Here is a 288,358-nt window from a genome sequence, read left to right as displayed (position 1 = left end):
AAGGCTCCTTTTCTCAGATAACTTATAAAAGAGGTATCGATGAAAGAGTACAGAAAGAAATGAGGTAATTACAGGTTGTGATGATTCCTGTGAAACAAAGATCAACAAGGTGATGCCTGAGAAATTAATCAGGGAGAGGTCGATTTAGAGAAAGTAATGAGTCAATAAAAAGTTACAATTGAGTCAAAGACCTAAGTATATGATTGTGCTACACGTTTAAAAAAGTCAGGGAAGAAGAATTCCAAGGGAAGGGCAACCCCCAGAAGGGGGAAAGGACCTTTTGTTTATTCAACAAATATAAACATTTCCTAGATGCCAAACTCAATATTAAGTGTAAAATTCATATCCTTGACCTAACAAGGTATTTTGGAGAAATAGGGGAGACATGTATATAAGCTCTGTTGACTTAGGTTGCTAGTGAGTCATTACTGAGTTAAGGAGATTCAGGCAAATGATCCATTTTATTTGGGTAGAGGGGAGAGATAAGAAAGGCAGCTATTAATGCCTAAGCTAAGTCTTTAGTTGTGTCCAACTCTCTGCGACCCTATGGATTGTAGCCCTCCAGGCTCCTCTGTCCATGGGATTCTCCAGGCAAGAATACTGAAGTGGGTTGCCATTTCCTTCCCCAGGGGCTCTTCCTGACCCAGGGATTGAACCTGCATCTCTTTTGTCTCCGGCATTGTCATGGGGGTTCTTTATCACTAGCACCACCTGGGAAGTATTAATAGCTAGGAAAGTGTTAAAGATATTAGTGTGCTTCCATCTAAGGCTGTTTGTTTGAATCAGCCAGCTAGCAGACAGACTAAGTAACTGTTTCCTGTAGCTTCATTAAGACCACCAAGAAGCAACATAATGACCAGCTGTACATTCAGATTATCTACAGGTATCCATGACAACCAGTACTAATCAGCTTGCCTTGGGTTCATCACTTCTTAGAGACTTGCTCAGATATGTCTTAGAAGAACTTCTAGTCCAGAAAACCTAAGTGAAATGACAGAAAAGAAAAGCTATCATGACCTGATAGCTTTTGTTCAGAAACTTTCATAGGAAATCTCTGATCCAATGAGGACTCATTATTTTGGCCATGTTCTGAGATTATGTGACACTTTGGGATGGCACTGCTGTCAAATGTGTTTTGGCTTAGCTTCTGTAGCTCACGTGTCATTTGAGACAGCTTGACCTTTGAGAATCACATGAAATTGGCTAAACGCCCCCCACCCCCCACCCCCCTGGTATTTGAAGAGCAAGAAACTTGAACAGCACAGAAGGCTCCCAGGGAGAAACATGGCTAACATTTTTCCTAATCTTTTTGTCTTAGAGAGAAAAGAAATTCAGGAAATGACTCATTTAATCATTTTTGAGAGTTCTTATCCTTTTCCTCATCTAGTCGTTCCCAGTGAGGACCATTAAGCACTCAGGCACTTGTGTGTTACCAACTTTACTGAGGGAGAAGGCAATGGCAACCCGCTCTAGTACTCTTGCCTGGCAAATCCCATGGACGGAGGAATCTGGTGGGCTGCAGTCTATGGGGTCACTAGGAGTCAGACACGACTGAGCAACTTCACTTTGACTTTTCACTTGCATGCATTGGAGAAGGAAATGGCAACCCACTCCAGTGTTCTTGCCTGGAGAATCCCAGGGACGGGAGAGCCTGGTGGGCTGCGGTCTATGGGGTCACACAGAGTCAGACACGACTGAAGTGACTTAGCAGTAGCAGTAGCAGCTTTACTGAAGCCACAGGTAATGGAAAGGGCAACTCTAGATCAGATGATCTATCGAGTTGAATATTCAACTTTCTGTTTCTGTGGAGTCTCTTGGGCAATTTCGTCAACTCAAATCCTAAGCTTTTGCCCCATTTCTTGTCTCTCTTCTCTTTCCTTTTTACTGCTTCCACTAACTCCAACAAAATGCTGTGAAAAGGTTTGCTAACACTGCTCTGTCAATCAGGGCTTGGCACTACTGGGATGGGGGGCTGTTGGGAAGGTGACCCAAAAGACTTGCCTACCCCAGGGTGTTTCTCTCATCCGAGTGTCTCCAGTTCTCCCTGTACAGCCATTCTTTGTCTTTTTCATGACCTCTGGAAGGACCTTATTCATCTGTGTCTATCTCTTGAAAGAAGGAAACCCCATAACTAATTTTCATGCCTCATCAGCCATTAATTTTTTTTTTAAGTGCAAAGTAGTGCTCCTTATTTGCTGGAGACTGCAGATGGTGATTGCAACCATGAAATTAAAAGACACTTACTTCTTGAAAGGAAAGTTATGACCAACCTAGACAGCATTATAAAAAGCAGAGACATTACTTTGTCAACAAAGGTCCGTCTAGTCCAGTGGTCATGTATGGATGTGAGAGTTGGACTATAAAGAAAGCTGAGCACCGAAGAATTGATGCTTTTGAACTGTGGTGTTGGAGAAGACTCTTGGGAGTCCCTTGGACTGCAAGGAGATCCAACCAGTCCATCCTAAAGGAGATCAGTCCCGGGTGTTCATTGGAAGGACTGATGTTGAAGCTGAAACTCCAATAGTTTGGCCACCTGATCCAAACAGTTGACTCATTTGAAAAGACCCTGATGCTGGGAAAGATTGAGGGCAGGAGGAGAAGGGGACGATAGAGGATGAGATGGCTGGATGGCATCACTGACTTGTTGGATGTGAGTCTGAGTGAACTCTGGGAGCTGGTGATGGACAGGGAGGCCTGGCATGCTGTGGTTCGTGGGGTCGCAAAGAGTTGGACATGACTGAGTGACTGAACTGAACTGAAGGGACAGACAGACAGGAGTAGGAGTGTCACATAGTCAGGCTGCTTCTAGGAAGGAAGCATCATCTATTATGGGTCAACCTTGAAAACTGGAGCGAGACTGAGGATGTGTTCAGATAAAGGACAGGGACTTTGCAGGCATAGAGTGGAAGGAGGAATTCCAAAGAAGGATACATTTCTGCACAAACCTGTGGCTCATACAGTGTCGAAGACAAACTTTGTTGGTTTTCCAGTTTTACCTGAGCCTGTCTCTTATTCTATAACTTGAACTGATTCAGTGACCCTGCCTGAACCTTAGAAGTATTTTGTGGACAAAATACCCTGTGATCTTGCTGAAGCGAAGTAGCTTGGTTAACTCTATATTATAGCCAGGGGCGAGAGTTGGTATTCAATATAAAGTTTGCTGCCTCGCTTTTCATTTGCCCTTAAGAGTTTTCACAATCAATATAATCTATAGTTCTTCCCCTAAAAGGACTCAGTAGACCACTGTACCTCCTTCACATTGATTTACTTAAAATTCTAGTTTTAGAAGAGAGAGGTTAGTCCTTAGCCTTCCCAAATACAGCTAGTTAATGAAAAATGTCTGGAGTACAAATTAAAGGAATGGGGATTATTTGGCATCTTATTCATCTTCAGAACATTTATCAATCCTCTTTCTTTAAACGAAGTATCATTGAGATTAAGAAGTAACGTATGTTTAAACTTCTGAAACTGTTTTTAGGATACGAGTCAGACACAACTGAGCGACTGAACTGAACTAAACTGATCTGAAAGTTATGGTAATTTTATCTTGATTTTCCTCTTAGGTTATACATTTTGGAAAAAAAGTGGTATTACTTCCTTTATTTATTTAAAGAAAAACACATTTCTGAATTTATATTTAAAAATTTAAGACATATTGAACAGTATAAAAGCAAAAACTAAAAGTGCCTTGAATTATCTATTACTACTTATGTAACTGGACTTCCCTGGTGGCACAGTGGTAAAGAACATGCCTGCCAATTCAGGAGACACAAGTTTGATCCCTGGGGTCAGGAAGATTCCCTGGAGAAGGAAATGTCAACCCACTCCAGTATTCTTGCCTGGGGAATCCCATGGACAGAGGAGCCTGGCGGGTGATAGTCCGTGGGGTCACAAGAAAGCTGAATATGACTTAGTAACTAAACAACAACTCAGGTAACTATGCCGGTAATTACTCAGAATTATCCATCATTAACATATTTTTCTACTTTCTCTGTTCAGATATATTAATGCATATGTAAATTTATACTACTATACTTGTATGTGGTGTATGTGAAGATGTTTACACCTAAACCAAATTTGTCATATGCTGGATAGTTCTAAATGATCCTTTGTCACTTAATTTGTCATTGACTGTTCTTCAAAAACATGAATTTTGAGAAATCCAGAAGATAAGAACATATGGATGCACCATATTTTATTTTACTATCCCATATTTGGGGGCATTTCAGATGTTTCCAATTATCTGTTATTAAAAATAAGACTACAGTGAATACTTTTGTATATCAACTTTCTACTCAGCTTTGAGGATGTCTGGATCAAATGTCATGAGTGATTATTTTTACCTTTTTTTAAATGAAGTATAGTCGATATACAATATGAGTTACATGTGTACAATATAGTAGTTCATAATTTTTAAAGGTTATATTCCACTTACATTTATAATAAAATATTGGCTATATTCTCCATGTTGTACAGTATAACCTTATAGCTCATTTTATACCTAATAGTTTGTGCTTCTTAATCCACTACCCCTACATCGCCCCTTCCCCTTCCATCTCCTCAAAGATGACCACTAGTTTCTCTCTATATTTGTAAGTCTGCTCCTTTTCTGTTATATTCACTACCTTGTTGTATATTTTAGAGTCCACATGAAAGTGATGTCATACTGAATTTGTCTTTTTTTGTCTGTCTTATTTCACTTAGCATAGTGAAGTGAAGTTGCTCAGTCGTGTCCAACGCTTTGTGACCCCATGGACTGTAGCCTACCAGGCTCCTCCGTCCATGGGATTTTCTAGGCAAGAGTACTGGAGTGGGTTGCCATTTCCTTCTCCAGAGAATCTTCCTGACCCAGGGATTGAAGCTGGGTCTCCTGCATTGCAGGCAGATGCTTTACTGTCTGAGCTTAGCATAATGCCCTCCAAGTTCATCCTTGTTGTTCAAGAGACAAAATTTCATTCTTTTTTATGGCTGAGTAGTATTCCATATAAATAGCTATTTAAAAGTAGTGTTTGGTACGTATTTTCAACTTTCCCTCTGGAAGAAGCGTATCAGCTTCTCCCTGTCACAAGGGTGCTATCTCATTGTATTCTCATGTACTCTTCAGAATATAATGCTAAAAACAATGCTGGGCAAAACTGCCTCCGATTGTTTTAATTATTTTTATCTTTGTCTCTGATAGTCAAAGATCGCTGATATATAAGATATATTTCTTACATCAGTGCTCTGTAAGACATATTCATTTTCCTTTCCTTCCTTTAACCCTTGAAAAGTAATGGTAATAGTTACCTTGGTGGAAGTTGGGACATATAAATATGTATGAGCATGCTATATAAATGTTAGGAATTATTATTGCTTTTAAGCCATATGTCAAGATGAAGAAATCTTCATTAAGTGAGAGTCAGTTGTAAATAGCATGCCCCTGCTGTCTCCTTTGCTGTCCTCGTCTGAAATAGAGACCCTCGGGGCCCATGTTGCATTTACTCAGGTCTCTTCTGATTTTAACCACAGCTGTGGTGAACATGGAAGAAGCTCAGATTCTTCTCTTCCTGCCAGGATTTTGCTGCAAGCCCTTGCATCATCTCTCTGCAGTCCTCCCCAGAGCCTTATTCAATGCATGTGTCCCCCAGCTGGGTCACACTGGGGAACCCAAAGGTGCAGGGCTGAAGGAGGATGGATGTCCAATGGGAGGAGCCAGTGGAATAACGTTCCCATCTCTCATCGTTCAGATGATCATCCCTGGGTCCAGGGAACCAAGGGAATGTGCCCCACCGAACCTGTGCTCTGTCTCTTTGGACCACAGCATCAGGGAATTCCTGCTCACATAGCACTGAGCCAGCTGCCAGGGTCTCTGCCAGCTCTCGGGTTGGATTCCTCAGGAAGCGGTTTCTGAGGAGCTTAGCACGCATCCTGTTTAGAAAGAAGTAGTCTTGAGATGGAAACCTGGAGAAGCTCAGGGAAGGAAGCGGGATTGGGCAGAGGGTGAAGTTGAGCTGTGTTGCAGAGCTTCCCAGGTGGCAGTTAGTGGAAAAGAATCTGCTTGCTGATGAAGGAGACCCAAGAGATGCAGGTTCAATCCCTGGGTCAGGAAGATCCCCTGGAGATGGGAATGGCTACCCACTCCAGTATTCTTGCCTGGAAAAATCCCAAGGAAGGAGGAGCCTGGCGGGCTGCAGTCCATGGGGTCACAAAGAGTAGGACGTGACTTAGTGACTGACCACGCATGCACACAGGTCCAGCAAAAGTCTTAGCTGACTGCCTGGGAGCTCGGGACCTAGAACTGGGCCAGGTTGGGCAGGCCTGTGTAGTCTCTCATCAGTCAGTCATTGAATATGGGATGCCCCTGGAATGAGCGTGACCTTGGGTGAGACAGCTGAGCAGTCCTTAATGGGGCTAATAATGAGCAATGATCTACCTGCCTGCAGTGATCCTGTAGGATCGGGCAACAAGTCTTTCATTGAAGGGGGTTAGGTGTCACATTACAGGGCTCACTTCAGCAGACCCCTTCCTAAGAGTCTGTCCTCACAAGAGGATATAAGTTCTCTGATACATACACCCTGCCACCAAGTGTGGCCAGGGAGAGGCTGATGGCAGGGCGTGGGGCACTGGGGGTGAGCTTCAATTCTTGAGCTGGGATTTCTACATGTGCATGTATGAAGGCCTTTGAGATGTGGGATGGAGCTGGCGTAGGAAGGAAAATGGAACAGGATCAGGCCTGAGGCTGGGGACTGGCTCTTCATGCACTTCATGCTCTAGCAAAGTACCCCCAATGGTCAGAGAATTGTACATTTGAACCAGGCCTCACAGGTTGTTCTGCAGGAGTATTTGCCCAGGCAGAAGAGTAGAGAAGCTATTTCATTTAACAGTGTATTAACTTTAAATATTTAAAAATAGAATAGGGGTTCTGGTTTGTACTATTGTGTTGAGTCCTGCAAATGTGGCAGAGGACTGTAGCTGACCGTTTCCCCCTGTTGAATCATTTCTGGATAAATTCAGTAGTACAACTTTACAGGGCACAGGTTCACTTCGTAAAATTTCTCCCAACTGAAATCCTTAAATTTAATTGTTTCATATTACACTTCAGTTTACTTGCTTCAGAAAAAGATAATGGGTCCTAGAGACTTCCTCCTTAGGAGTTATGGTCATATTCATTTCACCCACTGGAGTCAGTCATCTGATCCCCCTTGCCCATGCTCTGATGCACAGGCTTTGGAGTAGCTATTTTTACTGGGTCGTTTTCCAGTATCCTGTGGGCCAGTGGGAGTCATGCTGGGAAACAATCACATTTTCATGACCAGATCGAACTCCCAGCTGCTAAACTCCTTTAGGGTAAGAGAAGAGCAGCCCTTGCTAAAGATGGAGAGACTTTCTTAGAGACATCAGGTTTTTTTTTTTTTTTTTTTTGATGCACACAGCCCATTTCCCTTCTCAGCTGGAATCCAATCTAAAGTAGGTGGTTTATCCCTCTTTATTGTCTCACATAAGCTAGAATTCTTGCTCACTTGCTCTTCTGGTTTCTAGTAGACATGTATTGTTTTTGCCTGCCCTGAAACATGTCCCCTTTACTTTAGAGATCTCCCCTCCTGCTCAGGTCATGGGTCTGGGAGAGCTGTCAATCACAGCGGTCTGCGTTCCTTCCCCTGCTTAGGGAGTGGGTGAAGGGAGTGTCCCTAACCCTGGCACATTTGGATAATCTTTGCAAGGTCTCTAACTTTGAACAGAGTCACAGTTTAGGCTTAAAGTTGGTCGATACTGACTTGTTCTAAGGAAAACGTCCAGAAGAGACCTGTTACTGCTACTGAAGTCTGTCAGGGTACCCTTACTTATCCTTACTTAAGCTTGCAGGGTTGGCTTTCCTTCTGATTCTGCGAGCTACCTAGAAGTTTTCCAATAAGTTCTTTTGTTTACCTGAGTTAGCCAGAGAAGTGTCAGGTTGTTCTTTCCGTTTGGAATGCCTTCCTCCAACCCAACTCTTATTTCCAACTTGACTCCCTACATCTAATACATGTTATTTTCTTGACTTGATGGGATAGTCTGCTCTCTACCCTACCCCCACCCCCCACCCTAGAATTTTTCCTTGCTGGTTGCCTGTATGGCAACTCAGAAATCTCTCTGATTTACTGCAGGGAACTTTTGTTATCAGAACCACAGTTGGATTTTTCTCTCCTAGTGTCTCTATTAGCTTAGTGTGATGATTAAATCTAAGAAACTAGAATTCATAGTCCTCTATGCTAATGCAGATAGCTATGTTTATCCTTTACAAAGTTCATAAATTGGACAAAAAGCTGAAGCAAAATTAAAGCAGTGTTAAATTGTCTGTTTCAGGAAGTGTGTATATCAGAAATTGATTGTTGTAATAATTCTCTCTAATAAACAATAGCAATCTTCAGTGGGATGTAGCAATATGTGTTTATTTAGCTTCTGAGTCTACAGGTTCAACCAATCAGGACTGGATTGGGTTCATCTCAGGTGTTCCCCTGGGTCAGGAAGATGTCTTAGAGAAGGAAATGGTAACCCACTCCAGTATTCTTGCCTGGAGAATTCCATAACAGAGTAGCCTGGCAGGCTGCAGTCCTTGGGGTCACAAGGAGTTGGACACGATTGAGCAAGTCATACTTTCACTTTTCATTTTCACATCTTTGCAGTCAGCTGGAGGTTGGGTAGGGGCTCTGCTGAGCTTAGCTAGGCTCTCTTCCGGGTCTGGGAGGCTTCTAGGATAGCCTTGCTAGGATGACTGGGGCAACTCAGCTCTGGTTCTTGTTATTGCTCATTCCCTGGCACAAGAGGGCTACCTGGGGCATGCCTTTCTTATGACAGTGACAGAAGCAGGCTCTCACGCAAGTACCTTCCACGTGTGTGTTTGTGTCACACTCATCACAATCTTACCAGCCTAAAATGAGTTCAGGTGTCTGAGCACAGGATGGGAGATTGCTATAGAATTGCAGACAAAGGTTATAGATACAGGGAAGAATGGCAAACTGAGGCCATTATTTATTACCTTGATCTACCACAGAGGTACTATTTTTTTCTTTCTTTTCTCCCCTTCTTTTCTACATTTTATGATCTTTCTTCAAGAAAACCTACAGCCTATTTAATAAAGCAAAATTTCTAAACTATTAATAGAACAGACTAAAATTTGTTGAAAGCTTAGAACTGTGTGTGTATATGTGTATATATATATATATATATATATATAAAACATACATTTGGCTACTCCATTGGTTAAAGTACACAGTAATTTATTAACACCAAAGTAGCTAACCTTCCTTAGCATTCAGGTTATTCTCACATTCGGTAAGTACATCTTTCCCTGTTTCTATTCAGTGTGACTAGAGTTGGTAATTGAGTGCTGAAATTTATTTCTTTTGTAGACTTGAATGTACCAGGAATACCCTGGTGAGGATTAAGTGCTGTGTACTATCTTGCTATGGACTGAACCTAATGAGCTGCCTACTTCTGTAAGCTGTTTACAGCGAGTTTGGAATTTCATACAACTAGAAGACAAATCATCGGAGTCTACTCATTATCTTCTTTTTACATCAACTTTTTGGTGTCCAAGTGATTGTCATGCTTTAAGAGGGACACGAGGCATGTAACTTAGGTTTATTTTGAAGAAGTTGGTCATTTTTGCACTGTACCATAGAGCTGAAATGTTGAGATTCTGATCGTGAAACAGAATTTACCTTGACTGTGGTCCAGTTATGAAGTCTGGAAGAAAGACCACTTCTTCAGAGAGGTCTTTCCAGATTATACTCTAAAATATCTATTCTCTACTATTATTTCCCTAACCCATGCTTGTTAGTTTCTTTCACACAGCTCTCAACCATGCATAGTTATTTTTTTTTGCATGTTCTTAACCCTTTTAATACTCTTGCCTGGAAAATCCCATGGACGGAGGAGCCTGGTAGGCTGCAGTCCATGGGGTTGCTAAGAGTCAGACACGACTGAGCAACTTCACTTTCACTTTTCACTTTCATGCACTGGAGAAGGAAATGGCAACCCACTCTAGTGTTCTTGCCTGGAGAATCCCAGCAATGGAGGAGCCTGTTGGGCTGCCATCTATGGGGTCTCACAGAGTTGGATACGACTGAAGCGACTTAGCAGCAGCAGCAACCCTTTTATTTATTTCTTTTTAAAATTTTTATTGGAGTATAATTGTTTTACAACAGTGTGTTAATTTCTGCTGTATAGCAAAGTGAATCAGCTATATGTATACATGTATCCCCTCTTTTCTTGGATTTCTTTTCCCCCTTTAGGTTACCACAGAGCATTGAATAGAGTTCCCTGTGCTATACAGTAGGTTCTCATTAGTCATTTTATACATAGTGTCTGTGTAGTTTAATTACTTGGCATCCTCCCCCATTTTGCCAGACCATTTGCAATCCCAGCATGCCTTGAGGAAGATGCCGGCTTGATAGGATACAGCTCCTGGCTTCTGTCCAAGGCCTAGCTCTCAGCCTCTGCTCTTCTGCCTTGTGTTCTTACGTCTGGTGCTACATCTTGTCCCACTGCCCATGCTTTTCATTTTCCAGGCCATCTTCTAAAACACCTATAAAATTGTCAGAGGAACTACAATGTTCATTTGCAAAATAATCAATGAGTATTTTGTGCTATAATCCAAAGTACTTCCGACAGTTCACTCTTAGGAAAATCTGCTTCTTAAATGCAGACATGGATATTTGCAGCAGACATCTGCCCAATTATAATACTGGTAATACAAAAGTCTTTTTAAGTCCACACATTATGATATGCTTTGCAGGAAAATGCTTCTTAGCAGTTTTCATGGAATCATGTCTTTTGCACAATAATGAAAGGCAGTTCTCCATTTTTGTGCAGCTATTTGACAAATTGAAATCCTCTTTTTAAGACTGAGAAGACAAAAGAACAGTGAAGGATATTTAGTTTGTGATCATCGCTTGCCCTGTTGGTGAAAGCCAAAGGTGTTTTTTATGTGATAACCGTTGCATTTTAAATAAGTAGCAGAGATGAGTCTCTTTTTATTCAGAGATAGTAGTTGTACAGGAATCAAATTTTCATAAATGGAATTATAATATACAATACCCATAAATATACAATATACAGTATTAAATATACAATAGCCATAAATTACTTACAAGACTTTTTGTTAGTAGAATATTTGTTTTACATAAATAATTGCTCAATAATCACCAATAAAATTCAGATACTTAATTACAATAGTGGTTTGTTTTAAAAAGGAATATATATCATATACATAAAAAGTGAATATAAAGGACACAAATCAAATATACATATTTATTATAAGGTAATTTGGGAAAGAAAAGAAAAAATGCATGTTTGTGAAGGACTCAGCTATTTCTAAACTGGTAGACATAATGTTTGATACTTGGAAAGTAGTTGTATTGATTTATAAAAAATAACATATTGTTATCTCTTAAGCTGGGCAAAAGTTAGCCACCATAAAAGAAGAAAACAGAGTTTCTTAACTTTAGTTAAGGACTAATTTTATATTTTCAGTCAAACATTTCTATGTTTGTTCAACTTGTTACTTGGAAAGTTTCAACTTGTTTTTTGGGAAGTTTTACCTGAAGAATTTTGTCCTTTATCACACGCCATCATTTTACATAGGTGTTACTGTTGAAGTTATTTTGAACCCTTTCCTTTGTGAGTTAGAAGTTAAATGTCGTGTTTCCTTTCTTTGAAATGGGCTTAAACTAATTCTGTATTTTGAGCTAAAACTTTCAACACTGCCTCCTGCTAGTAGGGTTCCAATTGGTTAAATAAATGAAGAGGTGATAAATAAATGTGGTTGGCCCTTGAACAACACAAGTTTGCACTGGCCTTTTTTCCAAACAGTAAATACTGCAATACTACATGATCTGTGCTTTGTTGAAGCTGCAGATACGGAGCAATTGTGAATACAAAAGGCTGACTGTAATTTTTAAGTTAAATGGAGATTTTTGATCCTGCCTTGTTGAAGTGTCAACTGCATATTCTGGTTACCACAGCAAATCTCTTTTTTTATTATAGGGAGTCTGATTATGAAGGTCAGATCAGGTAAACAAAGCTGCTCTTACATCTGGAAAACACACAAATCAAATATACATTTCATTGTTTTTAACTGACCAAAGAATGTACATTATATTAACTTTATTATAATAGAGAGTTGCATTCATTTTAGTCTATACACATTTTAGTGGATTGAATGGTGCCCCCTCCCCCAAAATATGTCCATATCCTAACACCAAGAACCTGTGAATGTGGCCTTATTTGGTAAAAAAAACAAAGTCTGCAGATTTAACTAAGTTAAAGGTCTTTGAAAAGTGAAAGTGTTAGTTGCTCAGTCATGTCTGACTACGTGTGACCCCATGAACTGTAGCCTACCAGGCTCCTCTGTCCATGTGATTTTCCAGGCAAGAATATTGGAGTGGGTAGCCCTTCCCCTCTCCAGTGAGTCTTCCTGACCCAGGGATTGAACCAGGGTCTCCCGCATTGCAGGTGAATTTTTACTGTCTGAGCCATCCTGTCAAAAAGATAAAAGGTCTCTGATGAGATCACTCTGAGTCTAGATGAGATTATCTGGGTGTGCCCTAAATCCAGTGACAAGTGTTCTTGTATCAGAAGAAAAGACACAGAAACTCTGAGACTCAGAGAAGGCCATGTGACGACAGAGGCAGAACTTGGAGAGAAACGGCTGCAACTCAGGGGCCACTTGGGGCCGCTGGAAGCTGGAAGAGGCAAGGAAGGATCCTTCCCTAGAGCTTTCTGGGGACGTACAGTCCTGTCGACATTTCGACCTTCCTTTCTCATCTCCAGAACTTGGAGAGAATAAATTTCTGTTCTTTTAAGCCATTAAATCTGCAGTAATTTACTTATGACAGTCTCAGGAAATGAATATATACATCATATAGGAAGACACCAATATGTTAAAGAGAATAAAAGTGACCCCTTTTTGGTTCTTCATGCTTGACAATGAGGAAGGAGACAAACCACCAGGAAGTTCATCTCTTACTTCTCCACTGAAAAGAGAACTTGGATAAAACTTTCACCTACTTCCGCTGCCAAGATGTAAAATACTTGGTTATTAATTTTTTTGTTGCAGTATATAGCATACACCCTACAAGGCATACAAGCCTCAAGTGATAAATTTTTATATGTATGTTTATGTACTAATGTGTTTTGAATTTCTACACACACACACACACACACACACATACACACACATTGTTTAACTGTAACCACCACCAAGATGAGAATACAGAATGTTTCCAGCATACCAGAAGGAAGTCATGTTTATTTGAGGAGGCTTTATGAATACTGGAAGAACAAAGAAAAGCAAAAAGCAAGGGAGAGAGCGAAAGGTACATCCAATTCAATGCAGGTTTCAAAGGATAGCTAGAAGAGACAAGAAGGCCTTCTTCAATGAACAGTGTTTAATAATAGAAGAAAGCACAGAAGGGGAAAGACTAGAGATCTACTCAGGAAAACTGGAAACTCAAGGGAGAATTCTGGCCAAAGAATACTCAAGGGAGAATTCTGGCCAAAGATGGACATAATAAAGGATAAAAATGGTAGAAACCTAGTAGATGCTGAAGAGAATGAAAGATAACATGGAAGAACTGTATTAAAAAAGATCTTAATGAATTGGATTACCACCATGATGTGGTTAGTCACTCAGAGCCAGACATTCTGGAGTGTGAAGTCGAGTGGGGCTTTAAGAAGCTGTTAATATAGCTAGTGGATTCGATGAAATTCCAGCAGAACAATTCAGATCCCTAAAGGAGGATGCCAACAGGGTTTTACATTCATTATATCAGCAAATCTGGAAGACCCAGCAGTGGTGACAGGACTGGAAAAAGTCAATCCTCATCCCAATTCCCAAGAAGGGTAGTACCAAAGAATGCGCTAAGCATTGGACAATTGCACTCATCTCCCATGCTGGTAAGATCATGCTTAAAATCTTGCCTGCTAGGCTTCAGCATTATGCGAACCAAGAACTTCCAGATGTCCACACTGGGTTTAGAAAAGGAAGAGGAACTAGAGATCAAATTGCCAACATTTGCTGGATCATAGAAAAAACAAAGGAATTTCAGAAAGATACCTATGTTTCATCAACTACACTAAAGCCTTTGAATGCGTAGATCATGACAAACTGTGGAAAGCTCCTAGAGAGATGGAGATACCAGACCATCTTACCTGTCTCCTGAGAAACCTGTAGAAGAAGGGTCAAGAAGCAACAGTTAGAACCCTGTATGGAACAACTGATTGGTTCAAGATCAAGAAAGGAGTACAACAGGGCTGTCTGCTGTCACCCTGCTTGTTTAACCTTTATGCTGAGCACATCATGAGAAATGCTGGGCTGGATGAGTTACAATCTGGATTTGAAATAGGCAAGAGAAACATCAACAACCTCAGATATGCGGATGATACCACTCTAATAGCAGAAAGTGAAGAGGAACTAAAGAGCTTTTTGATGAGGGTGAAGGAAGAGAGTGAAAGAGCCAGGTTTAAAGTAAACGTTAAAAAAACTAAGATCATGGCATCTGGCCTCATTACTGCATGGCAAATAGAAGGGGAAAAGGTGGAAGTAGTGACAGATTTCCTCTTCTTAGACTTCAGAATCACTACGGATGGTGACTGCAGCCGTAAGATCAGAAGAAGATTGCTTCCTGTCAGGAAAGCGATGACAAACTCAGACATTGTGTTGAACAGCAGAGACATTACTCTGCCAATAAAGGTCCATATAGTCAAGGCTATGGTCTTCCCAGTGATCATGTACTGTTGTGAGAGCTGGACTGTAAAGAAGGTAGAATGCCAAAGAATTGATGCCTTTGAACTGTGGTGCTTGAGAAGACCCCTGAAAGTCCCTTGGACAGCAAGCAGATCAAACCAGTCAATCTTAAGGGAAATCAAACCTGAATGTTCACTGGAAGGACTGATGCTGAAGCTTAAGCTCCAGTATTTTGGTCATCTGATGCGAACAGACAACTTGTTGAAAAAGTCCTTGATGTTGGGAAAGATTGAGGACAGAAGGAGAAGAGGACATCAGAGCATGAGATGGCTGGACGGCATCACCAATGCAATGAACATGAACTTGGGCAAACTCTGGGAGGCCTGGCATGCTGCAGTGCATGAGTCGCAAAGTGTCGGACACGACTGGGTGACTGAACAACAACAACAATATGATCTAGGAGTCCCACTCCTGGGCCTCTATCTGGAGAAAACCATAGTTGGAAAGGATAATGCACCCCAATGTTCACTGCAGCACTATTTACAGTAGCCAAGAGTTGGAAGCAACCAAAATGTCCATCCACAGATGAATGGATAAAGGAGATGTGGTATATTTATATGCTGGACTGTTAACTCGACCAATAAAAAAGAATGAAATAATGCCATTTGCAGCAACATGGATGGACCTGGAGACTGTCATACTAAGTGAAGTAAGCCAGGCAGACAGAGCTTTACAAGCTTTTTTGCCCCTTAGATCCACCCCACTTCTTTATTTGCAGTTACCTTTCTATTTGAACTTGAGGAAATTAGGGGCAGAAATAGTCATTCCTTCATGGGCAGAATTTAATTTTTGTGTGTATTCATTTATTCCCAGAGAGCTTTAAAACTTGTACTTTGTGTCTATATTCATTATGGATTTGGACTGTAGTTCTTCAGTTTTCCTATCTTTAGTCCCCCAGGTGCTATTGTTATATTGTCTGCTAACAGAATAGGCAATCTTTTGGATGGGTATATAAGTTATATATTCCTATATGTTGATTATTAATTAAATATTAACTCACTTTAATCACATTATTTAAGAATTAATATTATAGCAATAGTATTATAAAAATAGTAATTAGAGAAGAAGTGATTTACAATGTTAGATACACAAGATCAGTGTTAGAGCCGATCTTAAGTTTCCAATTACTCAACTACTCAAGTTTCCAATTTTCATTCAGCTATATTTTGTGACTTCTACTTTTAAATTGTTCTTGATTTATTTTCTTAACACATCATAAATGTTATTAGAGAACACAACCATTGTAAATAATTAAGAGAATAAACTGTTAGTGCATCACATGTGTATTTATGCCCTGGGGCCAAGACACTCATCTATTATTTTAAATAATGTGTTCAAAACATTTAGTATTATATATTATGGGAAAATAAATCCCCGAGGAATAAATAATTTGCTTTTAAGATTAAAATGCTTTATCTTCCTAATTAAACATGTTGATCCTAAGAAGCTGAAGCTAAATTTGCTTAGCTTCTGGATTTTTTTTTGTGTTGTTTTGTTGTTTTAATGGGAGAAAAAGAGAAATTGCTTAATGTTGGCTTAGGCATATGGTCTTATCTCGGGCGCAGTCATAAGGTTTTAATAGAAAGTGTAGAACATTAAAAATAGGATTTGGGTGCTACTTTCTTGAGCTTGGTTAGAGGACAGAACAATTACCCAGTGGTTTTATGAGCACTCCTGATGTGTAATATTTATTTTTATTTGCTCTTCATTTATATTTAGTACATGCTGTAAAACTGCATAAGCCTATCAAGTAACTTTAGAAGTTGTAATGGGAACCAGTTCTTAATGAAAAAAATTTTTTTAAAGATTCACTTTGAAGTGTATTAAAGACTCATTTGGCTGAGTCAAGCAGCCTGTATGCATCATAGATTTAATTCAGACACATAATAAAACCTTTCCATGTGCGTGCAGAAATAATACAAAGATCAATAACCTGAAAGGGGCAGTGGAATGAAAATACATGGTAGATGAGGCTCATTTTGTATGAGACAAGAGAAGAGAAGGAATATTTAAGGTTTAGTGACAGATTAATATGGTCTGCTTTCCATTTTGCCTGCTGTATTACCAGAGAGTTGCATCTATTTCCAGAATTTTAATCAAAACCACTGAAGGAGAAAAGTGGGCATTCAGAAAAATGAACCTAGTGGATGACTAAGGACTTTCAGCAAAATAATATGTTCTACATGGCCTGTTATCTCTCTTGATTTTATAAGGACCTCATCTTTGAGTTTTGTTGGACAATTATATACCTAGTAAGTCTGTGAAGTTATAATAAATGATGAGACTATCATGATACCAAGAAAACTTTCTTAATTTTTGCCTTTAAAAAATGTTAGGGGACTTGCCTAGTGGTCCAGTGGATAAGTCTCCAGGCTCCCAATGCAGGGGGCCTGGGTTCAATCCCTGGTCAGGGAACTAGATCCCACATACTGTAAATAACAGTTTGCATGGCACAACTAAAGATCCCACATGCTGTAACTAAAAGATAACATTTAGTGCAGTCAAATAAATAAATAAATATTTTTTAAAAATTGAAAATGTTAAGATATAAAACAACAGAAAAACTGGTTCTTGATATTGTTGGGCTTCTGTGATGGCTCAGATGGTAAAGAATCCGCCTGCAATGCAGGAGATCTGGGTTTGATTACTGGGTTAGGATGATCCCCTGGAGAAGAGCATGGCAACCCACTCCAGACTGCCTAGAGAATTCCACGTTCTTGCCTGGAGAATTCCACATGCAGAGGAGCCTGGTGGGCTACAGTCCATGGGGTTACAAAGAGTCAGACATGACTGACCGACTAACAGTAACACTTTCATGCTGCTACTGCTGCTAAGTCACTTCAGTCGTGTCCGACTCTGTGTGACCCCATAGACGGCAGCCACCAGGCTCCCCCGTCCCTGGGATTCTCCAGGCAAGAACACTGGAGTGGGTTGCCATTTCCTTCTCCAATGCAGGAAAGTGAAAAGTGAAAGTGAAGTCGCTCAGTCGTGTCCGACTCTTCGCGACCCCATAGACTGCAGCCTACCAGGCTCCTCCATCCATGGGATTTTCCAGGCAAGAGTACTGGAGTGGGGTGCCATTGCCTTCATAGTTAGCATTTAAAAAATACATGGTCAATGGAAATCACTCTAATGGGGAATTTAAAAGTAGCATATTGACCCCATGGGTATTTGCATATCAGCCAGAAAGAAAGAATGGTCTTAAGTATAATAGTTGTTCCCATTGATATCATGGATTGAGGCTGTTGGTCTAGTTGTCAATGAGTGACTTCTGCTTTCATTGTATTTCCATGTGTCTTTTCCCAGCTTTGCAAGAGATATGAGAGAGATGAAAAGCAGGCGAGGACATTTACCAGATAATGCAGGATCTTCTTTTGGTCAAGGCTAAAAAGCAGGGGCAAACTCAAATGCCTACAGGGATTGGGTGGGCTGAGTTTAACAACTCAACCTGAGTGACATATAACAAATAGCACAGACCTCGGAGTCAAGAAGTGGCTGTAACTACAAGAAACCAGAGTACTTGTGCTTGGTTAGAGCGGTTCAGTTCAGTTCAGTCCAGTCGCTCAGTCATGTCCAACTCTTTGCAACCCCATGAACTGCAGCACGCCAGGCCTCCCTGTCCATCACCAACTCCCAGAGTTCACTCAGACTCACGTCTATCAAGTCCGTGATGCCATCCAGCCATCTCATCCTCTGTCATCCCCTTCTCCTCCTGCCCCCAATCCCTCCCAGCATCAGAGTCTTTACCAATGAGTCAACTCTTTGCATGAGGTGGCCAAAGTACTGGAGTTTCAGCTCTAGCATCAGTCCTTCCAAAGAACACCCAGGACTGATCTAGAGGGGTAGTTATTGTTAATACCTCAATTAAGTTCAGTTCAGTCCCTCGGTTGTGTCCAAATCTTTGCGACCCCATGGCCTGCAGTTGCCAGGCTTCCCAGTCTATCACCAACTTCCAGAGCTTAGTCAAACTCATGTCCATTGAGTCAGTGATGCCATCCAACCATCTCATCCTCTGTCACCCCTTTCTCCTCCCGCCTTCAATTTTTCCTAGCTTCAGGGTCTTTTCAAATGAGTCAGTTATTTGCATCAGGTGGCCAAAGCATTGGAGTTTCAGCTTCAGCATCAGTACTTCCAATGAATATTCAGGACTGATTTCCTTTATGATGGACTGGTTGGATCTCCTTGCAGTCCAAGGGACTCTCAAGTGTCTTCTCCAACACCACAATTCAAAAGCATCAATTCTTCTGCATTCAGCTTTCTTTATAGTCCACCTCTCACATCCATACATGACCACTGGAAAAACCAAAGCTTTGACTAGATGGACCTTTGTTGGAAAAATAATGTCTCTGCCTTTTAACATGCTGTCTAGGTTGGTCACAGCTTTTCTTCCAAGGAGCAAGCGTCTTTTAATTTCATGGGTGCAGTCACCATCTGCAGTGATTTTGGAGTCCAAAAAAATAAAGTCTCTCACTCTTTCCATTGTTTCCCCATCTATTTGCCATGAAGTGATGGGACTAAATGCCATGATCTTACTTTTCTAAATGTTGAGTTCTAAGCCAACTTTTTCACTCTCCTCTTTCACTTTCATCAAGAGGCTCTTTAGTTCTTCGCTTTCTACCATAAGTGTGGTGTCATCTGCATATCTGAGGTTGTTGATATTTCTTCCAGCAATCTTGATTTAAGCTTGTGCTTATCCAACTCAGAATTTCTCATGATGTACTCTGCATATAAGTTAAATAAACAGGATGACAATATACAGCCTGATGTACACTTTTCCTGATTGGGAACCAGTCTGTTGTTTCATATCCAGCTCTAACTGTTGCTTCTTGACCTGCATACAAATTTCTTAAGAGAGAGATCAGGTGGTCTGATATTCCCATATCTTTAAGAATTTTCTACAGTTTGTTGTGATCTGCACAGCCAAAGGCTTTGGCATAGTCAATAATGCAGAAGTAGATGTTTTTCTGGAACTCTCTTGATTTTTCCATGATCCAGCGGATGTTGGCAATTTGATCTCTGGTTCCTCTGCCTTTTCTAAGTCCAGCTTGAACATCTGGAAGTTCACGGTTCATATACTGTTGAAGCCTGGCTTGGAGAATTTTGAGCATTACTTTGCTAGCATGTGAGATGAGTGCAATTGTGCGGTAGTTTGAGCACTGCTTGGCATGGCCTTTCTTTGGGATTGGAATGAAAATTGAACTTTCCCAGTCCTGTGGCCACTGGAGAGTTTTCCAAATCTGCTGGCATATTAAGTGCAGCACTTTCACAGCATCATCTTTCAGGATTTGAAATAGGAATTCCATCACCTCCACTAGCTTTGTTCATAGTGATGCTTCCTAAGACCCACTTGACTTTGCATTCCAGGATGTTTGGTTCTATGTGAGTGATGACACCATTGTGATTATCTGGGTCATGAAGATCATTTTTGTATAGTTCTTCTGTGTATTGTTGCCACCTCTTCTTAATATCTTCTGCTTCTTTTAGGTGCATACCATTATTAATACCTAGCTCTAATAAATTGCATAAAAGCATATCATTGCAATTTAATAAATAATTGTATTTTAGAGCTATAATCACCATTACTTTCCCTATGGACAAAATTAGAACTGAATTCATGAAACCCCAGGGAGGTTTGTACTTCTTATAATTATTTTTGCTTTATTGATCAACCATATGGGTAGAACAGCTACAGTTTCAGTACAGTTTTTTGGGGGGCTCCAAAATCACTGCAGATGGTGATTACAGCCATGAAATTAAAAGACGCTTACTCCTTGGAAGGAAAGTTATGACCAACCTAGATAGCATATAAAAAGCAGAGACATTACTTTACCAACAAAGGTCCGTCTAGTCAAGGCTGTGGTTTTTCCAGTAGTCATGTATGGATGTGAGAGTTGGACTGTGAAGAAAGCTGAGCGCTGAAGAATTGATGCTTTTGAACTGTGGTGTTGGAGAAGACTCTTGAGAGTCCCTTGGACTGCAAGGAGATCCAACCAGTCCATTCTAAAGGAGATCCGTCCTGGGTGTTCTTTGGAAGGACTGATGCTAAAGCTGAAACTCCAGTACTTTGGCCACTGGATGCGAAGAGTTGACTCATTGGAAAAGACTCTGATGCTGGGAGGGATTGGGGGCAGGAGGAGAAGGGGACGACAGAGGATGAGATGGCTGGATGGCATCACTGACTTGACGGACGTGAGTCTGAGTGAACTCCGGGAGTTGGTGATGGACAGGGAGGCCTGGCGTGCTGCGATTCATGGGGTTGCAAAGAGTTGGACATGATTGAGGGACTGGACTGAACTGAACTGGACTGAACTGAAACCTAGTGTTAAAGTTGTGGTCATAAAGCTGATGTCATACCCATGGTTTGAACGTATTGCTTTCAAGATCATTAATCAAAGGAGTACCTACTATGAGTCATGAAACTGGAAGAGTTATAAAGATAAATAAAATTATTCATCTTAGTCTAACATCAATGGATACAATTAAGTGCATTCACAAAATAAAAGTCATACAATTTAACATGTTTCATACAATGTTTATGTTATACATTTAGTAAACTGATTTCAGTACTTATTTTGGTTTCTAACTATGTGACAAATATTCTCAAAAACTGAGTATTTACTCTTGAATTTCGAATTTCTTATATACTGTTTATGGGAAATTGCAATACTGATGCCATTTATCGTGGGTGCTAGAGTGCTTATATACTGAATAGCAATCAGAATATGAGATGACATTTGTACTTCCAAGGAGAGTACAGAAGCAGTTTTAAAATGTAAGATGAAAGAATTCTCAGGAGCTAAATTTAGTCCTTCTTTGTATTTTCTCAGCCAGTGCTTTTCCCCGACTCTAGAGTGAGTAGCAAGACACACCCTTTCTGGTCTTAACACTAGTTCTGACTAGGACCGGGAGTAAATTGGGAGTTTTTAGTTCCACCAGGAAGTAGTAGGTGATATCATTTTATAGATACATTCTTGGTAATTTTTTTGCTTGGTAGGCTGGGCATTCTACTGTTGAGGTCACAGGTGGACTTGGGTCATGGACTTGGGTTACCACTGCGTCTTTAGCTCCTCTTTCCTATAGTGTTTTGCTTGTGACCCGACTGGAATTCCAGTCTATGAGGCCAAGGCCCTGGTGTTTCCCACGTGGTGCTGTATCATCCTTCCTGTACCATCAGCTACGTGGTTGGCATCCTTCTCGGAGCATCATCAGAAAATAATCAGTCTTGTCATTTTTGCTCCTGTTAGTTCATGCCACCCTTCGGATTAGACCTTCCTGAGTAGTCATGCCTGTGTGAACCAAGCTGATTTCTTGAAGTGACCTTGAACAAAATATATTAATTTGTTGGGTACTTGGTTACTCCTATACAAAGTTGAGTATTCAGTAGTCCCTAATGTGAAGTTTCCCTCTTCCCCTCTTCAAAGGAAGTCCTAGTATTTTGTGGTGGAAACTGTCTGAGCCTCAGCAATATTTTGCAGAATTTTGGAAGTTCTTTAGTATCAGAATTTGAATCCCCAAACTACCAGCTAGGTCCACCTTCCAGAACATTGTACAGTGTCACTTCCATAAGATTATATTAGAAAGACAAGCACCATCACAGGGTCAAAATTATTTATCAAGAAAAAGTACTTATTAGTCAAAGCCAGTTTTTCCTTGATTATATCAAAATGGTCTTTAGCTAGCCATGAGATATGCTCATATAGAGTTAATTTTTATTAAAAAAAGATGCATATGAATTCTGATTTTTATTGCTTCTTTGGCAATGGCAATAAAATGTTTCTGTCAGAAAAGTTTGATTAAATATACAGTTTCTGCAAATATCACCATTTTGGAACTGGGTTTTATTTTGCACACTGGTGTCATCACAGTAAGGCACACATTTCTTATTCCTTTTCTGTTCCTTTTCAAACAACTTTATGTCTCATAATAAGATTGTTGTTAAGGACTTGGAAGCATGAATTGAAAGCTTTACAAATTATTATTATGCCTTTCACTGAGAAAGGAAAAAAAAAAGTAGAAAGTATGAAAAACCAGGTAACTCTTGCCTTTGAGTTAAAATTTGGGGAGCCTTAGCTTTGTATCTCTGCTCTTGGCTAATTTAAATCATCTATAGTAAGACTGAGTTAGAAAGTGAGCCCTTCTCTGGCACACAGAGGGAGTGATCATGATGATTAACTAGAGGCATTTTCCTTGGATTGTGTTCTTGGCTCCAGCACAGATTTTACTGGATCCCCTTCCTAAGCCACCATCCACTGTGTTATGAACATACATCACTTGCCATAGCCAGGCAGCTGAGAAATGCAGTGTGGTATCCACTCTGCTGAGGAAAAATTTCATTTTCAAATCTCTTATTTTATATTCTTATGACTTGTGCACAAGAACATTCTGCACCGCGTGGAAGTTAGAGTTTCTCAGTTTCATCATCAGACCTGGGTGATCTATTCTTTTCACCCTCACACAATTATGTTCTACATTCTGAAGATTATTGAGTGTACTGCCAACTGGTCTTTCAAATATATTCTTCAAATCCTGCTCATGCTTGAATAATGTCATCTCTATCTTCAGCATGTGTTCATGGCTGAAATAATGAAAAATATTTGCCTAAAAATGAGTTATATATAATAATTGAATGTTACTTGAAGCAGTACATATGATATAAGCTGGCATTTAAAAAATGTAGTATATTGATATTCACATAAGTGAAATTTTGTGAAGCTAGCTATAATAAAAAAACTAAGATAAGGGCATCTGGTCCCATCACTTCATGGCAAATAGATGGGTAAAATGTGGAAACAGTGACAGATTTTATTTTATTGGGCTCCAGAATCACTGCAGATGGTGACTGCAGCCATGAAATTAAGATGCTTGCTACTTGGAAGAAAAGGTATGACAAACCTAGACAGCATATTAAAAAGCAGAGACATTACTTTGCAGACAAAGGTACGACTAGTCAAAGCTATGGTTTTTCCAATAGTCATGTACGGATGTGAAAGTTGGAGCATAAAGAAGGCTGAGCACTGAAGACTTGATGTCTTTGAACTGTGGTGCTGGAGAAGACTCTTGAGAGCCCATGGGCAGCAAGATCAAATCAGTCAATCCTAAAGGAAATCAACCCTGAATATTCATTAGGAAGACTGATGATGAAGCTGAAGTTCCAATACTTTGGCCACCTGATGTGAAGAGCAGACTCATTGGAAAAGACCCTGATGCTGGGAAAGATTGAGGGCAGGAGGAGAAGGGGCTGACAGAGAATGTGATGGTTGGATGGCATCACTGAATCAATGAACATGACTTTGAGTAAACTCTGGGAGATAGTGAAGGACAGGGAAGCCTGGCGTGCTGCGGTCCATGGGGTTGCGAAGATTAGCGACTGATCAACAACAGTGGTGTTACTAAGGATAGGATGAATTATGCGGCAGTAACAAATTAGCTCTGAAATCTGGCTTAAAACACACAATAAAGGTTAGATACAAAAAGAGATTTACGTAATGATTACACAGACTCTTGAGGTTCAGGCAACTCTCCAGGGCAGCTTCTTTCTGTGTGATGACTCAGGAACCCAGTCTGGTCCTTCCATTTCAACACATAGCCTCCAAGGGTGCTTCTTAAACAGAAGAGAGGCCTTTGAAAGCCATAGTTTGGAGGTGACCTAAGTTACTTCCCCTTCAGTTTCATTTCCTAGAACAGGGTTTATCAACCTTGGCCCTATCGGCACTGGGGCTGAATGACCCGTTGTTGTTGTCACACTGTCTTGTACTTGGTAGGGTGTGCAGCAGCACCCCGTGCTCTTCATACTAGATGTCAGAGCACCTTCTACAGCTGTGATAACCAAACATGTCTCCAGACATTGCTAAATCTCCCCTGGTGGAGTTGGGCGGAGAGGTGAGGGGGAAAATTACTCTCGATTGAAAACCACTGAACTAGAACTAGTCATTTAGCTCTAACTGCAAGATTGTTGAAAAAAATCGTCTTCTTGTGTTCATAAGAAGGAAAGGAGAATCAGATGTGGATATGCACTGCTGCTGCTGCTGGTGCTAAGTCACTTCAGTCGTGTTCAACTCTGTGTGACCCCGTAGACGGCAGCCCACCAGGCTCCTCTGTCCATGGGGTTCTCCAGGCAAGAATATTGGAGTGGATTGCTGTTTTCTTCTCTAGGGGAACTTCCTGGACCAGGGATTGAAAATGTGTTTCTTGCTTTGGCAGGCAGATTCTTTACCGCTGAGCCACCTGGGAAGCTCATTTCTGTAATACATTAGCTAATGGAAATAGAGAAATTTCAAAATTTTACTATGCTTCGTATGTCTAAACATACATGAAAATGTTAGTATGTTTTAATTTCAACATGAAACAAATAATATTCCATGTTCAAAGTAAATTTAATGACTCTTAAAAACTAAAATTTTAAAGTATAAAAAGCACTACTTCAATAAAATTTATATATTTAAAAAAAGCAGTGAAAAATACATTGAAAGAATTATTAAAAGAAGTTGAAATTATAGCTTTTGTATTTGATGAGAGACTTAAACATTAGCTATAATGTAAATATGAGTGTTAGAGAGAACAAATTAGTGCTACTCTGAAAACTTGTTTAGCATCTCTGAGCATATGTTTAATGTTGAAGATAATTTCTTCTTTGACATTAAAATAGCCATTTCTAGGATAGACTAGTTAGATGTATACTTATTCATGCATGTTGGGACCTGGGTAAATTGCTTTGTAAACGTGTTGCTAAGTTGTATGTATTAGTCATGGAACAAGGAATATTTATTAGTCACAAAATAATTAGTCAGAATGCTTCCAGTTATTCCAGAAACCTGGTGGGATCATCTTATGGGAGAGATGAGAGAGAGAGAAAGATTGATATATTAAAAGGAGTTTTTGTTGTACAGTAGCAAAGCTTTATTTCTTGTTCATGTTACATTCTGATTGTGTCTCTGGTACACATACATTCTCCTTCTGGGAACTGGGCTGAAGAAGCACCCCTGAAATAATTGTAGGACCAAGTTATGGTTCTTAATATTTTTGCTTGTATGTATCATATTCCTTTTGCATATATAGCAAGCCAAGTGGCCAAGGCTGATGACAAAGGGTGAGAGAAATATCACCTCCTACAGGGAGACAGAGCAAGTGACACGACCAAGCTAGGGATATAGAGTCCTCTTTCAGAGAGGGCCACATATCATTGTGAACAGTACTAAAATCTCAATAGATGTTGAGATGGATCATTGAAGATGGGCACACACCTAGAACCAGGGCACCACTGTAACCATCTCTGCTTCTGCCAACTATGGAAAGCAGGATGAAGTAAACAGCAGCCCTGCGTTTACATTCTCCTTGTTAGGAACAAAAAGAAGGACTTCTCTGCAGGAAGTAGTTCTGAGCATCCCTGGTGAGCTGATTTGTTAGAAGGAACTTGTACTTAACAATAACATGACTGATTGACCCTACCCAAATATCCACTCTACATGGTTAAAAGTAGGAGACTGAGATTCTAGCTTGACCATAATCATGTCTTAAGTGGGGAAAGTTTGTTTACCTCAAGGAAGGCAGGAGACAGTATTGATAGAAGTAGCTACAGGCGCAGGGAAGACCAGAAAACATGCCCACCGTGTACAGAAATGAAGTCACTGAAAGGGAGTAGGCCATGATATAAAGAAAAATTAAAAAGGTGAACTTTCTTCCAATCCATGAACATGGTATATTTCTCCATCTATTAGTGTCCTCTTTGATTTCTTTCACCAGTGTTTTATAGTTTTCTATATATAGGTCTTTAGTTTCTTTAGGTAGATATATTCCTAAGTATTTTATTCTTTTCGTTGCAATGGTGAATGGAATTGTTTCCTTAATTTCTCTTTCTGTTTTCTCATTATTAGTGTATAGGAATGCAAGGGATTTCTGTGTGTTGATTTTATATCCTGCAACTTTACTATAATCATTGATTAATTCTAGTAATTTTCTGGTGGAGTCTTTAGGGTTTTCTATGTAGAGGATCATGTCATCTGCAAATAGTGAGAGTTTTACTTCTTTTCCAATTTGGATTCCTTTTATTTCTTTTTCTGCTCTGATTGCTGTGGCCAAAACTTCCAAAACTATGTTGAATAGTAATGGTGAAAGTGGGCACCCTTGTCTTGTTCCTGACTTTAGAGGAAATGCTTTCAATTTTTCACCACTGAGGATAATGTTTGCTGTGGGTTTGTCATATATAGCTTTTATTATGTTGAGGTATGTTCCTTCTATTCATGCTTTCTGGAGAGTTTTTATCATAAATGGGTGTTGAATTTTGTCAAAGGCTTTCTCTGCATCTATTGAGATAATCATATGGTTTTTGTTTTTCAATTTGTTAATGTGGTGTATTACATTGATTGATTTGCGGATATTGAAGAATCCTTGCATCCCTGGGATAAACCTAGATGTCCATCAGCAGATGAATGGATAAGAAAGCTGTGGTACATATACACAATGGAGTATTACTCAGCCATTAAAAAGAATACATTTGAATCAGTTCTAATGAGGTGGATGAAACTGGAGCCTATTATACAGAGTGAAGTAAGCCAGAAGGAAAAACACCAATACAGTATACTAACGCATATATATGGAATTTAGAAAGATGGTAACGATAACCCTGTATACGAGACAGCAAAAGAGACACTGATGTATAGAACAGACTTATGGACTCTGTGGGAGAGGGAGAGGGTGGGAAGATTTGGGAGAATGGCATTGAAACATGTGAAATGTCATGTATGAAATGAGATGCCAGTCCAGGTTCAATGCACGATGCTGGATGCTTGGGGCTGGTGCACTGGGAGGACCCAGAGGGATGGTATGGGGAGGGAGGAGGGAGGAGGGTTTATTAAAAAAGAAAAAAAAAAAAAAGATGGCATATCTGCAAAATCCCTTTGAAAATTTCCTTTTTAAAGGATGTTTGCTGTTTTTCAGTGTTTCTATTAAAGAATTTTTAAAGAAAAAAAAAAAAAGGTGAACTTTCCCATCTTCATTTAACTTTTCCCAAGTCCCATAGTTACACAAAAATCTTTGTCACAGTAAAGGGACTGCAGAGAGCACAGAAATAGATTTTGGGAAAAATAATTCCCTCAGTGCTTCTTATAAACCTTTGAATAGAAATCCAGAACAATAAAAGCTTATTGCTCCATTAAAGTTATATTGTTAACTTGGCAAAGAAGATAACTTAAACTTGCTTTACTCTTGTTCCCAATTAGTATTGATTATTTTTTTCAAAAATTCTTTTGATACACTGAAATTCCTTAATGTAGTGAGTTGAAAAATGATCAGTGAACCAACAATTATACATTGTAGCCATTTCTAGATATGTCTGCGATAAAGAGGAGCTCAAATTACAGTCATTGACTTTGAAGTATTTGCAGGTTAAAAGTAGAGATAGACTCATTCACATGAAGAGATAATAGCAAATACCAAATGGATAGAGACAATGAGTTGTTCATAGCCAGGGCTCTTAAAATAGTTGGCTGAGATATGTAAGAAAATGAGAACCCTGAGATCTCAGGGGCAAGGCAGACAATAGGGGCAAGTTTAGTACAGCACTCATTGTAGTACAGGCTCCATTCCCAAAGGAACATGTCTGTCCAGGCAGGTAGATGAACTGTAATGTCAAAAGGATTTAGCAACACGTGCTGAAAATTTAAGTTTCCATACTAGGACAGTGGTTCTCAATCCAGGGTAATTTGGCCTCCTCAGGAGGATTTGGCAATGTCAGGAAATTATTTTGGTTGTCACACCAACATGGGAGGTGGTACTGTTGGTATTTAGTAGGTAGACACCACGGGTACACACCCTACAGTGCACGGGACAGCCCCTCACGACAAAGAATGTGTCGTGCATTGTGCTAAGTCGCTTCAGTCTTGTTCAACTCTTTGTGACCCCATGGACTGTAGCCCACCAGGCTCCTCTGTCCATGGGATTCTTCAGGCAAGAACACTGGAGTGGGTAGCCGTTCCCTTCTCCAGGGGATCTTCCTAACCCAGGGATCAAGCCCAGGTCTCCTACATTGCAGACGTTGCAGACATTGGTGTCTGAGCCACCAGGGAAGCCCAAAACAATGATCCAGCTCAAATTGTCAATAGCGTTAAGTTTGAGAAACCTTGCATTGGAAAGTTCAGTGGAAATGAGGTAGATTTGGAAAGGGTGAAATGTCAGTAAAAGAATCAGTATATATTAGAGTCATTGCAAACAATGAACCCATGAGAGTGTGTGCCTGGTAGAGTAGAGCCCATTAAAAGTTTGTTCTGAAATTTTTCCATTTTCATTCCTTACATTTCAATTTGGGACCAAAATTGGCAATTTTTTCTTAACTGAGGGAATACTAACAATGCTATAACAATTGGAAGGAAACTTAGAGGTAATTTAGATATCGAGTCAAGAAAACTCATGTATCTTCAATACCCAGACTAGTAATCAAATATCTGACTTAGGTCAGGTGTAAAATTAAAAGGAGGCTCTGTGAGCTGAGAAGACCCAAAAGAAACAACATCTTAGTAGCAATGAGCATACCTACCACCCAGATCTAGGTTTTTAATACCTTTCTCTAATAAAAGGAACCAAGGCTCCTGGAGAAATGGATGATTCTAGGACTGGGGAAGAAAATGTAAAACAGGAATCTTGAGCATCTTATAGTATCAGAAAGTAAGAAAGAGCTTGAAAAAAGGTCCAGACCCATGTTGGTAGGAGTGTGTCAAAGAATAGAATCCAACTGAAAAAGCTTCAGAAAGCAAACGCTAGGACAGTCCACAAAGTATAAAATAAACATCCATGAGTTCATATTGGAATAAGTGATGGAATAAATATTAAAAGGAGAAAAGACACAAATCTCCCATACAGAAAAAAATCCAAGTAATTGGTAGAGATATTGCACATGAAGGGGCAAGAGCATAACTCCCCACTCCTTAAATGTGGGTTGCATATAGTTACTTCCTTCTAAAGTATATAGTGCGGAAAGGAAGAAAAAGTACCTTTATAGTGGATAACCTAACAAACACTACTTCAGCCAGGTGATCAGATCAATATCAGCAGTCATAAATCATGTTGACAGCAGGTACTGTTGATATGATGTCATGAGAATGGTGCTTTACTTCTGTGGTCTTCTTCCCCCAAACTTACAACTCCAGTCTATTTATGAGAAAAACATCAAACAAATTTCTATAGATTAGCATCCTACAAAATACCCTGCCAGAATTCCTCAAACCTGTCATGGTCATCATATGCAAAAATGTTACAGCCCAGAGGAGCCCCAGGAGACATGATGACTAAATGAAATGTAGTATCATGGATGGGATCCCAGAACAGAAGAAGTCTTACTGAGTCTAAACTTGTACTGCTCACAGCACAACAAGCCAATACACTGAGGGATGAGTTGTTGGGGGCAGGGGGTAGTGACTTTATTTGGAAAAACAGAAGACCAAGAAGATGGTGAAGTAGTGTCCCAAAGAACTGTCTTACCTGAGTTAGAATTAAGGCTTTTTTATACTAAAAGGGGAGGGGGTGTGGCTGACGGTTGCAAATTTGTTCTTGCACCTGGTTCTTGCATCTATGTTTGGTCACAATGTACCATAAACCTCCAGCAAGACAAATGTTATTTTCCATTCTGCAGCTTTTTGCTGCTGCTGCTGCTAAGTCATTTCAGTCATGTCTGACTCTGTGCAACCCCATAGACAGCAGCCCAACAGGCTCTGCCATCCCTGGGATTCTCCAGGCAAGAACACTGGAGTGGGTTGCCATTTCCTTCTCCATTGCGTGAAAGTGAAAAGTGAAAGTGAAGTTGCTCAGTCGTTTCTGAGTTTCTGACTCGTAGCGACCCCATGGACTGTAGCCTACCAGGCTCCTCCATCCGTGGGATTTTCCAGGCAAGAGTACTGGAGTGGCTTGCCATTGCCTTCTCCGCTGCAGCTTTTTATCTCTATATAAATGGAAAAGTATTATACTTTTAAAGGTCATGGCCTTGAGAATGGGCTATTCTGTATATTTCAGGCTATATATATATATATATATATATTAACAAAAGGTTCAGAGCCAGCATGATTAAGTACAGGCCACAGAACACAAAGATTAGACCTAAAGGAATAGATCCAATCTATTCCTGGTATCTGGTCAATTTTTCAGTAAATACAAGACTATTCAAAAATGATGTCTATGAATTTAGAAAAGATATTCTTTTCTTTTTAAAAATTTATTATTTTTATTGAAAGATAATTGCTTTACAGAATTTTGCTGTTTTCTGATGAAGGAGTAGGGCTATGATATACTAGAAAGTGAATGTTCTGCCTATCTGGCATTTTGAAGGCTGACAAAAAACAATGGATTTGGCTTGCCATGAAACCTGTCCATAGGTGTCAAATTTGTTACCCCTAATCTAGTCAGGCTCCTTCAATAATAGGCTCAGAGTCCCATCATCAGTGAAAGGTTTACCAAAATCACACAACTATCAATTGCAGAGTCCCAGAAGTCCACTTCCTTCCCTTCTGGGCAGTGTTCTTTCCTCTCTAAGCCGGTGCTGTTGAGGTGACGCTGTATCAGTGAAAGTGGCAGACATAGTGACCAGACAGTTCATCTTTGCTCTGGATTTTAGATGTGTGTGAACAGACCAACACTGAAACCTGTTGCAAGAGAAAAGCAAAATTCAGGAAACAAAATTCTAAATGGGGAACACATGTATACCAGTGATGGATCCATTTTGATATATGGCAAAACCAATACGTTATTGTTAAGTTAAAATAAATAAATAAATAAAATGGAAAAAAAATCTAAACATATCTATGAGAAGGGCAATTTTATCCTTTGTCAAACTTTTTTTAAAAAACAAAGAATAAAAAAAAAAAACAAAGATAAATAATTCTTTATCTTGTCATGAAGTTCACAGTAGCTAAAATTGATGAACAAAGAATAGTAAACTTGTGGGTCTTTATTTTCTACAATGGCAATGAGGATAGAATAAAAAAAAATCTGGGGATTTAGTAAAAATCTGTTAATTGTTTGAATGTTATACAATGAGATATTTAAGTAGGAGTCAAAACACAGCTAATTCCTAACTTGGCCAAGCTATAATTTTCATGACTATGGATATGACAGAATCTAATGATAAGGCTGGGAGAAGGCAATGGCACCCCACTCCAGTACTGTTGCCCGGAAAATCCCATGGATGGAGGAGCCTGGTAGGCTGCAGTCCATGGGGTCGCTAAGAGTCAGACACGACTGAGCGACTTCACTTTCACTTTCCACTTTCATGCATTGGAGAAGGAAATGGCAACCCACTCCAGTGTTCTTGCCTGGAGAATCCCATGGACGGAGAAGCCTGGTGGGCTGCAGTCTGTGGGGTCACAGAGTCAGACACGACTGAAGCGACTTAGCAGCAGCAGCAATGATAAAGCTAGGAAAATGTTGCTGTGGTTGAATACTTTGATGTTATTAATGCACTTTAGATGAATTGATAATCTTGTAAATGAGAAATGAGCATAGCATATGAACATAAAATAGGTTTTACAGAAATGTTATTAATCTTTTAACATGAGAGTATTCTACATTAATCACGTTTGGAAATTGACTATTTTTATTTTGAAAAATTGGCTATAATTTTAAAGACCTCTAAAAGCCAACTATTGATTTTAAAAAAGGCATACTTAGTAGAAAGAAAATGTGTTTTTCTTTCACCATCAAATCAAACCCTTGGAGTTTGACTGATTGGTCCAAGTTCCCATCTTCTTTCTGTGGTATATTAAAACTTGGCAATAGTTCTGAGAATTTGCTATGGATTATCTCATTTAATTTTTAATATCAATACAACCCTCAGAGGCAGAATTACAGTTTTATGACTTCAAAGATGTGAACATGGAAGATGACAGCTAGTAAGTGGCAAAATTGGGACTTCTGTACTTATCGTCTATGTTCTACTGACATACTTTAGCTGTTAATAAAAATGAAAAACTGATCATATCATATCTACTTAAAACCCTGCAAGGCTTCCCATTTCTTTTAGAAGCAAGACTCAGGAAAGTCTTTCCCTATAAATTCTTGCTACTCATCACCACCCCCTAGAGAAGATCAGGTGGCCTTGTTATATGTTTACATACAACAAATATCTCTAAAATAATTATCTTGTAATTTTTATTTTACAGTGCTTATCACAAGTCTAATTGTATATTTGATTATTTATTCAATAGCTTTTATCATATAGTCAGTAAACTCTTTCAGGACAGAGACCATATACTTCATCACTATTTCCCCAGTACTCGGAACAGTCCCAAGGACATAACCTATGATGGAGAACATTTATTGAAGGACTAAATGGAAAAGAACAGTCTATTTAAACAGGACAGCATAAGATTTAAAGACAGTTCCTTAGACTACTTGCCTTACTCTATAATCCATGTGGAGGACTTACTAATATAGTAAGACTTTTTTTACTATCATAATAAATGTGTTTGGAAATATCAGATTGTTGTAATCATTGCCCTTACTATTGTCTAAACTGTTTTTAGTTGTTTACCTTTTTGTTATGGAAGTTTTCAAATATATATATGTGTACATACACATATATTTTCATATATATGAATATATATATATATATATAACTTTGCAGACAATGGTCCATATAGTCAAAGTTAGGGTTTTTCCAGTAGTCATGTCCGGATGTGGATGTTGGTCCATAAAGATTAATGAGTGCCACAGAATTGATGCTTTAGAATTGTGGTGCTAGAGAATCCTCTTGAGAGTCCCTTGGACCGCATGGAGATCAAACTAGTCAATCCTAAAGGAAATCAACCCTGAATATTCAGTGTAAGGACTGTTGCTGAAGCTGAAACTCCAATGTTTTGGCCCCTGCTATGAAGAGCTGACTCTTGGAAAAGACCCTGATGCTGGGAAAGATTGAAGGCAAAAGGTGAAGGGTGCAGCAGAGGATGAGATGGTTAGTTAGCATCGCCAACTCAATGGGCATAAATTGGAGCAAACTCTGGGAGGACAGAGGACCCTACTGTGCTGCAGTCCATGGGGTCACAAAGAATCGGACACAACTTAGCGACTGAACAGCAACATATGTATTCAAATATATACATATACTTTCAAATATATACATATATATTTGAAATTTTCCATAATTTCCATAAAAATTCCATTAAAATAACTTTTTATTATGGAACTTTTCAAATATATACATACATATTTAGTATACACACACACACACATATATGTTTTATTATGGGAATTTGAAAATTCCCATAATAAAAAGGTATATATATATATGTGTATTTATATATGTATACACACATATATACATATATATCTATACAAAGAGAAAGGAGTAAAATAAACCCTATATGCTAATTATATAGTTTCAGCACTTATTATAATAATATTTGGCCATTCTTATTTCATCAATATTCCCATCCATTCCCACTTCTAAACTGTTTGAAAGCAATTCCCAGACTGATAAGTCTTATTGTAAATATTTCAGTATTTTTCTCTATAAGGAAAGGATTTTTAAATCTAATACATGTATAATACCATTATAAACATTTGATATTTCTTTGATATCATCAAATCTGTTTTCAGTGTTCACATTTGCTCAACTGTCTTATAGAAATTAAAAATTATTTTCCCTTTATTTTAATTGGGTCCTAAATAAGATGTGTACAGTGCCAATGGCCGGTATCTCTTTTATAATATGGATTTCCTTTCTGTCTTCTTTATTTTCTTATTACCTAGAGTCAAATAAATCATCCTCACTTGAGAAGGAGTTTAACCAATGATATTTACCCAAAGGCAATTCGATGCCTGTATCCCCTGAAGAATTATTGGTTCTATAAAATATTAATAACTGGTGTCCCTAGTTGTCACTTGCAGCATTTTAAATTAGAATCAGATAATATGATCCTTGTCAAATTCCATAAGGCACTTGTAGCCAGGATGGAAGGAGCAAGAATTTTGTGAAGAAAATAAGTTTTCCCTCTGGTAAGCTGGGTAAAATTTTTCAACCAGCTTATTGTTTTGGCTATTCCATGGTTGACAGGAAAGGCTAAAGAAAAATGTGGATTACCTAAAGGATAATCATCACTGTCTTTTAGAGTGTCACAGTTGATAGGATTTTTAATGTTTTCTCTACTATTGACTGAAGCAGAATATGAATGGGTGATGGAATAACATACAAAATGCAGGAATAAAGCCATCTAGTCCAAGAAGCTCACCAATGTGCAATATATAATCATGACTGTTTGCTCCTCTGCAGACAGAATGAAGAGTGTAATGATTGGGAGAAGGCAGAATAAGACAAATATTTTCAAGAATATTTTTAAATGAATTCACATTATAGTGATTTTGGATTTTGTGTACTCGCTTTGTCTAGATGGCTGACATCTCCCATTTTTCACAATCTGTGTATGGCTTGGTTTGTGCTAATAAATTCCCTTATCACATCTATCCATTTGTCATGTACAGGATTGTTTATCCTTAGAATTTTTGAGGGTTCCATTTACTTACCCTTGTTCCATAATGCACTGCTTTTCATAAACAGAGAAGCTACTACTGACTCATTACAAGTAGCTTTTCCAGTTGCAGTAAAGAGAGGATGCTTAAATTAAAAGCTGTTATATCCATGAGAGCTATTTAGGGTTCCAGCTATGGCTTTAAAACAAAGCAAAGCGGTCTATCCTATATAAATATCTGGTACTGAACAATGAGTACCGAGTTCTAGTCAGTTCATTCATTTGTGCTTAGTTATCATCCATTATGTTCTAGGTCAGTGGTTCTTTGACTTGACTGCCAATTACATTTACTTGTTAATCTTAAAACAAGGTGAAATAGTAATGCATGATTTTCTTGCTCCAGAGAGTCTGGTTTAATTGTCCTGGATTGGACCCGGGCTCCAGAATCACTACAGATGGTGACTGCAGCCATGAAATTAAAAGACGCTTACTCCTTGGAAGGAAAGTTATGACCTAGAACCTAGATAGCATATTCAAAAGCAGAGACATTACTTTGCCAACAAAGGTTCATCTAGTCAAGGCTATGGTTTTTCCTGTGGTCATGTATGGATGTGAAAGTTGTACTGTGAAGAAGGCTGAGCGCCAAAGAATTGATGCTTTTGAACTGTGATGCTGGAGAAGACTCTTGAGAGTCCCTTAGACTGCAAGGAGATCCAACCAGTCCATTCTGAAGGAGATCAGCCCTGGGATTTCTTTGGAAGGAATGATGCTAACACTGAAACTCCAGTACTTTGGCCACCTCATGCGAAGAGTTGACTCATGGGAAAAGACTCTGATGCTGGGAGGGATTGGGGTCAGGAGGAGAAGGGGACGACAGAGGATGAGATGTCTGGATGGCATCACTGACTCGATGGATGTGAGTCTGAGTGAACTCTGGGAGTTGGTGATGGACAGGGAGGCCTGGCGTGCTGTGATTCATGGGGTTGCAAAGAGTCGGACACGACTGAGTGACGGATCTGATCTGATCTGATCTACCTGTTTAAAAGCTCCCTGTGTTTCCAATGTAGAGCAAGTTTGAGCAGCATTCTTCTAGATTCCAGATACAGGGCAAACCAGGAAGATGATAAGGAAACATGTTCTGGAGTGAAAAAGGAGGACCATAAACAAATGGCTTAGACAAATTCACGACCATAAACAGATTCATTAATGCTCAATTCAACAAAAAGGTAGAAATACAGGGAAAGTGTAGAGAGGTACCAAGGGGGAGTTACTTCAGATCAAGTAGTCAAGGGAAAACTTTTTGGGGTCACGTGAGAATTGAATAGAAAGTTGAATGAGTTTATAATGCTCAAGAGGAGTGGAGAAGGAAAGTTAATTCTTTAAAGATGAGTCAAAATATGTCAATGTCCATTTTAGTGTTAAGAGCTTTATTTTTTCCCAGAAAGTTAAGACTCAGGACTCAACGTTTGAATAGTTTTAATTTTTTTTTTTTTGACATTTACCTTATACCAGGCACTGTGCTTGGCACTGGGGGTACAAAGATGAATAAGGCACAAGAAATTTTTAATATACTGCCTCACGAACATATGTGATGTAACATGGACTGTACTGACATAGAGGTAATTTCAGGAGGGAGCTTGTGACCCACCAGTGGGTTTCAGGTTCCCTTTAACATATTTAAGGGACTACTCTCTCAGCCTGTTTTCTGCTTAGCATTTCTTACCTTAATTTTGACTTTTGCCTTCATAGTTTAGAAAGCTGGCTTTAAATGAAAAAGCTACCTTTTGTTAAGCAATTGCACTGATCTTCGGATAGAATTGATCAGTTGAGTAATTTAGCATAAGACCATTTGCTTCTCTGCTAGGGACAATAGTGATTCAAAATGAATTAAGTGTAGTTAATTACTTGGATAAATTTAAGGAAAAGCCGGTAAAACAGAAAAGAACATAGTCAATCACAATGCAAAATTATAAGTGCTATACTAAGGTGTGCAAACAGTGTGTGGTTGAGTGGAGGAGCGGATGAGGAACTTACACTGATAATAAACCTTACTGCTGAGATCCAGGTACCTCAGGGGGCTAGTGCTGACTCTATTCGTATTTACTCTACAAGACTGGTGTGACCAAAATAAAGTGGGTTTTGATAGAACCTCACCATCAAGGTGATGAATTAGGTCATTAGTCCATTATTTAAGAACATCTTGGGAGACAGTTAAAGGAATGTTTATCCTTCCATAATCAGTGTATTCATTCTGACTTTCTTTTTCAGTGGTTTTTTTTTTTCTTTTTGCTCTACTTTACTTTCACTTCAGAAGCAATTCTAGGTGATTTTTAATGGCCCATTAACACCCCAAGGTAACATTTTGTGATTGGCTTTTACCAAAACCATGAATAGGACTTAACAGAGAAATAAGAAAACAGAAGCTGAATAATAATAGTAATTTCACAACACTTTTCCACCTGGTAACTTAAAGCATCTTGTGAAATACAAATAAGGATGCTGAGAATTCCCAGTGGGAAGGTGACAAAAATCATACCTTCCCTTTACAGAGGGAGTTTTCCCTGAGAATCTCTGTGGAAGAGAAAAGTGAGGTGATATAATTGTTTTATAGTGCCTCTAAAAATATCCTTGAAGAAAGAGTCTCCTTGTGCTTAACCAAATTTTCTACACAGTAACTGTTGGTTATGGATACTTTCATTACTTATAACAGTAGTAAGCCTTCAGTAAGCATCAACCTTCAGTTATTATCAACATCATTCAGCCTTTGGTTCAGTGGTAAATCTCTAGACTGGATCTCAACTGTGAATACCAAAAGGTTTCCTTGTTTTACATAGAGTTATTCTACATTTTCTATTTGATCCCATTCTTCTATAAATTGACTTTACCCTACTCAACTGTAAGATTGATGTGGGCAGGGAACTCTATCCTAACACACAGGTTGGTCTTAAGAACATGGTATTGTTTACACCTTAATTGAGGTGTCATTGAGATACAGGAGCTATGTATTAAGGAGTACAGCTTGATATTTTAATATATGTATTCACTGTGAAATGACCACTACAACCAAGCTGTTACCGTAACCTCACGTAGTTACTGTTTCCTTCCTCCTTTCCTCCCTCGTGCCTCCCTCCCTCCATTTCTCTGTCTCTCTGTCTCACTCTCTCTTTCTTTTTGTGCTGAAGAAACTTAAAACCTACCCTTTTAGAAAATATCAAGAATGCCAGATGGTTGGAGCCATCAAATTTTCTGTGATCTTCTCTCATCTCCCCTAGGTAAAAGACAATGTGTTTATTCTTTCAGTGTCTCCAAGAAAAGCCATTATAGTATTCTGCAGTTTGTATGTTTGTTGTTTATATCTGCCTTCCTCATGAGATTATAAATCATGTAAAGACAGAGGCCATGCAGTTTCATATCTTTTTCCCTCCGGGCTTATGAAAATTTGTAGCCACAAAATGGAGACCCAAGAAATGCAGACTGCATGGAATTTAATCATTACATTTTCCTGTTCAGCATTCAAAATCTGTCTTCTGGGACAACAGTTTCTTGACATAGAGAACATTATGTAGTTGGTTGGCATTTTCTTCATTTTGAGAACTAAGTGTTATTATGTACTCAGAATTTCTTTAACTTATTTTTTTCCATCTCAAGAAAATTTTCCATCTTGTTCTGATTATTACTTTAATCAAAATCTGTAATTTTTTTCTGTGAAATGAGTGAATCTCAATCTTGCTTTTTTATTTGATACATTATTAAATTACTGTTTTGTTTATTTTAAAGGAGATTAAAAGTAAGAAGCATGATGAAAGCAATGGAGATTTTGTGGCAAAATATTTTCTAGAAATGTTTCATCAGGGAGTAAAACAAGCAAATATTGTATTTCTCCCTAGACTTCAAATGCTAAAACTAATGCCTTATGTTCTAGTGATCAGTAATGTGACCATAATGTCAAGTTTTTACCTTTCACGGTAGTGAGCTGGACTCCAAGACTTTACTTTCAAACATGAATACCAGAACAAAAGTCTTAGATTCAATAAGCAGTCGACATTTGCAGAAGTAGAAACAAGGCTAGAATTCATCCATTTATTTATCAAGGACACAATATGCACTAGATGAGTTTCTTAGAAACTTCCTGCCTTTGAATATCCCTGGGCTACATTTTCACTTATAATGCTTTACCACATCAGAAAGAAAAACAACAGTCACCCTGCAGGATTTTCAATTTGTTCTTTTCTCTGTTTTGACTTCCCTTCTCTCACTGCATTCTGGACTTATTTTTCAGGATTTGTTTTAAGGCTCTTTTCTTCTAGAAAGACCTTGAAGACCCTAAAGTCTAGTTTTCTGTAGCAGACACTATGGGTGCTCAACAGCACCCTCTTCCCCTACATTTCTGTATATAGAGACCTCAAGGAAGAATACTTATACACCCCGTTTCCCCTGCAGCTATAAGTGATCATGTGATAGAGTGGGGACCAATGAACCGAAGAGGAAAGTACCGCTAAGAGAAGCAGTTTGCCTTCTCTTCCCCATCCTCTTCCTCCTTGGAATGTGCAAATGATATTGTAGGTCCAGAAATCACTTTGTGACCCTAAAGAATCCAGCCACACGCTAAAGATGGCAGAGCTGACATACAGAAGGAGTCTAGTTCCTTCACAACATTGTTTAACAAATACACAAGCCCCGGACCATCTCCTTCTGGATTTTTTTTTTCCTGTGAGATGAAAATGAATTACTTAAACAGCAATAATTTTTCTTTTTTTGCTATTCACAGTATAATGCATTTAACCAGTATAATCTTCCATTCATCCATTCCAGACTGAGTTGAATTCAGAATTCAACTTTCTCTACATGTAGGATTTGGGAAAAGTCCAGTAGATTAGATATTCTCCTTCTCTCATTCCTCTTTCTTCCTTATTTCCCTACAATTCAAATTCTACTATTAGCTTTACCATTAGATTTAATGTAATACATTTCTCTGAATTTCTTCTCTTGAATATGTGTTATGTATTGAAAGGACTAGATCTGATAGACAGAGTGCCTGATGAACTATGGATGGAAGTTCATGACATTGTACAGGAGGCAGGAATCAAGACCATCCCCAAGAAAAAGAAATGCAAAAAAGCAAAATGGCTGTCTGAGGAGGTCTTACAAATACCTGTGAAAAGAAGAGAAGTGAAAAGCAAAGGAGAAAAGGAAAGATATACCCATTTGAATGCAGAGGTCCAAAGAATAGCAAGGAGAGATAAGAAAGCTTTCCTCCACGATCAATGCAAAGAAATAGAGGAAAACAATGGAATGGGAAAGGCTAGAGATCTCTTCAAGAAAATTAGAGATACCAAGGGAACATTTCCTGCAAAGATGGGCTCAACAAAGGACAGAAATGGTAGGGAACTAACAGAAGCAGAAGATATTAAGAAGAGGTGGCAACAATACACAGAAGAACTGTACAAAAAACATCTTCATGACCAAGATAAACAAGATGGTGTGATCACTCACCTAGAGCCAGACATCCTGGAATGTGAAGTCAAGTGGCCTTAGAAAGCATCACTATGAACAAAGCTAGTGGAGGTGATGGAATTCCAGTTGAGCTATTTCAAATCCTGGAAGATGATGCTGTGAAAGTGCTGCACTCAATATGCCAGCAAATTTGGAAAACTCAGCAGTGGCCACAGGACTGGAAAAGGTCAGTTTTCATTCCAATCTCAAAGAAAGACAATGCCAAAGAATGCTCAAACTACCACACAATTGCACTCATCTCACAAGCTGGTAAAATGATGCTTAAAATCCTCCAAGTCAGGCTTCAGCAGTATGTGAACCGTGAACTTCCAGATGTTCAAGCTGGTTTTAGAAAAGGCAGAGGAACCAGAGATCAAATTGCCAACATCCGCTGGATCATGGAAAAAGCAAGAGAGTTCCAGAAAAACATCTATTTCTGCTTTATTGACTATGCCAAAGCCTTTGACTGTGTGGATCACAATAAACTGTGGAAAATTCTGAAAGAGATGGGAATACCAGACCACCTGACCTGCCTCTTGAGAAACCTGTATGCAGGTCAGGAAGCAACAGTTAGAACTGGACATGGAACAACACACTGGTTCCAAATAGGAAAAGGAGTACATCAAGGCTGTATATTGTCACCCTGCTTATTTAACTTACATGCAGAGTATATCATGAGAAACGCTGGGCTGGAAGAAGCACAAGCTGGAATCAAGACTGCCGGGAGAAATATGACTAACCTCAGATACGCAGATGACACCAACCTTATGGCAGAAAGTGAAGAAGAACTAAAGAGCCTCTGATGAAAGTGAAAAAGTTGGCTTAAAGCTCAACATTCAGAAAACTAAGATCATGACATCCGGTCCCATCACTTCATGGCAAATAGATGGGGAAACAGTGTCAGACTTTATTTTTCTGGGCTCCAAAATCACTGCAGATGGTGATTGCAGCCATGAAATTAAAAGACGCTTGCTCCTTGAAAGGAAAGTTATGACCAACCTAGACAGCATATTAAAAAGCAGAGACATTACTTTGTCAACAAAGGTCCATCTAGTCAAGGCTATGGTTTTTCCAGTGATCATGTATGATATGAGAGTTGGACTGTGAAGAAAACTGAGTGCCGAAGAATTGATTCATTTGAACTGTGGTGTTGGAGAAGACTCTTGAGAGTCCCTTGGATTGCAAGGAGATCCAGCCAGTCCATCCTAAAGGAAATCAGTCCTGGGTGTTCATTGGAAGGACTGTTGTTGAAGCTCAAACTCCAATACTTTGGCCACCTGACACGAAGAGCTGACTCATTTGAAAAGACCCTGATGCTGGGACATATTGAGGGCAAGAGGAGAAGGGGACGACAGAGGATGAGATAGTTGGATGGCATCACCAACTCGATGGACATGGGTTTGGGTGGACTCCAAGAGTTGGTGATGGACAGGGAGGCCTGGCGTGCTGCAGTCCATGTGGTCACAAAGAGTCGGACACAACTGAGCGACTGAACTGAAGTATTATGTATGATAATATTTTCATGAAGCCTTGTGCAATCTTCAAAAAAATGTGTGTTTACCATCTATATGGCTTGTTGGTGGGTTTTATGTCATAAGAGAAAAATGAATCTCCAAGACTTTAAACGTATCACAGAAGAATAAGTATATGAACATGCACATTTTCAAAATACTCTTTGTTTACAGCTGCTGCATATTCTTTGGTTTTCTCTGGAGATGATAAGTTAATGTAAGTTGAATATTTGTCCAAATAACAATGAATCTTTGTAGTGTAGAATAAATATTTCAAGAATCATGGCTCAGATTCTAGTTCTATTCTAATAAGAACTTGAATGAACTCAAATTGTTGTTTCAACTTCTAATTTATAAACATAAATAGAAATATTTCACTTAGTTTTTTCAGTAGGTTGTAGAGAGAATCTATCAAGATATTAAATTGAAATAATACAATGTACTTGGTAAATGCAAGATATAATACTATTAATTATTAACAAAAATTCTAAAGTGTGAATACTAGAATTGTTTCAACCCAGGAGTATTTGCTAAGTATAAAGAGACATTTAATGTTTCTCTACATCTTCTTTTTTATTTGGCTGGATCATACCAGTGAAGACATTAAAGAGTGAAGAAAAACCTACTTGTTTTCCTAACCCCATTTCCGACTCCATTTGGTGGGTGATGTGATTTTCATCCTAAAAATCAGTCTGTATACTGATGTGTGGAACTGATGAAGAATGGTGAAAACATTAGCATATTTCTTTCCAGGCTGTGATTAGGCTACTAAGAAAGCGGACTTCTTATGAATTCTCAAGCTCCCAGGAAAGTTGTTGGAAATGAAGTGTTCTGGGGAGGGAAAGTCTCTCCCAAAAGAATGCATTGAACATAATTATTCCTTTAAAAAAAGAGAAGCAAGAATATCAGTCCAAAGGCAATGGAATTGGTCATAATCATATGAAGGAGCCCAAATACCAAGACAAAAGCTTTCTACTGCCTCAGTGATTCTTTCTAGCAAGAGCTATGGAAGAGAAAAACAAGTCAGGAGGTGGCACCACCCCCAGTTCAAGTTTTGCTAAGTGGACTATAAAAGAGAAATACATTCAACATGAAAGTTCTACATGTGGACCCAAATGCAGATACATATTAGTAATTCTTTGAAAATAGGGAAAGCTATCTTGTACCTGACTGAGAACACCCTTAACTCTTGGAAAGAATTTAATTTTCTCTTATAATGTATTTCAAAGTCTCATGATATGTGCCTTAAAATATCTGCTTTTATATAAAATCTGTCAGCCTGAAGTGACCCTCTTCTAGGTTATGAATAGTTATATTCTCGGTTTCAGTTTTTTTTGCATTGGTCAAGCTTATTTTTGTATTAAATATACATGAGCATTTTAGCATATGTCATACTTAGAATATCTAGCTGGGCTTTGCTGCTGCTGCTGCTGCTGCTAAGTTGCCTCAGTTGTGTCTGACTCTGTGCGACCCCATAGACGGCAGCCCACCAGGCTCCCCCGTCCCTGGGATTCTCCAGGCAAGAACACTGGAGTGGGTTGCCATTGCCTTTTCCAATGCATGAAAGTGAAAAGTGAAAGTGAAGTCGCTCAGTTGTGCCTGATTCTTAGTGACTCCATGGACTGCAGCCTACCTTATAGGAGAATATATTTAACTGGGTCATCTCCATAAACAGTTACATTTTATAAATGTATCTTTTAAAATAGTAATATTCATAAAGAGTACTGTATATTTCTATTTGTAACTTAAGTATGCCATTTTTAAATTAAATTAAGCTCCACCCATTTCATAGTGTTGCACCTGATGGGAAGCCCCTGCTCATACTGATACCTCCCCAAAGCTACTTCTGCTTCTGGGGGCCAAGCCCTCAAACCTGGAAGCCCACGGCTATCAGAACCCAAACACAACAGGAGGGTGCACGACAGCCCACACGGGGGATACACCTGGAGCACCGAGCTCTCATGACCAAGCATTTACACTCCTGGGCCCCAAAGAACACCATCTACATAAGGCCACTCTTTCAACACTGGGAGATGAAGCTGATATATCTAATACATGAAACAAGGACAATGTGTCAGGCAAAATGAGAAGACAGAGGAACACCTTCTAAACAAAAAAACAAGACAAAACCCCAGAAAGAACTAAACAAAACAGAGATAGGCAATTTACCAGACAAAGAGTTCCAAGTGATGGTCATAAAGATCATTGTACTCAGGAGAAGAAAGAACATACTCAGTGAGAACTTCAACAAAGAGATGAGGGGGTGGGGAAATCAATCAGAACTGAAGAATACAATAATTGAAATGAAAAACACACTGGAGGTCACCTCCAGGAGATTAGAGGATGCAGAAGAACAGATCAGCGCGTTGGAAGACAGGGTAGTAGAAATCACCTAAATGGAAGAGCAACAAGGGGGGAAAAAAAAATAAAAGTACTTTAAAAGACCTCTGGTAAATTAAGCATGCTAACATTTTCATTATAGGGGTCTCAGAAGGAGAAGAGAGAGAGAAAAGGATGGAAAATCTATTTGAAGAAATAGTGGCTGAAAACTTTCCTAACTTGGTGAAGAAAACAGATGTAGAAGTCCAGAAAGTGCAGAGAGTTACAGACAACATGAACTCCAAAAGATCCACATCAAGACACATAATTAAAGTGTGAAAAGTTAGAGAGAATCTTAAACGATAAGAGGAAAAGAGATACTGTGTACAAGGGAACCTTTATAAAAGTATTAGCTAATTTCTCAGCACAAAGTGTACAGGACAGAAAAGATTGACTCAATACACTAAATGTGTTAAAAGGAAAAAAAATTACAGCCAAGAATACCCAGCAAGGTTATCATTTCAAACTGAAGGAAAAATAAAATGTTTCTCAGACAAGCAAAAACTAAAGGAGTTCATCACTACTAAATTGGTCAAGCAAGAAATATTAAAGGGATTTCTTTTAGTGGAAAAGAAAAAGATATAACTAGAAACAAAATTTTGAAAGAAAAAAATCTCACTGGTAAAGGTAAACACATAGTGAAGGTAAAGGGTCAACCACTTTAAAGCTGGTACGAAAGTTAAAGGTCAAAAGTGGTAAAATAATATATGTTTAAAACAATTAGTTAAGTAATACACAAATAAAAAGATACAAAATATGGCATCAAAAACAAAAGGTTTGGGGGATAAAAATGTAGTGTTTTAGAATGTGCTCAAACTTAAGTGATTTTCAACATAAAATAGACTGCTATACACATAGACTGCTATATGTGAAACTTATGCTAACCTCAGATCAAAAAATCTGTAACAGAGCTATAAAATAGAAAGAGAAATTGTACAAATGTGACACTAAATAAAATCATCAAATCACAAGGGAAGAGAACAAAAGAAGAGGGAAAAAACGAACTACACAATCAGGAAACAATGAACAACATGCAGTAATTAATAATCATTAATTATTTTAATGTAAGTAGAATAAATGCTCAAATCAGAAGACACAGAATGATGGTATAGAAAAAAAAATCCATAAATATGCTGTCCTATGAGACTCACTTCAGATTTGTTCCCTGGTGGCTCAGATGGTGAAGAATTCACCTGTAATGCAAGAGACCTTTACACCTAAAGGAACTAGAAAAAAGATAACAAAGCCTAAAATTAGTAAGAGGAAGAAAATAACAGCCCTAACTAGAAATAAATGAAGGAGAGACTGAAAAAATAATAGAAAAGATCAATGACAATACAAGCAGTTTCTTTGAAAGCTAAACAAAATGATAAACTTTTAGGCAGGTTCGTCAAGAAAAAAAGGAGGGACCAAAGAAATAAATCAGAAACAAAAGAAATTATAATCAACACCACAGAGATGTAAAGGATCATAAGAGATTACTGCAAGCCATTATATGCCTAAAAATTGGACAATCTAGAAGAAATGGACAAATTTTTAGAAACATACAGCCTACCAAGACTGTCTAGTCAATGCTATGGTTTTTCCAGTGGTCATGTATGGATGTGAGAGTTGGACTGTGAAGAAAGCTGAGCACCAAAGAATTGATGCTTTTGAACTGTGGTGTTGGATAAAACTCTTGCCAGTCCCTTGGACAGCACGGAGATCCAACCAGTCCATTCTAAAGGAGATAGGTCCTGGGTGTTCATTGGAAGGACTGATGCTGAGGCTGAAACTCCAATACTTTGGCCACCTCATGCGAAGAGCTGACTTATTGGAAAAGACCTTGATGCTGGGAGGGATTGGAAGCAGGAGGAGAAAGGGATGACAGAGGATGAGATGGCTGGATGGCATCACCAACTTGATGCACATGAGTTTGGGTGAATGCCAGGAGTTGGTGATGGACAGGGAGGCCTGGCGTGCTGTGATTCATGGGGTCTCAGTCAGACACGACTGAGAGACTGAACTGAACTGACTGACTGACCAAGACTTAGAAGAAACAGACGACTTGAACAGACTAATCACTAGAAGTGAAGCCGAATTTGTAATAAAAAACCCCCCAAACTCCCATCAACAAAAGTTGAGGACCAAATGCCTTTACAGAGAATTCTACCAAACATTTAAAGAGGAGTTAATACCTAATCTTTTCAAGCTACACAAACAGAAGGATATACCATCCTCATGCTATGAATGGATAAAGATGTAATATATATATGTATATAATGGATAAAGATGTGATAATATATATTATTGGACAACCAATAAGTGGAATATTATTAAGCCAAAAGTGAAATCTTACCTTTTTAGATCATATGGATGGATCTAGAAGCTATTATGCTAAATGATATGTCAGACAAATGCCATATATGATCTCACTTATATTTGGAATCTACAAAGCAAAATAAAAACCAAAATGAAAACAGACTCATAGATACAAAAAACAAACAGGCAGTTGCCAGAGGAAGGGGGTGGGGGGGTAAGATAAGTGAATGGTACAGATCTTCAGTTATGAAATAAATAAGTAATTGGGGTATAATATACAACATAAGGAATGTATGGTCAATAATATTACAATAATTCTGCATGATAACATGTTTACTAGAGTTTTGTGATAATCATTTCATAATGTATGCAAATGTCAAATCAGTACATAATAAATCTGAAAGTAGCATAATATTGAACATCAATTATATGTCACTAATAAAAAATGGAACTACATTTCATAAGGCTATGCTGCCGATGGTAAGTCGCTTCAGTTGTGTCCGACTCTGTGCGACCCCATAGACGGCAGCCCACCAGGCTCCCCTGTCCCTGGGATTCTCCAGGCAAGAACACTGGAGTGGGTTGCCATTTCCTTCTCCAATGCATGAAAGTGAGAAGTGAAACTGAGGTCGCTTAGTCGTGTCCGACTCTTCGAGACTCCATGGACTGCAGCCTACCAGGCTCCTCCATCCATGGGATTTTCCAGGCAAGAGTACTGGAGTGGGGTGCCATTGCCTTCTCCTCATAAGGCTATAGTTGCCATAGATACTGATTGCTTTGCTGGATCTGGGAAAAATAAATTTAAAATCTTCTGGGAAGGATTTGCTATTCTAGATTTCATTAAGAACATTTTGTGATTCATGTGAAGAGGTCAAAATATCAACAATGTGAGGAGTTTGGAAGAAGTTGATTTCCCCCTCATGGATGACTTTGAGGGGCTCAAGACTTTGGTGGAGGAAGTAACTGCAGATGTGGTGGAAACAGCAAGAGAACTAGAATTAGCAGTAGAACTGGAAAATGTGTCTGAATTGCTGCAATCTCAAAATAAAACTTAATGGATGAAGAGTTGTTTCTTATAAAAAAATGGTTTCTTGAGATGGAAACTACTGCTGGTTCATTGAAATGACAACAAAGGATTTAGACAATTACATAATGTGACTGATAAGGCAACAGCAGGGTTTGAAGAGATTTAGTTCAATTTTGAAAGAAGTTCTGTGTGTAAAATGCTGCCAAACAGCATTGCACGTTACAGAGATATTGTTCCTGAAGAGTCATCAATGCAGCAAATTTGTCTTATTTTTAAAAACGGCCACAACCACTCCAAACTTTAGCAACCACCACCCTGCTCAGTCATCAGCCATCAACATGGAGGCAGAACCCTTCACCAGCAAAAAGGTGATGACTGGCTGGTGCTCAGATAATGGTTAGCATTTTTTAGCAATAAAATATTTTAAAATTAAGGTATGTACATTTTTTAGACATAATGCTATAGTAGACTCCAGTATAGTGTAAACAGGGCTTCCCTGGTGACTCAGCAGTCAAGAATCCTGCAGTGTCACAGGAGATGCAAGAGACGTGGGTTCATTCCCTGGGTTGGGAAGATCCCCTTGAAGAGGGCATGGCAACCCACTCCAGTATTCTTGCCTGAGAAATCCCATGGACAGAGGATTCTGGCAGGTTGCAGTCCATGGGGTTGCAAAGAGTCTGAAATGACTGTGACATAGAGTGTGCGCGCGCGCGCGCGCACACACACACACACACACACTCACACACACACTGTTATATGTGCTATGAAACCAAAGAAAAAACCTGTGTGACTGGCTTTATTTCTATATTTGCTTTATTGAAGTGATCTGGAATAGACCCTCCAATATTTCCAAGATATGCCTATAATTGATCACTGGTTCTTAACAAATTGACCAGATTCAGTTGGCTATTAAAATGGTGAGTTTTTTCACCAATGTAGTCAATTAGTTTTCTTCCCAAAGTGACTTGGGATAGTTGGGTTTAATTTTTGTAACTAGCGTGAAGGCTAGACTTGGATTTAGGATCCCGTGGATGGAGGAGCCTGGTGGGCTGCAGTCCATGGGGTCGCTGAGGGTTGGACACAACTGAGCGACTTCACTTTCACTTTTCACTTTCATGCATTGGAGAAGGAAATGGCAACCCACTCCAGTGTTCTTGCCTGGAGAATCCCAGGGACGGGGGAGCCTGATGGGCTGCCGTCTACGGGGTCGCACAGAGTCGGACACGACTGAAGTGATTCAGCAGCAGCAGCAGCATGTGTGTGTGTAGCATATGTATGTAGCACATATATCTGTTTGGTGAACTAGAAGAGAAATGTTCTGACTTTAAGAATACTGAATCAAATATGAATTACACATTGTGCTTTTTTGGCAACTTTTGATCTCTCATGCTATTCTTGGTGCCAATGAAGTTTAACCAATAATGTCAAAGCCTGGCTTCTAAAGCCACTTTTAGAGTGATTGATTCACATGTTTGTGATTGCATCTGTGTTTCTGCAATGAAATATTTTTGGTTGTAAGTTTCTTTTAAAAATTTCTAAAATAGAATTTTATCCTATTTATTTACTTTCTTGAAGGTAGCCAGGAGAAATATCAGTAACCTCAGATATGCAGATGACACCACCCTTATGGCAGGAAGTGTAGAGGAACTAAAAAGCCTCTTGATGAAAGTGAAAGAGGAGAGTGAAAAAATTGGTTTAGAGCTCAACATTCAGAAAACTAAGATCATGGCATCTGGTCCCATCACTTCATGGGAAATAGATGGGGAAACAGTGGAAACAGTGTCAGACTTTATTTTTTGGGGCTCCAAAATCACTGCAGATGGTGATTGCAGCCATGAAACTAAAAGACGCTTACTGCTTGGAAGGAAAGTTATGACCAACTGAGATAGCATATTAAAAAGCAGAGACATTACTTTGCCAACAAAGGTCCATCTAGTCAAGGCTATGGTTTTTCCAGTAGTCATGTATGGATGTGAGAGTTGGACTGTGAAGAAAGCTGAGCGCTGAAGAATTGATGCTTTTGAACTGTGGTGTTGGAGAAGACTCGAGAGTCCCTTGGACTGCAAGGAGATCCAACCAGTCCATTCTAAAGGAGATCCGTGCTGGGTGTTCTTTGGAAAGAATGATGCTAAAGCTGAAACTCCAGTACTTTGGCCACTAGATGCGAAGAGTTGACTCATTGGAAAAGACTCTGATGCTGGGAGGGATTGGGGGCAGGAGAAAAAGGGGATGACAGAGGATGAGATGGCTGGATGGCATCACCAACTGGATGGACGTGGGTTTGGGTGAACTCCGGGAGTTGGTGATGGACAGGGAGGCTTGGCGTGCTATGATTCATGGGGTCACAAAGAGTCAGACACGACTGAGTGACTGAACTGAACTGAACTGAAGGTAGAACTAAATAGTCAGGTTTTGGTTTTTTTTTTTTTTTAACATTAGCATGCACCCCAAATTAAATAACTTCATATATTAATAGCTTTTCCACTTAAGAATTAGTTATCCAACTTATTGTAGGTGTTTGGCCCTTGGCAAGATTCTTTTTGATATAAATAAGACCTGATATTTGCTCTTGAAGAACTTGTTGTTTAGTTGAGAAACAGATACCTAAATGGTTGACCATAATATACAATAATGGGCTTCCCTGGTGGCTCAGACAGTAAAGAATCCACTTGCAATGTGGGAGATTCGATCCCTGGGTTGGGAAGATCCCCTGAAGGAGGGCATGGAAACCCACTCCAGTATTTTTGCCTGGAGAATCCCCAAGGACAGAGGAGCCTGGAGGGCTACAGTCCATGGGGTCACAAAGAGTCAGGTACAACTGAGTGACTAAACACAGTATACAATAAGAAGTGTTTTAAAGGAGAGCAGAGAAGTCTCTGTAATTTGGAAGAGATGAGGGTAAAATGAGGGTAATTAAATTGACAGAGCTTCACACAGCCATGTGGGTGAAAGCCTTCTGGTCAATGGCAGGTGAAAGAGAGTATTGATCTTGGCAGGGAAGCTGCAGTGAATTCTGATGATCTTGCTGAGAATCATAATTTCATAGCTCAGTGAGATTAGTATAACAGGGGAGTTTGAAGATACATATATAAATCTTTAGAAGAAAGAAGTTATACATATTTGAAGATAGTAGATGGGTAATAATAGGACTTCTAAGCAGATTGTAACATTTTCTGCAGACTATTGAACTTTTCCCTATCCACGCTGAGGGGATTTTTTTTCCCGAATATACCATCACATCTAATCTTTATAAAACATGGACAGACCTCTGCAGAAGATCAGCAGTTGCTCCACCACTTCCTTGAAGACAAGTACATATATACTCACTTTTGTTGATAACATTGCAGACAAGTCCCTGTGCCTCATTCCATCCTGCTTTCTCAGTTCACATCCTTTCAACAGTGGAGCCGGCCAGGAATGGGCTTGAGTTTACTCTCCATACTATTTACATAGGATTTACATCCTATTTACATCCTTTTTACATATAAAGGCTTTTCTCCTGCAGGGAGCCAGTTCTTCTTCTGTGAGTACGATTTCTCAACTTCAACTGCTTCAGTGCTAGCTGGGCCTTTCCTTCGAAGCTTTATCTCTTCATATGAATTCTCAGCATATTTTCCTGCTTATGTATTATTCCAGCTGCAAATTCATTCCAGCTGCAAATTCATACGGCTGTGTCCTGTGGAAACATGTGTTCACAAAATTCAAACCCAATGAGATACAAAGATAGAATACATTAAAAAAATTTTTAACTCACAGCTAATTTTCAGAAAATTGACCTTAATAGAATGTCAGGCTTCCATTGGGTATTCAAATAATTGGAGCAAAACCTAGTATTATGCAGAGGTTTATCATAAAGAATGCCAACCGTCAAGTTAAGTCCCTGAATAATAAGTGCTTCATACAAGCATACATTGTAGTGATATGATTAAATTATTGTCATTCAATGTATTTCCTGACACCAACATGAAAACAGACTATTCCTATGCAGTGGAAAACTAATTTATTTTGCTCATTGATAGGACAGACCAGTATTTATCTTCATGGATCTGTACTGAATAGTAAGTAATTGTAAAAAAAAATTTAATGCCACTAGAGCAAAGAAACACTTCAAGATAAAGAGAAAACGCCCTGCACCAAAATCATTCTATCTATGGAGCCACTGTTTGGAGAAAGACCAGGAAAGTGATCCTTAAAGTTAGGGTCCTAGTCAAGGATCACACTTGTTTTGGACACTGTATGCCCATGAGAGCATCTTTGGGTGGATATCTCATAGTAACAAGTATAATCATAATCATTGTTAATTCTGAAAACTGATTAAAATGTGTGTGTCATATGAATCATTGTGGGGATGTCATATATTTAAACCAAATCAAATATATAAACCATATATTTTAAAGTACAAATAAAATATGTTTAAAATTAGGACATTTTTAGAATCAATAAACCACTTTAAGACTTCTAAAATGCTAAAATGATGTATACTCATTGTGTAAATACATGCTACTATGAACTCTGTCTATAGAATAAAATTTAGTTATTTTTGAGTTTTTACCTTTTGCCTGGTGGCTTTGCTTTAATATTCTTCAAGAGGGAGATGTGAAAAATAACATAAACTAATGACCTTCTGGAGTTAGAATGGTTGAATGTTTTGACTTTGGCTTCCATTGTTATTTTAAGTAATTGGATCAAGAAGTGTCTCTTAAAACAATGTATATCAAGCAACATATAGCTTATATAGATCAAGGAATTTCATCTCTTGTGTCAATGAATAGAAGTTATTTATAAGGAATGGGATAAAAGAAAAATCTACATACCCCTAGCCACTAGTGTCCTTCCCCACTAGCCAGCCATGGGACCTAAGACGCTGTCATTGTAGATACTCCCTCTAGGTGATGATTCCATAGGACCTGGTAGGATCATGGATGAAATGTCCCCAGAGTACAACCTGGTATCCATAAGCACCTGGAATTCAGAAATCTCATCTTACTCTTGGTGCTGTGTCGCTCAGTCCTGTCCAACTCTTTGCGGCCCCCTGGACTGTAACCCACCAGGCTCCTCTGTCCATGGAATTTTCCAGGCAAGAGTACTGGAGTGAGTTGCCATTTCCTTCTCCAGGGGATCTTCTGGACCCAGGGATCAAACCTGCATCTCTTAGGTCTCCTGCATTTACAGGAGGGTTCTTTACTGCTGTCGCCACCTGGGAAGCCCCTTATAATACCCAAACCATGTTAAGAGCACACTATGCTCAATATTGAAAAAGGCAATAATGAAAATTCTTTACAGTTATAAAGACACTAAGATGGTGGCTATGGTCTAAAAGAAAAACAATATTTTTAAGGATTGTGAGAAAGAATGAAAGGACTTCCTGCATTAGATAAAGTTCATTTATTCATTCATCAGGAATCTGTTAAGCATATGATATTTCAAATAGCAAATATCTAGTTGCTACACAAGAGGGATGGGTGCTGGTCTAGCTGCAGCTCATGGAGGCTGATGTTCTGGTGGTACTCACAGGAAAGCCTGCCCCAGAGGCATGAAAATACTTCTTTACCAGTAGATAGTCACGCTTGCAGTTTCCATAAATGACCTTTTACTGTCCAGACCCCTTCTTAGGATTCCTTGTGCCCCACCTTCATCCAGCAATTAAGATGATATCTGGTACATTTGGAGATCTTTTTGACCCTCTTCCCACAGACCCCACCCCCCCAGCACAACTGCCATTGCCTATTCTGAGTGGTTCATGTGAACTCATTTTAAATATCCCCTCTCCACCTGTGCAGCTGGTGCAAGTTCCATGGTTGTCAAATTTCCATTATTCTTTAGAATCAATACAGGTGACTGAGCCTGTCCTGCACACCTGAGTACTAAGTCACTTCAGTCGTGTTTGATCCTTTGCGACTTTATGGCTCTTCTGTCTCACCAGGCTTTTCTGTCCATGGGATTCTCCAGGCAAGAATACTGGAGTGGGTTGCCATGCCCACCTCCAGGACATCTTACCAATCCAGGGATTGAACCCACATTTCTTATGTCTCCAGCACTGATTTGCAAGCAGGTTCTTTACCATTAGCACTACTTGGGAAGCCTGAGCCTCCACTCTCAATTTAACCACATGGGTGGGATGTAGGCAGGTCAAGAACAGTTGTGCTAGAGGAATATGGCTGAAGATACGGTGTATTCATCAGAAAGAAACTCACCAGTTAAAAAATGAAGCTCTTAGGAAACTAAGGCAGAAACTGTCAACCAGAAACTCTCAAGACTGGGTCTCAATCTTGGCACATTGGAGTCACTTGTCCATAGTACTTCCCTGCTGACACAGATGGTAAAGCGTCTGCCTAAAATGCGGGAGCCCCGGGTTCAGTCCCTGGGTTGGGAAGATCTCCTGGAGGAGGAAATGGCAACCCACTCCAGTATTCTTGCCTGGAAAATACCATGGATGGAGGTGCCTGGTAGGCTACAGTCCATGGGGTCACAAAGAGTCAGACATGACTGAGCGACTTCACTTTCACTGTCCCTAAGGAAAAAGCCAACAAAACAAAACTCCACATTTATATCAGAGTTTTACTTCATAAATTCTAACTGAATCAGTCTAGGGTATGTCCTGGATACAAGTTTTTGTTTTTTTTTGACGCTTCCCAGGGGATTTTAATGTATAGCCGCCAAAGTCAAGAGCTACTGCTTTAAGCAGAGAATAAAACAAGTTAGAACGTTTAGCCTTGGGCATAAGTTTAAAAGGCTTGAAATGGAAAAAAATAAAGATACATTGTTAACGAGGGGGGTGTGTGTGTGTGTGTGTGTGTGAAAGAGAGTGAAAGCAAGGCAGCACAAACTAAGTTAAAAGGATGCGGTATAAATGGCCTCATAGCTACACTTTTAAAGAAAGGTTTTCCTAGATTCTAGCAATGGAATTATCATTATCTTTGCTTTTCTTCAATGTATCTCTGGATGGTTGACGGATTTGACAGTTCTGATTATAATGGCCCTGGTCTACAACATTTCACAGCTTTTCGAGTACACAGCTCAGCTCATTAAGTGCCTCTTCCTTCCCTCTCTGCTTCTTTTCTGAACTCCCTACTGCAGGTCCAAGTAGTGTTTCTTGTTACCCTAAAGAGCCCACTTCCAGCCAGGACTGTGACACGAGCTCTACTTTCTGGAGTGGTTTGGAATTCACCTGTGGTGAGAACGAGTTCCAAGATCCGGGGCCCTGAGGCCAACTTGAGTTGCTTGTGTAACTCCAAACGTGTTACAGCTTTAACAATGTCCATCCTCTAAATGTTGGCAGATTCCTTAGAACTGGGCTTCTGTCTTTAACCCAAATTTGCAGTGTCAATCCCTCTAGCCAGAGACCTCCAGGAGCACAGCTGTCATTGGACAAGTTGGGTTTATTACTTGTTTCGGTGAGAGGGAACACACCGCATAGGAAACCATGGGCTGTCTCTGTAAGAGGACATTAGGAAGGTCCCCTTAGAGGATCTGGGCTTTGAGTGATCTGAAGGAGGATTTAAGAAAGTAAGAGTTCACTCTAGATTGGATGCTGTCAAAAAGCAGGGTGAATTTTATAATCAGTTATCAAGAACTCTTATCCATAGAGATGGCAGAATAGTAAAGAAATGGCAGCCATTCATTTTGGCAAAGAAAGAAGGTGTTTGGTATCTTATGGGTGCTAGAGTAACCTCAATTATATCTGTGCTTAGACAAGATTATGAAGTAGGCTTGTTTTGTCTCACTTGTCTTGGTCTCAGAGTAACTTTGTCTGAAATTGGTATTCTGTGAGATTGTTGATGTCCAGAAGGAAAATAACATGATCTGACTATGTGTGCAAGGTCACCCTCTGGATGTTAGGCTCTGCTTCTTATATCTTTTTATTTTCTCTTAGTCTGCACAGTTATTCTGCCCAGAATCTCAGTTTCTTTTTAAACCCAGGACAGGACCAAAACCCAGCTATGTTAGGGCAAATACTATCCTCATTCTAGGCACACTTTTTACAGATCTTGTGCGGGCTCAGTCATGTCCGACTTTTTGTGACCCCATGGACTGAACCACTGCAGATGGTCACTGCAGATGGTCACTGCAACCATGAAATCAAAAGATGCTTGGTCCTTGGAAGGAAAGTTATGACCAACCTAGACAGTATATTAAAAAGCAGAGACATTACTTTGTCAACAAAGGTCCGTCTAGTCAAGGCTATGGTTTTTCCAGTGGTCATGTATGGATGTGAGAGTTGGACCACAAAGAAAGCTGAGCACTGAAGAACTGATGCTTTTGAACTGTTGGAGAAGACTCTGAGAGTCCCTTGGACTGCAAGAAGATCAAACCAGTCAATCCTAAAGGAAATCAGTCCTAAATATTCATTGCAAAGACTGATGCTGAAGCTGAAGCTCCAATACTTTGGCCACCTGATGCAAAGAACTGACTCATTGGAAAAGATCCTGATGCTGGGAAAGATTGAAGGTGGGAGGAGAAGGGGACAACAGAGGATGAGATGGTTGGATGGCATCACCGACTCGATGGACATAAGTTTGAGCAAGCTCCAGGAGTTGGTGATGGACAGGGAAGCCTGGCGGGCTGCAGTCCATGGGGTTACAAAGAGTTGGACACGACTGAGTGACTGAACTGAGTTGAACTGGACTGTAGCCCATTCTCTGTCCATGGAATTTTCCAGGAAAGAATACTGGAATGTGTTGCCATTTCCTACTCCAGGGTATCTTCCTGACCCAGGGATTGAACCTGCACCTCTTGCATCTCCTGCATTGGCAGGTAGATTCCTTACCTAGGGCCACCGGGGAAGCCCTCTGTTTTACTGAGACTGAGGGCAATGGTGGCGGTGTGGTTCTCTAACCACTGCTTAGGGTGCTGCTGAGGATGGGCTAATATTCTGAGACTTTGAAATCTGACTTCACATCATAGCCCGGCAACCTCCTTCCTAATAGCTGAACAGGGCCCACTGGTATCACCTCTTGATCCTATCATTCCTGTTCTGACAATTGTATTGGAGCTGGCTCAGCCTGTGCATCTAGGGTAGCTGTATGTAGCTTGTATTTGTACCCAGAATACCTTTCCTTTTCAGCACATAGTCTTCTTCTAGCAATGCAGTGCTCTGTATCCTACACATCTCACATGTAAGCAAGTCTCCATGGGAAGAAAAACACTGATGCTGAATCAAAATTTCTCTCATTGAAACTCTCCTTTCTCCTGTATTTGTCCAACAGTCCTTCAACTCTGTTATGGATTGCATGCTTGCTAAATGAATAAATCATCTCCCATATGCCAGAACTCAGCAATAGGTAGCCCTTTCTTTTGTTTAGGAACTTTGAAATATTAAAAACAAATTTGGACTGTATCAAAGACCGGGGAAAGGGCATGGAGCAGATATGAAAAAAAGAAGTCCATGAAGAGAATATAGTCTGTGGTACATAACATTTCCATGGGAGCACCCCCGTGAGAAATCTGTATGCAGATCAAGAAGCAACAGTTAGAACTGGACATGGAACAACAGACTGGTTCTGAATCAGGAAAGGAGTATGTCAAGGCTGCATATTATTACCCTGCTTATTTAATTTCTATGCAGAGTACATCATAAGAAACACTGGACTGGACAAAGCATAAGCTGGAATCAAGATTGCCAGGAGAAATATCAATTACCTCAGATTATGCAGATGACACCACCCTTATGGCAGAAAGCAAAGAAGAAATAAAGAGCCTCTTGATGAAAGTGAAAGAGGAGAGTGAAAAAGTTGTCTTAAAACTCAACATTCAGAAAACGAAGATCATGGCATCCGGTCCCATCACTTCATGGCAAATAGATGGGGAAACAATGGAAACAGTGACATAATTTATTTTGGGGGGCTCCAAAATCACTGCAGAGGGTGACTGCAGCCACCAAATTAAAAGACACTTGCTCCTTGGGAGAAAAGCTATGACCAACCTAGACAGCACATTAAACAGCAGAGACATTACTTTGCCAACAAAGGTCCGTCTAATCAAAGCTATGGTTTTTCCAGTAGTTATGTATGGAGGTGAGAGTTGAACTATAAAGAAATCTGAGTGCTGAAGAATTGATGCTTTTGAACTGTGGTGTTGGAGAAGACTCTTGAGAGTCCCTTGGACTGCAAGTAGATCCAACCAGTCCATCCTAAAGGAAATCAGTCCTGGGTGTTCATTGGAGGGACTGAAGCTGAAACTCCAGTACTTTGGCCACCTGATGCAAACAACTGACTCATTGGAAAAGACCCTGATGCTGAGAAAGATTGAAGGCAGGAGGAGAAGGGGACGACAGAGGGTGAGATGGTTGGGTGGCATCACCAGCTCAATGGACACAAGTTTGAGCAAACTCCAGGAGTTGGTTATGGACAGGGAAGCCTGGTGTACTGCAGTCCATGGGGTCACAAAGAGTCAGACATGACTGAGCAACTGAACTGAAACTGAAACATAACATTTTGGGTTTCCCTGGAGAATCATTGGCCCAGAATCTGCCTGCCAATGCAGGAGACATAAGAGACACTGTTTTAATCTCTGGATTGGGAAGATCCCCTGGAGGAGGGCATGCATGCATGCTAAGTCACTTCAGTCGTGTCCAACGCTTTGTGACCCCATTAACTGTAGCCTGCCAGGCTTCTCTGTCCATGGAATTCTTCAGGCAAGAATACTGGAATTGATTGTCACGCCCTCCTCCAGGGGATCTTCCCGACCCAGGGATCAAACCCATGTCTCCTGCGTCTCGTGCATTGGCAGGCAGATTCTTTACCACGAGCACTCCCTGGGGTGTAGTTGATTCTCTGATATAATCACATAGATACCCAGGAATGTTGGATGGTCATATCATAAGGGATTTTAAACAATAAAACAGTAATAAAAATGTATATAATGGGAAGAAATGAAGGCCATGTTAGAATGGTCCCTGCAAAGACAGAAGATGTGAAGATTTTTCCATCATTGTGAAAAGAAACTCTGAAATGCAAAGAAAAGCCCAAATGACTTGCTCAAGGTTGCCTGGGACCTCGGGGCAGAATGAGGTGGGTGGATTCTTTTCACCCTCTATCTACCAGGCGGTGCCATCTCAGTAGCAGTCTACCTGCAGGCTAAAGTCTTCTTGTAGCAAAGTGAGCACTGTGCTACCGCAGAGACTTGAAGACAGCAGAATCATCATTTCAGGAGAAAGATTTATAGTGGTACTTAATGAATCTGAGTAGTTGTTTTTTTTATAAGTACATAAATGTCTTTAGTACAGAGGAACAGAATTCAGTTTTGATAGCCACCTTGCAAATGTTGACTGTAAATGCTTTGTTAGTGACAAGTCTAGCTAAAAGGGAAATAGAATATTTATGAACTGCCATGAAAAAAATATCTTTGCAAGATTCACATTTGGACTACAGTAAATGTGGCTGCAGTAAAAGTGATCATATAGATTATTTGAGGGAGCTTTTTAGGGACCAGCTGGTGTGGTGATTCTGAGAATTCCCTGTATAAATAAAGTCAAATTGGGAGGGTAGGCCATTGTGTGTTTACATAGGAAAAGCCATGTCAGTTTTTAGGAGATTATCTAAAATGTACTAAATGGAGATTATCACTTGCTTAATTTTCTTGAGAAATCATTGACGTAGGACAATACAACAAAACAGCTTTTGTCAATAGTTTGCTTGAAAGCCAGAGGAGTGTTTGCAAACACATACACACACACATAAAGGCTCTACAGTATATTCTTAATTATTGTCTTTATCCAGATTTGAAAGAAGATAAGGGTAACTACTATTATAATGTAAAAGATTAGACCGATAAATGGCAAGATCATAACAATTCTAGCATTCTACAGAGTCAAAACCAAAGTACATATGAATCGCGTCTTTTCCACTTTATCAGATTGTAAATCACCAACCACCACCAATAATACACCTGATCTAATGCAGATGTTTGTTTTAACTTCTATCACATTACATTCTGTCTACCTTGAACTGATGATTGGCATTCTTTATGAAGCCAGTAGATTAAACCCAAATCACAAGCTTCTGACGACAAGTGGATGAATATTTGGGACCAGGAGGAAATAAATGATAAGAATGTTTTCTGTGCAGACATAGTTTAGGGAATGTTTTCGTGGAGAGCATTCTTCACTTCCCCTAGTGAGTCACCTGAACTGCTACTTCTTCATATAGGCAAATGCACCATGGCTCAAAGTAACCGTAAGACAACCTTTCACCCTACAATGGCCAGCCTTCTTTTCCTGCTTTCTTGTATTCTCCCAGGACAACTGCAAGAAGAGTAGAGAAGCACGTTTACTGATGCGCCATAACGTCTCCAGTTAAGGTGTGGACGAGGTGTGCCAGTGAGTAACTTGGCGCCTCACTTCTATAGATGCCGTATGTGTGACTAAGGCATTCTTGAGACAAGTCCAAAACAGAGTGGCCCTCATCAGTGTGGTATGAGCTATGCTTTGTTTGCAAACGCAGACCTTGTTGGGGCCTGCCGCTTCCCACTGGCTGTCTCCCCTAACCGTCAAGCTCCTTCTGAAGCAGGCTTTCCCCTGTCAGGAGGGCCAACTTCTCTCACCCTGGAGTCTGCCATCCTGTCCAGCCTTTATTCTTAGCAGCTGGTTTTGACTGTGGCAGAAACATTGTTGACATAGCAGATGGTCTTGATATTTCTGCAAACCAGCAACATCTTTGCCATTTCCACCCCCACGCTCTTGGCTACTGTTTCCTCTTCAAGTGGTTTGGGTCATTTTTAGAAAACCTGTATATTCTGATGATTTAAATTTCAGAACAGGAACCCTGCACTGTATAACTACCTGTCTAGAATACAGACAGAGGCAGAATACAGGGCTCTCTCATGGGAAAACCCATAAGCTGAGATAAATTTTGTTTGGGATGATGGGTTCCTAAATGAATTAAGATGAGCAAATAGTGAGTAGATTTTAATTATTTGAGGTATGAAGTACTGGGACTTCCCGGGTGGTGCTAGTGGTAAAGAACCTGCCTGCCAATGCAGGAGATGTAAGAGATGAAAGTTTGATCCCTGGGTCGGGAAGATACCCTAGAGGAGGGCACAGCAACCCACTCCAATATTCTTGCTGGAGAATCCCACGGAAAGAGAAGCCTGGTGGGTTATGGTCCATAGGGTTGCAAAGAGTCGGACACGACTAAAGTGACAGCATGCACACGCACGCACACACGCAAAGTACTAAGCAGTGAGATGTGACTAATGGGTCGTGCTAGTAGAAATGGAGTCTAAAGTTTGTGCTGTTTGAACCCATTTTTAAAAGTAATATGCCATTGAGTAATGTTTATCCTTATTGGACTTAAGAGGACTGGAGAGAAGGGTAATTGGGTTACAGACTGTTCCCCAGCAGTAACTGCAGAGCCAAAGCAAAATGAAGGTGCTGTAACAACTTGATGATCTGAGACCCAATCCAACCATTCTGAAAAACCAAAGCAGGCTGATTCATTCTTCCTTGCTTGCCCCATGCAAGCAGGCAATGTGAGCAGCCTCCTAAACTCACTGACTAATGGTGTAAAAACTTCTGCTGCATTCAGGCTATATCAGTACAATTTTGGAAAATGCTCCTTCTCCTGGAAAAAGACTGCACAGATGGGAAGGAGACATGAGTAATGGTGGCTCCACAAGGTTCAGCCAGCTTCTTATGAGTCAGCATCCCTCCCAGGCCTGTAGGACTCACCATTGGAGATTGTCTTTTGGGTTGGCTAATAAAGATGGGTGAGGACCCCAGAATGTCACAGTCAAAAGACAGCTTACTAGGTACCAGCCTTTTCTTCTCATGATAGTAGTAAATATCATAACAGCAGTGAGATTTTAGCTAATAAATTCCTTTGTATGCCCAAGGCAGAGTCCTAGGGATGAGCACAGAGCCATATGGATGGAGGAACTGTATAAAAGGGTGGGAGGGATTTATGAAGGTGAACATATGGGGTGTCCTAGGTAGGGCAAGATGAATGAAGAAAACCAATTTGAAGGTGAGGAATATGAAGGTGGGATGGAAAGAAGACATACATGTTTCCCACCAGAACAGACAGTGCTGGCTCCATGGCTCATCATGAGAATCTGGGGGTGGAAGAGTATTAGGTAAATGATCTAATTTCCACTTCCTCTTTGTCCTGATGATAACATTACCAGGGTCTTCAAAGTAATGCACTTCTTGGATTAAAGATTCACTTCATCATGGAAAGCAGCTCACTCAACAAAGAGTGAGATTACCCTCTGGTAACCCTACCATCAATCTGGCTCATGATATCTAAGCACATAAGAGCAAATATAATTGAGAACTTAGATAATGTGAAAAATATTTACCAGCAAGATAAGTGAAAGTCACTCAGTCATGTCTGACTCTTTGCAACCCCATGGACTATACAGTCCATGAAATTCTCCAGGCCAGAATACTGGAGTGGGAAGCCATTCCCTTCTCCAGGGGATCTTCCCAACCCAGGGATCGAACCCAGGTCTCCTGCATTGCAGGCAGAGTCTTTGACCGTCTGAGCCACCAGAGAAGCCCAACAGCAAGATGGGATGGTCACGAAACAACCAAAGCAGACACAGTCACAGAGTTGGAGTAGATGGGAGGTGGTGAAAGGGATGGTGGGGAGGGGGGTTTAGAATAATTCTAAGGGTACCCAGGGATTTCTATTTTAATAACCAAATTAGCCAAATACATGCCCCAAAGACAGCCAACATTTCCATCCGTCATGCAGTGAAGTAGATTTGTCTAGAATAGTTTGGGAGTCCATTTCAGAAACAGCAATGAAGTTTATAGAGTCAGGAAAAGAGCCCACAGTGGAGATCCTTCTCACCCGTGAAGACTTGTTACTCTTTCTCAAACTGCATTTGTTAACCAAATGAGACAAATAATTAAAAAGAGATTCCCACACAGTTTTTCTCTTCAATACTAGACAGGAACTTCAAGAAAAAGTGCAGAGTCAGCAAAGAGTTCAAATACAAATCACATTAAACACAGGAACACTAAAACAGAGGTCAAATTGATCTAGTCCTTCTAGATTAGCCTCTGAATTCTTAAATACATATTCAGAGCAGATGTTGAGCCCAGCTGGGGATGCGCAATGGCCTGTGATCCAGATTCTTACTGGGAACTGCAGAGTGCTTGATGCATTTGAGAGCAGTGCTAATTCCTAGAGTGTGTTTGGGTTTCAAAGTGTTTTGGAAACACTTGGTAAATCCTTGCAAACATAGTGTATGTGTATGTGGGTGACTGTCCTTGAAAACAGGTATCCAGTTGATTGCTTAGTGACTACATTACCTGGGCATTTTTTTTTTTTTCCTCAAGAAAAAAAAGTAGTCAAATTTTAAGGAAAATGTCCTCCACACAAACTACTTAGCCTAGCACAGTGATGTGGCTATGGGTCTTAAATATTTATTGTTCTTTCCTAATTAAAATACATCTATCCATCCACTTTCCTACTTACTATAAATGGTCCTTTTTTATTGCAAGGCAAGGAGAAGTCTTAGTGATCTTGTAAAAATAATAAAAATTAGACATAAATTTTAAACATTACTTTAGACCAACATCTCAGTTAGGAAAAAGATTTAATATATGTGCTTTTTTTATAAAGAAACTTTCTTTGTGTTTAAAATATTTGTTAAAGCATGCCACATATGAAAAATATGTATAGATGTATAGAGAGGTTGGGTCATGTTAAGAACAGAATGATGATAAATCCTGCCAACTGTAGATATATTCCAGTATTAGAAAAAATTGTTTTCCAAGCCTTCTGTGGTTGTATTTAGCAGATATCTCGCCTGAGTTCTAAATTTATTTCTCAAAGCAGCTAAGCTGCTAGGGGAGAAAAATTATACTGCCAGGTAAGAGTTTATAAGGAAAAGCACACAGATGCACACCTCACAAATCACACTGAGTACAATTCCACCACAAGCCTACCACTAGATCATCCACTAGAATTTCAGGTGAGATGAGTAAAAAATGTCGACTTAAAGTGACTCTTTCAAAATCATAAAGACTAATTAAAATACAGTTTAAAAATTCATCTTTCATGAACCTATATTTTTAGCCAACTTTAGTTATTGCAAATATCCGTCTACCATTCCCTAAAACTTCACCAAAAACACTTTGGCTTTGTTTTACAGCACACAACATTTAAGACAGTCAATCATATTTGTTTTACTTCTGCCTTTTCTTTGCTGTGTTTCAAGGCAGAATCCAGGCTTTGAAATTTGTTGCTGCATGGATGATGTTAGCCTGGCAGAAAACACAAGCCATAGTAAACCCGAAGCTTCTTTTTTGTTTTATATAAAAAATCTCAGCCTTTAGAAATAATGGAGTGCCAGAGCTGGTGAGGAACGAGGGAGAGGATTGGAAGCAGGGAAACAGCTAAGTCAGAATGAAAAGGGGAGAAAGGACCACAGGCTGCTGGTGTTAAGGACTCAAGCCCTTCAGTCTGACAGCACCAGCAGAGTGAAGTGTCCTCAGAAATGAGGGGCTCTGTTTCCGTAGGCCCACCCAAATCCGTACACCCTAAGTGTGACCCAGCGCAGGTTACAAGACACAAAGGGCCATATTAAGCATCCTTGAAAGTAGACAGTAAATTGAAGGATCTTAGAAGGACCTTTCCAAAGGTGAGAACTTGGTTTTATTCTTATTTTTGCCTCATCAGAGCCTCATCCGTGTGTGTGTGTGTGTATGCACATGTGCACACATGTTCATGCACACGTGGGGGAGTGGGCACTGGAGGCTGGGGTCAAGCATGAGTGGGAATTCAAAGATGGGTCACAGTTGAACTAAGTTGATTTAAGAAAACAAAAATGTGATATTTCTCTCACTTAGTGTGGACCAAATTCATCTCTACCACAGATGGCCACTGAGGACTATGTATAAAGAATGGAACCCTTTGGGTTGGATATAAAGGGAAGCCATTGGTTTTCTAGGAAGACAAATACATCATGCCTGCTATGTTTATTTCTCACGAAGTTACTCCATGTCAAATTGTGGGCCTATCTGTTTCCTATCCTGCCAAACGAGGTCATTTATTGTTTTGACACTTTCATGCCCTAGAGAGGTGCAGTGAATGTTACTCTTTGCTAAAACTCAAAACACACTGACTCACCCCACAAATGTTTATAACCAGTGTTTATATACTGTGTCTAGTGTATACCAAACACTGACCTAGGTTTTGAACTATCAAGATAAATGGCATACAGTTCAACTCCCAAGGCACTCAGAAACCCTGTGTTGACAACCTGCTTCACTCCCAAATTTCTTATCATATGAGGGAACCCTTGTATTTGACAGTGATCAGCCAACCAACGGTGTGCCATAGTTGACTGTTTTAGCCAATAGAGTGTTGATTAATTAGTCCCACTCTTGAAGTTCAGTTTGTATCTGGGCATGTAATGCTTTCCATTTGCCATCAATGTCTTCAGAATATATATAGCATGTGTGATGAATATGAGTGTAGACTAGAAACGACTGTATTTCACAAAAATATCAGCAAATCTTTATATTTCAACATGGACTTACATATCTACATGTAATGTAATTTCAAGTAAATTTACATGACATGGATTGGCCAGCTCTCAAATATTTGCTATACTGGTCAATATCTTTGTCAGATACCTCTTCATCTTCTTATACATAGATGGAATTATTGCCATCTACAAGTAACTTCTGTTGCTTTTAGTCATACAACAATCTGCTTGGCATGATCAAAAGTGCCAGAAACCTGATCAAATGGTAGGGGTTAAGAATGAAGGCCACCCTCCATGCTTTTGTTAAATTCAATCCCTTTTCTTGATTATATCAGCATTTCTCTAGCTCTTTTCATTTAAAGAAATACACTTTGGGGGAGAAATATTTAGCTATGATCCAGCAATATAGAACATGCAGCAAAATGCAGAGATGTTTTGTAAGTGATACCCTAAGCCAGGTTTTTGCCCTGAAGACTTGTTTTTGACTCTGCAGCATTTATTTCCTCTGTTTCAAGATGTCTGTAGTGGAAAGAACTCAGAGATTAAACATCAGTATTATTCTAAAAGCAATCATCTGAAAAATTTACATCCTTTCTACAATGACTGCCTTGAAAAATGAAAACCTCACACAATTGGTTTTTTTAGTCCTGAGAATATCAAACAGTTTATTTGACTGACTTTCACCAAATTGACTGTTTAGTCCCTGTTGAACGACGTGCCCCTTAGGTAAGACAGCCTGGGAAATCGTTTCCAAAGCATTTGGGACTCACAGCTTTTTTCACCCCAATTTTCAGCTCAGCTTGAAGATTATTCACTTAGCTACCAGGCATCTTCTAGGGTGCCGACTTTTCCATACAAAGTGTTGATCACCTCTTCATCTGTTGAAACCTCTCCAGAGCGGTACTCCAGCTGCTTATTCTAAAAGCAATTGTCTTACAAATCACTTTCATTCCTTTAATCCCTGGGCTTTCTCATTTCAGCACCAAACAGGGGTCAGAATGTTTGCTTCCATTCTTTAGCATTTTCTTTCACCTACAGTCACTGTTCAAAGGTAACCTGGGCATCATTCACAGGGAGAAATTTATGATGTTGTGCATGACACTATGGTTCTGTGCCTTGCACGGTTACCATAGCTCACAGAGCATCAATCTTAGTTGGTGATCAATATCTGGTTATGGAATAAATGAAAACAGGAATGATTGAATGACTGTAACCCAAAACATCAATCGGTAACAATGAGTATTGGAGTTCCTGAGTAATCAGATACCCTAGGAATGACTTACATATTTTTACCAGATTCATTTTTTTTTTTCCTAGTAAGAAATATTTTCCATTCCAGTGTTAGCCAAGTTAGGCTATCCTATTGCTTCACCCAGTGCCCAGGCATAATATCACACTCTCAAAGGGACCACTGAAGGGAGTTTAATGAGAGCATGTACAATGAAGTGGGCAGGGTTAAGCAAGAAAGGATAGGGGCAATCCTTAGGGACAGCAAAAGCAGGGGTTTTGAGGCATCTGGGTGGGGAGCAGTTAAGTTACTGGAACATACAATAGCTCAGTGAAAAGGGCTGCCCTTGTAGAAAGTGGGGCCTTGGGTAGAGGGTCAGAGTCTGCCTGTAATGACCTGACAGGAAGGTGGCTGTTGGAATAAAGATGCTTTTTTTCATTTTTCACTAATCCTTCGATTTCTTGATGAATGTCTTCCATTGGCTGAACTGAAAGTTGGAGGGCAAAAAAGAATGATAGTGAAGTCGTCAGAAGTTAACGTCTTGGGGCTCACAGCAGGATGGAGAAGGGTGGAGAGTGGATGCGGGGTGCAAGCCAAAACTACCTAGATGCCTTTTCTACTAGCTGAGGTGCTAACTGTAACCTACAAAGTATTGACACTTTATGTCTGTATATGCAGGGTAATCAGAAACAGGGAAAACATGAGTTTCAGATATGAAAGTCCCACAAAAAGAAAACAAAGTATTGCAACAGAATAAAACCCAGAACTGTGTTCTATTTTAAATTTGTCATAGTATAATTGGTAGAAAATCAATATTAAACATTATTAATGTCCCTCAAATTTGATAAAAGTCTAAAAATATATGTATATTTGTCATTTATATTTAGGAAAAAAGTCTTTAATTCTGCCTCCAAGAAAAAGAGTCGTATTGGGTTGTCTAAAAGTAGAGACTGACACAGGGATTCTTTCAGAGAGTGATTTAGGACAAGTCTTCAAGCACACAAAGACAGCAGGGTAGTGCAGGAGAAGAAGCTAAACGAAAGTGTGGTATCTAGCTCAGCCTGATTCCATGATGGGCTCTGGAGCATAATGGCATCAGAGAATTGTCCTGCAAGGGGAGAATGTATCCTTGTGTGTGTTCAGTCACTTCAGTCGTGTCCAACTCTTTGCAACCCTCTGGACTATAGCCCACCAAGCTCCTCTGTCCATGGAATTCTCCAGGCAAGCATACTGGAATGGGTTGCCATGCCCTCTTCCAGGGAATTTTCCCAACCTGGAGTTCAAACTTGCATCTCCTGCATTGCAGGTGAATATTTTTACCTGTTGAGCCACCTGGCATGCCCAGAATCTGTCCTTGGGAGCAAGATATTCTGGTGGTGGTGGAAAAACATGTTCTAGGCATCTCCAGGCATGGGTGTTCTCCATGGCGGACACAATTATCTCTAAGAGGGGGCATCTGTGAACCACTAGAAGAAACTAACACCAGCTGCTGGGGGATGGGTGCCCTGGCTCAGTAAAGGAGGTCCGGTTGGGGGACCATCTACTGAATCCATATAAGCTTGTAGGTAGAATCTTGCCCACCTACAAATATTCCCAAATTCTAACCTTGGGGACTGAATATATCTTGTGACATACTGCAGAACACAGCAAGTCATCCTATCTCTGAGAAAATCCTACACAGCAATTAGGCAATTGGCAAAGATAAGTTGACCTGAAAGAGAATGCTAAAATAGAGATTTGCTTGCAAATACAGAAGTCTTTTTGAAGTTTTACATCAGAAATCCTTTCCCAATGCATCCTCTTTTATTCCCCCTTCATGACTTCCTCTAGCTCCTTTTTGTTTCACACACATTGGAATTGTTCTGAGACCCCTTTTCATCTGATTGTACTGGATACTAACGATAGCTGAGATGGTAAATGATAAAGTTTAATCAGGAATGACATGAAAAATACTTATTGCATATTTGCTTATCAATCAGTAATAGCCAACCAGAACGTACCATGAATGGAGTTGCCCTACTTGGCCAGGTGTTAAACTTGAGGTGTCGGGTCATTAAGAGAAGGGACTGAGGCTGCAGAAGAGGAGTGGTAAGACCCTGGATTAGGGGATGCTTAAGGTATAAGATGGTTTTCAACCTGCTGAAAAACCTTTCATTATGATTATACCAGTTCCTACTGATTAAGTATTGACTGGGAGAATTGTTTCTGATATTATTTATTGTCATTGTTATTGTTATGTTGCTTCAAGTAAAACCTTAGTAACTGTAGCTTTGAATCTGATGACAGTCCTGCAAGTGACTGAAGAAGTCAGAAACTCCTAAGACCAATCTCTAAGACCATTATAACTGAAGTTGTAACTTAACCTTCAAATCTAGATTCCCAGGCATCTAGTATAAAACACAAAGTTAAATGAGAACCTAGAGACATACAGTTGTAAGTCATTATTTATTCTACCTTTGGCCAGCAGGTTGGATAAGAACTTTCTAATCACAACCTTGAAGAAAATGAATAGATAGTAGGCTATCTTAGCTGATATGTAAGTGGTCAGTGCTTTTTCTATTCATAATGCTTTAAACTGAGGCACTTTAGTGCACAGTACTGCTAATTTATTTTTTTCTGGCTTCATTTGTACAGTCTCTTAAAATCCATCAGTTAGGAACAGTGTCTAGACAGTTATTATGATACAATCAGAAGGAAAGCTGGTAAATAAAAAAAGAAAAAGAAAGTGAATAGAAGTGCTGATTAAAATAACAGTCCGGTTTATATGAGGCACCTTTTAAATTTGTATTTTCCAGGTTTCATCTTTGCGAGGCTCAGATCACAGTAAAATATTGTAGCACTAGAAGTCAGCTTCATTTTATGTCTAAAAAAGAAAGAGTAAAGTTGAATTTATTTCTCCATAGAAAGATTTCAGGAAACTAATTAAATAAATATTATGGCAGTGCATTTGAATAGTTTTGTTATCAGTGAGGAAAGAAAATGCTCAAGTATTTTATGTCACTGTTAAAGAAGGGCAAAAAAGCCATTGCTGAATAAATGGTTTCATCAAATCTATATCTGATTTGAGGAAGTCAACTTTTTTATGGGAACTAAAAAATGCAAAATACACATAACCCAGTCCCTGAACACAATCTTTCCCTTTGAGTTTTCAGAAGAACTCCCATTTCAGTTTTGGAGCCATCTGCTCTTGCCTTTTGCCACCAAGTATGTGGATAGATAATCTCTCAGGGTGCAGTTAAATGAACATGAAGAAACGAGTTCATGCTATAAAGGGATGCAAAAAAGCTAAAGCGTAAATGATCACATCTGTGCAAGGTATGGAGCAAGGGAGGAGACAGAAGCATGCAAATTAGTCACTCACTGTCAACACAGAAGTTCAAGTTCCAAGCAAATACACTGAATGGGACAATGATTTACAGCACACAAACTCATCCCCGTCAGGAGGGCAGAAAGGATGAATAATTGGTCAGAGGCATTCATGTGGCATGGGAAAGCAAAAGCAACTCAGATCGATTCTGTAAACACAAAAGAACAGAAACAACCCAGCCTGAATGAAAGACTGATTACAACTTTCCAATCTTAGATTTGAAGGACTCAATTTGCTAACAGCAAATTTCATTAAGTCCAAAGTATCATGATGGAGATTGTCTTTCCCCACTGGGCTCATGGTTTTTGTTCTTCGGCTGCTGCATCAATTACCCCCTCCCCACCCCTCGCCAGTAAAACGTTGGCAGATGAGCACTGCGGCAACCCTTTTCCGGAAGGTGGGCTCCGATTCCCTCATACGGGAAAGTCACAAGTTTGGCGAGGTGTGAAGAGATTTAATTTCACTAAAAGCCTATAAGCCGAGGTTGCATTCCACACAAAGGATGCTTTCTGGACGATTAATGCAACTTTTACATCCTCTTCAATTTGGCTTTAAAATATCTCTTCCAATGACCATAATTCTCAGCCTGAGAACTTTTAACTTTTTTGGATAGACTGTTTTAAGTGTTTTTCACCACTTCAAATGAATGTTGAAGAACTTCTTCATTAAGTCTTTGTCATGGAAGAAAATCTAGAATAATGTGCCCTTGGTCCTAAGCATCTTAATTTTAGGGTCATGTTCACCTTAGGGCACTGCAGTGTTTAGACCTCAAGTCCTAAGCTAAGGATTAACCCAGAGGCAGGAGCTTCCACTCCTTATTTCTGTATCCCCGACTGCCTCTCCTCTTCCTCATACCACCCACCTTCTACCTCTTTCAAGGCCTCAATCCATGCTCACTTCTCTCTTTAAACCTTTCTGAGTCATGCTAGTATTTATTAGCTACACTGAATTACTCATGATTGCACTTGGGAACCTTCTCGTCTACCGTAGGGCTGTGGTTTTTAAACCCTGGCCGGCAACAGCATCACTTGGAGTGCTTGTTGAATACAGATGGCTGAGCCCTACCCCAGAGATTCTGATTTAGTCTGTGTAAGAAGGGGGGGGGGTGAGAATTTGCATTTTTAACAAGTTCCCACACGAGGCTGATGCTACTGGTGTGGGGACCACACTTCCAGAGTCTCTGCCATAGGCATGCTCTTTCCTCCTCCTCTGCTGGCCACATTCTAATTCATGTTTCAAGTTGTTGTTTTCCAGTCACTAAGTCGTGTCCAACTCTTTGTGACCCCATGGACTGCAGCATGCCTGGCTTCCCTATCCTTTACTATCTCCTGGAGTTTGCTCAATTCATATCCTTTGAGTCAGTTGTGTTATCTAACCATCTCATCCTCTGCCATCTCCTTCTCCTCCTGGCCTCAATCTTTCCCAGCATTAGGGTCTTTTCCAATGAGTCAGCTCTCCGCATCAAGTAGCCAAAGTATTGAAACTTCAGCTTCAGCATCAGTCCTTCCAATGAATATTCAGGGTTAATTTCTTTTAGGATTCACTGGTTTGATCCCCTTGCAGTCCAATGAACTCTTGAGAGTCTTCCCTAGCACAATATGAAAGCATCAATTCTTTGGTGCTTAGTATTCTTAATGGTCCAACTTTCACATCCGTATCTGACTACTGGAAACACCATAGCTTTGACTATAAGGACCTTTGCTAGCAAAGTGGTATCTCTGCTTTTTGATATCCTGTCTAGATTTATCATAGCTTTTCTTCCAAGGAGCAAGACCATTCTTCATACCAGTTCTCTAAGCTTTCTCCTGGCAGAGTTAGTCTTCGCTCAGCCTGGATTGTCACTCACAAGATGTCTTATTTCAATGAAGGGAGGGTAACTGTATTTGTTTTCTAGGGCTTCCATAATAAAGTACCACAGACTGAAGGGCTTAAACAACAGAAATTTTTTTCTCACAGTTCTGGAGGCTGGAAGTTCAAGATCAAAGTGTTGGCAGGCTTGGTTTCTTCTGAGGCCTCTCTGCTTGGAGTGCAGATGACTATCTTCTTCCTGTGTCCTCACGAAGTCCTTCCTCTGTGTGGTCCATCAGTGATGTCTCTCTGTGTGTTCTTCTCTCCTCTTCTTATAAGGATGCGGTCAGGATGGATTAGAGTCCATCCTAATGGCCTCATTTAACATGATCACCTCTCTAAAGGCCCCATCTCCAAATACAGTCACAGTCTAACATACTTTGATTAGGGTTTCAGCATATGCATTTTGGGGGGACACAATTCTGCCCATAAGAGTAGCAAATTCAGGTATCTGAAGAAACCCAGAGTTATACAGATGTGTACATGTGGTGGTATGGAAGATATGAGAAATAAAGAAAATGACTTTGTTGCCAGCAAGGCTGTGACCTTTCTGGAGGATCATAAACCTGTTCACATAACAGATACAGTGTTCAGACAGAGCTGCACTGTGACCACATTTGGGACAAGACAGGGTCACGCTACCCATACAAGAGTGACTCAGCCTCCTCCCCTCCCCACTCCACTGTTTACCCATGACAACTCTAAACCTCAATTTAACCCTCCCGCCTCCTCGATAAAGCGTAATAAGCTAATTAGTCATGAAAATACGACCACCCGACAGCCTCCAGCCGATCCTGGCTTCTTGGTTCCAGCCTTCTCTGACTCCGCCCACACAGGCCACTTCAATAGGTAGGAAGTTCTTCCCACATGCGCTCCGTTCTGCTGCAATAATTTCCGTAACAAACTCTTTGACCCCGCTCTGTTCCCAGTGCTTGTTCATCAGTGGGCTTTACAGACAGTGGGAAGGATGTGCCTGGCTTGAACCTGGAACATGTTTAGAATGATTCGCCCCTTCTAAAGGTGTTCAGAAGAGACAGGACTAACGTCACCAAGAATACATCACAGAAGCAGCCAGTTCGCAGCCCTTGCTCGAATGTTTGACTCTCCTCTGAAATCTCTTAACTCTTCCAGCTCAGCGGTTTTTCTCTTCCTTCTCTGATACACTAAGAGTGGGGCATGAAAGGAGCAGCAAATGTCTGCATTGCCTCTCATAACTTACAAAGCATGCTTACAACCTTTGAATTATTTAATTTTCACAACACACTGGTAAGCTAAGTACGCTAGATGGGGGTTGGGGGCGGCAGTCTAGTGGTAAGAGGAAAAGAGGTACAAGCTATTAGGTATAAAATAATCTACAAGGATATACTGTATAATATTAGGGAATATAGCCAATATTCTAAAATAACTATAATGGAGTATAACCTTTTAAAAATGTGAATCATTACATTGTACACCTATAATTTGTACATTATGATCAACAATACTTCAATATAAAAAAGGAAACTGGTCCTTAGAGATGTAACTGCCTTGATCAATGTCACTTCAATAATGTGACCAAGTTCATACTGTAATTAAGTAAAAATTTGCTGTACCACGTTATACTATGCTCTCTCAACCTGCGAAGAGCTTGTAGTTGAGCAAAAAGATGTTCTCCTATGCCCTTGTGTGTTTATGCTCTCTTCCCATATAGACCAAAACGTCCTCAAAGTTAGAGATCCTTTTGAGTGTTTCTCTGGCATCTCTCACAGCTGGATCTAGTGCAATGCTGATCACATAGCAGACCCTTAACAGGAAGTCACTGATTGAGTGAAACTTGTGAACATTTCACAGAAGGGGGACAATGGGAAGACATTCAGTTCAGTTCAGTCCAGTTGCTCAGTCTTGTCTGACTCTTTGAGACCCCATGGACGACAGCAATGGGACCAGCTTCCCTGTCCATCACCAACTCTTGGAGCCTACTCAAACTCATGTCCCTCTCATCGGTGATGCCATCATTGATTTAAAGCAAAGCCACCTTTCAATCTTTGTCTCATAATTGCAACACCAGAGGCTGTTACTTTAATTCTTCAAGGTGCTTGGCATCAAAACATTTTTCGTGCTTGGCATTTTTTCTTTTCCTCCTATGGTTTCTGCTTTGAAAAAGGTTGGGGAGGTTCAAACTTCAATTCATGTTTGCTTCCTGGAGTTGTGTGGGAATTTAGGAAACATGTGGACAGCATGTGATGGACAATGTGATGTGCCATATCCAGATCTGCCTTTAAGGAACAATCTACTGCTCTAGCTGCTGGGATGCTGTCAATACCAGCCTTCAGCTGTCAGCTCCTCAGAGACTGCTGAGCCACAATAAGCTGCTCTGCCTGTTGATTGTACCCGTTCCTGGAGTAGCCCATATCCAGTGACTGATCAGGGAGGGTTTAAAGTTCTGGCCATCTTGGCCCAGCTCAGGACAACTCTGAAGACACATCTTACATCAGGACTGCCATGACATTGACTGAGGCTGTCATAGATCTGCGTCATGACTCAACTTTGGCCGATCTTGCTTCTTTTCCGTCTTTGCCCCAGTGTTGAAACTTAAGCCTCTCCTAGGTAAACATTCTGCACATTAAACTCTTAGAGCCTGCTTCCTGAGAAAGCGTACTTGAGACAGAGAAGTTTGGCTGGGGAGAGGGAGGGCTTAGCTGGTCCACATGAAGATGATGAACTTGCTGTGAACCCTCAAGAGCATAAATCAGTAGAATGTGTTTGGCTGTGGTCTGTTGAAGGTGACCACATTACAGTGAGAAGTTTGGATGATTCCTATGGCTTTGCTAAGCACAATTTATGCCTCCTACATCCTGAGGATGATGGAAGGGAAGCTTTCCATGCTGAAGGGGGCCCCTCAGGGCCTCTCAGGGTTTACTCAGCTGCTGAATATCTTCCCACATCCTCTTGCCTTAAAGCTAAGTAGACAATTTATTTGCTTTTGCAATATTTGTGTGACCTTGATCATTCTTAATCCAGTGAATGTGAAAGGAGTGCATCATTGTAGCCCTCATGTCCTCCTAATGGTGCTGGAAATCTCTGAATTTCTGATTGTGTTCAAGACATTTTCACCCAAGTTCCAGCCTGGTAATAAAGACTTTAGGTGGACATTGGACTGCTCTCTGAATCTTTCTTTCTTCCTGGAGCTAAAGGTGCAGGCTTTCTAATTAGCATCATTTTAGCTTTGTTGTCTACAGTGGCAGCTAGAAACTCCATTTTCACCTGTAAGTGTCCTGTCACTTAGATAAATTTCACAGCACTCTTTGGCTCCAGGCCGTCCTCCGGAGTCTCCTCAGCAGGACTAATTTGATATATTGGCTTAACAAATCCCATTGGCCCTGCCCGATTTGGAACCGAGGGTGAAGGTGGTTTATAGGGGCAATAGCAACAGAAATGTCCTCTCTGAGACGGGCAAACCATTTCCTCTCTGCTTCAGTCCAATACGATTTCCCTTAATCTTCTTAATGCCTGAGAAGCTGCTGCATCCTCTGTCCTTAAAGCTCTTTTCTCCCCTGAAGGTTAATGCACCAAAGGGAGAGCCGGCCCATTATTTCTGCTCCTTTGGGCAGGCACCCTATTTTCTTCACCTCCATTTGGCATTATGTTAAAATGGCTTAGTGCTGGAGCACATGATTCATGGTCACTGGGCTGGGCTAAGGCCCCAGGTTGTCTCGTCAGAGGGTCTGTTAAGACAGAATGAGCTGGCCAGCTGAACCTGACAGCACCTCTTGTCCACTGGGTAGGTCTGATCATGACCCAGTAACATAGTCACCCAATCTGTGTTCTTGATGAACTCTCTGTTGGTGCCTGCCTCAACTTTATTCCTGCATTCCTCACATTTCTGCAGAGTTCATCTCTTACCTTTCTTCCTGAGGTTCCTCTCTTTCCATCCTTCCTTAACTGCCCTGAAAAAGACCTTGTCTGAGTTTCTGGACTCCTGTCTAGTTGGTTGACATCTTCTGTCTCTGCATCCCACCCCATCTCAGGGAAGGGAACACTTCAGCAAAATCTAGCCTATTTGACTATTTAATCTGTGCCTTCATTCTTATGTTTTAACAAACATTTTCTGTCATAACAGTTCCTGAATTTAATCAAATTCCTGGTTCTGCTGTCCCTGTCCAGCTAGTCTATATTTTGTCAGCTATCTTCTTGGGTGAAGATCTGTTGTGCTCTGCTGCCAGCGCTCTTGATGGAAAAAAGACCATCAGTTGGATATTCTTTGTTAGTAACCACTCCTTCTAGGGTACTGCTATTTTTTTTTTTCCAGAGCCATTTTTGGTCACTCTATAATAAATAGGATTCGGGGGGTAACTTTATGGTGATCATCTATGTAGTACATGGATAAATTTAACAATAGAGCATTACTTTTATGATATACAGTTTGCCCACTTCCAATTTTAACGAATTGCTTGGCTTCATTCACAAAGGGTATGTACTGTTGAGATTTTTTAATTAGTTAATCATCTTTTAGTGATCTTTTCTATGTTGGCTATTAATATGTAGATTCAAATGATATCAGGAGTTTATGAAAGTTCTTAAAAAGTCTTAGAAGGTGTGTTTCAGAAGAAATTGGTGCTGTGAGTGGAACATCTCTGATCTCCTTCTAACTGTTTGGTCAGGTCACTGTGAACAGTGGTCCTGTCTTTTTGGCTATCTGGGCCTTAGTTTACCTATGAACGAAATAAGCATTTTGTATGAAGTGGCTCCTAAATTCCTTTTCAGATCTAGCATTCTCTGTCTCTGTGATAATGGGCAAAATGTTAACTTTTCAGATTATTCCTTTCAAATCACATTTGAATATGCCATTTTGAAAAGCATTATAATTCCTTTTGTTCAGAAATATTTTTCCTACCCCTTGATTAGAGAACTGCTTAAGGACAAGTCTCTCAAATGAGACTCAGATGGGAAAAGAAAATTGGGAAGGGAGAACTGAGCCTCGAATAGCTGGATGAACCCTTCCAAGACTGTGGCTCCCCAGGTGGTGCTAGTGGGAAAGCACCTGCCTGCCAATGCAGGAGATGTAGTCACAGGTTCAATATCTAGGTTGGCAAGATCCCCTGAAGGAGGACATGGCAACCCACTCCAATATTCTTACCTGGAGAATCCCATGGACAGAGGAGCCTGGTGGGCTACAGTCCATGGGATCACAAACAGTCAGACAGGACTGAAGTGACTTAGCACACACATTCTCAGATTATAAACAGCTCTCCTTCAGCACGGCCTGAATGCTGGGAAAAGCAAAATTCTAGAACAAAGATTTAAACTATCCAATAAGTAGTTTAAATGGGTAGATTTCCTAGTTCCAAACCTGGGGTGAGTGTAAGGATTTTACTATTGACCTTTTTCTCTGCAGGGAACTCATTGTTAAAGAATTTATGCATTTCAAATGACAGCCTTGCCCCTTTGACATTGAATCCTTCCCAGGAATTCTTCCTTAATAATAATAATAATATTTATAAAGTATCACACATAAATACACGTATTTATTTATATTCATATTTTTACATTTTAATTTCACTATCAAATCAAAGAGATATCCAATATCTATCTCATGTATATATTGTATAAATGTATATACATTGGATATCTTTCTGTTTGGTGGCTGAATTTCAGTAAGTACAACATCCTGTTATTTATTCTAACTGAAAATAAAAAGCTTTCCATGAGATAGAGTTGGCTTTTATGGACATTTATTCTTTGTACCACATATTTCTTCCACGGCTGGCTTTCAGTCTGAATCCAGGCAGATGTTTCTCTTTTGAACTTCTGATAACTAAGGACATTCCTTTTTGTGTAATCCCTTCCAACCTTATAATCCAGTGGAGAATGCTCACCTGACATACTCAGCAATAACTGATTCCAGTAATAGGCATTGCCACACACCAGTCTCTCTCCTTCCCAGATACTTTTTTATATGTCTGGACATGTTTCTTTCAGCAACTGCCTACAGCTTTTCATTTTATGTTTGATTTACCTCTGTATGCTCTTGTGTTCTTTATGGCTGCCACTACACTTCCAGCCCTCTGTCTACTGTAATCTTATTTTCAATGTCTTGGTCTCTAGCTCAAGAATTCACATTTTACCTCTCTGATTCTTATCATTTAATCATAATTTACTATGACAAACCTGGACAGCATATTAAAAAGCAGAGATATCACTTTGCCAACAAAGGTCCGTATAGTCAAAGCTGTGTTTTTTTCCAGTAGTCATGTACAGATGTGAGAGTTGGACTGTAAAGAAGGCTGAGTGCCAAATAATTGATTCTTTTGAATTGCGGTGCTGGAGAAGGCTATTGAAAGTGCCTTGGACTGCAAGGAGATCAAACCAGGCAATCCTAAAGAAAATCAACACTGAATACTCATTGGAAGGACTGATGCTAAAGTCCTCCAATACTCTGATGCAAAGACTCTGATGCTAGGAAAGATTGAAGGCAGGAGGAGAAGGGGGTGGGGTACAAAGGATGAGATGGTTAACTCAATGGACATGAGTTTGAGCAAACTCTGGGAGATGGTGAAGGACAGGGAAGCCTGGCATATTGCAGTCCATGGGGTCACAAAGAATTGGACATGATTTAGTGACTGAACAACAAAAACAATATTTATAAATATCACAATTAATGTACTCTCACCTTAAGTTAGAATAATAGCATATGCAATAATATTTTAGACACATATGTATGCATTTTAGGAAGAGATATTTCTTCCATGGGCTCTGGAAGAATAAGCTTTTCTCCAGTGCCAAAGGACTTAATGAGATAATATTAATATCTTAATGAGATAATATTTTTAAGACACCTGGCTTAGGGTTAGACTCCTGAAATGCTCTGTAAATGGTAACTCCCTTTCACCCTTATCGTGGAATTTCATAAATCACAATTGGTGAGTTGGGGGAAGATGCTTTGCTCAAGAAGTTTCACATTCCTGAATCTATCACATTATATACCCTTAGTGCCTATTCTGCTTATTCACAATATCGGCCATGATGGAGCATGGCTTACTTTGGAATCTCCCAGTTGCATGTGATAGAAACCAAAGTCAAAGTATGTCAAGCCAAAAGGGGTATGATAAACTATTAAGGGGGCTTCCCTGTGGCTTAGTGGTAAAGAATCGACCTGCCAAAGCAGGAGACTCAGGTTCTATCCTTGGGTTGGGAAAATCCCCTGGAAAAGAAAATGGCAACCCACTCCATTATTCTTGCCTGGGAAATCCCATGGATAGAGGAGTCTGGAGGGCTATAGTCCATAGGGTGTCAAAAGAATCGGACTCAACTTAGTAACTGAACAATAACAAGAGCTATTAAGGATTCTCTTGCAATCGAAGGACTAGGATTCAGGAATGCCTAGAATTAGGGTTAACAAGGCACTGAGGATTCTCTCGCTTTGTGATTTATGCACATATGTTTTATTTTTCCCCAGCCTCACCCCCACAGATGTGCTTCTCATTTTCCCATGACATGAAATAGGATTTGCATTTCCACAAATCAAGACTTTCTAGAAGGATATGGACTCATTCATCTCCAGGGCCAAAACTCCCATGGAAGGAATCAGTATTCCTCTATCTTGTGTGAGGTCCTCATTCCTAGGCTTATCCAGAAGGTTGAGGTCTTAGAGAAGATGGAATTAACCAGATTTAGATTGAGAGCTCCCCTCTCCATCACCATCTGTAGCCATGATAAAGGCTTTCATGGATTTGATGGCGGTGGGGTGGGGGTGGTGTTCTACAGGAAACATTCCACAGAGAGGACAGTTCGGTTCAGTTGCTCAGTCGTATCCGACTCTTTGCAACCCCATGAATCGCAGCATGCCAGGCCTCTCTGTTCATCACCAACTCCTGGAGTCCACTCAAATCCATGTCCGTCGAGTCAGTGATGCCATCCAGCCATCTCATCCTCTGTCGTCCCCTTCTCCTCCTGCCCCCAATGCCTCCCAGCATCAGAGTCTTTTCCAATGAGTCAACTCTTCGCATGAGGTGGCCAAAGTATTGAAGTTTCAGCTTTAGCATCAGTCTTTCCAATGAACACCCAGGACTGATCTCCTTTAGAATGGACTGGTTGGATCTCCTTGCAGTCCAAGGGACTCTGAAGAGTCTTCTCCAACACCACAGTTCAAAAGCATCAATTCTTTGGCGCTCAGCTTTCTTCACAGTCCAACTCTCACATCCATACATGACTACTGGAAAAACCTTAGCCTTGACTAGACGGACCTTTGTTGGCAAAGTAATGTCTCTGCTTTTTAATATGCTATCTAGGTTGGTCATAACTTTCCTTCCAAGGAGTAAGCGTCTTTTAATTTCATGGCTGCAATCACCATCTGCAGTGATTTTGGAGCCCCCCAAAAGAAAGTCTGACACTGTTTCCACTGTTTCCCTATCTATTTGCCATGAAGTGATGGGACCAGGTGCCATGATCTTCGTTTTCTGAATGTTGAGCTTTAAGCCAACTTTTTCACTTTCAACTTTCACTTTCATCAAGAGGCTTTTTAGTTCCTCTTCACTTTCTGCCATAAGGATGGTGTCATCTGCATATCTGAGGTTATTGATATTTCTCCCAGCAATCTTGATTCCAGCTTGTGCTTCCTCCAGCCCAGCATTTCTCATGACATACTCTGCATAGAAGTTAAATAAGCAGGATGACAATATACAGCCTTTTCCTATTTGGAACCAGTCTGTTGTCCCATGTCCAGTTCTAACTGTTGCTTCCTGACCTGCATATAGATTTCTCAAGATGCAGGTCAGGTGGTCTGGTATTCCCATCTCTTTCACAGTTTTCCACAGTTTATTGTGATCCACACAATCAAAGGCTTTGGCATAGTCAATAAAGCAGAAATAGATGTTTTTTCTGCAACTCTCTTGCTTCTTCGATGATCCAGCAGATGTTGGCAATTTGATCTCTGGTTCCTCTGCCTTTTCTAAAACCAGCTTGAACATCTGGAAGTTCATGGTTCATGTATTGCTGAAGCCTGGCTTGGAGAATTTTGAGCATTACTTCACTAGTGTGTGAGATGAGTGCAATTGTGCAGTAGTTTGAGCATTCTTTGGCATTGCCTTTCTTTAGGATTGGAATGAAAACTGACCTTTTCCAGTCCTGTGGGCACTGCTGAGTTTTCCAAATTTGCTGGCATATACTCATTTTCACTATATTGATTCTTCTGATCCATGAACACAGTATATTTCTCCATCTATTTGTGTCCTCTTTGATTCCTTTACCAGTATTTTATAGTTTTCTATATATAGGTATTTTGTTTCTTTCTTTTTTATGTTATTTTTAAACTTTACAATATTGTATTGGTTTTGCCAAATATCAAAATGAATCCTCCACAGGTATACATGTTTTCCCCATCCTGAAACCTCCTCCCTCCTCCCTCCCCATACCATCCCTCTGGGTCGTCCCATTGCACCAGCCCCAAGCATCCAGTATTGTGCATTGAACCTCGACTGGCGACTTGTTTCATACATGATATTATACATGTTTCAATGCCATTCTTCCAAATCATCCCACCCTCTCCCTCTCCCACAGAGTCCAAAAGACTGTTCTATACATCAGTGTCTCTTTTGCTGTCTCGTATACAGGGTTATTGTTACCATCTTTCTAAATCCCATATATATGCGTTAGTATACTGTATTGGCATTTTTCTTTCTGGCTTACTTCACTCTGTATAATAGGCTCCAGTTTCATCCACCTCATGGTAGATATATTCCTAAGTATTTTATTCTTTTCGTTGCAATGGTGAATGGAATTGTTTCCTTAATTTCTCTTTCTGTTTTCTCATTGTTAGTGTAAAGGAGTGCAAGGGATTTCTGTGTGTTGATTTTGTATCCTGCAACTTTATTATATTCATTGATTAGCTCTAGTAATTTTCTGGTGGAATCTTTAGGGTTTTCTATGTAGAGGATCATGTCATCTGCAAACAATGAGAGTTTTACTTCTTTTCCAATCTGGATTCCTTTTATTTTTCTGCTCTGATTGATGTGGCCAAAACTATGTCAAATAGTAGTGGTGAGAGTAGGCACCCTTGTCTTGTTCCTGACTTTAGGGGAAATGCTTTCAATTTTTTACCATTGAAGATAATGTTTGCTGAGGGTTTGTCATATATAGCTTTTATTATGTTGAGGTATGTTCCTTCTATTCCTGCTTTCTGGAGGGTTTTTATCATAAATGGATGTTGAATTTTGTCAAAGGCTTCCTCTGTATCTATTGAGATAATCATATGGTTTTTATATTTCAATTTGTTAATGTGGTGTATTACATTGATTGATTTGTGGGTATTGAAGAATCCTTGCATCCCTGGGATAAAGTCTACTTAGTCATGATGTATGATCTTTTTAATATGCTGTTGGATTCTGTTTGCTAGAATTTTGTTAAGGATTTTTGCATCTGTGCTCATCAGTGATATTGGCCTGTGGTTTTCTTTTTTTGTGGCATCTTTGTCAGGTTTTAGTATTAGGGTGATGGTGGCCTCAAAGAATGAGTTTGGAAGTTTACCTTCCTCTGCAATTTTCTGGAAGAGTTTGAGTAGAATAAGTGTTAGCTCTTCTCTAAATTTTTGGTAGAATTCAGCTGTGAAGCTGTTTGTTCCTGGGCTTTTGTTTGTTGGAAGTTTTCTGATTACAGTTTCAATTTCCGTGCTTGTGATGGGCCTGTTAAGATTTTCTATTTCTTCCTGGTTCAGTTTTGGAAAGTTGTACTTTTCTAAGAATGTATCCATTCCTTCCAAGGATCTCATTCAAATATGAAGGAGAAATCAAAAGCTTTACAGACAAGCAAAAGCTGAGAGAATTCAGCACCACCAAACCAGCTCTCCAACAAATGCTAAAGGATCTTCTCTAAATGGGAAACACAGAAAGGGTGTATAAACTCAAACCCAAAACAATAAAGTAAATGGCAATGGGATCATACTTATCAATAATTACCTTAAATATAAATGGGTTGAATGCCCCAATCAAAAGACAAAGAGTGGCTGAATGGATACAAAAACAAGATCCCTATATATGTTGTCTACCAGAGACCCACCTCGAAATAAGGGACACATACAGACTAAAAGTGAAGGGCTGGAAAAAGATATTCCATGCAAATAGAGACCAAAAGAAAGCAGGAGTAGCAATACTTATATCAGATAAAATAGACTTTAAAACAAAGGCTGTGAAAAGAGACAAAGATGGGCACTATGTAACGATCAAAGGATCAACCTAAGAAGAAGATATAACAATTATAAATATATACGCACCCAACATAGGAGCACTGCAATATGTGAGACAAATGCTAACAAGTATGAAAGGGGAAATTAACAATAACACAATAATAGTGGGATACTTTAATACCCCACTCACACCTATGGATAGATCAACTAAACAGAAAATTAACAAGGAAACACAAACTTTAAGTGATACAATAGACCAGTTAGACCTAATTGATATCTATAGGACATTTCACCCCAAAACAATGAATTTCACCTTTTTCTGAAGTGCACATGGAACCTTTTCCAGGATAGATCACATCCTGGGCCATAAATCTAGCCTTGGTAAATTCAAAAAAATAGAAATCATTCCAAGCATTTTTTCTGACCACAATGCAATAAGATTAGATGTCAATTACAGGAGAAAAACTATTAAAAATTCCAACATATGGAGGCTGAACAACAGGCTGCTTAGTAACCAACAAATCACAGAAGAAATAAAAAAAGAAATTAAAATTGCATAGAAACAAATGAAAATGAAAACACAACAACCCAAAACCTACGGGACACTGTAAAAGCAGTGCTAAGGGGAAGGTTCATACCAATACAGGCTTACCTCGAGAAACAAGAAAAAAGTCAAATAAATAACCTAACTCTACACCTAAAGCAACTAGAAAAGGAAGAAATGAAGAACCCCAGGGTTAGTAGAAGGAAATAAATCTTAAAAATTAGGGCAGAAATAAATGCAAAAGAAACAAAAGAGACCATAGCAAAAATCAACAAAGCCAAAAGCTTGTTCTTTGAGAAGATAAATAAAATTGACAAACCATTAGCCAGACTCATCAAGAAACAAAAGGAGAAAAATCAAATCAACAGGATCAGAAATGAAAATGGATAGATCACAACAGACAACACAGAAATAAAAGGATCATAAGAGACTACTATCAGCAACTATATGCAAATAAAATGGACAACTTGGAAAATATTCTTGAATCTTCTCTCTCAGTCATTTCACCTCTTTCATCAACACCAAACATCCAGATAGAATCGTGAGCAAATCTCACTAATTCTATTTACTTATCTCTTAAATCTTTCCTGCTGCCAATCCACAAATTTAATGCCCAGTTCCTGTACTCATAATCTCTTGTTAAGACTATGGTGATGATCTTCTAGCACTCTTCTTCACCTCCAGCCTCACAGTTCTAATCCATTCTGTACACTACCAATGCAACAATCTTTCCAGTCATCGCAAATGTTTAAAACCTCCCAGGAGCTCCGAATATGTCATACTGATGTTTTGCCCACTTTTCTATAGGGCAGAGTTGCCTCAGGGTGGAATTTTGACACTGTGAATAGTGATCCAGCGATGTGTTAGAAAATCAATTTAGTCGGTCAAAACCAGCATTTTAAACAAAATAAAATATTTTGTTTTTTATTTTGTTTACAGAGAGGACAGACAATTAAAAATTGTCCCAGGAGACTAACTAGTTTATACCTCTGCTTTCTCCCAAACCTCCACTATCTCCCCATTTCTCAGTCTCAACTTTGCTTTGTATTTCCCTGAAAAAAAAAAAAAAAATCCAAAAAAGAACTTGATATGTTCCCTTAGTAAATCTAATACATCTTTTCTTTGCCTTAATCTCCAGTGACCATGGTTGATCTGTTCTCCCTCCTTTTATCTAGAGCCAATTCCTCTATTTCATCATTAGTTTCCATTTTCCCTCTACTTCTCAATGACTTCTCTCTTCCTGCACTATCCCTTCTACTCACACAGTGTCATTTCTGTTAGCTTTCAAAGGAACCATGGGATCTTCCATTTAAACAACCCACCCTTGTCCTATATGCTCTTGCAGCTATGACTCTATCTTTCTGTTCTTCTTGGAGAGAACCCTTTAGAGGAGGGGCTTATTTATATTCATATTTCCAGTTATTCTCCTTTTATCCTCTCTGAAACCTCCTCTTATCAGGCTCTCTTCCCCCCTACTTCTCAAAATCTGCTCTTGTCATGGTCACCAATGACTCTAAAATGGTCAGCTTTAAAGGTAAACCTCAGCCTTTATTTTATTTTGACCAACAGTAAAATTTGCCACCGTTCATCATTTATTCCATCTTAAAACACTTTTTTATCATGTAAACAGGGGATAAATTCTATTTATTGAAATATAAGAACTCAATACATCCTACATAAAGTGCTAGAAAAATACACCCAGTGTTCCTTGGTCAAAATACAGATGATAAACTTTGAGATGCATTCTAACTCTTCTAATGTATGGACTGAAGGTTTTGCTTTTCACAGGTTTTCAACTGCAGCTAAATATTTAATAAAGCTGGACATGCACGAAGTTAATGTCCTTGCAGAGAGGAGTTAACCATGCTCTTCTCTGCTGTTGGTGAATATTCATTTATTTCTATAACATAAGCCATTACTCATGATCTATAAGTTCTCCTGCTGTAAAGAAGCATCATATTCTTAAAGGATTGGTGGTCCTTTATCTTAATTCACGAAGAATAAAACAGTTCTTTCCTAAAATACAAAATGTTCCCGTCTTAACTCTAATACAGGAGAATGATGGCCTGAAGCCCTATTGTGATAAGTTATATCACTATTACAGTTCCACCAACACAACACATCCTTATTGAAATGTACACCGTATGTCTTTTCGTGATTACATCTCACAGTGATTATATATAAATGCTGTTATTCTTTCTAGGCATCTCAAGCATACTGCATAATGTTAAACATTTTATCATTCATCTTCCTCTAAACTTCAAACCTCAGAGGGAATAGGCAATTAAATACTCTCCCAGACAACCAATTCGCCTCTCTTCTCCACATTTCCTCTCTATTCTTTACTCTCTGATCATGATCTTGCTTCCTGATTCACTGAAAAAAACCTACTCATCTTGCTGACTTTTCCAACTCAAGTAAAGACAGCTCTTTTTCTCTCAGATACATAATCCAAAATACCTACGTTAGGGAGACTCATGTTTCTCTTTAATAACTTGCGTTTAATCTGTCAGCATGAGAACGTCCCTGGTGGTCCAGTGGGACATGAGTTTGATCCCTGGTCAAGGAACTGAGATCTGCATGCTGTGGGGCAACCAAGCCCTCGCACGGCAATTACTGAGCTCACAAGTTTTAGAACCCATGTGCCACAATGAAGACCCAGCACAGCCAGAATTTTTTAAAATAAAAAGAAATAAAACAATCTGTCAGCAGATTCAGTTGACTCTATAGAATTTAGTAGTTTTTGTTTGTTTTTAACCACCATTACCACCCTACTGTAAGAAGTGTACAGTCACTCTTGATTGGTCAACTTCGAGTGGATAATTGATCTCCCAGTGCTCACCTTTGTTCCACTTCATTCATTTATCCTCAGAGCATCCTGAATGTTTATTGTCTGCTTTCCTTTCTAGGGTGTCACTGCCTTGAAAAGGGGGACTTTTTCTGTTGTTCACTGTTGTTTCCCCAGCAGCAAGTACAGTGCCTGATACACAGGAGGGACTCAAAACAATGTCAGCTGAAAGAATTCATTCATCTGGGAGCTCTTCCCAAACTAGGACCATCACTTATCAGCTTTTGTATTTCTTGTGCATCATGCACTATCAGACAAAGAGCAGGTGCTCAATTTCTTTGTTCAGTGTATCCCTGAGTTACTGGGAAGTAATACTAGGAAAGCACAAACTTCTCCCTCCAGCTCTTGTCACAGGCTGTCCGTTTGTTCCCATCATTGAAAGAGCACTGTAAAAAGTCAAAGGGGTAAATCTCTCCAGAATTAATAAAAGATCATTTGTTAGGATGAAGATCAGCAGATCACAGTGGGTTAAAAAAAAAAAAAAAAAAAGGCTGGTGGCAAGGATTTGGTGGAATAGGGAGTACAGAATGAAAGCCGCCTGGGAGACTGTCTGCAGGAAGACGAAGACCAGAACTGTCCATATAGGGGATTGTAACATCTCCTGATGCAGGAAAATGAAGGTCTGTGAGCTTTTGGGAGCTGAACAACTAATACCAGGGAACGCTAACATAGTAAGAAATAGAGTTGGTTTTCCCTTTTTCATCCATTAACTTTTATCTTCCTGTTTGCTCCTCTCTTACCCCTCCCTCCTTTCTTTTCTTCTATCCTTCCTTCATCTATCTGCATTGAACACTGGCTGTGTGCCAGGCATAGGAAGACATGAAGACATAGACAAGACCCTTGTCCCGATAGAAGTTATGGTACTGGATTGATGGGGTAGGTATAGAGAATCAAGTTAAGAAGCGCAAATAGAACAAGATGACAAAAGCTTTGATGTCCTGACTCAAAGATGTAGGTACAATTGTGGGGAAAGAGGACATTTTCCATCCAATTCTGAGATGAGATCTGTGTTTTAAAAGATGCATAAGAATCTTCTAGCTCATAAAAAGAATAAAGGAGTTCAAGAGAGATGACAGCCATGTGGATATGCTGAGGGCCTAGTATGGTATGTGCTGAAAACCACAGTTGTCCCACATGTCTAGGGAAGATGTGGCATTTGAGATGGTTAAGGAGATGAGGCTAAAAGTAGGCAGATTATAAAGTTCATAGAAACTAAACTTAGAAGTCTGAACTTATTCTGGGTGCTATGGAATGTAATTTTAGGATTATAAACAGGAAAATAAAATAATCAGAATTTTTAATGATAAATGAACATTAATGGTTTATTTAACTGAGGACATTTTATGTGCCAAGCATTGTTCAAGAGCTACTTACATAGTATTTCACTCAATTCTCTGCACAAGCCTCCAATAAAAGTATAATTAGCCTCATCTTAGAGTTGAGGGAATGGGAATTTAGAGAACTTTTTCATAGGATTGGAACAGCCAAGGTAGAGACTGAAGGAGGTATGGGATGGTGGTTAGAGCTAGATGGGAAGGACTTGGGAGAGGGGACTGACTCCATGGAAATGATGGAACTTTTTTTTTTTAATTAAAATACATTTTTAATTTGGAGGTAATAGCTTTACAACTTCCCTGGTAGCTTTACAATATTGTGTTGGCTTCTGCTGTGCAACAGTGTGAATAAGCTATTTTTTGGGCTCCAAAATCACTGCAGATGGTGATGCAGCTGTGAAATTAAGACGCTTACTCCTTGGAAGGAAAGTTATGACCAACCTAGACAGCATATTAAAAAGCAGAGACATTACTTTGTCAACAAAGGTCCATCTAGTCAAGGCTATGGTTTTTCCAGTAGTTATGTATGGATGTGACAGTTGGACTATAAAGAAAGCTGAGCACTGAAGAATTGATGTTTTTGAACTGTGGTGTTGGAGAAGACTCTTGAGAGTCCCTTGGACTGCAAGGAGATCCAACCAGTCCATTCTAAAGGAGATCAGTCCTGGGTGTTCATTGGAAGGACTGGTGCTGAAACTGAAACTCCAATACTTTGGCTGCCTGATGTGAAGAGCTGACTCATTTGAAAAGACCCTGATGCTGGGAAAGGTTGAAGGTGGGAGGAGAAGGGGATGACAGAGGATGAGATAGTTGGATGGCATCACCAACTCAATGGACATGGGTTTGGGTGGACTCTGGGAGTTGGTGATGGACAAGGAGGCCTGGAGTGCTGTGGTTCATGGGGTTGCAAAGAGTCAGACATGACTGAGCGACTGAACGGAACTGAATACATATATTCTCCTTCCTCTTGAGCCTGCTTTCCACCCATCCCATCCCACCCCTCTAGATCATCACAGAGCACCAATCTGAGCTCCCTGTGGTATACAGGAGCTTCCCACTACCTACCTACTTTACATATGATAGTGGAATGATCATTCTTAAAGAATTATTCTGAGAGACTTAAGAAGTAGACTTTTGACTTCTTTCAAATATGCGTGTGAGGAGAGATGCTATTTGTATATCCCCTTCTAGCCTTATTCAGATATGCAACCTACATGGATACTATTAACTCTTTTAAGTATAAAATATTTTTTCTCTTTTTATTCCCTCTTTGCCTCTTTCTACCTACTGAAGCACAGGAGCTTAGGGAACAGAAATTCTGATTTTAATTCACCACTGGTAAATGTTTTTCTTTCAGTGAGCCTGTGTGAACAGTCCCTGCCACCATGCTGACAGGGGAAGATTCTGAACTGAATTAGGGTGCCTGCTTAACACAGGGATGTATCCTGAATTCTCAACAATGTCAAACCGATTTTTCTATTTGCTGAAGTCTTGATCCTTCCCTCAGAAACAGACTGAATCCTTGATTCCAGTTTTAGTTCCTTTTGATTGAGAGATTAAACAGGGTCATATTTCAGGTGTTTCAATACAGGAAGCAGAAAACAGCTTCTTCCTTTCTTGACTAAAGTAGAGTCATGGGCACTTATAATCACAAAGAGGGACCACGGTGAACGTTCTCTTCGTCTCTGTATTCAAAATCCGTTGGAGTCCATTAATTTCAGAAGCATTTGATTGCAATGGGGGTGGGTGGGGGAGGGAGTGAAGAGGAGTCAAATGGATGTGGAAACGTCCTCAGATGGAGTTGTTTCTTATACCTCAGAGACTGAAGATGCTGGAGGATGTAGAATTCCAGGTTGGCTCTGCCCTTTGGTATTTTACAGTGGAGCTAACTTTTCCCGAGAGTCAGGAAGGCAGTCTGCACTTCCTTCACTTCTGAGTTTTAGTGACATCACTCTTAGACAGTATCAAATGGCCTGGAAAAAATGGAATTTTCTTGTTCCTCCAGGGGATTGCCGACCCTCCCTGGAACCTCTATTTATTTCCGTGAGAAGGACTTAGACCTGCAGGGCACCGCTGAATGTCTGAGGACTCAACAAAATCTTCATTGCTGGTTGTTGCAGATACTCAGTGGTGGTTAGAAAGCTGCGGTTGACTGAAACCTGCAGATCAGCCCATCAGTGAGTAGTGTTTGGAAGCCTTGACTCAGCTTGACGAACATGTAGCAAGCTGTGATGAGTGAAGTTGCTTGTTACCTGTGAACACTGAGATTTGCCTGCCCTCGTTTCCTCAAGAAGCCCAGGGAACTGAACTTGCTGGTTACTTACACACTTGCTCCACACTCGTTAATTATTAAGAAAAACAATGAAAAAATTTATCATATCCTCTATAAGTTACTTCCCTTATTACCTTATTTGCAGCTCATAACAATTTTGAGGAGAAGGTGATTACAATTGATAACTTTGAGAAGGGGAAAACACAGCTGAGAATGTGTTAGTGATGTAACCAGAGTTACAGAGCCAGTGCAAGGCCAGGAGGCAACTTGGTTTCCTGTCTTCCATGGCGTTGCTCTGCCTGTAGTTAGTCCTGCCCTGCTGTTATTAATAGGAACCTTTCAGAGTTTTAGCCCCCAGTGAAGTCAGTAGACTCTTGGAGTTAGACCAAAGAGATTCAAGACAAAGAGAGCTTGGAGACTGCTGGAGAATGGGTATCTTAGCATTGGTCAGACTTGAGGTCAAATACAATAAAAGAAGCACTAAGTAGCTTGGCCATCCCAGGGCATCTTGTGCCTCAAGGAATTAAAATCCCATCAGTTCCAACCAGACTGGATGAAGTTCACTTTTAGATCTCCTGGTTTATGATAGGAAGGTTGTAGTGAATTTTATTTTTAGTTAAGGTATGGAAGCCTAGATACTCATTTTTACGGATTTTACACAAAAGTCTGTAAAGGAAGAAAGAAAATAGTAATTGAAACAATAGTCATACGTTTTGAACAGTTTTCTTTCTAGAATTCAAGCATATACTTTTTCACAGGTCAATCTTTTAAAGGAAACATGATGTTTTCAAAAAAAAAAAGAAGCAATCTTTTAAAATATGGTCATTAAAATAATGTATTGCTTAAGCAGATAAGGACTTCCCCTGGTGGCTCAGATGGTAAAGCGTCTGCCTACAGTGCGGGAGACCCGAGTTGGATTCCTGGGTCAGGAAGACTCCCTGGAGAAGGAAATGGCAACACACTCCAGTACTCTTGCCTGGAAAATCCCATGGAGGGAGGAGCCTGGTAAGCTACAGTCCATGGGGTCGCAGAGAGTCGGACACGACTGAGCGACTTCACTTTCTTTAAGCATATAGTGGTGCCTCCACACAATGAGTCACTATAGAGTTTTTAAACTTAATGGTGCTGAAAATATCTAATGAAAACAGAAACATATACATATCATTGTGTTTAAAGAGCAGTATATACAGCAGTATGAAGAGGGTGTGTGTGTGTGTGTGGTAGGGAGAAAGAAAGAGGAGAGAGAGTGAAGGACTGGGAGGATAGATACAGAACCTTAGCAGTCACTACCTCTGATTCAGGGATGTGCTAACTGGGTTATCTGGGAAGCAGACACTGACAAAGTTGGGAGTGCAGAAGGACTATTAGGATTTAACAAATGGTGTTAGGAATACTTTATATCCACATGCAAAAGAATGAAGTTAGACCCCTATCTCATACCATACACTAAAAGGTTAAACTCAAAACGATCAAAGACCTGAATATAAGACTTAAAACTATGAAACTCTTAGAATACAAAAGAGGAAAAGCTTGATAACGTCAGATTTGACAATGATTTCCTGGATAGAACACCAAAAGCACAGCCAACAAAAATGAAAATAGATTAATTGGATTGTATCAAAATTAAAAACATGTGTGCATCAAAGGACACAGTCAACAGAGCGAAAAGATAACCGATGAAGTGGGAGGAAATATTTCCCAACTCTATATTTGAAAAGAGGTTTATATCTAGAATATATAAACAACTACAACTCAACCACAAAACCCCCCAAATAATCCAACTAAAAAAAAATGGACAAAGGACTTAAATAGACACTTCTCCAAAGAAGATGTACAAATGGCCAATAAGCATGTGAAAAGGTACTCAACATCACTAATCATTAAGGAAGTGCAAATCAAAATCACAGCATGATACTATCTTGAATCCATTAGGATGGCTGCTATCAAAAAATAAAATTAAAAGATAACAAATGTTGATGAGGATGTGGAGGAAGTACAATCTTTAACATTTGCCATGGGGAATGCAAAACAATATGGTATTTCCTCAGAAACCTAAAAATATCTTTACCACGTGACCTAGCTATTCCATTTCTGGGTATATGTCCAAAAGAATTGAAAGCAATGTCTCAAAGATGTATTTACACACCCATATCCATAGCAGTGTTATTTATTTATTTTTAAAATTATATTATTTTTAAAATATTTATTTAGTAGTGGTTCATGGAATCTTTAGGTGCAGCATGTGAAATCTAGTTCCCTGATCAGGTATCAAACCCCTGCCCCCTGTATTGGAAGGCGGAGTGTTAGCCACTGGGCCACTGGGGGAAGTCCCTTATAGCAATCTTATTTATAATAGGCAAAAGGTGGAAGCAACCCGAGTTGGATGAACAAATGGAGGGATGAACAAAATACAGGTAATACATACAATGTAATAGTATTCAGCCTTAAGAAAGCATTGAAATTCTGACACATTCTTGAACCTTGAGGACGTTATACTCTGTATTTGTCAAAAAGACAAATATCGTGTGATTCTGTTTACATGAAGTCATCTACAGCATGGGTCTCCAGTTTCCAGAATCTAATGCCTAATGATTTGAGGTGGAGCTGATGTAATCATAACAGAAATAAAATGCATAAAAATGTAACATGCATGAATCATCCCGAAACCATTGCGTCCCCCTACCCCAGTCCATAGAAAAATTGTCTTCCACGAAACCAATCCCTGGCACCAAAAAGTTGGGGACACTGTTGTAAAGTTGTCAAATTCATAGAAACACAAAGCAGAAGGGTGCTTGCCAGGGTCAGGGGAGGGTCGGATGGGAAGCTGTTAAAGGGGTACAGAATTTCAGTCTCAACAATGTGAGTGATACTGAACTGTATACTTTAAAAGGGCTAATAAGGTAAATTTTATGTTATGTGTATTATTTGACCTCGATCAAAATAAAAAATGAATTATTGGGGTTAACACTGGTGGGGAAAAAAAAAGGAGGAAGGAATATTAAGCAAGGGAACTGTCAGATTGTGTTGTAGATGGTCCATCCCAGGTCAGCAGGAGTTCAGGAGCAAAGACAGCCCATTAGAAGAGGGTGCTTTGGGCAGAAATGGCTAATCCATGGCTAGTCCTTAAAATCATATTATTTTTTATTTTATTTTTTTTAAATTTTATTTTATTTTTTTAAAATTTTATTTTATTTTTAAACTTTACATAATTGTATTAGTTTTGCCAAATATCAAAATGAATCCATCACAGGTATTATTTTTTAAATATTTATTTAGTTGTGGCTCATGGGGTTTGCAGTTACAGCATGTGAAATCTAGTTCCCTGATCAGGTATCAAATCCATGCCCCCTGTATTGGAAGGCAGAGTGTCAACCATTCCCTTGACTTTGATTGCCATAAATTTGGCCACCATGGCCTTACTTGGTTCCTGTTTGGGGGCTGCCCTGAGATAAGCAGGACTTCTTTTGGGAACCTGAGATGGATGCCTACCGAAGGAGATAACATTTGGAGGTGGTCAGCCAGGCACATTCCTGGAGTCTGGGCAATGATTCCTTCTTCGAACAGGCATCTGAGTGACACATCTCCATGACTGCCACGTGGGACTCCTTTGCATTTATATGTATTCCACATTTCTAACAATAAATAAAAGTGACTGGGATTCCCTGGTGGCTCAGTGATAAAGAATCTGCCTGCCAATGCAAGAGACATGGGTTTGAGCCCTGATCTGGGAAGATTCCACATGCCACAGAACAACTAAGCCCATGTACCATGACTATTGAGCCGAAACTGCTGAGCCCACACGTTGCAACTCCTGAAACTCAAGTGCCCTAGAGCCCGTGCTGTTAACGAGAGAAGCTTTTGCAACGCAAAGCCCGGGCACTGCAACTAGAGAGCGGCTTCTGCTCACTGCAAATAGAGAAAAGCCCACGCAGTAATGAAGATCCAGTGTAGCCAAAAATAAAAGTTATTTTTTAAAGTGACTTCTTAATCAGAAAAGAAATATAAGTTATTAGGAGGGCTTCCCTCATGGTTCAGATGGTAAAGAATCTGCCTGCGATGCAGGGGACCTGGGTTCGATCCCTGAGTCGGGAAGGTCCCCTGGAGAAGGGAATGGCACCTAATTTTACCTGTGGAGCAATTAGGTCCATATTAAATATCCATTTCAGATTGTCACATTCAGATCTCTACCAAGTAAACACATCCCATTATAATAAATTGAGGAGTTATGGATCCTCCTGTGAACTGAAAGAAAATAATTGTTCTGCCACATCAGTTTATATGTGTAAACTTGATATGGGTATGTGAAATGGGCATCGACTTTAGATACTGCCTACTTTAATTGTGTCCTACATTTCTACCAGAGTATAAAAGACATTCCAGCGGGTCAATGGAATGATATCAACCACCACAATGGAAAAACTTTACAAAGCTTTGTTTTATTTCTCTGGAAACAATGGAGTCCTCCTGGCAGGCTTAAGGCAGAGGTAGAGACTTTCAAAGCAGGCCTAGGTACCTGCAGGAAGACTGTCAGGTATCATCATCCAATAATGTTGGTAAAAAAGTGTTCAGATCCTCACATGAAAGGAAGCTTCTAAGAACAAGATTCAAGTGAAATCCTCAGAGTGACAGCTCTTTTAACTTTAAATTATTTATGGGTTATCTACCTGCATTTGGGGTAGGTTGGTGTCAAGAGGGCTTCATTCACAAAAGAATAAAATTTTCTAATTTCAATGAGGGGAAGATGAACTAAAGGAGCAAGAAAATTATAGAGCAAATTATAGATCCAAAGGCTGAGAGAAATGCAGGACTTTGGGTTTTTCCACATGCCAAGAATAAGGGCACTGACGTGCTGAGAATTCATCCATGAAAAATTACTTGAGTTAAAATTACTTTCGCCTACAAACTCACAAAATGGAGGATCAGTATACTGCCAGCAGATAGAAAACACTGACTAATCACATATCTCAGACTAAAGCTGTTTCTGCTATACATTTTTGAGATCTGGCTTTATGTCTAATTAAGCAACTGAAATGATTTATAGACTTTATAACATTTATAACATTCACTTTAGATGTGCGATGTGAAGGCAATTCTGTCTTGCTAGACTTTACCTGTTTGAATAGGAATGTTAAGTCATCAGCGGTGAAACTCAGTTAAATCTCTAAAGATTCACTTGGGTTTGGATAAAGCTAAACAGATTGCATTACTAACACTGGGCAAGATTTTCAAGTTCTGCTAACCTTGTATTCAAAATCACTCCTCCGTAATCACTGGGACATCCTTGTTATTCCTCTTCATGTCAGCCAGGATCTGGCCTTGTAGCGCACGCCAAATGTCTTCAGTCCACTCCCACCCCAGACCCTCTCTCCCTGCTCTGAACCCAGAAACATCAGAGGCGAACTGGATGGTACTATTGGGACATGTCAAGCCCCTCGCTCTTACTGTTGGAGAGCTCTGTGTGAAAAGGTGACCAGGGCTGAGATATCCTAAAGGCACCTCTCTGGATGCTGGGCTAATTAATAATAGACTGTGGTGAGACAAGGATGGACTCGTGAGACCAGTGAGGATGCTGTTGCCTAATTCAGGCAAGAAAGATGATAGTTTATAGATGGATGCAGGGAAGGTGATAAAAAACGCTGAATTTCCAAATAAATTTGAAAAGTAGAGCAAACTGGATTTGCTGGCAGACTGAATAGGGTATGTGTGTGTGAACCAAAGAGAGAAGGCAAGGACCAAGGATGACTCCTAGCTGGAAGGACAAAGGGGCCATTGGTTGAGATGGGGAAAACTGTGGAAGGAGCAGCACGTTTGGAGGAAAGCTTAGCAATCAGTTTAGGACATGTTGAGTCTGAGGTGTCTGTTCAGTTCAGTTGAGTCTGAGGTTGAATTCACTTGAGTCTGAGGTGTCATGGTAAATAGATAGATGGCTTTATCAGTCTTGAGTTTAGAAGCAAGGTCTTACTGGGAGATAGCAATTTTGTAGATGTTAGTGTTGGATGGTCTTTAAATTTATTAAATGAGATGCGATCACCAAGGGATGAGTGTGGAGAGACAGGAGAGGGGGACCAAAGATGGGTCTGGAGACTCTAACACTAAGGAGAAATCAACAAAGGAGACAGAGAAGGAGTTGCCAGCACGACAGGGAGAAAAAAGATAAAAGAAGAGATGGTTTCCTGAAAACAAAATGAAGGAAGTGTTTCCAGTGGGAGAGAAGGCTCAACAGTGTCAGCTTCTGCTGATAAATCAAGTGCAATGAGGACTGAGACTTTACCACTGGCTTAAGTAACATGGAGGTAATTATTGTCTTTGGCCAGTCCAGATTTCCTAGGATAGTGGGGAAACAAGCTGATCATACTGAGTTTAATGAGAATGGGAATGGAAAGATATGCATTGGAAATAATTAGTATAGGTGTCTCTCAATAGTGCTTTGTATCAAAAGGCATCAAAAAGATCCCATTCTAAAAAATGTTTTGCTATAAAGATAAATAGAAAAATAGGGCAGTAACTGGAGATAGAGTCAAGAGAATTTTTTTTTTTTTAGCAAGAGGTAGAATAGAGTGTTTTAGGGAGATAAGAATGCTCTAGCAGAGGAAAAAAATCAAAGGTTCAAGAGAGAGAGAGAGAAAGAAGAAGAAATTGCTGGAGAAAAGTCTTTGAGGAGGCAAGGGTGGAGGAAGCTATTGATCATATTGAAAGGTTGTCCTTAGATACGTGTGTTGACCATTGAGTCATAGCAGTGATTTTCAAAACTTCCCATTAGAATCACTTAGAGGAGTTTTTACACCTTCTGCCGTCCATCTCTTATCCCCTAAAATTTAAAAACAGTTTCTGGGGGAGGACTTTTAAGCAAAATGTTTCCCAGATGGCTCTTAAGCTTTAGCATGTGCCAAAGTCACTCCAAGGACTTGGTAGAATACAGATTGCTAGGCTCCGCCTCCAGAGTTTCTGATTCAGTAGGTCTGAGTCCATCTGAGAATTTACAGTTCTAATATCCCAGGTGATACTGATGCTACTGCATTGGGGACCACTCTCTCAGGATCACTGATCATAGTAACAGGAGAAAATTATAGTGTGTGGGGGCCAATGAAGGTAGGTGGGTCAACTTGAGGAAGTTCTCATCTGATGATCTGAATACTCTTAGTGAAGTGAAAATAAAGCTTATTATTTGAGAGTGTGATGAAAGGTTGGAACGATGTCATCAAAGATTCCGGATAGAGGAAAGAAAGTGTTAGGTGCTTTAGTCATGTCCGACTCTTTGTGACCGCATGGACTGTAGCCCTCTGTCCATGGAATTCTCCAGGCAAGAATACCAGAGTAGGTTGCCATTTCCTTCTCCAGGGGATCTTCCCAACCCAGGGATCGAACCCCCATTTCCTGTATTGCTGGCAGCTTCTTTACCATCTGAATGACCAGGGAAGTCCAGGATAGAGGAGAAGGTATCTTATGGTCATTTAGTAAGTGACGGAGTAGGTGTTCCAAGGGAATGTAGCATAATTCGGGGGCAGGAACAGAGACCACTTGAAATCGGAAGCCATGAATTTAAAATGAGACCAACCAGCATGTCCTCCCCCCGCCCTGCATTTTACTCTTGCCCCATTTAGTTGCAGAGATCAAGTGTAGAGAAGGTAGAGAGATGAGCTTGACTAGGGTTCAAGTTTTGCAAAAGATGGGTTACAAAGTGATAGAGGAGCAGGAGATTGAGAGTGTTCACAGCGGAGGGTTTACAATGATTGACACGGTGTTTAAGTTTGGGTCAAAGGGGAAAGGAAGACCTGAGAAATGTGAGTGGAAAGGGGGCGGAGTTAAAGGAATGAAGTTTTTTTTTTTTTTTATTGGAGCAGCAGGATAGTTGTTTGTTAGAGAATAGAATTTTTGAAATTGAGGTTAAGGAGGAGTTGCATTTATTCATTTTGACAGGACCTGTGTTATGACCAGGGGAGTCTGTGATTGAGCAATTGTTCAGATGAAGATTATGGCGGAGAGGCATTTCATGAGCGAAGAGTTGGGCTACTGGGAACATCATTAATATGAATAAAGATATCACTGGGACCAGGACTTCCCTGCTGGTCTAGTGGCTAAGACTACACACTCCTAAGGCTTGGGGGCCTGGGTTTGATCCCTGGTCAGGGGACTAGATCCTATATGCCGAAACTAAAGATCCCACATGCTGTAACTAAGACCAACTCAGACAAATGAGTAAATATTTAAAAAAAGAGAAATGGAGAGGGAAAGGCAGTGAGCTGGATGCTAAGGTTTTTGAGATACAAAAGGAATGCAAAGCTAGGTCTTTAGGAAGAATAGACTGGCATAGAAGTGAAAACCCAGGAAGACTTTTCCTAAGCTCCCTGCTCAGGGTATGAGGTGGGGGGAGAAAGTCACCACCTCTTGAGGGGATTTGAGGGGCAGCTTGCCCTTGGGGAGATCCAGTTATCTGTTGGACTAGAAAAGGCAGTCCTGGAGAAGGAAATGGCAACTCACTCCAGTGTTCTTGTCTGGAAAATCCCAGGGGTGGAGGAACCTGGTCAGCTACAGTCCATGGGGTGGCAAAGAGTCGGACACGACTGAGCGACTTCTCTTTCTTTCTTTCCCTTTCTTTAGGAAGGGCGGTAAAGCCCTAGAGGAGAGTTGAAGTGATTGGATGTTTTGACGATGTCTAGCTCAAGTCCCAGAAGGCACAGCAGAAGAGTTTCAGGACAGAGTCAGGGACTGGAACAGAGCCAGGGATATGACAAGATGGGGGTGGTTAGAGGCAATGAAGGTCACTTAGGAGTTAGAGCTTCTTGAGTTGACCCATATAATTAGCCCATAATTCAGGGCTCCTGAATCATGTATGAAGGCTAGGGAGGGGTGGTCTCACTCTGGAGCTCTGGAGACATGAGGCTGTCTCTCCTCCCCTGAGGATGGAGTCTTGAGTGCACAGTGAGGAGATGTTTGACCCAGAGCATACAGTCAAAATCATTCTAATTAAAGGAAATGATTTTGTGAATACTGCCCAACTCAGGGGGGAAAAAAATCTCTAATGATTACAGGGAGAATTAATATAACATTTTGGAAAGAGCTCAGTCCTTATTTCTGTTATATAAAACACAAGGGATAAAATAAGAATATGAGAAATTGCCCCCATCCATCACTCTTTCAGTTGGGTGATTTGGTTAATTTGTCCAGCTTTATCTAGCTTTCCCAAATTTTATTTTGATGTATCTTATCAAAATTGCCCACATAATTGCTTCAACTTTGTACCACATTTTATGAAAGTGGTCTTTAAGATTTCTTGGCAGAATCTTCATCTGCAGGCAAACTCAGTTATTTTGTTTTGGTATTTCTTTAACCCTTAATTTCTCTGTATTTGGTGGTGTCAAATTCAATCTAACTAGTATTTATTGAGTTTTGGTGTGCATGTGCATGGTTATATCCTCTGGGAAATTCAGAAGAACTCTCAGATGCTGGGTGGCTTTCAGTTCAGTTCAGTTGCTCAGTCGTGTCCAACTCTTTGTGACCCCATGGACTGCAGCACACCAGGCTTCCCTGTCCATCACCAACTCCTGGAGTTGGCTGGGTGGCTTAAATGAAACTAAATATTGCTTTACATTTCTCAGCAGTTTTTCCTGCTGAACATTTGCAGATATCAAAAGTGCATCCTGAACTCAAATTTATTTTACCATGACCAATAAGAAAATTAAAATTTATAGTTTAAGAAAAGGCCTGTGTATGTAGAAACTCCCAGCAACATGAAATTGTTTATAGGGCAGAAACTATTTTACAGTTATAACTAGAAAATCTGACTGTATGAAAGGGTTTCTCCTCTAGTTCCTACCACCGATCTCTGTTCTTGCAGTGGTACCCAACATTTTTGGCACCAGGGCCGGTTTCATGGAAGATAATTTTTCCATGGGCCTGGGTATGGTTTGGGGATGATTCAAGAGCATTACATTTATTATGCACTCTATTTCTATTACTAATTACATCAGCTCAACCTCAGATCATCAGGCATTAGATTGTGGAGGTTGGGGACCCCTGGTTTATTGCACGTACATGCATGCATAGTTGCTTCAGTCATGTCCAACTCTTTGCAACGCAATGGACAGTAGCTCGCCAGGCTCCTCTCTCCATGAGATTCTCCAGGCAAGAGTACTGAAGTGGTTTGCCATCCCCTCCTCCAGGAGATCTTCCTGACCAGGGGTCGAACCCACATCTCTTATGTCTCTTATATTGGCAGACAGTTCTTTACTACTGGCGCCCCCCTGAGCAACTCTTGGCAAATATTTCTACTATGTGTTGGCTACATTGCCATTACCTTCCATTCCCTCTCCCACTTACTTCATTCAGGAGTCACTGCTAGTATTCATGGAGATCACTAATACCGGCTGAGTTGTCAAGGTCTTAGCCCCATCTTCATCTCCATGTGATCAGCGTTTAGTCCTTACCTTGTTCTCTCACCTCTTTTGACTCAGTTGATCATTTTTTCCATCTTGATACATTTTCTTCTGCTGTTTTCCTGAATCCCACATTCTCCAGGTTTCCTGATTCTCCTTTGGCCATTCCTTGTCAGACTCCTCCTCTTTCAGGTCCATAAAATGTTGAGGATTCAGTCTTTGGCCCTCCTGTTTCCAATTGACACTCCTTTCTTAGTTGCTCTCATGCAATCCTGTGGTTTTAAAAATTGTCAATAGGATGGTGGTTCCTGAATCTTTATTTCTAGCTGTGAGTTCTCCCTGAACTCCAGACTCAAGTGTGGATCTATTTGACATCTCCATTTAGATGTCTAGTGGACATCTCAAACTTACCAATGCCCTTGAGGCTGGACCCTGATGTCTTCCTCTTTCCAGTTTTGCCCATTTCAGTGACAGATACCACCATTTACTCGGTTACTCAACACCAACTGTCACATTTCTTTTCCTTATACCCAGAACACTCTAGTAAATCCTTTGGCTCTACTTCCAAAATATGTCAAAAATTCAGCCATGCTTCATCATTATCAACCTTGTCCAAGCTTTCACCTGGACAGCCACCAAAAAGCCTTACAACTCATCTCCTACTCTTGTTCGCCTAGAGCCTAATTTGCATACAGAAAACAAAGCAAGCCAATCAGATTGTGCCCTTTCTTATTCCAGAACCCTCCAGAACACTCCAGAACACTCACATAACAGTGACTCTAAAATGCAAAGACAAAGGTCTACATTTCTTAGTCATTTTCTCTCACGTTCCCCCTTTCCATGAAAGCTGGCCACACTGGTCTCCTTGCTGTAACTCATCTCCTTGCTTTAATATACTAAATATGTTTCTATCACATTTTTGCCTTTGCTGTTTCCTTTGACTAAACAGCTTTCTCCCAAGATATACACAGCCTTGCTTTTATTTTATTCAGGTCTCTGTACAAATGTCATCTATTCAGAAAGGACTTTCTGGACCGTCTTATTTGAATAGCAGTACCCTCCCACAAATCGCCCCCCACCCACCACCCCAGCACACCACATTCTCCCTGTCTTTCTACTACACTCATTGTTCTTCTTGAACTCTGTACTACTTGATGTTATGTTATATATTTATTTATTTTTGTTTCTTCCAATGGCATGTAAACTTACCAGAGTCAGGGATCTTATTTTATTCCTCTGCTGTGTCTGAGGCATTTAGAACACTTTGAAACCTGGAAAAATTAAATTACTGCTGGTAAGGTAAGCCAAAGTAGCAACTCCCTCCAGGAAGACTTTTGATAATGGTAGACATTTGACAGATGGCCTGGAGTTATCTTGTTCTAACAGTTGTTACTGTCTAAGTAACAATTTCTGATAAGGAAACAGAAAGAACATTTTGTATTTTTATGTTTTAAACCAAGTGGTAGAGAGACAGGCCCATAATAAGTGCTCAACAAATTTTTGTTGAATAAATGAATTAAGAAATGAAAGAATGAATACAAATATATCTGTGTGTGTGTGATATATGAATTACATACAGATCACATCTCAAATTACTAGATCTTCAGATAATTTATTTTGCAGTAACTATGCCTCTTTGGTTAAAAATATTATTTAATGAAGCAAAATAATTTCACTTTGCTTTAAGTAGTAAATGATTATGACATTCTTTCTCTATGTCTTCACTAGGTTTAAAGCAAAAAACTTTCTATCAGTCTAAGAAAAATGAGTGTATTTTAATTAACCAGTCCAGTAAAGAATCTGTCTGAAATGCAGAAGACTCACAGGAGACAGGGGTTCAATCCCTGGGTCAGGAAGATTCCCTGGAGGAGGAAATGGCAACCACTCCAGTATTCTTGCCTGGAAAATTTTGTGGACAGAGAAGCCTGGCAGACTACAGTCCATGGGGTCACAAAGAGTTCCACACAACTGGGCATACATGCATGTACATGTATGAACTCTTACAAATATACTTAAATTGTAGATGTAGAACCATTTAAGACAGAATTATCTGTGTTTTCCAAACCTTTACACATCAACTCCTCATGACAGAAATTTTGGGAAAAACTGCATATCCACAATAAAAACATAATAAGACAATTTATTGAATTTTGGAGTGAATTTTGTTTTTTTTTATTCTTGCATTTTTAACATACAAAGCAATTTAGTTCAGTTCAGTTGCTCAGTCGTGTCGACTCTTTGTGACCCCATGAACCACAGCACTCCAGGCCTCCCTGTTTACTCCTGGAGTTTACCCAAACTCATGTCCTTTGAGTCAATGATTCCATCCAACCATCTCATTCTCTGTCGTCCCTTCTCCTCCTGCCTTCAGTCTTTCCCAACATCAGGGTCTTTTCAAATGAGTCAGCTCTTCACATCAGGTGGCCAAAATATTGGAACTTCAGCTTCAGCATCAGTCCTTTCAATGACTGATCTCCTTTAGGATGGACTGGTTGGATCTCCTTGCAGTCCAAGGGACTCTCAACAGTCTTCTCCAACACCACAGTTCAAAAGCATCAATTCTTTAGCACTCAGCTTTCTTTATAGTCCAACTCTCACATCCATACATGACAACTGGAAAAACCACAGCCTTGACTAGACAGACCTTTGTTGACAAAGTAGTGTCTCCTTTTTAATATGCTGTCTAGGTTGGTCATAACTTTCCTTCCAAGGAGGAAGCCCCTTTTAATTTCATGGCTGCAATCACCGTCTGCAGTGATTTTGGAGCCCCCCAAAATAAAGTCAGCCACTGTTTCCCCATCTATTTTCCATGAACAAAGCAATTAGAGCTTTACTTTCTTGGACATGAAATTTTGTCCTCCCTTTCCTGTGGTAGCTGTGTTAGACTCTTCTTTCTCTGTTTTGCATTTCACACGGTAAATAGCAAGAACTGAGCGTAGACAGAGCCGGAGCTTGGAAAGCTTCTGAGTTGAGTTTCAGGAAATGTGGTTTCTAGTCTCTAGCTGTGTGATCTTGGGCACAGCACAAACCTCTCCATGTCTCCAAAAAAGAGGGTATTCTTTTTGACCTTTATGATAGTTTTTCACTTTATAAGTCTTTGGTTTATAAAGTTGATATCAATTTATTAGTGTGAGATTTCCTCCCATTGAAATAATATACTCTTCAACACTGAACTCCACTGATGAGACCAAAGTAACAAGTTTTAAAATCACTTGGAATCCTACATTTTTGCCACTCTGTATTCATATCCTTGTATTTAAAAAGTCAGTTCTTCATTAAGAACTCACTTGAATTATGTAAGGTATAAGCAACATTCAGTAGGAGCTGGTTAAGTTCTTGTATGAGGAAGAATGTGACAAGAGTTATCTATTTGCTGAGTTTAATATGCTGGGTTTAATATAGTTGGGGAAAATGCAGGACAAAATCAAGGTTCACCTTATACTGCACTATTGTATTCAGAGACAGAGGGTGATTTCTCTTCTCTAATATGCATTTTACATGTCAGATTTCCCCTGAGGATGCTCACAATGTGAAAACACAGGATACTGACTTCAGATAGCTGAGGTGCTTATCAAAGGAATGATTTCAGTGAGCCCAGACTTCTGCATCTTCCCATGTATAGAAAAGTGCTAAATTTCTTAGCCTGACATATCTGATCTTCTTTAATTAACAATAATCTTTTGATGTTCAGACTCTCTGCCTTTTGTTGCAAAACTCCTGTTCCCTTCGCCTCCTTGAAGCAGTCTCTCAGGGTTACATGAAATGCTGCCTCCCGGGTTTGAGGCCCTACAAATTCCCACTGAATAAAACATAACTCTCAATGACAACAACAAAAATTTTCATCGATGTCAAGCTTTTCTACAATTGACTTTATAGTATACGGCACACATTTTGAGTGCACAGTTCTATGACTTGTGACAAATGTACAAGCCATGTGCTGTGGATTAAATTGTGCCCCCTAAAAAGATATGTTGAAATTTTAACCCTAGTAGTCTTTCAGAATGTGACCTTATTTGAAGACAAGGTCTTTACAGAGGTAATAAGTTAAAATGAAGTCATTAAGGCAGCCCATAATCTAATATAATTGGTGACCTTATGAAACGGGGGGATTTGGTCCCATGCACGCAGGGAGAATGGCACGTGAAGTTTGCAGTGATGCCTCCACAGGCCAAGCAACTGCCCCAAAGTAGGATTTTCTATGGGATTTTCCATGCAAGAATACTGGTCAGTTCAGTTCAGTTCCTCAGTCATGTCTGACTCTTTGAGACCCCATGGACTGCAGCATGCCAGGCTTCCCTGTCCATCACCAACTCCCAGTGCTTGATCAAACTCACGTCCATTGAGTTGGTAATGCCATCCAACCATCTCATCCTCTGTCATCCCCTTCTCCTCCCACCTTCAACCTTTCCCAGCATCAGGGTCTTTTCAATGAGTCAGTTCTTCACATCAGGTGGCCAAAGTGTTGGAGTTTCAGCTTTAGCATCAGTCCTTCCAATGAATATTCAGGACTGATTTCCTTTTTAGATTGATTGGTTGGATCTCCTTGCAGCCCAAGGGACTCTCAGTAGTCTTCTCCAACACCACAGTTCAAAGACATCAATTCTTCAGTGCTCAGCTTTCTTTACAGTCCAACTCTCACATCCATACTGGATACTGGAATGGGTGGAGTAGGTTTCCATTTCCTTCTCCAGGGGATCTTGCAGGGGTCAAACCCGAGTCTCCTGCACTGCAGGTAGGTTCTTTACCACTGAGCCATCAGGGAAGCTCTTAGGTGGAAAGTTAAATCACTTCAAAAAAAGGACTCAGACCATCATCAAGGCATACAGGTACTGTATCCCTGCATCAAGGGAGCAGGTACTGCTCCCACATGGGAGTAGGAGAAGGGCATGGCAAATTGTCAAGGCTGTGGATGAGGGGTCAGATTACTGTAGCAGGATTTCCCACCAATACAAGAATAAGTTCTCAGTAGGCAAGCAGCTGGCCAAGGCTCTTCCAGGCGTATTAAATGGGGCCTGAGAAACAGAACCAAGACAATTCTCAATTACAGTTCGTTATAGAAGGTTTTCTTGGTTGGGTCTGAATCAGTAACTGGTTGGGACTGAATCTGACAATTGAAGAGACTGATTCTTGTAGGAGGAAGGAGCTGCAGAGGGGTTGGAAGAGAGGGACTAATATAGGTTGATCATGACATAGGGTGATCTGGCTTACCTGTGCGCGAGGGGATTCCTGGGACACGGGCCTCTGAGTTGCAAAACTGAGAGTCCTGTTTTAACTGCTGGTCATCCTATGAAAAAATGTGTTTGATAGTCTTGGTCAAATGCCTCCTCAAGTGTTGCTTAGGGTTAAATATGAAAAAAAAAATCCTTATGCAAAATGTTTAATGTAGTACTTTCTGAAATGTGGTAATTTTAAAAATAATTTTGGGAAGTAACTTTTTACTGACATATCTCATCATAGAATCTGAGTTTTAAAATTGAGATGGAAATTAGATGTCATTTAATTTTTCATTGTGTAAATGATAAAACTGAGAGCCAGAAAGACTTGAATAACTCAAGTTTGTATAGCTCCCAAAGGGCATGCAATTTTTTTGAGCCCAAATTCTTTGCTTGGCCTCATCAATTTTTTTCTGCATCACCTAAAGATTCTTCCCTTTTCCTCTTGTCAAGGGCCTTTAGAAAAAATCCAAAGGGCTCTCATTATGATCAAAATAACATTTTTTGCCTCTTTTTTTGTCTGTATGAAATGATGGATGTGAACTACATTTCTTGTGGACATCATTTCACAATATATGGAGGTCAAATCTTCATGCTATACACCTTAAACTTACACAGTGCTGTGTGTCAATTATATCACAATAAAATGGATTTTAAAAAGTGAGCTTTTATCACACGTAGGCTAGCGGTTCTTCTTTTAGTTAGATTTCTTCAACCTTCTTCACAAGTTTCTGATAAAATGTATCATAGAAATCTAAGGGTATCGGTGTAATGTTTCTTTGACAATTATTAATGTGGAGAACTAATGGCATGAATACCATTGCCACCACTTCTGTAGTAGAAGAGGATATGAGGCAGTGGTTTAATTCTAGTTTCTTAGGTGGGTTGAAAGGAAGAACACCATGAGTTCAAGAAATCCAGCAGTTCTTCTTGGCTCCTGGGTATCTCTTTAAAGTCGTACTGTAAATCTCTGAGACAGATACTTAGCTTTGGGGTCAGTCAATTTACTCTTTGCTACATGTTGTCATTTTGGTCACTGCCTGGGCTGTAAGTCATATTCAGGCCTTGCATTCCTGCAAGTAGGAAGAGAAATCGAATACTGCACATCCACCAAAGCTTCGACCCCATAAACTGTTACGAGAGAATTCCATACCTGCAGAGTGAGTGAAAATGACAAAGAACTCTTCAAACTTCAAAGTTGAAAAGAACAGATCGATTCCAACTGGAGGGTCAGTCTGACATTTTTCATTCCATGTATTGGCAGGTCCATCGTGTTGAACATGTTCAGAGTAGCTCCAGGGGGAATTGTCTGCTGCTGAGAAGCACAAGCAGAAGGATGTTTTGAACACGTTCATGGATAAGATGTGTGTATACTTTAAAAATGCTTCAGGTGAGTTTGGGAGAAAAAACAGTCCAGATTCTTCACTCCTTAAAATGGACACTAGTGGACTAGCCTTGAAATAGCCCTTTGGTATTTAATCTGGCCCTGTTCAACGTTGGATTGAGAATAAGTTAGATCTGGGTTCAAGTTGAAAATATAGATTCGTATTTTGGCACTCAAACCAGTGAAGTTATTAAATGATGGGTTAAATAATTAAATACCATCACCAAGGATTCTGTTTTTGTTTACATGTTATCATTGATTTAATTTGGGTTGAACTGGTTGATTTCTTTGCCCAAACAATGCCTTGACTACTTTGGAATTTAAAAATATATATTATTTTTTTATAAAAAACAAAAACAAAAAAATCAGTTACTGTTCCCAGGAAAACTGTGGATGTTTTGAGTGGTAAAGAAAGAAAACATTTGTTACAGGGTCCAGAAGCTACATATGTGGGACTAAAAATGTCTTCTTCCATAATAACCTCAGTTACAGGAAGGGAAATTGATGTTTCAAAATTGAATGGTTCATCTTCAAAATTCTAGGGAAGTTTTTCTGAATTACCCCAGAAGCTAATCTTAATATTAAAAATCTCTGGGGAGTTCTAAAATATCCCTTGATGATGAATAGATAATCTCTCATGAGAAGTTTTCTCTATTTAATTTGGTTAATGTCACCTCTATCAAGCCCCAAGTTCACTGTTATATAAGTAGTAATAACCAGAGTTTCAGGCTTCAGTAAATATAAGGCCTATTAAATATAAACTAAGTGAAGTTCATTGCTTTTGCTACTTAATAAGTATTTAGCTTAAAATAGTCACCTTATTTTTTTCTCTAGTATAAAACCTAGCATGTATTGTTAAAGACAATTAAAAGTTAGTTTCATGAGAAGATCAAATTTAGATGGTTAATATGCCCACACTGGAACTGGGAGATTGCTTTCTCAGAAGGAGTAAAAGTTTTTCTCTGTAATATATTGTTTTCAATAAAGAATCAGTCGCTGTATTAACTATTCCAATATTCATTACAAAGGAAAGCATAATAAAACATATCTTGTCAGATTAAGAAGCTCCTGAATCAACCTTTGGAAGACAAAGTGGAGCTTCTGAATAAACAGATTATTATTATGTAGTGCAATGCTAGCAGGCAACCTTAATTATACTTTCTCCTAACATGTGATAGTAATTCCCATGAATTATTGTGAGTAAACATTGGGATGGCAACCAACAGAATAATTTTTAAAGTAGTCACATTGCATAGTAGTTCCTTTGCTTTGCTGTTATGCTTAAAAATACCTAGTTTTATCATTTTCCTTAGTTTGATCCAACTCATATTTGATTTTGTAATCTTATCAAGAATAAATCCCTATGTAGTCAATGAAGCACAGAAAGAAAGTAGGGAGAACACAGCTCATAGATATTCCCTGTGCAAATGAGAAGCACCGTTTCTGCATAGACAGAATAGAGATTGAGGACCTGTATGTATTTTCTTGTGCTGTCATACTGTGGGAGGAAGGCAAGCCAAATCCATCTTCTAGCCTCAGTTTTCCCATGTGTGAAAATGGAAGAATTGGAGTTAGCAAGATTATCTAAAGTAACATAAAATACTATAAGTGAGACAGGCTGGGACCTGGGACGCTTCACTGCAGTGCTGCAATGCTTGCATCTGGACAACAAAATACAGCAACAAAATACAGAGAAGCTGTATGGGAGTAAAAATAACAAGCATAGTTGGGGCAGATTCTGGACCAGAAGATAATAAAAAAAAAATCCAGCTGCCATTTCTGAAGAGCCAGGAACAAAAACTGAATATAGGAGCAAAAGCAGGGTGCTGTGCTTGACCCCTGCACTCAGTACCACAAAGGTGTGGGCAAGCACCTAAACCACCCCTCCAGCCTGATCTTCTGGATACACCCCTCTCCTCACCTCACATAAGAAACACCAAGAGGGGAAGTAGTCAGGTACCCATGTGAGAGTTAGACCGTAAAGAAGGCTGAGTGCCGAAGACGTGGTGCTTTCAAACTGTGGTGCTGGAGAAGACTCTTGAGAGTCCCCTGGACTGCAAGGAGATCCAACCAGTCCATCCTTAAGGAAATCAACCCTGAATATTCATTGGAAGGACTGATGCTGAAGCTGAATCTCCAATACTTTGGCCACCTGATACGGAGAGCTGACTCATTGGGAAAGACCCTGATGCTGGAAAGATTGACAGCAAAAGAATAGGGAGACAGAGGATGAGATGATTAGATAGCATCACCGACTCAGTGGACATGAATTTGAGCAATCTCTGGGAGACAGGGAAGACAGGGAAGCCAGGGAAGCCTTGAGTGCTGCAGTCCATGGGGTCAGAAAAAGTTGAATACAGCTTAGCGATTAAACAAGGGGGAGTGAGAAGGGACTCTATTAGTTGTTTCTGCTCCCTTCTGAAGCCGGTGCAGCAGCCCCAGTAATGTCTTACCTGAATTTCTTGTCTGGCCTGTAGTCAATGTCTCTTGCTTGGGGAAGACCAAGAACCCTGGTTGGTATTATAACTATGTATTATGCACAAAAATATTCCTGAAAGTTTTCATTGTAAATCCAGATTATGTGAATAGAAAATTAAATTCACTAGGTGAACTGATTGTAGGAAATGTCATGGATTAATCTTCCTATAAAACAGGTTTTTTATCTCTCATGCTTGTTTCAAATGTAGCAAAAACCGTCACTAAAGGAAGTCAAGGTGTTTATAATAGACTTAGTGAGGGTACACAAGGTTTCCAGATTTTTTGATATGAAAATCTGTTTTGTAGCCTAAGTTTGATATAACTAGAAGCAGGTGAGGCCATTTTGAGAAATCTGACAAAATCAAGGAATTCTTCCTCTGAAATGATCTCACAGAATTTGTCTGGATTCACCTGAATGTGCTTCTAGACCAAGGTTATTGCTAAAATATCACAGAAAAGTAAAATGCCTTTGTCAGTTAGTTTAGTAGTCTGATGTATGGTACACACCTTTCCTTTACTTTTGATATATAATCAATTTGAAGTCACCAGAAGTATCTTCTAACCAGAAGTTTCATCCCAACATTTCTGACATGTACTGTCTAAAACGTGACCAACATAATATGATGATTGCTTTCTGAAGTAAAAGTGCTATTTCTTCTATAAAAGCCCCGTTTATGAGCAGATAATCTAAGACAGGCTTGACTTTTTAAGGTTATTTCTTAATGTGACAACCTTGCCACAACTAATCTATTTTTTTCCCCAATCTATAGGACTGGAATCAATCTGGATATTTAGGTCTTCTTATTCTTACATCAAATAAGATGTTCTCACATTAATGATCTTATTTAAATTTAGATTCTGTTTTATTCTTAAATAGCCACTCTGTTTGCATGATTCAAAATTCAAAAGGCATAAAAGAATGTTCACTGAAAACTCTCTCTTCACCCCATCCTTCTTCAGCCACCCAGTTTCATTTCCTGAAAACAGCAATGCCACTCGTTCTTTTATTTTTGGTTGTACCATGTGGCTTGTGAGATCTTAGTTGCCTGACCAGGGATCAAACCCAAGCCCTCAGCAGTGACGGCGGGAAGTCCTAACCGCTGTAGGAAAATCCCTGTCAGTAGTTCTTTGGGGATTCTTCCAGAGAGACTTTATGCTGCATATACAAGGTCGCTCAGTGGTAAAGAATACACTTACCAATGCAGGAGTCATGGGTTCGATCCCTGGGCAGGGAAGATCCCCTGGAGAAGGAAATGACAACCCACTCCAGTATTCTTGCCTGGAAAATCCCATGGACAGAAAAGCCTGGTGGGCTACCATTCATGAGGTCGCAAAAGAGTTGGACATGACTTAGTGACTAAACAACAACATAGATATAAATAGGCTGTATGCTGGGGACCTTCTAATCAGTCACGTAGAATGTGCCTTAAAGTTACCTGATTTCCCAGGTGATGTTAATGCCCTCATACTTGCACATCGTGCGTGCGTCAGAATGGCTGGGGCAGAATGGTGTCCCAGGCAGTACAGTAGCAGCAGAGAAGCCCTAGGGCAGCAAGTGACAAGTGGTGGCATGGTTACGGAGAGGGGCTGAGGGGCTACACAGAGTGGTTCCTGAGCAATAAATCACAGTAAAACAGTGGAGCCAAGAGGACAGGAAAAAAGGCTCTAGAGATGTCCAACACACTGACCATTTTGGCATGAGTATGCACAGTCCATCAGGCTTAAGGAGAGGTGGTGGTACTGAGATTCCTGCATGGATTCAGATTTTAATGCATTCGCATAATTCTGGAAAGAGACGCATCTTGAGAATTTTCATTCCATGGACTTATTGTCCTACTAGACTTTCCTTGTAGGCGTTTGTGTTTGTGTGTGGTAAAATATACACAACTTAAAATTTAACTTTTTTTGTTTTGTGTTGTATTTTTTTTTTTTGGCCATACTGTGCATCTTGTGGGATCTTAGTTCCCAGATGGTGGTGGTTTAGTTGCTAATTGTGTGACCCCGTGGACTGTAGGTCAGCAGGTTCCTCAGTCCATGGGATTTTCCAGGCAAGAATACTAGAGTGGGTTGCCGTTTCCTTCTCCAGGGGGTCTTCCAGACCCAGGGACTGAACCCGAGTCTCCTGCACTGCAGGCAGATTCTTTATCAACAGAGCTTTCTGGGAAGACCACAGTTCCTAGACTAGGGGTCAAACTTGTGCCCGCTGCATTGAAAGCACAGAATCTTAACCACTGGACTTCTAGGGAATTCTCTGAAATTAAAAAAAAAATTAAAAATTGAAGAGACACACATACACACGTATAATCACAGATGATTAGTGAATAATTTGTATAAATATGTTTCAGAAATTCAGAAGAGATATTTCTGTGGACCAGTAATAGGGGTGGTAATACAAAAAATCCCAGGAATAAGAATTCCTGAGAAAGAAGAAGAAAAGGAATGTAGGTTCTTATTCTTTCTTTCTTTTTTGATAGGTAAGAATTGGATTTACTTAGAGAGAAACACACTTTACAGATAGAGTGAGGGCTATCTCAGAAGGTGAGAGAAAAAGCCCTTTCTGAAAAAAAAAAAAATTAAGTATAGCTGATTAACAAGGCTGTGTTACCATTTCAGGTGTATAGCTTAGTCCTTGTTGGTTATCTATTATATATATAGTAGTATGAATATGTTAATCCCAAACACCGAATTTATCCTCCTTTTTCCCCTTTGGTAACCATATGTTTGTTTTCTATGATTTCTATTTACCACTTTCACCATTTTTAAGTGTACAATTCAATAGCATTAAGTACATTCACATTGTTGTGCGACCTTGTAAGCTTTTGTAGAAGAAATGCATGGTAGGAAGTTTCAAATTTTTGCTCATGTTGAAAGTTGCCGTTTCATGCCTTATTTTTCATTTAGACCCCTGCTGTATTAAAAGACTTTGACGTCTTTCCATGAATTTGCCTTCTGCAGATCTAGAGAATGAAAATCACTAAAAGATGATGTCGTGTCTGGAATTATAGAATTCCAGAAATGGCTGAAAATTTCCAGGAGCAAAAATAATTTGAAATGGCCATCATTTTACTCATCATTTTGAGAAGTGCCAAATTTTGGAAGTATCAAATTAACCCATTCAAGGAATATTATTAGAAAACTTTATTATAGCTTCTGTATACAATGCTTAAGGCAGTGTTTCTGACTTTGGCGCTACTGACATTTCAGGTCAGATAATTGTTTATCATGGGGCTGTAGAATGGTTAGCACTGTTCCTAGTCTCTACCTGCTAAATGTGGGTAGCTCCCTCCCCAAGTTGTGACAATTAAAAATGTCCCCATAAGTAGCCAAATGTCCTCGGAGTGGGCAGCAAAAATGCCCATCTTTTAGAACAGCTAGCTTAAGAGAGTGCATGTAGAGAAACCCTGATTTAGTGCATCATGTCTAGAACTAATCCCAATGCAAGCTGCTTCCAAAGATTAGAGGGGGATGCAGCATGATTGAAATATGGAAATAATTTTATACTAGTTGCTAAATAGGCATGTATCTTTCTTTTTCTCCCTTGCCTTGGCTTTTCTTCTTTCCTCAGCTATCAGTAAAGCCCCTACCCTTGCTCCTTGAAAAGAAAGCTATGACAAATCTATACAGCATATTAAAAAACAAAGACATCATTTTGCCCACAAAGGTCTGTAGAGTCAAAGCTATGGTTTTTCCAGTAGTCATGCATGGATGTGAGAGTTGGACCATAAAGAAGGCTGGGTGCAGAAGAATTGAAGCTTTTGGATCGTGGTGCTGGAGAAGATTCTTGAGAGTCTCTTGGATTGCAAAGAGATCAAACCAGTCAATCCTAAAAGAAAACAACCCTGAAAATTCATTTGAAGGACTGAGGCTAAAGCTCCAATACTTTGGCCACCTGATGCAGAGAGCTGACTCATAGGAAAAGACCATGATGCTGGAAAAGATTGAAGGCAAATGGAGAAGGGGGTGGCAGAGGATGAGACAGTTAGATGGCATCACCAACTCAATGGGTCTTCCCAGGTGGCCCTTGTAGTAAAGAATCTGCCTGCCATTGCAGGAGACTTAAGAGACACAGGTTCGATCCCTGGGTCAGGAAGATCTCCTGGAGAAGAGCATGGCAGTTCATTCCAGTATTATTGCCTGGAGAATCCCATGGACAGATGGAGCCTGGCAGACTACAGTCCATAGGGTTGCAAAGAGTTGGACATGACTAAAGCGACTTAGCAGGCATGCATGCATGCACTGACTCAGTGGATACGAATTTAAGCAAAGTCTAGAAGATAATAAAGGACTGAGGAGTCTGGCATCTTTCACACAGTCTTTGGACAGAAGGTCAGTTTACTCCCTTTATTTTTTTGTTTTGATAGACAAATGCACATCATCCCTCCTCAAAAATGATTGATCTCCCTTTATCACTGAACATGTGTTAAACCTTATTCTGGCTAGAGTTTTGTTTTAAGATGAACTTGTTTTGAGAATCAATGGAGAGATACCCAGAGAGAAATTGCTACGTAAACTTCCAATGTAAAACTCGCTCCAACTGAGAAGATAACAAAAGCTTTGTCAACTTGCTCATAATAGAATCAATGATAGACAGTTCTTGGAATTCACCCTCATGATACCTGAGTCATTTATTGACAAGCTGCTTCTGCTTCTCTGCAAATTTAGAGACAATGACAAACGTATTTTTTCAATAATTACCATGGATCTCAGCCTACATTCTTACTTGCAGGATTACTGAGCATTTAAATATTTTCTTGTGTTTTCCTTGGCTTTCAAAGAATTGTTTTGTTTGAATCTGAAAGAATTCACTTCTGCTTCTGCCTTACATTAAAAATTATTGACCAGTTTTCTGAAACTTCAAAAATTAAAAACCTTCCTTAAAATATGTGAAAGCAAAATTTTGTACTATCTATCAGTTCAGTTCAGTTCAGTGGCTCAGTCATGTCTGACTCTGTGTGACCTGAGGGACTGAAGCAAGCCAGGCCTCCCTGTCCATCACCCAACTCTCGGAGCTTACTCAAACTCATGTCCATTGAGTTGGTGATGCCATCCAACCATCTCATCCTCTGTTGTCCCCTTCTCCTCCCACCTTCAATAGTTAAAATTTTAAATAACTATCTTTTTTTATTATAAAACTCATTGGGCTTTTCCTCTTGAAAGTAAAAGGAAAGAAAGAAAAATAGTACTACCCTTTCACCCAGCAATCCAGAGACAATTTTTAGTTTTTTGTATATAATATTTTAGACTTTATATACAGATAGTATTTTTGTTAAAAGCACCATGGCAGCACACTCTAAGTCTTCCTTTTTCTGCCAATATAATGTAGATATAAATTAGCTCTGCGTGACTCACTTGTGGTATTTGTGGAATATTTCCGTATGAATGATCATTATGTATTTAACCTTCTTGGATCATAATTATATTGATATTATGTTATCTTTATAATCAACGTTGTAATTATAGTTTTCATGTATACATCTTTGCGTGTTTATCTTATTATTTCTTTTAGATTATTTCCTCAGAGTGAAAACATAAAATCAAACCATATGTACATTTTGCTTTTTGGTGTATGTTGCCAGACTGCTTTCCGGGAAGATCTGTCCAATTTACATTCTAATAGGGTACGAGTTTACCTGTACCCTACATCTTTATTTGACACATATCTTTGGAAACAGTTTTTTTCAATGCATTTTGAAGACCACTCAGAGTTTAAAGTCTTGAACTGGCTTAGCTTGACTGTGAAAGTTTGTGATTCTGTCTACTTGAACAACAACCATAATAGTCAACATCTTCTCAGAAGAAATCAGTTCAGTCCAATGTAGAAGTTAGTCTGGGAGTCCAGAGAGAGACGAAAGTGAATCATGTGTGGTTGTTGAGAGATATGACTCTATGAATTTACCTTATGAGACTAGTACCAACTTTATAACTTACTTGACTTTGGTTTAAGCTTCTGCCTTAGAAATTCTGATAAAGAGCAGTGATGGTATTTAAGGTATTACATTATTTTTATCACATTCGGCGACAGAGAAAACATAGCCTCATTTCATAGTGCTTCTTCTGATGGAGTTATTTTTGAATTCTTTTTCTCCATCTGCTTTTGAGATGCCAGAGCCCAGGTGAAGCACAGTTTGGTTCTGGGTTTGAAGTGAGAGGGTTTCCAGAAATGAGGCCCACAGCTCTCATTTAAAGTGACTCCAGCTGGGCATAGAACATTCTCCTCCGGCGGAATGACACCCAGTCCGGGGCTGGAACTGGGATCTGGGCCAGGAGACAGCTAATGACACACTGGACTTGAATTTCTGGGTCCTGGGCAGTTCCATCCCTTGTGGGAAAGGCCATCCTTCTTGACTCTCTCCCTCTGCCCCCTTCCCCAATTCGCCTATAAAGCCCAGAGGACAAAGCCAAGTTGCTTTCGAACTTATGTGTGGACTTCCTGAAACTTTTTTGAGGGGAGGGGTGGGGGAGTAGTGGGGCCAGAAACCAAGATGTATTAAACACCTACAGTATTCTGGCACCATATGGAACTTCTCCTTTCATCTTTATAACAACACTGTGAGGTAGTACATTGGTCCCTGTTCTCCAGAAAACAGAACCATAGGATATATATGTATGTATATTTCACTATTGTTGTTTAGTCAATAAGTTGAGTCTGATTCTTTTGTGATGCCATGGACTGTAGCCATCCAGGCTCCTCTGTCCATGCGACTTCCCAGGCAAGAATACTGCAATGGGTTGTCATTCCCTTCTTCAGGGGGTCTTCCCAACACAGGGATTGAACCCATGTCTCCTGCATTGGCAGGCGGATTCTTTACCACTGAGCCACCAGGGAAGCCACTATATACATATATATATATATGTATATAGGTATACACACATACATAAAGGATACATACACACATATTAAAGCATTTTAGAGCTTTATAAATTCCTCATCCTCTTCCCTCTTTTCAAGGAAACTAGAATATTCTGCTTTTGATTGGCTACCTCTTAAAACATTGAGTGCTTTGGCAATTTCAATATGCAGGTCGATTCATTTTTATTCTGTATGTACCGAGAAGCTTGTGCATTCCTTCATGCCCACTCAGAAATATAAAATGGGAAATTAAGTCAGAAATCAAATGGCATTACTTCATTAGAATATAATCATTCAACCTCTAAATCGTCATGTTTTGGCTCTGAGTTAGGAAGCAGCATCATTGTTTCAGAAAAAAAAAGAGTTTTGATGGCAGAGACAGCAGTTTTCTGTAAGTGTCCATATTTATGTTCTTTCATTTGACTCATGTTATGAGGATAGCTTTCAGATAAAACTGGAAAATGCCATGAATTATTGACTCAAGGGAAATGCTAATCTTACATTGAGAACCACTGTGGTTATTTTCAAATTTGAAGTTGTCCTTTGAATGTTTTATGTAGGTAAGGGGTTAAAATCTGGTAATTGATATAGGAAACATTTGAATGGTTTGTAAATTTTATTTTGTAATGGACTAATTTGGGGATGAAAAATGATTCATATTCATAAATATATGATGGATTCTCTGGACATCACCACCATATCTATCTGGTATGATGAATGCTTAAGTGAACATGAGACACACACTAAATTACTCATCAATGAAAATGTAAAGACTATTAAATATTCATAGCAATAAACTAAAAGTTTCTACTTTCAGAAGTGTACAGCCCCCTTAAATTCATTTTAGAGGGAACTTATGGTCAAACCATATTTCTCATTTTTGCTTCCTATCTGCCCAAAACATGCACAAAAGATTTTAAATGTATTTTGTAAATTACAATACCTTTAGGAAGTAAAAGACCCCATGTTACATGGCAGTTCTGGCAAAAAAAAAAAAAAAAAAATGGTAAAGCAAAAGAACATTCATAAGAACCAAGGACTGGGCTTCCCTGGTGGCTCAGTGGTAAAGAATCTGCCTGCCAATGCAGGAGACACAAGTTCGATCCCTGGTCTGGGAAGATGCCACATGCCGTGGAACAACTAAGCCCAAGGGCCACAGCTATTGAGCCCGTGCTCTAGAGCCACAGCTACTGAGCCCTCACGCCTCAACGACTGAAGCCCATGCGCCCTAGAGCCCAGTGGTCAGCAACAAGAGAAGCCACGGCAATGTGAAACCCGCACACCGCAACTAGGGAGTAGCCCCCGCTCGTTGCAGCCAGAGCAAAGCCTACAAAGACCCAGCACAGCCAGTAAGTAAGTGAGACTTTATAAAGATTCAAGGGCTTACTGCTTCTTGTATTTCTAATTATCTGACACAACCTTTCTTGTACATACTCACGGCCCATAAAAAGAATGAAATTGGCTGTGTATTTTAGTGTAGTATCATAGAGATGGTGAACAGTCAGAAGCATAGACAGAACCACATAAACAACCAGATTTTCCAGTCCAGGAAACTGTAAATTGGGTGATAGAACATCTCAGACTGAAGACCTAAGGGCTTCTTCAAGTGAAAATGAAACTTTGATACTTAATCTTGTACTTGGAAGTTTTAATTCTGGATGTGCCTCGAGTGGGCAGGCTAGGAAGGGCTGAGTAGAGCTCGACCAGTATTCTCCAAGCATAAGGGGACATTTTAGGGATCAAAAAAACTTCAGGGAACCATTGCTCTGCACTTTGAAGTGATCCTAATTTTATTCCAGTACCATCTCTCTGTGAGCTACTCCCAACTGCTACCCAACAACCCAACTCTGCTCCCTGCCCCCTCAAGATCCAAAGCAGTGACCCAATTCTCAAAATTGTATTTATCTTGTTGTTGTTTAGTCATTAAGTCATGTCTGACTCTTTGTGACTCCATGGACTGTAGCCCGCCAGGTTCCTCTGTCCATGGGATTTCCCAGGCAAGAACACTGGAATAGGTTGTCATTTCCTTCTCCAGGGGATCAAACTCACATCTCCTGCATTGGCAGGCAAATTCTTTACCACTGAGCCACGAGGGAAGCCCCAAACTCCCAAGGAAGATACAAAAAGCTGTTTACACCTGTGAAGTAGTTAAGCCTTGCTAAAGCTAGCCAACTAACCAATCAACTGACAAACAAATCTAGGTATATTAAGCAAAACTAAATAAAAGCAGTAAGTGTTGGTCATATTAAAACAATAAATTAAAAAAAAAAAGAACTCTTAGGTTTAGAAGACAAATGGTCTTAAGGAAGACTTTAGATGACATGAGTTATGAGCCTGACTAGAGCTAAAGTGCATATACAGCTATATTTTGCCTATTGGTGGTCTTGTTGGCCTTCTACATAGATGAAAATCACTTCTACTTCTTCTATGTTAATTGGTGTGATCCTCAGGCATGCTTCTTCCTTTGTCTAGGCTCACCTAAGCCACTTCCCCTTCCACTTCATCCTTCCCATCTTTGAGATAATGGAGTCAAGGTTAATGACTTCTAAGGTTGCATCTTGGACTGATTTGTCTTCACAGAACTTCCTATATTTGGAGTGGACAAATGCATTTTGTCATGACTGGTATTTTTCCTGTAGGGCAAATAGAGACTGCTGTAATCTCTGTGAGTCAAGAGACCTTGTCCATTTTCTTTATTGCTATCAACCCAGAATTTAGTGCCTGACATAAAATAGGTTTGCTATAAAAAAATAATCCTATTGATTGAAAAAAAAATGCCCAAAGGGACTTCCTTGGTTGTCCAGTGGTTAAGACTCCATGCTGCCAAATGCAGTGAGCCCGGGTTCAATCCTTGGTCAGGGAACTAGATCCCACATGTGGCAACTAGCAGTTCACATGCCACAACTAAAGATCTCACATGCTGCAACTAAGACCCAGCCAGCCAAATAAATAAGTGATTATTAAAAAAAGAAAGAGAAAAATACCCAAATTCATGAATGAATGAGTGAATGAAAGTGATTTTCAAAGGTGTCCACAAATGTTCCAGGCTTTTGCTGTTCTTCAGTCGCCAAGTTGTGTTCAACTCTTTACCACCCCAAGGACTGCAGCACGCCAGGCTTCCCTGTCTTTCACAATCTCCCTGGGTTTGCTCAAACTCATGTTCACTGAGTCGGTGATGCCATCCAACCATCTCATCCTCTGTCATCCCCTTCTCCCCCCAGTCTTCAATCTTTCCCAGCATCAGGGTCTTTTCCAAGCTCTTTTCCAGGCTCTTTGCATCAGGTGGCCAAAGTACTGGAGCTTCAGCATCAGTCCTTCCAATGAATATTCAGGGTTGATTTCCTTTAGGATTGTCTGGTTTGATCTCCTTGCTGTCCAAGGGACTCTCAAGAGTCTTCTCCAGCACCACAGTTCCATGATTTTTGGTAACTTTCTGGAAAAGTATCACTCCATCCTGTGAAATCTACTGACTTTGTTTTATTTTAAACCTAGACCTGGAGATATCATTAGATCAGCGGACCCATTTTAGTAATTTTGTTTTTTCTCCTTATATAAGTAGAAAAGTGGCCTCTAACATTTTGATTTTCATCATATCTCATGGTTACAGGACCTGATTTACTTAAACCTGAGCCCAGGGTATGTAAGAAGCCAATGTTTTTGCATCCAAAGACATTACCTTAAGCCTGGTATCATAAAAACAGGGCTTCTTGATTGAATTTCCCTTAATGAATGGAGTTCATATAAAGGACTTATTTCCAACATCAATTATTCATACTCCAACAACTTATACTTCCACAAGTTCCCACTTGCCTCTTCAACAATAAAACACAGCAGCTTCCCTCTGAATAGAATGCAGTTTGCTGTCAGGTAGAAATATATCCTGCTTTGAACAGTGGATATTTGCATCCATTGCTGAGAGGCAGCAACATGTGTCGGTGACCTGAGTGAAACACAGCTGTCAAGACAAAACTGCACTCAGAGAGGCCAGAAAGCTCCTTGAAATATTCTTGGTGTTTACCACGTGCCTTTGAAGTTTGAAGTAGACAATGGAGGTAGAAGATTTATTAATACTCCCTTGTTCCTCAGACCAGCACAGTCAGTGGAGCAATTCACTGCTAATGGCATGTCTTGAGGTCATTAATTCTTGGAAACATTTCAAAATTAATGATGCAATATTTAATTGTGGATTTTTACCTTTTGGGTTGACTCTGAGGTGCTCGAGGAAAGAAAATCTGGGGTAAAACATTGGCACCTGTTGCTGTTGGGGTGGGTCAATTCTTTGTTTTGCTTTCCATTGTGATGTTAGTTTGTGATGTTAGTTTCTAGTGTACAGCAAAATGAATCAGCTATATGTATACATATATCCCCCTTTTTGGATTTCCTCCCCGTTTAGGCTACCACAGAGCATTAAGTAGTGTTTCTTGTGGTACACAGTAGGTCCTCACTAGTTACCTATTTTATGCATGCATGTATAGTCACATCCATCACTTTGAGTCTGCGACCTCAAGAACCATAGCCCACAAGGCTGCTCTGTCCATGGGATTATCCCAGCAAGAATACTGGAGTGGGTTGCCATGCCCTCTTCCAGGGGATCTTCCCATCCAAGGGATTGAACCTGGGACTCCTGAATTGGCAGGCAGACTTTTTACAGCTGAGTTACCGAAGAAGCTCCCTATCTATTTTATACATAGTATCATGCCTGGGTGCTAAGTCGCTTCAGTTGCGTCTGAGTCCCTGTGACCCCATTGACTTGCAGCCCACCAGGCTCCCTCGTCCAGGGGCTTCCCCAGGCAAGAACACTGGAGTAGGTTGCCATGTCCTCCTCTGGGATATGTAGTATCAATAATGTAAATAGGTTAATTCTAGTCTCCCAATACATCCTATCCCTCTTTCCCCTTTGGTATCAATATATTTGTTCTCTATGTCTGTGTCTTTTTTTCTGCTTTGTAAATAAGATTGTCCATACCAATTTTTTCAAAGTCCACATGCATGCGTTAATATACAGGATTTGTCTTTCTGACTTACTTCACTCTGTATGACAGTCTCTAGGTCCATCCACTTCTTTACAAATGGCCCAGTTTAGTTCCTTTCAGGACTGTCTTTTGTGCCACACTAAATGCCAGTAGCATCTCTGTAGGCATTGCACCAACTGATGCAATTGCAGGCATTGCATCTGCATGTTGTTCCACAGACCTCTGGTCCTGGGTGGTGAGCCTGACCTTAGATAAAGTGCAAACACAGCTATGTTTTACCCTTTAGTGGTCCTGTGATATGCCTTGATGAAGATCTCATCTACTTCACCTGTGTTAACTGGTGTAAGCCTCAGGCCTGCTGCTTCCTCTTCCACTGCCCCTCATTGTTGATCATGCCCATGAAGGCAGGGAGTACGGAAAGAGAGTAGAGCAGGTAACACACAGGAATTAGTGACTCAGAGTAATGGTAAGGGATAGTTGGAGACTTACTCAGATCGGGTTGTCAGGGAAGCCTTGGATTATGGTTTGATATTTAAACTGAGATCTGAACAATGAGAAAAATAGGATCAGCAGGTGCAAAGGCCCTGAGGTTGGAAAGAGAATGGTAATAACAACCAGAACCAACAACTGTGTAGAGAAGTGGCATGGTACACTGGGTAAGGGCAAAGACTTTGGAATCCTATGAGTTGCCACCACCAAGTTGGCTCATCACCAGTGATTTTGAACAGGTCTCTTCTCTTTTCTTTTTTTTTCCCTTCTCTTTTCTATGTCTATTTCCTCACTTTAGAAATAAAGATATTACATAAAAATCTTATGGTGGCTTATAGCTCTGAGTCTATGCAATTCTTTTTATTAGCTTGTTCATCTTAAAAGCTGCCACATAGCAATTTATCAGTCCCTTATAAGACACATTAGTCTCCTATTCAGTTCAGTTCAGTCACTCAGTCATGTCTGACCCCATGGACTGCAGCACACCAGGCTTCCCTGTTCATCACCAACTCCCGGAGCTTGCTCACACTCATGTCCATTGAGTTGATGAAGCCATCCAACCATCTCATCCTCTGTCATCCCCTTCTCCTCCTGTCTTCAATCCTTCCCAGCATCAGGGTCTTTTCCTTTGCATCAGGTGGCCAAAGTATTGGAGCTTCAGCTTCAGCATCAGTCCTTTCAGTGGCTCAGGCCTCAAGGTGTGTGTCTGTCTAAGCTCTAATGGAGAGTTTGGAGCCAACAGCCTTCAACAGAGTCTGGAGGCAGACACAGCCCATGGGTTACTCTTCATGATAGCTCAGTCACTGCAATAGTGGGCAGTGACACTGTCACCTGGCAGCTCCTGAAATAATAGGAATCCTGGGGTCTGAGCATAGCAAACCAATGCACAGATCTTAACAGGGGTCTTGAACAGCATGGTAGTGCCACGTGACCTCATGAACTCTAGTGGTTGGCAAATGTCTAGCTAATAACAGCAGTAAAGGGAACCTAGAGGAAAAGAAACTGGAAGATACAGCTTAGTAACTTAAAGGCCGTAAGGCATATCCTCTGGGGACTCCCAAATATAATTATAGGCTGTACTTTGTAGGAGTATGAAAGTCCTACAGTAGCAAATGAGATCCAAGATGCAAAAATATAGTTTATTAGATTACTATGGCCTGGAGAAACACAGACTTCATAAATATTTTAATTTTGACATTCAGGCATAGATAGCAGTGTGCTGGGCAAAACTTATTTTATTTCTTGATTAATATAGAACTCTGTTTATGCAAAATTATCTGGAAGGTTATTATTATTGCTTTTTTCTCATTTAAAAATCCTTTCCTAACTATGCTAACATATTATTAATGTCATTCAATATTTTCTTGCTTATATGTATTTTTTCTCTTAAAATTCTACAGAGATCTTGAGTTTCTGAAAAAAAAAAAATAGTGTACAACAGGAAATCAAGAAGCAATTCCATAGAACATTAGATCTATACAATGTAGACACCAACTTTTACAGTTTTTGTTCATTGTTACCAATATTTATGACTATCCTTCAAAATTAATTAAAGGTTCACATCAGTTTGCAGGTGTCCCCTCCCTTAATGGGTTTCTCTGGGGTTTCAGTGGTAAAGAACCCACCAACCAATGCAGTAGATGTGAATTTGATCTCTGGGTCTGAAATCTCCTCTGAAGTAGGAAATGGCAACCCACTCCAGTATTCTTGCCTGGGAATTTCCATAAACAATGGAGCCTGGTGGGTCACAGTCCATGGGGTCTCAAAAGAGTTGGACATGACTTAGTGACTAAACAACAGCAATAATAACAACCTCCCTCAATGCCTCATTGATTCATTCCTTTGTTCTGGTCAAAAGAAAATACAGAGCATCCCCAGAAAATTCATAGTGGTTTCTGTACAGGTGAAGAGTCATGACTTAAGAGAGAAATGAGTGAAGATGTCTGCTGAGACCAGGTGCCTTATCAGAAACCAAAGAGTCCTGTCTCTCTCTGTCTCAGCCATGGTGTACTGTAAGGGCTGGACCTGATGGAGACTAAGTGATGAATTGCAAGAGAAGGACAACGTGAAGGATATGAGTCATCAATATCGCTCACACATGTACAGTCATCCACTTGGAACTCATGAAAAGGCAGTTTCTACCATCAGCTCCAAGATGGCCGTGGGTAGTTCTTACAAGCAAAGAATAGATATGGATATATTTTGTTGCAGCATTAAAAGTTTATCCTCACTGAAAGATATTATGAATTGCTCTATCTACAGTTTATGCAAAATGGGGATAATAATAATGCTTACATTGTGGGACTGGAAGATTAAATGTAATTAAATATAAAGTGCTTACCACAGTGCTTGGCACCTATACTCACCCCAAACTATCATTATTATTATGATTTAACTTAAGGTATTTCTAAGAAAGATTCCTTTGAGAAACAGTCTTTTACCATAATGGTATTATCTGGATAAACACTCTATTGCTCTCTCTATATATTAAATAGTAATAGCACAAAAGCTGATAGCCATTGTATTACCCATTTGCAGCAGTTTTGGCCTTTTTCATTTCATTTCAGAATATTCAGTGGTTTTTCAGCATACCTTGAAGGAATGGTAATGTCAAAACTATGGCATCTTGCCTTCAGTGAATCCTTGGGACACTGCTTCTGAAGTCAACATTATAATTAGGATGCATTCTATAAAAATGTGATTTATGAGACCATTCTTTTCTGATATTTGATTGGTATTCTTTTTAGGTAACAAAATGAGAAGCTCAATTTTAGTGTGAAGAATTATGAAAGTGCCTCTCCCATGTCGGCGTGTTGTCTTGTTTTGAGTCAGTGAAGATGAGCCTGTGCAATTACTTGAGCCAACATGTGTTCACTTGTGCTTAAAAACACAATCCAGCTGTTTCTGGACTGACTTAAACCATCAATTAAAAACCACAGAACTGTAGCCTTTTGTCCAGTTCCTGAGCCATATCTGGAGTTATGGACCCCTTTTAGAATATGCTCTGCTAAAGTTGCTTCAGTTGTGTCCGACTCTGTGAAATCTTATTGGCTGTAGCCCCCCAGGCTCCTCTGTCCATGAGATTCTCCAGGCAGGAATACTAGAGTGGGTTGCCATTTCCTTGTCCAGGGGATCTTCCTGACCTAGGGATTGAACCCACATCTCTTATGTCTCCTGCACTGGCAGGCAGGTTCTTTACCACCAGTGCCACCTGGGAAGCCCCTTAGAACATGTTGCTCAATATAAACTCTTGTCCTTCATTCTTAACATTATCTCAACTTTCTTTGTTGCCATGTGTTATTTGCTGACTTAATAATACTTCAGTCATTTATTTCAAGTATAGAGTCATCACCAGGGGACTACAGATGTCCAAGAAACAGTTCTTGGAGTATGAAGATAGGTATAAAATGAGGCAGAGGTGGGGATCAATTAATCCTGACTTGGAGTAAAGAGCCGACCTCACCTCAAAATATATGCCCTTTGGTTACATCTGGACAGATGAGCAGGGGTTTTACCAGGCAAGGAGGTGTGAGAGTTTGCATGCTCAGGTGATGGGTCCCCAAATGTGTTTTCACATGTAAAACACAAGGAATTGAACTTCAACTATTTCAACTGAACTGCTTTCAAGCTGTTCCCAGTCAACAGAGAAAATAATACACAAGATGTGTGAAAATGAAGACACTGACTTACAAGATGTAAAAATAGGAAAATCAGATCACTTGGTTCTCTGTGGACTTTAATCAGAAAAAAATAAATTATCCATGTTTCACTCCATGGAAACAGTATGAGATCTCCTCTTCACCTACTACTTACTACCAGATTTCATTCAGAAAGTTACTCCTCTGTCTCTTCTTCACTAAGGAGTGGCTGGTGGTACATACTGAAAAGCTGCTCATGACTTGGGCAGCGGAGGGCGAGCAGAGGGAATTCCCTGGTGGTTCAGTGCTTAGGACTCCACACTTTTACTGCCGTGGCCCCGGGTAGAGGCTTGGCGGTGGAACAAAGCGGGCCTCCCAGGTGGCTCAGTGGGTAAAGAATCTGCCTGCAATGTAGGAGATGCAGGTTTGATCCCAGGAAGATCTCCTGGAAGAGGAAATGGCAACCCACTCCAGTGTTCTTGCCTGGAGAATCCCATGGACAAAGGAGCCTGGTGGGCTACAGTCCATGGGGTTGCAAAGAGTTGGACATGACTGAAGCGACTGAGTGCATATGGGCGGAGAACAAAGACCCCACAAGCTGCACAGTGTGGCCAAAAAAAAAGAGGGGGCGCAGAGCCGAAGTAAGAGTTGAAAAAGAGTCTGTGCTTCATTGTTGATGGTTTTAAACCAGTGCTTCCTGAATGTACCCAGAGAAGGCAAACATTCCCAACACATGTTTCTACAGTTCCAAACATTCTTTGGGTTTGTTTTCCATTTTTAGTGAAGGTATTCAGGATTAGGTTAGGTAGCAACTTGATCCACTGTACATTCATCTGGAAACTTGTCTTGGAAGTGTTTTCTTGATGAAGATGAACTATTTTGGAACAAAGTTAAAACAGAGGTTAGAGCTGGGACCATGTTAAGACTTGTTCATAAGGTACAAGGTATGCGTTTATTTCATTCCCTGTCAGATGTGATGGGCTTTAGCGCAACTCGTAAACGAAGTCCATGGAAACGCAAACGTGGTGTCTCCTTTCAGTATTCCTCAGGAATGCAGCACTTACCCAGTTAGCCTGGGCCTCTGAATGCTGCTGGCTCCATTCTACCCCTGCCGGGCCCCTAAAAGCAACTTGATCACAGCCAAGCATGGCCCTGGTATTCTTTTGCCTGTTGAGTTGGCACGTTCCTGTTAGAGGGAATATTGCCTAAACTGCAAATAATGCACTTAAAGGGAATGAGCCGAAACATCCCTGCTCTTATCTTCTTGTAATCCCCTCCTCCTCTTTTGTGCAGAGTGAACCCAGAGCATGGATTCTAAGGAATAGGACATTTCAAAAGGGATGAGATGTCACTTCTGAGATTAGGTTTTAAGTGTGTGACTTCCCTCTGGCTAGCACTATGATTTGCTAGCAGGTTCTTTCACTCCATGGCTCTTCTTGCTGGTTTGCACTGGGGAAGAAAGCTGACATATTTTGAGTTGCCCCGTGGAGAGGCCCACATGGTAAGGAACTGGGATAACCAACATCCAGTGAGTGAATGAAGCCCTCAGTCCAAAAGCCTGCAGGGAACAGACTCCTGTCAGTGACCATGTGAGTGACTGAGCTTGGAGGCAGATCTTTTTGTCTGTTGCACATTAAGATGACTGTAGCCTGCGAGAATCTCTAAGCTGGAGGACCAGCTAAACTACACCCAGATTCTGGACCTATAGAAACTGAGATAATAATTGATGCTGTTTCAAGGTACCAAATTTTGAAGTAATTTGTTACACAGAGATGGATAACTATTTCACCTGCTTATAGGAAGTAGCACCAGTAGTAAATAACCTGCTTGCCAATGGAGACATTAGCAGTGTGGATTTGATCCCTGGTATGGGAAAATCCCCTGGAGGAGGGGATGGCAACTTGCTCCAGTATCCTTGCCTGGAGAATCCCATGGACAGAGGAGCCTGGCAGGCTACAGTCCTTGGAACTGCGAAGGCTGGACAAAACTGAAGTGACTTAACACGTACACACAGAAGTGGTAAGGTTTGGCAGTGGGGACAAAGATTGGAAAGAGAATAGGTACATATATTTGTGTCTTTCTGAGTCACCAACCAGATCGAATATTTGTGACATATTTTATATACTGTTTTTATGTAGAGGGTATATAAAAACAACATCCTGGCAAGGGTGGCATGGGCATGTTTTGGACAAAACTTAGGTTGTGGAAACTCAATTATTTGGCTCAGACACATAGCTTAGAAGGTAACAGAGATGAGAGAAACTAAAATCTTACTCTGGAGTCTTAGTTCTTTCAAATTAGCCAGTCATAAGAGGCAGTGGTAGGGTTGGGATTAGGGTAGAAATCAGAATCACCTCTAGTTTTTTTTTCAGGCTAGTTATGTTAGTTTCCTTTCCCACACAGTTTGGGCCAGACTACACCACACTGCGGGGCTGCACCATAAGGGCACTGAACTTATACAAGTGCAGCCTCATTCTTTGTAACTTGGACTAATAAGTAGAAAATAAAACTTGTACATTTCAGGTAGGTTCTGATCGAGGATCCAGTAGTCCTTAGACGCCTCTGCGGTGATAAGTAAGGTGATCACGCAGTTTTAGCATGCTGGTATTGGGTAGTTAAAGTTAAGTTAAAAAATAAAAGAACAGCACCCGAAATTCCATTATTTGATGGTCTCAAGCTTGTCTGATATGGCAGATCCTCTCTCACCTACAGCCCCAAATTGGCAAAATGGGTTTGGCTAAACAATGACAAGTTGGGAAGAAGTGGCTGCATGGCGAGTGCAGCTTTTATTCGGTGGTGAGAAGAAGATGATGTAGTAATGAAGGAACCCACTTCAGTGCTGCATCTGCACGTGTGTGGCCCTGGAGATCCCTGTAATGGCTTCTAGAGCTGAGCAAGGCAGCTGCAGAATGGATTGGACTCCAACAGGCCATGGCCCTGAGTCATCAACTCCTGGACCAGGTCCAGGGGCTCTCCTCCACCATCAGCCCTGGTCCTGATGAGAGCATCACTGGGACTCTCATTGTTCATGGGTCTCCTGTAGATCACAGCCTTGCTTCCATAGCAACGGCCTGACACAATTGTGAAGGACAGTATAATTACCTGACAAAGACTACAGTTTCTCCTGGATAAGATGACTGTAGTAGCTTTTTCTTACTTCAGCTCCTTCCTGCTGCCTCTTTGCATTTTGCAAAAAGGATTTTCTAGAGCAGCACTGCTGAGTAAGGCAGCTGTTGGGCACATGAGACTCTGTAGCATTTGAAATGTGGCTGGTGAGACTGAGGGATTCCATTTTTCATTTAGGATTTAAGTCTTCACTGAATGTGTTACAATATTGCTTCTGTTTTATGTTTTCACTCATTGGCTGGGAGGCATGTGAGGTCCTAGCTCCTCGACAAGGGATCAAAGCTACACCCCCTGCACTGGAAGGTGAATCCTAACCACTGGGCCATCTAGGAAGACCCCCATTTAGTTTAATGTAAACATTCATTTAAACTGAAATAATCACATGTAGCTGGTGGCTAATGTGTTGGACGCACAGCTCTAGAAGCTGTTGTCCTTATGTCATTCTTTTGTTAATTTATTTTTGGGTAATATTTCTAAAACATTTTCTTTGTGCCAGGCACAATATATAGAATGTTGCGTGCATTCATCCAATTTTCACAAAACCTGATGAAGTCAATTCTATTATACATTTTCCAGAGCAGAAACTGGAATTTTAGAGAGATAAAGTGGCCTGCCCAGGTGCCGCTACTGGTGAAGAACCTGCCTGCCAGTGCAGGAGACATAAGAGACATGGGTTGATCCCTGGATCTGGAAGATCCCCTGGAGAAGGGATTGGCAACCCACTCTGGTATTCTTGCTTGGAGAATCCCAGGGACAGAAGAGCCTGGCTGGCTACAGTCCATAGCGTGGCTATGGACGTGGTTGAAGCAACTTAGCACACACGCACACCTCAAATCATTCAGGCAAGAGACAGAATTCAACATAAAGTTTATCTGGCTCCAGTCCTGTGTCTCCTGTATAGATGAATGAGGCTAAATCTGCAGAAATGGAGGCTGAAGCAGAATAAACACAAGATGATTTAAAATATAACTCTTGTTATAATGGGTTATTTCATTTTATTGCTTATTGTAAACACTTTGGCCACAGCAAATACATTAGTTTTTAAATAACTGTAATTCAAAGCTTTCACATCATATACTATTTTCCCCCAAGATGTGTCATCTATGAAAATAATCAGTGAACTCCAGAAGTCTATACTGACATTGTGCACATTTATGCTATTGTGACACTAAATACAAATAGTAAAAATACTCATCTATTGGAGGTCTATGGGTTTGTGATATGCCTTAAGGGAGGTCTTAACACATCTCAGAGAAGAGAGATGGTGTGGATTGTAATAGCTCCTATGCGAGTAATGTTGGCAGAACATACGAGGTATGCAGTAAACATTTATTGACAGCAAAGATGATGAGAATTCAATTACTGCTGGACTTGCCCTCTCTATTTTTTCTTAAGGAATATATGGTGCATTGGGAAATATCACTCTGAATGTCTCAGAGGCTCTGACACTTTGAATTGTGTAGCTACTGTGTAATTGGGTCTGATCACACTTGCAGAAGAGAGATAAATTAAAGCATATGTACTGTTAAAATTGTGCTAAAATCTCAGTTACTAGGTACGACAGGCTGGAATGCTTGAATGGTTTCCATCTTCATAAGCAAGAAAATCACAGTGCCTGAAAATCAAGCTAGTCATTCAAAACAAATCTAGCTTTCAGATCTCACTGGCAGTTAGACTGTATTTCAGTTCAGTCAATGTCTTTGAAAGTAAAATATGCTACTTATATGAGTTACTGAGTTTCCTAACTATGATTTTTACTTTAAGACATTTCTTTTGATTGTTTTATTAAGCAAAACTCTTAGCATCATTTTGGGATTTTGAATTATGCTGATAATGTTGGCTTAAACATTTTAGATTTAATTGCAAAGTGACAGAAATTTCATTATTCTCAATATTTTCTCAATGTACAACTTTAAATACATGACAATAGAAATGTTAAGATCATCTGCAGCAATGAATATGGCATATTAGAATTATTTATTAAAAACTTTTACACCTAAAGGTAGGCACTTTATAAAATGTGGGTTTTGGCAAAAGGCAACAGTTTGACACCAATATCTTACTTTTCCATTAACTGTATAACTTTTCAAGAGACTAGATTATTAAAACATTATAAGAGACATAGAAATTTGTTCAAGTTGCATATGAGTGGAATTACACAAAACAGAATCCAAGCTTCATTTTCTCTTCTTTTTGTAAACTGCTATATAGCTTCCTGGTCAAGTTCTAAATTTTACTCCCTGATATAAAATCCCATAGGATTCTGGCTTCTCATCTTTTAATCTGAAGTGAAGTATTTGTTGCTTGTGGAACTTGTTATGAATTTCTTTTCACAGTTGGAATTACCATTATGATCATATACTACAAAAAGTCAGATGATTTTTAGGTGGCGATAGCTAGCAGTGAAGAGTGCTTGGCTTTAAGCGGCTGTTGAGTCCTTTGGATTATGTTTTAAGTCTCAAATTATATAGATTCAACTACCCCTGTTGTTTTCATTCTTGGTGATGTAGAAATTCGCCTCACTTCTATCTAAAACATGAGCAGAGCTTTGGGGCCCCACTGAACTTATCTACCATTTGACTTCATTCTCCCTTCTCAAGCATGTCTCTACAGGGTAGTCAGCCAGGGTCTGTTAGGAGTCTTGGAGACAGGGAGCTTCACAAAGCAATCTAGTCAATAAGAAAACCCCAACAGCCCTTTCTTATACTGAAACCTGAGTTCTCTTCCTGCAACTTCCATCCAGTGTTTCCAACAGTGTAAGGCACAGAGTAGGCTTTCAGGCACTTGATCTGCATTTATGGATGAACAAAGAGACTGAAGAGTTCTCGTTCTGACTCGTAAAGCTGCAGAAGATAGTCGTTTCCTTATGGAGTCCAGGGTAGCCTTGTATCGCACATAAATCTTCTCTTTTTCAGGGTGAATACTGCAATTTCCTTCATCTGTTCCTTAAGCGACACGAATTTCTGATGTTTTGTCTACACGTTACTCTTTTCTGATGCGAAGAACTGACTCATTGGAAAAGATCCTGATGCTGGGAAAGATTGAGGGCAGGAGGAGAAGGGGACGACAGAGGATAAGATGGCTGGATGGACGTGGGTTTGGGTGAACTCTGAGAGTTGGTGATGGAAAGGGAGGCCTGGCGTACTGAGGTTCATGGGGTCACAAAGAGTCAGACACGGCTGAGCGACTGAACTGAACTGAACTACTCTTTTCTGAGTGTACTTCTGTATCAGTCAACCTCTTCAAATGTGGTCCCTGTGAACCCAACATAATACCCCAGATGGGATCATCTCTGAGTAGGGAAGAAATCCTATGTCTCTTTTCTTAGCCTGGACATTCCACTTGACATATTGTCCAACTTGAAAGGGTGTTCCTTAGGGCAATCCTTTCTTGTCTGTTTCTGAGTAGAGGCATTTTATTCTAGGCAAGATTGCTGATTGGCACATACTCTGTTCCAGGAGAAGGATTACTTCCTCGAATTTCCAGGATATGGAGGGGGTGGAGAACGCTGTGCTGGCGTCGGGGAGTATGGAGGAGGCAAGTCTGCACAGTATTCCATCTCATGGTCATAATTATAGGGGGGTGGTGCCACTGGAAAAAAAAAAAACAAAACAAAACGAGAAGGGCATCAGGTATTTAGCAATGATAGAGTGTCCATTATATTTGAGACACTCAGAGGGTACTTCGGGGGAGGACATAATTTTTACAAAGGTTCCTATAGTCAAAACTATGTTTTTTTTTTCAGTAGTCATGTACAGAGGTGAGGGTTGGGCTATAAAGAAGGCTGGGAGCCGAAGGATTGATACTTCTGAATGTGGTGCTAGAGAAGACTCTTGAGAGTCTCTTGGACAGCAAGGAGATCAAAACAATCAATTCTTAAGGAACTCAACCTTGAATATTCATTGGAAGGACTGAGGCTGAAGCTGAAGCTCCAATACTTTGGCCTGACTCAAAGAATTGACTCACTGGAAAAGACCCTGATCCTGGGAAAGACTAAGGATGAAGGAGAAGAGGGCAGCAGAGGATATGATGGTTAGATAGCATCACCAAGTCAACAGACATGAATTTGAGCAAACTCTGGGACACAGTGAAGGACAGGAGAGCCTGGTGTGCTGCAGTCCATGAGGTCACAAAGAGTCAGACACGACTTAGGACTGAACAACAACAACAACAACATAATTTTTGCCTTCAATAATCAGTTTTATCAGGCTGAGGATACACAGTATGAAAAGTCAAGTGTTATAAAAAATGCTGCTATCGGCCAAAGTATTTAGAACTGGTGGCTTAAGGCAAATTTCTTGGAAAGATGATGTTGAAGTGACAGAAAGGAGTAAAGGGTAATTCAAGATGAGCAAAAGTTCTGAAAGAGGAGAAAACTTTGATTCAAAGCAAAAACTACATGGAAAAGAGAAACGGGAAAGGATACTGAGGAATCTAATTGTATCACCATCAAGGTGGGCTTAGACTATCACAAAAGGTGTGTGTGATATGTGGTTTTTAGAGATTTTTTGAATATGCTAGTGAGTATGCTTTAGGGAGATGACTGTCAGCAATATGCATTCAGGTGGACCAAAGAAAAGGTGAGATGATGTAGTAGCATATGTGAGGGATTCTAAAGGACTCGTGGAAGTTGGTGGTGGGGATTATTAGGAGCTCTTGAGCATTTGAGAGCTTCAGTGATGACTGGGTGTTTGGAAAAGAGGTAGAGAGCAAGAAGATATGGAGGTATTGGGTGCCTGGTACTGGGCTTCTGTAACTTGGAGGGTCATGGAGTCATTATAGAAATAAGAAACAAACAAAAGGGAAGACAAACAGGTTTGCAAATGAGGATGGAGAAACTTTTTCAAATCTCATAGAAAAAGTTTCTTTAATTTACTTACTGTAATATATGTCAGTGTGTTTTAAAATCACATTTCCTATAACAAAATCATATTTGTTATGATTATGTATGGACATCTATTTTGTAGTGCTCTCCATCCCAACTACAGGGTTGGAAAAGAGGTACTCCTTGAGCACTCCATGTCCTCAAGAACCAAATCACTTGCAAACATCTGAGCAACCCTTTTGGTGATTTGCCAGTAGTTTTTATTTATCGTCAAGATCATGATTCTAGTTGGAAATTGACATGTCTTAATTGCTTCCTGTGAATGTGACCTAAACCACAGACTAAGCTAAGCTAAGTCACTTCAGTCGTGTCCAACTCTGTGCGACCCCATAAACGGCAGCCCACCAGGCTCCCCGGTCCCTGGGATTCTCCAGGCAAGAACACTGGAGTGGGTTGCCATTGCCTTCTCCAATGCATGAAAGTGAAAAGTGAAAGTGAAGTCGCTCAGTCGTGTCCGACTCCTAGCGACCCCATGGACTGCTGCCTACCAGGCTCCTCCGCCCATGGGATTTTCCAGGCAAGAGTACTGGAGTGGGGTGCCACTGCCTTCTCCAACCACAGACTAGTGCTATAATAATGTGAATAAACAGCCAAGCTTTCACTTTTAGAATGGCAGAGAAGAACAAGCAACATTTCAACAAACCTCAACATGTCTTCTCAATTGTACTCTTACTGATGAGACTATGATAGTATTCTGATCAATATGCATGTATTAATAAACATAGGACTTCACCCTATACACAAACACAAACTGTTTCTTCAGCATCTCTTTATTTTGTATTTGTGTTTTAAAATTTTTAAATTAGTTTCTATTGGAGTATAGTTGATTTACAATATTGTGTTAGTTTCTGCTGTACAGCAAAGTGAATCAGTTATACACATCTTGTGTTCAGTGGCTCAGTCATGTCCAATTCTTTGCTTCTGAATGAACTTTAGCCCACCAGACTCCTCTGTCCATAAGGTTTTCCATGCAAGAAGCCTGGAGTGGGTTGCCATTCCTCTTCCAGGGGATCTTCCTGATCCAAGGATTGAACCTGCGTCTCTTGAGTCTCCTGCATTGGCAGGCAGATTCTTTACCACTGAGCCATCTGGGTAAGCCCCTGTTATCCATATACTCACTTCTTTTAAAGATTCTTTTCCCATCTACATCTCTTTAACTTGGCTCGCTTTACCAGGAGCTTGGTGATTCAAACCATTTACTGATCTATCTATGCTTAGGAAAGAATTGAGTCACCGGACACAGAAAAAGATGGAGGTGCAGAACTGAGTGGGCTGTCCTCTGAGAGACACCCTGGTGAGGAAAGACTCTGAAACTCTCCTGTGGGCTGAGCAGGCCAGAGTTCACAGCAGAGGACACAGTTCTGTGGAGAAGGCTGCTTTAGGCCCTCAGAGGCTGGGCTATTCCAAGCTTTGTTTTCTACAAGAAAACGGAGTAACTCCCATTGAATCTACACACACCTTCCCTCTGCATACACCCACTCCTTTGCTTCATTATATGCGGGAGGACTGAGACAGAGAGATGTATAATAAAATTCCTCCAAGCCAAGCAATGCACCCTCCACGTAAAACAGAAAGTTGCAGCTGGATTCCCACTGAACTGTTTCATGTAAGTACGTGGTTCTAAGTTGTTTATATGTTGAAGCTTTTCCCTGCCTCCCACTTGAGGGGCACACATCAGGTGAATCTACAGATTGACTCTGCATCTTTCTTGGTCATTAAGCCATGGTGTGCCTTTATGCTTCGGTAACAAAGCATTTATATTTTGCCATCTGCATAAACACTGCTGGAGGACATTTCAGTGAGACTCCCTCTGGTTTATACAGCTTCATGTTGAACATGAAAATCTAAGATACGAAGCCATGTTCTTTCATTCATATAGGTTTTGAATTTAAGATATGAAGCCATTCATATAGGTTTTGAGTTTGGTAAAGTGATAATACAATGCTGAAGAATGGTATTTTGAGGAATTTGAAGACCATATCCATCATGAAATAAGCATGGCACATCTTTTACAGTACCACCTATGGGAAGGCATTGTGAAATAATCCTGGTGTAACTGTGAACTGTGCTATCTTTCCTTCTTACAGATAAAAAGGTTTCACCAGGAAATAAACTTTTCAGGGTATCAATTTTAGAATTTCTGATTAACTCTAATGGGTTTTTTTTTCTTTCTCTTAAAGTCAAATCATCTTTAAAAGATACATGGATGTAGCTGGAAATGCACTTTTGAAATTCTTTCATAATCAATCATTCCAATTCTTTAAACAGTGAAAATACGCCATTACCATGTATGTCAGTATAGTTGTCTAGAATTTTACAAAATTCAGGGGATGCTAAGAAATTCATAGCAGAAAGTTAATCATTTTTTTTTAATCCACCCAGGACAACATCCCTAAAGCAAATGTAATGAAAGATGCATGGTGTTATCAAAATTGTACATTATTTTAGAGAATTGGAAACAGAGTAAAATCATCCATGATTTTGTCACCAAAATTTAATAAACAATCCATTGCCAATGCAAAAGATGCAGGAGACACAGGTTTGATCCCTGGGTTGGGAAGATCCCCTGGAGAAGGAAATGTCAACCCACTCCAGTATTCTTGCCTGCAAAATCCTATGGGCAAAGGAGCCTGGTAGGGTACAGTCCATGGAGTCGCAATGGACAAGAATACTGTAGTGGGTTGCAACACCCTCCTCCAGGGGATCTTCCCAAGCCAGGGATTGAACCCAAGTCTTTTGCATTGGCAGGCAGATTCTTTACCACTGAGCCACCAGGGAAGCCCATATCAATCTTTTTAACAACCTTCTTTTTAAATTAATTTAACAGGTGACAATCATGTTGCAATATATAAATTTATCAAATCAACACATTGTATACCTTGAACTTATACAATGTTAAGTCAATTATATCTCAATTGAAACTATTAATTTTTTAAAAATAAGCAATGAAACTTCATCTATCCGACTGAGAGACTTTCACGTAGAAATTTTAATAGCAATTTCACGTAGACATTTTAATCTACTTATTCTGTCTCAATGACCAAGGCATATCATTTTTTAATCACAAATACCCAATTTTAGTTATTATTGATTCTAAATGGTATTAATATCTGGTAGGATAGATGAAGTTTCATTGCTTATTTTTATATATTGCAACATGATTATCACCTGTTAAATTAATTTAAAAAGAAGGTTGTTAAAAAGATTGATACGGGCTTCCCTGGTGGCTCAGTGGCAAAGAAACTGCCTGCCAATGCAGAAGACTTGGGTTCAATCCCTGGTTTGGGAAGATCCCCTGGAGGAGGGCGTGGCAACCCACTACAGTATTCTTGCCTGCAGAATTTTGTGAACAGAGGAGCCCGGTGGGATCACAGTCCATGGGATCACAGAGTTGGACACAACTGAGCGACTGAACATGCACATGTGCAGTATATATATGTCAATCCCAACCTCCCAGTTCATCCCACCCACCTTCCCCCGTTGCTAACCATACATTTGTTCACTATGTCTGGGACTCTATTTCTGCTTTGTAAATAAGTTCATCTGTACCATTTTTCCAGACTCCACATATAAGCAATATTACATTTCTTTTTCTTTTTCTGGGTTACTTCACTCCATATGACAGCCTCTAGGTCCATCCAGGTCTCTGCAAATGGCACTATTTCATTCCTTTATATGGCTGAATAATTATTTCATTTAAATATATACCGCATCTTAATCCATTCCTCTCAGAGCCATTTTTAAACAACTGTCTTTAAAAACCTGAGCTCTTTTGTAGCACATTCTAAGAGATTATACTCCTTTCTACTCCTTCTTGTTATCCATATGTGTGGTCCTCTCTACTCCACAATCTCATCTACTGAAGATTTAGTATCAGGCTCATTGCCTTTCTTTGCATCACAGCTTCTATTAATAGTATCATTCTCTCAGTGATTTCAACACCCCTTTGTTGAAATAAATTTCTAGCCCCAGAAAACACTGGGTTTCTAACCACTCCTACTCGAGCTCCCGTATCAGCAAACTTACATCCATGTCCTAGTATACATCGGTATATCAGAAACTCAGTATATCCAGTCATAAAATCCCCAAACACCAAGCCCACTCTGGACTCTATACTCAACATTCCTGGTTCCTCTTCATCCAAACAAGGTTGACTGTGTGGCCCCAACCAGTCAGACTGTTTCTACTTTTCTTTGTTCTTATTCTTCATCCTACAAAAGCTTCTTACCTTTCTTCCATTTTATTGTTCTCCTCATGAAAACCTTCCAATTTATAAAGTGTTAAATAAAGTTATCACCTAGATTGTCTTCTTTAATCAGTTTTTAATATAAGGATGGAATCACCAATTCAATGGACATGAACTCGGGCAAACCCTGGGAAATGCTGAGGAACAGGGAAGCCTGGTGTACTGCAGTCTGTGGGGTCATATAGAGTCTGACATGACTTGGCCACTGAACAACAACAATCCTGCCTCTCAGTCCTTTGGGTCTTTTGTCTTCAAAGGTCTTTTTCTCCCTTTTATTGTAATCAATGATGGTACCATATTGTAATCTAACCAACACTTCTTATCTTTCTAGAATATACATCCCAATATATCTTGGACTTCCCTTGTGGCTCAGCTAGTAAAGAATCTACCTGCAATGCGGGAGACCTGGGTTCGATCCCTGGGTTGGGAAGATCACTTGGGGAAGGGAAAGGCTACCCACTCCAGTATTCTGGCCTGGAGAATTCCATGGACTGTGCAGTCCATGAGATTGCAAAGAGTCGGACACAACTGAGTGACTTTCACTTTCACCTGGATTTCTGATTTACTGACGGCCTTAAGCAGATTAATTTAAACTGACATCACTACCTTCCTGTCTTCATGTCTTTCTTCATTCAGCTTAGATTTATGGTCCATCAATAAAATTATCTCTGTGCATCTATCATCAAATTTATCTCCTTCTTTCCCCGCTGCTTGACAAAACTCCAACCCAACATTTTGGCTATCCTACATCTGTATCTAGGAGCTTAATATGCTTAGAGAAAAATGCACAATTGTGCCAACTGATCTCACTTTAAATGCATGACTATATTCTTAAGTGTGGAGGCCTTGGCATTGCTCTGAAATTGTGCATTAGGCATCTCACCACCTCTCCATTCTCCTAGACTACTGTTTCATGATTTTTTTTTTTCTTTCTCCTTAATTACAAACTCCTCAAAATCACTTCCAGCATAAAACTTACTTTTTATTTCACTAGATAGATACAATTGGAAGATACAATAGATACAATTGGAAGAGACCATCCTCTATCACCAAATCCTTTGTTGAGTACATGAGTCACAGTGAAAAAAATTGTTTAATAATCTATCTACCTATCTAACTTCATCATTAGCATTATCATCCATCTGTCTATCTGCTATGTATCAATCAATCAGTGAATCAATAATCTACCTACCTAACTACCATTAAGGACTCTAAAATGTATTGATACTTCAAATCTCCATTTTCTTGATAGCATTATAATCCCTAGTTTTCCTTTCATTGGCGTTTAATTTTTATATCTTTGACAAGCCTTTTTCTTATGTTTTATCCATATTATTTCCTTTCATATATGCATTATCCAAACCCATTTTTTAAAAGGAGGTTAACATAATCACTTTCTTTTGTTTATACTGAGGTTTGGAAAAGTCATGGAAATTTAAGACTTGATAAATAATTCTTATTTTCACACTGATGGTTTTTAAAATAGTTGTAATTAAACAAGGCTCAGGACATGCAAGGTGGCAGGAATACAAAACTATTTCAAAAGGTCACTGTGCAACAAAGGGTTGGATGTGGCAGATCACTTTTCCTTGGTAATCTCCTCCCAGTGCAGAATAATAATGTTCACTGCAGGGTTCCCCACTAAGTACTTTCAACAAGAGATACACTAACCTTGACTAAACTATTTTCTACTCATTTATGGGGCCTCCCAGCTGTAGGACTATGTCATAACTTGAGGGGTTATTCAATTATCACAGGGTTAATTAATTACTGTGGGTGAAGTCATTGTATACATCCACTGAATGAGAGATTTTTGAAAAGCATTCAATATTACTCTGTGTTGTTTCCTGATCCTTTAAGTGAAAGCTTAATTAGTGACTTTATGAAGGAAATGAGAAGTAATCAAGCAAATTATGTTTTTGAGGGCCTAGTCTTTTTACAGTGAAAATGCGTCCACCATAAGGCTTATTATGTTTTCTGCATTATTCAGTTCCCAGAACAACGCATTTACTGAAAAGGCAACATGGCACTGTGATCTGCCAGCATAAATAATGCTGGTAGAATAAAGTGTTTAAAACACATTTCCATGGGTGGAAGAGGAATCTCAGACCCAAGAAGGCAAAACATCACATTAAAACATTTTACTTTTTCTAGTTTAATTTTATAAAGAATATTTTTAAATGTTTTAAAAATTAATTTTAATGATCCTTTTTTTTTATCAAGGAAAGTGAATCTGGAATATTATCTACAAGGTGTTTCTCCTCATCTTCTTTGATTTAATGTCTCTGTCAGACTCTCCTCTTCTCTTGGGTTATGGGTTGGCCAGTAAAAATGGGGAGATTTGAAAAATTAAAAAGAAAATCCCCCCTATTTTTTTCTTATACTATAGTTTTAACATGGTCATATTAACCCTAACCATAATCTTAGTAAATGGGAAGTTTCAGAATTATGAATTGCTTTTGTAGTGAGTTGGAGAAGGCAATGGCACCCCACTCCAGTACTCTTGCCTGGAAAATCCCATGGGTGGAGGAGCCTGGTAGGCTGCAGTCCATGGGGTCGCTAAGAGTCGGACACAACTGGGAGACTTCACTTTCACTTTTCACTTTCATGCATTGGAGAAGGAAATGGTAACCCACTCGTGTTCTTGCCTGGAGAATCCCGGGGACAGGGGAGCCTGGTGGGCTGCTGTCTATGGGGTCACACAGAGTTGGACACGACTGAAGTGACTTAGCAGTAGCAGTTTGTAGTGAGTAAAAAGTATAGTATATTCCAGGGTGGAATTTAAGGTTAATTGTCTAGGTATTAATACAATTAAATCAGATTTTGTCATGGCATTCATTCATTCAGCCATATCTACTGAGTGCCTGTTACATGCCAGTTCTGGTCTTGTACGCTTGGGATTGAGACGTAAATAAAATTGACAACAATGCCTGCCTCATGGAGCTAATGTTCTAGGAAGAGGGGAAGAACAATAAATAATAAACATAACCATTAGGTGAACTATATGATATCTTAGAAGGTTAAATGAAGCATGCTGGACAAGGAGTAGAGCAAAAGGATGGGTTCATGTGGGAGGTGAGACGCCTTACAATCTTGAGGGTGACTGAGGAAGGCCTCATTCATAAAATGACCTTTAACAAAGACTTGAATTAAGTAAAGCATTGATGCTTTTGAACTGTGGTGTTGGAGAAGACTCTTAAGAGTCCCTGGGACAGTAAGGAGATCCAACCAGTCCATCCTAAAGGAAATCAGTCCTGAATATTCATTGGAAGGACTGATGCTGAAGGTCCAATACTTTGGCCACCTGATGCGAAGAGCTGACTCATTTGAAACGACCTGATGCTGGGAAAGATTGAAGGCGGGAGGAGAAGGGGACGACAGAGGATGAGATAGTTAGATGGCATCACCGACTCAACAGACATGAGTTTGAGTAAACTCTGGGAGTTGGTGACGGACAGGGAGGCCTGGCGTGCTGTGGTCCATGGGATCGCAGCGTCGGACATGACTGAGGAACTGAACTGAACTAAGTAAGAGATTCAGTGTTCTAGGCAAACCCTAAGATAAGAGCGTGCCTCGTGTGTTCATAGAACAGCAAGAAAAAGTGTGAGTGGAGCCAGGTGGTGAGAGGGAGAAAGAAGTGAAGTCAGAGAAGTAAAAAACAGGAGCCAATTCAAGTACTGGCTTGAGGGCCCTGGTAAAGAATCAACTTTTTGGATAAAATGAGAAACCACTGGCTTTGACTCTTCCTCTGGGGACATGGGGAGCCACTGAAAGATTCTGAGCAGAGAAGTGATATGATCTGACATTTAATCATCTTAAATGGGTTCAGTCTGCTACTGTGTTTAGAATAGACCCCTAGGGGGCACAAGTGGATGCTGGCAGAGCAGCTAGGATATCACAGTCGTGGAAATGAGAGTTGATGGTGGCTCCCACCAGAGAAGGAATGGTGAGAAGTAGTCATATATACTGTTTACATTCTGAAGGTGGAGCTGAGAAGTTTTCCTGGTAGACTGCATGCAGATGTCAGGGAAAGAGAGGAGTCCAGGATGACGCCAAGGTTTTTGGCCTGAGCCGCTGGACAGCTGGCGATGCCATCAGTTAAGATGGTAAAGGATGAGTGGAGGAGTGTCTAGCCGGATGATCAGAAGTACAGATTCAGACATGTTACATTTGAGATCTATCTGTTAGACATCCAAGTGGATAGTTCAACAGGCAGTGGGGTCAAATGAGTGTGAAATTCAGGAAGGAGGTTTAGACTGGAGATACATGGTCCTTAATATCATGAGGCCAATTGATACACCTAAAGAAGTAAGTCTGGATACAGGATAGAAGACACAAGAGTGAGACTTGAGGCACTCTAACACGGAGATACTGGAGAAGGGGGAGAACTAACAAAAGACTTCAGAGGAAACGATCATGCTGATGTTCATCTGAAATTTGCTCCCTCAAGGCGACTGTGATAGGTAAAAGATTAAGAAAGGAGAGACGTTGTTAGGGAATTGATACACAGGGCAGACCAGATGTAGAAACTACCTTCTTCCTTTGCTGTAAGGGGTGAGAGAGAGGACATGAGTGTATGAAAAGTGAAAGTGAAGTCGCTCAGTCATGTCAGACTCTTTCGGACCTCATGGACTGTAGCCCACCCGGCTCCTCCATCCATGGGATTTTCCAGGCAAGAATACTGGAGTGGGTTGCCATTTCCTTCTCCAGGGAATCTTCCTGACCCAGGGATTGAATCCAGGTCTCCCACATTGAGGGCAGACTCTTTACCGTCTAAGCCACCAGGGAATCCCTATATGTGTGTGTGTGTGTTTGTGTGTGTGTGTATACATATATATGTGTGTATATATATATATATATATATATGTCTAAATATATATATATGTCTAAATATATATATGTATATATATTTAAGTGAAAGTCACTCAGTTATGTTCTACTCTTTGCAGCCCCATGGACTGGGGCCCGTCAGTCTCCTCTGTCAATGGAATTCTCCAGGCAAGAATACTGGAGTGGGTAGCCTATCCCTTCTCCAGGGGATCTTCCCGACTCAGGGATTGAACTGGGGTCTCCTACATTGCAGGCAGATTCTTTACCAGCTGAGCTATCTACATATAGACTTAAAAATACTATATTGAAAGTGAAACAGCACTTTGTTTGTGAATTCATATGTGTACAATATATTTATATGTGGAATTTCTGGAAGATTCTCAACAAATACTTGTCAAATTACTAAAAATTATGGTTTCTCTTTGCTGATAATTTTAGTGTTATGTTAAAACCATTTTCTTGCATAAAGAGGACACATAAAAACTCTCTTCAATACTTTTTTTCTAGACACACATACCTGTTGAATCAGATGCCAGTTTAGTCAGACATGTAACTTGTTCTTTCTGGATAATTATTTGTCAAAACTCACTGGCAGATAGACACAGTAGGTGTGAATTGTCTATTTCTCTTAACTACGGCAGGTTGGCAATTGTAGTCAATAATACAACCATTGAACATATGAATATCCTCAAATAGGAGGTAGATATTATAATGCAGATCTAAGTAACCTCCACTGAAAGTTAGAGCTTCAATCTACATTAACTAAGAAGCATCCTACATACTTGGGGATTATTCCAGTGAGAATCTTTAATGATTCTTCTCTCCCAGAACCAGAGCACAACTAACACATCTGACTCCTCCTTCAGAATGAGTAAGCAGTATTGCGTACCAGGGTAAGAGGAGATGGCATTGATGTGGGTGGTCCTGATGACACCCACCCGGGTCCCACGGTTGTTTTTCATGCACATGCAGATACATATGGCAATTCCAGCAATGACCCCCATGATGAACACGATTCCAAATACTATGCCAGCAATTGCTGTGCCCCTAAAAGAGAAAAGCAAAATTACATTTATTTAAAAGACTCATAGGGATTCCTCAGCCTTTCAAATACAGTTCCATGAATATATGAAAAGTGCCCTTTTAGGAAAGTTCTTAAGAATAATGTTAAAAAAAAAAAACCCAAAACTCAAGTTTTTCAGTTAATAATTTCCTTTCTAGCATTTTCTCTGCTTCTCTTTCTGGAAACCTATTCTGAAATAAGCCTCTTAGTCTCCTGGATAACTTCTCTGATTTTTCTTATCCCTATTTTCTTGAATTACTTTGTGGGGAATTTCATTGACTTTATCTTCTAAAATTTTACTGAATTCTAGAATTTCAGCGATCGTATTTTTTGTTTCCAGGTGCTCTATCTTATCCTTTATTTCACTTCCTTTTTTTCATAGTGTCCTTTTTTGCTTTTATGGATGCAATTTCTTCTATTAATCTCTAACGTACTCATGATAATATATTTTTTGAGACTATTTTTTCCTATTTCCTCTGTCCTGCCTAGGCTCCTTTTTGTTGATTGTTTACTTTGATCTGTTTGACATTTTCCTTAAATGTCTACTGTGGTTGTTGTTCAGTCACTAAGTTGTGTCTGACTTTTTGGAACCCCATGGACTGCAGCGCTCCAGGCTCTTCTGTCCTCCAATATCTGCCAGAGCTTGCTCAATGATTCCTGAATCTACTCCTATGTTAAAATTTGTGGGTTGGTATTTCAGCGTGCAAAGTCAGTACTGGACAGATGAACCCCACAGTAGGGGATCAACTGAGGTTAGTTCTCATGTTTTGTTTTTCTTTTGGATTGTAGATTTTACTCTTTAAAAGGATCCTCCAGTTTCATACTTGGGGAACATGAACTGAACTGGCTGCCAGTTTCCTGGAGCCTAGAATTTTATCCATAAGAGTATGAACTTTAAAAAAATCCTTGGGCTTTCATCTCAGAGATTCAGTCTCATTCTGCTGTGACAGGGGAGGCTTTCAGGATAAGTCTTTAGTAACAAAATCTGTGCTTTAAAAGCATGACTTCTAAAGCCAGACTGCCATGATTCCAACTGTAGCCTTGGGTGACCTTGGGCAAGCTGCTCAATGCCCCAGTTTGGTTATTAATGAAATAAAGGTCAGCTTGGTGCTTTTCTGACTCTCCTCTCGAATTCAATGTCATGAAATAACTGTGTTCCTGGATTCACTGGTCATGTCAATAAGGTCCTATTCTCAAGTGCTATATAAACAGCTATCCTGTACTTTTATAGGACAGGTCCATGATCTCCCATCCCAAGTCCTTGGGTCTAGGTGTGTTCATAAGCCAGGAGTGTTCAGATTTTGGAAAGGGAATATACATATACTGTATATTGTATGATGTTCCCACAGCCAGCATCTGGGGCATAACACATGAACATTTCTGAATATTAACACTTGGATGACATGGAAGCTATAAAAAATCCCAGGTTCATTCAGGTCCAGGCTTGCCACCAATTGTACTGTATAAAACCTTTACTTTTCAGGTTCTTTTTTTTTAAGGATTTCAGAATTGCAGATAAGGAACTGTGGACCTATCTGTATATACGCTTTGCAGTAGAAATCTTCTCTTTATGACTTTCACCCACTCACTTAAAAAAAAACAAACAGAATACTCCATTATGCATTCCAATAGACTCCTTTAAAGTATTCCTACACAATTTTAACTTTGTTAGTAAATTATGAAAGTAGAACATGAGATATTTGGATGGGCTATTAGCAATTAAAGAATGACAGAGTCTAGCAGTTCAGTAAATAAATCCTTTCAAGGAAAAAGATTTATCAAAGGAGATAACGTGAAATTAAAAAAAAAGTGATCTGGAAACCTATTTTTCATTGTAATTTTTAGGTCTAAATAAGATTAAATTGGAGGGCTTAATTCATGTCCCAGAAATAATCAATGGCCCAATTATTTAGGCGTAGAGTTTCCAAAGTGTGTGCTACGGAAGCTAAGACATCAAATTGAGGCATATTTATATTCATTAATTCCTCTTTAAATATAAAAAAGTAGAAAATCAGTCACATTTTATTTTCTTGTCATCAGCTCTAGCAAAAGTGTCTGCTCTTGAGGTCAATAATGAGGTTGCAATTAATGTGTTAAGAGGTTTTTTGATTAAATCATGATTTTCATGTCCTTGATACTTTGATACCCATTAGCAATTATAAGTTAGTTATTTAAAACATGGCAAGTATAAAATTTATAGCATTATTTACTCAGTTATTAAATTAAAAAATAAACAGTAACCTTCCAGTATATAAAGTATTTGGTTTAGTCATCTGTTGGAAAGACAGTCTATTAAGTTGAGAAATTTGACATCATAAAATCCTTGAAAAAATTTAGGGAATGTATTTTTTTTGAAAGAAAGCACTACAAGGTTTGCATATTTTTTCTTTTCTAAACTTCTAATATGAAATAATTTTAGATTCCCAGGAAGTTGCAAAAGTCGTGCAGAGAGGTCATGTGTATCCTTCACCAAGTTTTCCCCAAAGGTTACATCTTAGGTAGTCAAAGTGAAAAGTGCAAGTTGCTTAATCATGTAGCCCGCCAGGCTTTTCTATCCATGGAATTCACCAGGACAGAATACTGGAGTGGGTCACCATTCCTTTCTCCAGGGGATCTTCCCAACCCAGGGATCGAACCCAAGTCTCTGGCATTGCAGGTGGATTCTTTACCCTCTGAGCCACCAGGGAAGCCCTAGATAGCCAAGTACAACATTAAAACTAGAAACTTGCAATTGGTATAAAGTGTGTGTAGGGCTTCCCTGGTAGCTCAGCTGGTAAAGAATCCGCCTGCAATACAGGAGATCCCGGTTCAATTCCTGGCTTGGGAAGATCCCCTAGAGAAGGGATAGGCTACCCACTCCAGTACTCTTGGGCTTCCCCAGTAGCTCAGCTGGTAAAGAATCTGCCTGCAATGCAGGAGACCTGGATTAGATCCCTGGGTTGGAAAGATCCCCTGGAGAAGGGAACAGCTATCCACTCCAGTATTCTGGCCTGGAGAATTCCATGGACTATGTAATCCATGGGGTCACAAAGAGTTGAACACGACTGAGTGACTTTCACTTTCATGATTGGTTCTATGTCATTTTAACACATGCATAGATTTATGCAACCAATTCAGTAAGCAAGGTACTCTTCCATTACCACAAAATATTTCCCTGTGTTCCTTCTTTATAGTCATACACACACCTACCACCATCAATAACCCCTACCACTAATCTGTCCTCTATTTCTATAATTTTGCCATTTCAAGAGTATTATACAAATGGAATCACATAGCATGTGACTTTCTAAAACAGTCTTTTCTTCACTCAGCATGATGTCCTTAGAAGCCATCTTGACTTTCATGTATAGCAATACATTCCTTTTTATTACTGTGTAATATTCCATCAGATCAGATCAGATCAGACGCTCAGTCGTGTCCGACTCCTTGCGACCCCATGAATCACAGCACGCCAGGCCTCCCTGTCCATCACCAACTCCCGGAGTTCACTGAGAATAGTATGGCTATAACCTAGTTTATTAAGCCGTTACTTATTATAGGACATTTTGGTTATTTCTAGTTTTGCCTTTTCCATTTATAAAACTGCTATGAACAATTATATACTGGTTTTATGTGGACATAAGTATTCAGTTCTCCAGAATAAATGCTCACAAGTAGGACTGCTAGGATATACAAGCATATATTCTATTTTAAAAGAAACTGCCAACTATTTTCCAGACTGACAGTACTATTTTACATTCCCACTAGCAGTGTAGGGGAGATCCAGTTTCTATACATCCTTGCCAACATTTGACATTGCCATTATTTTTTATTTTAGCTATTTTAGTAGGTGTGCAGTGATATCTCATTGTGACCTTAATTTACATTTCCCTTTAGTTAGTGAAGCTGAACATTTTTTAATGAACAGATTTGCCATTTCTATATCTTCTTCAGTGAAATGTTTCCTATCTTTTGCTCACGTTCTTATCGGATTGTTTGTGTTTTTTCTGTTGAATTTTTGAGAATTCTTTGGTTATCCTGGATATGAGTCCCTTCTCAGATAAGTAAATTGTAAGTATTTTCTCCCAGCTTGCAGCTTGCCTTTTCATCCTCTTTATAGAGTCTTTGGCAAAAGTGAAAGTTTTTCATTTTAATGAAGTCCAATTTATCAATTTTTTTCTTTTATGAACTGTGCTTTTATTGTCATGTCTAAGAACTCTTCTCTAAGTCCTAGTTTCTGAAGGTTCTCTTATGTTTCATTATAGTTTTATGTTTGATGTTTAAATCTATGATCCATTTTGACTTAATTTTGTACATGGTGTCAGATTTAGATTGAGCTTCATTTATTTTGCCCATTGATATCCAACTACTCTGGCACCATTTATTGAAGACACTATCCTTCTTCCATTGCCCTGCTTTTGCACCTTTGTCAAAAATCAGTTGGCTTGCTCTGTGGGTGTGTTTTTGGGCTCTGTATATTTTCTTGTTGCTGGATAGGGTGTTTTATAAATGTTGATTAGATTTTGTTGGTTGATGATATTGTTCAGTTCTTCTATATCCTTGTTAATCAATTCTATATCCTTGTTTCTGTCTGGTTCTACTAATTGTTGGTGAAGGATGTTGAAGTTTCCAGCTATAATTTTGGGTTTCTGTATTTCTCTTTTATGTGTTTTGCTCCATACATTTTGCAGCTTTTCTGTTCTGTCTAGACGTCACACTTGACCTTTCCTGATAGGCACTTGGGTGGAGTGGTTTGTTTTTTTTTCCCTGATGGTGTTTGGCTATAGTTAAATTAGCCCAGTTGTTACTGTCTAAGAATTTTCTGTTTTGCTAGACTGTTTCTTTCTGGGTCCTTTGACTGAAGAGATCAGGTTTTTGTTGGGGTTTTTATCTGCTTCCATTGGTATCTATGGGTTGTCAGTTTCTTTACCTATAAACCTGGGAGAAATGAGGCGAAAAGAAAACCCAGGGAGCTCACTATTGTGTTGGTCTTCAGCCCATGGGGTTCCTGGCTGTTCTGCCTTCTTTTCTTCACCTTTCAGAATTTTCTTGTTTGTTTTATATGTAATATCAAGGGTTTTAAAGTACTCAGAGGGAGGAATAAGGAAATGTGCATCTACTCTAAAAAACCCAAAATATTGCAGTATATGGTATTGTTTAAACTGTAAAGTGATTTTTTAAAGTACATTATAAAAACATCCTTATGGAAGAGATTAAAAATGGATGAATAACCTTAAAAACATAGTTTTCAATATTACTGTGTTTTTAGGGAAAAACTGTGTCATTTATATACTATATATATATATATCTCCTGTGATTTTGAGCTTTTCTTATACATATTAAAGTGAAGTGAAATGAAGTCGCTCAGTCGTGTCCAACTCTTTGTGACCCCATGGACTGTAGCCTACTACGCTCCTCCGTCCATGGGATTTTCCAGGCAAGAGTACTGGAGTGGGTTGTCATTTCCTTCTTCAGAGGATTTTCCTGACCCAGGGATCAAACCCAGGTCTCCCGCACTGTAGGCAGACGCTTTACCGTCTGAGCCACCAGGGAAGATATACATATTAAAACTGGTCCAAAATTTTTAATACACATATTAAGCTAAACTTTTGCACTTGGTCACTCAGTCATGTTTGACTCTTTTCGACCCTTTGATTGAAGCATTCCAAGTCTCCTCTGTCCATGGGATTCTCCACGCAAGAATACTGGAATAGGTAGCCATTTCCTCCTCCAGGGGATCTTCCTGACCCAGGGATCAAACCCTTGTCTCCTGTGTCTCTTGCATTGCAGGCAGATTCTTTACCTGCTAAGCCATAAGGGAAGCCCCTAACCTTACCCACACTTATTAAACTATTAGGGACTAATCCACAAAATTCTTTCTCTCTAATGAAAGTATTTCCTAAAGGCACCTGTTAATCCCTTATTCAGATCAAACCTGAAAGGGCATTTTTCTTTGGAAAAGAAAGAAATATAACTTCTTTTTGGTGTTGTTCTTTTTAATTTTAATTGATGACTTTTTGGATTATAAAGCATAATTCATGTAAATATTTATATATGCAAAGAGAAATTTCTATTTTCAGGGGACTACTGCAACACCTTTTATGAATTCTACAGTTTCACAAGTAATTATGCTTTCGTGCTTTTCATAATTTCACATGAGCTCGGTACTAAACAAAAGCATTTAGTTCACCAGGCAAAATATCAAAGGTTTGTGAACAAATTCTTCTTTTAAACATCCATTATAGTTATTTATTATAGCAAATGACTTTTTTACTCAATTTAGTCTAAGGGAAGGTGAACTATGGCCATGAGCCAAATGGGGCCCACTGGTTGTTTCAGAAAATAAAGTTTGATTGGAACAAAGCCAAATCATTTGTTGACCTGTTGTTTGACTGTTTTGATGCTAGAATGGCAAAGCAGAGCAGCTGTGACAGAGACCACGTGGGCACAAACCCTAAAATATTTACCATCCTGTGCTTTATAGAATAAGTGTACTGAGTTCTGATTTAATTCACTTGTGAATAAATTAATGCTGCCTTTCCGTAGATGATGTTTTGTGAAACATGGCAGTAACAAAATGGTAGCAAAGCAAGCACTAGCATATCCCAGGGACGGCGGAGCCTGGTGGTCTGCTGTCTATGGGGTCGCACAGACTCGGACACGACTGAAGTGACTTAGCGGCAGCGGCAGCAGCATAGGCAAGACAATTTGTACTGAAAAGTGAAAGTGTTAGACTCTGTGTGACCCCAAGTACTGTAGCCCTCCAGGCTCGTCTGTCCATGGAATTCTCCAGGCAAGAATATTGGAGTGGGTTGCCATTCCCTTCTCCAGGGGATCTTCCCAACCCAGGGACTGAACCCAAGTCTTTCCCGCTACAGGCGGATTCTTTACTGTCTGAGCCACCAGGGAAGCCTCATTTCACCACAGAGCATGAGTGGTGACGGCTAACACTGTGGTGTAATAAATAAAAAGTAAACATTTGGGCTTTGTCCCAGGCTCTTGACACACAGTTTTTAAAACCTTCAGAATCTCTGAAGTGACTGAAGTGTCTTTTGTATGCTAAAGAGATCCCTGGTGGCCCCTAGAAACCTTAAACAGGGGGTCTGGTCTCCAGAAAGACCAAAGCATAATTAGAGGGTTGGAACGTTCAGTCCCAATTCTGACCTCCAGAGAAGGGATGAGAGGCTAGAGACTGAGTTAACCATCAGTGGTAAATACTGTTTTTTTTCTTTTTGAATTAATTTTTATTGGAGCATAGCTTCTTTACAATGTTGTGTTAATTTCTTCTGTAAAGCAAAATTGGTCAGTTATACATATACATATATCCCTTGCCTTTTGGACTTATAGCCCAGGTCACCACAGTGAACTAAGTCGAGTTCCCTGTGCTATACAGTATGTTCTCATCAGTGGTCTATTTTTAATATAGTATCAATAGTGTGTATGTGTTGATCCCAGTCTCTCAATTCCTCCCACCCTCCCTTTCCCTCTTGGTACCTATATGCTTGTTCTCCAGGTCTGTCTTTAATTTGTCCTTTGCAAATAGGATCATCTATACCATTTCGTAGATTCCACACATATGCATTAGTACCCAACGTTTGTTTTTCTGACTTACTTCACTCTGTATGACATTCTCCAGGTCCATCCACATCTCTACGAATGACTGGAGAAGACCTTTGAGGGTCCTTGAACTTCAAGGAGATCAAACTTCAGTCCATCCTAAAGGAAAGCAGCCCTCAATATTCATTGGACGGACTGATGCTGAAGCTGAAGCTCTAATACTTTGGCCACCTGATTCGAAGAGCCGACACATTGAAAAGACCCTGATGCTGTGAAAGACTGAGGGCCAGAGGAGAAGGGGACAGAGGATGAGACAGTTGGTGGCATCATCCACTCAATGGAAATGAGTTTGAGCAAACGCCAGGAGATAGTGAAGGACAGGGAAGCCTGGCGTGCTGCATGCAGTCCATGGGATTGCAGAGTCCGACATGACTGAGTGACTGAACAACAACAACGTCATCAATCGTGCCCACAAAGGAAACCTCCATTAAAATCCCCTTTTTTATGGGGGTTCAGAGAGCTTCCATGTTGGTGAACACATCATGGTGCTGGGATGGTGGTGGGCCTGAAGAGGGCACAGCAGCTCTGCAACTCCACTTCCCCTCACCCAATGCTTTGCTCTATGCATCACATTCCTCCCCTCTGACTGTTCATGAGTTGTATCCTTTATAGTCAACTGGTAATAAATGGCAAGTAAAGCATTTTCCAAATAGGAAAAGGAGTACGCCAAGGCTGGATATTGTCACCCTGCTTATTTAACTTATATGCAGAGTACATCATGAGAAACGCCGGGCTGGAAGAAGCACAAGCTGGAATCAAGATTGCTGGGAGAAATATCAACAACCTCAGATATGCAGATGACACCACCCTTATGGCCGAAAGTGAAGAGGAACTAAAAAGCCTCTTGATGAAAGTGAAAGAGGAGAGTGAAAAAGTTGGCTTAAAGCTCAACATTCAGAAAACTAAGATCATGGCATCTGGTTCCATCACTTCATGGGAAATAGGGAAACAGTGGAAACAGTGTCAGACTTTCTTTCTTGGGGCTCCAAAATCACTGCAGATGGTGATTGCAGCCATGAAATTAAAAGACACTTACTCCTTGGAAGGAAAATTATGACCAACCTAGATAGCATATTCAAAAGCAGAGACATTACTTTGCCAACAAAGGCTATGGTTTTTCCAGTGGTCATGTATGGATGTGAGAGTTGGACTGTGAAGAAAGCTGAGCGCCGAAGAATTGATGCTTTTCAACTGTGATGTTGGAGAAAACTCTTGAGAGTCCCTTGGACTGCAAGGAGATCCAACCAGTCCATTCTAAAGGAGATCAGTCCTGGGATTTCTTTGGAAGGAATAATGCTAAAGCTGAAACTCCAGTACTTTGGCCACCTGATGCGAAGAGTTGACTCATTGGAAAAGACTCTGATGCTGGGAGGGATTGGGGGCAGGAGGAGAAGGGGACGACAGAGGATGCGATGGTTGGATGGCATCACTGACTCGATGGACCTGAGTTTGAGTGAATTCCGGGAGTTAGTGATGGACAGGGAGGCCTGGTATGCTGCGATTCATGGGGTCCCAAAGAGTTGGACATGACTGAGTGACTGAATTGAACTGAACTGAAAGCATTTTCCTAAGTCCTATGAGTTGTTCTAACAGTCAGACCTGAAGGAGGAGGCTGTGGGGATCCCTGACTTTGTAGTCAAGTTGGGTGGAAGTGTGAGTAAACTTGGGGACTCAATACTTTTGATTGACATCTGCAAGGAGGGCAATCTGATGAGACTGCTGGGTGATGTGTGTCAGAATTAAATAGAATTATAGGACCTCCCCAGTTAATATGAGAATTGGTTGGTGTCAAGAGGAACAATATGAGAATTGGTTGGTGTCAAGAGGAAACACATCCCACAAGCTTTCTTCTCTGTTCTCCAAAAATCTTTGCAGATGCATATAAATATCAGTGTGTATTGTTTAGCTCCGTGGATGATTTTTGATCCTTTGCTGACAATGGAAAATTTTTGAAGAAAATTATAGATTGAAATGTGTACCAAAATGAGACTTTATAATCAAGATATTAAATGTACTTGTAGTGGCTCTGATGTACTGGGAGACGGGGGTTTATAACAAGGCTCAGAGTTAATATATTTTATTCCACAAGTAGCTTTTCATAAGTAAAAAGGATACTGATAATGTTGTGATTGTTACAATAATATTTACAACACATTTAAACCTCAGTACTGCTATACACCAACTTAAAAATACATATATCTTGACGTGGTTTTACTATTAATGTTTACAGTAAATAGTAAATATGAAAAGAATGCCATTAGGTTATTTCTCTTCTTTCTCTGACATACAAATTCATTTTATAAAATAGCATAATATAAAAGACTTATGAATATACCACGTGATAATTTAATTACATCAGTCCCCATTAAATAGGAGCTTCCCTGGTGACTTGGGGCTTTCCTGATAGCTCAGTTGATAAAGAATCGGCCTGCAATGCAAGAGACCCTGGTTCAATTCCTGGGTCGGGAAGATCTGCTGGAGAAGCGATAGGCTACCCATTCTAGTATTCTTGGGCTTGCCTGATGGCTCAGCTGGTAAAGAATCCACCTTCAATGAGGGAGACCTGGGTTCCATCCCTGGATTGGGCAGATCCCCTGGAGAAGGGAAAGGCTACCCACTCCAGTATTCTGGCCTGGAGAATTCCATGGACTGTAGTCCATGGGGTCACAAAAAGTCGGACAGTACCGAGCGACTTTCACCTTCACTTTCACTTCCCTCAGACGGTAAAGAATCTGCTTGCAGAGCTGGAGACCCGGGTTCCACGCAATGCGGGCTACAGGACACGACTGAGCGATCAGTCTCTCAACTGTGTCCACTCTTTGGGATCCTATTGACTGTAGCCCACCAGACTCCTCTGACCATGGAATTCTCCAGGCAAGGATTACTGGCGTGGGTTGCCGTTCCCGTCTCCACAGGTCTTCCCAAACTAGGGATCAAATCCGGGTTTCCTGCATTGCAGGCAGATTCTTCATTGTCTGAGCCACCAGGGACACCAACTAACTCGTGTCATGTCCTATTAAATAGAAAAAAAAAAAAAAAAAAAAGCCACAGAGATATTTGATGCCTGTAAAAGATGCAGGCAGAATTTTAAAATATTAGGAGAAACTTTTCAAATGAACATAAGAGATTTTAAGAAGTACGTTAAGTGAGAGAGAAAACTTTTAGAAGAGATTTTTCTGGAATAACTACAACTTCAAAAGAATAAACTTAAGATGAGTTAATTTCCTATTATAATGAAAAATAAGTCATAAATGCAGCAAAATCATTTTATCTTTCTGTTGAAGGAAATATTAAATAATCTTATTTATTTATAATAATCCATAGTGATTAATTTGCTTTTTGTTTTTTTAGTTACTAAGTTGTGTTTGACTCTTTGCAACCATATGGACTATATAGCCCACAAGGCTTCTCTGTCCATGGGATTTCCCAGGCAAGAATATTGGAGCAGGTTGCCATTCCCTTCTCTGGGGGATCTTCCTGACCCAGGGGTCAAACCAGCATCTCCTGCAATGGCAGGCAAATTCTTTACCACTGAGCCACCAGGGAACTAATGCACAAAGTGATTAATTAAATTATGAAAAAAGAAAATCATTCCAACTCCTGGGCTGAAAGTAAAAAGCACACATGAGAAGGATAAAACTTGGTAAAATTTTTCTCCTGACTCATTTATTTGCTCGATAATTACTCTTTTGGCCAGTGCATTAAAATATGTAATACAACATTTTCATGCTCAAAATCTTCAAAACTCATATTTTATTTTACTCCTATCTGCAGTTTGTAAGGCATATAACTTCAGCAAAACTTGCTTAATTTAAAAATGTACATTTTCCTCCTTGTTGCTTTGATAAATCAATATAGAAGAGTAAGAACTGAAAAACATGCTCAATTGAGTATGGTTTTCAATATGGAGAGTATTTAGTTCTGTCCCTTTTATTAAAAACAATTAAGAACTAAATATATCTTCATCTGTATCTATCTACATATACAAAATATGTAAAATAAGATGACTATAATTTCAGTAAGTTATTGCTAAATATTATTACAATTCAACGTATAAAATGCTTATGAAGAGCAGAAACATCAATCCATATGATTTTCCCAATAAGTCCATATAACTTGCAAAAAAAATTCCTGTAAAATTCAGACATGACAAAGATATTTATGTTGCCTTTTTTTTCCCATTTAGTCCCTCTCTCTAATAACATCATTCAACCTATCTTCTTTCTTGGGATTTTACAGGTAATTTCTCTGTTGTCCTCAGAATAATAAAATTAGAAACTAATTTTTTCCCCTAAATGTTTAAATTCACTTCATTTATGTCTCAGTCCCTGTGGTAGACAATTGTCTACCTCATTATCTATTCTCTACATTTTCCTTGGTAAAAGAACTCTTGATGTAAGTTAACTGGGTACATGCTGAAATAAATACTTTTTTTTCTAGATACTCTTGAAAGTTCTCTTTTTATGTGGTAAAGTTCTGGAAAAGCGTTGTAAGTAAAATGTTTTGTGAAATCACATAAGATTTCCTTAAATGATCCTTAAAGACGGCTAGGTTGGGGTTTTTGCCCCTTCTTCCTTATCTTACCCGCCATCTTGTTTTCTGTAATGTGGGTGTGATGGCTGAGTTCTAGTCTCCATGTAGGACCATGAGGCTAGTTCACCTAGAGATGGGGGAGGTATGAATTTGATGAAGTAGGCATCTCTAGTAACTACATGAAGATGTTATATCACTCCCAATTGCCTATCTCTAGATTTCCTTTACATGAGACAGAAGCAAACTATTTAAAAAAAATTATTAAAATCTCTTATTTTAAAGTGTGTGTGTGTGAGAGAGAAATATACTATTTGACCTAATCTTACCTGCTGCTGCTGCTGCTAAGTCACTTCAGTCGTGACTGACTCTGTGCGACCCCGTAGATGGCAGCCCACCAGGCTCCCTCCATCCCTGGGATTCTCCAGGCAAGAACACTGGAGTGGGTTGCCATTCCTTCTCCAATGCATGAAAATGAAAAGTGAAAGTGAAGTCGCTCAGTCGTGTCCGGCTCTTAGCGACCCCATGGACTGCAGCCTACCAGGCTCCTCCGTCCATGGGATTTGCCAGGCAAGAGTATTGGAGTGGGGTGCCATTGCCTTCTCTGAATCTTACCTAATACTACTCTTTTGCCACAATAAGCTAACTGGGTAAACAAAAAGAAATACATAATGAGCAAATAGCAGTTCCTAGGAGCATACAGGCACTCTGAGACTGCTGGGAAAATGTTTCATAAAACCATACCAGAACCAAGAATGCATGAGCCTGCATTCCCTTCTACTAAAGTGAGATTATTCATCTTCTGTGTTATGTAGAATTAAACTTTTATGATTCAGTGAGAGACCTTTGAAAGAATCCCTTCATTGACTACACGTCAAAGATATATACAAAATGAGAATAAAAAATGGTCTTGGATGTGTTGTGAATGGTAGGGTGACCTGCATGATATCTTGATTTGATTGATGAGGAAACCAAGAATAACTCAAGTCAAAAAGTACCCTTTGAGAATTGTTTGGTTTGCATTTATCTCCACTTATCAAATTTTCTGAACAAGTGCCCAATTCCTATGTTAGATTTATAAGTGAGTTTAGTTCAGTTCAGTTCAGTTCAGTCGCTCAGTCGTGTAAGACTCTTTGCGACCCCATGAATCGCAGCATGCCAGGCCTCCCTGTCTATCACCAACTCCTGGAGTTCACTCAGACTCACGTCCATCGAGTCAGTGATGCCATTCAGCCATCTGAACAGTATGAACAGTATGAAAAAGTGAGTTCAGTGAAGACAAAATCCATATAATAAATATTAATAATATCAATTAATTGTTTGACCACATATGTATGATCATATATGAACATATTGGGCTTCCCAGGTGGCGCTAGTGGTAAAGAATCCACCTGCCAATGCAGGAGACTCAGGTTCGATCCCTAGGTTGGAAAGATTCCTGGAGGAGGAAATGGCAACCCACTCCAGTATTCTTGCCAGGAGAATCCAAAGGACAGAGGAGACTGGTGGGCTAGAGTCCATGACTGAGCATGTGAACACATGAACATATTTAACTTTAATTTAGAAAAATAGGAATCTGAGTGAAGAACTACATTACTTGACATATTCTGTATACCGTGTACATTCCCAATGCCATGATCTGACTCATTGTCAGTCTAGCTCCGAGACAGCACAGCATAACACACTGTAAGTCAAAATTTAAACACAGTCATTCATAATTACAGAAGTTACCAGAACACTTTTGTGCAATATTCACAAATATCATTCATTTCATTGTTTATTTAGCAATAATATTTGGAAAAATAGAATTGAAAAAAATAGAATTTCAAGTTGGTTGAAATTTCCAGTCATGGTCTTGAAATGTTTGATTTATTCCTCAGTCATTATGCCTGCAATTTAATTTTATTTATAGACATGAAATGTTTTCTTTAATGTATTACTTAAAAAAATGATCAATTTATTTTAATTGGAGGCTCATTACTTTACCATATTGTAGTGGTTTTTGCCATTCATTGACATGAATCAGCCATGGGTGTACATGTGTCCCCATCCTGAACCCCCTCCCATCTCTCTCGGCATCCCCTCCCTCTGTCCCAGTGCACCCACTTTGAGTGCCCCGCTTCATGCATCGAACTTGGACTAGTGATCTGTTTCACATATGGTAATAGACATGTTCCAATGCTATTCTCTCAAATCAATTGATGTATTACTTTAAAATGTTTATTTATGTATTGTGGCTGCAAGGATCTTAACTGGTTTGCCTGGGCTTTCTCTAGCTGCAGTGGATGGGGGCTACTCCTTGTGGCAGGGCACAGGTTTCTCATTTTGGTGGCTTCTCCTGCTGCGGAGCACAGGCTCTAGGTGTGCAGGTTTCAGTACTTGTGGCTTTTAGGCTCTAGAGCTCAGTAGCTGTAGCACAAGGGCTTAGTTGCTCCCCTGGCATGTGGAATCTTCCCAGACCAGGGATCAAGCCACTGTCCCCTGCATTGGCAAGCGATTATTATCCACTTTGGCACCAGGTAAGTCCCTATGTAATTTTGAAGTGCAATTGCTACATAATGAACAGTCATTGCTTTATTCAGGAAATATATATATAGGTTATCACCATGTGCTGGACTATTCTGGGTGCGAGGATGCAAAATTGAGGGATACGTGGTATCTGCCTCCAAGGATTTTAGAGGCATGTATGGGATAATAAACAAAAAGAGATTTTGATGAAAACCTACTGTATGGCTAAGGGAACTCTACTCAGTGCTCTGTGGTGATCTAAATGAAAAGGAAATAAAAAAAGAGGGGATGTATGTACACATATAGCTGATTCACTTTGCTATATAGCAGAAACTCACACAACATTGTAAATCAATGATACTCCAATCAAAATTAATTAAAAAAAGAGAGAGATTTTGAAGGTCAACTGTCTCCAGGCATAGAAGACTAAAGACAATAAAATAATCAAAGAATTTGATCGTACTCAGCAAAAGAGAACCGTTCTTTTTTTTTTAATGAATACAATCAATTCAAGAGAATAGTAATGATTTTTTACTACTTCTTAGATGCATATAAGAGTTTTTTGACCTAGAGGATGTTTTTGTGAAATAAAAGCCAACTCACTTTTTGCAGATGAAAAAAATCAAATCCTTGAGAGTCAAAAATAACTACCTTCTAGCTAGTTTTGGAGAAGGCAATGGCACCCCACTCCAGTACTTTTGCCTGGAAAATCCCATGGACAGAGGAGCCTGGTGGCCTGCAGTCCATGGGGTCGCTAAGAGTCGGACACGACTGAGCGACTTCACTTTCACTTTTCACTTTCCTGCATCGGAGAAGGAAATGGCAACCCACTCCAGTGTTCTTGCCTGGAGAATCCCAGGGACGGGGGAGCCTGGTGGGCTGCCGTCTATGGGGTCGCACAGAGTCGGACACGACTGAAGTGACTTAGCAGCAGCAGCAGCTAGTTTTGCTGTAAGGAACAAAGCCAAGCAGTCCTAATTTTCATCCCAGAGCTCTTTATATGGCAGTGGACTGCCTTGCTCTTATTCTTTCAACCACTCCCCACATGTGTATGGAGTCTTCCTGCTATGCCAGATACTCGCATGAACAGATAAAGAGGAACAAAGTCTCCTTAGGAAGCAGAGGGGAGAAGAGATTCCTGGAATATCTGGGAAATGGAAGCCCTGAGACCTGATGACTGATTGAGCATTAGTCACTCAGTCATGTCCGACTCTTTGCGACCCTTTGTGACCCGCCAGGCTCCTCTGTCCTCAGGCAAGAATACTGGAGTGGGTTGCCATTTCCTTTTCCAGGAGATCTTCCTGATCTGGGGATCGAACCTGGGTCTCCTGCATTGCAGGCAGATTCTTTACCGTCTGAGCCACCCGGGGAAGCCTGATGATGGATTGAATTGGGTGATACATGAGAGACAAGAGTGTGGAGCACTTCCCATGCAGATGACTGCCTCTTGCTATACCATATACAGTTCATAAAGATGTCTTAAAGTGAAGAATATATAAGACATGCAGTCATGAACCAGATTTAAGTAGACACAGCCACTGCACACAGGTTTCCTTGCCTTCTGCCTTCTAAACCTAACAGACCTTGATAATGTAATGGACCACTGGGCCATGAGCCCATGTGCCACCAAATGCAGTATTTTCACAGGTGGCTCTGTCAACTGCTAGACTATACACATTACAAGGCACCCAGCCCACCCAAACACCTGTGGTCCTCTTTGCGGACCCTAGTAAGTCCCCATCCTCTGTTGAGACAAACCTGTGACTGAGCACCATCTGCTGGGGTGGTCTCCGTTCTAGGCCCACCAGGGATTTGCTCGGTTCTGACATTTATTATCTGCACACAGCTCCCGCAGCTCAGGGCTGCCCAGGCCCCAAGACAGGCTGCCTGCTCTCACCTCTCTGGAACTCTTGTTCTCAATCTCACCTGCACCAGCCTAACGTGGTAGATCAGAGCTGTCCCACTTTGTGTCTTTATAGGATGTAGCCTCATACTCACTTAAATGATTCTTAAGATCATGCACAAACAATACATCCTCATCACAGCATCAGTGCCATTCTCTCTCAATGTAGATGGCTGCCTCTACGTAGCTCCATACAGTTTGAGTCTTATGCCATGAGAGGAAAACTGATTTCAACCATGTCTCATTATGGTAAATCCACTACATAAGAACCTTCAAGTTGTGAACTTTCAAAGATGCAGATGGGCGATGAGATGCCTAGACATGTAACTCTTCCTGCCTTGTTCATTCGATGCCAGCCCCTGTATGCGAGCTGTTGTATCGTTTGTTAGTTGCTCACTTGTGTCTGACTCTTTGCAATCCCATGGTCTGTAGCCCACCAGGCTCCTCTGTCCATGGGACTTTCCAGGCAAGAATACTGGAGTGGCTTGCCATTACTTTCTCCGGGGGATCTTCCCGACCTAGGGATTGAACCTGCATCTCCCGCACTGGAAGCCCTGTTGTACTGTTCTACTGTAATTTTCAAGGAACTGCAGTGCAAGATTATACTGTTTTCTTTATTTTGTGTGTTTGTTTTTACATATTATTTGTGTGAAAAGTATTATAAACTTAGTATAGTACTTCACAGCCGGTTGTGTTAATTAGATACCCAGGCTAACTTTGTTGGACTTACAAACAAACCGGACTTACGAATGCACTCTCAAAATGGAACGCATTCACATGTGGGGGACGTATTGTACAGTAGATTCAGTCCCAGAGGTGGAATGTGATTGGCTCAGGTGGTCCAAGGCCTGGAATACCACAGTTAGGCCAACTTGAGGGAAATGCCTGTCCTCAGATCTGTTCCATGTAACCAATGCAGAAACACACTGGGGAAACATCACTGCTCTTGTTTAGTCAGTCAGTCATGTCCAACTCTTTGCAACCCCATGGACTGTAGCCCATGAGGCTCCTCTGTCCACGGGGTTCTCCAGGCAAGAATACTGGAGTGGGTTGCCATTTCCTTCCCCAGGGGATCTTTCTGACCCAGGGAATGAATGCATTGCAGGCAGATTCTTTCCAGAGGTGATTAATTCCAAAGCAGTGACAGGAGTTTGGCAAACAATAACAGAGACAATTCACAGGCACAATAACTTTATATAGTTGACATTAGGATTCCAAGCCCACGTTCATGGATGTAAGCTAGGATTGAAAAAAAATTGAAGGACAGACAGAGGCAAATGCCTCCAAATCTCAGTTCTGTTCATCCTTCATCTAAATATATATGTGGTACCACAAAATCAGAATAATAACCTCAGACAAATACAGAGGTGTGAGACTACAAGGCTTTCTAGTGGCCATCTGTTTTGAAAGGCCATACTTCAAAGAATATTTTTAAAGCTATTTATTTATTTATTTGTCTGCATTGGGTCTTAGTTGCAGCACATAGGATCTTTTTTTTTGGTGGCATGTGGGACTAGTTCCCCAATCAAGGATCGAACCCAGGGGTCCTGCATTGGGAGCATGGAGTCTTAGCCACTGGGTCACCAGGGAGGTCCCTAAAGAATCTTAAACTATATAACTCTAATCATATTTGCACATTCCCAAAATATGTTGGGAGTTTCAAGGAAGACAGAGCCTGAGGAAGACACGTTCACACGTACGTAATTACAACACACAGCACTGAATGCACATAGGATAAGCATGGAGAAGGTTCTATGACAGCAGAGGACAAATGTGTGAGTGTGTGTGGCTGAGTGGACATGGAGTGTGTGAGAGAAGGTCTATCGTTGAAAGAAGATGGAGGTGTATATGCATGCTTTCGGAGGGCAGTCCTTGTGGACAGATAGATTCCCGAAGGAGGTAACCCCTCCTGAATCTTAAAGGAAGATGAGGAATTAATCAAAGTGGATTGAGGGGATTAGAGCAGAAGCACATTTGAGATCAGAAGAGCAAAATATAAAAGTCATAGGGATGAAGGACTGTGATGTGGTTAAAGGACCATGAAAAGTTGAGAGCTGCTGAAACAGAAAAGAGGGAGATGAGACAGAAGAATAAGCAGGGGTTTGGGGGGGATATTAGGGGGGTCTTCAATAACACTGTAAAGAACTTGACCTTTTGTATTGAGGATAACGGAAAAACAGGTGAAAAGCTATAGCATGGATTAATCTAAGAGTAATGTGAAGAGTGGATTTGATGGGTACCAGGCTGTACCCAAGTAGTCCTATGAAAGGCCATTGTCATTCTCTGGGCAAAACATGGTGAAAGACTGAACTTGACCATGAAAATGGGGCAGAGGTGGGGAGGAGGGAGTTCAAAAACACAGACAATAGAACATAGAAAGTGAAGTTAACAGAGTCTTCAGGTCATCAAATTCTAACTCCTAAAGGACTGTTTAACTTTGTGCTATCCCTAGGCCCCCAAAGCCTTTGGACACTCCCAGCCCTTGAAAGTCACAATATCCAGAGGCATCTTTTTCATTAGTGAATAATTCCTTGTAAGTATATGACACTTCAGTAGATTTAGTTCACCAGATCTCTTATCTCTTTCTCTCTGCAGAAGGGACCTCTGCAGACAGAAAGCTCAGAGTTTTCATAGGAAAGAAGAGAAGTGTCAGAATCAGAAGATGTCAGAGATCAGGAGATAAACTGCTCACCCTTGCTGCATGCTGGTCTCATTTCAACCAAGTGTGTTTTCCAAAGATGCGTATGTTTATGGAAAAGCATATGTACCCTTTAATATTGTATTACATAAACTTTTAGCATAATGAGCATACACAGATAGGAAGTTTGCTTTATTTGTATAATCAGTGAACTCTTAATTGCCCTTCTCTGAAACCAATGTTCTTAAACCTCTGTAAAACATAAATTAAAAATAGTAGCCTTTGAGTTATTCTTAGATTGTTTCTGCAGTCTGATCTTCTGATCCAAGTCTTTGTGCAGTTAGAATCTAATTGGATCAGATGATGCCCCAGGTCCCCTCTAGCTCCCCAGTACCACAACTAATTAGCAGAAATTCCACTTTAATTATACAGCTGCTGCAGGTCAAGAAAGGAAAGCAGAACAGAGGTGGAAATCGCAACCTAATGAACACAGAAGAAAGATTAGAAGAGAGTTAAACTTCAGTGTGATAATTAATTACAGTCCAAGAAAATGAATATTGGCTCATTGTAATTTAAGCTCTATTTAGGCACACAAATCTCTTCCAAACATCATCTCCATTTCTAAGGTGGAAAGAGACTATCTCTTCTCAGTAATCTTATCTCATTTATCGTCAATATGAGCAATAGCCTCAAGTCTGTGAAGATGTAAAAATCATCAAGGTAGTATTCAGTATTTTACATAAGTAATTATAACTGTATGTACTCATGCATAGTATCAAGACAGGTCTTTATTATTTGTACTTTGGAAAGTCATGATTTTACCTCAAAGATCTTGTCAAAAATAGCCATACTATAATACAACAGTTGGTGTGGAAGATATTTTATATGATTTTTTTTTAAAATAGAGAGAATAAAAGATTTAAAAATCAGATGGATTCAGTGCAATTTTAGGAGCAGCTATTATAATGTGCTTGGATGTCTCACTGTATTCTCTGACATTCCAATGGGCTAGGATTCTACTCTGACAGCCATGCAATATACAGGGAGGGAATTTTGCCTGATTTGAACCACCAGAGTGGTATAACATCAGTTTTGTCTCTTATTTGTATGTCTCTTAAACTAGGCAGATTTCATCCTTTTCTATCTAGTAGCACAGTCAAATTGGAAGAGTAGCCCCAAAAAATAACAGCTCTCTTACTGGGGAAAAAGCTGTTAGCCAACATAAGCTATGTAGTCTAGCAAGATGAGGCAAACAGTAGGTTATTTAAGTAACTTATATTGCCTGTGTGGATGGGCAGAACAGCAAGTAATGAGTCATCAACAAAACACAAAGATTCTTCTGATCACTTCAATGCAGGGTGAGCAGAGAGGTGGGTCCAACAAGAAGAAACACAGCAATAGAGAACCCCTGGTGGCTCAGCAGTAAAGAATCCACCTGCCAATGCAGAGGTTGCCTACAATGCAGGAGGCATTGGTTCCATCCCTGGGTTGGGAAGATCCTCTGGAGGAGGAAACAGCAACCTGCTCCAGAATTCTTGCCTGGAAAATTCCATGGACAGAGAAGCCTAGAGGGCTACAGTCCATGGGGGTCTCAAGAGCCAGACAGGACTTAGCGACTAACCCACTAAACCAATCTTTAGTTCTGCAGATCCATCTCGGGCAGATGAGAGCTGGCAGCAGGTTGCTATGGCAATAGTAAGAGTTACCTGCTCCTCCTCTATATTTCCCAGCTTTCCTTGCATCTGGGAAGGGAGGGGCTATGTGACTGATTCTCCCCAACAGAATATTAAAGGAAAAGATGCATTGCTTCCTGTCAAGATCAGCTGATAGCTGGTGTTCCTTCCTTACCACCTTTCATTAATGTAACCAAGCTGGACCCTATGGGGCCTTCTGGGGTCAGGCCTTCCTCCATATCCTCTGCTTTAGCTTCTCTCTGAAGCACCTAGATAACAGTTGGTCAGTTCAGTCGCTCAGTCATGTCTGACTCTTTGTGACCCCATGACCTACAGCACAACAGGCCTCCCTGTCCATCACCAACTCCCGGAGTTTACTCAAACTCATGTCCATTGAGCTGGTGATGCCATCCAACCATCTCATCCTCTGTTATCCTCTTCTCCTCCCGCCTTCAGTCATTCCCAGCATCAGGGTCTTTTCAAATGAGTCAGTTCTTCACATCAGCTGGCCAGAGTATTGGAGTTTCAGCTTCAGCATCAGTCCTTCCAATGAATATTCAGGACTGATTTCCTTTAGGATGGGCTGGTCGGCTTGCTCTTCAAGGAGTCTTTTCCAACACCACAGTTCAAAAGCATCAATTCTTCGGTGCTCAGCCTTCTTTACAGTCCAACTCTCACATCCACACATGACTACTAGAAAAACCATAGCTTTGACTAGACAGACCAATAACAGTATTGGATGGAAATTGCCTGAGTTGTTTTGCAGACATGAAAACCCCCCACCAAATGCAATATAAGAACTTGATGACAATAAGCACATAGCCCTGGGCATCTTGGGGCCTAAGGACAGATCATGTTAACCTCTCAGACACCAACCTGTTCCTCCTATTAATACAAAAATTGTGCAGGTCTGATCAGGTACCTATGACACCTCCTTCCCTCACCTGGATTTTAAAAATGCTGAAACTTAAGGGAGCTCAAGACATTTTAGGGCTTGAGTCACTTTGTTTCCTTGCAAGGCCTTGCCATAAACCTTCCTTTGCTCCAAACTCCATGAAGTTTCAGTTTGTTTGGCCTCCCTGTGCCCGTGAACATGAACTTTGTTAACACTAGCCCAGCCTAGGTGGATGGAAGCAAAGGATTCTGGAATGGTGAGCCCACAATATGGAAGGAGGCGGAGTCCCTGATCATGGCTTCAAGGAGAGCCACACAAGTGAGCTGCTGATATGATCAAGAAGTAATATGGCATTGGGTTGAGCCACTGAGATTTCAGGGTTTATCTGTTTCTGCAGCACAGCCTGGCTGTCCTGTCTAATGCATCAGTGCCATGACTCAGAGCACAGGATGTGGGTTCAACACACCAGTGTGTAAATCTGGTTCGCACCACTTACGTCTCTGAGTTTCAGTTTGGGGCAAGAATTCTGTTATCAGAATGAGATGTCATAAGTGGTTTCAACTCAGGAAAAAGAATTTAAGCCCAGCTAGTGTGGGCTCCTGGAAATATTATATCCTAAAACTTGATGAAGCTTCCAAGATGAAACTTCTATCAGGCCCCATGGGGTGCTTGATTTGGTAAAGAATATGAGACCCAATCCCATTTTGCCTCAGAGTGAAGACTGGTCTTCAGATCTGTCTTGTTAGATTTAAATTCAGTCACACCCAGGTGGCAGTGGGAAAGAATCCACCTGCCAATGCAGGAGACTCAAGTCGATCCCTGGATTGGGAAGATTCCCTGGAGGGGGAAATGGCAACCCATTCCAGTATTCTTGTCTGGAGAATCCAGGGGACAGAGGAGCCTGGCAAGCTATAGTCCATGGGGTTGCAAAGGGTCGGACATGACTAAGCAGCTGAACAAGAACAGTGATATTTCCCCCGTGTGTTACATGGAAGAGATCTGAGGACAGGCATTTCACTCAAGTTGGACTAACTGTGGTTACAAATATTGATACCTGGGTCCAAATACAACTCAATGAAGCCAGAACCTCTGGGGATGATATGCAGATATTATTATATTTTTAAAATTCCCTTGATGGTGCTAATATAGAGTGAGAGTTACGAATCAGTGAGTTGGAGTAACAAAGAGATCTAAAGCTGCCTAGAAGCTTTCAGTCTCAGTTGAAATTGGTTCAGGAGGTGAAGGATGGGGCTCAGAGAAAAGAAATACCAAGTGGACTCAGATATGTGGAAACAATTGCTCAACAAAAAAAAAATAATGATTTAAGTCAAAACATTTCTATTTACAGAAATTATAGAAATGGATAAATATTATTATGAATATTACTGTTATTTTCTGTTCAGTCCTCATTCTATTTCATATTCTTAAACTACTAAATGCATTTAAGATATGGGAAGATACCATGGTTTACACAGTGAATATTCAGCTGTGAATATTCAACATAGAAAAATGTTTCTGAGGCGTAATATAAAAAACTAGCAAACATTAACAAAATGTTACAGACATAAAGAAACTGAATAACTGATACGTTTGGCTCCATGGAAATAGGCATATTAGTATTTCTGAAATAGGGAGGAAATTTAGTTCAGCAACTATTCGTTCAGAAACTGCCAATTTGTACAGATCCCTATTCATCCAATGTACTGTTCTATTGCTGACCTAACCCACGTTCAGCAAGAAAGATCAATTACCTGGTGGATGTAAGGGACTCTTAATGGAAATGTGTATGTTAATTTCCTTTAGTCATTCTTAACTATTCCTCAAATTTCTCTTAACTGTTTTTGCACCGTTAAGGTCCAGTGGGATGACAAACTTGAAAGCATCTACTAGTAATGAAACTTACTGGACACTAACATATTAATTACTTGGTTTTGATGATGTAAGAAGGTTGCTAAAAGTACTCAATTTAGGTTCGGTAAGTGTCACTGGCATCAAGGTTTTTTTTAATTTTTATTCTTTATTTGAAATCAAAGCCAACAATCTTAATAATTTTGACTGGTCCTTAAAACATTCTCACATTGGCTCAGATTTAATTTGCGAATCATGAAAGATTGAAAGCAAAAGGAGAAGGGGGTGGCAGCAGATAAGATGGTTAGGTAGCATCACTGACTCAGTGAACATGAATTTGGGCATGAATCTGGGAGACAGTGGAGGACAGGGGAGCCTGGTGTGCTGCAGTCCATGGGATCCAAAAGAGTCAGATGTGACTTAGCAACTGAACAATATCAACCACATTTTGCCAATGAGCCCTTTCCCACCAATCTACCCTTATCAGGAAATCTAAATCATAAAAATTCCAGTGAACAACACAAATAACATTTTATGTACACAGTTTGGGATTATGTCAATCAATTCAGCAGCTCATGATTTCAAAGGCTGTTTCATCAATCTTGTATTACTCAGGTCAAAGAACATAAAATAGACCCTTTAGCAAGAATTTGGATTTGATTTTATAGGAAAGACAAGGTCATTTTTAAAAACAAAATCAGCTAGCAAGAGGGCTATGAGAAGCATACCTACAAAGAAAAATGGTTGCAGAACCTTTGGGGTCTATTCTATAAATCTTGACTTTTATTTTTCCCTTCTGCTACTAATTTGCTTCTTATAATATTCCCTAAAGGAAGTTCTAGCATCACATGGGGCTAAGAAATACAGTTTGGTCTTTTACTATTTTAAGCTCAAGTTATTAAAATGCCATGAACTCAGTGAAGTGTTTAACCTCAGAAAGCATCATATATCCTGTCTCTGATAATACTGCGATAATGTGAAACTAATTGCTTTTCTGGAAATCAATTTAAAATCAAGGCTCCTAAATGTTATGCTTCAAAATACCTTAGAAACACACATTTTTTTTTTCTACACTGAAAGACAAAACATGAGTCTTTTAGGAAACCCACATGTAAATACTGATTTTATGCTGTCCACTGAATTAAAAGGGCTTCTCTGATAGCTCAGTGGTAAAGAATCCACCTGTAATTCAGGAGATATAAGAGACGTGGGTTAGATTCTTGGGTCAGGAAGATCCCTGGGAGGAGGAAATGGCAACCCACTCCAGTATTCTTGCCTGAAAAATCCCATGGACAGAAGAGCCTTTCAGGCTCTGTCCAAAGGGTCACAAAGAGTCAGACATGACTGAGCGATGGAGCACACACACCCGAATTATAATATCTAAACTGGATCTTGGGCTTCCCTGATGGCTCAATCGGTAAAGAATCCCCCTGCAATGTGGGAGATCTGGGTTTGATCCCTGGGTTGGGAAGATCCCCTGGAGGAGGGCATGGCAACCCATTCCAGCTTTCTTGCCTGGAGAATACCCATGGACAGAGGAGCCTGGTGGCCTACAGTCCATGGGGTCACAAAGAGTCAGACACAACTGAGTGACTAAGCACACACACACACACACAAACTGGATCTCAAGTTGAGTTCCCACTTCATCCATATCACATATTTTCATTTGGTTTTAAGCTCCAAGCAGCCAAATTTGGCATCAGTTTGAGACGATTTCCATTTCTTATACTTGATAAGATATTGAAAAGAGAGTGAAGAACACATGTCTTCATATATTCATCAGTTGTGATGAAATACCTATTCAGGTGTTTGCTTAAGAGCTGAGGACACAACAGCGATCCAGAAAGCATCTGCCTTGGCCTCTGCTGCTGCTGCTCAGTCGCTTCAGTCGTGTCCGACTCTGTGCGACCCCATAGACGGCAGTCCACCAGGCTCCCGTCCCTGGGATTCTCCAGGCAAGAACACTGGAGTGGGTTGCCATTGCCTTCTCCAATGCATGAAAGTGAAAGGGAAGTCACTCAGTCGTGTCCGACTCTTCGCTACCCCATGGACTGCAGCCTACCAGGCTCCTCTGTCCATGGGCCTCTACCATGGAAGAAAGATGGATAATAAGTTAGAACATAATAGATAATATTTAGAAATATTAAGAAGTGGTGATTAAAATGAGATTTGAAAGGTGAAGTAGTCAAGGAAGGAAACAAAGGATTCAGGAGGAGAAAACAACCTATGGGAAATCGGAAGAGAGAAGGAATATTTTAAAAGAGAAAGATCAGTAAAGCAAGCGCTGTATACAGCTTTGATGGCAGAAAGGTATTTGACTAATAGTTGCAGGTGGGCTTGAGGAGCTAACTAGCAATAAGGTTGAAATAAATGAAATAAATGAAAGGTTTTCATGCCCTGAAAACCCTGGTAAAAGGGAGAGCATGAAGTAAGGGTGTAAGTAACAAGAAGACAATTGTGTTTCAGGGGGATATGGATATAATGACAAAAGAGATTGCCTGAGACAAGAGTGTAGACAGGGATACCAACTGGGAGGTAAGAAAAGGCACTGCCAAGCATAGTGGGTTCAATGGTATTCCTCCAACAGACATCTCCATGTTCTAATTCCCGGATCCTGTGGACATTACCTTATTTGGAAAGGACCTTTGCAGATGTAATGAAATTTATGTTTCCTTTGTAAATGAAATGATCTCAAAAGATCTCTTTGATCTTGAGATCAAGAGATCATCCTAGATTACCCGGGTAAGTGTGAAAGTGAGTGTTAGTTGCTCAGTCATGTCTGAATCTTCCCAACCCCATGGACAGTAGCCCGCTAGCTTTGTCTGTCCCGGGGATTCTCCAGGCAAGAATATTAGAGTGGGTTGCCACTCCCTTCTCCAGGGGATCTTTCTGACCCAGGGATCAAGCCTGGGTCTTCTGCATTCCAGGCATAGTCGTTACCATCTGAGCCCCCAAGGAAGCCCCTGGTGGACTCTAACTGGCTTAGATTACCTGGGTAGACTCTAACTGCAGTGTCAAGTATCTTATGAAGGGCACACTGGAGAGATTGACAGAAGAGCAGATGCAATGCAATGGAGGCAGAAGTTTGAGCACAAGCCAAGGAATGTCAGCAAACACTGGACACTGGACAAGGTGAGAAAAATTTCTTCTCTAGGGCCTCCAGAGGGAACCCTGCTGACACCTCGATTTGGGACTTCTGACTGCCAGAACTATGGAACAAATTTCTATTGTTTAAACTACAGTTTTTGGTAATTTGTTATGGCAGCTACTAAAAATGAATATAGCAAAGCAAGCAACAGATACAGGAGGAGGGAGAGAACACAGGGCGTTTGGGAGCAGAAACTAAGGGCAATCATGAGTGAAACTGGAAATGAAGTTGGGCAGACAGGCAGGAGGTTGTATTAGTGAAAAACTGCTGGGTCTGGATGCACACAGAATGCCAAATATCAGTAAATGTACCAGACTGGCTGAAGGGGAGGAATTATGGTCTTGAGTAATTTGAAGGAAAACTGGAAAGGGAGGAAAAATGAACAGAAAGCAATATTTTCTGGCCAGAGGAGAGGTCTATGGCAATACAGGGAAGGAGGGTTAAAGGGATGGGTCTGGGGAACTTATATACCAGCCAAACACAAGGCAGTGTCTTAGCTCAGGCTGCTTTAAGAAATACCATAGACTGGGGACTTAAACAGCACAGCAAACAACTCTGGAGGCTGGGAAGTCCAAGACCAAGGTGCCCTCTTCCTGTCTTCCAGATGACTACCTTTCACACAGCAGAGAGAGAAAGCTCTAGTGACTATACCTCTAGTTCCTGTCGCTAAGTCGTGTCTGACTCTTTGCAACCCGATGGATGGCAGCCCACCAAGTCCTCCGTCCATGGGATTTCCCAGGCAAGAATACTGGAGTGGGTCACCACGCCCTCCTCCAGGGGGTCTTTCTGACCCAGGGATCAAACCCAAGTATCCTGCTAGGCAGGTGGATCCTTTACCACCGAGCCACCTGGGAAGCCCCAGAGAAATCCTAGTAAATGATTTTTCCCTGAGAACCAAATCAGTCAGATGGCAAAGCCCCATTCTGAACAGATGCTACCCAGTGCCTAGTGCTCAACTGAGGATCACAAACCATGGTGTGATTATTGGTTTTTCTTTAACTATGTGCTGCATGAGTGCATGCTAAGTCACCTCAGTCATGTCTGACTCTTTGTGATCCTATGGACTGCAGCTGGCCAGGTTCCTCTGTCCAAGGGATTCTCCAGGCAAGAATACTGGAGTGGGTTGCCATGCCCTCTTGCAGGGGATCTTCCCTGCTCAGGGATTGAACCTGTGTCTCTTACATCTAACTGCATTGGCAGGTGGGTTCTTTACTGTTAGCGCCACCTGGAAAGCCTTTCTTTAAAGATATCACTTAATAATTCTTAGGGAAAGTTTTATTCAGAAGTTTCTAAAGCATGCCATCCAGTTCGGTCTCTTTTTCCGCAGTCGAGAGAGAGATCTGTAAGAAGATCAAATACAAACGAGCCAGGGTTTGAGAGCTGGGATTGGAAAAGTGTTTGCACTCTGTTCACACAGCCTCTCTTTCTGTTTCCTTGCTCCACCACTTCATCTTCTGTGCTCATTTTCTTCATCTGTATAGTGGAGATAATGGGTCCCAACGTCATTTTGTTATCTTGATGGAAGGTTTCCCACAGTTAGACTGCATGAAAATCTGACGAGTGATGCTCACCTATGTGCCTCTCTGAAGTGTTGTAAGAATTAATGATGGCTGGGAAAACGTATTGAAGACGAACAGCACATCCTGAGAGAAAGCTGATGAGTACTATTAAAAGTGTCAACCGATAAGTATATTTTAATGAATGTGGGGAAAAAACCCCACCCATCAAAGGATCTTGGCTTACCAGCCCTAATACTTCAATGCCTTAGGGTAGAAAGGAATATACATAACTTCTGAGTAGAAAAGTAAAAGCAATAACAAAACCTGACATTCCAAGACCATAAACACATTCACAATAAAATGTGCTTTGCAACCTAAGAAATCCAGCTAGATTTTTAAAATATGTATGTATGCATCCAGGATATAATGAAATCAAGCAACATGTCTTGGAAATTTAGAATAGTCTGTATAGAGAGTCAAAGGACAAAGGACAGAAATGTTCAGAAATCAAGCCAAGGCAATGCGATCAAGAACACGTTCCTCCCCAATTCAAAATGCAGCATGGGCAGAATTCATTCGCTGTGTATAAATTTGATAACTGCATTTTTTTTCCAGTCTTTCTAAAAGAGATGGAAAGGATATATGAATGTGGCTTGCTTTGGAGGATATTCAGGGAGCCGATGAAAATGCATAGCAAGTTTGACAAGAAAGGTAAGAAACATTTGTAAGGCAATAAGAGAACCAGTTATTTATGAAATTAAACATTTTAAAAGAAAGTTAAAGTCACTGTTTCCTTCCTGTATACTAATTATTTCAGGCTGTAACCCTTCCAGCATATAGAGAATAGTTACATTATCTCAGGCCTTTCACTTTCTCTTGGTCTTTGTATCTACACGGACAAGGTATTATATTAGTGTCTCTTTTTTTCCTTTTAGAAGGCTCTTTTGATTCCTTGTATACATAAAACAGGTGTCTAAGTCTATTTATAATATATTTAACTCCAAATATATTTTCTATTTCATATTGTTACGTTGTAATACACCAGTGAGCTGTTGTTAATGGTAAAGCTAAGACGTTTTATTTAATTTCTTGTCTTTAAAAACATGTGTGAAACAGGTGGTGCTCTGTTCCTGTAGATGAGTATTTTTGATGATGACTTTTTTCTTTTTATTCCTTATTCCCATGTGCTTGTTTATTTTTGCCCAAATGTTGATGTTCTTCCCTAGTGATATGGTCTGAGTGTATATGCTGCAGTCAACAGTGTCTATTTTATACTTGATTCTGGAGGCAGGTGGGACAAGGAAAATAAGAGTAGGTGGAACACATAATAGTCTTTACTTTTTTCACAAAGTTCAATTTTCGAGCTGCACCAGAGTCCACAAAAAAGTCTCTATGATATTAATTCTAATTTCAGTAGGGTAATTTCATCACCATTAAAAGTACTGGGAGGTACTATTATAATGAAAAGAATAATCAGGGGCCTCATTTATTTAGGAGATTAGTGAGATAATTTAGAGTATCTTCCTGAGTGGTGAGATACACTTTAAATATTTAAGTCCTGCTTTCCTAATCACCGATTTCATTCTTTAAAAAAGAAAATAGTAATTTGAGGTCTGTGATCAAAATTGAGCCAAAATTATTTAAGGGTATGTTAACCTTTCACTTTGGCCACCTGATGCAAAGAACTGACTTTGTAATAGGCCCTGATGCTGGCAAAGATTGAGGGTAGGAGGAGAAGGAGGTGACAGAGGATGAGATGGTTGGATGGCATCACCTACTCAATGGACATGAGTTTGAGCAAATTCTGAGAGATAGTGAAGGACAAGGAAGCCTGGCATGCTGCAGTCCATGGGGTCACAAAGAGTCAGACATGACTGAGCAGCTGAACAACAACAGCAATAAGCTTTCCATTCTATTGACAAAAATTCAAATGTTATTAAAGTCCTGAATAAATAATTTAAAAATCTCATATTCTAAGAAATTAATTATGGGTTAAAATGCCACCTTTTAACTCCTCTCTCCAAGACACTAGAATGTTCTGACATGTATCTCTCAAATGCATCTACATTTTTTGTGAATTCTTCCTTTTTCCAAACTCAGTGTCTCATCTTGTTTCTGTTCACTTTTGTGTCCTCTGAAGTATCTGCCTGGAATCCTGTTGCCTGGAGACCGCTCTTGAAGAACATTCACTGCCCTGGCCTCTTGGAGATTTAAGACTTCTAATGAGGAGCTGACAGAAATCTTTAGCTTGCTCCCCATCAACTGACATTTTTTTTAAGGTCACAATAAACATTTGTCTGGGTACTACCCATTCATGTGGTCATAAAATATAGGGTGCAAAGTGGGGAAAACAAACAAAAAAAAAACCTTGAGAAAATTCTAAATTTTACAAATCCATGCCAAAGGCAGCTGGGACAAAAAAAGTAAACCTTCAATTTTCTTTTTTTTAAGAGAGCCTTTCAGGGCCCCCCATCATTGCTTATCCATTTTAATTTTCAAAATTATTCTAAAAGGCTCTAATATGTGTATTTTAAGTTTTGTTTGTCTAGTAACATTCTTTTTAGCCCAAAGGACAAAAGTCCTTTTATTGCTATTTAAAAAAAAAATAGCAAGTTCAATGAAATGGCATAAGGACAACTGCGAAAAAAGTTAATAACAGAAACACTAAATGCAGCTATAAGAATTCCATATCAACAAAAAAATCAACAAAATGAAAAGAAAACCTATGGAATCAGACAAAAATATTTGCAAATCATCTATCTGACAACAGATTAATGTCCAAAATATATAAAGTACTCCAACAACTCAATAGCTATATATATGTACATGTATATGGGCTTCCCTGGGAACTCAGCTGGTAAAGAATCTGCCTGCAATGCAGGAGACCCTGATTCAATTCCTGGAATGGGAAGATCCCCTGGAGAAGAGACAGGCCACCCACTCCAGTGTTCTGGGACTTCCCTGGTGGCTCAGGTCATAAAGAACCCACCTGCAATGCGGGAGACCTGGTTTCGATACCTGGGTTGGGAAGATCCCCTGGAGAAGGGCATGGCAACCCACTCCAGTATTCTTGCCTGGAGAATCGCCATGGACCGAGGAGCCTGGCAGGCTGCATTCCATGGGGTCGCAAAAAATCAAACACGGCTGAGAGGCTAAGCATAGCACAGCATATATATATACAGGCTTCTCCAAAGCCCACGGACACAAGAGCCTGGTGGGCTATAGTCCATGGAGTCACAAGAGTCCGAACAGGACTTAATGACTAAACCACCACCACCACCACAAGAAAAGGTGTGCAGCATTCCAAATCATCAAGGAAACACAAATCAAAACTCTAATGACATATCACCTCATGTCTGTTAGAATGGCTGGCATCAAAAAGAGGAGATAACAAAAGCTGATGAAAATGTAGAGGAAGGGGAACACTTGTGTGTGATTGGTAGGATTATAAATTGGTGCAGCCACTATGGAAAACAGTATGAGGCATCTCAAAAAATTAAAAATAGAACTACTGCATGTGTGTGTGTGTGTGTGTGTTAAGTCACTTCAGTCATGTCCGACTCTCTGCAACCCCTATGGACTATAGCCAGGCTCCTCTGTCGGTGAGATTCTCCAGGCAAGAATACTGGAGTGGGTTGCCATGTCCTCCTCCAGGGGATCTTCCCAACCTAGGGATTGAATCCACGTCTCTTATGTCTCCTGCACTGGCAGATGGATTCTTTATCACAAGATCACCTGGGAAGCCCTAGAACTACCTATTACCCAGAAATTCCACTTCTGGATATTTATGTGAAAAAAAAAGTTCTGAGACCTCTAGGGCTCGCTACCCAAACTCAGTGGTTGCCTATGTGCTAAAATGACCCTGGTTTCTCATTTGAGCACTTGGCCACTGGAAACTTCAAGCAAATGAAGCTCGTGATAAGCCAATGGTCAAGACTTAGAGCTGATCACAGAGAAACTAGCATCATTTCCAATATCATCCTTTTCATAACAGGAATAGTGAGCTCTGAGCTTGGATTTTTCCACTTGCTGCATGAAAATACAGAGTATAATGATGCAGCTTGGAAAAAAATACCAAATAGTAGCTATGAAAGCCTTCGGCCCACAGGTTGCTGTGATTTTTCACTTGAGTATGTTCAAGGGTTCATTTTACTTTTAGCTTTAAAACTCACACTCAATTTTGACACAAGACATATGACTCAGCTTTTTACAGTACCAATCCTATAAAAACCGATGACTCAGCTATCAGTTATAATGGCATATTATTGTGGTATTCAACCAAACATGCCTTAGGCTGACTAGAGAGGGGTTTCAAGTTGATGAGGCAAAAAAACAACAATGTCCCAACTCAGAACATATGCTGTTCTGTAATAAATAAGAAAAAATAAGAGCCAAATACAAATACTAAACAATGCTGTATCACTGAAACGTACTTTCTTTAAGAATCAGGCATCTTTAAAATTTCCATTATTTGATTAATTTTAGAATAGTTTCTCTTAAATAAAATCTATTTTTACACAAATTTCAGAATTCAGATCTGCATATGAACCAAGAAACCAGAGGCTGATTTTTCTCAACAGGTTTCCCTTTCATAGCCAAAGTATCCAGTGAACAAGAAAATGAGGTCAGCCCCAAGAAGAATGGTAATCATTTAATAACAGCAGCTGCAAGCCAAAATTTACAAAGACAAATTAGTCTGAAACAATAAAATGCTAGGGGGAAAAAAAGCCCTAAGTAAGGACAGGTTCAAATTTAAAATGTTTGTGTTCAACTTACCCAACAAACTGCTGAAAGAAATTACCATATTTTCCTCAAAGAATGTAACAACATAATGCCACTTTCTACCCATTGAAAAAGTGTCTGACTCTGTGACCCATGGACTGCAGCCCACCAACCTCCTCTGTCCATGGAATTCTCCAGGCAAGAATTTTGGAGTGGGTAGCCCATTTCCTTCTCCAGGGGATCTTCCTGACGCAGGGATGGAACCTGGGTCTCTTGCATTGCAGGTGGATTCTTTACCATCTGAGCCACCAGGGAAGCCCTTCTACCCACTGAACATTATAGGACATTGGGATAAAGACATGACATCCTCTTCATTATGTTGATGCCAGGCAGTAGAGCTGGACTGGCAATTTGGAGTATTAATTCACTCAGCTTGGACTGAGCACCTACTATGTATCTACTCTGCCTCTGTCTTAGGGGCTTGGCAGGCACAGAGTTGTCTTGTAGGCACAACAGAGGTAAGCTCAAAGTCACCACTGAGATAGTTACATATGCGAGGCCCTGGAGGGGAGATCAGGGAAGATTTCACAAATGGTATAGCATACAAGCAGAGGCTGAAAGCAGGAGCAATTTTGCAGTTAGACAAGGTGAAGAAATATTCCAGCAGAGGGCATATGCAAAGTCACAGATGTCTGGAAAACAATAAGCAGATGTGTGTGGCTGCTGCAAAAACTGTGACAAGAGATGTAGCTAAAAATGCAGGCAGAAACTTGATGGTCAGGAATCTTTTAAGTCCAAAGGGGTTTAGCTCATTCTTTTTTTTTTTTTTTTTTGATGTGGACCATTTTAAGTCTTTAACTGAATTTGTTAGAATATTGCTTCTATTTTATGTTTTGCTTTTTGGCCTCAAGACATGTGGAATCTCAACTCCCTAACCAGGGATGGAACCTGCACCTCCTGAATTGGAAGGTAAAATCCCAACCACTGGACTGTCAGGGAAATCCCAGTTTAGTTCATTCTTTACACGGAGAACGGTGTCACAACCGGATTTGTGTTTTAGAAAGATGCAGATGCTTAGCAGTGTGCAATGAGAGGATGGAGCCTGAGAGATGCATTAGGGGCTGATTCAGCAGTTCACATGAGAAGGACTGAGGGCTAGATGTGTGTCTGAGGAAGAATACCTTGGCCACCTGATGCGAAGAACTGACTCACTGGAAAAGACCCTGATTCTGGGAAAGACTGAAAGCAGGAGAAGGGGACAACAAAGAATGAGATGGTTGGATGGCATCACTGACTCGATGGACATGAGTTTGAGCAAGCACCAGGAGCTGGTGATGGACAGGGAAGCCTGGCGTGCTGCAGTCCATGGGGTGGCAAAGAGTCGGACATGACTGAGCAACTGAACTGAACTGAACTGAGGAAGAAAGGTAAAAGGGTGGATTTGAAAGATGTATGGGAGAAAGAAGTTTTAGAAATGGTTATCAATCTTTAGGCTTCTAACTTGAGCTATGTGGCAGTAGGTTTTTGTTTTTTGGGTTTGTTTGTTTTTTTGAGCCAACGATTCCTTTTGGAGATCCCGGTGGAATTGACAAAATAGTTTGTGGGGTCAACATATTCACTATCTAGGATACTCCAAGTGCTGGTTTCATATGTTATGAAATGATATCCAACTCTTTTTGACAATTTGCAGTGGAGATTCAGGAGATTAAAGACTCTTGCAAAGATTTCTTGGATAGTTTTATGGCAGTGATTCAAATCGGGGTGCTGCAGCCTAGTATATTATTGGGACCCTAAGAGGGAAGTCTGATTATCATCGATACAGTTTGCACTGTAAGTGAACACGATTATTATTGGATTGGTGAGAATTATTCCAGGATCATAATGGCCCACGAGTGAAGCCAGGATTATATTGCAACAACATCATCCATTGTAAATAACTTTTTAGTGTCATAAACATGCTTTTAGAAGACAATTCTTGATAAATATAAACCAAATCATGTCACTACACTGCACCACAGTTTCCAATGGCTTCCAGTTTCACTAAGAGTAAGAACCAAAGTCTTTATAACAGCCCACGATGTCCTGTATAATGTGTTTTTCTCTCTTTTCCCCTCTAATTTCATTTCTCATTACTCTCCTCCTCTGGTCACTGTATTTCAGCTACATTGGCCTCTTTGCTTCTCCTAAAACAGGGGTCCCCAACCCCTGGGGCTGCAGATCAGCAGGAGATGAGTAGAGGGTGAGTGAGTGAAGCTTCTCTGCTGCCTCACATCGCTTCCCACTGCTTGCATTACCATCTGCACCATTACAAACCCCATCTTTGCCCAGCCCAGGGAAAAACTGTAGTCCATGAAACCAGTCCCTGATGCCAGATAGGTTGGGGACTGTTGTCTTAAAACATCAGATGACTGAATATTCTCTTTTTGCTGAGAGTGCAATTTTCAGAAGATTTCTACATGGCTTCAAATCATTGGTCAAATTTTATCTCTTAAGTGAGTCTTTCTGTGACAACTCAGTGTAACATCTAAAGGCACTGGGGCCTGAACCAATCCCTGTCACCTTCTCTTGCCTTATTGTCTCCATAGCAACCAAGAGGAGTTTTTGTACCTTCTTTAAACATCTTAATTGGAGATCATGGCACATGGGGATGGAATGGTAAAGTGTTGCTAGGAGCTGCAGAAAAGATCTAGATGAGTTATGTTAGGATATGCTGAGCTTATGCTATTGTGACAAGCAAGCCCCCAATTTCAGTGGCTTAAATGGCAAAGTTTATCTGTTCCTCAGTGGAAATCTGCTTAAGTCAGATGACTCAGCAGGACAGCTCTCCTCAATGCAGTGAGTGACTAAGTAATTCAGGCTCTCAGTATCTTATGGCGCCACTGGCTCCACGTGTGGCCTCCATACTTGCCGCCAAAGGGGAGGAGAGACAGTTGGAAGGTCCTATCGAAGCTTTAATAAAGCCATACAAAAACGGCACACATTTCTATTCATGGTCCAGTGAACAGAGCCGTTCCGAAGTCCACTGACCACAAGAGGGCTGTCAGGGGAGTGTAGTCTTCTAAGGGCTCTGGGAGGACAGATAAGCAGGATATTGTTGGGCACTCCTTAGAGTTGCCACCGTAGCTGATTTTGGAATGAGCTTAAGATGCAGGGTGATGTGACGGAGACAACGTGGGGGTAGGATTCATCAGGGCTGAGCAGAAGCCGTGGTTGAACCATTTGGACTAAGTCAGATGTCATCTCTTGGGACTCTGTTTTCAGATCCACAAAAATGAGGTAAATAATACATATCCTGCTTATTTCAGAGGGGTTTGTGACTCACTAACATAAACATCTGCAAAGAGACTTGCCAAATTTAGGATACCATTCAAATGCAAGTAGTGTACATAAATAATGCAGTATGAAACTCAGAAAACCTGCCTGAGTGAGATAAAATGAATTATGCTATTTCACATCAACATTGATAAAGTTATCCCACTGTTAAAGCCATAGAGAATGGTATCATTTCCAGACCTTCTGGTTTAACAGCTGTGACATCTAAGCAGTAAAGTAAGGAGCTGTTTGTATATTAGCACTGAGGGGGTATGAAGAAAATGCCAAGGAAATTCAGATATATATCAAATATTAAAGATTACAAAAGCATGAGTTATTGGAGCCTGAAGATGCCTTTGTGTTATCACTTTTGTGTCATCAAGAGTGAATTAATCCAAATTGGCAGCTTGTGTGGTGTCTTATGCTCTGTTCCCAGAGGGTGTTCTCTTGGTTCAGTTACAGGGTGACAACATCAAGTCTAGGCTGCAAGGGTTGATGCATATTTAGGAGAAGGTGAAATACTGACTGACTATTAGCTATTTGAAAAATCTCCCTGGAATGTACTTAAGGATTTATCAAAATCTTTTAGTAGATTTTTATAGATTTGGGTACTTAATGAGTACATGTATTCTCAGACTTCAAAAAGATACTGAATTTATACACAATTATTTTGCTAGTACCTCAAGATTGTTGTTGATGATAAAATGTTCGTAATGTTAATCATGATATTCTATTTGTCCATTTCTTATATTCAAAGAAATGTTGAAAATAGCAACTGTCATCTTTTAAACACATTAAATGCAAAATACTCAAAGATGTGGGTTCTACTATTAAAATATGCTTTGGGTTCTCTGGAAAACTTAGTGGAATCCTACAACATTAGGATAGGAACAGTTCAAGTCAAGTATTTCAGTATCCTACCAAATTGTCTGTAAGGAGAATTTCTTATTAACTTAGCATCTTATTCACTTTCTACAAGAAGGTTCATTCCATTTGTATATATCTCTGATAGAAAACTATGTCCCATATTAATCAAATATTTGCTTAGATTTGACCTCCATCCATTACTGCTGTTAGTAACAGGACTGTACACACAGATACTAAACATTAGGAATATCTTTACTATTTTTTGATTATCATAGACTGCTAGTCTGAAATATTAAAGACCATAAACCAGTCAGTATTAGGGTTCAGTTCAGTTCAGTTCAGTCGTTCAGTTGTGTCTGACTCTTTGTGACCCCATGAACCGCAGTAGCCAGGCCTCCCTGCCCATCACCAACTCCTGGAGTTTACCCAAGCTTGTGTCCATCGAGTCGATGATGCCATCCAACCATCTCATCCTCTGTCGTCCCCTCCTCCTCCTTCCCTCAATCTTACCCAGCATTAGGGTCTTTTCAAATAAGTCAGCTCTCTACATCAGATGGCCAAAGTATTGGAGTTTCAGCTGCAGCATCAGTCCTTCCAATGAACACCCAGGACTGATCTCCTTTAGGCTGGACTGGTTGGATCTCCTTGCAGTCCAAGGGACTCTCAAGAGTCTTCTCCAACACCACAGTTCAAAAGCATCAATTCTTCTGCACTCAGCTTTCTTTATAGTCCAACTCTCACATCCATACATGGCTGCTAGAAAAACCATAGCCTTGACTAGATGGACCTTTGTTGGCAAAGTAATGTCTCTGCTTTTGGATATGCTGTCTAGGTTGGTCATATCTTTCCTTCCAAGGAGTGTAAGTGTCTTTTAATTTCATGGCTGCAATCACCATCTGCAGTGATTTTTGTAACTAACATTAAAAACCATCGCTAGGACAATTTCTAATTGAACCTCATCATGGAGCTTTTCTGCCCTAGTGACTGGCCCACATAACTCTGCTGTGATAAACAACAGAAGACAGATCCAATAGGCCAGCCACAAATAGATATCCACAGCCACGTGCTAGAATGCCGACAGCACATCCACAATGAGATAAAGCTTTCTGAAGCAGAAGGTCACTGAACCAAGATTTCCGACACCTGCCCAAGTGCTGGCTTTTCAAATGGAGAGCAACAGAAAGCAGTGAATTTTGTAACATGGTTTTTGTGATGTCGTGATAAAACAGAACCAGGTTATCGTTAAAGTTGAATGCTCCTTTGTTTCTCCTGGCTGACAGCTTATACAACTGCTTTGACTCAAGGGTTTGGGTGCCCTCCTCCCCTACTGTTACAACCTTGAGAATGACTGCTTTTCTTATTCTCTTTAGACACTTCTGCTATTTTCTTTTATAAAAGACATTCAGGGAGCTTATCACAGTGTCAGGTTGATGGTCACACACTGTATAGTCATTTTGGAATAGAGAGTGAAGAAAAAGAAAGTCTAGGTCAAATGTCGCTTTCTACATGGCAGTTCAAAAAATGTGTCAAAAATAGTGCACGTGCGTGCACACACATACACACAGCTGGAATTATGACAGGAACCTCAGAACTGGCCTTCTCAAAAAAAAAAAAAACAGGAAGAAAAGAAAGAATTGGCCTCCTATCTCACATCTCTTTGCCACAATTCTATTTCTTATCTAGCTTTGACAATATCATCCATGTCTTTTTTTAGGGGTGGAGTATAATTGCTTATGTAACTTATATGCAGAGTACATCATGAGAAACACTGGGCTGGAAGAAGCACAAGCTGGAATGAAGATTGCCAGGAGAAATATCAATAACCTCAGATATGCAGATGACACCACCCTTATGGCAGAAAGTGAAGAGGAACTAAAAAGCCTCTTGATGAAACTGAAAGAGGAGAGTGAAAAAGTTGGCTTAAAGCCCAACATTCAAAAAACTAAGATCATGGCATCTGGTCCCTTCACTTCATGGGAAATAGATGGGGAAACAGTGGAAACAGTGTCAGACTTTATTTTTGGGGGCTCCAAAATCACTGCAGATGGTGACTGCAGCCATGAAATTAAAAGATGCTTACTCCTTGGAAGGAAAGTTATGACCAACCTAGACAGCATATTCAAAAGCAGAGACATTACTTTGCCAACAAAGGTCCATCTAGTCAAGGCTATGGTTTTTCCTGTGATCATGTATGGATGTGAGAGTTGGACTGTAAAGAAAGCTGAATGCTGAAGAATTGATGCTTTTGAACTGTGGTGTTGGAGAAGACTCTTGAGAGTCCCTTGAACTGCAAGGAGATCCAACCAGTTTATCCTAAAGAAGATCAGTCCTGGGTGTTCATTGGAAGGACTGATGTTGAAGCTGAAACTCCAATACTTTGGGCCACCTCATGTGAAGAGTTGACTCATTGGAAAAGACCCTGATGATAGGAGGGATTGAAGGCAGGAGGAGAAGGGGACGACAGAGGATGAGATGGTTGGATGGCATCACTGACTCGATGGACCTGAGTTTGGGTAAACTCCGGGAGTTTGTGATGGACAGGTAGGCCTGGTGTGCTGCGATTCATGGGGTCGCAAAGAGTCGGACACGACTGAGCGACTGAACTGAACTGAACTGATAACTGCTTTACCGTGTTGTATTAGTTTCTGCTGTACAACAAAGTGAATCAGCTATTGTTGTTGTTGCTCAGTCACTATGTCATGTCTGACTCTTTGAGACCCCATGGACTGTAGCACACAAGCCTCCTCTGTCTTCCACTATCTCCTGGAGTTTGCTCAAATTCATGTCTATTGAGTCAGTGATGCTATCTAACCACCTCATCCTCTGTCATCCCCTGTCATCCCCTATTCCTCTTGCCTTCAGTCTTTCTCAGCAACAGGGTCTTTTCCAATGAGTTAACTCTGCATCAGGTGGCCAAAATATTGAGGCTTCAGCTTCAGCATCAGTCCTTCCATTGAATATTCAGGGTTGATTTCCTTTAAGAGTGACTGGCTTGATCACCTTGAAGTCCAAGTGACTCTCCAGAGTCTTCTCCAGCATCACAGTTCAAAAGCCTCAATTCTTTGGTGCTCAGCCTTCTTTATGGTCCAATTCTCACATTTGTACACTACTGTTGGAAAAACCTTAGCTTTGACTATAGCTATGTTGGCAAAGTGATGTCTCTTCATTTTAATATGCTCTCTAGGTTTGTCATAGCTTTCCTTCCAAAGAACAAGTGTCTTTTAATTTCATGGCAGCAGTCATGGTCTGCAATGATTTTGGAGCACAAGGAAATAAAATCTGTCATTGCTTTCCCCCTTCTGTTTTCCATATGTATACATATATCCCCTCCCCCTACAGAGTCCCTCCCACTTCATATTCCACGCTTCCAAATTGTCATAGAGCACCAAGATAAGCTCCCTGTGTTATACTGCAGCTTCCCACCAGTTATCTATTTTACACATGGTAGTGTATATATGTCGGAGAAGGCGATGGCACCCCACTCCAGTACTCTTGCCTGGAAAATCCCATGGATGGAGGAGCCTGGTAGGCTGCAGTCCATGAGGTCGCTAAGAGTCAGACACAACTGAGTGATTTCCCTTTCACTTTTCTCTTTCATGCATTGGAGAAGGAAATGGCAACCCACTCCAGTATTCTTGCCTGGAGAATCCCAGGGACAGGGGAGCTTGGTGGGCTGCCGTCTATGCGGTCGCACAAAGTCGGACATGACTGAAACGACTTAGCAGGAGCAGCAGTGTATATATGTAAATTCTACTTTCTCAATTCATCTCACTCCCTCTTCCCCTCTGGGTCACATGTCTGTTCTCTAAGTCTGTCTCTATTCTTGACCTGCAAATAGGTTTTCTGTACCGCCTTTCTAGAACTATTGACAACTATCTGCAAAAAGAAGCATGTTAATGTCCACTGATAGATGAATGGATAGAAAGATGTGAGTGAGTATATACATACATATATATATAATGGAATATTAATTACTCAGCCATAAAAAGAAATGGAGTTGGATCATCTGTAGTGATGTAGATGGACCTAAGCCTGTCATACAGAGCAAAGTAAGTCAGACAGAGAAAAATAAATATGGTATATTAAAAGATATACATGGAATCTAGAAAACTATTTGTTTTACTGTCCCAGGAGTATCCTTCACATTGAATCTCAGAGTTGGCAAACTGTATGCTGAGGGCCAAATCTAATCTGCTGCCTATTTTTGTATAGCTATTAACTAAGAAATTTTTTTTTCACATTTTGAAATGGTTGAAAAAAATAAAAAGAATAATGTTGTGAAATTCAAATTTCAATGTCCATCAATAAACTTTTATAAAAACACATCCATGCTCATTTGTTTGCATATCATCTGTGACTTCTTCAGTTATGAAGGCAGAGTTGAGCAGTTACAACAAAGACTCCATGGCGTGCAAAGCCTAAAATCTTTCCTATCTGGCCAGATAAAACAGAAAACGTTTGTCAACTCGCCACACGTAAGAATTGGATCTCGTGGAGTTAAGCAGTGAATAGCTGATGCGCCTCTATACTTCAGCCCTGATTTCTACTACTCATCATATTAAGTGCTTTTTCCCTGACTAGGCACTCAAGCGTTTCCATAATGTAGCCTAAACCAGATTCTCTCTCACATTCACATCACTACTTATTCTTTCCTTGGTACCCTGTTTCTATGTTGCTTCTAGCTGTGTGCTCCTCTTTATCTGTCAACTGATATCTAACACTCAGTTTTTTTGTTTTGTTTTTCAGTCACTAAGTCTTGTCTGACTCTTTGCGACCTCACTGACTCTAGCCCACCAGCCTCCTCTGTCCACGGGATTCCACAAGCAAGAATATTGGAGTAGGCTGCCATTTCCTTCTCCAGGGGACTTTTCTGATCCCAGCCTTCAAATCCACATCTCCTGCATTGGCAGGCAGGTTCTTTACTGCTGAGCCACCTGGGAAGCCCAACACTCAGAGCCCACCTCAAATGTCATTTTCAACAAGGCAGTTCAGAAATGTGTCAGCCTAATGTGATTTCTTCTAAGAATTCTTGCTTCTCTGACACGCTTACCATGTTCTAAGTATCATGTGCTTAGTCATACACCTGCCTCATTTCCTCTGCTTTGTTATGTGATCCTTAAGTACAGGACTTGTTGTACTCATCCTTGTACCCTGAAGAACAGTGCGGATGTTAACAGGCCTGGTACAGATAGATCCCTGTAGACCGAGGGACTAGTGCCAGGAACCACACCAGGACTGAGTGCACACGCAATCACGTACTTCCTCACGGTGGCAGGGGCCCAGGGAATTCCAGTGGTGTGGCGAAAGACCCAGATCAGTGCTCTAATAAAGCTTCTGTGGGGAGAGGTGTCTCAGTTCCATAAAAAACAAACAAGCGCTTTGAAGGTCACAACCCTAGGACTCAATGCAGAACCAGAAGATCTCAAGCTGAAGACCTGTCAGGCCCCAAACATGGTTGGCAAACGTTATAAGCAGCAAGATTCAGTTAATCAGAACAGGGCCCAGGGCAACAGAGCCAAGAGAAAAGGGGATAGAGGGGAGGCTGTGGAATTTGGCAAGAAAATAGAGACCGGGTCTTACAAAGACTGAAGTTCTGAAGAGGAGATGGGGCCAAAGGTCAAAGACATAAAAACACTCAAGATCAGAGCTGAACTCCTACCAAGAGGATGGTAGGAGTCCCAGATATTCGGCAGGGGTTCTTTCACGATTCTTGCTTAGGTTTAGAGGGCAGAAAAGCCTATACAGAAGGATTAAGTGGCCCCTAGCTATGGCGGAAGACAAGAAACACAGAAAGAGAAGGATCAGAGCCCTGGAAAAGACCCAGTTGGAGAGAATGTCTCTTGAGCAGTAAGTCCACCCCTGACCCTGTGACAGTAAGTCTTTTACTTATAATACCTCATTTGACATACACTGGAGCTCTGCAAGGAAGCAGCATTATCCCCATTTTACAGATAAGGAAACTGTGGTTCAGAAAGTCAATAAGCAAGTAGTGCTCCTGAGATCTGAAGGCCGGTCTAAATGAAACCAAATCAGTTCCCCTTGGTCCCCACCACTACGTCATGCCTCTCAAATAAATATTTACTAAATGTACAGTAAAGATAGAAAAATTATGAAAGGACAGTCTTTTTTACAATTCAATGTAGTACGTAAGTGTGATAGTACTAATCTTTTCCCCCATTTTTTCTCGTTTTTTTTTTTTCCTTGTCGGTTAGGCAGGTTTTGTCTCTTTTATTGCTAGCCCATTGAACTCACAACTCATGGATTCTGTGTCCCACCTACCAACAGGCACATAAACGAATTTAAGAACATATTGATTGCTCTAGGTTTCTGGTTGCTCTGGATTTCTGGCCTTCTGACTTTCACAGACTAGTATAAATTTCCTTTCCAGGATTATTATATTTTGCTCAATCTTCCTGGGCGACCTACTGCCTTCCAATCAACCATTGCACACCATGTGCCCTCTATGTTAAATGTTATCTCCCCAATAAAACCTGCCTTGATCTCTTTATTCAGAAATGGTCTCTCACACTCTCTCCCCTACTCTTAAAGCATTTCCATCCATACCATTTACATTGTTCTATATTTGATCTGAAGTAATACTTGTGTGTCTACTATAAATTCTATGAACTTCAGAGTTGATAAAATCTTTTTATCCCCCACATTGTCTGATAGTGTTAGTTATACAAAAGTGGTGATTTAAAAATATATAAGTACTAAAGAATAATGTGTAATTGAAATTTCACATTCTTAGGCTCCTCTGTGTCAGCAATATTCCTCTCAGAACTTTCCTTTGCCCCCTTATTTTTGACTTGGTTCCTTCCAGCTAATACAATCTTTCTGGTCACTGGAATTCTGTACAATGAGCAGTTGTATGAAATGGACATAAAAGTTAGTATTCAAAGTAAACTATGGCTTTATAGTAGACTTTGTTTTATACCACTTGCAAAGTCAATGTGAGGATATGAGTCTAAAAATACTTTCTACTACCAATAGTATGTGCAGGCTTATTGGTATACAATCTGTTTTTCAAAGTCTTTAATGAAATAGATTGATTGTATCTTACAATCACATATTCTTCCAAGAAGTTCTACGTAAATAACTGTGTAATTTCTTTTATTACATAATTTACATCATTGTGACACACTCATAGCTCACAAGGGCCTTTTGACAGCCAATTTGATTAGAGGGCAAAACTTATACTTAGGACATTTTCATCTCATTTGATAAATATTAGTGCATTTATTTTAGGGCTTCCCCAATGACTCAGTGGTAAAGAATCTGCCTGCAATGCAAGAGACTCTGACTTCGATCCTTGGGTCGGGAAGATGCCCTGGAGGATGAAACGGCAACCCACTCCAGCGTTCTTGCTGAAAAAATCCCATGGACAGAGGAGCCTGGCAGGCTACAGTCCAAGGGGTTGCAAAGAGTCAGAGATGACTGAGCGACTAAGCACACACAGTGCATTTATTAATGGATAACCAAAAGGGTGCTAAATTATTAAGAAATAATCTTGAATTTACAGCAACTACAAGAAAATTCACCATTATTGAGGCCAAGAGTATGTAATACATTCTTCTGAAAACTGCACCTTAAAAATATTGATGGTAGAATACCAAACTAATATACTGCTAGATGATAAGTTCTCTAGTCTTTCGTAGGTTTACAGAGGCTTCCTTAAGTATAATTAGTTTTAATTATCTCTGCAAATAGACAATAGGAGCTATGTATATCATATATGATAATGGTTAACTATAAAGCCACTTACTGGCCTCTAGAATATGTTATATATTCAAGGGAATATTTGCTTCAAAATGTTTTGCTTAACTTACTGTTAAAATTATTCAACAAGTAAGTAATGAAAGAATTTTAGGGAATAATAAAAGAAATGTTTAGCCAAGATTTAAGAATTCACTAGGATAATCTATCCAATTATAATTTTGACCATGATCAAGGCTAAAAATATGTACCTATCAATAAAGCGAATTACAAGGAAGAAATAGAATACCCTGTACTAGGATTATCTGAACCTATTTCTTCTAGAATCTTTTTTTTTTTTTACTTTTCATGTTATTATATGCAGCTTTAATATGGTATTAGTTCTAATCTTTCAAGTACTGCTGTCAGATAAAACTAATTATTTTCCAGAAGTGGCTTGTAACTGGAAGAAAAATGTAGCAGAAAATGTATTCACCCATGAAGTATATTTAGTTTATATAAAATATTTTTCTCTTTATACTTTTGTCTTAAATAAGAGGATTCAGATGAGGAACAGGGCATATTGGCAAAGGTAGAAGGTCGGGGGTGTGGGGCAGGGGGAGTCCAGGCAATTCTTCATTAAGCATCTAAGAGACCGCAGATTTCCAAACAGTACACACAGGTCTTCCTTGGGGACTGAGTGTGGACAAATATTTGTGTCCCCTTAAGATTCAGACGTTGAACCCCTAATCCCAATGTGATGCTATTCGGAGTTGGGCCCTTTGGTAAGTAATCAGGTCTAGATGAGGTCAGGAGGGTGAAGATGGGATTAGTACCCTTTTCAAAAAGAGACCAGAGAGCTGGTTTGCTCTCTGCCTCCCCCTTCATCATGCCAGCAAGAAAGCAGCTGACTGTAAGCCAGGAAGAGAGTCCTCACTAAGTGCCCAACCACGCTGACTGGTCTTTGACTTCCCAGTTTCTAGAAATGTGTGAAATAAATGGTTGCTTTAGCCGCCCAGTCTATGGCTGCTATAGCAGCCTGAACAGACCATGACTTGAAGGTGTATCAGTGTTCCTCTCACATGGCTTTGAGGTTTGGGCCAACAATATCACCGACTCTTTGTGTCTCAGTAACTACACAGCCATGATGAAGACACTGATCCTTAAAAAGGAAGGGTTGACCTCAAATGTTGGGAGGGCAATGCCAAGACAGGCTGTGGGTCATGAAAGCAGAAATCAGCACCTAAGTGCCTGCAACCACCTGAGATCCAAACTTAGGCCCCTGACACTATTGTCCAGGACACTAACTTCCTGAACCTACTGCTATCATCTCTGCAGAGATTATGCTACTTTATTCCTTGTAACTCCACACTTCACAGTGCTCCCAGAGGGATCGTTGGTAGGCCTAAAGCTTGGCCTACCAATACATAAACCAATGGTTCGATGTACTTCCTCACCAATCGACTAATTCAAGAAAGAGAAAGGGCCCTAGAACAGACTCACAGACAAAGAAAACAAAAGTGTGGGAAAGGGTTAAATTAGGAATATGAGATGAATAGATACACAGCACTATATATAAAACAGATAAACAGCAAGAATTTACTATATAGCATGTGGGACTATTCTTTTTTAAAAAACTATTTTAACTGGAGGCTATTACTTTACAATATTGTAGTGGTTTTGGAACTATTCTTAGTATCTTATAATAACCTATAATGGAAAAGAATCTGAAGCTGTAGACCTGAAACTAACTATTGTAAATCAATTATAGTTTAATAAATAAAAGTGAAAAGAAAATAGGAAGCTTCCAAAAAAAAGTCATTTGTTACATTAATAAAAAAATACAGTTGTTCCTCTTTCTCTCAGAAGTCCAGTAAACCTGTTGTTTAGAAGTTTTCTTTTTCTAACTTCCTCCGAGTACATTGATTCTACCTCTAAAACACATTCAGAATCTGCCCCCTTCTCTTTATTCCCACGTCATCAGCTGAGGAGAAGCCCCCATTCTCTCTCTCCTGAGCCCTGAGATAGCTCCAAGTTTATGTTTCTGCTCTCTCTTGTCCTTCACAATTCTCCACACAGCAGCAAATGACCTTTAAAATAAAATACAGACCAAATCATTTAATGCCCTTGTTGAAAACGCCCACCACGCTCAGGAGTCCCATCTAAACGTCTGACTGTGGTCTTCCAGGCCCTGTGTGATTGGGTCCCTGGGCTCTGCATCTCCTTCTCAGTCCCTAGGGCCTGCATTGGGTAAGGATGCTGCAGCCACAGCCATGTTCTTCCCATTCCAGGACCACTCCACATTCTTCTCTGCCTGTCCTCTCCCCGAAATGCTCTGCTCCTTTCCCCCATGGCTCACTTTCCATGTTCCAGACCAAACATTCTCTTGTCAGAAAAGCCTGGCTGACTCCTCATTCTAAGGAAGCTGCCAGTCTCGTCATTGTATTCTGCCTTAAATAGATGCATTGTGCAGCGTGTGCGGGGCTTCCCAGGTGGCGCAATTGGAAAAGAATCTGCCTGCCAATGCAGGAGATGTGGGTTTGATCCCTGGGTCCGGGAAGACCCCCTGGAGTAGGAAACGGCAACCCACTCCAGGATCACTGTCTGGGAAATTCCATGGACAGAGGCGCCTGGCAGGCTACAGTCCATGGTGTTGCAAAGACTCTGACAGGACTGAGCACACACCCATGCAACAAGGAAACAATGACATATTGTTTGCATGTTTGATATCTCTACCTTTCTCCCCCTATTGCCCCCACTCATGCATGCTCCATAACAAGCAGGGTATCTTGACTGAATTGTTTCATGTTCTGTTTCTGGCTGCACGTCTAGCACGGTGCTGTCCAATCCAGTAATCATCAGCTACCTGTGGCAGTTCAACTATGAGTTTAAATTAATTAAAATTAGACACAATTAAAAATTCCATCCCTCATTTGCACCAGCAGCATTTCAAGTGCTCAAGAGCCACATGTGGTTATCATATTGGACAGAGCAGAGAGAGAACATTTCCACCATTGCAAAAAGAGCTGGTAAATATTTGTGGAACTAACATACTTTTGAATGGGAAATGCAAAGCACTACCACCTCCTCAACTAGACTTCATTGTAAGTGGCCACTCATTTTACAAAAACCAATTAAAACCCTGTATCTTACTCAAATAAAAAGAAAAACTCTCTAAGATTCGAGTATAATCACCTTTCACACAAAAATATCCAATCATTAGGGACTGAATGCTCATGTTCCAAAATTTATATGTTGAAACCCTAACCCCCAGTGCAATGGTATTTGGAGGAAGGACCTTTGGGAAGTAATTAGGTTTAGATGAGGTCTGGAGGGTGGGGTCTTCATGATGGAATTAGTGTCCGTATAAGAAGAGGAAGAGACAACAGAGCTGCTCTCTCTGTTGTGAGGATACAATGGGAAGGTAGCTCTCTGCAAAACAGAAAGAGTGTCCTCACCAAGAACCAAATCTGCTTAGCACCTTGATGCTGGATTTCCAACCTTCAGAACTGTGAGAAATAATGTTTGTTGTTTAAGTGACTGAGCTATGATATTTTGTTATCAAAGCTCAAGCTGATTAAGATACCAACACACAAAGTTTTCATTTCCACTTGTTTTGGTTAGCAGGGACTCAAAGCAGTGAATGTTGGCGAAAACTTCTTCTGTTAGTATCTTAGGTCTAAGGTCCAGATTTGACAGGAAGACAAGTAAAAGCATACACATTTGTACTCCATTTTCAAGTTGGGGTTTCCCTTGGTGAGGCAGAAAGCTCTCAGGGCTCTGGATTCCATGGTTAAAAGGTCCCAGAGAAAGGTTATTATCAGGCCAAAGCTGCAACATGTTAAGATCAGGACAGTCATTTTTAATTTATAATTTATTTGATGAATATGATAATTCTGATTACATTTGAAATAATATAATTTTTATATCTCAATACAACTATCTCAAATTAAAAAAAAATTCCAGTTCCAACTTCAGGATTCCATAAACATATATTCCACCTTAGATTCTTAGTGTAAGGTTCAGAAAACTAAGTTTCCATCTCAGATCAGCAATCTAGCTATCCTTGCCTGCTCCCTTTCCAGCAGCTTTAGCCCTGACTAATACCTATGAGCATGTATCCCTTTTTTTGTGCACGGAGATATTTATCTTATTTTTGAACACTACTATAATCTCCTATTGGGCTTCCCATGTAGCTCCCCTAGTAAAGAATCTGCCTGCAATGCAGGAGATCCGAGTTCAATTCCTGGGTCAGGAAGATCTGCTAGAGAAGGGATAGGCTACCCACTCCAGTATTCTTGGGCTTCCCTTTTGGCTCAGCTGGTAAAGAATCCGCCTTCAATGCAGGAGACCTGAGTTTGATCCCTGGGTTGGGAAGATTCCCCTGGAGAAGGGAATGGCTACCCACTCCAGTATTCTGGCCTGGAGAATTCCATGGACTGTATATTCTATGAGGTCACAAAAAGTCAGACATGACCGAGCAACTTTCACTTTCATAACTTTCTATTAGCTAAGGGACTATGTAAATCCTACGTAAGACTCTTTACCTCTTCAATTCTTGGTTTTTATTTGTTTTTATATTTGATGTAGTAGAATACTTCCAGTTCTTACTTCAAAGTTCTAGGTATTAAAGGAAACAAGAAAGGTGAACACATTTTAAAATCCAGGAACCCCACTTAAGAATATATCATGTGTTCTCCAAACACTATAGCTTTGCTAATTCTCAAAATCTGCCTGAGATAAAGCATTCTTATCCCTGAATAAAAGAAACCAAGGGTTCAGGTCAATCACTCAGAATGAATTAGACAATAAACTAAGTTGATCCTAATGGTGAAGAGGCTTTGGACTCTTCTAGTTTTTTCCTTGCAAATATACCAGGGTGTTCATAACATGAAGAATCAGTGTCAGGGCATGGCTGCTCTGAACTCTCTTCTGTCCAGGAGATGTACCATAGGACATGTGGACATCTGGAGCAAATTAGAGCCAAAGTAAAGGCCAGAAACACTGCTGGTTTTTCTCTTTTCCTTCTCCATAGGCCAAAATGCTACCATGCTAGTCCTGTCATCAAACCACAGTTTAGAATTTAGAATTAAGCAAATTTCTGAAATATTATGACTTTCTCTGTTTGATTTTGCAGGCATGAAATTCTGTAAACTCAGCATATATTTTAATTATGTAAAATAATCCAACTTACACAACCACATAAAGTCAAATCATTTTACTTTTTCTCAGTGAATGGTGTATAAACCTCGAAGTTTAGAAAGCCAACTGCAAAAGAAGATCTAATAAGTAGCTTTTTATATTCTCCCTAAATTTAGGAATCTTTCATTCTATAATAATCACTGGATTGTTGAATAGATCTGTTTTCATCATCCAGTAAAAATGGCCTATGCTGGAATGAGTATACTCTGTTTGATTACTGATTCTGTACATCTCTTTTATTTTGCATGAATATGGCCAGATGAATCATATACAAAGAAAGCTCAACTCCTTCAGAACACTGCTATTTTACAAAGAGTTCTGCTGCCAACTTCAAAGCTAAATTCAGGTTTGAGGTATCAGAATCTTTTATAGGTCCTAGGAGAATATTTTGTTCAAATAATATAATAGCCCAGTGATCAGAAGTTCTGTTCACCTGCTGGGCCTCCAGAAATATGATACTATAAATCAGAAGTAATGAAGGTTAAGGCATTATTATCTTTTTTTTTTTTTAAATAAAGCTCAAATTAAAGAGTGAACTGTTTTATAAAAACAGCACATAGAATGTTCAAGAAATAAATTCTAGCAATTTTGTAAAGAAAGGATAAAGGAAAAATTCAGCAAGACTTAAAGTGAGTAAAAATCTAGAAATGACATGTTAGAAATACAGTCAACTGTCAATCAAAAAGAAACAAATATCATTACAGAAAAAACATTTTGATATAATATAAATAGGAATATTTTATGCCAAAATACTATCATTTTGATTAATAGCTAAATTTCTGCTTTTAGAGTAAAAGGTTGACATTTAAAAACCTTTTTTTTTCCCCAGACATTCTTGTTAAATAATATTTTCCAAAAGTTTGTTGATGCAGTTTTGGAAAGAACTTAAAATGAGGGAAAAAGTGAAAGTAAAATCTTAAGATTCAGTTCAATCTGTTGGGATGGTATCATTATTCATATACTCAGAGAGAAGTAATTTCCTGATCGGAAACCAATTTGACCTACGGTTATTGAGGCGCTTGGTTACTGATTACATGTGGCCATCGGAGGAGGAAATGTGCAAGAGTAAAAGGAACATTCAAATGAGTCTCTGATGATCTTTTTCAACAAAGGATTTCTGGAGCAGGCAGGATAACACTAGAGTTTCACTGGTTTAGTATCTATTGCACACACACCTTGTTCATCATTAAGAGCAAATACAGGAGCATAGGTGAAATTATCAAGTCTTTCTCAAAGACACCTTACAAAGACATTTCACATATATTACTCACAACAATCCAATAGATGTGTATTGTGATTGTCACTTAACCTAAAAGTAGGGCTCAGAGGGACTTATTAACTTGCCCAAAGTCATCTAGCTAATAAGTGGCAGAGGTGGCAATACTCTTTTTGCCAATTTGAATGGAAATATTCAAATTCTATTGGCTTAATCCAAAACCGATCATGTGTCTATCATATCAGATTTTCTTACATATGTTTACCTTTGCATATTTTTAACAAGATATACTGAGTTTGATGAACTAATTGAGTTTCTAATAAACTGAATGTAAACTACCTATATAAATTGAGCCATATGTTAACAAGGGTGTGTGTGTGCTCAGTCATGTCTGACTCTCTTGTGATCCCATGGACTGTGGCCAACCAGGCTCCTCTGTTATGGAATTTCCCAGGTAAGAAAACAGGAGTGGGTTGCCATTTCCTTCTCCAGGGGATCTTTTTGACCCCAGGGCTGAACCTGCATCTCCTGTGTCTCCTACATTACAGGTGGACTCTTTACCTGCTGAGTCACTGGGGAAACCCATATAATAACTTATATAGGTTAAATATTCTTTGTGTTTAAAATGTGTATTTAACAATTCTCCAAGCTAGGCTTCAACAGTACATGAACTGAGAACTCCCAGATGTTCCAGCTGGATTTAGAAAAGGCAGAGATCAAACTGCCAGCATCTGCTGGATCATTGAAAAAAGGAAGAGAGTTCCAAACAAAACATCTACTTCTGCTTCACTGACTATGCCAAAGCCTTTGACTGTGTGGATCACAACAAATTGTGGAAAATTTCTTCAAAGGATGGGAGTACCAGACCACTTTACCTGCGTCCTGAAAAATCTGTCTGCAGGTCAAGAAGCAACAGTTAGAATTGGACATGGAACAATGGACTGGTTCCAAATTGGGGAAGGAGTACATCAAGGCTGTATATATTGCCACCCAGCGTATTTAACTTATATGCAGAATACAACATGCAAAATGCTGGGCTGGATGAAGCACAGGCTGGAATTAAGATTGCTGGGAGAAATGTCAATAACCTCAGATATGCAGATGACACAACCCTTATGGCAGAAAGTGAAGAAGAACTAAAGAGCCTCTTGGTGAAAGTGAAAGGGGAGAGTGAAAAATTTGGCTTAAACCTCAACATTCAGAAAACGAAGATCATGGCCTCTGGTCCCATCACTTCATGGCAAATAGATGGGGGAAACAGTGGAAACAGTGGCTGACTTTATTTTGGGGGGCTCCAAAATCACTGCAGATGGTGATTGCAGCCATGAAATTAAAAGACGCTTACACCTTGGAAGGAAAGTTATGACCAACCTAGATAGATATTAAAAAGCAGAGACGTTACTTTGCCAACAAAGGTCTGTCTAGTTAAAGCTATGGTTTTTTCAGTGGTCATGTATGGATGTGAGAGTTGGACTGTAAAGAAAGCTAAGCGCCGAAGAATTGATGCTTTTGAACTGTGGTGTTGGAGAAGATTCCTGAGAGTCCCTTGGACTGCAAGGAGATCAAACCAAAGGAAATCAACCTTGAATATTCATTGGAAGGACTGATGCTGAAGCTGAAGCTCCAATCCTTTGGCCACCTGCTGTGACGAACCGACTCACTGGAAAAGACCCTGATGTTGGGAAATATTGAAGACAGGAGGAGAAGGGGATGACAAAGGATGAGATGGTTGTATGACATCACTGACTCAATGGACATGAGTTTGAGCAAGCTCCAGGAGATGGTAAAGGACAGGGAAGCCTGCCGTGTGCTTCAGTCCATTGGATCGCAAATGGACATGACACAAGTGTGCGACTGAACAAAATCACAGCAAAACGTATGTTTTAAATACAAATAGTCCTTCTTGGGTTTGCCTAAAATGGACTAAATTTATATAAAACATGGTTTTGCTGGAGCTAACAGCAGCTGTTAGCATGATTAGGAAATAAGGGCACAGGATTGCAGACTTGGAGGATGGAAAGAACAGTAGTCCTGCACATACACACACAGATCCTGAAGGCATGGGGGAATGTGGGCTGCACAGTCATAAACAATATCATTAGTCTCTGTTTCACTGAATTTAAAATTCTCAACCGTAGCTGGCTTGGGAGAAGGCAATGGCACCCTACTCCAGTACTCTTGCCTGGAAAATCCCATGGGCTGAGCAGCCTGGTAGGCTGCAGTCCATGGGGTCGCTAGGAGTCAGATACGACTGAGCGGCTTCACTTTCACTTTTCACTTTCATGCATTGGCGAGGGAAATAGCAACCCACTCGTGTTCTTGCCTGGAGAATCCTAGGGACGGGGAAGCCTGGTGGGCTGCCGTCTATGGGGTCGCACAGAGTCGGATACAACTGAAGAGACGCAGCAGCAGCAGCAGCAGCTGGCTTGTTTTTGATAGACGTCACTGTGGTTCAACAGTATTGGATTTTATCTTACTAAGCACTTAAATTTGTTTGCTCGAATGATTGAGGGGCAAAGTTGTATCTGGAGTAGCTAAGGAGTTAGCTGTTAGACATTTGGTAGCAGCAGATCATTAAAATGAAGGAAACAAAGGATCTTTGATAGCTTGCTAACAATTTTATATTATCGTGTCACATTTTCAAGCAACACTAATATTTATCAATAGGAATGCTTACTTGTTAATGTCAGTGAGCAAGGCCATAGCTGTGGTAAGTAAATAATCAGTTCTTCCATCAGAGACTAGAGCAAACCCAAGCTCTAGGATTTAAGATGGGCTGTGATGCTCAGATGTGTTAGTCACTTTGCCTCTATAGGTGTGTTATGGAAGTCACTGAAGTTGGAAAACTGCTTTTGGAATCCAGCAGGTCAAAACAGCCTGCATGCTTATTTCATAAAAATTGTGTTTTCTTAATGGAGAAATTTTCCTGGTGTCTAAAAGTTGAGTGGGCTTCCCGGGTTGCACAGTGGTAAAGAATACAGCTGCCAATACAAGAAACATGGGTCTGATCCCTGGTTTGAGAAGATCCCCTGGAGAATGGAATAGCTACCCACTCCAGTATTCTTGCCTAGAAAATTCCATGGACAGAAGGAGGTCCTTCTATTAAACTCTCTCCAATTTCCAATTTGAAAGTGGTGTCTGTCTCCTTCTGGGAACTTATCGGGTACCAGCTGCTTGCATAGATCTTATGTAATTAATTTTATTCCACATACTTGCAAAGAAAGTAAGACTATTCTCATTTTACAGAATAGCTTAAAATGGATAATAGAAATAAATATATAATATAAATATATAATAAAACATTATACAATAATGCTATAAAATAGATATATAATATACATATTATACATATATGATACATATACAATAATACAATATCATATTCCTGGCAGACTGGAGTCCATGGGATCACAAAGAGTCAGATACAACTGAGTGACTGAGCACGGACTGGACACACAAAAGCTGATAGCCTCTTATTTTGGCCACACTATAGGCAGCACATTCATCACAAAGTATTGACTAGGCTGTTGCTATTACCATTATTGTTGTTTGTGGTGGTGGGGTGTGTGTGTTGTGTGTGTGTATGTGCTTGTGTTCAGTGCTTGGTTGTGGTTCTGAGAGTGAAAAGACTTGTAAAAGTGAATGTCAGGAAACCCTGCTGTACGTAACATAGCCAGCCAAGACCACTTATTCTTTCATGGCAAAAGGCCTAGAAGCTTTTGTTAAGATGTATTTGCTTTAAGGTCGATTCTAATGATATAAAATTCAGGACCAACTTCTAACTGCCATACAGGCACACATGGCATGCCCTTCACCAGTATTTCTGGCACTGTGTCAGTGTTTATTTCAAATCAGTTTAACCAACTAGTCAACCAGAATCTCAGAATAATGACTTTGAAGAAGACTTTGCAAATAATTTCACCAATATCACCATGATGTACTGTCATTTGCCCATTTACGTATCTGATCTCTCCATTACACTCTTTCAAGGCGGAAGTGCTACTTCCTTGTATTCACAGGAATTAGAGGCATTCCTTTACATGAGGTCTTCATAAAGGGTTAATGTGATATGCGTGAATCAATTCTCACTTCTCAGCCTCAGCATCAGTGGCCATACACTGAGTCTTTACCACGTGTCAGTGTGCCAGATACTATCTTCGTGTGTCTCTGAGCCATCTCGCCACCCTCTTCCACCCTGCTCAGTAATCAGGAAGGCGGACCCACAGTGACTGCCTAGGTGATCAAAGCGCCCTCTGCCTTCTGTTTGGGTTTGGCCAATGGAAGCCTGATGCAGGAGCCTGGAGGCTGAGAGGAGAGTGAGGATAAGAGCCACGATGTTCTGGCTTCTCATCCAGTCAGTTACCAGTTGGTTGCCTTCCATAGACAGCCATAGCTCTGGTGGGAGCTACCTTCTCTGGATTTTGGTAACTGCTCCCTCCTCTGCCCCTTTCTGCTTAGGGATGGTACAGGCTCTCTGCTGTTGACAGTCCAGAATCCTGAACCAACTTTTCTTGGTTTTTCCAGTCCCTGGCTGCACCTTTATAGAAGATATTTTTATTAAACTCTCTTCAGTTTCCAGTTTGCATGTGCTGTTTGTCTTCTTCTGGGGACTTGTCTGGTACCAGATGCTTGCATCAGTTCAGTTCAGTCACTCAGTCATGTCCGACTCTTTGCAACCCCATGGACTGCAGCATGCCAGGCCTCACTGTCCATCACCAACTCCAAGAGCTTACTCAGATTCTTGTCCTTTGAGTCAGTGAGGCCATCCAGCCATCTCATCCTCTGTCGTCCCCTTCTCCTCCTGCCTTCAATATTTCCCAGCATCAGGGTCTTTTCCAATGAGTCAGTTCTTCGCATCAGGTGGTCAAAGTATTGGAGTTTCAGCTTCAGCATCAGTCCTTCCAATGACTATTCAGGACTGATTTCCTTTAGGACAGACTGGTTGGATCTCCTTGCAGTCCAAGGGACTCTCAAGAGTCTTCTCCAACACCACAGTTCAAAATCATCAGTTCTTCAGTGCTCAGCTTTCTTTATAGTCCAACTCTCATATCCATACATGATTACTGGAAAAACCATATAGGTCTTATGTAATTAATTTTATTCCACACACTTGCAAAGAAACTGAGACTATTCCCATTTTACAAAATAGCTGTAATAGAAACACATCCTACCTGTAACTTTTATTACTTTCATCCATTCCTTTTTTGTTGCCCAATAAATTATGGGAAGTTTGTCTGCTGACAATGCAACTGCTGAGGTGTAGCGCCTGTCAGAGCAGGGGAGCCCAGAGACAGCCTGGCCCAGAGGCGCTGTCTCTGCTGGATAAAAGAATAAGACAGTTGAAAGGGGCTCTTTGCTGAGTGGGGACAAAAAGAGGGAGGAGGGAAGCTATGAGAGGAAAGGAGGCATTTCAGGTCAGAATAATTTTGCTCTAATAAAGATCAGTTCTGTTGAAGTTTTGTTTCTTCTATTCATTTGGATGGAGAGGGAACAGACTCATGAAACTTCTACAGTACCTCGCTTGATGGCTGTGGAGTGAGGTCAGTGAGTTTCCAACTAGGTTTTGTTACAGCCATCTCTAAAATCCAGGAGATGCTAATAATTTCATTTGTTTTGTCTGCAGTGGCTGTGTTGTGAGGGTTCTTTTCTCTGCATGTGCTGCCATGGTGAGTCAGTAGCCACTCTCAGATCCTGCCCTCCAAGGGCTGCCTCAGTTTCTCCATCAGGCTTAAGAGTCAAGTGAACTCTGAGGCACCTTCACTGAGGAACTTGTTTGTAACTTGCTTATCCAATAGACCACTGGTGGGTTGGTATATCTCCTTTGCCACACAAGACTTCAATTACCAGAGAAACATGAAGAAAAAGGCAGAAGTGATATATTCTTGAAAGCACTGTGGGTGTTAAGCCCTGCTTGGCTATTATGCTTTTAATAAATGGGTATATGTATAGTCTTTGTGAATTAAGAAATTATGTACATTATCAAAAGGAGGGAATGTCAAATTATAACATTTCGAAATTGGGTATGACAGGAACTTAAGACTTTTTTTGGGAAGTGTAAGTCACCTTAGTACATTTTAAGCACCATTTTCTCCATACTTCAGAGATTCTCATTTCAGAAAAGCATGGCAGGAGTCACTCTAATGTGACTAGAAAGGGCCTGAAGCTTTGCTTTTAAAATTCAATACTTAGGTAGAAAGAAAATGATAACTTTTTCCCTTTGATTTTTTGCCACTATTTTTATAACACTAGCAGCCCTGAGACACCAGAATGGAAATGGAGCTTCTTCTTGATGTCACCAGGGCACCACTAAATTGCAGGCCTTGAACTGGTTCTATTTTCATCTGCGCCTTGATCTTTATTTCTGCATTTTCCCCACACCACATAATTTCTGTATTCTACAGACTTATTCCCAGATTTCTGGATGCTACTTAAATGTGCTTCCTCATTCTGCTGAGCACCTATTATGTACTAGACCCAGACAGAGACACTGCACTCATGAAGTCAAGCAAAAGAGCCAAGAATTTGTAAGAGCAGGGACTTCCCTGAGGGTCTAATGGTTAAGACTCTGCACTCCCAAGGCAGGGGGCCTGGGTTAGTTTCCTGGGTAGGGAACTAGATTCCACATGATGCAAGCAAAGATCCCAGAGGGTGCAATGAAGATCCCACATGCTGCAACTAACACCCAACGTGGCAAAATTACAAAAAAGAAAAAAAAAAAGTAATCGTAAGCTCGGGTTCATTGTAAATATTGTGAGGCAAAAATACAATGTGTAGGAGCATAAAGCTTGGGGACCTTACATGGTATCTGGATTTGGGAAGCGATGTTGGAGAGAATTGGAATGGGTGAACACAGTTAATTAGTTAAGGGAGGAGTACAGGAAAAGGTCTAGGGAGAGTTCATCAGATAAAATGGCATGTACTTGATATAGTACTATGTGCTTCTTTATTAATGCATCACGCAAAAAGCTTTAGAGTTATGTCTAATAACTGTTGAAATAATGATGGGTGTAAATACTCTTTCAAGATATATGCAGTGAGTTATGTGATAAGAAAATAACTGTGATTCCTGTTTGTGATGAAGTCACAGGTTCTGCTAATACTCCAAGGGTTTCTTGGCCACACTCAGAAATGACAGAAATGCTAACTCTCAGAGGTTGGGGAAACCAAAAATAAATTACTGTTCTCATTCATGTTCATAGACCCTCCGGTTAAAAATTCTTACAAGAGGTTTTTATTTTGGTATCACTTTTTTTGAAGAAGAAGAAGACAGTTTACAAATCTCTAACCTCAAGTATGCAGACCTGGTAGTATGCTTTTCAGGAGCCAGGTGAAGAACAGATCTCTGCAGTGGGAAGATTTTCCCATAATCCTTCTGTTGCAGCACAGTAACTCATCCTCCAATCTCAACTATACTGGCTGTCTCCAAACCCAGAGGCTGCAGATGAAACCTCTCCAAAAACTGACCCCAGGTTTTCTCCTGTTGAAGCAGGGGTGGAGAGGGGATATGGGGATCAACCTTCTCTTTTAAAGATATTCAGTCTACTCCCCAGTTTTGTGTCTCTCTCTCTCTTTTGCACACCTGCTTTTCAAGCACTAGTTGTTTCCAATCCCTGAGGATTTCTGTAGTTTTGTGTGGAAATGACTGGCTTTTGGCTTTCTGCCTCAACAGATTCAGGTCATTGCTTTCTCTAGTCTAAGCAGTTATCAGTGGTTAGACAATTCCCCAGATTTCAAAAATGTTACTTTGTTGTCTGCTGTCTTCTTTTTGTCCTTGTGAGGTTTTTTTTTCCTTCCTAATTTCTTTACTGTCATTGCTTTGTGAGGCTTCGGGAGGAAATAGACATTTGCATTCAATGCTGTATTATCAGAATCTTTGATGCATTCATAAATAGCATTTTATTATGTCTGGGATCCACATCTTTTTTTTTTCCTCCTCTCATAAGAGCGTATCTCCTTCTTTCTGATTTAATATAAAAGTAAGTGAGAAAACAAGGTTGATATGCAATGCCACTTTAAGAAGGTATCTCCTCCGTGTTTTAAGAAAATCATTTCTTTAAAGACATTTTCTTAGACTCTCTCCAGATGCTCTTAGCCTTTCTGCTTAAGACACTAGAATATGAGCTCCTCAAAGTCAACAACCAGGGAGTGGAGAGTTTCTACTTCCAGTAGAACGGTCAACTGGAGTATTTCCTATGGGTCCAACCTTACCACAGATAACAGCTATGAATGCTTAACAGAATATAAAAAGCAACTTCCTGAAGTCATTAGAGAGAAACTAAACACAGGCATAAGTTGGAAGACAGTCAAAACTTGCAAGAAGGAAATGGGGTTGGGTGTTTCCTGAGGATAAGACCTTTTGTTCAAGGGCATGCCCCAATCAGATTAAGCAAACGAGCTAATTTTTAGATAGAAACCCTTGTAGTGTACCGATTTGAAGAACCAGAAGACAGAGTTTAGTACGATCAAAGTAGATGGAAAGTGAGGGAGAAATCAGGGAAAGGAGAAACTATGCGGGTAACAAAGACATTCAATTTTGCACATAAGTTGTGAGAAAATCTCAGGATCGTATCTGAATCACACACGCATGGTTCAAACTAACAGCAGTCCAGCCACCGCTAAAAGAACTGAGCAGAGATGGTAGTGGCTACCCAGTGCATTGGTGACAAAAACTGGGACTTAAGTCTTGCCACGTTAACTATCTGATAAAACAGATAAACAAAACAAACAAACAGAAATCCGCACAAGGGAATAACAGAATCCAATTTCCACCATGTATTTTTCACAATGTTCCAGATACACCTCAGATTACTAGATACATAAGTCAAGAAGAAAGACAATCAAAGACATTAATCCTCAGATGACCCAGATGGTAGAATCAGCTAACAAGGATTTTAATGTTAACTATGACCAAGGAGGATACAAAGGAAAATATATTTGTAATGAATGAATAAACAGAAAATCTCAGCAGAGAGAGATTTTTTTATATAAAAAAAAGAACCAAATAGAAATTCTAGAAACAAACAGAAAACTACAATATCCAAAACAAAAAATTCACTGGATGAGCTTAATAGCGTATTGCAAGTGAAAGAAAAGTCAGTGACTTTAAGATAACTCGGTCAAAACTATACAGTGTGGGGAATTGAGAAAAAGAAAGTCAGGGAAAAAATAGATTCTCAGTGATCTGCAAGGCTATATCAAAAGGTCTATATAGACAGAGTTTTAGAAAATGAGAGACAGAACTGAGTAAACCCAACATCTGAAGAGAGAATGGGCAAAATTTTACAGATTAAAAAAATTCAGGGAATTCTACATAGGATAGCTAGAAAAAAAAAAATCCATCTTAGAAAGGTGAAAAACAATCTTAAAAGCATCCAGAGGAGAAAAGCACACTAGATACACAGAAACAAAGTACAAGTTACCGGTGACATCTCAGCAGAAAGTCTGGAGGCCAGAATACAATGATATAGCATCTTTAAAGTGCCAAATGAAAACAAATTGTCAACCCAGAATTCTCTCTGTAGCAAAAATACCTTTGAGGGATAAAGGTGGAATAAAGGCATTTTCAAATGAATAAAACAAAGATAATTCTCCAGCAGACCTTCCTTAAAAGAAAAGCTAAAGGAAGTTCATTAAGTCAAAGGGAAATGATTCCAGGTAAAAATTCAGAGATTTTAACTTCTCTAAACTATTTATGATCTTTTAAAGTGAAATGATACATGCATTGCATCTTATGTAACAAACACAAAATCTATAGCACAAATTATAGACAGTAAAAAACCTGTAAGATTCCACTTAAAAAAAACCCTAAAATATTGCAAAGTTATTATATTTAATGACATTAACTCCCAGCAGACTGAAAATCAAAGATGTACATTGTAATCTTTAGAACACCACTAAAATAATAATAAAAATAGATAACAATGTAATCAAATTCTAAAAATAATTTCAATTAATTCAAAATGAAGGAGAAGAGGATAGAGGAACACAGACAAAAATGATGGACAAATAGAAAACAAAGAGAAAGCTGATAAACCTAAATTCAACTACATCAATACTTAAAGTCAAATGGAGAGTAAACACTCCAATAAAAAGGCAGGGACGGTTAGAAGAGCTTAAAAGGCATGAAATATATGCTGTCTACATGGGAGATACTTTAAATACAAAAATTCAGGTAGATTCATTCCGAATTCAAAGACTCACTGAAAGGCTGTAAAGAAAATACGTAAGTTATTTCCATAATGTTAAAGGTCAATTCAACAGGAAGACTTAACATTCACAAATACGTTTGTACTTAGGAACAAAAAGAGTTTCAAAATCCATGAGACAAAAATTGGTAGAATTAAAGAGATGAAGTAACAAATCCACAGTTATGGTTGGAATTTTAACAACCTCTCTTGGCAATTAATATAGCAACTACATATAAAGTCAGGATAAAGACCATCTGAACAACACTGTCAACCACCTCGTCCACCTGACGTATATCGAACAGTACACCTAAGGAGCACAGAAGGCACATTCTTTTCAAGCGCACCCATATATTCACCAAACAGGCCATATGTTAGGCCAAACACAAATCTCATTACAGTCCAAAATTTGAAATATTCTGGAGCATGTTCTTCTACCAAAACAGAACTAAATTAGAAATCAATAATAATAAGATACTGAGTAAAACTCCAAATAGTTGAAATTTAAGAAACATACTTCTAAATAAATGAAATGATGAATCAAAAAAGGAATCTTAAAGGAAATCAGAACAGATTTTCACATGAATGATTATAAAAGTTCATAGCAGTATTTGTGGGATGTAACTATATACACGGCTTACAGGAAAACTTACACCTTTAAATGATTATATTAGAGAAGAGCTGACGTTAAATGATCTAAGCTCCTATTTTAAGAAGAAGAAAAGAAGAATAGTGCAAATATAAAATAAATAGGAGGAAATAACAAAGAACAGATAGGTATCAGTGACTTAGAAAACAAACAATAGATAACATCAACAAAGCCCAAAGTTGCTTCTTTGAAACTATTTATAAAATCAAGAAACCTCTAGATAAGGTAAACATTAAAAAAGAAAGAGAGGATGAATGAACAAGAATACAAATAAGCAATATTGCGAATAAGAGAGGATTTATCACTATAGATCCTAAGATATTAAAGAATAATAAGGGAATGTTGCGAACTTGGTAAAATTAAGTTTGAAGACATAGGTGGAATGAAAAAATTTTTTGAAAAATATAGAAGTGGGAATAGAAAATCTAAATAGTTTCATACCTATTTAAAATTGAAATCATTATCAAAAATATTTCCCTCAAAAGGACTCCAAACCCAGATGACTTCATTGATGAATTTCAACCAGCATTTAAGGAAGAAATAAATCAATTTCACATTTTCTTTCAGAAAAGAGAGGGAAAAAGAGCACTTCATTGGCTGTTGTATGAAGTTCATGTAACAGAGAACAAAATTGAAAACATTTACAAGGAAGTAAAATTATAGACCAAGATCGCTCACAAACATAAATGTAAAAATCCATAATAAAATCTTACCAAATTAAATTCAGAAATATATTTTAGAAATTAAAACATCATTTACTAAATATGAATTCTTCCAGGACTTCAAGGGTAGCATAAAATTGGAAAATCAGTCAATATAATTCATGTTACAAGAGAATTAAACATACGATCATTTTAATAGATGTTAAAAAAAGGGTGTTTGATGAAATTCAATCCCCAATGATTAGGAACAGTGCAGAACTTTCTCATTCTGACAAACAGTGTCAACCAAAAAAATCATGTTTATGATAACTTAATGGAATATTTTTACTCCTAAGTTCCAGAATGAAGAAAGATGTCTACTTTAATTACTCATATTCAATATTTACAGGGAAATAAAGTAAGAAAAAGAAATAAAAGGCACACAGATCAGAAAGGAAGAAGTATAACTCTATTAGAAGATGACGTTGTTTTACCCAGAAAATCCTAACTAATTTATGAAATAATTAATAGGAGTACTAAGTGAATTAGCAAGATTGCACAAGGATGTATACACAATACCAATTATATTTATATACTAGCTGCAAACAGAAAACAAAATTAAAAACAATTCTTATGTATTCAAGCGTTAAGAAACAAATGACTACTTAAGAATGCATTTAACAAAGGCAAGAACTGAATCACGTTTACCTCTGTTTCCACAGCAACTAGCAGAGTTCCTGCCAAGGAACACATTTAATAAAATTTGTTGAAAAATGAAAGAACGTTTGTCTGCTATAACAGAGATTTAAACTGACATCTTAAATATGAGAAGTTCTTTTCTCCCTCATCTATCTGTCATGGTATAAGTTGATCAGAGATCAAAGGATGGTACCCTCATGTCAAAGGTCACACTCCTTCCTTCCCCCTCTGGAACTAAGCTACTTATGCATCGCAGCCAGAGCATATGTACTGAGGTCATGCTTCTAGCCTGTGCTCACACACCATGAGCTGTGTTAGTCACGTGGTCACACAGCTGCAAGGCAGGCTGCCAAACGTAGCGTTTATCTTGGGCAGACATGGTGCTCCATGAAAATTAAATAATAATTTTTATTTTTATAGCAAAAGACAGATTGAATATTAGAAGACAGCTAGTGGGTTTTGATGTACCCAGTCCCAAGCTGGCAGCAACCGTCAATAATCATTGCAATTACAATATTTTACTCTTCTTTTTTTCAAGACAGATTAAACTTTTATTAAAAAGAGAAGCATTAATATATATTTTTAAAACTTTTATTGGAGTAGAATTGCTTTACAATGTTGTGTTAGTTTCTACTGTACAGCAAAGTGAATCAACTTTACAGATACATATATTCTCTCTTTTTGTATTGCCTTCCCATTTAGGTCACCACAGAGCACTGAATAGAGTTCCCTGCGCTATACAGTCACTTCTCACTAGTTATCTATTTGAAACCTTTTTTATATACAGTATCAGTAGTGTATATATGTCAACCCCAGGCTCCCCATTCATCCCATTATCAACCCCTTTCCACCTTGGTATCCATACATTTGTCTCTCTAAGTCCGTGTCTCTGTTTCTGCCTTCTAAATAAGATCGTGGTCCATGGCATTTTTTTCAGATTCCACATGTATGTGTTAATACGCGATATTTGTTTTTCTCTTTCTGACTTGCTTCACTCTGCATTAGATTTATAACCAGCTCATTTGTTGGTTCCCAGGATGTCTTTTTCCTTTAAAAAAAAATTATTTACTTATGTATGTATTTGGTTGCACTGGGTCTTCGTTGCTGGGCACAGGCTTTCTCCACCTGCGGGGAGCGGGGGCTACCCCTCCCTGTGGTACATGGGCTTCCCATTGCGGTGACGTCTCTTGTTGCGGAGTGCAGGCTGTAGCACTTGGTTGCGGTTCCCGGGGTTCCCAGGGCTCTAGCACACAGGCACAATAGCTATGGCGCACAGGATTAGTTGCAGAGGGTATGGTGGGGGGTCTTCCCCGGCCAGGGATTGAACCTATGTTCCCTGCATTGGCAGGTGGATTCTTTACCACTGGGCCACCAGGGAAGACCCCACCCCCACCCAGGGTGTCTTAAGAGCCACATTAAGTTCCCTTTGCTCGACTTCTGAACTATTTCTGTTCCCTCTGCTCTTTCTTGATGAAAGCACACCCACTCAAGTCTCTTGCCACTGGCCCCAGCTAGTCAAGCTGCCGTCCACTGCTTCTGTTCTCCCACAGCTGGTATAGTCTCCCGGCCAGCAGAGGTCCCTGTATCATGTTTGAAAGTTCCTGATGTTCACAGAACCAGCTTGGGAGATGCCCTCTTGATCTGGCCAGGGAGTACACTTTTTATACACTTGATGTTGCTTCAAATTGAGAAAAGAGTGATTCCTCCTTCAGAGGCTGCTTTTAGTCCAAGAAACCAGAGGAAAACTTTTTACTGTTCTTAAAGTTTGAAATCACCAATAGGTGTAGCGCTCACGTCTACCAATGCATCGGCTAGAGTTCAAACAAAGTTCTCCTTAGCTGCAGTTTTTAACTGAGTAATGTACAAATTATCAATCATTAATTGACATCCAAAAATATATACTTACAAGACCCACTGCTAAATGCAGAGCACTTAGAAAACTAAAAACCTACACTGACCAGGATTTATGAATTACATGTCAAAACAGAAATAAGATTTGTGCCTGATCAAACAGTAGATTTTAGCATACGGACTCATAAATCAGTCACTTGAATCCTAACGGCAATAAAAGAATTTATAAATCAAGACTTATTTAGGATTTATTAGCAAAATGTCTATCGTAAGAATGCCATGTTTATAAATCTCTTTCCTGACTTACAAAACTAAATTTTATAAACTCATCAAAGTGAAAGTTGCTCAGCCATGTCTGACTCTTTGTGATTCCCTGGACTGTAGCCTGCCAGGCTCCTCTGTCCATGGAATTCTCCAGGCCAGAATACTGGAAAGCCGTTCCCTTTTCCAGGGAATCTTCCCAAGCCAGGGATCGAACCCAGGTTCCCCACATTGCAGGTGGATTCTTTACCATCTGAGCCACCAGGGAAGCCCGTGGTCCTTCTCTAATGACAGTTTTGGTGAGTAGACATTTTGAGTTACACTGGTGATGCTTAGGACACACTGATTAATGATAATATCAGAAAGATAATTTTATTAAAATTGTTTAACATTATTTAAATAAATTTAAAGAATACATTTATAATTAAAACACAAAATTCTATCTATATTTTTTTACTTTACAGAGATGTGAATGCTCTTGAGTTTGAATACTTAGAGAATAAGATAAACTACACTTTAAAAATTGCATAAAAAGTAGTTTAAACACCAAAATCGTTTCAGGACAGATTAAATGTCCCAGAACATGTTAAATAACAAAATTTCTCTACTATAAATCCTGGAATATTACTCAGCCATAAAAATGAATTCTGCCATTTGCAACAACATGGATGAACCTAGAGGGTATTCTGCTTAGAGAAATAAGTGAGAGAAAGACATTGGCTTGCATTAATTTAGCTACACATGGACATGACTAGGAATCACCTAAAATATACACTAAACTTAGACTAAATGCATCCTCAGTTCCATGTCTCCAATCTGGAACCCCCAAATGGTACAGCTATTCCAAAGTCCCTGATGGTGAAGAAACTGAAGGGGAAAGAGATTGTGGTTTTAAAAGAGGCAGTCAAAATATCATACTTTGTGTTACAAACATGCAGGACCATGTGAGTGCACCTCTTAGATACAACGTAGGGGCCCTGCAAGATAAGAGTCCAGAGGAGAAAGCTTCATTAACATCACAATAGATTCTACTGTGTGTAGAGTAGTCCAGCAACAATTATGGATGAGTACTCAGAAAATAACTTGTTCAGCTCCAGGAGGAAGCTCATTGTGGCCTGAGGCTGCCTCAGAGGATATTAAAAAGGCACAAACACAATCTGGTGGAAATACCAGCTTCCCAGTGTGAAGACAAGGCAGACGGTAGGGGAACCTGCAGGTGTCAAAAGCTGAGTAAGGCTGAGGGTGCAACTTTGGGGGTTAAGGAGCCTCAAGTGTGAGCACTCATTTTTATTTTTCTTAAAATAGCACAGAAAGGACCCAGCCTGTGCAGCATCTAAACTAAGGGTCTTATCCTTTCCGGCTGAAGACTGTAATTCTATTCTGACTTTTTTTGGACTCCCTCTGCCAATGAAAAAATCATGTGTCAACCAACAGAGCTTCCCTGTTGCACTAATACCATGCCTGATTTGCCTATCACATATGAGATAACTGATGTGATGGAAGCACACACTGGAGAAGAGTAGATGGTAGCCGATAACTACTGGGGCTTCCCTTTGGCTCAGTGGAAAAGAAACTGCCCCCCTAGCAGGAGATGCCAGTTTAATCCCTGGGTGGGGAAGATTCCCCTGGAGGAGGGCATGGCAACCCACTCCAGTATTCTTGCCTGGAAAATCCCATGGCCAGAGGAGCCTGGTGGGTTACATAGGGTCGCAAAGAGTCAGACGCAATTTAGTGACTGAGCTCGCATGCACACATGCAGTAACTACTGAGCACCAGCTATTGTTCTAAAATGGTTCCTAAGTATTAACTAATTTATTTTCTGTAGCCACTTACGGGACAGATTCTAATGGTCTCATCCTTTTACCACTCTATTTTTGGTTATGCTAAAAGCTTTGTAATTTGACTGTCCATGGCTCACTGAGAACTCATTGATCTCCCCCCATATTCAATTACTTTGATCAAACATAAATTTTATAGGACTTTAAGACTCCTGAATATATTCACCACAGTCACATGAAATAACCCTTTATATGTCTATGCATGTGTGAAAAATTTATAGTTTATGAAATTACAGTTATATCTCTTAATTTGATTACTAAACAGGATAATAGGTGAGGCTTTCCAGGTGGCACTAGCAGTAAAGAACCCGCCTGCCAATGCAGGAGACATAGCAGAGGCGGGTTCGATCAGTGGGTCAGAAAAATTCCCTGGAGAAGGTCATGGCAACCCACTCCAGTATTCTTGCCTGGAGAATCTCATGGACAGAGGAGCCTGGCGGGCTACAGTCCATAGGGTTGCAAAGTGTTGGACATGACTGAAGCAACTTAGCACACGCGAAAATAGAATAATAAGAGTTCAAAAAGGGAAAATTTGGGGGGGCATGGTTTATTTAGACTAGTGTGGTCCGTGGGCCATTTGTTCTAGAATTTCCTAGTGGGAGGTGGTTAAAAAAAATATGTTTACTGCCCCTATTTGGACCAACTGTACCTGAATTTATAGATTACATTCTGAGAAAATGGATTTTTGGCAAGCACTCCTGGGTGATTATAATGCGTACAAAGTTTCGAAACCCCTAATTTAAACTAATTTAAATGCTGTGAAATCTCTACTTTCCAGTGATCAAACATAACTAATGTCTGATACTTATAATCGCAAGATATTTAAAAGTTTGAATGTGATTTAAGAAATGAATAAATGTTTTTGTTTCTTGTATGCTAATGTAGGCTTAAAAGCGGTATTTGAAATAAATGATGCAGTGAAGGAAGAAAAAAAAACTACAAGATTCGGCAGATCTTTAAATCAGATCATCGATTAATTGAAACACCTGGGAGGTTAGTCTTCTTAATAACATAATCTGAAAAGCAGAACCGGTTTTACTGGCTTTGGATTAATCGTTTCAGGGTAAGCTCTTTTCCCTTGTGAACGACTTCCTGTCTGCACCCAGAAAGGAGTGAATTTTGGGGTCCTGCATTCTGACTAAGCTCTCCCTTCTCATAAATATTTAGATTAGAAGAAAAAAACCAGGATCATTCTTTTAAAAACCTCAATGAATTTTTAAAAATGTATAAACATAGTTGGAAAAGCCTGCCAGTGATTAAAGGGTCTCAAATGTAATATTACATTCCTTTCCCTTTCCAAATTCTCTTCCACATTTCAAGAGACAATATATTTGTCTTAGTAAATCTAAGTTAAGATTAATTATTTTAGTAATTTTCATCACAATATTTAATTATCTACAAGTTTTCTGTTGCTCCTAACTTTGTCTTTATTCTCTGTCACCTACAGGGCACACTCTCCTTCCTGCAAGTTAAATTAATATTTCTACCATCACTGCAGTGGCTTTTTGGTGCCATTTGTGTGGGCCATTTCCTTAAAGATCTCATTTCCTAGTTGAGGTGTTTACACATAAAAATGCCACAGACTGTCAAGTTCCAGATTGGTTTAAAATTAGAATAGAGTAAATATAAGCTTCCAAGCTATTGTCTGTAATTCACTGACATGACTCATAATGAAAAATGAAGAAAAAGAAAACGTAAATAATTTCACTTAACCATCCATGTAAATCAATGTACACATATTGTTATTCTTCCCTTTGGAGGTTAGTTTCAACAAAGAAAATTAGGTTTTTTTTTTTATTGCTACTTATAAAAGCCAAATATCAAAATTTTAATCTCTCCTTTTGATTTTTATGCCTTCTGTGGGCTGTGGTTTCAATGCGAATTTCATTTCCAAAGCCTCTGTGGGGATGTCTGGACCTGTCCCATGTGGACACCACTCAACTATCAATCTAGGTCTTGGGTGGCTGTATATCCTGTATTCGATTCTTAAGGTCAGTGGTGTACTGTTTAGGATCAGCTCCATTCATGTGCAATCTGAGATGAGCCCAGGGGTTCACAGGCAACTTTAGGGGTCATGTCCTTGAGTTCTTCTATCTTGATGGTCTCCCTAGTACTATCTGGTTCCCTGGGGCCATATTTTGCCGTCTTCTGGTCAGAAAGATGGACTTTATTTACTCTGCTTTTTTGCATACTTACACAAATGGGCTCATTTCCAGGGTTGAACAGTAGAAAGGGAAAGAAAAAAAAAAGCAATGGGGATTCACTCTATCCTTCTGGTATTACATCATTCTGATCAGGAAGGAAGCCTTCTATTCTTAGACTTGCAGGCTCCTGTCAGGTCCTATTGCTGCCATTGCTCCAGCAACCAGAAGATCACTTAGAAACTGCTCAAGAGAACAAAGAAAAACACTGGGAGACTTCCACCACCGTCTGTGACCATAAAGAGACCTAGCTTCTTTCTCTAGAACTAGAGAGATTCCTTGTATCTCTCTCTGTTCATGTCTTGCAGCCTACTTATGTACTCTGGGCTATGTTTGTTGCTGTTCTTTAGTTGTTCAGTCATGTCCGACTCTTTGCAACCCCATAGACGGTAGCCCTCCAGGCCCCTCTGTCTATGGGATTTCCCAGGCAAGAATATTGGAGTGGGTTACCATTTCCTTCTCCAGGGGATCTTCCTGACCCAGGGGACAAATCTGTGTCCCCTGCATTGGCAGGTGGATTCTTTACTGCTAAGCCACCAGGGAAGCCAGACTAAATGAGGGGAGCGGGGGAACAACCTGGTAAACTCATAGCTAGTTTGGTATCACTTTGAACTTTGGTTTTGTTCCTTAATCTTCATATGCTATGGTTCTTCATCTACCTGAAATACCTTTTCCCTACATTATATCCAAGTTCTAGAGCTGCATTCAGTGGGAGGCAGAGAGTGGAGTGTGCTCTCTGTGTGGACCAGAACTGGAACCATTGTTCCCGTGAAAGGTAATGAGACAAAAACAATTTTACCATGAACACAGAGCAAATGTATAATAAGCTTAAGTTGTTTAAAACCAACAAGCTGAATAAAAGGAAACTCATTTTAGAACTGATAGACCTCAGCTGATCCTTGCTATGATCAATGACTTTGTATTCAGCATGCCATCTGGCATTTATTTGCTAGCACTGAAAATACTTTCAGTCTGGCAATTGTTACAAAATGTAGGTTATGTACAATACCATCAGAGATAAGTTTTTGCCCTTTTCATTCTTATATGTTTTATAAGCACTGACATATTGACAGAATTGCTGATTAACAATTTAAAAAAATGTCTAATCAGGGCAAGTGTAAATTTTTGCATGAGATATTGTTGTTAGTTGCTCAGTCATATCCGGCTCTTTGTGACACTATGGACTGTAGCCCACCAGGCTCCTCTGTCTATGAAATTTCCCAGGCAAGATTACTGGAGCAGGTTGCCATTTCCTTCTCCATTTTACATGCAAAGGCATTCTCAAATCTAGAGACTACTGTGACCAGTCCACTGAAATGGCTGTCAGTTAGGATACTGTTTTGTGCATTAATTATTGACATGTTATCAATAGAGATGATGGGGAAAGACCCTGATGTTGAGAAATATTGAGGGAAAGAGACAGGGATGACAGAGGATGAGATGGTTGGGTGGCATCACTGACTCAATGGACATGAGTTTGAGCAAACTCAGGGAGACAGTGAAGGACAGGGAATCTTGGCGTGCTGCAGTGCATGGGATTGCAGAGTTGAATGTGACTTAGACTGAACAACAACAATAGAGATGAGACAGCCACATGTGCAATATATATTCCTGAAAAGTTATGAATAAAATGGGGCTTCCCTGGTGGTTCAGATAATAAAGAATCTGCCTGCAATGCAGGGTACTCAGGTTCGATCCCTGGGTCAGGAAGATCCCCTGGAGAAGGAAATGGCTACCCACTCTCGTAGTCTTACCTGAGAAATCCCATGGGCAAAGGAGTAGGGTGGGCTACAGTCCATGCGGTCGCAAAGAGTTGGACAGGACTGAGTGACTAACACTTTTTACTCACCCCAATAAAGTAAATTATGCAAAGGAAATTAACTGGAACTCTGTAACGAATCCTTTTGTAGAGCAAAATCATTGCCCTCTGATTTTGACATTACATATATGGTATTTTCATAAACCTGATTTATATATTTTTATTTAAACCTGATTACCCTGTTTTGGGTCAGCTTCTCTAATTCTCAGGTCAGGCTGGGGTAGCATGGCATATTCGCTACTTAATGCACATGACTTTGGGGCTGTCTGTTGCTTACTGCAACTGCTGGGCAGCAGGATCGAGTACTTAATTAGCTGCCTTTGCAGTTATCAGACTGCAATCACATTTGATTAAGAAGGCTGTTTATTTCACTCAAAGCTGAGAAAGCTCTCCTGAGGAGAGACGCCCATGTTTTAGCCGAGAGGACCAGGAAGATAGCCTCACACGTGAAGGGTCCCTCTGCAACTCAGCCACGGGCTTACTGAATGACCTTGGAGAAGTCGTTTTGTTTCCCATCTTCTCCCTCTTTCCCCACACACCAAATGTTTTCAAACCACAGTGTTTTCATTAATGACAGGAGCATAATTCAAAGCTCTTCTAAGTACTTTTATGTGCAAATATATCCTTCCATCTAATTCTGTGAGATAGGCAAGTTGTTACTATTATTCCCTCTTTACAAATTAACAGAGGTTCAATGATATTAGAAGAATAAAATTTACACAGCATGAAAGAAGAGGAGCTCCAACCCAATTTGGTGAATCCAAACTTTCTCAGCTGTCCTTCTACACCCCTTATTTTTAAAACTACTATTAATTAAGAACAGAATCATGGAGAGTTGTTTCCTGTTTAATTTCACCTGACAGAGGGCAAGAAAGTCAATTTACTTAATATAGGCTGGGTACAGCTTGAGATTGAAACTGGAAAGAAGAGTCCTCACCATGTATTTGATAGTATAAATTCAAATATTTCCCTACATGCAATATGTTGGAAGTTGACCTTGTATTATTCCTGGTGTTTTTAAAGGAAAAGTGTTGTATCACATGTATGGTTGCTCCTTTGCAACCATGGTAGCACTTATTTTTTTGCAAAATGAAGCACAAAAAGATAGTCTGTTTACCTTTTTGACAGTATGAATTCCTACTGAGTATGTTTGAAGTAATTTGTCATGTTTTTCTCTATTTCAGTCAGATTTGTGCAAAGGCATAGATAGAAAAGCATTTTTCTTGTTACCTGTAAGACTTTCTTTTTTCTCTTTCCTTAAGAATGAATATCTAAACTACAAATTCTATTTATCCCTGAGTTACTGGGGGTTAAATACCCAAGGCTTTCACCCATGGCACCTTCTGCTGGAATCCTATTACATTTTATGAGGTTATCATCTGCCTCTGAAATTTTCATTAGTTATGGGTGTGTTCATCCTAACATTTGGCAATGGAGAGACAGCTGAAAGATAGTGTGCTCAGGCCAGCAGCTGCCTGCCGGAATTCTTCCAATATAAGGGAATAAAAATCACTGTGTATGCATAATTCTTGCCTCCTCAATTTTATCATTAAACATTCTGTCTCCAACAATTATGCAAGTGAAGAGTTGTACAGGAGCCTGTTGCCTTTAAAGTCACAGACTGACAGATCATACTGTCTCATGGATAGATAGAACACATTCAAATATGTGAATTGTGCAAAAGCAGATCTGGACGGGAGGTAGGTAGGACCAAAGCTAGACCTCCTATTATATGCTTGAGTCAGCATTTAGAGCAAAGCACCTTCTACCTTTGGGTTCCAGACATTTTGCAGTGGAGTCATTTTTCAATTTTTTCCATCGAAGCACTGAGCATTGATAGAGCACATTAAAATATGTGCTCTACAATGAAACCCAGTGGTCATGTATGGATGTGAGAGCCGGACTATAAAGAAAGCTGAGTGCTGAAGAATTGATGCTTTTGAACTGTGGTGTTGGAGAAGACTCTTGAGAGTCCCTTGGACTGCAAGGAGATCAACCAGTCCATCCTAAAGGAGATCAGTCCTGGGTGTTCTTTGGAAGGACTGATGTTAAAGCTGAAACTCCAATACTTTGGCTACCTGATGCGAAGAACTGACTCATTTGAAAAGACCCTGATGCCAGGAAAGATTGAGGGCAGGAGAAGAAAGGGATGACAGAGGATGAGATGGTTGGATGGCATCACCGACTCGATGGACATGGGTTTGGGTAAACTCCGGGAGTTGGTGATGAACAGGGAGGCCTGGCGTGCTGCGGCTCATGGGGTCACAGAGTTGGACACGACTGAGCGACTGAACTGAACAATGAAACATGACAAGAAGTTAAATCACTCTAATCAAATTGGCTTTTGAGTTCTAATTCCTATCATCTGATTATAATTTATCATAAACAGTGTGATAAGGGTAATGGCCAACTCCCTAGAATCACTCCTTTTATTTTGTACTGATAGCTGATTTGTTCTCCATGAAAGAAATTCTATGAAATCAATAACATATTTGAATTATGATCTGATTCTTCTAAGAAAATATTTATCTAAACATATTTATTTAGAATTCACATAATATCAGCTTTTTCATGCTTCAGTGGAGGATAACTTGTGTCCACAATGATCCACTCCAGATCATTAGTTGGTCAGGCCCTGTACCTTCAGTGGCTAATTGGCCAACTTCCTGTCCTCTTGGAGTCTAGAGTGTGGAAGAGCAAACAGTTCATTTAGGAACTTGAATGCAGTGATAAATAATAGCAAGGTAAAGAAAGGATACAATTATGGCAGCATATTGGAGGGAATTTAATCCAGATTGAGGGTAGGAAAAGACTCCCACCAAAATATGATATTTAGATTTTCATTAGGTCTCATAGTAATAAGTAATTTTCATTTATTCCATCTTGAAATCCTCAATTTTGCACCAACCAATGGGAAGTAGTTGAAAAATGTCAGGTACAGGTAGTTCTTTTTATATATTTTTATTTGGAGGAAAATTGCTTTACAATGCTGTGATGGTTTCTTCCATCAGTTCAGTTCAGTCGCTCAGTTGTGTCTGATTCTTTGCGACCCCATGGACTGCAGCATGCCAGGCCTCCCTGTCCATCATCAACTCCAGGAGCTTACTCAAACTCATTTCCATCAAGTCGGTGATGCTGTCCAACCATCTCATCCTCTGTTGTCCCCTTCTCCTCCTGCCTTCAATCTTTCCCAGCATCAGGGTGTTTTCCAACAAGTCAGTTCTTCATATCAGGTGGCCAAAGTATTGCAGTTTCAGCTTCAGCATCAGTCCTTCCAATGAATATTCAGGATTGATTTCCTTCAGCTTTGATTGGCTTGATGTCCTTGCAGTCCAAGGGACTTTCAAGAGTCTTCTCCAACACCACAGTTCAAAAGCATCAATTTTTCAGTGCTCAGCTTCCTTTATGGTCCAACTCTCACATCTATACATGACTATTGGAAAAACCATAGCTTTAACTAGATGGACCTTTGTCTGTAAAATAATGTCTCTGCTTTTTAATATGCTCTCGAGGTTTGTCATAGCTTTTCTTCCAAGGAGCAAGCATCTGTTAATTTCATGGCTGCAGTCACCATCTGCAGTGGTTTTGGAGCCCAAGGAAATAAAGTCTCTCACTGTATCCATTGTTTCCCCATCTATTTGCCATGAAGTGATGGGACCAGATGCCATGATCTTTGTTTTTTTGAATGTTGAGTTTTAAGCCAGCTTTTTCACTCTCCTCTTTCACCTTCATCAAGAAGCTCTTCAGTTTCTCTTCACTTTCTACCATGAAGGTGGTCTCATCTGTGTATCTGAGGTTATTGATATTTCTCCTGGTGATTTTGATTCCAGCTTGTGCTTCATCCAGCCTGGCATTTTGCATGATGTACTCTGCATATAAGTTAAATAAGCAGGGTGACAATATACAGCCTTGAAGTGCTCCTTTCCCAATTTGGAACCAGTGCATTGTTCCATGTTTGGTTCTAACTGTTGCTTCTTGACCTGCACACAGATTTCTCAGGAGGAAGGTCAGGTGGTCTGGTATTCCAATCTCTTTAAGAAATTTTCCAGTCTGTTGTGATCCCCAAAGTCAAAGGCTTTGGCATAGTCAATAAAGCAGAAATAGATGTTTTTCTGAAACTCTCTTGCTTTTTCTACGATCCAACGGATGTTGGCAATTTGATCTCTGGTTTCTCTGCCTTTTCTAAATCCAGTTTGAACATCAGGAAGTTCTCAGTTCACATACCTTTGAAGCCCAGCTTGGAGAATTTTGAGCATTACTTTGCTAGCGTGTGAGATGAGTCAATTGTGTGGTAGTTTGAACATTCTTTAGCATTGCCTTTCTTTGGAGTTGGAATGAAAACTGACCTTTTCCAGTCCTGTGGCCACTGCTGAGTTTTCCAAATTTGCTGGCATATTGAGTGCAGCACTTCAACAGCATCTTTTATTACTTGAAATAGCTCATCTGGAATTCTATCACCTCCACTAGCTTTGTTCACAGTGATGCTTCCTAAGGCCCACTTGACTTCACATTCCAGGATGTCTGCCTCTAGGTGAGTGATCACACCATCGTGGTTATCTGGGTCATGAAGATCTTTATTGTATAGTTCTTCTGTGCATTCTTGCCACCTCTTTTAGGTCCATACCATTTCTGTCCTTTATTGTGGTCATATTTGCATGAAATTTTCCCTTGGTATCTCTAATTTTCTTGAAGAGATCTCTAGTCTTTCCCATTCTATTGTTTTCCTCTATTTCTTTGCATTGATCTGAGGAAGGCATTCTTACCTCTCCTGCTATTCTTTGGAACTGTGCATTCAGATGGGTATATCTTTCCTTTTCTCTTTTGCCTTTAGCTTCTCTTCTTTACTCAGCTATTTGTAAAGCCTCCTCAGACAATCATTTTGTCTTTTTGCATTTCTTTTTCTTGAGAATGGTCCCCATAACTGCCTCCTGTAGAATGTCATGAACCTCTGTCCATAGTTCTTCAGGCACTCTATCAGATCTAATCCCTTAATCTATTTGTCACTTCCACTGCATAATCATAAGGGATTTGTGAATCAGTCATATGTACAAATGCCCTCCCTCCTGAGCCTCCTTTCCCTGTCCCCATTTCAGCCCTCTAGGTCATCACAGAGCGCCAGGTTGGGTTCCCTGCATTATGCGACGACTTCCCATCAGCTATCTAGTTTGCACATGGTAGTGAATACATGTCAATGCTACTTTCTCCATTCACTGCACCCTCTATTTCCCCTACTGTATCCCCAAGTCTGCTCTCTACATTTTCTTCTCCATTCCTTCCCTTCAAATAGGTTCATCAGTACCACTTTTCTAGATTCCACATATACATATTAATATATCATTGGAGCTGGAGGAATCAACCTTCCTGACTTCAGACTATACTTCAAAGCTACAGTCATCAAGACAAGATGGTACTGGTACACAAACATAAATAGAGACCAATGGAACAAGATAGACAGTCCAATGATAAACATACACCTATAGGAACTTAGAGGAGGAAAGAATATACAATGAAGAAAAGAGAGACTCTTCAACAAGTCATGCTGTGAAAACTGGACAACTACATGTAAAAGAATGAAACTAGAACACTTCCTAACATCATACACAAAAATAAACTCAAAATGGATTAAAGACTTAAATGCTCTCACAGGTAGTTTTAAATGCCAGCTAGCTGTGTGAAATTAGATAAACTACTTAACTCTGAGTCTCAACGCCTTCATCTGTATAGACAGGAACCCAGGTCATGAGGGCTATTCTGAAGATTAATAAACTAATATATTTTAAGCTTCTGGGACAGAGATTGCATTAAATAAATGATAGTTCCTTTCACTCTAGTAATTTCTCCCACCACAAAAGACTCTTTCTCTTATAAAATACAACTTTGATTTCTATCTAGTGAAAGTGGCCCCTACTTGGAATTTATGATCGGCTATGATTTGTTTTTGGCACATTCCCATGGACGAAAAAATAAAGATGCATCCTCACATAAACTGCTTTGTGATGGCAATATATTCAATTCAGGATGAACTGAGATATCACAAATCCTATCTTTTACATAATATAAAACACAAAAAGAATATAAAAGAAAATTAAGGTATTCACTGTCCCACTACCATGGAAGGTGAATTCAGGTTGACAAAGGACAGATCAATTTTGGTAGTGAAGGAGTTCTGAAGGGATGAAGAACAAACACTTTTAGGGAACCTGAAATAGATGCAGAATGCTTTTCAGGAGGCTGATGGAATGTAAAAGGGGAGAAATGCAGTGTATTCCTGAATTTTCATGGGTTGGTTTGCTGTTCTCTTTCTCCAGGGAGGGGAGAGGAGCTGGAGGTTGAGTTCAATCATCTATGGTCAGTGATATAATCAATCATGTCTGTCTAATGAAGCCTTCATGAAACTCCAAAAGGATAGGGTTCCGAGAGCTACCTGGGTTGAAGATTTGGGAAGAGGGACACACCTGAAGAGGGTATGGAAGCTTCTGTCCCTTTCTCTGCACCTTGTCCTATGTAGCTCTTTCATCTGACTGTTCCTGAGTTGTGCTGCGTGTGTTCAGTTGTGTTGTCATGTTCGACTCTTTGCAACTCCATGAACTATAGCCCCCAGGCTCCTCTGCCCATGAGATTTTCCAGGCAAAAACACTGGAGAGGGTTGGGTTGCCATTTCCTTCTCCAAGGGATCTTCCTAACACATGGATCAAACCAGAGTCTCCTGCATTGCAGCAGATTCTTTACTACTAAGCCACCTGGGAAGCTCATTTCCCAGGAGTTACATTGTTTAATTCCAGTAAGTAAAATGTTTCTCTGAGTTCTGTGAGTACTCCAGAAAATTAATCAAACCCAAGGGTCTTTGGAACCTCTAATCTACAGTTCAGAGCCTTAGGTGACAACCTGGACTTGCAACTGGTGGCTAAAATTGGGGAATGGGGGAACAGTCATGTAGGATTGGACACTTAACCTGTGGATCTGATGCTGTCCCAAGGTCCACAGTGTCAGAACTGAGTTAACTGCTTGTGGTGTTGGAAAACCCACACCATGGAAGTGGTCTTGAAATTGCAGGCAGCTACTCACTCCAGAATTCTTGGGCTTCCCTGGTGGCTCAGGTGATAAAGAATCCGCCTGCAATGTGGGAGACTGGGTTTGATTTCTGGGTTGGAATGATCCTCTGGAGGAGGGCATGGCAACCCCCTCAGTTTTCTTCCAGGATTCTGGAGAATCCCCATGGACAGAGGAGCCTCGTGTGCTAGTCCATGGGATTGCAAAGAGTTGGACACGACTGAACAACTAAGCACAGGCAATCTCTTACTGTTCTCATCAAACTTTGTCTTTGCTTTCCTTCTTTTAATCATAAAGGTTTTTAAAAATAAAAGAATTACAGATACTAGTATAAAAAACCTACATACTCGCTATATACACTTATTCCATGTTAATAATTTATAATACATTTCAGATTTGTAATTTTTAATAAATTGCATACTTTATTAGAGTGATAAAATATTAGAGTTGAAGGCCATCCTACTCTTCTGCCTAAGGTGACCAACTTGTCCCAGGACTTTCCCAACTGTAGCACTGAAAGTCTTACACCCAGGAAACCCCTCCATTCTGGGCAATCCCAAAAATCATCTGTACTTGTCTCAGTTCAGTTCAGTTCAGTTGCTCAGTCATGTCTGACTGTTTGTGACCCCACGGACTGCAGCATGCCAGGCTTCCCTGGCATGGTCCATCACCAAATCCCGGAGCTTGCTCAAACTCATGTCCATCAAGTCAGTGATGCCATCCAGCCATCTCATCCTCTGTTGTCCCCTTTTTCTCCTGCCCTCAATCTTTCCCAGCATCAGGGTCTTTTCAAATGAGTCAGTTCTTCATATCAAGTGGCCAAAGGATTGGAGCTTCAGCCTCAGCATCAGTCCTTCCATTGAACATTCAGGACTTAATTCCTTTAGGACTGACTGGTTTGATCTTGCAGTCCAAGGAACTCTCAAGAGTCTTCTCCAACACCACAGTTCAAAAGCATCAATTCTTTGGTGCTCAGCTTTCTTTATGGTCCAACTCTCACATCCATACACGACTACTGGAAAAACTCTGACTAGACGGACCTTTGTCAGCAAAGTAATGTCTCTGCTTTTTAATATGCTGTCTAGGTTGGTCATAACTTTTCTTCCAAGGAGCAAGAGGAAGCATCTTTTAATACTTTTCTTAACACCCCTCTGCAGGGGCTTCCCTGATAGCTCAGTTGGTAAAGAATCTGCCTGCAATGCAGGAGACCCCACTTCGATTCCTGGATAGGGAAGATCCCCTGGAGAAGGGATAGGCTACCTACTCCAGTGTTGTTGGGCTTCACCCATATTTACACATTTACCACATATGCATGTTTCTTAATAAACAGAAGTATTCCCTGCATTTAACTTTACACACAGTACCATGTTTGACACATTCTTTTTCTGTTCACTGTTTTTCACACAGCATTACCATTTTGAGATTTACTATAATGATACACTAACATGCATGGATTTAATTGCTATATACCATTCTACTGTATGAATATACTCCAGTTTACTTATCCATTCTCCTCTGAAAGGAATTTATGTTGCTCTCAATGTTTTGTTATTTTAATTAATATGCCAACCAGTGTTAAAATGTCTCCTGGTATGTATTTGGGTGTATTTGGGAGTTTTCTAGGGGAGATAGGTAGGAGGGGTATTGCTGCGTCATAAAGGATGCCCACCTTCATCTTTTCTGCATGTGGTCAGATTGTTCCTCAAGTGTTGATAATGGTTTGTGTTTCCCCACCAGCAGTGTGAGTTCCCTTTCACTCTGTCAATGCTCAGTGCTATCAGAATTACAGAGTGTTGACAGCCTGACAGCTATGGACTGTCTTGCGCTGTTTTAAACTGCACTTCCCTGCTTTGGCTAGCTAGGGGCAGCATCTCCGATATGTGTATTGCCCTTCAGGTTTTCTGCTCTATTATTCCTTTTGAGCGAACATTGTCCATTTTCCTTGTGAGGCATTCTGGACACTAATCTTTTGTGAATCATATGAATTGCAATTCTACAAGTGGGAAGTTTGCCTATGGAATTATTGCCTTGCATAATTAAAAAACAGATACCCAGGTGGCACTAGTGGTAAAGACTCCATCTGCCAATGCAGAAGACACAAGGGACGCAGATTCGATCCCTGGGTCAAGAAGATCCCCTGTAGTAGGAAATGGCAACCCACTCCAGTATTCTTACTGGGAAAATTCCATAGGCAGAGGAATCTGGTGGACTACATACAGTTCATGGGGTTCAAAGAGTCGGACATGACTGAGCAACTGAGCGTGTATGCACATATTCAAAAGGACATTTTTAAAGATTGAAATATAATTCGTATACCATAAAATTCATCATTTTAAAGTACAGAGTTCAGTGATTTAGTATATCTCTTCTTTCACTATTTGTGCATTTCATCTTTTATTTTAGAAATCTTTCCTGTCCTGATATGATTGTGACATTCTACCTCTTTTTTAAATGTTGTTAATGTTTGCTTCTTGTCTTTCTGTAATTAGTCCATTTTGGGTGAAGTGTGATGGGCTAGTTTGATGTTTATCCACCTAGTTACTTTCTCAGCATTAAGTGAAGTCGCTCAGTTGTGTCCGACTCTTTGTGACCCTGTGGACTGTAGCCCACCAGGCTCCTCCGTCCCTGGGATTCTCCAGGCAAGAACACTGGAGTGGGTTGCCATTTTCTTCTCCAGGGGATCTTCCTGACCCAGGGACTGAACCCAGGTCTCCCACATTGCAAGCAGAGGCTTTAACCTCTGAGCCACCAGGGAAGCATTTATTAAATAATATATCCACCTCTACTGGTTTGTAATGCCATCTCTGTCACCTAACAAGTCCCACAGATACATGAGTCAATTTCTAAGCTCTATATCCTTATCAGTTTATCTGTGAACGGTCAAACTCAACAAAAAAAATTGTCTTGTGGGTTTTGATTAGAATTTCACCAAATTTATACATAGTTCAGGAAGAACTGACATATCCGATTATTGACATCCTTGTACTCCCATCTGCAATTTGGTATATCTCAATTTCTATAGGTCTCCCTTTCATCTCTTGAAACTTTTATATATTTATATTACTCCATAAGTGCCATGCATAAATTATTGGATTTCTTAGTAGGTACTCAGTCTTTGGTGTTGTAAATGAGATTTGTGTACACACACATGCTTATCACATTTTCTGAGTGTTGTTGATGTACAGGGATGCACTAAGTTTCATATATTGATCTTACGTCCTGCCATCTTAATGAACTTTCTCATTCACTTTTATAGTCTGAGGAATATAGGTAATCACATCACTTGTAAATAATAACAGTTTAGTTCCTTCCTTTCCAATTTGTATCATCTCTTTTTCGTTTGTCTTGTTGACGAAGACAGCAGGATGCTGAAAAGAGAGGTGTTAGATGCCAGCTTGGGCTTTCCAGTAGCTCAGAGACAAAGAACCTGCCTGCCAGTGCAGGAGCTTCAGGAGACAGGAGTTTGATCAATTGGTCGCGAAGATCCCCTGGAGGAGGAAATGGCAACCCACTCCAGTATTCCTGCCTGGAGAGTCCCATGGACAGAGGAGCCTGATGGACTACAGTCCATGGGGTCTCAAAGAGTCAGACATAAGCATGCACAAACGTAAAAAGTGCATTTTCCAGTAGCTTATAAGCCATTCAGGAGCAGGAACTGTGTTTGATTCACAGCTATGTCCTCTAATACCTGGTATAGAAGACAGAATATCTCTGTACATATTATAAAAATAAATTGCTGGGAACATGTTCTAAAAACTTCATGTAGCCCTTCATAAAAACAATGTTTTTTACAATGAAGCTTAATTTACATAGGCAATTATGATTGAATAGAGTTGACTCAAAGAAGTTTTAGATATCTACATATTTATATTTGCTCTTAATAATACATAAAATGTGCTTACGTAAAACATATAACACAGGTCTTCTGAGAAACAATGGCTACCTTCTTACAGCAAACATTATTTTCTGTGTGTGTACTCAGTCTTGACTGATTCTTTGAGATCCTGTGGACTGTAGCTTGCCAGGCTCTTGATCAGAAAATCAAGGGATTTTCCAGGCAAGAACGATGGAGTGGGTTGCCATTTCCTCCCCTGGGGGGTCTTCATGACCAAGAGATTGAACCTGGTTTTCCTGCATTGGCAGGCAGATTCTTTACTACTGTGTGACCTGGGAAGGCCAAACATAATTTGTTACTACATTAAAAAAAAAAAAATCCAATTACTTAAACTAAAAAAAAAAAGTTCTCTGAGCATGACATTCTCTGCAAATCTCCACTTGTTCACTGACCTGGGAGCTCTCCAAAGCCTGTTCTTTTGCATTTTCATGGACGTTTCATTAGAAAGGCATGATTGATTAAATCACTGGTCAATGATACTGAGCTCAGTCTCCATTCCCTCTTTCCTCCTCACAGGTTCAGGGTTTGGGAATGAAAGTTCCACCTCCCTAATCATAGGGTTGGTTTCCCTGACAACCAGCCCCCACCCTCAAGTGCTTTCCAAAAGTCACCTTGTTAACATGAAAATCAAGTTTATATTTATTTTAACATTATATTAGTTATTTAGCTTTCTATCATCATTAAAACAAAAACAAGACTCCTAGGGACTTTGATTTGCTCAGTATGTACCTTTCATAGGTGGTTTTTTCCTTTCATATCTAAGTGCTCAGAACATTTTGATTCATTTAATTCAAATGATGTTCTTGCCAATGACAAAGGGGTTTCAAGCTGTATTATGTTTCTGTCCTTATTTGAACAGCCTCAAGTTTTATTCAGAATGCTCAGCTACTCCATGAGTACAGGACCTCAAATGCCATTTGGAAATGTGAAACCTCTATCTTTTAACTCAGTTTTGCTTTCATGCATAACATGGCTATAACACCACAGATCAGATCAGATCAGTTGCTCAGTCGTGTCTGACTCTTTGTGACCCCATGAATTGCAGCATGCCAGGCCTCCCTGTCCATCACCAACTCCCGAAGTCCACTCAGACTCACATCCATCGAGTTGGTGATGCCATCCACCATCTCATCCTCTGTCGTCCCCTTCTCCTCCTGCCCCCAATCCCTCCCAGCATCAGAGTCTTTTCCAATGAGTCAACTCTTCGCATCAGGTGGCCAAAGTACTGGAGTTTCAGCTTTAGCATCATTCCTTCCAAAGAAATCCCAGGGCTGATCTCCTTTATTTATTTATTTATTGATTGATTTTATTTTTTTTTAATTTTTTTTCTAATTTTATTTTATTTTTAAACTTTACATAATTGTATTAGTTTTGCCAAATATCAAAATGAATCCGCCACAGGTATACAATGGACTGGTTGGATCTCCTTGCAGTCCAAGGGACTCTCAAGAGTTTTCTCCAACACCACAGTTCAAAAGCATCAATTCTTCGGTGCTCAGCCTTCTTCAAGGTCCAACTCTCACATCCATACATGACCACAGGAAAAACCAAAGTCTTGACTAGACGAACCTTTGTTGGCAAAGTAATGTCTCTGCTTTTGAATATGCTATCTAGGTTGGTCATGACCTTCCTTCCAAGGAGTAAGCGTCTTTTAATTTCATGGCTGCAGTCACCATCTGCAGTGATTTTGGAGCCCAGAAAAATAAAGTCTGACACTGTTTCCACTTTTTCCCCATCTATTTCCCATGAAGTGATGGGACCAGATGCCATGATCTTCATTTTCTGAATGTTGAGCTTTAAGCCAACTTTTTCACTCTCCACTTTCACCTTCATCAAGAGGCTTTTGAGTTCCTCTTCACTTTCTGCCATAAGGGTGTTGTCATCTGCATATCTGAGGTTATTGATATTTCTCTCGACAATCTTGATTCTAGCTTGTGTTTCTTCCAATACAGCATTTCTCATGATGTACTCTGCATATAAGTTAAATAATCAGGGTGACAATATACAGCCTTGACATACTCCTTTTCCTATTTGGAACCAGTCTGTTGTTCCACGTCCAGTTCTAACTGTTGCTTCCTGACCTGCATACAGATTTCTCAAGAGACAGATCAGGTGGTCTGGTATTCCCATCTCTTTCAGAATTTTCCACAGTTTACTGTGATCCACACAGTCAAAGGCTTTGGCATAGTCAATAAAGCAGAAATAGATGTTTTTCTAGAACTCTCTTGCTTTTTCCATGATCCAGCGGATGTTGGCAATTTGATCTCTGGTTCCTCTGCCTTTTCTAAAACCACAGCTTTGATATTTATTAGCTGTCTTTGCAAAACTTGGGGCAATATATCTTTCACATTTTATTGAGAAGAAAAGAAACTGAATCCCACCAGGATCTCCATTATTAGTTCTTCCTCCATCTTCTACCACCTGGCTCACTATGTCCAACCCATTGTCTAACCCAGTCATTTGGTTTATGTTCAATATCATACAGTTATCCTCTTACTCACATAGCAGTTTTCCTTTATTTTCAATACAGTCCTGCTTTTAGTCTGCCTCATTATTAACAGTAATTAGCTACTCACTTGCATCCTCTGATCCTTCAAATTCTACTAATTTTAAGTAACACTCAATAAACCACATCTTTATGTTGGAGTCTACCTCCAGGAAATGTCAGTCCAATTTCACCAGCAGCAAAATTGAAACACTGCTTTCCATATTCATCACAGAATGTTTATTTTCCATGGAGAAAAGTGGCTGGATGAAATGTTTGAGAGTCAAGTATGATGAGAAATTGTTTACTTTGAAAATTGGCCCAGTTCTCATTTTGAAACATAGTGAGGTTTCTAACTGTCAAGTACTTAACTCCCTGATCAAAAATGTCACAAATGGAGGTAGGAATGGGAGAACAAGATGTTGGAGCAGTAGGTGCATGTGGAGTACATCTCTCTCCATGGACACATCAGGCATTCACTTCAGGTACAGAAGTGCATGCAGAACACCAGCTGAGAGTGGACAGGAGTACCTGACCAGTGGAAAAGAATATATAGAACCATGCAAAAGTCATCAACAGCATTCCTTGCTCTGGGATTGCTCCACAATCCCTAAACTCCAGCTCCCAGCCATGTACTTTCCAGTGGACCAGCGTTCCTGTCCAGGAGATCAAGCCCCGAGCCTTTGGAGTGGGAGCACTGACTCCAAGACCCTAGACTACCAAAGAACTAACCCTAGAGAGTATCAAATAGTGAGAACTCACACAAAGGAAACCACCTGAATACAAGACCTGGCATCACCCAACCACCAGTAGCAGCCTGTGCAGGATGCCTCATCTAAACAACAAACAAAACAAAAATACAAGCCCAATCATCAACAGACAGGATTACCACCTCACTTGGCTTTGCCCATTAGAGGAAAAACAAACAAACAAACAAAACTCAGCATAAATCTCACCCTATAAGAAGCTTACACAAACCACTGGACCAACCTTATGAGGGCAGAAACCAAAAGGAAGAAAGAATTCAACCTTCTTCAAGGAAAGAATTCAACTTTCCTTGAAGCCTGGGAAAGGGAGACCTCAAACACAGTAAGTCAAAAAAAAAAAAAAGAAAAAGCAGAGAAATATTACACAAATGAAGGAACAAACTAGAAACACAGAAGTCCAAATAAATGAAGAGGAAACAGGCAAACTATTTAAAACAGAATTCAGAATAATGATAGTACAGATGATCAAAAGCCTTGAAAACAAAATGGAGAAAATGCAAGAATCAACTAACAATGACTTAGAAGAATGAAAGAATAAACATACAGAGACAAACAACACAATTACTGAGATTAAAAATCTAGAAGGAATCAGTAGCAGAATATCTGAAGCAGAAGAATGAATCAGTGGGCTGGAAGATAAAATAGTAGAAATAACTTCTGAAGAGCAGAATAAAGTAAAAAGAATTAAAAGAACTGAGGACAGTCTCAGAGACCTCTGGGACAATATCAAACACACGAATATTTGAATTATAGGGGTCCCAGAAGAAGAAGAGAAAAAGAAAGGGTATGAGAAAATTTTTGAAGAGATTATAGTTGAAACTTTCCCCAACATGGAAAAGGAAATAGTCAATCAAGTCCAAGAGGCACAGAGAGTCCCATTCAGGATAAAGCCAAGAAGAGACACACCAAGACACATACTAATCAAACTAACAAAGACTAAACACAAATACAAGGGAAATCCCATATGCTTAACAGCTGATCTTTCAGCAGAAACTCTGCAGGCCAGAAGGGAATGGCAGGATATATTTAAAGTACTGAAAGGGAAAAATCTACAACCAAGATTACTGTACCCAGCAAGGATCTCATTCAAAATTGTTGGAGAAATAAGAAGCTTTTCAGACAAGCAAAAGTTAAGAGAATTTAGTACCACAAAACCAGCTTTACAACAAATGTTAAAGGGACTTATATAGTCAAGAAATACAAGAGAAGAAGGATCTACAAAATCAACCCCAAACAATTAAGAAAATGGCAAAGGGAAGTTATATATATATATATATATATATATATATATATATATATCAATAATTACTTTAAATGTAAATGGATTAAATGCTCCAACCAAAAGACACAGATTGGCTGAATGGATACAAAAAGAAGACCCATATATATGTTGTCTACAAGAAACCCACTTCAGACCTAAAGACACATATAGACTGAAATTGAGAGGATGGAAAAATATATTCCATACAAATAGGAAGCAAAAGAAAACTGTAGTAGCAATCCTAGTATCAGACAAAACAGATCTTAAAATAAAGAAGATTGCAAGACATAAATAAGCACAATACATAAAGATCAACGGATTACCAAGAGGAAGACATAACATTATAAATATCTAGACACCCAACATAGGAGCACGTCAATACATGAGACAAATACTAACAGACATAAAAGGAGAAATTGACAGTAACACAGTAATAGTAGGAGACTTTAACATCCCACTCACACCAATGGACAGATCATCAAAACAGAAAATTAATAAGGAAACAAGTCTTAAATGATACATTAGATGAGATGGATCTCATTGATATCTTCAGGACATTCCATCCAAATGAAGAATAATACACTTTCTTCTAGAGTGCACATGGAACATTCTCCAGGACAAACCACATCTTGGGTCACAAATCAAACCTCAGTAAATTTAAGAAAATTGCAATTGTTTCAAGCGTCTTCTCCGATCACAATGTTATGAGACTAGATAGCAATTACAAGAAAAAAAACTGTAAGAAACACAAACACATGGAGATTAAACAACACCTTTCCAAATAGCCAACAGGTTACTGAAGAAGTCAAAAGAAAAATCAAAAAAATTCTAGAAACAAATAACAATGAAAACACAATAACTCAGAGCCTATGGGATACAGCAAAAGGACTCCTAAGAGGGAAGTTTGTAGCAATACAATCATTTATCAAGAAACAAGAAAAACATCGAATAGACAACCTAACTTTACACCTAAAACAACAGGAAAAAGGAAAAAAAAGCCCACAAAATTATTAGAAGGAAATAAATTATAAAGATCCGAGCAGAAATAAATGGAAAAGAAATGAAATAAACAATAGTAAAGATGAATAAAACTAAAAGCTTGTTCTTTGAGAAGACAAACAAAATTGACATTTAGCCAGACTCATCAAGGAAAAAAGACAGAAGAAACAAATCAACAAAATCAGAAATGAAAAAGGAGAGGTTATAATAGACAATGCATAAATACAAAGGATTATAGGAGACTATTATGAACAACTATATGGCAATAAAATAGATAATCTGAAAGAAGTGGACAGGTTCTTAGAAAAGTTCAATCTTCCAAGACTGAACCAGGAAGAACTAGAAATCATAAACAACCCAATTACAAGCACTGAAATTGAAGCTGTGATCAAAAATCTCCCCAAAAACAAAACCCAGGACCAGATGGCATCACAGGAGAATTCTATCGAACATTTAGAGAAGAGCTAATGCCTATCCTTCTAAAACTCTTTCAAAAAATTGCAGAGGAAGGAACACTTTCAAACTCATTCTATAAAGCCACCGTAACCCTGATACCAAAACCAGAGAAAGACAACACACAAAAAAGAAAACTATAGGCCAACATCACTGATGAACATGGATGCAAAAATCCTCAACAAAATTTTAGCAAACAGAATTCAGCAACACATCAAAAGGCTCATACACCATGATCAAGTTGGGTTTATTCCAGGGATGCAAGAATTCTTCAATATACACAAATCAATGTGATACACCATATTAACAAATTGAAAGATAAAAACCATATGATAATCTCAATAGATGCAGAAAAAGCCTTTGACAAAATTCAGCACCCATTTATGATTAAAATGGATATCAAAGGAATCTGCCTCGACATGGCCTACAGCAAACATTACTCTCAATGGTGAAAAACTGAAAGCATTCCCCCTAAGATCAGGAACAAGACAAGGATGTCCACTCTTACCACTATTATTCAACATAGTTCTGGAAGTCCTAGCTACTGCAATCAGAGAAAAAAAAGAAATAAAATAAATCCAGATTAGAAAAGAAGAAGTAAAGCTCTCACTGTTTGCAGATGACATGATACTGTACATAGAAAACCCTAAAGATAGTATCAGAAAGTTACTAGAGCTAATCAGTGAATTTAGCAAAGTTGCAGCATACAAAATCAATACACAGAAATCACTTGAATTTCTATGTATTAACAATGAAAAATCAGAAAGAGAAATTAAGGAATCAATCCCATTTACCATTGCAACAAAAAGAATTAAATATCTAGGAATAAACTTACCTAAGGAGGCAAAAGAACTGTACATAGAAAATTTAAGACACTAATGAAAGAAATCAAAGATGATATAAACAGATGGAGAGATGCTCCATGTTCCTGGGTAGGGAGAATCAATATTGTGAAAATGACTATACTACCAAATGCAATCTACAGATTCATTGCGATCCCTATCAAATTACCAATGGCATTTTTCACAGAACCAGAACAAAAAACTCACAATTCATATGGGAAACACAAAAGACCCTGAATAGCCAAAGCAGTCTTGAGAAAGAAGAATGGAACTGGAAGAATCAACCTTCCTGACTTCAGACTATGCTACAAAGCTACAGTCATCAACAGTATCGTACTGGCACAAAAACAGAAATAAAGACTAATGGAACAAGATAGAAATCCCAGAAATAAACCCATGCCCCTATAGGTTACCTTATTTTTGACAAAGGAGGAAAGAATATACAATGCGGCAAAGACAGCCTCTTCAATAAATGGTGCTGGGAAAACCGGACAGCTACACTAAAAGGATGAAATTAGAACACTTCCTAATACCATACACAAAGATAAACTCAAAATGAATTAAAGACCTAAATGTAAGACTGGAAACTATAAAACTCTTAAGAGGAAAGCATAGGCAGAATACTCAATGACATAAATCAAAGAAGATCCTCTATGACCTACCTCCTAAAGTAATGGAAATAAAAACAAAAGTAAACAAGTGGGACCTGATTAAACTTAAAGGCTTTTGCACAGCAAAGGACACTATAAGCAAGGTGAAAAGACAATCCTCAGAATGGGAGAAAATAATAGCAAATGAAACAACTGACAAAAGATTAATTTCCAAAATATACAAGCAGCTCATACAACTGAATACCAGAAAAACAAACAACCCAATCAAAAAGTGGGAAAAAGACCTAAACAGACATTTCTCCAAAGAAGACATACAGATGGCTAACAAACACATGAAAAGATGCTCAACATCACTCATTATCAGAGAAATGTAAATCAAATCTACAATGGGATATCACCTCACAGTGGTCAGAAAGGCCATCATCAAAAACTCTACAAACAATACATGCTGGAGAGGTTATGGAGAAAAAGGAATGCTTTTGCACTGTTTGTGGGAATGTAAATTGACACAGCCACTATGGAAGATGGTTATCAGTTCAGTTCAGTTCAGTCGCTCAGTCATGTCCAACTCTTTGCAACCCCATGAATCGCAGCATACCAGGTCTCCCTGTCCATCACCAACTCCCGGAGATCATGCAAACTCATGTCCATCGAGTCGGTGATGCCATCCAGCCATCTCATCCTCTGTCGTCCCCTTTTCCTCCTGCCCCCAATCCCTCCCAGCATCAGAGTCTTTTCCAATGAGTCAACTCTTCGCTTGAGGTGGCCAAAGTATTGGAGTTTCAGTTTTAGCATGATTCCTTCCAAAGAACACCCAGGGCTGATCTCCTTCAGAATAGACTGGTTGGATCTCTTTGCAGTCCAAGGGACACTCAAGAGTCTTCTCCAACACCACAGTTCAAAAGCATCAATTCTTTGGCACTCAGCTTTCTTCACAGTCCAACTCTCACATCCATACATGACCACCGGAAAAACCATAGCCTTGACTAGACGGACCTTTGTTGGCAAAGTAATGTCTCTGCTTTTGAATATACTATCTAGGTTGGTCATAACTTTTCTTCCAAGGAGTAAGCATCTTTTAATTTCATGGCTGCAATGGCAATTCCTTAAAAAACTAGGAATAAAACCACCATATGACCCAGCAATCTGACTCCTATGCATATCCTGTGAGGAAACCAAAATTGAAAGAGACACATGTATCCCATTGTTCATTGCAGTACTATTTACAATAGCTGGAACATGGAAGCAACCTAGATGTCCATCAACAGAGGAAAGGATAAAGAAGTTGTGGTACATATACACAATGGAATATTACTCAGCCATAAAAAAGAACACATTTGAGTCAGTTCTAATGAGGTGGATGAACCCAGAACTTATTATATAGAGTGAAGTAAATTAGAAAGAGAAAGATAAACATATTATAACCCACATATACAGAATATAGAAAAATGGTACTGAAGAATTTATTTGCAGGGCAACAGTGGAGAAACAGACATAGAGAACAGACTTATGGATGGGGAGAGGGGAGGAGAGGGTGAGATGTGTGGAAAGAGTAACACGGAAACTTACATTACCATATGTAAAACAGGTAGCTAATGGGCATTTGCTGTATGGCTCAGGAAACTCAAACAGGGGCTCTGTATCAACCTAGAGGGATGGGGCTGGGGAGGGATTCCGGAGGGAGGTTCAAAAGGGAGGGGATATCTATATACCTATGGCTGATTCATGTTGAGGTTTGACATGAAACAACAAAATTCTGTAAAGCATCCTTCAATAAAAAGTAAATAAATTTTTAAAAAATGTAAAAAATGGACCAATAGTTCCCAAGTCATATTTTCTATCATAAATGGTACTAAAAAGTGTAATATCTCAAAGTGTTCATTCTAAGTTTGTTCTCTATGGAATAAATAATAATCTTCATTTGGTGGCTTCTCACCTTTGTCCCTCATGTTAGTGGTATCTAAGGGGCTTCCCTGGTGGCTCATACGGTAAAGAATTTGCCTGCGATGCTGGAAACCCAGTTCAATCCCTGGGTCATGAAGATCCCCTGGAGAAGGCAATGGCAACCCACTTTGGTATTCTTGCCTGGAAAACTCTGTGGACAGAGGAGCCCTGTGGGCTACAGTCCATGGGGTCACAAAGAGTCAGACACAACTGAGCAACTAACGCTTTCACTTAGTGGGATCTAAGAATGTGTCCTTTCTACATGAAACCAGATATCTTATTTCCAGAAAAACACCGAATTATTTTATTTTAGTTTTGTTAAACATGACCAATAAGATTATGTAATCTACCAATAAAAGTCTATAAAAGTAAGTATCTACCTTTTGTCTTACCTAAAGTTTAACCTTCCTTTTCTAGCAACCCTGATCAACATGGGTTTTCCCAAACTGACCATTTCCTTTATTAAATCTCTGCATTTATAGCGGAGACTCTGTCTGGAATACACTTCCTTTTCTTCACTGTTAACTTATGTAAAAATCTACTTTCTTTAAAACTGTTCAAATTTCATATTTATGAGGCTTTTTCTAAACATCTCTTTCTAGACACACACACACATACACACACTTAATTGCTTTCTCTCTTCTTGGCCCTTCAATAACACTTCATAAGTTAATTCACTGAATTAGAATTATTTGTGTACATCTTTTTCTCTTATTAGATTGAGAGATCATAAAGGTCAGGGAACATCATTTATTCATCTTTGGATCCTATGCTGCTATGGTAACAGACATGCAATATATATCTGTAAATAATTGATTGCACAGTATATGTTGACTTTTGCAAAAATTATCCTTAAATTCTAAAAACTAATATTGTTACTTTTCTATATGGAAGTGAATATCCGTGACCATAATGAGCAAAAGCAGGCATGACATTTTAAATAGATTTATGTCAAATAGACTTATTGTAGTGATCATTTTGCAGTATATACAAATATTAAATCATTATGTTGTATGTCTGAAATCAATATAATGTTACATATCAATTATATTTTGATTGTTAAAAGTATTTTTAAAGTTTAATTTTTAAATTGTTCTCACAAGATATGAATTTAAAATTTTCTAACTGAAAAAGGGGGTAGATCTGAATTTATTTGTCAAAATTAACTCATATTTAGAATATAAAATATGTAAAAGGGAGAGATCTAAGTCAAATAATACTTTCAAACTAAAAGGTAAATTGAATGCTAGCTTTTGGGATGTATTTGAAAACAATTCTTAATGGTTAATTTTAAAAAGTTTAGAAAGGGTAGCTGAAATAAGCAGAATTAAGGGCTAAATATTTCTACTCTGATTATTTTGGAGAGAGGACTCAGCAAGAAGAATCAAGTGTGCCTTACCTTACCAATTTATACATAGTCTTCAATGGCCCAAATTGTAGTTTATATTCTCTTTAGCTCATTTTAAGCTAGGCCAAGACATTTTCTATTTTAAAAATAAATAAGACTAGAAACCAAATTAAAACCAATTTATAAAATTATTCATTTAGGATATATAACATTCTAGTATGTTTACTGCTTTCTTCCCTATTACCTTACTGATGACCACGAAGATTAAATTTTTTGTTAGGATGAAAAAACTGATTTTACTAAGAGTGTGCCTAGATGCTTGCAAGAGAGGAAGCAGAGTTTATGAGTTCCAAAATAGTAATATTTGAAAACATGCGCATGAAAGAACTTCTGTAAGCATTCTCGGAATTATTTGCTCTTTTTCTATTCCCCCCACCTTAATTAAAAAAAAAAAAAAGGAAAGCTTTGGGTGGAGTTAACTCTTTTCAAATCTTAAACAATAACTGGAAATCCTGAAAATGTATTCTTTATCCAGTGGGGAAAACACTTTAAAGCTCTTTTTTTCTCTAAGAATTGTTTAGCAAGGGAATTACTTGGTGGCTTCTATTTTGAAGAGAAAATTCAGTTTAACTGCCTGAAATATTATGCCATCTGTGTTTATTTCCGCTATCCACAGAACACAATTCTGTTTTTCAAACATAACAAGTACATGGCCCTAAAAACCTAGATAAATATATAACTCAATGAATTCTTTACCAAGTGATGAAATTAGTTCAAAGGACAGGTACCATTAAAAAAAGAGAGAGAGAGAACAATCTGATGGTAGGTATAAAGCATGTAAAGCCCAATGGTAAATTTAAAAATATTTAAGTACTTTGATTAAAAGTATTCATGTCTTCTATATGTATTGATCAGGGTGGAGGTATCTATGAGGTGAGAAACGGGAGTACAGTGCATGCTATGATGCAGTTAGTGGGCAGAGACCTAGAACAGGTGCCAGAGGACCAAAGAGTCACAGAGGCAATCTGACCCCAGGCTGCTCCAACCTATACCACCTATGAGGCCCACTCACACATCTGCCTAGAACAAGCAGCCTCTGGACTGTGAAGACCACCCAAAAATAAAATTTGAATTTAGTAATCAAGAACTTTAATTTACTTAAAAAGCATGAAATGATATACAAATGCGAAACATCATTATTTGTCTTTTTACTTAAGGTATTCTGAACTGATTCTTACCTTTCTCTAAATGTAAGGGGACTTAACGTTTTTCTACCAAGTCTTCAATGAGGAAAAATTCAAACATTTTATTTAGAATTTATACGTATCTCAAAGAATGTTTAGATTCTATTCATCAGTATTTATGACAACCTGACATTTCTTCCATTGCCATGACAATCTTCAAAAATATCCTGAACTCTGATTCATTCTTTCTGGCCTTATTCAGCGAGACATAACCTCTAAGATCAACCCCACTTTGCGTCTAGAAAGTGTATGCTACGCCAGGTTTTCTGTTCTCAGGAAACAGAGGATGATTTACAGACCTTCTCACTGGACAGCTGCCTAAAATGGACAGGCATGTATCACTCGGTGAGGAATCTTTCCTGGCTCTACTTAAGCCTTCATAGAACACAGACTAAGTCACAACAGAACAGTTTTCAAATCATCCTGATTGTCACTTGAAAAATACAAAGTAAGGGGGACAGAAGCAGACTCCTGAAAGCCTTGAGTGATGGTCACCCATGGGTGAAATTCATATGTTCTTAATTCTCTGACTTCTATTTCTCAACTCGAAGGTGTGTGTAGAAGGACAGAGTTGCACAGTTCTCAGACATACAACCCTGCAGGCAGCTTCTGCTTGTCCATTTCCCTTGCCCAGAAGCATTTCTAAAATAAATTAATTAGTTATAGACAAATGCTTAACATATTCTCTGTGTTAATGTTTCACTGATTTTGTAGTTGGTTATCAGGTTACATTGTTGCCACCTAGCTTTTCTTAGGCTCTTATCTTGTTGCCTGAAGTTGCTTAGGTAAAAACTGACCTTTGATGTCTCAAATGTTTTTTATTTATAAAGTTTCTTTCCCCTGGTATCTACTGGATGAGTCTGACAAATACATGGGTGGCAAAATAAACTGGCTATCATTAAATGACAAACTTTAATCTTTTAACAAAGCAGACAAAAATATATCATTTACAATGTTAATGAATATGATCTACTTAGGACATTATTATTACTATTATCATAGATACAAACTAAGCAATAAAAGAATATCTTTTAAACTTCTAATAAAAGCAATTTATGTTGTATATTAATTTACACATTTAGTGAAAAAAATATGACACATTAGACTGTCATGAGTGTTTAGAATCTCCAGTAAGGATTTTATATCAACAGCCAATCTTAAAAATCTTCTATTCAAAAGATAACTTAGCACTTTTTCAAAACATAACTGGGCAAAGGAAAGAGTACCAATATTGCCAAATGTGATTAATACTCACGAAAGAATATTCCCAATATAGGCATAGTAGGAGCAACAGTAAGGTGTGGTTCCATCACAGCAGTAAGATTTGCAGTCTTTGCCACACTGAGCAAGGCAATCCTCTACAAAATAAAAACCACATCCACATAGTTACTATTCTAAAATCGCAGCTTTACAAAAAAATTATTTTACATCTTAATTGATCAATGACCACTCTTTAGTGCTTTTAGATTTTCAAAGTGCTCAGAATTCTAAAACATTTGTAAACATTTAAACTAGTCTTGCTTCCTTGTTGTTCTGTAGTTGCTAAGTCATGTCTGAGTCTTTTGTGACCCCATGGACTATAGCCTGCCAGGCTCCTCTGTCCATGGGATTCCCCAGGCAAGAATACTGGAGGAGGTTGCCATTTCCTTCTCCAGAGGATCTTCCTGACTCAGGGATCGAACCTAAGTCTCCTGTACTGGTGGGTAGATTTTTTTTACCACGGAGTCACCTGGGAAGCTCTCTTCCTCTTTATCAAACATAAATCTAGAAAAGGCAAAGACCATTCTTGGAACCTCCTGCATCAAGCACCATAACGGGTAGTCAGAGTGGGTTGAAAGAGACAAAGAAGGGAGGAATGAGTGATCCAAACAATCAGACATTGAATTTGTCAACAGAGTTCTTATGATAAATTTTAAATGATAAAGTCTTTTGACTTCAGAGTGTTAATCCTAAATGTATTTGATGGAAAGTGTTGACATGAATAATAACAACTGGAAATCATTTTAAAATAATGAATGTTTTTCATGACTGCACTATAGGCTTTTCTCTACCATTTTTGTCTTCATAACTACAGCGTGCATACATAAGGTAACACATATGAGTCTGCACATCCTGTCAATCCATTTGGAGTCAGCTGTGGTGAAAAGTTCCTATAGATAATTAATGGGTGAATAATTAAGAGTTTATTTAATGTCAGATTTAAGAATCAATAAGATATGAAACAGCACTATGTGAAGGGAGAAAGTATTTTCTGATTAAAAAAGACATACCAGAGCTGACAAAACCAAATTATTCTTTTTTCCATGTTTTTGGCAAGGAAAAATATACCAAATGTTGAATAAAAGTTACCCTACCTGTCAAAAAAATTCTTTATTTCATCTAAATGATTTATGTTTAACAAGTGAAGGCTATCTTTTAGTTATGTGTGTGCTAAGTCACTTCAGTCATGTCCAACTCTTTGCAACTCCATGGACTGTAGCCCACCAGGCTTTTCTGCCCATGGGATTCTCCAGCCAAGAATACTGGAGTGGGTTGCCATTTCCTTCTCCAGGGGATTTCCCGACCAAGGGATCAAAACTGAGTCTCTTATGTCTCCTGCATTGGCAAGTGGGTTTTTGACCACTAGCACCACCTGGGAAGCCCCATCTTTTAGTTACAATCAGTTATAATCAGTGGTATAAATTATAATGGATATGTGAGTTCCAGGTACATGTAAGAAAACATGTGTACATATAGTCTGATAATTTGAGTTACACATTGAAGAATCACAAAATAGGTCATTTCCAACTCAATCTCTGAAGGCAATAATTCTTATCAAAATTATACAAGACTTTTGTTTTCCTGTCAAAGTCATAATATAAAAGTGTAAATGTTATATTTATGCCTGCAAGTCCATGTAATTGATTTGTCTAGAGAGGAAAATATAGATTTGGCTTTTAAATCACCTCCCTGACAAAATAATTCTTTACAAATTGATGTGATCACAAAACTAGCAAAGTTCATTCACCTCTATCAATAATGCATGACCTTTGTGGAACAAGTGAAAAGTTCATGTTTTCTTTCCCTCAATTTTATTTCTACTTCATAAATGAAAAAACGTTAATGTTTTCTTCAAGGATGTGGTAAGAAGGCATGAAAAGGGAAAATAATTACTTTTGTAAGATTCAGTAACTCTACTTAAATCCACTTTAAAATTCTGAAGACAGAAACGTGATCTAATGATTTATTGACATTAATGCTTTTTGCATTAATATTCTGTGTATGCTTTTTGCAATTTATTTTACCATTTTCCCAGGGAATTTCCATAGCTCTCATTTTTAGTACTGTTTAATTCAAATATTTAGACTGCTCAGTTATCTCAAGCACTTAGCTGGGATGTTCTGCTTTGTGCACTTAAAAGCCATTCAGATAGTGGGAGAGCTGACACCCCGCCTTACTCTGGTGGAGCACGACAAGTAATGTTTCAGTAGCTTCACAGGATCCTTTTTGAACAACACCCAAGACAGTGACATCTTATTAAGCTCTCCAAGATTATCAAAGATTCAATTACTATTATTATAAGGTCACAGTGTTATCAAAATATTTTGAACCAACGTTTCAGGAAACCAAACCCCAAGTCTTGTCGCCAAGAAGCCGGATTATACCTGCAGCAAATATCTAGATCCTGTCACACACTGTTTATTATTTTTATGGCATTTTCCAGCACTTTTGTCTGCTTCCCAGAATTAAACAACTGAAAGTGTGTGTTAATCGCTCAGTTGTGTCTGACTCTTTGCGACCCCATGGACTGTAGCCCGCCAGGCTCCCCTGTCCATGGAATTCTCCAGGCAAGAATACTGGAGGGGGATGCCATTTCCTTCTCCAGGGGATCCTCCTGACCCAGGGATCTAAAATAACTAAAAAGGGAAGTTTTACTAGCATGATAAATACACTCACTATCACAACATTTCCAAATGTGGATGTCAATCACACCTCAAACTTCTCTTGAGAGGTTAGTTGCTTTCTCCGGTTCATTTGAAAATACTCCTATAAATATCACAGTTTGGACAATACGGAGATAACTTCTCACTTGCGAAAGCATGGCCATCCCAATGGCCCTCAGAAGATAAATAATATTACTACTGATACTCAAGTTAATATTCCTGAAAATTAGCCAGCTCCGATTTTCTTCAGTGACTTTAAGGCAGGATCTGGAAGAAGCCTCCCCACTCCCTTCTCAAGGAATGTGTAGAACAGGCAAGCATCTGGCTCCAAGCACTTGCTCAGAATTGGCTCTTGTAATCCACAGCTAAGGATCAGAAAGGAAGGAAAGGGAGGGGACAGAAATCACTGGCACAGGCCAGGAAGGTTAAAACCTTGGCCAAATCCTGTCTTTGTAGCCTGCAGTGGGAGTTAGATAATAATATAAACACTCCGTTGGATTTCTTTCCAAAAGTGACTCCAAAATCAAACACAATGCTTCAGGTATAGAAACCTTGCTTTTATTTCGCTAACAAATGGATCTTGTATTAATATATTTTCTTTGGGGAAAATAATTCAGGTTATGGACTGCTTCCCAGGTGGCTCAGCAGTAAAGAATCTGCGTGCCAGTGTCAGAGACTTAAGAGACATGGGTCTGATTCCTGGGTAGGGAAAATCCCCTGGAAAAGGAAATGGCAACCCATTCCAGTTTTCTTATCTGGAAAACTCTTTGGACAGTGGAGACTGGTGGGCTACAGTCCATGGAGTCGCAAAGAGGTGGACATAACTGAGTATGTGTGCGCATGCACGCACACGCACACGCACACGCGCGCACACACACACACACACACACACACACACACACTGTGCATCGACAAGTTTTTGTCCTGTTAAAGCTGGCAATCCATTTAACAGGGTGTCTGGATTAATTCCGGACTTCCCTGGTGGCTCAGACGGTAAAGTGTCTGCCTACAATACAGGAGACATTGGTTCAATCCCTGGGTCGGGAAGATCTCCTGGAGAAGGAAATAGCAACCCATTCCAGTATTCTTGCCTGGAAAATGCCATGGACAGAGGAGCCTGGTAGGTTACCGTCCATGAGGTCCCAGAGTCGGACACGTCTGAGCGACTTCACTTCACTTCTGGATTAATTCTATTTCTGTAGTGTTCCCTCATCTCATCCCCATCCTCACTTCCAGCCTTATCTCTTAGTTCCAACCCAACTATATTGTCTGTTTTTACACTTCTCATGATTTCTGCCTTTGTTTACACATTATCCTACTTCATCTTCTTATGTCCAAGGCTTCCCTATACTTCAAAGATTTAGGTCCTAAAAACCCTCCTCAATTCAAATTCTCTGAGCAAATATTTATTGCGCTCCTCTTATGGGCCAGGCATTTTGTTAGTCTCTGAGAATATTATGCTAAATGAAACAGACATCATTTTTATGGAGCATATACTCCTAAGTCAGCAGTAAAGTCTCCTCCTTTGAATACCTAAAGTACACTGTTGTCTCTCTTCCATAATACAGCTTTTTATAACGTCGAGTAATGGGCACAGTTTATCTTCCAGACAAGACTCAAAGTATGACTTCTGTCCTAGGCATCACTCAGCATACCTCACTCAATAAACAGTAGTTGAATAAATGCTGCAAGCATAAAGAAGCCTCTGAAATAAAGAGCTCAGGAATTAATATCAGAAATGCATTACCTAATCATGTATCAAAGGTGATAAGCTGACCTAGCACTGGTGAGTTATGACTTTGTAATGTACTGAGGAGGGATGCAGATGAAGAAGGAATGAATGGAGTAAAAACTTCTACACTGATCAAGCTCCCTGCTGGCCAGCTGCTTGGGTTCCCTGAATCCTGGGGGTTGGCGGGGGTGGTGTACAGTTAACATTGGGGGAACAGGAAGAAGGGAAGGAAAATCAGAAGCTTCAGCTCACCAAAGAGAATAAAATAGACAAAAGAACAAGAAAAAGTCATCCAATGATGTGGTTGAAGATGAGTGAAGGTATTAAAATTTCACTTGCTATATTCTATTTTCTCATTCTTGTTTTCTTTTGGTAAACAGTGGAAGTGAATTGTCATCGCTCCGAATCACTTAGTGAAAAGATTTGAATATAAAATGCATGTTAATGCAATTGATTCTGTTAGACTCTCAAATTCTGCAAACTTTATAGGACTTAAGTAAAAGAAGTAAGTGCTGGAAACACATGACGATGTGGACTCTCATTAAATAGAAAGTACTTTCCCTATTTTATGCATTTTGTATTCGAAGGTCAGCATTTTCCCTACAATAAAATATCTTTGAAACAACTCACAGACAGCCACTAATTTACATTTTTAAAAATAGACTGTAAATTTATATAGGAGTTATCATTGTGACTCATTTCTCCCAAGGTTGAATGAGAAATTCAATTCTGTTGATGTTCAGGTAGGAATAGTGAAGACCATCTTCATTTCAGGTGCCATTATTTTTGCAAATATCAAAAGGTAAATCACAGTACTATATATAAATTTAGTATTGCAAGGTCATAGGTAAGCCTGTGGCTTTTATTACAGGAAGTCAGAGACATGAAAAATTTTACAAAAACTCTGCTTTTATCCTGTTTTTTAAAAATATGAAGCAGATGGAAAACTGCATGTGCAATTAACTTTATACTTGAATAACTAAGGAAAGACCATTTTGGGCTTCACATCAGTCACAAAACAAGAAAACCGCTTTGCTACATCAAATATTAGCTAGCAATTCTAGCCAAGAAAAATTAGGATGAGGGAAATGAGATACTCTTCATCTATAAACAAGGGCTTAACAAGCTCAACAAAAACAAATATGCCTCTTGAAAACTGTATATTTCAACTCAAAGCTTCCAGTTGCCCTGTTCACCACACGTGAGAATCATCTTCTAAAGAATGAAAACAACAGTCTATGGCTTTTTTTGGGTTGGTTTCTGAAAAGAAAAATCTGGAATATTCAGCATGTGAAGGTGGAATAAGGTAGCGGTAGCCTTTACTGAAAAGTCGCCAGTTTATCTGAAAATCTTAGTGATATCTCTGAACTTCAGGTGCTTGAAGAAAAAAAAAAGCTTTCCTTCCACTGCTCAGTCTCCACTCTCACCCTATCCAGAAAATAAAAAGAAAATCCCTTAAATGTGGGGTTGGGGTTATAAATATCTGTTCCACGGAGAGAAAGGAAAAGAGAGAGAGAGCGAGCGAGCGAAAAGGACACGTGGAAGGAAAGGGACAAAACAGAACCGCGTGGAGGTCGAGCCCCGGGCGGGCGCGCGCGGGGTTCTCCCCTGCCGGCGGGGACCACCCGGCCTCTGACCTCCCACCGCGCCCCGCTCAACCCGCGCTGCCCGGACAGTGACCCCAGCGCCGCCCGGAGCCCTAGTCCCCCCGCTCCCGCAGCCCTAGGTCACCGACCTGCGCAGACAAAGAGTAGGACCAACTTCGGAAGCAAGACCCCTGGACACCCGGGCACCCTCCGCGCGTCCATCCAAACCGGTGGCCGGAGGTGGCGCGCCAGGACAGAAGGACAAGCAGAACCGGTCTGTAGAGAAAGCTGGGAGCCAAAGGCGACCCCAGCACCGGGAGAGGATGGGGGCGCCGGAGGGCGATCAGATGGAGCGGGTAGCGCTCTGGAAAGCGGGGTGGCGCGGTGACCAGGCCATCGCGCTGGGAGCTTTCGTGGGGAGCCCGGGCGGCCGCGCAGGGCTGCGTTGTGGCCGAGGTCTCTTTGTCTGTCCCCGGGGCGGTCTGGCGGCAGGCTGAGCAGCAGATCCAGCGTCCTCGGCCACCCGGGCTCACATTTCATCTCCGCGGGTGGCACCTACGCGAGGCTGGGGGCGGGGGTGGCCCCGACTCCTCCCCACGCTCCAGTTCTTCCTTCTATAAAGTGACTCTCAGAGCTTGGCCCTGTCCTAAAGGAACTTTTCCTAACCTTTTGTTCTGACTGTCCGCACTCCACAGTTTTTCCTTTGGAGTAATGGATGCTCCCAATACTTTGTAATTTATCTTTACACAAATGGAGGGAGTTTCCAACTTTGAAGATGTTAGACGAAAGCCAACGAGGAAAAAACCTTAGGAGAACTGGAAAGTACAGAAACAGTGTATGGTTTTTTTCTGCCGAAAGCTGGTAAAACTTTTCTTATTTGTTAAACACCTAAAACATTTCCAGTAAAGTCAGAGAAAACAAAACAAGATTGCATACTGTCATCACTGTTATTTGATACTGTTCTGGAGTTACTGGCCTATGCAATTAGATAAGAGAAAGAGGGAAAAAATCATAAAAATTGGAAGGAAAATTATCATTTGCAAATGATATGCTTTTATATGTGGAAAGTCAAAGACAGTCACCTATAAAGCTCTTAACTAGAGGTGACTAAACAATCAATAGTTTTTTCTCATGCAAATAAAAATCAGAAAGTTATCAATTTTATACACAAAGGAGAAGACACAAGTGAATAGAGATTCTTTTGACTAAGAAAATTAAACATAATAAAGGTAAGAATTTCCTCCCAAATTAATCTATAAATCTGGAAATTAAACTGGCGGTTCAGCTGGTAAAGAATCTGCTTACAATGTGGGAGATCTGGATCAGATCCCTGGGTTGGGAAGATCCCCTGGAGAAGGAAACTGGCTACCCACTCCAGTATTCTGGCCTGGAAAATTCCATGGACTATATAGTCCTTTGGAGAAGGAAATGGCAACCCACTCTAGTATCCTTGACTGGAAAATCTCATGGACACAGAAGCCTGGTGAGCTGCAGACCATGGGGTCGCAAAGAGTCAGGCATCCCAAGGAGTCAGACAGGACTGAGCACCTTTCACTTTCACTTAATATAAACATCAATTTTTTTTTCAAAACAGTCTAATTATAGTCTATTTAGAAAATAACCAAGTAAGACTATCAGTTAAAAAAAGAGTTCAGTTCAATTCAGTTCAGTCGCTCAGTCCTGTCCGACTCTGTGACCCCATGAACCGCAGCACGCCAGGCCTCCCTGTCCATCACCAACTCCCGGAGTTCACTCAGACTCACATCCATCGAGTTGGTGATGCCATCCAACCATTTCATCCTGTGTCGTCCCCTCTCCTCCTGCCCCCAATCCCTCCCAGCATCAGGGTCTTTTCCAATGAGTCAACTCTTCGCGTGAGGTGGCCAAAGTACTGGAGTTTCAGCTTCAGCATCATTCCTTCCAAAGAAATCCCAGGGCTGATCTCCTTCAGAATGGACTGGTTGGATCTCCTTGTAGTCCAAGGGACTCTCAAGAGTCTTCTCCAACACCACAGTTCAAAAGCATCAATTCTTCGGCGCTCAGCTTTCTTCACAGTCCAACTCTCACATCCATACATGACTACTGGAAAAACCATGGCCTTGGCTAGACGGACCTTTGATGGCAAAGTATATCTCTGCTTTTCAATATTGCTATCTAGGTTGGTCATAACTTTCCTTCCAAGGAGTAAGCGTCTTTTAATTTCATGGCTGCAGTCACCATCTGCAGTGATTTTGGAGCCCCAAAAAATAAAGTCTGACACTGTTTCCACTCTTTCCCCATATATTTCCCATGAAGTGATGGGACTGGATGCCATGATCTTCGTTTTCTGAATGTTGAGCTTTAAGCCAACTTTCTCACTCTCCTCTTTCACTTTCATCAAGAGGCTTTTTAGTTCCTCTTCACTTTCTGCCATAAGGGTGGTGTCATCTGCATATCTGAGGTTATTGATATTTCTCCTGGCAATCTTGATTCCAGCTTGTGCTTCTTCCAGCCCAGCGTTTCTCATGATGTACTCTGCATATAAGTTAAATAGGCAGGGTGACAATATACAGCCTTGACGTACTCCTTTTCTTATTTGGCACCAGTCTGTTGTTCCATGTCTAGTTCTAACTGTTGCTTACTGACCTGCATATAGGTTTCTCAAGAGCGGTGAATGGAATAAGCCTCAATAGATAGTAAATATAACATCACAATAACTGAAACAGTTTTGATCAACACAAAAATAGATAGGTTCAATGGATCAGAATGGAGATTTCAAAAACAGAGATATACATGCAGAAATTTAATTCATGGCTTAAAAAAAAAGTATTATTTTAAAATAATAAAGGAGGAAATTATGGGCTATTCAGTGAATGTTTTAGGGTCATGAGTAGGAATGTATGAAGTCTTATCTCCTTTCATCAAAATAAATTCTATATGAATTAAATATTTAAGCTTAAAGATACAATTATGAAAATACTAGGTAAAAGAATGAGAGGATGACATTTAAATAACTATGGAATAGAGAAAGATTTTCTAAACATTATTTAAAAACTCAGAAATCACAGAAGAAAAAATTGAGCAATTTGATTACATAAGAATTAAAACATTCTGTAGATAACAAAACATTCTGTCGATAACTGATAAAAATATTTGCAATGCTTAGGCCACAGAGACCTGATGTCCTCACTAGATGAAAAGCTTTTAAAAATTATAAGGAAAAGAAAACCACCAATATAACATTGAGCAGGGAGATTAACGGATAACTGTCTTCTAGTCTTCCAAACATTTAGAAGAGGTTCATTCTTACTCTCAAAAAATTTTTAAAAAAGTAAAAATCAAACTGACAGCAAGCCATCATTTTTCATGTGTTAGGTAACCTCCACCCCCAAATCAGTTTTTTTTTTTGACTTAGCAACTAAAAAACAACAACAATGATTTATGTAAACATAAATAATTTATCTAGTTGTATGATTACTCTGTCATAATTTAATCACATTTAAAATCTTTTTTTATTTTTGTGATTATCTCTGTTTTATTTTTGTTTTTTTTAATTTAAATTTATTTATTTTAATTGGAGGTTAATTACTTTACAATATTGTATTGGTTTTGCCATACGTCAACATGAATCTGCCATTGAAACATGTATAATATCATATAAGAATCGAATCGCCAGTCCTGGTTTGATGCAGGACACAGGATGCCTGGGGCTGGTGCACTGGGATGACCCAGAGGGATGTAAAGGAGATCACTGTAGCCATATGTATCAAAATTCAAATGCACACACTCTTTAGTCGGTCCTCTAGGAATTTATAAATATACTGCTACATGGGTATTAGAGGATGCAAGGATACATCATCTCCAAAATAAATATGGCCCGCTGTGTTTTATGCATCATTGCAGAGTTAATCATCCACCAGGTTCACCAAAAAACCTGGTCAACGTCTTCTTTTCCGTCAGCCCCAATAACCAGTCTACAACCAGGTACCACTGACTGTACACCTAAATCCCCACTCAGCTGTATTTGTATTTAAGCCTCCATTTCTGCCCTAATCTAGGCTCTTATAGTCTCCATTATATCCACTCTTCCTGCCCCCAGGGATATGAACAGACTGAATAGATTATTTCTTCTTAAACTACAGATTTAATCACATTCATTCACCTGTTTAAAATTCAGTGGATTCCTCTTGCCCTTAAGTTAAAATTCAAACATTTAGTCCCTGGTTTTTGAGAAACTCCATCTCTTGGTCCAATAGGGGTCTACTGGTCTCCACATTCTGCCAAAGAGCACAATATTTAAATAACTGGGTGAATGGATGGAGCCTAGAGGAAATCCAGATATACAAGATGTTGAGTTCTAATAAAAGAAAATACAGGTGTATGTCAGTGCTTGCAGAGTTGGAGATGGTATGAGGATTCTTGGAATTGAAAGATGCTTAATTCTGCAGATGAGGCTGACCCAGAGCTCTGGAGTGGGAATGGGCAGCTGGTGATGGAAGATGCACCAACTCCTGCCTGGTTGCTGCATACAGCTCTGGAAGGGGCTGGTTTTGCATTGCGGCCAGAAGGTCAGAATAGCCTTTCCCAGCTTACTTTTGAGAAGAAAGAGATTTCTCCTCATACAGTTCAACCAATTGACCAAATAATGCTTATGGCACCCCACTCCAGTACTCTTGCCTGGAAAATCCCATGGACCGAGGAGCCTGGTAGGCTGCAGTCCATGGGCTCGCGAAGAGTCGGACACGACTGAGTGACTTCACTTTCACTTTTCATTTTCATGCATTGGAGAAGGCACTGGCAACCCACTCCAGTGTTCTTGCCTGGAGAATCCCAGGGACGGGGGAGCCTGGTGGGCTGCCGTCTATGGGGTCGCACAGAGTCGGACAGGACTGAAGTGACTTAGCAGCAGCAGGAAGAGGAAATTGGTGGCAGAAGGTTAAGAGGGAACTTTTGGGGGGTGATGGACATCTTCTGTATCTTGATAATGGTTGCTCTTCTACAGGTGTACACATGTGCAGAAGTCATGGAAGTGTACACTTAATGGTACACTTAAAATGTGTATGTTTTAGTGTATGTAAATTTTACCTCAGAGAAGTTGGTTTTTCAAAAGCTTTGCTACTTCATAAAGGGGGATAAGAGCATATACATGCTTTTTAAAAAGCTCCTTTTGACTACTGAAATTTTAACTACTGATTATTTCATAATTTCCCCAAACATTCACATATTGCTCTACATAGCTCTTAAAATATGATAAATGATAGTTTTAAAGCAACGGTAAGTCCATCATTTGCAGTATCATTCTGTCATTGACTCATGTCTGGAAAATATTTAAAAATACAGGAAAATGCTCTTGTTCTCTCTAAGAGGAAGTAAAATTGTATTTAAGATCCTAATTTAGTAAATACACAGTACTTCTTTATGCTTGTTTATACATTTTTCAGAAAAGCCATATTGCTTTATAATTAGAATAATGTTTTTTTTTTAAATCTTTTGGTCTGATCATGCCAATTAGAGTGGACATTTGCCAACAATTAATATGAAAACTTTTAAATACTATTGCATTTTGAAAATTGAATGGTTTCACTTTTGGAGGTATATTAATTCAGCCTAAGTTCTGAAATTTGAAGATACATGTTCATCAATGGGCATTAATGAGTACATTGTGTATAATTTGGTGTTGTGTGTATTTATAGTTCTACTTAGGATCATGTATACATCTACATTTTATTTTTAAAACATTTATTTATTTGGCTGTGTCGAATTTTAGTTGTAATCCTGATGCATGCAGGATCTTTCATTGGTGGTGCATGGGCTTAGATGACCTGCTGGGATGGAATCTAGTTCCCAGACTAGGAATCAAACTTGCATCTTCTACATTGGAAGGCAGATTCTTAACCACTGGACTACCAGGAAAGTCCCGACACCTACATTTTAAACGCCTGAAGATGATTTAAAAAAAAAAAGCAATAGGTGATATATGACAGTTGAGTAATTTTACCTTTTGGTTTTATTTAGGACCAAAGAGTTAGTACAGGACAGGACTTCATGGATTGTCTAGATCAACTTCCCAGTTTCATAGCTGAGAAAGCTAAGGCCAAATTATCAAGTCAGCTAGAGGCAAGGTAGGTTCCCATGCCGAGAGATCACATGTTAGATTTTGCTCTGATATGGTAGGAAAAAAATGAAAGTGTTAGTCTCTCAGTCATGTCCCACTCTTTGCAACTCCATGGATGGTATGTAGCCCACTAGGCTTCTCTGTCCATGGAATTCTGGAATGGGTAGCTTTTTCCTTCTCCAGGGGATCTTCCTAACCCAGGGATTGAACCTGGGTCTCCTGCATTGCAGGTAGATTCTTTACTGTCTGAGGCACCAGGGAAGCCCTGGAATGGTAGAGTAGGCCTGAATTTGAGGATGATTACCTTGGAGTTCTCCTGATCCACACTTTCTTAAAATAATTTATTTCACTATGTGGTCAAGCAGAACAATATAATGAATCTCAAATAGTTACTCATTCATAAATAAAAAATATTTAAGATGTCTATTGATATATGTGCCTGTCTTCATCTTCATTAGAAAATGTGCAGATACCAAGAAGAGAAAGTGTTCAGGCAGTGGGGCATAAAACTCTGAAGAAAGCGAGTTGGGAAAAAATGAATTTAGAAAGATGATAACAATAACCCTGTATACAAGACAGCAAAAGAGACACTGATGTATGGAACAGTCTTATGGACTCTGTGGGAGAGGGAGAGGGTGGGAAGGTTTGGGAGAATGGCATTGAAACATGTAAAATATCATGTATGAAACGAGATGCCAGTCCAGGTTCAATGCACGATACTGGATGCTTGGGGCTAGTGCACTGGGACGACCCAGAGGGATGGTATGGGGAGGGAGGAGGGAGGAGGGTTCAGGATGGGGAGCACATGTATACCTGTGATGGATTCATTTTGATATTTGGCAAAACTAATACAATTATGTAAAGTTTAAAAATAAAATAAAATTAAAAAAAAGAAAAAAGAAAAAATGAAATAAAAAGGGAATGAAGTAAGTATGGCATTCAGGGTACAGGAAGAATCTTTAATGTTGTGTACTAGGCCATTTTTAAGTTCTTTAAAATTTTAATTAAGACTCTCAAAGTCCCAATGAGGGGAATATTATTATTATCACTCTTGTCCTATGAGCAAAGTCAGGAGGCCCAGTGTGAGTAAATAGCTTTGCCAAAGTCACACAGCAGTGAGTGGTACCCAATAGCATAACTCCAAAGACAGCATGTGCTTCTAAACACAGAAGCTAAATTGTCTTTCAAAATTAATAACTTGGTTGATTTGGTGAAGTTTAAAATTCCCAGTTTGACCATGTCAAAAACAAGAGATAAAATTCTTGCCAATGACCTTTTTCAACTGGACTTATTTCAGTTAGCATCAATAAAGCTTAATGAGCAATCGTCTGTGCAAGACCTAGCACCAAGTGTAGGAAGTTTTAGGGAATTAAGCTTTTTTGAAGCTTTGTAAAAGGGCAGTTTGATAAAAGCCCAAAGTACTATTGGTTTTAAGATTTTTCTCCCCATACCATCCCCCTGGGCCGTCCAGGCGCACCAGCCCCAAGCGTCCAGCATCGTGCACTGAACCTGGACTGGCATCTCATTTCATACATGACATTTCACATGTTTCAATGCCATCCTCCCAGGGGTATGGTATGGGGAGGGGGGAGGGAGGAGGGTTCAGGATGGGGAGCACGTGTATACCTGAAATTTAAAAAAAAAAAAAATTAAAAAAATTAAAAAAAAAAAAAAGAATACTGAAAAAAAAAAAAAAAGATTTTTCTCCCACAATTTTATGTCACACAGTAATAATCTGCCATTAATGATGAGAGTTTTTGTAACAGTTTAGAAATCACTTCCTCATGGGTAATATGTCATCTAATCATCATCATAATCCCAGGATGGACTCTATTACTATTGTTGGTTTTTTATTACTATGATTTCATTGTAGTTTACACTTATGGTTCCGAAAAGTTTAGTATCAGAAAAACTTGCACGGCCTTTTAAAAACACAGGTCAGTAGATATACCTCAACTCCATAGGTTGTGGGTGGTACCTGAGAATTTGCATTTATAACAAGTTCCTGGTTAATGAGGATGGTGTTGGTCAGGTACCACAATGAGAACCAGACCACTGATTTAGAAAATCCTAACTTAGAGAATTTCACCCCTTGCCAATGACCTTTTTCAACTGGACTTATTTCAGTTAGCATCAATAAAGCTTAATGACTTCTAAGAGGAAGAAGCAGGCTTTAAATCCAGGTTTCTGTTTTCTAGCTCTCATGCCCATTTTAAGATACTATTCTTTCTCATCTTCTCCTTTTCACCATGGTTGATTATTAGCAGCCCTACAAATCACCTTTTAAACATTCTCATTTTCTTGCCTCACAAGAATTTCTGATTAAAAGTGAGATTTGAGTTTGACGAATTTTTCCCCTCTCAATATGACCATACCAGCTTTTCAAAAGAAATTTGGGAGAAATTCATGTAATAGCCATATGCTTTGAAATATCAATTTAGTCTTAAAAGTGTATCCATTAGGAAGTAATTTTATTCTTATAATCTATCTTGTGTGGCATTAAATGCTTGGTTCTTAAAAGACTGCATTGTAAGAAGTTCACATTTTAGAGGAAATATACTAGTATTGCTACTAAGTACATAATGTACCTATTTTATTTAACTATTTAAATAAGATGTTTCATCGTTTCTTTAAGTTTGTGTAAAATACCCAAGGATCTGCCCCCAATTCAAAGAAAGATGGAAACGTTGCTGTGTGGATATTTTTCTGTTAATCATTTGTGGCACTTGCATTTACTCAGAGGATGGTGGAAAAGTGACATTTGTGTACAATTTAGTTTTTGTTTTGTTTTCTATTTGGAAATAATGTCAAACAGAAAATCTGTAAGAGTAGCACAAAAACATCCATGTACCCTTTACCCAGATTCACCCATTGTTAACATTTTGCCCCATTTATCATTTGCTTTTTTCCTATATACGTGTGTGCATTATTGTTTTTCCGAACCATTGAAATTTGCACATACCATATCTCTCTCTCCCTAAAGACTTCATTGTGTAGGTCCATTTATTGGAAATTTCTATTATACAGTTGCTGTTTTTTCCTTCCCTAGAAATATGCAATCTGTGGGAATATGTCGAATCTCACAAACATCCTGCTTTTCAGCAGAATCGGACACAACTGAAGTGACTTTGCACGCAATATACTTGAATTAGTCAAACTTTCCCTCTCCAGCCCCAACTTTAATTATGTAGTTGGATTCATTTATTGTCACTTGTTCCAGTGTTAGTTTTTTGAGGTTGTTACTGTTGTCCCTGTTGTTTTGGGTTCCCCTCCCCCATCTTTGTTGATTTAATTTTGTTTTTTGAATATGTAGAGCTTCTCGAAGTCAAAAACAAACAGAAAGATATATTCAGAGAAGGTTGATCCTTCCCATATGCCTTTCATCCCAGTCTCCCCATGTCTTGAATGGAACCAGCTTCATTTTTCCCTAGGTTGTCTCTTGAGTGTTTCTTTTTGTTTGCAAAGAGGAGCAGTTTCTTTTTTGTAGTGGGCAAAGAAATTTTAGATGTATTATAGGACTGTTGAATTGGATATGGAAAGGGAGAAATCTGAGGTGATAGATTGAGAATATGTATTGTTGGCACTGTATTTTCAGGGTAAATTAGAAGAAGTGAAATTGCTAGGTTGTTAAATACTGTCAAATTCTCTTATAAAGGGAATATACCACTGTGGACTCCCACCAGAAGTGCATGTTAATGCCTGTTTCCCACATCTCTACCAACAAAACATATTGTCAAGTATTTGATTTTTATCAGTTTTGTCGATTTGATGGTGGTAGTTTAGTTACTAAGCCGTGAGAGTCAGCTCTTGAGACCTCATGGACTGTAGCCTGCCAGGCTCCTCTGTCCATGGGGTTCTCAGACAAGAATACTGGAATGGGTTGCCATTTCCTTCTCCAGGGGATCGTCCCAACCGAGGGATTGAACCCAGGTCTCTTGCATTGCAGGCAGATTTTTTACCAACAGCTACGAGGGAAGCCCCTGTCAAATTTGATGGGACAGGAAGTATCTCTTGCATTTCTCTTATCATGAAATTGAGCATCTACTCATAAGCTATAATTTTTCATCTTTCTGTGAATTATATGTTCAAATCTGTAGGATTTTGGTGGTTTTGTTTTTAAAATTAAAAGTTTTTGTCTATAATATATGAGATCTTTTAAAGTTATGTTGCTGTTTTTCAATCACTAAGTCATGTCTGTCTTTTTGCAACCCCACAGACTGCAGCACTCCAGGCTCCTCTGTGAAGGAGTTCTTGGGCCTAGAAAAGAAAACAATGGTGTCAAAGGCCCTTGCTGAATCATCTAACTTCGGGAAAATAAAACCGAACTTTAAGTTCTGCCCTGATGCTCCGGGCCGGTTGAATCTACTTGGGACTTATCACCCCCTGCCCAGAAACCTCTCACCCCCTACATCTGCCCAGGACTTATCGCCCTGGGTTCAACTACAAATGCCATCTCAACTAAAGATTACCCAAAACGTTCCGCCTGACTAACGTTTCCCTTATCGCTTCCACAAACCTCCCTTTCAATATGAAGCCTCCTGTAGAGCTCAGCCTGGCCGTTAGGCTGACTGTCGCCACTCCTTGCCTAAATAAAGGTGACCCACCTCCGTTGAGGCCGTCTCTCCTGCATTTCTGCCTAGGCCTGAACTATACCTTCCATTCTTGGTGCTGAAACCTGGGAGAGGGGGAGGCACTCGTGTCTCTTGCTCTCGCTCTCGCTTTTTCTCCCTCTCATTATTTTCCCTTTGCCTGGAATCTGGGAACGTGAACTCCTCCTGAACACCCGCCGAGCTCCCTTTCTGCCAGGGCTCATAAGCTCCCCTTGGGCATGCCTAGTGCCTTCGTGAGCGGTGCAAGCCTTGTGCTAAGGCTTTATTGGTGCTTTGCGTACCCCCAGGCCTCCGGCTGTACCCCCTTTCCCTCTTTCTCTCTGACGACCTCCGGAATAGAGAACTCTTGCCATTCGACCACTCTATGTGCAACACTCCACTCAAGCCGGCCCCTAGATTAAGGTAAGATCCAGACGGTGTTCTAGAGGTGCCCTAAAACAGTCCTCTCCAGATCCCAGGAACCCCCGGCTTAAGGCCACCCTGTAAGCGATGGTGGGGGACACTTCACCTCGACACAGAGCTCTCTTCTCATAACCCCTATTGTGAGTACGGGTGATGACTCGAACTCCCAATAAGAGCCTCTGTTGCCTTTTCATTATTGGGTCTGGCCAATCTGTCCCAAAGGATTCCCCTCTGGCCTGTGATCTCAAAAATCTCAACCCACTCTTACTCACTGAACTCAAAGTTAATTGCTTAAAACAACTGTGTGTACAGATCTGGCCTCAATACCAATTGGACAATCAAGACCGCTGACCTGAGTTCAGCACATTTGACTTGAACATTCTTCAAAATCTCACTGACTTCCTTAAATGGAATGGCAAATGGTCGGAGGTCCCATATGCCCAAGCCTTCGGGGCCCTTTGGAGCAGGCCCTCCCAATGCAAGGCCTGCTCCACCCACGAGGTCCTTTTATGTACCTTGCCTCCCAAGCAAAAGGGCTCTTCTTCTTCAACTAACTGCAGACCGCGACCTTCCACATCCCTAAAGTTCAACCCTACTCGCCACCCCACCAACCCTTTCCTTCCCCCTCATCCAACTCACCTCCTGGCCCTGAAACCTCTCTTGACTCCCCCTCCACCCCTGCCACACAATCATCTACCCAACACATGTTTCCCCTGAGAGAGGTGGCAGGATCAGAGGGCCCCACCCGAGTCCACGTGCCATTTTCATTGTCAGACATGAGCCAGATAGACGAAAAGTTAGGATCATTTTCTGAAAATCCTACCAGATAGAGAAAAGAATTCCTGAGACTCTCCCAGGACTGTAACCTCTCATGGAGTCACGTATAGTATATCCTAAATGCCACTCTCATCCCAGATGAAGAAGACCGTATCTGGCAAGCGGCGAAAGCGCACGCCGATCACTTGCATAACCAAGAGCGGGATAGCCCATTTACTGATGAGGCAGTGCCTCGGTTAGATCCCCGCTGGACATACCAGCCTGGTGACCCAGGTATCAGGAGACTCAACCATATGATTACCTGCATTCTAGAAGGAATGCAGAAAAATACTCATATCCATGTCAATTATGATAAAGTCAGAGAAATCACCCAAGGGGAGGATGAAAATCCAGCCTTATTCTTGGCACGCCCCACAGAGGCAGCCCAGAAGTAGACCAACCTAGATATCACCACCCCTGCTGGGTTACTCTACCTTCATGTTCAGTTCATCAGCCAGTCTGCCCCTGACATTAGACGCAAGCTTCGACAACTAGAGAAAGGCCCTGAGACCCCCCAAAGAGGCCTTCAAGAAGTAGCCTTCAAAGTGTTCAATAATAGAGAGGAGGAGGCTAAGAGAGAAAAAGGCTGTGAGAGGGAAGCTAAATATGCCTTTTTGGTGGCAGCGATTAAGGGAAGAGATCAGCCTGGCCCAAGTCATCCCAGACCGGGGCTTAAGACTGCTCCCCCACCCCCTGGACCCTGCTTCCAGTGCAACCAATCAGGACACTGGGCAAAGGAGTCCCTGAACCCATAGCCCGCCACAAAAGCGTGTCCAATCTGTGGTCAATGGGGACACTGGAAGATGGACTGTCCCCAGGGATGCCCTGGCACCCCTGGGGAGGTCCCCACCTCCCAGACCTGGAGAGTGGAATGTCCACAGGGACTCCCTGGCACTCTTGGAGAGATCCTCACTTCTCCCCAGAACCCCAGCCCAACCCTACGAGAGTTGTTCTAATGATGGCACCCGGGTTCCAGCCCCCCGGCCCGTGTCCTGGACATGAGCTCAGAACTTAGGGGTAGACTGGGTAGCGGCCGGGAAAAAGACCTCCTTTATAGTAGACACTGGAGACACTTTCTCTCTCTTAACTTCCTGCTCTGGCCCAACTCAAGAGTCAGAACTCACAATCAAGGGGGGTCTCTAGAGTTCCCTTAAGGCCAAAATTCAGCCCTCCATTACTCTGTCAATTTGGAAAATCAACCCTCATACACTCATTCCTCATAATCCCTCAGTGCCCAATGGCACTCCTAGGGAGAGATTTGTTATCCAATTTGGGGGCCTTTATTACCATACCTTCTCTCAATACACTCTCTATATTCTGCATGCAGATGGCCCCTGGACTGTCCCTCTCCCTCCACCCCTGGCCTTCCCTTGGATCCACCCGCCTTAGACTCCCACGTCTGGGACACTGATCACCCATTCATAGCCAAACATCATCCCCTAGTCCACATTACCCTAAAAGACCCCTCGACTATAATCACCCAACAACAGTACTCTCTCACCCCAGAGGCCCACAAGGGACTTAAGCCTATCATAGACCATCTTCTTCAAGCCTCCATCTTAATTCCTACCCATTCACCACACAACATGCCTATTCTGGCAGTAAGGAAGGGACCAAACTCTTGGAGACTGGTCCAGGATCTGCGAAAAGTCAATGAGGACATCATGTCGACATTCCCAGTAGTCCCTAACACTTACATCCTTCTGTCTGCCATACCCGTGACTGCAACCCACTTCACCGTATTAGATCTCAAAGATGCCTCTTTCACCATCCCCCTCAACCCCCTCTCCCAACCCCTTTTCACCTTCACCTGGCAAGACCCAGAGACTCATGTTTGCCAACAACTAACATGGACAGTTCTCCCCCAGGGGTTCAGAGACAGCCCCCACTTTTTTGGACAGGCTTTACAAAAGGACCTACAGACACTCAACCTAGCCTCGAGTCATCTCCTCCAATACATAGATGACCTCCTCTGTAGCCCAACCCAAAAACTTTGCCTCCAACATACTGCCAAACTCCCCAGGGCCTTGGGATCCTGCGGTTATCCGGCATCCCAATCTAAGGCCCAAATAGCCCAGACAAATGTCACCTTCCTGGGGCTCTCCATATCCCACCAACAAAGAACTATTGCCCCAGATAGAATCCAGGCCTTAATTAACTGTCCACTTCCAAAAACGAAAAGGGAGCTCCTGTCTAGCCTTGGCTTCCTCAACTTTTTCCGTATCTGGATTCCTAACGTCTCCCTAATGCAAAGCCGCTCTATGAGGCAACTAAAAGATGTCCGGATGAGCTCCTCTTTAACCCCTCCTTGCTGGCCAATCTTCTTTGCCAGCTCACCCAGAGCCTCCTCCGAGTGCCAACTCTCTACCTGACGGATCACACCAGACCATTCTTTCTCTTTGCCCATTCCAACCAAGGACAGGCCCTGGGACTTCTGTGTCAGCGGGCAGGGGACACCTGGGCTCCCATAGCCTATCTGTCAAAACAGCTTGACATGGTGACCAAAGGGTGGCCTCCCTGCATACAGGCCATGGCTGCTATCGCAGCCCTCATACCTGAAGCAAATAAACTCTCTAGGCATGCCCCTTTAACAGTCTGTTCTCCACACACCTTCCGAGACTTACTATCACATCAGGTTTTCCTATCTTGTCCCCCTTCCAGGGTACAGGTCCCATATGTCTTTCTTCTCGACCCTCTGCTCTCATTTCTCCCCCTGCTCTCTCCTTAACCCCTCCAGCTTATTACCCATGTCCTCTACAACAGACCCCCTCCTACATAGCTGCAGCTTAACAGTGGATCTTACCCAAACCCCTTCCAACATTTAACAGATCAGCCCATCCTAGTCCCAGACAGCCCACGCTGGTTCGCTGATGGCAGCTTTCAAAAATCCCCACCCTTTATGGCAGGATATGCCATCATCCAGGGGGACCTTCGTCACAATCAAAAGCTTCACCTTTGCCACCTCACACCACCTTCCAACAGGCAGAACTGATAGCTCTCACTAGAGCTTTGACTCTGGCTAAAAATCTAAGGGTTAATATCCACACAGACTCCATATATGCCTATAACATACTTCACTCAAACATCCTAATATGGAGAGAAAGAGGTTTCCTAACCCAAAAGGGATCCCCATTATTAATTCAGACCTGATCCACAAACTTCTAGAGGCAGCACTCTTACCAAACAAAGCCACCATCTTCCACTGTAGGGGACCTCAAAAGGGAAGTCTCATACCAACCTATATAACAATGCTGCAGACCAGAAGGCAAAGGAGATAGCCCTGTCCCTTCCCTTCCTCCAGTCCCCTGTCATCTTAGCCCTGACTCCATCCAACCCTCCCACCACCAGAGAAATTCTCTCTTATCTACACTCACTCTTTTATCCCTCATCCTGGGGCTGAGCCCCTTTGGCATGATGTACAGAAGGCCCATGCTCCCTCCTGGACTCCCCGTGAGTCTCCTCCCATACCAAGCTTCCTACATGCCTCTCTGCTGACGGAACTACACAATGCCCTCTAGAAACACGTCAACCACAACTTGCCCACCCCTGACCCCCAAGCCCCCTTGCCCCCTTTACAAATTTGGTACATGCTCTACCTGTCTGATAATCCCCAGGGTAACTTAAATGGCAGGGACCATTCAAAATCATCCTCCTTACCCCGACTGCACCTAAACTCAAGAAGGTCACCTCCTGGGTACACCTCTCTCGGCTAAAACGGGTCACCTAGGATCCTGGGCTGCCCTCCTTAACTGACACCGATCAGGTCTCCCTCTCAAGGACCACCTCCTTAAAAATCACCCGGTGACATCTCCTGTCAACCATCTGAGAGGACACTGAATGACCTGGACACTCCTCAACCTACAACTCTTCCTGCCCCAACTACTACAAGACCTCTGGACCAGCGCCCCAATAGGAACCTCCTTCAAAGATCTGACCATGCTGGTGTCTCATCTGTGGCTCCTCTATAACCTAAGTCCAGACGAAATTGATTTCTTTACTCTCATTCTCTACATCATTCTACATCCTAATGAACACTGTTGCTCCTCAGATTCAAGCAACCACCAACTTGGGGCCCTCCACCCCTCTCCCTGACTGGCACCTGCCCATCTCTCTAACTATAACTGTACTCTTAACCTTAGTCCTTGCTATAGGGCTAGTAACTGTCTCCCCTCAGGACTGGTCACCTCTCCTTCGTCTCTTCATCGGTATCACCTATGCTGTTAGCTGTGTTCTACTCCTAGGGTGCTATTTCCTCTGCACTAACGGACAGATCCATGACTCCCCTGTTCCTAGTCCTTGCTGAATTCCCCTGCCTTCTGGCTAGTCCCTGCCCCTGCTCAGACATTTATTCCTATGTTCATTCCTCATGTTACAACACGGCTCCAAGACCATGGACCATGAACCTTGGGGCGGGGTGGGGGTGCTGGAGTCTAAATCCCTACTCTGTTAAAGTACAAAAGAGAAGGAGTTTTGTGAGCATCTGCCATAAGCCAAATGGAAGAAACATGTTTCCATCCTATTACTCACTGTGGGTACTCAGATGGGGCGGTGGGTACTAGATCAATATAGGGAAAAGAAACAAGAACAAGTCATAAAGAACATAATTTCCCAGTTACAGGCAACCTTGAGCCTTATAGACCTCTTTTCCCAATTACAGCCTCTCCTAAAACCTCCCTCTGACAACCAACACTTTACCTGCCTTCTCAACTCTCCTTCCAATTCTTCCAGTACACACAACACATCCCAGTGTTGGATATGCGTGTCACTGTCTCCCTCACCACACATAGCAATTCCCTTACCCTCAACCTGGTTGTCACAGGGCAACTATACCTCCCCTCCCCTACAAAAACCTCCCCTCCCCGACACAACTCACTGGGCCAGTCTCTGACAGTGTCCTTCTCTCAGCCTTTTCAAACCTAACCTGTATCAACTACTCTATTTGTGTTGTTCACAACACAAATAATTGCACCAACCTGGGAATCTTCATTCTCTGCAGGACCTACGCATATTCATGTCTCCCCTTTGACCCCCCTGGACCTTGCATCTTGGTCTTCCTGACCCCAGGTCTAACATTCCTCAAAGAAGAAGAGATAGAACAAAGAGTCTATCCACAAAGGGAACTTTCCCACCAAAAAAAAAAAAAAACGAGCTGTGGTAGCTGCACTCCTGATTGGGACCAGCATAGCAGCAGCCCTAGGCACCGGGACTGGGGGCATCTCGGCCTCGGCTTATTTCTACTACAAGCTGTCCCAAGAATTTCATGAGGATATGGAGCAGGTAGTGGAGTCCTTCGTTTCGGTTCCAAGACAAATTAACTCATTAGCTTCTGTTGCCCTACAAAGTAGGCGAGCCCTGGACCTTCTCACCGTGGAAAAAGGAGGGACCTGCCTTTTCCTAGGAGAGGACTGCTGCTCTTTTGTTAATGAAACAGGCATAGTCCAGGGCAGAGTCAAAGAACTTAGAGACAGAATTGAACTCCGTAGAAAAGAGTTACCAAAAAAAAAAGAGTTACAAAACCTTTACAGTCCCCAAAACCTGTTCCAACAGGCCCTCCCTTGGTTGCTCTCTTTCTTGGGACCGTTGGTACTTATCACTTTATTTCTCTTATTTGGACCCTGTCTCTTCACTCTCTTTTAAAGGTTTCTCCAAGAACGGATTTGGGCCATCTCTTGAGACCAGGTCAAGACCATTATTCTTGAGAGCCTCACCCCAACCTCAGGAAAAGGAGACCCTGGGCCCTAGGATGATCCTCTGTTCCAGACCCAGAATGTTGCCCCTATCCAGCAGGAAGTAGCCAGAGAGATACGGTGCCCTTTTCCCCATTTTTTATGATTTCAGGGTCTGGAATGAAGGAGTCCTGGGGCCTAGAAAAGAAAACAATGGTCTCAAAGGCCCTTACTGAATCATCTAACTTCAGGGAAAACAAAACTGAACTTTAAGTCCTGCCCTGATGCTCTGGACCAGTTGCATCTACCTGGGACTTATCACCCCCTGCCCAGAAACCTCCCATCCACTGTTCAACTACAAATGCCGTCTCAACTAAAGATTACCCAAAACGTTCCGCCTGACTAAAGTTTCCTTATCGCTTCCACAAACCTCCCTTTCAATATGAAGCCTCCCTGATCCCTCTTACGTTCAGCCTGGTTAGGCTGACTGTCGCCTCTCCTTGGCTAAACAAAGGTAACCTACCTCTGTGGAGGTCGTCTCTCCTTTTCTGCCTCAGCCAAAATGTATCTTACACTCTGTCCTTCACTGTCTCCCAGAGTTTGCTCAAAATCGTGTACATTGAATCAGTGATGCTATATAACCATCTCATCCTCTGTTGCCCCCTTCTCCTCCTGCCCTCAGTCTTTCCCAGCATCAGGGTCTTTTTCAGTGAATCGGCTCTTCACATTAGGTGGTCAAAGTTTTGGAGCTTCAGTTTCAGCATCAGTCCTTCCAATGAGTATTCGGGGTTGATTTCCTTTGGGATTAACTGGTGTGATCTCCTTGCAGTCCAAAGGACTCTCAAGAGTCTTCTCCAGCACCACAATGCAAAAACATCAATTCTTTGGCATTCAGCCGTCTTCTTTATTTATGGTCCAACTCTCACATCCATACATGACTCCTGGAAAAAACACTGGGCTTCAGACACTGGGTGGTTCAGACAGTAAAGAATTCTCCTGCAATGCAGGAGACCTGGGTTTATTCCCTGGGTCAGGGAGATTCCCTGGAGAAGGGAATGGCTACACCCCAGTAATCTTGCCTGGAGAATTCCATGAACAGAGGAGCCTGGTGTGCTACAATCGATGGGGTCACAAAAAGCTGGACACTGCTGAGCAACTTACACTTTCACGTTTCACTGGAAAAACCATAGTTTTGACTATACGACCTTTGTCAGCAAAGTGATGTCTCTGCTTTCTAATATGCTGTCTAGGTTTGTAATAGCTTTCCTTCCAAGGAGCAAGCATCTTTTAATTTCATGGCTGCAGTCATCATCTGCAGAGACTTTGGAGACCAAGAAAAAAACATATCACTGCTTCCACTTTTTCCCCATCTATTTGCAATGAAATGATGGGCTCAGATGCCATGATCTAGGTTTTTTGAATGTTGAGATTTAAGCTGGCTTTTTCAAAAAAGTGATATATATTGCAACTATTTTCTCCCAGTTTTTCATTTCCCTTCTGACTTTGCTATGTGCTTATGCTGTGCAAATGATTTTAATTTGTCAGAAGTCAGATTTTTAAATTTTATTTTTTGGTAATTGGATTTTTTTCCCTTTCTTCATCAGACATTTATTGAACATCTACTATAAACCAATAGTTAATAATGAAGAAAACGAATGAGAGGCCAGCTGATCTTATGGAGTTTACCTTTTAGTTGAGGGAGAGAGACAAAAAAACATCAGTGAAGATGATAGATTTCAGATAGATTTCAGATCCGGATTTGGGAGTCATCATTAGAAAGCCTTTTTCCTATTCCAAGGTTATAGAGAAATTCACTTTTAATAATAATACTTGTATAGTTTCTATACATTTAGAGCTCGTTTTGTAGGATAAAAGGTAACAGGATATAGATTTAGCATGCAAAAATCATTAAGCATTTAACTATTTAACGATTGTTAACATTTAACGATTTGGAAGATATGTTTTTTTGTTGTTGTTGCTGAGATATTATATGGGGAGGTTTGAAATCAGATAGCCACCATTGTTTTCCAGTTGGAGATCTGATGCATTTATTTTAACATAATTAGAAATTCTTCAAGCAGATATCTTTTTTGTGCTTGCAATGCAAAGAATGATATAGGAAAACTAATAGAATGCCTCTTTGTATTAAAAAAAAACTGAAACTCACTCTTCAGTGATAACCACAAATGCAAATGTGACTTATATTGTCAACAATTTTATCTTCTGGGCTGATAAAAATATGTCACCCTACTAAGAGAAAAAGCAAGAGAAATCTTTCAATTAACTAAATAAAATTTCCCAATTTATGTTGTAAAATAATATTACATTATTTTAAAATTTTGGAGGAAAATATCAATAAAAAAGAAAAAAATATCCATATTTCCACTGTTTATTTTTCTTTTTTGAGGTAGTTGGGGTGTAATCTCATTTAAGTCTTTGTATGCATACAAAACCTCACATAGGTGAATCATAATATCTGTTCAATGTTATATTCTTCTCTTTTCAGTTAACATTGTATCCTAAACTTTTTTTTAGTATTTGTACAGTCTTCATCATCATTGTTGTCAGTAACCATTTAGAATTCCATTAGCTGAGTTTAGCATATTTTACTTAGACCTCGCCGTATTGTTCTCATAGCCCTCGTACTGGTCTCTTCATTTCCACTTGACTCATACACAATCAGTTTTTCGGACACTGGCCTGAGTAATCTTTTAGAAATTGTATCAGATCCCCCTGAAAGTATTTCATCTGTTTCCTTTGCACTTTGAATAAAATTCAGATTCCTTACCAACACCTGCAGAACCACACACCTGTTTTTCTCACTTCTTACCACCTTTTCATTCTTTCTCACTGTGATTTGCGGAAGAGCCTCTTGGATCTTCCCAGAAGTACCAGTCAGTTTCCTGAGTCAGAATCCTAGCTCATGCTAGTCCCTCACTCTGTAGCAGGTTTCTCCCCACACCTTCACCTTCAGACCTCACCTGAAAAGTTATTTCTTCAGACTCCTTCCTTGATTCACCCTCTGTTCCTGTCAATTAAAACACTAATTAACATGCCTTTGAGTTAATTTGTATGTATATTAAAATTTGAGGACCACTGGTCTAGAAAATTGCTGTCCAAAAAAATATAACATGAGCCACATATGTAAAATTTTCCATAGCCACGTTTAGAAAGTACAATGAAAGAAGTGAAATTAATTTAAGGATATATTGTATTTACCTTGATCACTCAAAAATATAACTAGAACATGTAATAAAGATATCATTAATGAGATATTTTACATTACTTTTTATTTGAGGTCTTCAAAATCTTGTGTGTATTTTATATAGCAATCCATCTCAATTTGTGTACTAAATTTCCATCAGAAAACCTGATCTGATTTTTGACTTCATAAAATTTCCAGCTGAAAAAGTAAATATACGTAACAAAGTTGTTCCAAATATACTTAAAAGTTTTCCAATAAGTGAATGAAACAGCTGTTTTGAAATTTTAATTTAAAAAGGTAGTTTATCAGTTGCACTAGCCACAGTACAAAGATCCGATAGATACAGATGGCTATTGGCTACCATATTGGATCTCACAAATGTAGAAAATACCTGAATGATAGCATGAGGCTGGTTAACTGACTCTACACCTTGGGCACCAAATATTATATTAATGATCCTTTTCTGGCCTGGATGACTTTGCAATGTATATGCCACCCTCAGAAAAAGTAAGTTCTGTGTCTGACTTTATCTTCATGGCATTTTCTTTTGTATTTAATATCAACTGTGTATGTGATCAGTAGAGCTATAGTCATAGGCCTGTGATTTCATTGCAAGAGAGACTAGCATATTGAGTTTGGGGGATCTTCCTTGAGGAGGTAGGTGTGCTTAGGTGGAAAATTTGCAAACACTGGAGAAGCACTAAGAGGGTGCTGGGCAGTCAGAGAGGTATGGTAAATAGCCGCTGCATGGCCCCACGAGAATGTAAGCTCTCAGAGGTAGGAGCAGCATCTATTCCATTCATGGCTATTTTATCCAAAGCTTTAAACACGATTTGGCTCACATGGCTGTTCAATCATTTGATTCATATCAGCAAGTGTCAATTAAGAAATGTAAAACACAAGTTCATTTCTGTGTCTGGGGAAAATCAGTTTTAATGTTACACTCTTGTGAGGGAGATATATACTTATCTATTTGCTTTTAACCTCTGTTACTGCTAGGATCATTTTTCTGATATCTTCCAGGGATTTCTCCAGATGATAAATTATAAACGGAACATGGATGATAGCAGAGCTGAAGGGCAGAATGACCTTGAGTACACACCAAAGAGTGATTTACCTGGTGATTTGGGAAGATATGTCCGTCAGGAAGCTTGTCAGCCCACAGACTTTTTAAAGAGAAACTGACTTGACTGCAATACTGCTCAAGGGAAACTGCAGGCAAGTATTTTAGTACTCACTGACATTTTCCCACCATAGACTTTTTGATTGATTAAGAAAGGGCATCTAAACCAAAAGTAGTGAGTCCTTATATTAGCAAGCAGTGTATGGCATTACTTGGAACCGAAAGGTAATTTTAGCCCACTAGATGAATTCAAATTAGGAAATTCCAAAATAATGAGACAGGTAATAGTGGGAGCTGAAAATGGAAGAGGGTGATGCTAGGAGATAGCAGCAGCAGCAGCAGAATGAACCATTTACTGGCCTAAGTAAGGAACAATTATGAATAAATAATTATGAATCAACAGGAGGAAGGAGGTAGAGAAAAACTGAACTTAATTGTACAGGTGTGTACATATGTCTTAGTCTGTGCAGATTGCTATAACAAAAATATGATACTGAGTGGTTTCTAAAAAAAACAAATTTATTTCTCAGGGTCCTGGAGGCTGGGAAGTCAAAGACAGCCCTACATATACATATATTCGTTCTATCCCAAACTCCCCTCCCATCCAGACTGCCTCATAACATTGAGCAGAGTTCCATGTGCTATACAGTAGGTCGTTGCTGGTTATCCATTTTAAATACAGCAGTATGCACATGCCCATCCCAAACTCCCTAACTATTCCCTCCCCTCATCCTTCACCTTGGCAACCATAAGTTTGTTCTCTAAGTCTGTGAGTCTCTGGTTTGTAAATAAGTTCACTTGTATCATTTCTTTTTAGATTCTGCATATAAGGTGAGACTATTTATAATAGCCAAGGCATGGATAAATATCATATGGCATTCCTTATACATGGAGTCTCTTTTATGAGGGCATTAATACCAGTCATGAAGGCTCCATCCAGATGACCTAATCACCCCAAGAGACCCCACCTCTTAATACCATTTCTTTTAGGGATTAGGATTTCAACATAGGTAGTTTGGGGGAACACAATCATTTAGACCATAGCACAGAGAAACACAGACCTTTCCTGGTGGCTCAGTGGTAAAGAGTCACTCCACCTGCCGGTGCAGGAGAATGCCAGAGATGCAGGCTTTATCCCTGAGGTGGGAAAATCTCCTGGAGAAAGAGTTGGCAACCCATTCCAGTATTCTTACCTGGGCAATCCCAGGGACAGAGGAGCCTGGTGAACTATATAGTTCATGGGAGTGCAAAGAGTCAGACACAACTGAGCATGCACACACACACACACACACACACACACACACACACATATATATGGTGCTGGCTCTTTTCTTCTCCATGAGTCATCCTTTCAGAACTTCATATGAGAAACCGTTAACCTTAACTTAGGTTTAATGTCTAAGTATCTTTTGGGTTTTGAGTGAGGGTCATCTCTACAGTGGAATTTCCCTGACTTGCCAGTGAAATCTTGCCTTCTGTGCTTCTTCCCCCAACCCCACCGTTCATTTCTAACACATTTCACCACCAAAGTTAACTTATTCATTGATTGGCTTACTGTTTCCTGTCAACTACTCCATGTGAATACAAATGCCATGACGGTAAAGACCCTAAATATCACATACGCTATTGTATGCACCATGTCCCCAGTGATTCCTCACATGTTGTGGGTGAGATATAGATATTTGTCAAAAAAATGCAGTAAGTATAAATTGATAATGACATGTAATAATAATGTGATTGCTGGAGAGAGAGTGAATGCTGTAAATAGTGAAATACTTGTGTGAAGATCAAGGGCTTTTACCACTGAGTTCCTCACAGCCTCCTTGGCTCCTTCCATTTCTCACCTCTCCTGAAGTCTGATTTGTTTCTCCTGAGATCATAGTGTAATTTACGGTCAGAAGTATTTTTTTAAATTGGAGTATAATTGCTTTACAATGTTATGTTAGTTTCTGCTGCATAATTGCATGAATCAGCTACATGTATACATATGTCCCCTACCCCTTGAGTCTCACTCCCTCCCCCATCCCACCCACCTAGGTCAGCACAGAGCACTGAGCTGAGCTCCCTGTGTTATGCAGTAGCTTCCCACTAGCTATCTATTTTACACATGGTATATATGTCAGTGCTACTCTCTCAATTCATTCTACCCTTCCCTTCCCCACCTCTGGGTCCACATGTCCATTCTCTGTGTCTGTGTCTCTATTCCTGCCCTGCAAATCTAGAAAAATGATACTGAAAAGTATTTTTTAAATTGAGGTGTGATTGACATGTAACATCATGTTAGTTTCAGGTGTATAGCATAATAATTCAGTGTTTGTGTATATTGGAAAATGATCACCACAATAAATCAAGTGATGTCTGTCACCCTACATAAATACAAACATGTTTTGCTTGTGATGGGAACTTTTAAGATTCACTTTAATAGCAACTTTCAGATATGCAATAAGTATTATTAACTGTAGTCATCATTCTTTAGGTGGCATTGTTGTTTAGTCCCTAAGTCATGTCCAACTCTTTGCAACCCCACAGACTGTAGCCTGGCAGGCTTCTCTGTCCATGGGATTTCACAGGCAGGAATACTGGAATGGCTTGCTGTTTCCTTCTCCAGGGGATCTTTCCAACCCAGAGATTGAACCCATGTCTCCTGTACTGGCAGGTGGGTTCTTTACCAATGAGCCACCAGGGAAGCCCCTGTATATGGCATCAGCAAGGCTTATTTATTTTATAGCTGAAAGTTTGTAATTTTTGGCAGGGTCAAAATATTAGGATATGTCTTTCTGTAACATTTTCCAAGTTTTTTGTGTTTTAGATTAAAGAATAGGGTATCTTTCTTGTACTTAACCCCCTCTTCCTTAACCTGGTAATAGAAGTTTAATTTATCTCTAAATAAGAGGTCCTCAACCAGGAGAAATCTCCCCTATTTCCTTCCACCACAGAAGACATCTGATAACCTCTGGAGACATTTTGTTGTCATGACTGGGAGGGTCAGTAGCCACCAGGGATACTGTAAATATCCTACCAATGCATAGGACAGCTCCCCACAAGTAAGAGTTATCTATTCCCAAACTAGAACAGTGCTGAGGTTGAGAAACATTGCTGTAAATGATCATCCCATTCATTTATCTTATATAGATGATATAGTGTTTACATGTTTACTTTGTCCCAAATTGAAGAGTTTTCTGTCACTTAATAGAAGAGTTGAAATAGAGAAATCACCATTAAGGATACTTCCCATTAACCAGGTAGATCGATCACACACGTGTATGTACCCTCTCTCTCAAACTTCACTAAAGAAGAATTAAAAGTGTAGCAGTTGATAAGGTCAAAGAGAATAAGAGACAAGACCCACGTGGGCAAGAGATGGCTATGAATTTTGGAAGCCAGAAAGTCAGTTGAGGAGAAGTACCTGGCCTAGTAAAGGGAAAAGGTACCTCAGCTTAAGTATCAGCAACAGATAATCCAATTGCAATACTCAGAAGTTGGAAGTATCAGGTAACTTGGAAAGTACCAGTAGGGAGAAGAATGAGACCAGAAGGACTGGTTTAAAGTTTAAAACTGGTTAGACTTCATGTCTTTTCTGCAACCATGAAATGCCAGTTACTACACTTTCCTTTTCCTCTCCCTTCTGCTTCACTCCCTCCAACCACTGTGCCCATCCTCATTCCTGTCTACCCATATTTGGACCCTGGACAATCTGAACAAGAGAGTTTCTGGAATCAATGTCCCCCAAGCAAGTGGGTAGTGGTATGAGAATATGGTGTTGGACTCAAGTCTTTTTAGTCCTGGTAGACCATAGCAAGTTCAAAGTATTTCTAAATATGGCAGGAAGACTTGGAGAATTTCAAGAAGAGAGTTGTCATGATTTGATTTACCTTTTAAGAAAATTACTCTGATTGCTAGTATGGGAAATGGCTTCTAGAAAAACAGTGATATAAGGAAATAATTTTGGAGAATAGATTTGTATTTCATGGTGATTTGGACCTGTGTGGTAGCAGAATAGATTAGAGAAATGGATGACCCTACTTTCACCATGGAGGTTAAAGAGTGAGAAAGAACTGTTGATAGAATACATGTAAGAGATAAGGGTAAGGAAGGAACAAGAGATGACTTTTAGATTTTTATGTTGAACAATGAGGTAGATGTTAGCCCCATTCACTGAGATGAAGAAGGCTGAGAAAGGAAAGGTTTAGGGCTGGGACAGGGGGCATTGGGACAGGGGGCATTGGGACAGTTGATAAGGTTCGCCTATGTTAGATGCCTATTTAGATATCCAAATGGAAATACCAAGTAGGCAACTGAGAGATTGCTCAGGGTCAATATTAAAGCAATGAATTTGGGAATCACTTGTACATTAGTGGTGTTATAGGTTGAACTGTGCCCTTTAAAAAAGATAATTTGATGTTTTAACCTTCAGTACCTTAGAATGTAAACTTTTTTTGGAAATATGGTCATTGGAGAAGGAAATGGCAACCCACTCCAGTGTTCTTGCCTGGAGAATTCCAGGGACGGGGAAGCCTGGTGGGCTGCCATCTATGGGGTCGCACAGTCGGACACGACTGAAGTGACTTAGCAGCAGCAGCAGCAGCAGGTATAATTAGTCAAGTTAAGATGAGATCATAATGAAGTGGGTGGAGCCCTAAATCCAACAAGAGACTCAGAGATACAGGCACACAAGAAGAGAGGACCGTGGGAGGACAAAGGCAGAGGTGGGGTGATGCAGCTGTAAACCAAGGCAAGCCAAGAATGGCCAGCAAACCATCAGAAGCTGGGGAGAGGCAAGGAAGCATTCCCCTACAGGATTCAGAGGGAACATGGCCCTGCTGACACCCTGACTTTGAACTTCTAGCCTCCAGAACTGTGAGACAACAAACTGCTGTTAAGTTGCCTAGCTGGTGGTACTTGGCTATTGTAGCCCCAGGAAACTAATAAGATGGAATTTAAAGTCAAGGACTTAAATAAAAACGTTCAGGGAGAAAAAAATACATAGACTAGAGGGCGAAGAACTGAGTCATGAGGCACTCCAAGTGAGAGGTTCTATGTCATCGTCCCAGTTTCTGACTGATTGCTAATTCCAGTGGTAACCAAGTGCTTCCTCCCACATAGACAAGCTTAAGATATCCTATCTAGGCCCTCCAGACATTTTGATCATGGTTTCCCTTGATTTTGTGGTTCTGTCTTTTAGAGTGACTCATACCAGTGCTGCCTTACTAAGACAAGAGACAGAAAAGCTGGCAACCTTGTAAAGTGCCACATTTATTACCATATGTTAAAGGAGTTTATGGATGTGTCGAATTCACTGCTAATAAGCAAAGGATCCAGAATACTAGGCTCCGAAGATTTCAGAACTGATTCTCTTTTCATTATCACCTGTTATCACAATCCTGAGAGCAGGCAGCCTTGACATTATGGACATGGTGATGCTCTCCTTCAGTGGATGCACAGACCCTCCTACACTACATCTGAATGTTCCATATCATAGACCAGATGAGACATTAAACCTGATGAGGAGGAAGTCCTACCTTCTGTCTACTGGAATGAATGACCCAATATTTTTATAATTAGGATCTATAATTATCCAGCTATCATAGCAGGTTTCTTATATATATTCCCTCTTGATTATGAACAAGATATTATATACTTTACTGAAGGTCTGCCATTTTCCCTTTCTCTATGATCACAGATTTTCTATTTGTTTCTTAATTTGAGAAGTAAGCAGGGGTACAACAATATCTCTCTTTTATAAGGTTAATTCAAACTTAGGAAACTAAAGAAGTTTCTTTATTAACTGCTTAAGAGCTAAAGATGAATTAAATAAATCTAGTGTTTTAGCCTATCCATCACAAGATCATATTAGAGGCTTCATTTTTTGGTTTAGAGTCTTTCCCCAGACCTCTATTCCCAAGGCTTAACCAGCATCTCTTCCTATCTGAGGTTATTCCATCGACTTGTGTTCTGACTTCCTTCTCCTAGTTATAGTCCTAAGAGAATATTTTCCTGCTTGGGTCTCTTATTCTGCATTTTAGCATCTCTTTCTTTCTTCCTAGTTCTTTTCCTCAGTGTGTAAACATAACTGCAGATGTTATAAACTGAGAAGCTCTGTAGTCTCTTTGGTGATTTTAACTGGTGTGCATAAGTTTTTGGCAAACCCGTGTCTCTACAGATTTTGCTGCTTCTTTGAGAGATGCGCTTCTGCTTTATGAATATATTTATAAAGTAGTCTGCTTGTATACTGTAATTTATTCCCTGAGATTGTGTATATTCCTGCTTGAGCAGCTGCTTTCTGCAATGAGGATCTCAGATGTAAAGGATTTCAGGAAAGACACAGACATAATTTTAGACATACTGGAAAGAAATTAGAAAAAGGAAAGACATTTGTTTCTGAGTGTAAACGTCTTTGATTTCTAATCAGTGGTGTTGTCTAAGTGAATGACAAGGCTGCTGAGAAATGACTTGATACAGAATTACTGTGTTCAGATAAGATGTTTCTCTGGGGATCAGTGGAAAAGGCTACATCTCTGTGAGGGTGGGGAGGGGGTTTCTCTTTAAGGGAGAAGATAGTCCCTCAGTGAATCTGATTAAGTATCTAGAAGAGTGTATACAGGCTCAGAGTCATGGCACTTTGGGGGCATTCATGGAAACGTGACCTTCAAGCCTAGATAATAAAACATTATCTTCGTATTTCTTCACTTCCCCTCCTCCACTGCAAAAACAAATGTCTTTCCTCTAATCCTGAGAATATGCAATGAAACATAATGGTTGTGCTCTTAGTGACCCATGGGGAATGATGAATTTACCAGAGAAAAGATGAAGAAATATAGCATTTAATTAATGAATAACTCCAGAGACTATAAATTGGATGTCTATACTTAACTATATTTGGAAAATAATTTTAGGTAAATATTTTTGTTAGAAATAAAGCAGAGTGAAATGAAAGTCAGTAGGTTGTGGTAGGAAAAACAGCAGAGTATACAAAAACAGCAACAGTATTCTAATTCTGAATAATGCTCACTTGCAGTGAGTCCTTGTAGCTAAGCCTTTATCACTCTGAGCTCTCATTTTCTGGACAATGCAGCAGGAGCACTCTTACCTTCTCTGATTACTTATACGATAGTAGGAGTAAAATAAAATGACATATATAAGACATAGAAACATACACTCCTAAGTCATTATTTGTACCATGTGATGAACTCTTGCAAGTGTGTGTGTGTGCTTACGGACTCTAATCTGCCCACCAGGCTCCTCTGTCCATGGGATTCTGCAGGCAAGAATCCTGGAGTGGGTTGCCATTTCCTTCTCCAGGGGATCTTCCTGAAGCAGGGATCAAACGCACAACTCCTGCATTGGCAAGTGAATTCTTTACCACTGAGCCACCTGGGAAGCCCAGGAAGTGCTTTTAAGTGCGTAAAAATAGTTCTTTGTATTAGTCTTCCTGGGCTGCTGTACCAAAATACCACAGACTGGGCAGCTTACACAACAAAATGTTATTTTCTCACTCTTCTGGATGTCAGAAATCCAAGATCAAAGTGTTGGCAGAGTTGGTTTCTCCTGTGGCCTTTCTCCTTGACTTTTAGACAGCCACCTTCCTGCTGTGAGTGTCCTCACATGGCCTTTGCACTGAACACACATCTCTGGTGACTCTTCCTTTTCTTACAAGGACACCAGTTGTTTGGGATTATGGCCCCACCCTTATGACCTCATAGAACCTTGCTGCTGCTGCTGCTAAGTCGCTTCAGTCATGTCCGGCTCTGTGTGACCCCATAGACGGCAACCCACCAAGCTCCCCCTTCCTGGGATTCTCCAGGCAAGAACACTGGAGTGGGTTGCCATTTCCTTCTCCAGGGGATCTTCCCGACCCAGGGAACCTTAATTACCTCCATAAAGGCCTTATCTCCATACACAGTCATGTTGTGGGATATGGTTTCAACATCTGAACTTTGAGGGTACACAATTCAGACCACAACACTATCATAAGACATTTTCCTAAAACTAATGAAAATCAGCAAAATCTAAAGTATATTAGCAGTGTACAGTGGCAAATTAAAATCCCAGTCCAGGCTAATGACAATAAAAAGATTAGTTAACTGGTTCATTTATTTTCTTTCTGGATGCGGCTTAATTACAGAAAATTATTGATTTATAAAAAATACTCTGTGTTTCAATCCCAGATATAAAAGTGTGGACTGTGATTAATTACCTAGAATAAAACCATAAGTCATAATATTAAGATATGGGTTATTAAACATTGCCTCATTTATTATTATCAAGGTTCAAGATTTTATATGAACCCATATAAACAGAGGTCATGTAAGGAATTTTCTTTTGTAAAAATATTATTTTATTGATTTATTTTTGGCTGTAGTGGGTCCTTTGCTGTGCAGCTTTTCTCTAATTGTGGCAAGCAGGAGCTACTATCCATTTGCTGTACATGGGCTTCTCATTGTGGGGGATCTCTCTTACTGTGGCACGCAGGCTCCAGGCACACGGGCCTCAGTAGCCGTGGTCTCTGGGCTCTAGAGTACAGGCTCAGTCGTTGTGGTACATGGGCTTAGTTGCTCCACAGCATGTGGTACCTTCCCAGATCAGGGATCGAACTCATGTCTCCTGCACTGGCAGGTGGATTCTTTACCACTGAGCCACCAGGGAAGCCTCAAGGGATTCTCTAATTGGGATACAAAGAATAATACAGACGGCTACCTCAGTGTTAATAAGCAAAGGTGATATTGGCAGCAAACTGCTGGTTGGGGAGGTTGCTTTGTCTATTTGACCCTCAGCATCCACAGTGGCAAAATGAAGGAGTTACATTAGCAAAGACTAAATTCCTTTCTATCTTTAAAGCATAAATGGCTCTCTGCTGGCTGCTGGTTCAGGATGAGAAGGTGAGTGGTTTGGTGAAGTTGAGGGTGTTGGGGATAGGATGGAAAGAAAGCTCTTAAAGACACTCTCCTTCTTCCCTGCTCAAGGAAAATGGGTTATTCATGTGATTGGTCAGATTATATGACCATAACTGAGACACTCTTTGGAGTGGGCAGGTGAAATTGCATTTAGTGGCTACACAAAGGAATACGGCTCTCTCATCTGCCCCTAGTTCCCAGTGGCAGAAAGAGGTGTGTTGAAGCAGATCCATGCCCCCAGAAAGAGTGTCTTCATCCTGCTCTATTCTTTTTCTTCTTCTCCCCTGAGATATATAGATATGGTGGTGGTGGTTTAGTCACTCAGTCGTGTCCGACTCCTGCAACTCCATGGACTGTAGCCCACCAGGCTCCTCTATCCATGGGATTCTCCACGCAAGAACACTGGAGTGGGTTGCCATTTCCTTCTCCAGGGGATCTTCCCGACCCAGGAATCGAACCCAGTTCTCCTGCATTGCAGGTAGATTCTTTACCCACTGAGCTATGAGGGAAGCCCTATATAGACACATAATATTAATCCAACTATATCAACAATCAATAATAGATATGTATATGTACACACACATACACACACACATACATAATAGAGGGCTTACCAAGTGGCACAGTGATAAAGAATTCACCTGCCAATACAGGAGACACGGGTTCAATCCCTGTGTCAGGAAGATTCCCTGGCACAGGAAACGGCAAACCCACTTCAGTATTCTTGCCTGGAGAATCCCATGGACAGAGGAGCCTGGTGGGTTACAGTCCATGGGATCACAAAGAGTCAAAACGACTGAGCACACATAATATGCATTTTATGGCCACACGACAGGTAGGAGTTTTAGTTTTCCAGTCCTGACCAGGGAACTAAATGGAAGCTTGAAATCTTAACCACTGGACCACCTTTGAGATAAACTGAGAAAGTCCCTTGGCACCTTTTCTACTTAGGGATGGGTCTAACCATCTCTATGAAAGCCTGGACTAGTGCCCTTTGGGTCTCTTTTTTTCCAGTGGTAAGATTCAGATTCAGGTCTCTAAGCCTAACTAGAGGCTTATTGACTTTTTTAATTGCAGTATTTCAAATGACCAGCTTTTGATTTCATTGGTTTTCTTTATTGATTTCTTCTATTCAGTTTCATTGATTTCTGCTCTAATTCTCATTATTACTTTCCTTCTGCTTACTTTGGGCTTAATTAGCTCTTTTTTTCCTTTCTAATTTCCTAAGGTGGAAACTTAGATGATTGATTTTGCATCTTTTTTTTATCTTCTCTGCATTGAATTTTATATTTTCTCTCTAAGCACTGCTCTATTTATACTCTCCAACTATTGATACATGGATTTTTATGTTCACTTAGTTTAAAATATTTTAAAACTTCCCTGAGCGTTCTTATTTGACCCACGTGTTATTCAGCAGTGTGCTGCTTATTGCCCATGTATGTTGGGATTTTGCAGTTGTCTTTCTGTTACTGAATTCTGGTTTAATTCCACTGTGCTCCGAAAGCAGATACGTATGTTTTCTAATTTTTAAATTTAAGAAGGTGTGTTTTATGGCCAGGCATGTGGTCTGTCTTGGAGAATATTCCACATGAGCTTGAGAGGAATGAGTATTTTGCTGTTTTAAAGTAGCCTATAGATATCAATTGTATTTAATTGATTGATGATGCTGTTGCTTAATTCAACTATGTTATTCCTAATTTTCTGCCTGCTACTGTCTGTTTCCAATAGAGGAGTTTTGAAGTTTCCAACTGTGAAAGTACATGCATCTATCTATTTCTCCTTGCAGTTCTATCAATTTCAGCTTCTTGGAGTTTGACACCCTGTTGTTAGGCACATACACAATAAAGATTGTTAGGTCTTCTTAGAGAACTGACTTCCTTAACAGTTCAGTTCAGTTCAGTCTCTCAGTCGTGTCCAACTCTTTGCGACCCCATGAATCACAGCACGCCAGGCCTCCCTGTACATCATCAACTATCAGAATTCACTCAAACTCAGGTGCATTGAGTCGGTGATGCCATCCAGCCATCTCATCCTCTGTCATCCCCTTCTCCTCCTGCCCCCAATCCCTCCCAGGATCAGGGTCTTTTCCAATGAGTCAACTCTTTGCATGAGGTGGCCAAAGTACTGGAGTTTCAGCTTTAGCATCATTCCGTCCAAAGAAATCCCAGGGCTGATCTCCGTCAGAATGGACTGGTTGGATCTCCTTGGACTGGGTTGGAGAGTCCCTTGGACTCTCAAGAGTCTTCTCTAACACCACAGTTCAAAAGCATCAATTCTTCGGTGCTCAGCCTTCTTCACAGTCCAACTCTCACATCCATACATGACCACAGGAAAAACCATCTTGACTAGATGAACCTTTGTTGGCAAAGTAATGTCTCTGCTTTTGAATATGCTATCTAGGTCGGTCATAACTTTCCTTCCAAGGAGTAAGCGTCTTTTAATTTCATGGCTGCAGTCACCATCTGCAGTGATTTTGGAGCCCCCCAAAATAAAGTCTGACACTGTTTCCACTGTTTCCCCATCTATTTCCCATGAAGTGATGGGACCGGATGCCATGATCTTCGTTTTCTGAATGTTGAGCTTTAAGCCAACTTTTCCACTCTTCTCTTTCACTTTTATCAAGAGGCTTTTTAGTTCCTCTTCACTTTCTGCCATAAGGGTGTTGTCGTCTGCATATCTGAGGTTAGTGATATTTCTCCCGGCAATCTTGATTCTAGCTTGTGCTTCTTCCAGCCCAGCATTTCTCATGATATACTCTGCATATAAGTTAAATAAGCAGGGTGACAATATACAGCCTTGACATACTCCTTTTCCTATTTAGAACTAGTCTGTTGTTCCATGTCCAGTTCTAACTGTTGCTTCCTGACCTGCATATAGATTTTTCAAGAGGCAGGTCAGGTGGTCTGGTATTCCCAGCTCTTGAAGAATTTTCCACAGTTTATTGTGATCCACACAGTCAAAGGCTTTGGCATAGTCAATAAAGCAGAAATAGATGTTTTTCTGGAACTCTCTTGCTTCTTTGATGATCCAGCAGATGTTGGCAATTTGATCTCTGGTTCCTCTGCCTTTTCTAAAACCAGCTTGAATATCTGGAAGTTCATGGTTCATGTCTTGCTGAAGCCTGTTTTGCAGAATTTTGAGCATTACTTTGTTAGCATGTGAGATGAGTGCAATTGGGTGGTAGTTTGAGCATTCTTTGGCATTGCCTTTCTTTGGGATTGGAATGAGAACTGACCTTTTCCAGTCCTGCAGCCACTGTTGAGTTTTCCAAATTTTCTGGCATATTGAGTGCAGCACTTTCACAGCATCCTCTTTCAGGATTTGAAATAGCTCAACTGGAATTCCATCACCTGCACTAGCTTTGTTTGTAGTGATGTTTCTAAGGCCCACTTGACTTGACATTCCAGGCTGTCTGGCTCTAGGTGAGTGATCACATCATCATGATTATCTTGGTCGTGAAGCTCTTTTTTGTATAGTTCTTCTGTGTATTCTTGCTACCTCTTCTTGATATCTTCTGCTTCTGTTAGGTCCATACCATTTCTGTCCTTTATTGAGCCAATCTTTGCATGAAATGTTCCCTTGGTATCTCTAATTTTCTTGAAGAGATCTCTAGTCTTTCCCATTCTGTTGTTTTCCTCTATTTCTTTGCATGATCGCTGAGGAAGGCTTTCTTATCTCTCCTTGTTATTCTTTGGAACTCTGCATTCAGATGCTTATATCTTTCCTTTTCTCCTTTGCTTTTCACTTCTTTCCTTTTTGCAGCTATTTGTAAGGCCTCCCCAGAAAGCCATTTTGCTTCTTTGCATTTCTTTTCCATGCGGATGGTCTTGATCCCTGTCTCCTGTATAATGTCATGAGCCTCATTCCATAGCTCATCAGGCACTCTATGTATCAGATCTAGTCCCTTAAATCTATTTCTCACTTCCACTGTATAATCATAAGGGATTTGATTTAGGTCATACCTGAATGGTCTAGTGGTTTTCCCTACTTTCTTCAATTTCAGCCTGAATTTGGCAATAAGGAGTTCATGATCTGAGTCACAGTCAGCTCCTGGTCTTGTTTTTGCTGACTGTATAGAGCTTCTCCATCTTTGGCTGCAAAGAATATAATCAATCTGATTTCGGTGTTGACCATCTGGTGATGTCCATATGTAGAGTCTTCTCTTGTGTTGTTGGAAGAGGATGTTTGCTACGACCAGTGTGTTCTCTTGGCAAAACTCTATTAGCCTTTGCCCTGCTTAATTCCGTACTCCAAGGCTAAATTTGCCTGTTACTCCAGGTGTTTCTTGACTTCCTACTTTTGCATTCCAGTCCCATATAATGAAACGGACATCTATTTTGGATGTTAGTTTTAAAAGGTCTTGTAGGTCTTCATAGAACCGTTCAACTTCAGCTTCTTCACTGTTACTAGTTGGGGCATAGATTTGGATTACTGTGATATTGAATGGTTTGCCTTGGAAACGAACAGAGATCATTCTGTCGTTTTTGAGATTGCATCCAAGTACTGCATTTCGGACTCTTTTGTTGACCATGATGGCTACTCCATTTCTCCTAAGGGATTGCTGCCCACAGTAGTAGATATAATAGTCATCTGAGTTAAATTCACCCCTTCCAGTCCATGTTAGTTGGCTGATTCCTAGAATGTCGACATTCACTCTTGCCATCTCCTGTTTGACCGCTTCCAATTTGCCTTGATTCATGGACCTGACATTCCAAGTTTCTAGGCAATATTGCTGTTTACTTATATCTAAAGGGGATTCTGTGGTGGCTCAGATGGTAAAGAATCTCCCCACGATGCGGGAGACCTGGGTTCAGTCCCTGGGTCAGGAAGAGCCTCTGGAGAAGGGAATGACAATCCATTCCAGTATCCAGTATGGACAGAGGAGCCTGACAGGCTACAGTCCATGGGATTGGAAAGAGTCAGACATGATTGAGTGACTAATGCACGCACGCACACTAGGAACATCTAAGACACACACAGAGAGAAAGGTGTTTGAGAGGGGGATAAATGATTTCTCTCTTGAAATAAGCTGGTTTGGGATAAAATTATTTTTGAAATCATACATTTTAGAAATCTTTGTGAGAAAGAGCTCATGGAAACATGCAAATGGCCAACCACATCTGGCAGTTCACAGTAACAGATGAAAATCCACTTGGGACAGATAACCATTACAGATAATTTTGTAAAATTTGGCAGCCTGCTTTTTTGTTTGTTTGCTTTTTAATAATGAAAAATCACATCAGACCTATGGAGCCATATGTGTGGGGATGTGCATCTTTTAATCTGTCAAGTGATGAGACTAGGGATAAAGAATTTAGTACATTTTGTATATATTGCTGATTAAACTCCTGAGTTTTGCCACTAATCTAGGCAAAGAAGCTGGTTTAGATGACATCATTCCTTGCATTTAAGTTTGTCTGTGACTATTTTCCTGTGGACTCAATTCAAGTGGTTTTATTCACTTGGAATAAATATACCCTAAGTGACCATCTTGATTCCTAGAACTACTGCTGTTTGTTATTGATTCTTAAGATGGCTGGGATTTTATTAGTTAGTCTTCAATATCCAGTATAAATTGAGAGTAATTGGCTTTTTTTGGAAGGAAATGTGCTTACCAGGTAACCATTTCTGTGCCTGCAACATTTTTAAGCATCCATTCCACTTTCAGACTGTTTATCTCCCCACTCTCCGCTGGAAAATCAGTAGGAAATTAAAACTAATTTTAATATTGCACAAAGCAAACATAATTAAGACAATGTATAAAAAATTAAAAAGCTGCTATCCTCATAATGCAGTTCAAAGCTAAAGAGAAATGATGTTTTAATTATGGGCTCATCTGAGTTATGTGCCATTGCTTCCCAAGAGAGATGTCTGTTTCATTCCAAGTGCAGGGCTCAGTACTTCATCATTACACCTTGTGTGGGTGTAAAAGGAAGTAAAATTGTTTTGCCTACTCTCCTTCCTTCTTTCTTGTCTGGGTGTGAGGATGGATTATGGTAAAAAGCGGACATGACTGAGTGACTGAACTGAACTGAACTGCGGATGGGTTATGGTAAGAATTCTCAATCCGACATTCATTCTCAATCCAACATTCATTCTCAATCCAATACTTTTGTTATTCAGCTGCTCAGTCGTGTCTGGCTCTTTGTAACCCCATGGACTACAGTACACCAGGCTTCCCTGTTCTCCACTGTGTCCTGGAGTTTGCTCAAACTCATGTCCATTGAGTCAGTGATGACATCCAACCATCTCACCCTCTGTCATCCCCTTCTCCTCTTGCCCTCAATCCTTCCCAGCATCAGGGTCTTTTCCAATGAGTCAATTCTTCACATCGGGTGGCCAAAGGATTGGAACTTCAGCTTCAGCATCAGTCTTGCAATGAATATTCAGGCTTGATTTCCTTTAGGATTGACTGGTTTGATCTCCTTGCAGTCCAAGGGACTCTCAAGAGTCTTCTCCAGCAGCACAATTCAAAAGAATCATTAGTTCTTCAGCACTCAGCCATCTTTATGGTCCAGCTCTCACACCCACCCATGACTACTGGAAAAACCATAGCTTTGACTATATGGGCCTTTGTCAATGAAGTGATGTCTTTGCTTTTTAATACACTGTCTAGGTTTGTCTAGCTGCAGGGTAGGAGAAGGAGCTATTATTGAACAGCTTCTTCTAGGGAATGTCAGTTATCCCTTTTGTTTCAATCACACTCAATTCCTCAAGCATTTTTTTTTTTAAATTATAATTGATTTACAATGTTGTGTTAGCTTCAGGTGTACAGCAAAAATGTATGTATTCTTTTTTAGATTCTTTTCCATTATAGATTATTACAAGATATTGAATCAGCCTATTTGTTTTGTAGAGCCAACAGATTTGCTTTTTGGGAAGGGAGGTGACTTTCAGCTGTCCCCAACCAGCTAAATCCTTTATCACTCATCTGTCCGTTTTTCCATTTTTCAAGATTTTTTGGACCTATTCACTCTTTCTTCTTCTACAACTCTTTTTATCCTTATGGGATTATGACTTTTACCTTTTTTCTCTCTTTACTGTCATTTTGGTTAGATTCTTGAAGGCAGCATGAGAAAATGTATCTGAAATAGATGTCCCTGAGACAGTGTTTTGAGTGAAATGCTCTCTGCCTTTCTCCCTACAATCTTCCTCCTTTATTTCTATCTCACTTATGCCTTGAAAGGTACCTATAAAGTTCTCAACCAGCTGTAAATTTACCACCATCAAGATATTAGCTGACAGTAGCTTAAAGATTAGCCTAGGTGGGAACATTATATATATATTTCCTGTTCCAGAAACAACATGTTCTCTTTGCATTGAGAAAAACAATACAAAAGGATACAAAGAACAAAATTTCTTTTAAATGAGGGTCTGAAAGACCAAAACCTCCCCCTTTAGACTACCGCAGAATAAATAAATCTTGATTGAAGGTTTAGGCTGATCCAGTTGCTTTGGGAGAAACTATCTCCATCTGTCTAATTAACCTGGGTCAATTCAGACAACTGGTCCTCTTTGAGATTCAAGTAGCTGTTATGATATTAATCAAAATTTCCCATTGCAGATAAACTACTGAGTGAATCAAAAAAGCATCATTTAAAGGAGTGCTTTTATTTTTTAAGTCAGTAATTTTTACACTGGGGCTACTTTTTAGTTGATTAGTCTTGATGACATTTCAAGTAGTGTTTCCACACCAAAAGATACGGGGGGAAAGCTCTTTTTTTCCCAAAATTTTAGGCATCTGTTCAAATTTATGGAAAAAAAAATGCATTCTTAAACATATTTCAGTTGAAGGCATTAAGACAGATTAAGAAAATAACCCAACACTCAACTGTGAAAAATGACTAAAGTAGATCTCTTTTGAATTACTATTTGTGTTATGCACTCCTTCAATAAAGCCTTGATAGCTGGAGAGACCTTCCCGTAAACACAAGAAACAAGTTCTTGAATGCTTTCACAAATCCTTGAAAAAATAAATTCTTGAATATATTATTTTTTGTAAAGTAGACAGAAAATGAAACAAACCTCCCAATTCCCAAGGAAAACATAAGCAGTAATTAAAAATCTATTATTAAACAGTGAGAAGAGCAAAATTTATTTTTATGGCTCTCTGGAAATAATGGAAGTGCTTTTAAAAATCCGTATGTGTAACAATATTTACTTTAAGTCAGTTCCACCTACAGAACATTCCCAACTGAAAATTTTAGAAATTTTATCTGATGTTAAATCTTTAACCAAGTAGCTGGTATAGTCATATTCTTCAGTCCCTCTAGGAAAATCACATTGTTCAGGCTTTCATCCTGTTTCATTTTTAAAAAAAGAAACTTTTGAGATTTGATCATCTTTCTAGTTTTAGTCGAGGGTTAAAGAAAAAACTGCATATTGAATCATTTAATGACTTAATCATTTAAGGTGTCTAATGTGCTGAGCTGAAGGTATTGAAGGCCAAAGAACATAGGATTTAATCACAGAATTTCCTGCATTATTTGAGATTTTAATTTTATCACAAAGTACTTCTTAATCTGCCTCCAGGAGTGAACCTCTGGGAGGCCTGACATCTGGATGGGCTTAGGGAATAGCCTGGAAAACTGACTTCTGCTTCTCAGAAAGTGTTTAGAACATGCTGGGGCTTGCCTTGCAGGTAACTCACACACCTGTTAAGGAGGTGCAGTTGTAGTCGGATTCTTTACCACAGTCCAGTGGTGAGAAGCAGGGCACGAGGACCTAAAATCAGTCAGTGAGTACACCAGAAGCTTCTCTCGCCTGCTTTTATTCTTTCTCCTCCTGGATGGAATCACACACAGCTGTACATACTACCTCCTTCCACCATAGTTCTGGGAATTGACAAACTGTGTAATCTCTTTATGTAACTAAGTCCACACATTTTGATATCTTTTCTCCTCAGCTGAGCTCTTGTACTTGCTCTTGTTGACTAGTTTTTCCATCACTGCTGTTGCTGCTGCTAAGTTGCTTCAGTCGTGTCTGACTCTGTGCGACCCCACAGACGGCAGCCCACCAGGCTCCCCCATCCCTGGGATTCTCCGGACAAGAACGCTGGAGTGGGTTGCCATTTCCTTCTCCAATGCATGCAAGTGAAAAGTGAAAGTGAAGTCACTCAGTCGTGTTCAACTCTAGCGACTCCATGGACTGCAGCCTACCAGGCTTCTCCGTCCATGGGATTTTCCAGGCAAGAGTACTGGGGTGGGGTGCCGTTGCCTTCTCCAAAACTCAGACACCATCATTTCATTGTGGTATCAATGCAGTACCACCAACTCAGAGTATTCAAGACATTGGAGTATTTTATTAGAAATACATCTGCTTTCCAGAAGATTAAGACTTAGCCTCTGAAATGTAGCAAAGGTTGCAAATTTTTACTTTTAGGTTCACGTGAGAAATACTGTTTACTTTTCCTAATAAGTTCTCTTTTCCACTTTTACTCTTTCTTCAATGTATTTTTGGATCACTTAGCATTAGTTTGATCATTGGGAAAATCCCAGTGTCATTTAAGTCAGGGGTGGTAACTCCCAATGTGTTATTGTCAATATTGCCAAATTGCTCTCCAGAGTAATATATACGAGTTCTCCCATCTCAGAGGAAGTCTTCTCTGACACCTGTCTCCCACCATGAAGTGCCAGGGCTAGCTCATACCAGTTGATGTGCATATCTCTTCCCAACTTTGCATTCATCATAGGCAAGTTGGTAGTGTAAATCAACAATGGTGGGAATGTTTACAGCTTTGGGACTAACCACTGCTACAAATCAGCCCTCTTTTCTCTAAGCTGGTGGTTCAACATTTACCAGCATACCACTGTTCCCAAATTATCTATATGTGCAGATATATTCTGCTATGCTTTAGAATAGATAGCAAAAAGGATCCATCTGAAAATGTCTTTTCAAAGCAACCTTCAAATCCTGAGAAGATACCAGATCGTCTTCAGTAGCTACCAACACCTTATGTTGGACTGTTTTCAATGCTGATTTGAAGAATCAGTACCAAGGAAGTTCAGCCCCTTCAGTGTTTCCCAAAGATTCTTGCGTAAACTCTTTAACATACTTTCTGAAATGTCCTCTTAAGAATGTGTTGAATCATGTGTTCACTTCTGAGTGGTTCAATATCATAAAAGAAAATCTGTTATTACTTAAATATTTTAAACCTTATAGAAGATATGAGGAATATTATAGTGACCAGGTATCCACAGTCAAGCTTAAATGAAATTAGTTGAAGCTTCCTGTCTTTTTCTTATACATAATCAGTATATTGTTTTTTCTTTTTTGAACTTTATACAAATATTAGACTGTATATAATACTCTGGGATTTGCTTTTTTTACTCTACATTATGTTTGTAAATGCCACATATTATTCTGTTTGGCTATAGTTCATTCTTTTGCACTGCTATATAATATTCCTTTGTAGAATAAGAAGTTTCCTGTCTCTTATCTCACTCTAGTTTCTGCAGAGGTAACTGCTATTGTCTGTATGATGATCAACATTTTTACATATTTCTTGATAAATTTTATACATATGTGCTATTTTATTGTTTTAAATATATATTTAAGGTATCATAACATTCTTTGAAACTTTTTTTGCTCAATATTATATTTGTGAGAATTGTCCAAGTTATTTTAGTTATTTTCATTGCCAATAGTATTTGGTTTAAGGATAAATATATATATATATATATATATATATATGTATTAAAATCTATCCATTCTGCTGACAACACATCTATGCTGTTTTGACATTATGGGTTTTATAAAAAATGCTGCTGTGAACATTTTTGTCAGTGTCTACTTATGCACATATCTGAGAGTTTCTTTATTTTTTATTTTTTAATTTTTTTTTGAGAGTTTCTTTAGAACATGTAAGTAGAAGTGGAATTACTGGATAATGGAAAATGCATCTCTATAACTTTCTTAAATATTGCCAAATTGCTCTCCAAAATAATTATAATAATTTACATTTCATCCAGCAGAATATATGAGTTCTAGCTACTCCATAATCTCCCATAAATGTGTTCTTGTTAGATTTCAATGTTGGCTAGTTTGGTGGATGGGAAGTTAACAAACTGGTTTTAAGTAAATACGTATTAGATCTGTATATTACTAAACACAGTATAGCAGTAAAGACAAAAACCAGAATAACCAAATATACCTCAAAAAGAGAATGGATAAAAAAGCAATAAAAAGGAATGCAGTACAGCTACATCAAAAATATGCATAAATCACAAAACAAAAATAGAAATTATCATATTGGATAGCTCTATTAATTACAGGGAAATTATTTGTTCACAAGAGTGCAAAGGAACTTTCTGGGCTAATGGAGATGTTCCATATAGTTTGAGCATTGAGTATTGGTTACACAAGTGTATATATTTGTCAAAATTCATCCAACTGTACATTTAAGATATGTACATTTTATAGAATGTAAATCGTCCATCATTTTTAAGAATACTGGAAGAAAACAGAAGTTCCAGGATAAAAGAAAAAATATTGACTTTGAGAATTCACAGACTTTTCCCCATCTCTACATTGAGAGAAAGACTCCTTTGCTGCTTGAGCAGCATTCAGGGTTGCCTTCTTGTTTTATTATTATTTTAAATCTATAACTTAATCAGGACAATGGAAGCAACTGCAGAGATTTAGGGAGAAAAATTTGAGGGTGTGGGTTGGAAGGAGAAGGGAGACTGGGAGCAACTACCTTGCCACATTTTGAAAGATAATGAAAGAGATTCTTGATAAAGAGATTTTAACACATTTTGCTCAGAGTTCAAAATATAGTCTCTCTTTGTTTTCCCAAAGCAGCAATAAAAATTTAAATTGCCTTCCAATTTCTCTTCGATATCACACTGGTGCTTCATCTAAATGTCTTCTCTTTGCTGAGATATACCAGCTAACAGTGTCTCCTGAGACACACAGGCATAATAGGTTAAATTTTAGTACACTTTTATGACTATTCTTAAGACACAGAAGAAAGTTTTAGCTTTTTTTTCAAGTGATAAGTGACATTCACTGGTTAATTTATTTTAAATTGATTACATAGGAAAAATGTGATTTAAAAATAAATAATAAAAGAGATGTAATTTATATTTGAAGTCAAATACATGTGGAGCATTAAGAACTATGGTACTGAAAACATATAAAAGCAGCTTTTATTATCTGCTGCTGGGAAATCTTGCTATTTGTAATTTTTTTTTTTTTTGTAATTTTGTGTTTGTTTTTAGATGAACACATAGGAGCTGCCATTTAAAATTATTGAATTATGCATGGTCAATACACTTTGCTAGTTTAAGGAACCTATTTCCAAACAACTGAGAGTCAAAATAGATTCCATTTCTGTGTTCTGTCTTTGGGCATTGATTTTTAACTTCAAAAAATCGCTTTAAGATGTTAGTTAAGAATTTTGACCTAGTAAAGATTACCCTGAAGTGAAAGCTTAGACTTCATCCTTTGTATGCCTCTCGTGTGCTTTGGTGCTCAGGTGTGTTGGACTCTTTGCAGCCCCATGGACTGTAGC

General features: G+C 39.9%; 1 protein-coding gene across 4 annotated transcripts; it reads right to left on the bottom strand.

Moving 5' to 3' along the window:
• Positions 1-68,974: 68,974 nt before the first annotated feature.
• CYYR1 (cysteine and tyrosine rich 1) lies at positions 68,975-245,532 on the bottom strand. Of its 4 annotated transcripts, XR_009494501.1 has the most exons (8): positions 245,187-245,532; positions 239,052-239,154; positions 143,329-143,486; positions 106,694-106,855; positions 105,536-105,611; positions 101,537-101,598; positions 100,392-100,599; positions 68,975-69,449 (listed from the first exon to the last, which is right to left on the bottom strand). XR_009494501.1 is itself a non-coding variant. In XM_059886924.1 (5 exons), exons 1-5 carry the CDS (start codon positions 245,257-245,259, stop codon positions 105,607-105,609), a joined length of 501 nt encoding a protein of 166 aa, XP_059742907.1. In that variant the 5' UTR covers positions 245,260-245,532; the 3' UTR covers positions 105,531-105,606. The 4 variants fall into 4 exon arrangements, 3 of the variants coding, with proteins under 3 accessions (XP_059742907.1, NP_001417703.1, NP_001071573.2); XM_059886924.1 differs by lacking the exons at positions 68,975-69,449; positions 100,392-100,599; positions 101,537-101,598 and having other exon boundaries at positions 105,531-105,611; NM_001430774.2 differs by lacking the exons at positions 68,975-69,449; positions 100,392-100,599; positions 101,537-101,598; positions 105,536-105,611; positions 106,694-106,855 and adding an exon at positions 129,445-132,069.
• Positions 245,533-288,358: the final 42,826 nt, after the last annotated feature.

This window comes from Bos taurus, chromosome 1 (assembly GCF_002263795.3).
Source record: "Bos taurus isolate L1 Dominette 01449 registration number 42190680 breed Hereford chromosome 1, ARS-UCD2.0, whole genome shotgun sequence".
NCBI classification, from domain to species: Eukaryota; Metazoa; Chordata; class Mammalia; order Artiodactyla; family Bovidae; genus Bos; species Bos taurus.
The sequence above is the reverse complement of the archived record's forward strand: the minus strand, read 5'-3'. Positions and strand labels throughout refer to the sequence as shown.

Bases quoted from the DNA above. Each gene is read 5' to 3' on its own strand.
- CYYR1 (XM_059886924.1), bottom strand. From the start codon at position 245,259: ATGGACGCGCGGAGGGTGCCCGGGTGTCCAGGGGTCTTGCTTCCGAAG. The intron at 239,155-245,186 runs GTCGGTGACCTA...TTTATTTTGTAG, and splicing joins CCTACTCTTTGTCTGCGCAG to AGGATTGCCTTGCTCAGTGT. The intron at 106,856-143,328 runs GTACGCAATACT...TGTGCTTCTCAG, and splicing joins TGCCATCTCCTCTTACCCTG to CAGCAGACAATTCCCCCTGG.